This window comes from Elephas maximus, chromosome 3 (genome assembly GCF_024166365.1).
Source record: "Elephas maximus indicus isolate mEleMax1 chromosome 3, mEleMax1 primary haplotype, whole genome shotgun sequence".
In the NCBI taxonomy this organism is placed as follows: Eukaryota; Metazoa; Chordata; class Mammalia; order Proboscidea; family Elephantidae; genus Elephas; species Elephas maximus.
The window spans coordinates 28,994,447-29,278,734 of record NC_064821.1 but is presented as its reverse complement, the minus strand read 5'-3'; the positions used below and the strand labels follow the sequence as shown (position 1 = coordinate 29,278,734).

The 284,288-nt window shown below is 49.8% G+C and overlaps 6 protein-coding genes and 1 long non-coding RNA gene across 22 annotated transcripts; 4 read left to right on the top strand and 3 right to left on the bottom strand.

The window, feature by feature from the left end:
- The first annotated feature begins 21,425 nt into the window (after positions 1-21,425).
- DOCK6 (dedicator of cytokinesis 6) lies at positions 21,426-70,928 on the top strand. 6 transcript variants are annotated; one of them, XM_049876913.1, is made up of 50 exons: positions 21,426-21,518; positions 32,324-32,411; positions 33,144-33,319; positions 33,567-33,635; positions 33,856-33,985; positions 34,932-35,144; positions 36,590-36,675; positions 38,313-38,379; positions 38,473-38,622; positions 39,545-39,625; positions 39,708-39,861; positions 40,256-40,383; positions 40,495-40,588; positions 41,028-41,190; positions 44,447-44,564; positions 44,633-44,703; positions 45,035-45,173; positions 45,278-45,379; positions 46,131-46,217; positions 46,626-46,857; positions 47,124-47,285; positions 48,163-48,326; positions 48,759-48,863; positions 51,713-51,805; positions 52,063-52,158; positions 52,778-52,918; positions 55,241-55,354; positions 55,493-55,663; positions 56,136-56,275; positions 56,363-56,532; positions 58,406-58,566; positions 58,720-58,902; positions 59,820-59,946; positions 60,282-60,366; positions 60,513-60,609; positions 60,787-60,921; positions 61,235-61,387; positions 62,379-62,537; positions 62,626-62,726; positions 63,700-63,892; positions 63,969-64,112; positions 66,659-66,790; positions 66,872-66,886; positions 68,174-68,299; positions 68,416-68,505; positions 69,004-69,240; positions 69,548-69,691; positions 69,773-69,879; positions 70,116-70,277; positions 70,668-70,928. In XM_049876913.1, the coding sequence occupies exons 1-50, from the start codon at positions 21,475-21,477 to the stop codon at positions 70,708-70,710; spliced, it is 6,342 nt and encodes a 2,113-aa protein (XP_049732870.1). In that variant the 5' UTR covers positions 21,426-21,474; the 3' UTR covers positions 70,711-70,928. The 6 variants fall into 6 exon arrangements, 4 of the variants coding, with proteins under 4 accessions (XP_049732870.1, XP_049732872.1, XP_049732871.1 ...); XM_049876915.1 differs by lacking the exon at positions 48,759-48,863; XM_049876914.1 differs by lacking the exon at positions 51,713-51,805 and having other exon boundaries at positions 70,668-70,927.
- On the bottom strand, positions 41,647-43,233 carry ANGPTL8 (angiopoietin like 8). The gene is made up of 3 exons (XM_049879395.1): positions 42,937-43,233; positions 42,579-42,740; positions 41,647-41,760 (listed from the first exon to the last, which is right to left on the bottom strand). Exons 1-3 carry the CDS (start codon positions 43,231-43,233, stop codon positions 41,647-41,649), a joined length of 573 nt encoding a protein of 190 aa, XP_049735352.1.
- Positions 70,929-71,886: 958 nt separating the features above from the next.
- KANK2 (KN motif and ankyrin repeat domains 2) lies at positions 71,887-96,958 on the top strand. 6 transcript variants are annotated; one of them, XM_049876922.1, is made up of 13 exons: positions 71,887-71,986; positions 73,836-74,059; positions 74,978-75,093; positions 75,434-76,618; positions 86,505-86,630; positions 86,711-86,813; positions 87,799-88,047; positions 88,670-88,757; positions 89,297-89,516; positions 90,192-90,334; positions 91,976-92,176; positions 92,256-92,345; positions 94,790-96,958. In XM_049876922.1, exons 3-13 carry the CDS (start codon positions 75,057-75,059, stop codon positions 94,841-94,843), a joined length of 2,496 nt encoding a protein of 831 aa, XP_049732879.1. In that variant the 5' UTR covers positions 71,887-71,986; positions 73,836-74,059; positions 74,978-75,056; the 3' UTR covers positions 94,844-96,958. The 6 variants fall into 6 exon arrangements, with proteins under 6 accessions (XP_049732879.1, XP_049732878.1, XP_049732874.1 ...); XM_049876921.1 differs by having other exon boundaries at positions 86,463-86,603; XM_049876917.1 differs by having other exon boundaries at positions 71,888-71,986; positions 86,463-86,630.
- A 5,334-nt stretch (positions 96,959-102,292) lies between these two features.
- Positions 102,293-107,111, top strand: SPC24 (SPC24 component of NDC80 kinetochore complex). Its single transcript, XM_049875819.1, has 5 exons — positions 102,293-102,494; positions 106,291-106,435; positions 106,602-106,706; positions 106,793-106,869; positions 106,943-107,111. Exons 1-5 carry the CDS (start codon positions 102,335-102,337, stop codon positions 107,047-107,049), a joined length of 594 nt encoding a protein of 197 aa, XP_049731776.1. The 5' UTR covers positions 102,293-102,334; the 3' UTR covers positions 107,050-107,111.
- Positions 107,112-115,291: 8,180 nt separating this feature from the next.
- LDLR (low density lipoprotein receptor) lies at positions 115,292-147,002 on the bottom strand. Of its 2 annotated transcripts, none has more exons than XM_049876911.1 (18): positions 146,806-147,002; positions 137,501-137,623; positions 136,679-136,801; positions 135,199-135,591; positions 132,050-132,172; positions 130,855-130,977; positions 129,723-129,842; positions 129,101-129,226; positions 126,641-126,812; positions 126,333-126,560; positions 124,320-124,438; positions 123,218-123,357; positions 122,556-122,697; positions 122,278-122,430; positions 120,532-120,729; positions 118,654-118,731; positions 117,824-117,981; positions 115,292-117,084 (listed from the first exon to the last, which is right to left on the bottom strand). In XM_049876911.1, exons 1-18 carry the CDS (start codon positions 146,990-146,992, stop codon positions 117,049-117,051), a joined length of 2,742 nt encoding a protein of 913 aa, XP_049732868.1. In that variant the 5' UTR covers positions 146,993-147,002; the 3' UTR covers positions 115,292-117,048. The 2 variants fall into 2 exon arrangements, with proteins under 2 accessions (XP_049732868.1, XP_049732869.1); XM_049876912.1 differs by having other exon boundaries at positions 137,501-137,620.
- LOC126072166 (uncharacterized) lies at positions 146,279-168,885 on the top strand. Its single transcript, XR_007516464.1, has 3 exons — positions 146,279-146,442; positions 149,883-149,920; positions 168,424-168,885. It is a non-coding gene; the product is annotated as an uncharacterized LOC126072166 (long non-coding RNA).
- A 272-nt stretch (positions 168,886-169,157) lies between these two features.
- On the bottom strand, positions 169,158-274,511 carry SMARCA4 (SWI/SNF related, matrix associated, actin dependent regulator of chromatin, subfamily a, member 4). 5 transcript variants are annotated; one of them, XM_049876906.1, is made up of 35 exons: positions 274,359-274,511; positions 257,120-257,372; positions 254,987-255,119; positions 253,256-253,660; positions 252,860-252,958; positions 249,440-249,698; positions 246,414-246,540; positions 245,724-245,897; positions 244,044-244,217; positions 242,712-242,879; positions 242,568-242,618; positions 237,695-237,825; positions 237,458-237,515; positions 225,838-225,959; positions 224,396-224,546; positions 222,620-222,783; positions 216,644-216,710; positions 215,244-215,354; positions 212,270-212,512; positions 210,092-210,205; positions 209,260-209,367; positions 207,983-208,069; positions 207,118-207,164; positions 205,970-206,136; positions 203,487-203,650; positions 200,281-200,508; positions 199,930-200,028; positions 199,600-199,677; positions 198,645-198,863; positions 193,148-193,401; positions 177,332-177,440; positions 176,867-176,968; positions 176,060-176,192; positions 175,781-175,923; positions 169,158-174,034 (listed from the first exon to the last, which is right to left on the bottom strand). In XM_049876906.1, exons 2-35 carry the CDS (start codon positions 257,339-257,341, stop codon positions 174,002-174,004), a joined length of 4,944 nt encoding a protein of 1,647 aa, XP_049732863.1. In that variant the 5' UTR covers positions 257,342-257,372; positions 274,359-274,511; the 3' UTR covers positions 169,158-174,001. The 5 variants fall into 5 exon arrangements, with proteins under 5 accessions (XP_049732863.1, XP_049732865.1, XP_049732864.1 ...); XM_049876908.1 differs by having other exon boundaries at positions 177,332-177,437; XM_049876907.1 differs by having other exon boundaries at positions 257,120-257,369.
- Positions 274,512-284,288: the final 9,777 nt, after the last annotated feature.

Below are 284,288 nucleotides of genomic sequence, written 5' to 3'. Positions count from 1 at the left end.
TTGACAATGAATAAGGAAGATGGAAGAAGAATTGATGCCTTTGAATTACAGTGTTGGCAAAAAAATACTGAATATACTGTGAACTGCCAGAACAAATAAGTCTTGTCTTGGAAGAAGTATAATCAGAGTGCTTTTGGAAGCGAGGATGGTGAGACTTCATCTCACATACTTTGGACATATTATCAGGAGGGACCAGTCCCTGGAGAAGGACATCATGCTTGGTAAGGTACAGGGTCATTGAAAAAGAGGAAGACCTTCCAAGAGATGGCTTGACACAATGGCTGCAACAATGAGCTCAAACATAGTAACGATTGTGAGGATCGTGCAGGACCCAGTGGTGTTGCAGTCTGTTGTATGTAGGGTTGCTATGAGTCAGAACTGACTCGACAGCACTTAACAACAACAAAGAAATTGAAACCTGAGGTTTATTCTGAGCAGTTATTCTCTATGCATATAGGAAGACCATTTTTTTTTAATTCCAAAAAAAGCAAATGGCTCCAAATAGGCTGGTTACAGTGAGGTTTATAAAGAGAAGGAGGAGAAGGACAGAAGATCAACCATTGGATAATCTTAACATGATTGATTGAACCCTGCCCTCCCCTTTTACTGAGATCCACTGATATCTGGTCGCAAGGAAGAGGTTTTTGGCCCTTCATCCACCTGCAGCTATGATACCTTTTGAAATTTAAATTAAGTGAACCTGGCTTCTAACATAAAAGATTGGCAATTTTAGATAGCTTTTTGAGTGAATAACACCACTGGCAGGATTAATTTTTGTTCAGGAATTTCTTTATGGTTACGATTTGGTTTTGTGGGTAACAAAAACCTTAAAATCAAAGCAAGATGTCTGTTACTAATTTTTCTCTTCAACACCACTAATAATCTTTGGTTTCTACATATTTGTCTATTTCATATTAGTGGGATCATAGAGTACTTATCCTTTTATGACTGACTTATTTTGCTTCGCATGATGTTTTCAAGGTTCCCCATGTTGTGGCATGCATCTGGACTTCATTTCTGCTTATAGTGCATGTTATTCCATGTGCGGATGTGTGTATTTTAATAAAACTTTGCCTAGTGAGCTAAAGACTTCAGGAAGTGTCATCCCTAAAGGCCTCAGCAGGAATCGTCTAAGAATGAGGATAACCACATTCCTCTGAACCCACCAGAGAATGTGAACTGATGGCCTTACTCAATGGACCCAATTGCCCCACAAATGTCTCTCCATACAGGCTGCCCCAGGGACTAGGCAGTCCAACTTACATACAATCCATAGTTAGGAACCAATTCTCTTAAAGCATATTATATTACAAATTACATACAATGATTCATAATAACAAGCGGGTACATCATTATTATTACTGTATTATTATGTTAAAGATGTTTTAGTGTATCTGGAAGTGTTTCTTTAATGTTTTTATGCATAGAAATGTACACTATATACTAAGGCAAATATTTGGCTAATTGTTCCTATTTATGTACAAAGGTAACTTAAAGACAGACCTAGGAACAAAACTCATTCGTAAACTGGGGACGTGTTGTTGTTGTTAGGTGCCGTCAAGTCGGCTCTGACTCATAGCAACCCTATGCACAACAGAACGAAACACTCCCTGGTCCTGAGCCATCCTTACAATCGTTGTTATGCTTGAGCTCATTGTTGCAGCCACTGTGTCAATCCATCTCGTTGAGGATCTTCCTGTTTCCTGCTGACCCTGTACTCTGCCAAGCGTGATGTTCTTCTCCAGAAACTTATCCCTCCTGACAACAAGTCCAAAGTATGTAAGACACAGTCTCCCCATCCTTGCTTCTAAGGAGCATTCTGGTTATACTTCTTCCAAGACAGATTTGTTTGTTCTTTTGGCAGTCTATGGTATAGTCAGTGTTCTTTGCCAACACAATTCAGAGGCGCCAGCTCTTCTTCGATCTTCCTTATTCATAGTTCAGCTTTCACATGCATATGATGCAATTGAAAATATCATGGCTTGGGTCAGGTGCACCTTAGTCTTCAAGGTGACATCTTTGCTCTTCGACACTTTAAAGAGGTCTTTTGCAGCAGATTTAACCAATGCAATATGTCTTTTGATTTCTTGACTGCTGCTTCAGTGGCTGTTGATTGTGGATCCAAGTAAAATGAAATCCTTGACAACATCAATCTTTTCTCCTATGTAAAATACATTACAGTTTACTTTGAGGGGCGGTGTACAGCTCTATGAAATTTAACGCGTGCACATATTTGCGAAACCACCACCACAGTCATCTGTACCTTGTATCTTGTACATTTGTAACTTGGAACCAAGTTCCAAGGTTCCAGGGCCCCCAAAACTCTCTCCTACTTCCCCTTCGTAGTCAGCCCCTCTTCCAGTCCCAGGCAACTCTGATCTGCTCTCAGGCACTGTGGTTTGGGCTTTCTGAGAAGGCTATAAGGTAAAAAAAAAAAAAAAGGAACCATGTGGCGCAGTGGTTAAAGCGCTCGACCGCTAACTGAGAGGTGGGCAGTTCAAACCTACCAGCTGCTCCATGGGAGAAAGATGTGGCAGTCTGCTTCCTTAAAGATTTGCCAGTTTGGAAACCCTATGGGGCAGTTCTACTCTGTCCTACAGGGTCGAAATGAGCCAGAATTCACTTGACAGCAGTGGGTTATACAATAAAATCTGTAAAAGCCGGAACCTGTGTAAGGCAGAAAGCTGTCTGAGAGAAAACCTCAAATATTTTCCACTAATAGAGCATGATAGAAAAGTGATGAGGCTGCACCCTGTCAAAGGTGGAAAACTTGTGAGACCCGGAAAGACAAGGCAGTCCCACTGAGTTCCAGCTCCCACAGGTTTCATTGCATGAATGGAATCATACAGCATGTGGCCTTTTGAGTCTGGCCTCTTTCACTCAAAATAATGCAGTTGAGATTTATCCTAGTCGTTGCCTGTATCAATGGTTTGTTCCTTTTTGTTGCTGGAAACTATTTTACTGTATGGAAGTACAATATTGGTTTTGTATTCACCCACTGAGGACAATTGGGTTGTTTTCAACTGCCGGTGATTACGAATAAAGCTGCTACCAACATTCTTGTATGGGTTTTTATTTTAACATAAATTTTCATTTTTCTTAGGTAAGTACCCAGGAATGGGACCGCTCAGTGGTATGGTAGTAGATTGTTTAGTCTTTTAAGAAATCACCAAACTGTTTTCCAGAGTGGTTGCACCATTTTGTATTCCCATCATCAGCATTTGAGAGGCCCAGTTTCTCCGCATCCTCATCAGCACTTGGTATTTTTGTTCTAGCCACTCGAATAAGTGTGAGGAATCCCTGGATAGTGCAAACAGTCAGTGCGCTCAGCTGCTAACCAAAAAGTTAGAGGTTCAAGTCCACCCAGAGGTGCCTTGAGAGAAAGGCCTGGAGATCTACTTCTGAAAGGTCACAGCTTTGGAAACCCTGTGGAGCACAGGTCTACTCTGACACACATGGGTTGCTGTGAGTCGGCGTCGTTTCAGTGGCAACTGGTTTAGGTTTTAACAGGTGTGTAACTAAACTGTTTGAACCCCAGCATCCACACGTCTAATGCCACTGGGCTGTGCTGCGTCTTCTGTGTGGTTATTCTCTAAAGAAGCTAGGCTAAGAAAACTTGCTCCATCTAAAAAGCAAAGTCTTGTTGAAGCCTTTGCCTCCTGCTCCGAAAGCTTGTGCTGAGGAGCAAACACCACAAGCTTGTGCCAAGGAAGGTAGGGTTTTGGTGCAAGGGCTTCAAACCATACCTCCGCCTCTGAGTCTTACTGAGCCTTCATTTTCTCATTGGTGACTGAGCCTTGGTATGCCCCCTCTCAGAGTTATGAATCAGGATGATTAGGCATGAAGGTGCTAGTAAGGGGCCAGCCAGGGAGTGGAGATTTTTAAGAGAGAGAGGGAGGACCACACGGGGTAGATGCAGCACCCTCTCCTGGCTCTCTGGAGCCCTGGCCAGTCAGTGAGAAAGTTCCTGTAAAGTCAGCCTGGCCCCCACAGTCAGCCCACCCTCATGCTTCCATGGTAGAAGTGGTGTGGCACAGTGAACCTCAGGCAGAGAAAGATGCGTTGTGGGAGTCAGCCCTGGGGTGCTACTCAGTCATTTAGAATCAAGAATGAGCTTACTAAAGGGTGTGTCATGGCCTTTGCCACTGTGAAATCGAATTTATATTAACAATACATTTTTTCCTTTTTTAAAATTTTTATTGTGTTTTAAGTGAAAGTCTACAAATCAAGTCAGTCTCATACAAAAATTTATTATTTTTTTTATATACTCCTAGTTGCTCTCCCTGTAATGAGACAGCATGCCCCTTCTCTCCACCCTCTATTTCCTTGTCCATTCAACCAGCTTCTGTCCCCCTCTGCCCTCTCATCTCCCCTCCACGCAGGAGCTGCCCACACAGCTTCATCCAAGAAGCTCAGTCCTCACCAGTATCATTGTCTATCCTGTAGTCCAGTCCAATCCCTGTCTGAAGGCTGACTTTGGGAATGGTTCCTGTCTTGGGCTGATAGAAGGTCTGGGGACCATGACCTCCGGGGTCCTTCTAGTCTCAGTCAGACCATTAAGTCTGGTCTTTTCACGAGAATTTGAGGTCTGCATCGCACTGCTCTCCTGCTCCCTCAGGGGTTCTCTGTTTAATAACAGATACTTAACTTTTTTTCAAAATGGCTTTTCTTATCCATAATGTAAAAATTTCTGGCCCAAAATTAATCCCCCAGTGATTTTTTTTCTCACCCAAAATGGCTGTTACGAAAGTACAGACCACAAAACAACCATTAACCTGTGATTAAATGAGAAACACTCTGGCTTCTTTAATTTGAATTTCTGGAAGTCTCAGGACTGCAAGAAAACTGTGGCGGCATAGTGATTAAGTGCTACAGCTGCTAACCAAAAGGCTGGCAGTTCAAATCCACCAGGCGTTCCTTGGAAACTCTGTGGGATGGTTCTACTCTGTCGTATAGGGTTTCTACGAGTCTGGAATCAACTCGCAGGCAATGGGTTGGGTTTGGTTTAGTTTGGTTTTCAGGACTGCAGGTGCGTGGAGGGTCAATCTTCACTGGTTACTTTTTTAATGTTAACTCAGTAGAAAATCTGTTTCTTTAAGCAAAAGTTATTTAAGTCTCTGACTTCTCTAGAAGGGGCTTCTTCAGCTTCCGCTTGCAAGAGGAACGGTTTCTCCAATTTGCACATTGTTTATGAAAGCATACCGAAAAAACAAACAACAAAACCCTCTGCAGTCCGGTCGATTCTGACTCATAGCCACCTACTCATAGGACAGAGTAGAACTGTCCATCCCATAGGGTTTCCAAGGTGGATTCGAACTACCAACCTTTTGGTTAGCAGCCAAGCTCTTCAAAGAGCAATCAAATATTGTGTTTTTTTTTTTTTTTAATTAATACATGATTATGTTTTTAATACCGCTGTTGCCGGGAACTCCAGGTTCTGCTCGACATGACTCTATCAGGGCCAAAAAGACAGAGAACAAGTTGGGGAGAACGATAGGCAACTTTATTGGTCGGCCAAACAAGGAGACAAACAAGGCTGTGTGCATCCAAGACCGTCTCGCAAGCAGCTTGTTGAAGCTGGTTTATATAGGCAGAATCCTTTTCAGGATACAAAATGGCACGTGCACAGGCACAGAGCGTTTTAGAATGAGTAAGCATTTTCTAACACTCAGGTTCGATTCACCTTGCAGGAAGAACTTAGTTATTTTTGTTCATTAGCATGTCAGCTCTCCCCCCAGGGGCAGAGAATTTACCATCCATGAGCAGTTAATGAGCTAAAGGTCATCTGGAATGCCAGGATGGAGGGCAGGACTTGTTTCAGCTGATTCTTGCTAGTCGGTAACTGTTTCTCTTTAAAGAGGTTCTGAGGAGGAACAGAAAGAATTCCAGGAAATGGGCTGGGTGAGGGGCTGTCTTGAAGTTAAGAGAAAATGGCTCTAAGGCTCCAGCCCTGTCTTATTACCTCCTTTTCTTTTCACACTGACAGTTATTAGTTAGTGGCAAGACAAGGAGCTGCAGGAAAGGGGAGCCAGGGCGATGGCTCTTCAAACTGCTTCCTGCTGAGGAGGGGCAGTGAGTGGGGGTGGGGCAGCTCTAGAAGTTTAGGGTTCTCCTTCTCAGAGCTTTTGGATAGCTTCTAGCCTATGACCATAGGGTGAGGGTGGTGATGTGCTTTGATAGCCTGGCTCTTGTGTCAGGACCATATTGAGCTGGATACAGCAGTAAGAGCTTTATCTAATAGAGGATACCCTGATGGTGTAGTGGTTATGTGTTATGACTGCTAACCAAAAGGTCAGCAGTTGGAATCCACCAGGCACTCCTTGGAAATTCTATGGGGCAATTCTACTCTGTCCTATAAGGTCGTTATGAGTCGGAATTGACTCAATGACAACAGGTTTGGTTTTTTTAAATCTATTAATAAGGAATTTGGCTAGGAGGTTTAGGAGGCAGGGTCCAAACATGCAGACAAGAAAGGGTACAGTTGGTCCTACTGTAAGAAAAGAGGAAAATAAGGCCAAAAGCTTTTTTGGCCATCCAAACACTGAATTGCCCAGGCAGAGAGTTTGGGGTTAGGACTTCTGGATGCCTTGTATCTCCACACAGAAATAAGTAGCCTGAAGCGGCACAAAGCACACCTGCTCCTGATAGGGCTAATTTGACAAAAGCATTTTCCTGTCAAAACCATGTGATGGGCAGAGTTGGGAAAAGAATGAAGGTGAATTACCACAGCTTCATAGTTGCATGAAGCAAGGTCTAACTTAAGATGCCTACTATCTTAAAACGGGTGAAATAAGAACAGGAAGGAAAAAAAAATCACATTTGACAGAATGCAAACATTGAAGAATAAACCCATACTCTGTGGGCTGAAAACTCAGCCTCTTAAACAGGTACTTCAGGTCTTGTAATGACTCACAGTTCCATTTGTACTGAAGAGGGGGCATGTAGGCTCTGGTCTGGGGCAGGTGTCACTACTTAACACCAGCTGGCAGAAGTGGCCTCACACAGGGGAATGACACAAGTGAAACTCACAACAAATATTGTGAGGAGGGCAAGAGCAAAACTTACCCCTAAGACATTGGTGACACTTATATACTAGGGATACTGATGGAACATGAACTTAAGGTCCTCTACAGAGATACAAGTCTAATTTTCCTGGTTTGGGGATGTTTGTCTCTTGACATCCAGTGACAGACTCTTTTTGATTCTGGTATGATGAATCCAGGAGCTCAATTCACTGACCTCGACCACAGTAGAGATGGCAAGGAGAACTTCAAAGGGTCCGGTCCACTTTCCCTGTAGGATGTCAGGCTTCCAGGTTTTGATCGGTACCCAGTTGGATGGATGGATGGAATGCAGAGGGACCTCAGGTGTTGGTCCAGTGTCTCGAAGATGAGCCTATCTGTGGAGAGAGCACAACACACCCGACAGAGACTGCAAGTATTCTTCTAAGAACTGGGTGCCTTTTTCACATAGGGAGTCATCAGCTCCCAAGGGCTCTGTCTCAGAGTTCTTTAGCAAAAGATGGCCGTACGTCAGCTGAAAGGGACTGATTTTTAATTTGGGCCTGGGGCAGCCTGGGACCGAAGCAGAGCCATGGGGATGACCCTAGCGCAACCTAGTTTCCTGCAAAATTTCGCTGTGTGTCTCTTGAGTTGTTGATTAGCTCTTTCGACCTTTCCACCAGATTGAGGTCTCCATGCTGAATGCAGATTCTAATTGATGACCAAGGTGGTTGCCACATCCTGAGTAATTTTTTGCGATAAAATGAGGCCCATTGTTGCTTCTAACGGATCCGGGCAACCCAAATCCTGGAATGATTTCTTCTAGGAGTTTTTTTTGACTACCTCAGTGACCTTCTTGGTTTGGCATGGAAAAGCTTCTATCCAGTTGGTGAAACTACCTACAAATACGAGTAAATACTTGTAATTCCCAGGTGCTCTGGGCATCTCGGTGAAATCTACCCGCTAGTCTTCTCCAGGTTGCGTCCCCTTTTGCTGGGTCCTGGGAGGTGCAGTGACGCTGTTTTGGGGATTATTCTTGGCACAGGTGACACACTGTTGTATCACTGCCTCAATGGCCTTGTAAATTCCCTGTCCAATCAAATGTCTCTTTACCCAGTCGCACAGAGCGTCATGCCGGTAGTGAGGGAACTGGTAGCTTCCTGCATGACCAACCCTTTTCTTTTCTGTGGCATCCATTGTTCTGCCACGTACCTGTCTTTTTCGCTGCAGTGTGGAGATTGATTTCGTGGGGGCGATGTTAGCCGGGGAGCCAAAGGCGCGATAGCATGCCATTTTTAAGACTCAGTCCTCGAAGCTCTTTGATTAGAGCTGAATCAAAAAAGGGTTGGTGAATTTTTGAACCAAGCACAGCCCAACAAAATTGTGTTTTTGCTGGTATTGGGGTCCTCCCACTTAAAGGCAAAAATCTCTTGGCTTTTATGCTCGGGGGAATAATGAAGAGAGCATCTTTCAGGTCTAACACTGTGAACCACTTAAAAACTGGCAACAGCATTGATAGCAGGGTGTAAGGGTTGAGAACGACAGGGTGAACAGTCACAGGTTCCTGGTTGATAGCCCGGAGGTCTTGCACAAACCTGTATCTTCCATCTTTCTTCTTTACAGGTAAAATTGGGTGTTGAAAGCTGACTGGCAAGGCCTCTGCAATGAGTCCTTTATTAAAGAAGGGCAGAGTGCCCTGTGGGGCCGTTGGCCCAGGTATCCACTGACGCAGCAGGAGGTGGGCTCATCAGCACGTTCACATGCATTTCTCCATTCTGAAACAAGATCTCAGCCTGCAGTTTACATAATAGGTCTCTTCCTAACAGCGGGACCAGGCAATCTCGCATACACAGGAAGGAGTGAGCAAGTGTTTTTTCTGGAAGGGAGGAGGCGAGTGGTTGAGAAAAGGCCTGGAGACTTCTTTCCCTGACACTCCCATGATGGCTGGGTTTTCCCTGGAGGAGGGGCTTGTTTTGGGGTTAAGAACAAGTGAATGGCCCAGTGTCCACTAGAAACTTGGTAGGCTTTCTCTCCATGTTCATTGTAACCAGAGGCTCAGGTGGGGGGCTTGCCTCCAGTTGTTTTCAGTCTGATTCATCCTCAGAGTATGCCATGGCTGGGAGCTGGGCTGCTCCCAGAGGCTCCTTTAGGTTCAACGGGCACTTATTTTGAGATCTATTGGAGCACTCATTTCTCCAGTGTCCCATTTCTTTACAATAGGCACACTGGTTTTTATCCAGCTGGGATTAATCACTAGACTTCAGTCTTGTCTGCTCCCAGTGCTGCTTTCTTTGTAGTATGACATCCCCAACTCTGCTCACTTCTCTTTCCTTTTATCTCTTATAAAATAAAAGGTGCTGTAGGCCACACCCGAGGGAAACTCCCTTTACATTGGATCAGGAATGTGACATGAGTAAGAGTGTTTCATCCCACCTTAATCATCTTTAACATAATCTAATCTTGCCTCATTAACCACAGACAGAAATTGGGTGTACAGCACATAGGAAGATTATATCAATCACAAAATGGAGAACAATCACACAATACTGGGACTCACCACCTAACCAAGTTGACATATATTTTTGGGAGACACAATCCAATCTATGATACCATGCCTAAACAAAATATCAGAACAGAGAACAACTACCTTAGGAGTCCTAGGTGGCTATTACAGAGTTTTGGACTACCAGCTGGCCTCTGTGAAGTCACCTCGATGCAACTTTTACAAGTTAGTTACCAGAAAACAGAATAGACCTGAGCACATCATTATAGCAGTCTATGTTGTTGTTGTTGCTAGGTGCTGTTGAGTCGGTTCCGACTCATAGCAACCCTATGCACAACAGAACGAAACACTGCCTGGTCCTGAGCCCTCCTTACAATCATTGTTATGCTTGAGCTCATTGTTGCAGCCACTGTGTCAATCCACCTCGCTGAGGGTCTTCCTCTTTTCCACTGACCCTGTACTCTGCCAAGCATGATGTCCTTCTCCAGGGACTGGTCCCTCCTGACAACATGTCCAAAGTATGTAAGATGCAGTCTCGCCATCCTTGCCTCTAAGAAGCATTCTGGCTGTGCTTCTTCTAAGACAGATTTGTTCGTTCTTTTGGCAGTCCGTGGTATATTCAATATTCTTCGCCAACACCACAATTCGAAGGCGTCAATTCTTTGGTCTTCCTTATTCATTGTCTAGCTTTCACATGCATATGATGTGATTGAAAATCCCATGGCTTGGGTCAGGTGCACTTTAGTCTTCAAGGTGACATCTTTGCTCTTCAACACTTTGAAGAGGTCCTTTGCAGCAGATTCACCCAATGCAATGTGTCTTTTGATTTCTTGACTGCTGCTTCCATGGGTGTTGATTATAGATCCAAGTAAAATGAAATCCTTGACAACTTCAATCTTTTCTCCATTTATCATGATGTTGCTCATTGGTCCAGTTGTGAGGATTTTTGTTTTCTTTATGTTGAGGTGCAATCCATACTGAAGGCTGTGGTCTTTGATCTTCATTAGTAAGTGCTTCAAGGCCTCTTCACTTTCAGCAAGCAAGGTTGTGTCATCTGCAGAATGCAGGTTGTAAATGAGTCTTCCTCCAACCCTGATGCCCCGTTCTTCTTCATATAGTCCAGCTTCTCGTATTATTTCTTCAGCAACACTAGTGATGGAAGACCAGATGAGTTGTGGAATGACATCACGGATATCATACATGAAGAAAGCAAGAGGTCACTGAAAAGACAGGAAAGAAAGAAAAGACCAAGATGGATGCCAGAGGAGACTCTGAAACTTGCTCTTGAGCGTCGAGCAGCTAAAGCAAAAGGAAGAATTGGTGAAGTAAAAGAACTGAACAGAAGATTTCAAAGGGAGTCCAAGAAGACAAAGTAAAGTATTATAATGACAGCGGTCTATAGTTAAGGCAATTTTAAAGTTGTTACTCACTGAAAAGCAAATGTCCTCTTTTCCAGGGAATCACTGATGATGTTTCATCTTCCCTGGAGGAGTCACTGTTGGGTCGAGGAGGTATTGGCCTTGAGGACCCGCCGTTAGTCCCCTGGAGAACCTCCTGGTGCGTGCTGGACTTTCGGTTGAGTCTTCCATCTGATTCACCTCTAACACTGAGCAATGACACCTGGCTGGCTCACCAGAAAATGTTGCCGGGAACTCCGGGTTCTACTCGGCATGACTCTACCAGGGTCAAAAAGACAGAGACGGAGTTAGGGAGAACAAAAGGCAACTTTATTGGTTGGCCAAGCAAGGAGACAGTAGGGGCTGTGTGCCATCCAAGACGGCCTTGTAGGCAGCTTATAGAGGCTGGTTTATATAGGCAGGATCGGTTGCAGAATACAAAATGGCACGCATGCACAGGCACAGAGCCTTTTAGAATGAGTAAGCATTTTCTAAGGCCCAGGTTTGATTCCCCACGCAGGAGGAACTTACCCACTTTCGTTCATTAGCATGTCAGCTTTCCACCCAGGGGCAGAGAATTTATCACGCCTGAGCAGTTAATGAGGTAAAGGTCATCTAGAAAGCCAGGATAGAGGGCAGAACCTGTTTCAGCTGATTCTTGCTAGTCAGTGACCGTTTCTCTTTAAGAAGTTTCTGAGGAGGAAAAGAAAGAACTCTAGGAAATGGGCTGGATGAGGGGCTGTCTTGAGGCTAAGAAAAAATGGCTCTGCAGCTCTAGCCCTGTCTTACCACCACTGTGATATGACATGAGGAAGTCTTGGTTCCTGTTGAGGGCACAGTCGGGCGTTTCTGGCACTGCTGTTTGCTGCCCACATTCCTGGAGCCTTTGAATTCGATTTACGGACCCCTTGGGTATCTGGTGGAGCCTTAATGGTGCAGTGGTTAAGAACTGGGCTGCTAACCGTAAAGATCGGTGGTTCTAATCCACCAGGCACTCCTTGGAAACCGTATGGGGCAGTTCTACTCTGTCCTATAGGGTTGCTATGAGCTGAAATCAACTCAACAGGAACAGGTTTGTTTTTTTGGATGTGTGAAAGGAGCCCTGGTGGTGCAGTGGTTAAACACTCGGCTGTGAACCAAAATGTCTGCGGTTCCAGCTGTTCCATGGGAGAAAGGTGGGAAGTCTGCTTCCGTAAACATTATAGCCTTGGAAAGCCTATGGGGCAGGTCTACTCTGCCCTATAGGGTTGCTATGAGTCGGAATCGACTTGACAGCAACGGGTTTGGTTTTTGTTTTGTTTTGTTTTTTGCGTGTCTGGGGGCCCTAGTGAAAAACCCTGGCCATTGAGATGTGGGGAGAATGCTGGGAGATGAGCAAACCCAACAGAGGTGCCTCTGCAGAGGGATAAGATATGAGTTCCAGGGATGATGGACAAGTAGTCAGACAGACAAGCGGCGGCTGGACCATCTGTTCAAAGAAAAACAGGAAGCCTGTGGCCTGCCCCGCCGGCCTCTTGGCCCAGCCTTTGTCTTCATGACTTAAACTCCCAGATGCCCCAAGCTTCCTTCCCTGGCTTTGGGTGTGGCAGAAAAAAAGCAAAATCCCACAAAGCAACATCTCTTCAGGCTCTGTGCTGTCTTGACAACACCTTGCTGGCCCCCATTGTGGCCCTGTAAGGTCAGCGCTGAGGTTACTGCCCCCGTTTCCCACAATGAGGAAACAGACCAAGAGAGACCTCCAGGTTACCCAGCCTGGTTGTAGCCAAGCTGGGACTCTGGACTCCAAGTCCTATCTCCTGCCCATGACAGTTCCTACTTCAAGTTCACCACAAACTGCAAGGCGCCCATTCATTCTTTCATCAAGTGATTCACCAAGTTGTCAAAATGTATGTGAAGAATGAGGACAGAGGTTTCCCTGAAGACAACGGGTTCACTGGTGGGAGCTCTCCGACTGAAAGGTTGTGTGATTTGAAGCCAGTGGCTGATCCTCTGTGAGCCTTGGTTTCCTGAATCTGTAGAATGGGGTGTTGACACAGCCTGCACATGGTAGGTGCTCAGTAGAGCCTTGGTGAATGGATGCCCCCGGAATCCCATTCCCCAGACCCAGCTTTACCTGCCTTCTCCTTCACTTGCCTCCCCTTGTCCGTAGGAGGGTCCCCTGCCTGTGGACGTGGATGGGAAAGCTGGGGACAGGGCAAGTGTCCTGGGCTGGCTGGTCCCACCATTCCCACCATAGGCAGCAAGGGGTGGTGGGCACCCACATTCCACCTCCTCCTACACAGCAGACCTCAGTTTGGGAGACCAAGGGAGCCTCCTTCTCTAGAAAGGAATTGATCCACCTTCCATTAGTTTGGAGCCCTGGTGGCACAGTGGGTAAGCACTCATCTGCTAACCAGAAGATTGACTGTTTGAACCCACCAACTGCTCCTTGGGAGAAAGATGTGGCAGTCTGTGTTCATAAAGATTGTTATCCTTGTTGTTAGGTGCTGTGGAGTCATTTCCAACTCATAGCGACCCTATGTACAACAGAGCAAAACACTGCCTAGTCCTACGCCATCTTCACTATCGTTGTTATGCTTGAGCCCATTGTTGCAGCCACTGTGTCAATCCATCTTGTTGAGAGTCTTCCTCTTTTTCGCTGTCCCTCTACATTACCAAGCATAATGTCCTTCTCCAGGGACTGATTCCCTCCTGACAACGTGTCCAAAGTACATAAGACGTGGTCCACCATCCTTGCTTCTAAGGAACATTCTGGTTATACTTCTTCCAAGACAGACTTGTTCGTTCTTTTGGCAATCCATGGTATATTCAATATCCGTTGCCAACACCGCAATTCAAAGGCGCCAATTTTTCTTTGATCTTCCTTATTCATCGTCCAGCTTTCACATGCATATAAGGCAATAGAACGCACCATGGCTTTGGTCACGCATACCTTAGTCTTCAAGGTGACATCTTTGCTTTTCAACACTTTTAAGAGGTCTTTTGCAGCAGATTTGCCCAGTGCAGTGTGTCTTTTGATTTCTTGACTGCTGCTTCCATGGGTATTGATTGTGGATCCAAGTAAAATGAAATCGTTTACAACTTCAATCTTCTTCATTTATCGTGTTGTTGTTTATTGGTCCAGTTGGGAGGATTTTTATGTTGAGGTATAATCCATACTGAAGGCTGTGGTCTTTGATCTTCATCAGTAAGTGCTTCAAGTCCTCTTAGCTTTCGGCAAGCAAGGTTGTGTCATCTGCATAACGCAGGTTGTTAATGAGTTTTCCTCCAATCCTGATGCCCTGTTCTTCTTCATATAGTCCAGTTTCTCGGATTATTTGCTCAGCATACAGATTGAGTAGGTATAGTGAAAGATAAAACCCTGACACATACCTTTCCTGACTTTAAGCCATGCAGTAATCCCTTGTTCTGTTCGAATGACTGCCTCTTGATCTATGTACAGGTTCCTCAGGAGCACAATTAACTGTTCTGGAATTCCCACCTTCACAGTGTTATCCATCAAGTGTTATGATCCACATAGTCGAATGCCTTTGCATAATCAATAAAACACAGGTAAACATCTTTCTGGTATCCTCTGCTATCAGCCAGGATCTATCTGATATCAGCAATGATATCCCTGGTTCCACATCCCCTTCTGAATCCAGCTTGAATTTCTGGCACTTCCCAGTCAATATACTGCTGCAGGTGCTATTGAATGATTTTCAGCAAAATTTAATTGTGGGTGCTGTTAATGACATTGTTCAATAATTTATGCATTCAGTTGGATCGCCTTTCTTGAGAATAGGCATAAGTATGGATCTCTTCCAATCAGCTGGTTAGGTAGATGTCTTCCAGATCTCTTAGCATAGGCAAGTGAGCACTTCTAGTGTTGCATGCGTTTGTTGAAACATCTCAGTTGGTATTCCACCAATTCCTGGAGCCTTTTTTCTTGCCAATGCCTTCAGAGCAGCCTGGACTTCTTCCTTCAGTACCATCGGTTCCTGATCATATGCTACCTCCTGAAATGGTTGAACATCGACCAATTATTTTTCATATAGTGACTCTGTGTATTCCTTCCACCTTCTTTTGATGCTTCCTGCATCGTTTAATATTTTCCCCGTAGAATCCTTCAACATTGCAACTCAAAGCTTGAATTTTTTCTTCAGTTCTTTCGGCTTGAGAAATGCTGAGCGTGTTCTACCCTTTTGGTTTTCTATCTCTAGGTCTTTGCACATATCATTATAATACTTTACTTTGTCTTCTCGAGCCGCCCTTTGAAATCTTCTGTTCAGCTCTTTTACTTCATCATTTCCTCCTTTTGCTTTAGCTACGCAACATTCAAGAGCAAGTTTCAGTGTCTCTTCTGACATCCATTTTGGTCTTTTCTTTCTTTCCTGTCTTTTTAATGACCCCTTGCTTTCTTCATGTGTGATGCCCTTGATGTCATTCCACAACTTGTCGGGTCTTCGGTGATTAGTGTTCAATGCGTGAAATCTATTCTTGTGATGGTCTCTAAATTCAGGTGGGATGTGCTCAAGGTCGTACTTTGGCTTTTGTGGACTTATTCTAATTTTCTTCAGTTTCAACTCAAACTTGCATATGAGCAATTGGTGGTCTGTTTCACAGTCTGTCCCTGGCCTTGTTCTGACTGACAATATTGAGTTTTCCATCATCTTCTTCCACAGATGTAGTCAGTCTGAGTCCTGTGTATTCTATCTGGTGAGGTCCACATGTATCATCACCATTTATGTTGGTGAAAAAAGGTATTTGCAATGAAGAAGTTGTTGGCCTTGCAAAATTCTATCATTCTATCTCCAGCATCGTTTCTGTCACCAAGGCCATATTTTCTAACTACCAGTCCTTCTTCTTTGTCTCCAACTTTCATATTCCAATCACCAGTAATTATTAATGTACCCTGATTGCATATTTGATCAATTTCAGACTGCAGAAGTTTGTAAAAATCTTTAATTTCTTCATCTTTGGCCTTAGTGGTTGGTGTGTAAATTTGAATAATAGTCGTATTAAGTGGTCTTCCTTGTAGGCATATGGATATTATCCTATCACTGACAGTGTTGTATTTCAGGATAGATTTTGAAAATGTTCTTTTTGATGTTGAATGCAATGCCATTCCTCTTCAATTTGTCATTCCCGGCATAGTAGACCATGTGACTGTCTGATTCAAAACAGCCAATACCAGTCCATTTCAGCTAATTAATGCCTAAGATGTCTATGTTTATGTGTTCCATTCCATTTTTGATGATTTCCTGTTTTCCTAGATTCACACTTCGTATATTCCACGTTCCAATTATTAATGGATATTTGCAGCTGTTTGTTCTCATTTTGAGTGGTGCCACATCAGCAAATGAAGATCCCAAAAGCTTGCCTCCATCCATGTCATTAAGGTTGACTCTACTTTGAGGGGCAGCTCTTATCCAGGCATCTTTTGAGTTCATTCCAACCTGAGGGGCTCATCTTCCAGCACTGTGTCAGACACTGTTCTGCTACTATTCATGAGGTTTTCACTGTCTAATTCTTTTCAGAAGTAGACAGCCGGGTCTTTCTTCCTAGTTTTTCTTAGTCTGGAAGCTCAGATGAAACCTGTCCAGCATGAGAGACCCTGCTGCTATTTGAATATTGGTGGCGTACTTTCCAGCATCACAGCAATATGCAAGTCCCCACAGTATGACAAACTGACAGACACGTGGGGGTCCATACAGATTACATCTTTGGAAGCCCTCTGGGCAGTTCTACTCTGTCTTACAGGGTCATGTCTTAGTCATCTAGTGCTTCTATAAGAGAAATACCACAAGTAGATAGCTTTAACAAACAGAAATTATTCTCTCACAGTGTAGGAGGCTAGAACCCTGAATCCAGGGCACCAGTTCCAGGAGAGGGCTTTCTCTCTCTGTCAGCTCTGGGGGAAGGTCCTTATCATCAATCTTGCCCTTGTCTAGGAGCTTCTCAGCACAGGAACCCCAGGTCCAAAGGATGTACTCTGCTTCTGGCACTGCTTTCTTGGTGGTGTGAGGTTCCCCACATCTCTGCTTGCTTCTATCTTTCATATCTCAAGAGATTGGTTTAAAACACAATCTAATCTTGTAAATTGAGTCCTGCGTTATTAACATCATAGAGGCAGGATTTACTACATATTGGAAAACCACATCAGATGACAAAATGGTGGACAATCACACAATACTGGGAATCACAGCCTAGCCAAGTTGGTACCTATTTTGGGGAGACATAATTCAATCCATGACAGGTCACTATGAGTCAGAATTGACTAGAAAGCAATGGGTTTGGGTTTCTTTTTGGTTTCCGAGGGGCTGATTTCTCCCACTGCTTTAAGCACTGATGGTGGAAATGGTAGACACCAGGGAACTGGAAACAGCGAGGCATGAAGATCCTCTGACCACTGGGCCCCTGTACCATTCTGCCTCAGTCATTCACTTACTGAGCACCGACTGTATGCACAGCCCTGTGCTGGGTGCTGAGGATGTAACAACGAGGAACAGAAATCCCTCCCCTGATGGAGCTGACATTCTAGTGGGAAGACAGACAGGCAGTTCCAACTGACGGTGATCAGGGCTGTGTAGGGGACCCAGGGGCTGGGGGAGGGTAGCCCAGAGGAGCCTATGACACACCTTGGACAGGGGAGGGAGGTGGTCAAGGAAGACTTCCAAGAGTTGTGAGACCTGAAGAATGAATAGAAGTTACCCATATTACCCACTGCTCTGGAGTCGATTCTGACTCATAGTGACCCTACAGGACAGAGTAGAACTGCCCTATAGGGCTTCCAAGGATGTAATCTTTTTTTTTCCAAATAATTTTATTGAAATGTGCCAAGAGTACACGGGGAGCACAAATTATGCACAAGGGGGAAAAATTACATGTACAATAATTTTTAAAAAGTGAAGGTTAAGCTTGGGAGCTATCAGTTCCCCTCCCCCCTCAAAATTCCAACATCTCCATTACAGTCAAGCCTCTACTAACCTAGCATTGGTGGTGCAGTGGTTAAGAGCTACAGTTGCTAACCAAAAGGTCAGCAGTTCGAGGCCACCAGCCACTCTTTGAAAATCCTATGGGGCAGTCCCACTCTGATGTACAGGGTCGCTATGAGTCGGAATTGACTCAATAGCAATGGGTTTTATTTTGTTTTGTTTTTTGGTTTAACCTAGCATGAGAAAAAGAAATATAAGAACTTCTGCAAAAACAAACAAAAACGGCATAGAGGAAAAATGTTTTTCTGCTCAGATGGGACTCTTCCTGGGCACCTAATTAGGAGGCGTGCTGAACAGTGGAGAAATACAGCTTCAGGGTGTAGGGGTATGGTCCATCTGAGTTTTTCATCTGGTAATGGTTCAGGAAGCCCAGCTAGGCTATAATCTTTACAGAAGCAGACTGCCACATCTTTCTCCCACAAAGCAGATGGTGGGTTTGAATCACTGACCTCAGTTAGCAGCTGAGCACTTAACCACTGCACCACCAGTGCACCTGAGTAGAAGTTAGTTCAGGTAAAGAGTACAGGAAACAATGTTCCAGGCAGAGGGTATGGCCAGCACAAAGGTCTGGAGGCAGGAGGCCCAACAGAAAAATAGAGAAGCACATTATAATGCTACAGTGATTCAAATAGTGAGGTCCTTCGCCAAGCATTGAGCTGTGAATCAAGAAAACCAAAGAGAAAACCCAGAAATAGATATTTACAGAGAGCCAACTGGATGGTGCCAATGGTTAATGTGCTCAGCTGCTAACTGAAAGGTTGGAGGTTCGAGTCCGCCCAGAGGTGCCCCAGAAGAAAGGCCTCATCATCTACTTTTGAAAAGTCACTCCTTTGAAAACCCGATGGTGCACAGTTCTATTCTGACACAAATGGTGTTGCCTCGACACAGAGTCAACTCAACAGCAACTGGTATTTTTAACTATGATCCAGGTACTTCGGACCTCACAGAGACATAATCCCCAATTCAGGCATGGTGTGACTGGGGTGTGATGGGGGGTGTCAAAGGTGAGACCTAAGGGATGAAGAAGGGGTCAGGTGGGCAGGGAGTGGACGGAACAGTGTTTGGTGGAGAGAACAGCACTGGGCAGTGGATGATGTGAGATGTTCTTCAACTCCATCCCGTCTCACGCAGCAAGTCAGCCTGCCCAGAACCCACCCACTGCCCGCTATCTCCTCGCCCCATCAGCCACCATCTCCCACCTGGATCCATGTAGTCCCTTCTCCCTGGTCCCCCCTACCTCTCGCCCTTGCTTCCCCACTCTGTTCTGCCACAACAGCCAGGGGAGGCCAAAGTCCCCACTGAGTTGGGCCTCTGTTTGAGCAGCTGCCAGTATCCCCTCCCCCCCAGCCCCGCCTGACTGAGTCAGGCCTCGCCACGCCCTCGAGAGGAACAGCCTCGCCAATCGGGTCTGGCAGGTGCCGGGGCAGACGCTGGGCTCCAGGCAGCCAGGGCAGGGGCTTTACTCGGGAGCTTTCAAGCTGCATTTTCACTGAGGCAGAACTCGGAGTCATTGGGACCCATCGGCTCCCATGGAGCATTGGCACCTGCAAGGACCCAGAGCTCAGGGCTCCAGGGCCCCACCTGTCTCCCACTGTCTGTGCCTCATGCCGTCACTGACCAAGAACTCTCAGGGAGGAGATGAGAGAACAAGGCTCAGAGAGGTTGAGAGAATTATCCCAGTTCACACAGCCAGGCTCAGATAGGGACCCAGCTGGTCTTTAGAGACAACTGCTTTGTGGTCTGGTTCCCTGGGTTCAAATCTCGGCTCTGACACTGATCCACTCAGTGAGTGGGACAAGTCACTTCGGCTCTCTGGACCTCAGTCTCCTCATCTTTAAAAGGGGGACAATGACAGCACTCACACATGGAAACAAACACCAAACCAAACCTATTGCTCTTAAGTCAATTCCGACTCACAGCGACCCTATAGGACAGGAGAGAACTGCCCCATAGGTTTCCAAGGCTGTAATCTTTATGGAAGCAGACTGCCACATCTTTCTCTGGAGGAGTGGCTGGTGGGTTTGAACCACCAATATTTTGGTTAGCAGCCGAGCACTTAGCCACTGCACCACCAGGGGTCCTTACACACAGGAAAGGGACATGCAAAGGTCCTGAGGTAGAGCTCTGCCTTACTATTTAGATGAACAATCAGGCGGCCAGGCAGCTGGAGTGAACCAAGGAAGGGAGTAGTGGGAAAAGATAAGGGCAGGGAGGTGACAGGACAGGTCATACGGAGTGGACTTGGGCTTTTACCCTGAGTAGGTTGCAGCCATGGAGGGTTCTGAGCAGAGGAGAGACGTGCAAGATGCTCACTAGTTTCCTCTGGCCACTAATGAGGGAGGAGACTGTGCGGAATGAGAGTGGGAGACGGGAACAGCAGGAAGGAGGTGGCTGCTCTGGTCCAGACAGGAGATGCTGGGGGCTGGACTAGATCTAGACAGAAGCGACATGAGAAATCCAAAGATCTTTGCTCATCTCCATGTTTCCTGCCTGGCCTGGCTCCCAAAGACTCTCAGCCTGACAGGTAAGGTAGAGACATTAGCCTGGGAGGCTGCAATCTGGGGTGAGGGTGACACCAGGTCGGGTTCAGCAGGAAGTAATGGGCGGGGTTACACCTGGTGTCTCCCAGGCCAAAGTGGATAGGCCACTTCAGGCATGGGCACATGGGCTACTGACAGGTGTGCACAGGTCACCTGCCAGGCTGGGTGTCACCTGCTGGGCCCTTACTACCCTCAACGCTGTATTGGGCCTACGCGGGGGGTCTCTAGGGTTCCCACAAAATCCAGGCTTCCCTCCTGTGGATTCAGGATGCCAGTCTCTCCTCTAGCCTCAAATTCTCCCTAAGACATTTTCTGGACCTGCCTATGTTGGGAAAGGGATTGGCACAGCAGATGAGAGGAAGCTGGAGGATTCTCTAAAAATGCTGAGAGGGGCCGTTGTAGAAAAATTTGTGAAAAAATTAACCAAGGCTTCCCCACATCCTCCTTCCAGTGGTGGCGGCCCAGCTGATCCAGCCTCCCGAACCGGCTGTCTTGGGTCCCCCAGCCAAATCCTGATCACATATCCTGGCTCCTGATGCCCAGCCAGACCCCTCCGTTCATATCCAGTGGGCCCCCCCGCCCCCATGAGTCCTTCAGGCCTGGGCAGGTACTCGAACTCTCCGGTGCCTCAGGTTAAAAAACCATCTGTAAAATGGAGGAAACAATATTTCTTTCCGCACCTGTGAAACGCTGGGGCTGTGCTCAATAAACTTTAGTGATGGTCATTATGAATTGTGGGAACGTTGTTGTTTTCAAGCCTGGCGTCAGGTGGCAGAAAGAGCGCCCCTACCTGGGCGTCCAGGGCGCCATCCCCACCTCCACCCCGGTACAGCCCTTCTCCGAGCCTCAGTTTCCCCACCCAGCCCCGCAGACTCAGAGGCGGCCCGGGGACCTGGGCCCTCGGCCGGCAGGGGCAGCACGGAGCGGCCAGGCGCACCCGGAAGGGCCCCGCCCCCGGCCCCGCCCAGCCGGGCTGCCCTGAACCGGGCGGCGGCGGCCACGGCGGGGACCGTGAGCGGGCGGAGCGGCGGGGCCGGCGGCGGGACGCGGGGCGCCATGGCGGCCGCCGAGCGCCGCGCCTTCGCGCACAAGATCAACAGGTAGCACGACCGCCGGGCCCCCTCCTCGGCCGACCCCACGTGTCCGAGCCCGGTCCCGGGAGGCCCCCTCTCCCCGCCAGCCAGGGCGCCCCCCATCCACTCCTTCGCCTTGGCCGGGGCTGGGGAGGGAGAAGGCGGCGAGAGCGGCAGGGTCCGGGCTGGGGACTGCGCCGGGGCAGCGAGAGCGATGGCGGCAGAGTACGCGTGGGGGCGTGCCCCGGGGGCTTCCTGGAGGAGGTGGCGCGGGGAAAGCGGGTGCCGGACTCCTCTGTGCCTCTTCTCGGTCCCCGAGCCCGAGGAGGAGGTGCCCTCCGTCCCATCTTCTGCTGGCTTGGGGCGGGGATGCTCCTGGCGTCGGGATTTGGGACAGAGGTGGTGCTCTGGCGGCTTTTAAAATCCCTCGGGAGGTTTTCCGAGCCCTTCCGCCGCCCCCCAGGGCTCCGTAGCCAGCTGTCTGGGGCGGCACGGGAACAGCTGTGGACCCCCCACCCTGCCCTGCCTTGGGCTCTCCCCCAGCACGGGCTGGACAAGCTAGGATGGATGGGTGATTGAATGGAGAAAGTGGGGGCTGGGGACAGAACCAGCTGGTGGGCAGACGGGGGAGGGGGCAGGCGCCAGGCGCGGGGAGATCCATTTCCGCAGCCACTGGGGATTGTGAGAGACTGAGGCTGGGAGGGGGATGTCGGACTCTCGGCTGAGGGGCCTCACCGGAGATTTGGGTCTCTGCATCCATGACGGGTGCAGAATTGGCTGAGTGTCCTCTCCACTGGTGACCTGCCCTAACCACCCCCAGGTGAAAGAGCCACCTTGTGGATGGGGCCCTGGCTTGATGGGGACACAAGAAAAGATCCCACCCTTGGAGGCAGACAGTGGGGGGTGCAGACAAGGAGAAACACAATAAAGTAGATCATGTTAGTGATAAGTACCTTCACATATGTGGAGGTACAGGGCAGGGAAAGAGAATAGAGAGGATGGGGGCTCATTTAGATGGGGGGTGGTGGTCAGGAAGGTCTGGCTGAGAAGGTGTCATTTGAGCAATAACTTGAAGGAGGTGAGGAGTGGAGCCATGTTCATATGTGGAGGAAGAGCTTCCAAGCACAGGGAAGAGCAGGTGCAAAGGCCCTGAGGCAGGAACTGGCCTGGTGGGTTCACAGATATTCAAGGAGGTTGTTGTGGCTGGAGCAGAGTTAATGAAGGGGAGGGTGGGGGCAGATGGTGCAGGGCCTTGTGGGTTTCGGGGAGGACTTTGACTTTTACCCCAGTGAGGTGGGAGCTGTGGAGGGTTCTGAGCAGAGGAGGAAGGACCCAACCTCGTGTCTGGGGCATAGCGAGTGTTCATTACACAGTGGTCATGCTGTTTTTATGTCTTATAATTACCTCTGTGTCTCTGAATTGTCTTTCTAGGGCCTTTGGCCTCAGAACATTATTACCATCTGTCCTTTGCTTCTCAGTCCCTGTGTCCTTGGGTCCACCCAAGTGAGAAAGAGGGGTCCTGATTTCCACCCTGGGGAACAGATGCTGAAGAGCCCAGGGCAAGAGGAGTAGAGAAAGATCCTGGGGCCCCAGTGAACCACTGAGCGAGTGGCTCAAGGCTTATAGCCACCCTCAGACAAGGTTTCCGGAGTAGCCTAGTAGGGACCTAGTGTGTACATGCCAAGACCTGGGCCTGTATTCATTTATTTATTTATCTGATCGTTAATTCCACATGTACCATATTAGCTTGAATATTAGCCAGTCTCCTGGTTTCCTAATAAGCAGATTCTTAATGAACATATTCTTTAGAAAAAGGTTTTGGGTGTATCTTAAAGATACAAACTTATGAACATAGATAACATTTATGAGTGTTGCTCTATGCAGTGAAAACCCTGGTGGTGTAGTGGTTAAGTGCTACGGCTGCTAACCGAAGGGTCGGCAGTTCAAATCCACCAGGCGCTCCTCGGAAACCCTATGGGGCAGTTCTACTCTGTCCTATAGGGTTGCTATAGTCAGAATCGACTCCACAGCACTGGATTTGGTTTTTTGTTTTGGTATATGCAGCATATGATTGTGAGGATGGTACAGGATGAGGCAGTGTTTCGTTCTGTTATACACAGGGTCCCTATGAGTCAGAACCGACTGGATAGCACCTAACAACATATGCAATATAATTTGTTCATCTTGTCACTTGTACTATTTAATATATGATATACAATGATGATCACCCAGCACTTAAGATGTGTTTTTCATGTTTCTGGGATGTTAGTTGTTTAATTGTCCCCATTGCCTCTTGACATGGGTACAACTGTTGAAACCAAGGTTCACAGTGGTTAGGTTCACCCACAAGGTTTGCCAGTAGGGAAGTTGTGGAGCTGGGGCTCGACCCCATGAGCTTGTAGCTCCGGAGCTTGGAACAATTCTGGAAACTGCCTTTCCTGCTTTCACATATCCTGAAGTGCGTTTATGCAACTTCTTCCGGGGGGTCTTCATTCTGCGCCTCAGCTTTCTGATTTTGTACGGCCTGTGTTTTTTGCTAAGGATTTGCTGGAGGAATGTACATCAACAAGTTTTACTATTCTAAAGATACTGCCAGATTTCAGGGAAACATCTCCCTTCCATCCTGTCGCCCTACCCCGTCCCCAAATGTATCTGCAAGCATAAGCACACTCATGTATTATTATTTTTTGCCTTTATTGTGACAGTTGGCATTCATACAGAAAAGTGCAAAGTTTAAAGAGCAATTATAAAGCAAATGCCAGTAAAAAGGCCACCTTGGTCAAGACAGGGGCCGGCTCCACCTTCCCAGCTCCCCTCCCCCTCCTGATTGTCACCTGCGCCTGCTTCCAGAGAGATCCACCATGCTGTTGGTCACGGTCATCTCTTCCTCACTGGCCTTGTGGTTTCTCCCTTCAAGTCAGCTCCTTATTTGCCATGCAGTAGGTTTGCCTGTTTTACAACTTCATAGAAACGGACTCGTGGGGGATGCCGTCCATTGGGCTGACTTCTTTCACTTAGCATAATGTCAGGAAGGCTCGTCAGTGCCATTGCCTGTAGCCAGGTTCCTCCTTTTTCATGGTTGTGTAGTATTCCACCACCCATGTATTTCCCCATTCCTGCTGGTGAACATGTGTGTGGTTTCAGTTTGGGGCTGCCTAGAGCGTTTTTGGCCATGTGTCTTGTTGCTTGTGTCTGTAGGTTCCCCCTGAGCCTCTGTGCCTCCGTCGAATTGCTGGATTGGAGTATCTTTACTTTTGCTAGATGTCACAGATGCTTTTCCGAAGGGGTTTCCCACACCGGTGGATGCCCGATCCAGTTGCTGTCCATCCATTCTCTCTGGCACTTGCATTGTCTTTCAGATTTTTTGCCAATGAGGAGCTGTGTGTGTGTGTTTGTGTGTGTGTGTATAGAGGAATCTCTTTGTAGTTTCATATGGGTTCATTTTCACCCTCCCTTTTTTATACAAGTGGGCGCACACAGCACCCATGGCTTCTGTCATTCTTTTTGTTGTTGTTGAGACTATACACAGCAGAACACACCCCAATTCAATGGTTTTTATATATATACAGTTCAATGATATGATTACAGTCTTCAAGTTGTGCAACCATTTTCATCCTTTTTTGAGTTGTTCCTCCCTCACTGACATAAACTCAGCGTCCCCTTAATTTCCTGTCTAATCTTTCAAGTTGCCGTTGTCAATTTGATCACATATAGCTCTTAAAAGAGCATAATGCCCAAGGCAGACATTCTTTGCTAGTTGAGCTAAACAATTAGATTTCAAGAAGACTTCAGGGGATAGTTTTAGTTTAAGGATTAAAGATTATCTCAGGAAAGCAGTTTCAGGGGTTCAGGCAGCCTCCATGGCTCAAGAATGTCTGGAGTCCACGAAGATTTGAAGTTCTGTTCTACTTTTTCCCCCTTTTGATCAGGGCTTCAGTCATTCTTGTTTCTGGCTTTATCATCATCCTCCCCTCAAAGGCTAGACCTCTGTTAATTTGACTAGCCTTGGGGTGAGCTCCATGGTCTGTCTGAATTCTCAATGGTGCCACCACTTTAGCTGTCCCCTCTGAGCCTCTGGTCTGTTTAGTGTCATGTCAGGTTGCCTGTTTTTCATCTTAGGAGAATTTATCTCAATAATGGCTGTAACCCCAGACCTGGATTTTTACAGTCTCCTCCATTGCAATTGTGAGGTCACCTCCTTGGAAAAGCCACTAAATTCAGTGCAACGTTTTGTCACCTTGTCCTCCCATCCTTTTTTTTAAATTTTGGAAAAATTTATGTAACAAAACATTTGCCATTTCCACGTTTTTATGTGTACAATTTGGCAACGTTAATTATGCTCACCGTTTCCCTCCTTTTTTTAAACCTGCTCCGTTGGGGCCTCCTGAAGCAGATCTGACATGGGAGTGAGAAAAAGAGAGTTGGGGGGGCGGGGAGGACACCAAGATTTGGGTCCCAAGCACCTGGGAGGATGGAGCTGCCCTCAGTGAGATGGGAAGGTGGTGGGAGTGTAGGTTGTGGCCCTGCTATGTGCGAGATGCCTGGAGGAGTCCCACATGGGCACGCCAAGGAGGCAGGTAGCACCCAGGAGGAGCTCGAGGGTTCGTCAGTGGTTTGTTGTTAGTTGCTGCCCAGTCGGCTCTGACTCATAGCGACTTTATGTAAGACAGACCCAAACGCTGCCCATTCCTGTGCCATCTCCATGATCATTGGTATGCTTAAGTCCATTGTTGCGGTCACGGTGTCAAACCATCCCACTGAGGGCCTCCCTGGCCTTTGTCGACCCTCCACTTCACCAACCATGATGTCCTTTTCTAGCAATTGGTCTTTCCTGATGACGTGTCCAAAGTAAGTGAGCTGAAGTGTCACCATCCTTGCTTCTAAGGAGCATTCTGATTGTATTTCTTCTAAGATGGATTTGTTTGTTCTTCCAGCCAACCTGTTACTGTCAAGTCGATTCCAACTCACAGCAACCCTATAGGACAGAGTAGAACTGCCCCATAGGGTTTCCAAGGAGTGGCTGGTGGATTTGAACTGCTGATGGATTTGATCTTACTACTGTGCCACCAGGGCTCAGTTTTTCTGACAGTCCATGGTTGTCTTAGTTATCTAGTGTTGCTATAACAGAAATACAAGTGGATGGCTTTAGCAAACAGAAATTTATTCTTTCACAGTTTAGGAGGCAAGAAGTCCAAGTTTCAGGGTGCCAGCTCCAGGGGAAGGCTTTCTGTCTCTGTTGTCTCTGGGGAAAGGTCCTTGTCATCAATCTTCCCTGGTCAAGGAGGTTCTCAGCACAGGCACCCTGGGTCCAAAGGACACGTTATTCTCCTGGCTCTTGTTTCTTGGTGGTATGAGGTCCTCATGTCTCTCTGCTCACTTCTCTCTTTTATATCTCAAAAGAGATTGACTTAAAACACAACCTAGATTGAGTCCTCCTCATTAACATGACTACCGCTTATCCCACTTCATTAACATCCCAGAGGTAGGATTTACAACGCATAAGAAAATCACATCAGATGACAAAATGATAGACAGTCACACAATACTGGGAATCATGGCTTAGCCAAGTTGGTACACATTTTGGAGGGACACAGTTCAATCCATGACATTCTACCCTTTGGCCCCCAAAAGTTCATGTTCTTGCCACATGTAAAACATATTCACCCCATCATATAGCAAAAGCCTTAACTCAACCGCAAGTCCAAAATCCAAAAATTTCTTCTTCATCTGTGAAATCTAGAAAATACAAGTCATTTGCTTGCTTCCAAAGTACACTGGAGAAACACGTACAAGCTAGACATTTCCATTACAAAAGGGAGAAATTGGAGGGAAAGAAGGGATAACAGGTACCAAGCAAGTCAGCAGAACACATTACATTAGCCCTCAAGGCAGGAAAATAATCCTCTGTTCTCTGAGACCGTTTACACAGTGGCTCTGCCCTCTAGACTCTAGGTATTGGCCATACTCTCCAGATTCTGAGTAGAGACCCCATGGCCCTGAACTTCAGCTCCACCTTCTAGGCCCACTAGAACAGCAGCTCTGCTCCCTCGACTTTGGGCACGCCGTTCTCCAAGTCCACCTGGCTGGTGACTCTACCCTTTCAGGCCACAGAAGTCATGTTCCTACCCTTTGAGACTAAGGCAACTCTGCTTCCTATGTTCCTGTCACTTCAGCTTCTGCTTCCTGGTTCCTTGGCCTCTCTGCCCCTTGGGCCTCGCCGCCTGCACCTGCTGTGCTGGGGCAAGTGTTCCAAAGCTCTTTAACTCCACCGATAAGTGCCTGGAGGCACCCCACTCCTTCAATAAACTTCGGTGGGTAGGCATTCAGCTCTCTTGCTCCATGGGTCAGGATAGAGGCTTCTTCTGATTGACATAGTTGCAGGGGCTGGCGAAACAAAGATCGGCAGGTTCTGCAGTTGGCTCCTGTTTGTCTGATTACCGGTTCTTGGGATTTGAGCTAGTAGCTTACCTACGGTTTTGCCTGCCGATCTTGGGATTCGTTGATGTTCACAGCCTGTGAGCAAGAGCCCTGCTCTCTGACCTACTGATCTTGGATTCACGCAGCCCCTGCGGCTACGTGAATCAGGAGAAGCCTCTATCCTGACCTACAGACTTGGGACATTCCAGCCTCTACAATTGCATGAGCCATTTCCTTGATATAAATCTCTCTCTACATATGTTTATATGCCTTACTGGTTTTGCTTGTCTATAGAATCCAGCCTAAGACAATGGTATATTCAATAGTCTTTAGCAACACCATAATTCAAAGGCATCAATTCTTCTTTGGTCTTCCTTATTCATTGCCCAGCTGTCACATGCATATGAGGTGATTGAAAATACCATGGTTTGTGTCAACTGCTCCTTAGTCCTCAAAGTGATAGCTTTGCTTTTCAACACTTGAAAGAGGTCTTTTGCAGCAGATTTGCTTAGTGCAATACATCATTTGATTTCTTCACTTCTGCTTCCATGGGTGTTGATTGTTGATCATTGACAACTTAAATTTTTCCTCCATTTACCATGATGTTGTTTATCGGTTGTCAGTGTTTAGGTGCTGAGGACCCAAGACAGGACAGAATTGGGGAGCTGGAGTGAGTGTGAACAGGAAAGAGGTGGGCTCTGGAGCCTCCTATTCTTGGCTCTGGTCCCCTGTCATGGGCGATGCAGAAGACCCAGTGCTGAAGAGTATAACCAAGCAGGTTTCGATTCTGGGCCCTGCTTCATCTGGCTATGTGACCCTGGGTGGATAACCACCTCTGTCTGTGCCTCACTCATCTTTTGTATAAAAACAGGGCCAGAAATTTCAGCCTTCTAGTTTTGCCTTTAAGGATGATATGGTGACAGCAAGCCTTAATTGACCACCTACTGTATGCTGAGCAGATAATCCCAGAAGCTAGACTATATGAAGGAGAAAGTGGCATCAGAATTGGAGAAAGACTCATTAACAACCTGAGACATGCAGATAACTCAGCCTTGCTTACTGAAAGTGAAGCACTTACTGATGAAGGTTAAAAACCACAACGTTCAGTATGAATTACACCTCAACATAAACAAAAATCCTCACAACTGGACCAATAAGCAAGATCACAATAAATGGAAAAAAGTTTGAAGTTGTCAAGGATTTCATTTTACTTGGATCCACAATCAATGCTCATGGAAGCAGCAGTCAAGAGATCAAATGATGTATTACATTGGACAGATCGGCTGCAAAAGCCCTCTTTAAAGTGTTCAAAAGCAAAAATGTCACTTTGAGGACTAAGGTATGCCTCACCCAAGCCATGGTATCTTAAATTGTCTCATATGCATGCGAAAGCTGAACAATGAATAAGGAAGACCAAAGAAGAATTGATGCCTTTAAATGATAGCGTTGACAAAGAATATTGAATATACCTACCGTGGACTGCCAGAAGAATGAACAAATCTGTCTTGGAAGAAGTACAGCCAGAATGCTCCTTAGAAGCGAGGATGGCAAGACTTTGTCTAATGTACTTTGGACCTATTATTAGGAGGGACCAGCCCCTGGAGAAGGACATCATGCTTAGTATAGTAGAGAATCAGAGGACAACCCTTGACAAGTTGGATTGATACAGTGGCTACAACAATGGGCTCAAATATAGCCAAAAATCGTGGCAATGGCTCAGGACTAGGCAATGTGTTCTTTATACATAGGGTCGCTATGAGTTGGAATCGACTTGATGGCATCTAACAACAACTATATGCCAGGTCCTGTACTCAGTGAGGTGGGCACTGTCCCAAGCCCAGAGGCCCAGAGAGAGATGGCCTCTCACCTATGCTCCTCTAGCTCCAATTGGAGTGCAGAGCCCATGGCTCGATAATCTGGCTGCTGTGGCCATAGTATTGTGGACCTGGGAGTTCTTCATTCTGGGGGCCTCTTTCGAAGGCCCAGCCCTTCCTCCTCCCTTTCTCTGCTCTGGGGTAGCAGCTGCAGAACAGCTGGGATCAGGGCCAGCCTCGTCCCCTGTCCCAGTGTCTTTCGTAAGCCACTCCTCAGCCCCTGTGTGCCCATGGTTCTGGAGGAGGCGGCCCCAGCTTGGGGAATTTGAGGACAAGGTCCTAATTTTTAACACTCTTTGAGTTTCTCAGAAACACCCTCCTCACCCTCCAGTTGGTAGAAGCAAGACTCTGGGACTGTTGACAGAGAAAATAGTTATGCTCCAGGGCCAGAGGAGGAATGAGGCTGGAGTCTCAAACTGGAGGCCCCCACTTTGGATAAGGACATGGGCAAGTTTTGTTTGGCCCACAGGGATTTGAATTTAGAGGCCTTAGACAGGGCTGAGGGAGCCCTGGTGATGCAGTGGTTAAAAACTCAGCTGCTAACCAAACGATCGACAGTTCTATTCCACCCTGTAGGGTCATTATGAGTTGGAATGACTCAACGACAACGGGCCTGCTTTGGTTTTTTAGACGGCTTAGGATCCCAGTTGGCCCATCCTCTCCTCCCCCACCCCGTCTTCAGAGTCACCCAGGCCCACCACACGTTTACTTCACTGGTGGCCTGTGGGCCATCGGGTTTGCAGTCCTCAGCATTGCCCTTTTGTGGGCACAACTTTTTATTGTGAAAGTTTCCTGTCGTTGTTAGCTGCCTTTGATTTGATTCCGACTTGTGGCGACCCCATGTGTGCAGAGTAAAACTGTGTTCCATAGGGTTTTCAAGGCTGTGACCTTTGAGAAGCAGATTGCCAGGCCTGTCTTCTTGAACCACCAGCCTTTTGGCTACTAGTCAAGTGCTTAATTTCCTCCAAAACCGTTGATTCCAAATCTTAGTGACCCTATAGGACAGATAGAACTGACCCATAGGGTTTCCAAGGATGTAATCTACAGAAGCAGACTGCCACATCTTTCTTCTATTGAGTGGCTGGCCAGTTTGAACTGCCCTTCAATTAGCTGCTGAGCACTTAACCATTGTGCCACTAGGACTCCTTAAACCAAACCTGCTGCCGTCGTGTCAATTCCGAACAAGATGTGGCCATCTGCTTCTGTAAGCATTAGGGTCTTGGAAACCCTGTGGCAAGTTCTGCTCTCTCCTGTAGGCTTGCTGTGAGTGACTTTCTATGAGTAAGTTTCCTAAAAACGCTGAAAATTGGCAAATGGAGGGGTATGAGGCCCAAACACCCAGGCAATCAGCTTCTTGATTTTAAGAGGGACTGAAGCCCAGAGAGGGTGTCCTGGCTGCCCAAGGCTACATAGCTAAAAGGTCTAGGGCTCCCCTCAACTCAGCCTACAGTGGATTTAGGCAAGTTGGGCCAGGAAGCAGATTGGGAGGGATTCACTCATTCCATAAAATTTTTTTTATTTTTATTGAGCCCCTGCTATGTAATGGGGCCCTTGTGGGAACCAAGACAGCCCTAGATCCTGTATTCGCAGAAACCTGGGGAGTAGGGGGCTCCATGTTCCCTTCCTCCTACCTCAGGGCCTTTGTACTTGCTGTTCCCTCTTCCTGGTGCACTCCTCCCCCAGATAACTGCATGGCTTTCTCCCTTGCCTCCTTCGAAGATCAATTGAAGGAGTTGGGGAATCCCTGCTTCTCTGGGTCTACCCCAAATCCCTAATCCAGCACTCAGCACCTTCCCCTGTGGGTCTTGCCCCTTCACCCTCATCCTCCCCACTTCAAAGGCCAGCTCAGATACAGGCAGCCCAGGAAGGTGCCGGCTCCAGTGGCCTCACCCTCTTGGTTCCACAGGTTGCCGTACTTGCCCATGAGGGGCAGCCTCCTGTGGGCCGGCCTCACTCTTACACATGCCCTGAGAACGTGCTCAGTGGGTATGGAGTGCCCACTGAATGCCAGGCCCCATTTTCAGCTCCACACAGCAGCCCCACGAGGTCAGGGTGGTTACAGATCAGTAAACTGAGGCTCAGAGGCTGCATTGACTTGCAGAAGGCCCCATAGCAAGGGCAGGACAGGGTAAACTTTTCCAGATGGGATGCAGGAAGCAGGGCTGAGTGTGTCTGGGGGCTCCAGGGTGGGCAAAGGCCCCCCACATGAGGAAGTGGAGGACAGGAGTCAGCTGGCATCCCTCCAGGCCTAGAAGCCAGTACTGGTGGGCAGGACTCAGACCCCTGACTGGGGGGTCAGGCTCCACCCATCGGCAGTTTCTCCATCTGTGTATGGGTTGGGGGATGATGGAAGGGCCCAGGCCTAGCATGTCGGGGATGGGGGTTGTCCTCTTGCCACAGCCCTACAGCCCACGGCTTGTTTTTCCTCCACAGTCTGGACTCTCCCTAAATAGAATGAATTTGTTGGGCCCCAAAGCCCAGGTTCTCAGGGCCTGCTGCCTGAGTTTCCTGCCCCTGATGGCTCTCTGTCTCTTCCCACAGGATGGTGGCTGCCGAGGTACGGAAACAGGTGTCCCGGGAACGCAGTGGCTCTCCCCACTCCAGCAGGCGCTGCAGCAGCTCCCTGGGGGTAAGTGTTTGCGGTGGCGGGGAGGGGGTGCCCGGACCCCAGGACCCTGCCTTCTAGCAGGGGTGAGGCTTCCCCTCTGCCCAGGCCTTGTCCCATCCCCTCCCACCAGTGCCCTGTCTTGTGGGGAAGCAGGCGACTTCCGTGGGCTGGGACCCAGCAAGTTGCAGGGAGGGGGATCCCTGTCCTGGCCCTAGTGCTGTTGTCATTCCTGATTCCTGTCGGGGCGGGGGGGACCTCCCTCTCACCAGCTGCTTCCTGTAGGGGGCAGCCCTATGGGTGGTCCGGGGGAGGGGCTCCTGGGCTGATGTCATCCCATCTCCTGCTGCCTGGACCTCCTGGGTGATGATGGGGGGATGGGAGATACTTCCAGCTGCAGAGGGGAGAGGAGGCCATCTTGACCAGGGAGCCTCGGGGACTGTCTCTTCCCCAGCCTGGACTCCCATCCTCTGTCCACATGCCTTTCCTTCCACCATCAGTTCCCTACCCTCCAGGCACAAGGGCGTGATTTTCTGCAGGGAGCGCGTGGAAGGAGGGACTGGATCACAGCCTGGGTCGGGGTGGAGAGTCTGACAGGCTCACGGTCCTCCATAGCCCTTCCGCAGCTCCAGCACCCTGTATGGCTCCTACCACCCTCCAATTCCAGTCTGAGGCCAGCATAACCCCAGCCCCACCTGGTGCCCTCCTATTCCCGGCCCTGAGGGCATGGGTAAGGGCCACTTTGCTCTGACCCAGGTGCCACTGACGGAGGTTATTGAGCCCCTGGACTTCGAGGACGTGCTTCTGAGCCGGCCACCAGACGCTGAGCCTGGGCCCCTCCGGGACATGGTTGAGTTTCCAGCTGACGACTTGGAGCTGGTACTGCAGCCCCGGGAGTGCCGGACCACGGAACCCGGGATTCCTGAGGATGGGTGGGTGCAGTCCCCACCCTCCCTGTCCAGGATGTTACCCTGCCTCAGTGCCCCCCATTAACACAGCTGTTCCCATCAGGCCCTGGGCTCCAACAGCCCCAAGTTTACCTCCTGGCTTAGCTCTGTGACCTTGAACAAGTCACCCTGTCTCTCTGAGCCTCCATCTCCCCATCCTAAAATAGGTGGAACTACAGTCCCAGCCTCACTTTGGGCCCTACCTCTGTTACCCTGATTTTATTTTCCACAGGAAGCTGGATGCTCAGGCGAGGGCCGCAGTGGAAATGTACACAGAGGACTGGGTCATTGTCCACAGGAGGTGGGTCTGAGCCCAGAAGAGCTGAGCAATTGTCTTGGCCAGTCCTCCTGTTTATCTGCCCACTGTTCCTGCAAGGGTAGCTGGAATTCCTCTGGTGGAGCTCAGGGAGGGCGGGTGGTCTTGCAGGCTTCATGTAGGCCTCAGCAGGTGTGTGGGTGCACATTGGGGAACCCTGGGGAGCCCTCAGCTCCACTTCCCATCCACACCTGCCTCCTACCAGGTACCAGCATCTGAGTGCAGCATACAGCCCCATCACCATGGAGATGCAGCGTGAGCGGCAGAAAGTCCTCACCCGCCAGGTCTTTGAGCAAGACATTTCTGGGGACGAGAGGACCGGCCCTGAGGACTTGGTGAGGGAGCTTTGGGTGGGCGTCATTGTGGGGATATATGTGTGGGTTCTTATCCCAGCTCTTGGTCTCACATGATAAGAAACAGACTTGAATAGGTTTGAGGCCGAAAGAAAATGTATCGACCCCATGAGTGAAAAGTTAAGGGTATTAGTTGTAGACATTTATTAAATACATAGTGTGTGCTAAATGCTCTGTGCTCATTCCCCTTTCATCCTATAAAACAGGGCAACAACTACACCCATTTTGCCAATAAGGAAACTGAGCCACAGCAAAGTTATTGGAGAACCTTCCCTAGCCTGCTAGGTCTTAAGCCTATATTTTGTCAACCAACATTTACTGAGCATCTACTCTATACCAACAGTAATTAGTCATTGTTTCCATTGTTAGTATTCTTAGATAATTATTAACCCATTTGACAGATGGGAAACTGAGGTCTTTAGAGTTGGGGTCAGAGACCCAGGGTCACAGTGCCATACTGGGGTTTGAACCAGGGCATTCTGGCTCTGGCTGCAGCTGAGTGTGGGGGATCAGTCAGGGTCCTGGGACAGCGGCAGCTCCACTGGGAAGAACTCTTCCCTCCCCTGGTAACAGTGAGCACAGTCCCAGGGAAGGCTCTCGTTGTCTCAGCCCAAACATGTCCTCACCTTAGAGCCAATCCCTGGGGCTGGCAGATGGCATGTTCCGATTGGCCAGTCAAAGGTTGAGTGAAGCCCAGGATGTGGGGGTAGGAGTAGCCTTCTGCAACAATGGTAAAGGAAGAGTGGTCCCCAGATAGAAGTTTCTGGAAAATGAGTTAGCACAATCCCCAGGTACCCTCTGTAGTGGTGACCCTACCCTCCAGCCCTTAGCTTTGCCACCTGCAGAATGGGCATGAGGACAGTCCCGCCCAGGTGGGGTGAGGGTGCATCCAGCTGGTGCTCAGTGCTCGTGCATTCTCCATTGGTAGGAAGATCCCCGTCGCTGCTCAGGTTCTCCAGATGACACTCCGCGAGGCAGTGGCGCCTCTGGCATCTTTGACCTCAGGAACTTGGCCGCCGACTCACTGTTGCCCTCACTGCTAGAGCGCGCAGCCCCCGAAGATGTGGATCGGCGCAATGAGGCCCTGCGACGGCAGCACCGGGCCAGCGCCCTGCTTGCCCTCTACCCGGCGCCTGATGAGGTAGGTGCCTGCGGGTCCACAGGCGCCCTCAGGCAGTATTCATCAGGCCAACATGTATCCCTATACATCATCCAGCCAGCATTTACTGGGTGCCTACCATATACCCTGGGTGGTGCAAACGATTAACATACTTGGCTGCTCACCGAAACTTTCGTGGTTTTAGTCCCCCCAGAGGTACCTCAGAAGAAAGGCCCGGTGACCTACTTCAGAATAATCAGCCATTGAAAACCTATGAAGCATTGTTCTGCCCTGACACACATGGCTTTGCCATGAGTCAGGGTCGACTTGAAGGCAACTGGTTTTACTACATGTTGTTGCTAGGTGCCGTCGAGTCAGCTCCGACTCATAGTGACCCTAGTATGTTAGAGTGGAGCTGGCTCATAGAGTTTTCAAGGCTGTAATCTTTTCAGGAGCAGATTGCCAGGTCTTTTCTCCTACAGAGTTGGCTGGTGGGTTCAAACTGCCAGTCTTTCAGTTAGCAGCTGAGTACTTAACCATTGTGCCACCAGCGGTCCTTGTTTTACTGTATACCCTATATTTATTCAGTAGCTTTTATTGGATACCTACTGTATATCTCTATATTTATTTAACCAGTGTTTTTTTGGGTGCCTATTTTTTTTTTTTTACTGTATATGCATTATGCATGTATTTATTCAGCCAATACTTATTATGTGCCTACTGTATCTTCCTATATGTAATTAAACAGCATTTTTTGGGCACCTAGTGTATATCCGTGTATTTAATCAACATTAATTGAGCACCTCTTATATATGACTATGTATTTTCGAACCAACATTTATTAGGTATACAGCTCTGTTTTTATTCAGCCAACATTTATTGGGTGCTTACTATATACGTCTATATTTATTCAACCAGTACTTATTGGGTGCCTGGTGCATGTGTCTATCTATGTCAAATCAACATATATTGAATGCTTTCTGTGTACATCTGTGTTTATCCAGCCAGCTTTTAGTAGGTGCCTGCAGTATGCCCCTATATTTATTCGACTAACATGTTGGGGCATCTACTGTATGGCTGGCACTAGGGATGCAGTTGTGAATAAGATAGACCAGGTCTCTGCCCTCAGAGAGTTCACAGTCTACTGCAGGAGAGACCCCCCTGTTAGGAAATTCCAACCCAGATGGATAGTGCCATGATGTGGATGCCTAGGGTGTTGTGAGCACCTAGAGAAAGTGTCTGTCTGGGCCTGAGGGGTCAGGGAAGGCTTCCTGGAGGAAGTACCAGATAACCTGTGACCTGGATGATGAGCAGGCATTGAAAGGAGGAGGAAGGGTATTCCAGGCAGGGAGAGTAGCACATGGGATGGCTTAGAGGTGGGAGACTGAAAGAAGCCTAGTCCCGCTGGGGTAGAGCTGGTCTTGGGCCGGGCATTCCAGGCCCTCCCTGGACAGTGTGTCCTAACGGCCCCCACTGGCTCCTGACAGGATGAGGCTGTGGAACGCTGCAGCCGCCCCGAGCCGCCCCACGAGCACTTTGGACAGAGGATCCTGGTCAAGTGTCTGTCGCTCAAGTGAGTGGTGGTGTCCCGCCCATCCTCTCGGACGTGTGTGGAGACCATGTGGGTTCCAGTGCAGGGCACTCGTTTGGTGCTTACTGCTTAAGTGATGGCGTAGTGGTTAAGTGCTATGGCTGCTAACCAAACGGTCGGCAGTTCAAATCCGCCAGGTGCTCCTTGGAAACTCTATGGGGCAGTTCTACTCTGCCCTATAGGATCACTATGAGTCGGAATCGACTTTACGGCACTGGGTGGGCTTAAGTGATGTCATTACTATGTGCAGCACTGAGACTCAAGAGAACACCCGTGGGCTTTTATGAAGGGAACTAATTCTTCCTGTTTCATCCTCAAAGCCACTAATCATTAAGCACTGATGCTGTTCTCAGTCTTTCATGTATATCAACTTGTTGAGTCCTTACCACAACTTTGTGAAATGAGTGTAGGTAGGGAAACTGAGGCACAGAGTGGTGAAGTCTTCATGCCCAAGAACATGTGACTTGTGAGCAGCACAGCTGAGATTTGAGCCCTGACCTGGCTGTGGTGCTGGAGTCCAGTGGCTGCCTGCTCTACTACTGGGACCCAGGGTGGAGGGGGCGCTGGCAACCTTGTGTCTGGCTTCCAGCCGCCCAAGGCCCCTTCCGTGTCGGCCCCCAGGGAGCAGCCAGAGTGCGTGGGAATGGAGCTGAACAGGATGTGGACTTGGACCCGAGCCTGGCCCTGCCCCTCCCCACCCTGAGTTCCTGCCGGAAAGACGGGGGCAGGAAAGGGAGGCTCTGGCCTGGCCTGAGGCCCAGGTGGACCTCCTGCCCCAAGCACAATGGTTGGGAACCGCTCTGTGGGCTCATCCATCCATTTAGCAAATACTTATTGAGTGCCTACTGTGTACGGGACACATAACCATGTGATGGCCACACAGGGCTGTGATTGGAGCTGGGGGCCCAGAGGAGGCTCCTGACACAGCCGGCGGGGAGTCTGGGGACACATTCTCTGGGGAGGAGATGTCTGAGCTAAGACTCGAGGAGAGGGTGGTGAACGCATGCTAGGTAGGGTCATGGCACATGCAGAGGCTGGGAGACGTGCATGCTTGGGCCACTGGACTGCCCAGAGAGGGGAAAATGAGGCAAGAGGCAGCTGGCTGGGCCACGCAGGACTTTGTTCTTGGGGCAGTGGGACCCTCTAGTTTCCAGATGCTTCCTTAGGAGGTATGTGGTGACCGGGGGCCAGCAAGGCAGAGCACAACAGGCAGGCGGGTTACAGCCGCCATTCAGGCAAGCAGGGATGGGACTCAGCCCCTTGGTGACAATGATGGCATGGCCCAAGGGGCCAGAGGACACCCCAGAGAAGGGCAACAGAGGGCCCAAGAGTCGAGAATTTCAAGATGGAAGGGGTCGTTGTGCCAAAAGCCACCTCCATGTCAAATGAACAAGTGCCAAGGTTGAGGGGCTCTGTGTCAGTTACGAAATTGAGGATCTCTCAGTGCCTCAGCGTCCCCTTTTGCAAAACCCATAGATGGTGGTCCAGTGTGGCTCAGCGGGCATGGTATGCCCCCACAATGCACGGAGGCTGGGCTGGGACCTCAGAGGGAGCAGGGTGTGTGGGTGGCAGAGGGGCTAGGGAGAGCCTCTGCTGGACAGCCCTCCATTTGCCCACAGGTTCGAGATTGAAATTGAGCCCATCTTTGGCATCTTGGCCCTGTACGACGTGCGGGAGAAAAAGAAGGTAGGAGACCGCTTTCCTCCCCTGCTTCTTCTCTTCCTCGGGGGGCCGTGGGCTTCCTGGAGGTGGTGGCCCAGCTGCCTCTCTTGCCCCCAGATCTCGGAGAACTTCTACTTCGACCTGAACTCAGACTCCACAAAGGGGCTGCTGCGGGCACATGGCACCCATCCTGCCATCTCCACCCTGGCCCGCTCTGCCATCTTCTCTGTGACCTACCCCTCACCTGACATCTTCCTGGTCATCAAGGTGCCTGCTAGGGCTGGGCAGGGGGGTGATGAACTTGAGTGCCACAGGCACGGGCCCTACTGTCCTGGAACAAAACAGATGTGTTACCAGAAAGGGTGATCAGGGCTGTGATAGGGGGCATAGGCAGCAGGGGGAGCCCAGAGGAGACCCCTGACTCATCCCAGGTAGGGAGAAATCACCGAGGGCTTCCATGGAGAGGTGAAAGCTGAGCTGAGACCATGGGGGGCGGACAGCCTGGGGAGAAAGGGCCTCCTGGGCACATGCAACCATACAGCAGTGCCAGGAGGCAAGGGAAGTGCTGTTGGGAGGTTCTGGAACAGATGTTAAAGTGTTTCTTTTCTAAGTTGAGAATTTTTCAGCTATTGGGGCGGAGAAACCAAGTTGGCACATTTGTTTGGAATTTTCTATTTCCAGGAGTAAGCTCAGCTCCTTTCCCAAAACATTACATTAGGTTACAATAATGAAACAAATTGGGCAGGTACAGTCAGGTGCCTCTCAAGGTCAGGCTTCACAGGGGTTCCCGCTTTTAGTCCTCACAACAGTCCTGGGACCTGGGGTGACCATGGCCCCCATTTTGCAAATGGGAAAGCTGAGGCACAGAGAGGGGTCCAGGGTTCCACATCCCTGAAGGGTCAGAATTACTGCCCAGACCCCATGGCCCAAAGCCACACTTGCAGCAGCCTCTGTTTACACCCAAAACAAAAATGTAAACGTAGGGAAAATCTTGCCAGCGAAAGGTGGGCTTGAGCCTGGGGTTTGGGATGGAATTCAAGGGTGGGGAGGGCTCCATCCAGAGGGCATTGTGGGCCACAGGAGGTGTTGGAGCAGGGTCTTCAGCAGATGGAGTGTCTGGGGGCTCAGGGAGGTCTAGGAGGCTGGGGGGCTGGGGGGGGCATCTCTTCACTCAGCCACCTGCCCGCAGCTGGAGAAGGTGCTACAGCAGGGTGACATCAGCGAGTGCTGTGAGCCCTACATGGTGCTGAAGGAGGCGGACACGGCCAAAGTGAGTGCGGGGAGGCTGGGCCAGGTGGAGGTGGGGCTACCCCACGGGGCTGGGTGCTGAGCTGCTGGGGGTCCCCCCACAGAACAAAGAGAAGCTGGAGAAGCTGCGCCTGGCAGCTGAGCAGTTCTGCACCCGCCTAGGCCGCTACCGCATGCCCTTTGCCTGGACAGCCGTGCACCTGGCCAACATCGTGAACAGCGCCGGGCAGCCGGATCGGGACTCGGACTCCGAGGGTGGTGAGGAAGCGGGTGGGCTAATGGGGGGCCCAAGGCACAAACACCCTAACAAGTTGCAGTGGAGTCAACTGACTCATGGTGACCCCTTGTGTGTCAAGAGTAGGACTGTGCTCCATAAGGTTTTCAGTGGCTGATTTTTCAGAAGTAGATTTCCAGGGCATTCTTTTCAGGTATCTCTGGGTGGACTCGAACCACAAACCTTTCAGTTAGCAGTCGAGCATGTTTGCCATTTGCACCACTCAGGGGCTGTGGACTCCCTAGGGCCTAGCAACTGGGGGAGGAGAAGTGGCGCCCTCTGGTGGCCATGCTCCATACAAAGCCTGAGTCTCTATGGCTCTTTGTCCCTCCCTGTCTCTGTCTCTCATCTGTCCTTCTCTGACACTCTCTCCTCTAGAACGCCGACCCACCTGGACTGACCGCCGCCGTCGGGGGCCCCAGGACCGAGCGAGTAGCGGAGACGATGCCTGCAGCTTCTCTGGCTTCCGCCCAGCCACGCTAACCGTCACCAACTTCTTTAAGCAGGTGTCGTGGCTATGGGACAGGGGCTGGGGGACACCCAGGGACCCCCATAGCCCTTTCTGCTTTGGGGACCCCAGCACCACGCCCTGGCTCATGGGTGTGGGTCACGTGCAGGAGGCTGAACGTCTCAGCGATGAGGACCTCTTCAAGTTCCTGGCTGACATGCGGCGGCCATCTTCCCTGCTGCGGCGCCTGCGGCCCGTGACCGGTGTGTGGTGCACCCCATAAACAAGAGATGTCGCTCTGATGCAGTCGTTCAACAAGCACACACTGAGCACTTACTGTGCCAGGCATGGGGACCCAAGGGGTGACTATGACAGACAAGTCCCCAACCTCAGGGGTTGGGGGTGGGCCTTCTACTGGGGACACAGATGAGAAACCGAATGGCAGAGACAGAGAGTAGGTCAAATGGTGGACATGGTAACAGAGGAGAGACTGGGTATGTCCTGAAGACAGAGCTGATCAAATGTGGGGTGAGGGACAGAGGAATAGGGGTGACGGCCAGCATTCTGAAGGATGGAGCCACCAGAAGGGCATTGTGGGACAGTAGGAGCCCTGACCCCACAGCCCAGCAAAGATGGGGCCCAGCCACGAGGCCCCACCACCCCAGGTTCTCAGGATAGTGCCAACTGGCTCCCCTTCCCCAGCCCAGCTCAAGATCGACATCTCCCCCGCCCCCGAGAGCCCCCACTTCTGCCTTTCCCCGGAGCTGCTGCACGTCAAGCCCTACCCAGACCCCCGGGGCCGGCCCACCAAGGAGATGCTGGAGTTCCCCGCACGTGAGGTCTACGCCCCCCACACCAGCTACAGGTACAGCCCTGGGCCAGCTGGGCCCTTGAATGGAGCACATAGGCACCCAGGCTGAGTGGTTCCTCTCTCCAGACATGCAGACACCCAGGTCAATGCCTCTGCTCTGCTTTAATGGGCTTCAGTGGCCATCAAGGGGCACATGTCCTTCTTCCACCTCTCCCCAACGGGGCCGTGTCCTCTGCTCGTGTCCCCGCCTGCTTCTGTCTCCCTGTGGCTGGAAGCTGGGCCTGGCACCCTGGCTGACCCCAGTGGACAGGCAGCGCCTCCCTCACGGGGGCTGCTCAGGGTCGTGGAAATGTCCGTTGCTGCGTGTCTGGTTCTCAATTCTGGCCAGGCGGGCTCAGGCTGGACGTGCCACTGTGTGGAGTCTGGGGAGGGAGAAGTGGCTTAGCTAAGTGAAGTGGCCCGTCCAGCTGCCCTGCATGCCCAGCCCCCGCCAGGAAGCCCCCGCCAGGCTCACCGCTTCTGGATCTGTCGAAGCCTTTGCTGCAGCGCCACCATCTCCTGCCTCTGTCGCTGCACGTGGCCCGTGAGGATCCATACGATGTAACTCTGCTTGTCAGCATGGGCCTGAGGGATGAGATGGAAACCCCAGCTGAGACCACCTCACCTCCCATGCCCCCACCCTGCCCAAACCCGTTGCTGTCAAGGCAATTACAACTCATAGTGACCTTATAGGACAGAATAGAATTGCCTAGTGGGTTCCAACTGCCATCCTTTCAGTTAGCAGCTGAGCATTTAACCACTGCATCACCAGGGTTTCAGATCCCACCCTGCCCAGGCCCCCCTACTGCAGCTGTGTGACCCAGCAGGTCACTGACCCTCTGTAGCCTCAGCTTCCCCATCTGTAAAATGGGGATAAAATAGTCCTCTCCTCATGGGTTTATGGGGATTCTGTGGGTTCTTAAGGAAACCCTGGTGGCATAGTGGTTAAGTGCTACAGCTGCTAATCAAGAGTCTGGCAGTTCAAATCTGCCAGGCGCTGCTTGGAAATGCTGTGGGGCAGTTTTACTCTGTCATATAGGGTCACTCAGAGTCGGAATTGACTCAACGGCAGTGGGTATGTATGTATGGGTTCTTAAAGGCCTTGGTACTTGTTGGGCACTTGATAAACATTACCAGTTACTCTAATCAGTGTGTGTTGAGTGCCTGCTATGTACCCTGACCCATGCTGAGTCCCTGGCTCTGCTCTGAGACATCAGTTATTGCCCTTATTTGCAAATGGGGAAACTGAGGCACAGGAAGGTAGGTGGATTTTGTCCAGAGCCGCCAAGGCAAGAAGCCATGGAGCTAGGAGGCTGACCTAGGGATCTCTGGGACTCCAGATTCAAAAGCAAGTTCAAGCCAGGAATCAAGGTCTTGGCACCCCAGGGCTGGGAGCCCCTTACCTTTAAGGCCTCAAATTCATGGTGTGCATGGCCCAGCCAGGCACCCCGCAACCGGACTTCTAGCTGCTGCAGTCTGTCCCGCAGCACCTGCTGTCTGTGGGCTTCCTCCCCCAGCGCCTGCGCCATGGCCTCCGCCAGCAGCTGCAGGGCGTTCTCCTCTGTCTGCTCAACAGATGGGGGCACATTAGGTGGATGACCAACCCGTCTGTTTGCTCAGGACTTTCCTGGTTTTATCAACGAAAGCCCTACATCCCGGGAACCTCCTCAGCGCTGAGCAAACTGGGATGGTTGGTCACCCTAGACATTGTTGCACTGCAGGCTCCTACCCACCCCGTGGCGTCCCAGTTACAGTGCCCACCTGTATCTCCAAGAGGCCCGTGTGCAGCTCCTGGGCCGCAGCCCGGCCCCGGCTGACCTCCTGCCCCAGGAGCCCCAGTGCTTGGCCATAGAGGCCCAGGCTGCGTCCAGCCTCCGTCAGCCGGGCCTCCGTGGTCCTGTACACACCGTTGAGGGCCTGGCCCAGCTGCAGAGCACCATGAAAGAGCAGGGTCAGCTCCTCATGTGGCGCTGGCTCAGGGCCACCCACAGGGGCTGCTAGGACAGGCCGTGCCACCGTTGCCAGGGTCCACAGCAGGCACAGAGCGAGCACGGGCATGGCAGAGGATCTGGGATACAGCCACAGTGCCCTGCCTCTGCTTTTTATGCCCTGACACTCCCTTAATCCCCAGTCAATCGTTAACTGGCCAGGCTGGGTACTGTGTGTTGTGCAAGAGTCTGGTGGTGGCGCGACCATTGCATCAGGCGAGTGTCTGACTGGCCCACGCTGGGATCACGCTGCCCAGTGCTGGGGCCAGGTGGGGGTGGGGGCACGGGAGAGGACAGCCCAGCTTCAAACCCACCCTGCGGCTTAGCTCACCGAGCCTCAGTTTCCCTACCCATGGACAGGCACAGCAACAATAATGGTCATAGTAGTGAGGTATATATGAGTACCAGCTGTTTGCCCAGAGTTGTTCTAACCTCTGTCACAGTATCTGCTCTCCTCAAAGTCAGTGATTCGGGGCCTCCATTAACCTAGTCAGCAGCCAGGGAAATGGGTACAGGTGGTGGAGACTCGCTGGTAACCTCAGCCTGACTCCAGGATTCACACGTGCCCCAGATAAATGCCATTTTACTCACTGGGCAATTTGGGGACAGTCTGTCTGTTTCCCCACCTGTAAAATGGAGGTGATGCCGGTTGTGGTTGTGAGCAGTAAGTGAATTGTCTAGTGTTAAATGCTTAGAATGGATCCCAGCACACAGCAGGTGCCACATAAGTGTTTGGTGCGATTCTTTTGTTGTTTATCCTCATTGGTATTGTTGCTCAGCTGGAAGGTTCGACGCCTCCACCGCACAGAGAGGGAAACCAAGGCCCAGAGGGAGATTGAGGCTTGTGCACAGTTGCCCCGGGGCAAGAGGCAGGATTCTGACTCCAGCCCATCCTTCTGACCCCAGTCTCAGCTTCCCCACCTGAAGGACAGGCAAGAGAGCCCTAGTGGCCTCTCTTGGGGGACTGTGGTCAAGCCCTAGGGCCCGGTGAGGATGGGGCTCAGGCCTGACTGCTGGCCACCTGGCCACCGTTTTGGAACTTTAGCCCTAGCAGCTGCTCCTGACGTCACCATCTGTTCCCCATCAGAGCCCCAGGGTCCATCTGTGCTCCCTGGGTGCTCATCTGTCCCCACCCTTTGCCAGTCATGAGTCCTGCCCCTCTGTACCCCAGTTGCCAGGCCTTCTTTCCCTTGACTCTTTGTGTCCCAGGCCAGGCTTTGTCCTGCCGCCTGTGGTGCCTCTGGCTGGGGCCATGTGTACCCTCTGATCCCCACCACCCGCAGGAACCTGCTTTACGTGTACCCGCACAACCTCAACTTCAGCAGCCGCCAGGGCTCCGTGCGCAACCTCACCGTGCGTGTGCAGTACATGGCGGGCGAGGACCCCAGCCAGGCCCTGCCGGTCAGTGGCTGCGCCCAGGAGGGTGGGGGTGGGGGTCCCAGCAGGCCCCTTATGACCCGCTCCCCCAGGTCATCTTCGGCAAGTCCAGCTGCAGTGAGTTTGTCCGGGAGGCCTTCACACCGGTGGTCTACCACAACAAGTGCGTGGGCACCAGGCTGGGAGGCAGGGGTGCCAGGGCACTAATGGGGGCCAGGGTGACAGAGTGGAGCAGCACTGATGGACTGCAGCGGGCGGGAATGGGAGAGGGAGATGCAGTAATGTGGGGACCAGTGGCTGTGGATTAGGTACCCAGCAGTAGTGTAGGAGACTCAGGAGCTACAGGCCTAGGAGGATGAATAGGGGAACCTGAGGCAGACAGCAAGGACAATGGGGCCCCGGCCACACTGAAGGAATAGCTTGGGGGGGGTTTGGGGTGGACACAGGGGATCCCAGCCCCTAGCAGAGCCCGCCCACCCACCCTTTCTGGCCAGGTCCCCCGAGTTCTACGAGGAATTCAAGCTGCGTCTTCCGGCCTGTGTGACCGATAACCACCACCTGCTCTTTACCTTCTACCATGTCAGCTGCCAGCCTCGGCCTGGCACGGCCGTGGAGACGCCCGTAGGCTTCACTGTGAGTGCCCTGCCCCAGCCCACCAGCCCCCACCCAACCCCAGCCTACTTGAGCTGACCCCCACCCAGCCCCGGCCACCTGGGCTGACCCCTACCTCTCCCCAGTGGATCCCGCTGCTGCAGCACGGCCGCCTGAGGACTGGCCCGTTCTGCCTGCCTGTGTCCGTGGACCGGCCTCCGCCCAGCTACTCTGTGCTCACACCTGACGTACGTGCCTGGGTCCTGCCCCCAACACACCAGCCCCCCAGTTGTGCTTCCCAGGCTCCTGTGTTGTGTCCCTCGTGAACGCATCCCCTGCCTTCCCAGTCACGCCCCTGGGGCCTCACCGACCCCCGTTAGTGCTTCTGAGTCCCCTGCCTCACATCCTACCATTAACGCCTGCCTGCCTTCCTGTTAATGCCCCTGGGAGGCTTGTTGCCCCTCTGTTAGTGCTTCCAGGGCCCTAACTATCTCATCACCCCATTAATGCGTCTTTGTGTGTGCTACCGCCCCCATTAGCCATTAGTGTCCCTTCCTGACCCCCAACATCCCTGCCTCATTAACAGCCCTCTGCCTCTGCATGCTCTATCTCCATTAACATGCCCACTGCTTTTCCATCCCACCCCCTTTTCATCATCACTGTCTCCCCATTAGTACTTCCAGGGCCTGAGCCTGCCTTATCACCCACATTAAGGCTCCACCTGCCCCGCTTCCTCCCTATCCTCTCATTTTGCGCGGCACTGGTGCCTAACGCTCCAGTTCATGTCCTCTGTGTCTCCATTCTCCCTTCCCATCAGCACCCTGGGCTTCCCACCTGCCCAGTGAGTCCCATTAGCACTCGCTCCCCATCTGCCCCTCTCTGGGCTGCTCTCCCAGGCTGGGCCATTCTCCGGCCCCCAGTGTCGCAATGGCTGGGGCGGGGGACGTGGATAGCGGGAAAGGGGCAGGCTGGTGCCCACTTGGTGCCCCCCTCCTGTAGGTGGCGCTGCCGGGCATGCGCTGGGTGGATGGCCACAAAGGCGTGTTCACCGTGGAGCTCACAGCTGTGTCCTCTGTGCACCCCCAGGTAAGGGGTGGGGCGGGGACCCAGGAGTCCTGCCCTGCTTCCCTCCTTGCCTACCTTGGGATTGGGCAGCAGTTTCTGCTGGCCAGGGAAGCCTGGCCCCAGGCCGAGTACATGACCGTGTTCAGGCCCGACCTGGGCACTCAGGGAAGCTGCTGACTCAGGCAGGGGCAGCCATGCCAATGGCCACCCCAGCTCGGGCCTTGGGCCTTCCCCTGGTCACTCAGCCAGCCTGTCCTGCTCATGCCCCCTCTTTCCTTCCTTCATTTAACGCTCCTCCCTTTGCTCACTGGTCCCTTGTCACACCCGTTCATTTGTGGGGTCTCTGCCTACTCAGCCCCCAATAAGCCCCCCAGGGCTTGCCTGCACCACGGCCCTGGCCCTGGCCTACTCATTCTAGCCATCCCCCAGGACCCTCACCTGGACAAGTTCTTCACCCTGGTGCACGTCCTGGAGGAGGGGGCCTTCCCATTCCGGCTCAAGGACGCCGTCCTGAGTGAGGGTACCGTGGAGCAGGAGCTGCGTGCCAGCCTTGCGGCACTGCGCTTCACCAGCCCTGAGCCCCTCGTTGCCTTCTCCCACCATGTGCTGGACAAGCTCGTGCATCTGGTGGTGCGGCCCCCCATCATTGGTGGCCAGATCGGTGAGCCGGGGTGGCCTCAGTTTCTCCATCTGGAAAGTGGCTACTCAATCCCCTGGTCCTGGGTGACCTTCTGTAGCCCTTTATTTCTCTGGCTTCAGTTTTCCCGTCTGGAAAATGGCCCCTCAGTTCCCTGGGCCCAGAGTAGATCCCATGTGATCCCTTTATGGCCATATGACCTCTCAGAACCTACGTTTCTTCCTCTGGAAGATGGGTGGGAAGGCAGGCAACCCTTGGCCCTAGAACTCAACCTCTGCTCTGCCTGGCAGTAAACCTGGGTCGTGGCGCCTTTGAAGCGATGGCCCACGTTGTCAGTCTTGTCCACCGGAGCCTGGAGGCAGCCCAGGATGCCCGTGGTCACTGCCCACTGCTGGCTGCCTATGTCCACTATGCCTTTCGCTTGTCTGGCACTGAACCCAGCCTCCTAGGCGGTGAGTGTTGGTGCAACACTGGGTAGGGAGGGTGGCAGGAAACACCTGGAAGAACAGCACCACAGGCAAAGGAAACAGCATGTGTAAAGGCCCTGAGGCTGCACAGGTTTTGGCTTGTTTGGGCTACTTGTGAGAGAAGGTTTTGCCTATTTTTGCCCCACCCACAGGAGCGTAGTCTCTGTACACTTGACTGACAGGTAACTTAGCCAGTCAGCAAGCATCGTAGGTAGCTCGGAGCAGGGACTCAAGCTGGGCTGCCTGGCTTTAAGTCACAGTTCTGCCTCCTACGACCCTGGACAAGTGACATCACCTCTGGGCATTAGTTTCCCCATTTGTAAAGTGGGGATAATAATACCAAACAGTGGCCATCAAGTCAGTGCTAACTCCTGGCGACCCCGTGTGTGTCAGAGTAGAACTGTGCTCCATAGGGTTTTCAGTGGCTGATTTTGCCAAAGATCACCAGGCCTTTCTTCTGAGGCACCTCTGGTTTGACTCAAACCTCCAATCTTTCAGTTAGCAGCTGAGCACTTAACCATTTGTGCCACTCAGGGACTAGTACCCTTTTCATGGGGATGCTGGTAATTGTAAATGACATCATAACCCATGCAAAATGCTTGGCACAAAATGAACACTTAAAAAAGCTGAAATTCTCTTATTTGCTAAATAATAACGTGGCACCGTGCGTCAGCACCATTCCCAGTGTCTCAGTCTCTCTAAAATCCTTACGAGGCAGCAGCCATCATCACTCCCGTTTTATAGGTAAGGAAGCTGGAGGCTCAGAAGAGAAAAGTAACTTTGCCAAGGGCAGCTACCTGGGAAGGGCCTGGGGCTCACCAGGCTGGGTGGGCAGTGGTTGACCGTGTTCCTCCCTCCCCAGGGGCCTCTCCGGTGACTGTGCAGCCTGCCACACAGGCCCGTGGCCCTGGCCGCCCCGCCAGTCTCTACCTGGCCCGCTCTAAGAGCATCAGCAGCAGCAACCCCGACCTGGCGGGCGCCCCCGGCACCGTGGACGATGAGGTCTCCCGCATCCTGGCCAGCAAGGTAGGGTGAGGGGGGGCCCTGGAATCTCAGCCCCAGTGGCCATGGCTGCCAAACAGGCGGGTGGCCGATCTTACTGTTGGTAAGAGAGTGGAGAAGGCCTCTTATCAGAGAGAACAGCATACACCAAGGCTGGACGGTGGGCAGTGGGATGGCTGTAACTGTCACAGGGTTGGGGGCTGTGACTTTGCACTGGGCTCTCCATCTTGTGGCTGCCCCAGGGTGGGTAGCGGGGTGCTTGGTATGTTGTAAATAGGAAAGTGTGTGCTTGGTACAGCAGGTACTTATACGTGTGTACCCCAGGCACCTACCTGCACGCCCATTTTCCAGGATGGCAGATGGGTGCCCATGGGGGCTTATGGATGATCTGTGCTTAGTGTGTTATGCTGGGCCCCCTGTGCCTGCAGATTCTACCACTTACCCATGTATCTCCAGGGCATCGACCGCTCACACTCCTGGGTGAATTCTGCTTACGCTCCAGGGGGCAGCAAGGCCGTGCTGCGGCGGGCGCCCCCTTATTGTGGGGTCGACCCCAGACAGGTGCCCCTCCCTCCCTGCCCCTGCATGTGTGTGAGCATGCGCTCTTCCCACCTCCCCTGCTGCACCAACTAACCTAGGGGGACTGCCTGAAGGAGGCAGCGGGCCTGCCTGCCTGGAGTGTGGAGTCTGTGTTATAGGCACCACAGGGTCATCTGAACCAGCCTCTTACCATCATGCAGGTCACAGACTCAGGCAGCAACAGAACGGATGGGGTGATATGTTAATAGCATGCAAATGATACACAAATTTATTACTCTCCAGGCTCACCACCCCCGCCCCCCCCCCCCCCCAGCATGGCCCTTCTGTTCTCTTAATCCACTGACATACCAGCCCCACCTCTTCTCAGGGACCTCTCAACTGTCTCCTTGGCACAGCCAACCTTAGTGGTGCCAAGAGGGAGGAATGGAGCCTCTGGGCTCCCCCATACCACTTCAGACAGAGTGGACAGTTCCCGCTACCTGCCCTTCCCACGCGCCTGGTGTGGGGAGGAGTTGCCTCAGACAGATCTGGGTTCTAGTCCTAGCTTTCCTACAATTGGCTGCCCCTCACTGAGTCTCTACTATCCATAAGGTTTTCACTGGCCAGTTTTTTCAGCGGTAGATTGCCTGATCTTCTTCCCAGTCTTAGTCTGGAAGCTCCACTGAAACCTGTCCACAATAGGTGACCCTGCTGGTTGGTATTTGAAATACTGGTGGCATAGCTTCCAGCATCACAGCAACACACTAGCCACAACAGTACAACAAACCAATAGACGCGTGGTAGATCACACTTTAACATAAAGAAAATAAAAGACTACACAACTGGACCAATGAGCAACATCATGATAAATGGAGAAAACATAGTGGTCATCAAGGATTTCATTTTACTTGAAACCACAATCAAAACCCATGGAAACAGCAGTCAAGAAATCAAACGATGTATTGCATTGGGCAAATCTGCTTCAAAAAAATCTCTTTAAAGAGTTAAAAAGCAAAGATGTCATCTTGAGGACTAAGGTGCTCATGACCCAAACCGTGGTGTTTTCAGTCACCGCATACGCATGCAAAAACTGAACAATGAATAAGGAAGACCGAAGAAAAACTGACACCTTTGAATTCTGTTGTTGGCGAAGAATATTGAATATACCATTAACTGCCAAAACAAACATCCATCTTGGAGGAAGTATAGCCAGAATGCTCCTTCGAAGCGAGGATGATGAAACTTTGTCTCACATACTTTGGACATGTTATCAGGAGGGACCAGTTCCTGGAGAAGGACATCATGCTTAGTAAAGTAGATCAGTGAAAAAGAAGACCCTCAATGAGATGGACTGACACAGTGGCTGCAACAATGGGCTCAAACATAGCAATGATTGTGAGGATGGCACGGGACCGAACAGTGTTTTGTTCTGTTGTACCTAGGGTCACTGTGACTCAGCGGCACCTAACAACAACACTGAGCTTCAGTTTCCTGATTTGTGGCAAAGACTTGAAGTAAAGTGCTGAGCCTGGGAGAGAGACAGGGCATAGCACAGGCAGGATTTGGGTATGGGGCTTGCTCGCTGACCCAGCATCACCCCTGAGCAGCCAGCAGGTTGGGGAAGTAGTCATGGACCAGGCCGCACACAGGTGACTAATGGCACAGTGTGAATAGTGTGCTGAAGGCAACAGCAGGATGGGGACCAGTCCCCCTCCGGTGGTCAGAGAGGCCTCTCTCAGGATATGACATGTGAACTGAGACCTGGAGGGTGACTGGAGCGGGCCAAGGGAGGCAAGGTGCTGCAGGCGGAGGTGGGGCCGCGCTTGGTGAGCCCTCTCCAAGAAGAGCCCCGCAGAGGCTGATCTGTTCTGCACACTTGGTCCCAGGTCCCCAGCTCTGTGCCCCTCACCAAGGTAACCTGCATCCCCAGCAGGCCCGGGGACCATTAACAGCATGGGCAGAGGGGACCTTTGGACATTCCTCTCTAGGAATTGCTAGAAGCCTGGGTTCCTGGGCCCTGACCAAGCATTTTTAACAAGGCTGCCCCCCATACCCTCAGTTCCCTGAGGGGTCCCTGGGTCTTTGGAGAGCAAGAGGAGACGAGGTAGGGAGGATGTGGCATCCCAGGCAGGCCTCCTCACTTGTCCAGCTGAGGAATAGGAGATGGGGCCCTCGTACCCACTTCACAGATGGGGACACTGAGGCCGGCAAGGCCAAAGCAAGGCTAGAGCAGGGCCAGGCCTAGAACCTGGGGCTCTCGGCTGCTCTTGCTACGTCATCGCTATCTCATCTCCCCTGTCCAAATCTTCCTTCCTTCCTCTCTCCCTTCTGTCTAGACTTGTCATCGCCTCTAAACTCACTGACTCACTCTCCCTCACTACTGGTGTCCACACTCAGTCCTGCCATCTGCACTAAGGCCACCTCCTCCGCCTGCTCCGTGCCCCTTTTGTCCATTGTTTCCATCTCCTCCATGCCTCTCACCTCTGCTGTTCTCGTCAGTGGGCTCCCTGCCACACTGTCCTCCTCCTTTTGCATTCTCACCTCTTCTGTCCCTCCTCACATTGCATTTCTGGTCATTCTCATCTCCTGCATCACACTCTTCTGTTCACACTTATTCATCTTTACTATTACTAACACATCTCTCTCTCCATCGCCTTTTCTTCCTTCCACACCGAGGTCCATGCCCCCACAACACTGAGTCTCCTGTCCTCCATCCACACCTACATGTCTCCTCCCCTCCGTCCACACCTTTGTGTCTCTTCCCCTCCGTCCACACCTAGTCTCCCTTTCTCCGACCACACAGTCACATCTGTCCCCTGTTCACGCCCCACTACCTCCACCCACACTAACCCCTCCTTGCCATCCCATCCTCTTCATCCATCCCATCATAGGCCATCGACCGCAACTCTAACCGAGCTTCCTCTTACCTCGAGGGCTCCTCCTCAGCCCCGCCAGCCTCTCAGCCGAGACCCACTGTGCAGAAGGTAGTGGGGGAGTTGGGTGGGTGATTCCACTTTAGCCGAGGCCCCCAGTCAAGGGGTCCAGACCTACCTGCCCCCAGCCCAGCCCAGGTCTGGAGAGCCCGGGAGGAAGGGGACAGTGCCTCCCTGCCTTTCCCTCCTGCACGGCCCCCCGCTGCTCTAACCCCAGGCCCTGCTGCACCCTCCCCATTGTGCCTTCCGTAGGGGGGTGGGGCTCCTCGGCTCAGTGACCCCTCCCCTCCCCCCCCCCTCCGCCCCAGCTGCTTCATGAGGAGCTGGCTCTGCAGTGGGTGGTCAGCAGCAGCACCGTGCGGGAGGCGGTCCTGCAGCATGCCTGGTTCTTCTTCCAGCTCATGGTGAGACACCTTCCCACCTGGGAGGAGAGGCAGGCCCCCAAGGGGAGACCCCTCGGGGAGAGAGGCCCCTGAGGTTGTACCTGGAACCCCTTCCACAGATAGAGACCTCTCAACACCTTCCCCATGAGATTGTCAGGAGAGAGACACTTTTGCCCAGAGAGGAGACCCCCCTACTCCAAGACATATCCCCAGAGAGAGAGGGAAACCCTTTGATCAGATTTAAGAGCCCCCCCCCCCATACTCTTCAAAAGGTGGCCTTGAAAGACCCTTCCCCAAAGGAAGATGCACTCCAAGCCCTGCTGGCCCTCTGCAGCGCCTGACGGCCACAGCCCCCTTACCGCCCACAGACTTCCCTCCCCGGCCCTCAAGCCATACCCACAGGCCTCACCCTTCTCCACCCCTCACACTTCTCCAGGGCCCTTTCAGGCCCCTCCCAGGGCTTTCTCAAGCCCCGCCTACAGATCGCAAAGCCTGCCCTCAGGCCCCGCCCACAGCCCTCAGCCCCAGGACTGAAGCCCCACCCCAGACTCCTCATGCCCACCATTAGACCCCCTCCCTGGCTGCTAAAGCCACTCTTAGTCCTTCAAGCTCCGCTCCGGCCCTCTCCTCCCCACTCCAGGTGAAGAGCATGGCACTACACCTGCTTCTGGGCCAGCGGCTGGACACGCCCCGCAAGCTGCGCTTCCCCGGGCGCTTCCTGGATGACATCGCTGCCCTCACGGGCTCTGTGGGCCTGGAGGTGATCACCCGCTGCCACAAGGTGCGAGCTCCGGTGCCTACATGGGAGGACTGGCCTGAAGGAGGGTGGAGAACCCACCAGGCCTGGGTGCCAGTCCTGCCCTGTGCCTCCTGACTGCTGGATGGGCCTGTTCATTCAGCATCAGTTTCTTGAGTACCTACTGTGCGCACAGCCCTGTGCTGGGCACTCAGGCCAAGCAGACCATGGGAAACTGACTTTGAGGGGGGCATTTGAAGGAGGAGTCATGCAGACATCTAGGGGAAGAGTGCCCCAGGCAGGGGGGAAACAGCAAGTGCAAAGGCCCTGAGGCAGGACATGCCTGGCAAGTGTGAGGAATGCTGAGGAGGCTGGTGTGGCTTCAAGGCCTGGCTGGCATCTGTTCTGCCCTCATGCTCTCATGAGCCACCCTGTGACCTAACTCACTCTCTGAGTTAGGCTTAGTGGCCCTCAGTTCCCTGCAACCCAAAGATACACAATACAAAACCCACGTGGACTCCAAGGCCAAGGAGGCAGGAACCAGGTCTTCCTGTGTATGGAGCCTGATATAGTCGGTACTCAATAAATGCTGAGTAAAGAATGAAACCACCACAGCCTGTCACTGATGCCCCACTAGTGGCTTTGACATTGATGCTTATTGGGGGTGTTGTACTTCCCTGCAGCCCTTTCTGGAGGGTGGTTTCCTCACAATCAGGGTCAGCCCCTGGGAACACTGGCCCTTGGGAGAGGTTCCAGAGAAACAAGGTTGAGACCTTTGAGGCCAGAGCAGAGGTCATGTGGGATTGTGCAAAGGCCGGCTTTGGCCCACACGGCATTTCAAAAATCTGGGAAGTTCCCATCATAATCCAGAAGTTTCATCTCTCTTTAAAAATCAGACACTCTAGCCATAGCAGACCTGCATTCTTACAGGGTGTTGGTTGGCTGAGTGGTGACCACTCCTGTCATGCAGCCATGTACCCTCTGGTCCACCAGAGCTCCCACCCTCCCAACCCAAGCTGGTGGTGAGGGTGGGGCCTCTGGAACTGGAGGCTGGGATTCTACCCCTTCCCAGTTTTGTGGCACCAGGTTAAGCTATTCAGTCATTCTCTGCCTCAGTTTCCCCTTTTCTACCCTCCATTTACCAGGAAAATGGAGATTACAACAATACTAACTTCATGGCCTGGTTGGGAGAATTCAAGATGGCACCGGGTTTGGTGGTTTTAATCCATTTAAAGTGCTTAGACATACAGTAAGCGCTCAATAGATGATCAATCTTATCATTAGTTTTAATATGATTGCCTACCTAGCCCTGTGGAAGTCTCCCTAGGTGGCAAAAATAGTTAATTGCTGGACTACCATCAGAGAGGTTGGCAGTTCAAACCCACCTGGAGGTGCCTTGGAAGACAGGCCTGGTGATCTGCTTCTAAAAGGCCACAGCCTTGAAAACCCTACGGAGTAGTTCTAGTCTGCACACACAGGGTCGCCAGGAGTCAGAATCAACTTCACAGTACTAACAACCACAGCAATAGCTCCTGTGGGCATTGGAGGAGGTGATCTGGGGCCAATGCCTGTCTCCACTTTGGGCCTCTCTTAAAACATCACCCTGTCCTATTGTCTTCGAAGCACAACGATTGGGAACTCTTTTATTTGTTGTCTGTCTCCACCTTGTCTGTCTTGTTCATAGGGCTTTGCATATAGTAGGTGGTCAGTAAATATTAAATAATTAAGGGGGGTGTATTGGTTAGGGTAGAGGGTAGAGGTTATTTTGCTGTAACACAGTCATAAGTGGTTTAAATGTGACCATAGTTTATTTTTGAATATAAGTGGGCCTGGTCCTTGCAGGTCCACCCACCACATCTACATTACCAGCTGGGGGAAGGGAAGGACCTGTCCCCTCAGTTTAAGTGGCCACCTCACTTCTCAAATCCTGTTGGCCAGCATATGGTCACATGGGTACCCTCAGTTGCAAGGGAGTCTGGGAAATGTAGTCTCTACCCAGCTCTGAACTCTGAACCAGGTATTCTTTTACCCCACAAGAGGGAGAGGGTCTTGGGGTTGGGGGTTGTTAGTAGCTAGTCTCAACCATGGGTATGTTATTTCAATCAGAGAAAAAGAGAACAAAGAAGAGTCCTGAATGGAACCCTGAAGAACTTTGACACAGGAGCGGGCGGTGGTGGGGGTGGGGAAGAAAGGGGTAGTTAGAGGGAGGAGGACAGTCGAGATGGTCAGGATTGGCCAGAGCCCAGAAACGAGGGTGTGTTAAAAAGGCCAAAGGCTTTGGGGTGGTGCTGTGGCTCATAAAGGGATGGAGGCTTTGCTGGGGAGTGTAGGCATGGGTTGACAGGCCCCTGTGCCCCCCCCCCCCAGGATGCGGAGCTGGCTGAGCGCCTCAACACCAGCCTGGCCTTCTTCCTCAGTGACCTCTTGTCCCTGGCCGACCGCGGCTTTGTCTTCAACCTCATCCGGGCCCACTACAAGCAGGTAGGGGTGGGTGTGACTGGCATGGCGGGAACATGTCCCTGCAGGTGTGGCAGGTGATGTGGGTGGCATGGGAAAAGTGGTGGATGTGGTGGGCAGAGCAATGTGAGTACCTGTTGACCCTGCCCTTCCCGCCTACAGGTGGCCACACGTCTACAATCGGCCCCCAACCCTGCGGCCCTGTTGACCCTGCGCATGGATTTCACCCGTGTCCTGTGCAGCCATGAGCACTACGTGACCCTCAACCTCCCCTGCTGCCCCCTGTCGCCCCCGGCCTCACCCTCGCCCTCCGTATCCTCCACCACCTCCCAGGTGGGCCAGCCTCACTTCTGGCTCTTCTCTTTGACCTGTGACCTCTCTCACCTTCAACCTATCTTCTGTGGCTTTTTCATCTTTGACTGTCTCATAGGAGGCTACAGCCCAGGTGGACTGACCCCTCACCTATGACACCTGATTCTGGGCACTTCCCGGGAGACTAGGTTCTCATTTCTAACCCTTAAACCCTAAATCCCAGGCCTGCATTTCATCTGCCACTTCTCAGATCTTTGACATTTGACCGCATGCTCTCTCACACCTCCCAGATGAGTTAACCCCAGCCTGTCATCTCTGGCCTCTAACCCCATATCCACTGTCACCACCAGATGAGTTAACCCCAGCCCCTCACCTGGTCCTTGACTTCATGACTTCTGCCACCTCCCAGATGGCTTTAACAACTGACCCCTCACCTCTGACACTTGGCCACTGGCCCTCTGCCATCCCTGATCTCTACCCCAACCCTCTGCAGAGCTCTGCCTTCTCCAGTCATGCCCCAGACCCCAAGGTGACCAGCATGTTTGAGTTGAGTGGGCCATTCCGCCAGCAGCACTTCTTGGCTGGCCTCTTGCTGACGGAGCTGGCACTGGCCCTTGAGCCTGAGGCCGAGGGGTGAGCACAGGTCCTGTCCAGCCTCAGGAAGGGTGGAGAAGTCCAGGAACCTTTTTGGCCCATCCTGAGCACCCCACTACCCCACAGTGCATCCCTGCTACACAAGAAGGCCATCAGTGCTATCCACAGCCTGCTCTGTGGCCATGATGCTGACCCCCGCTACGCTGAGGCTACTGTGAAGGCCCGTGTGGCTGAGCTGTACCTGCCACTGCTCTCACTTGCACGGGACACACTGCTGCGGCTACACGACTTTGCTGGTCAGTGGGACAGGGCAGGGTGGGGTCATGTGATCCAGGGGCTTGATGACACAAGGCACAGAACAGGAAAGGTGGGAGAATAGAGTTAGAGATAAGACCACAGGCTATAGGGCCAGGAGAGTAGGTTCAAGTCCTGCAGTGTGAGCCCAAACCATTAACATTTCTGAGCCTTAGGTTTCTCACCTGTAAAATGGGGAGGGTAATAGCACCGGCCACTGCATTGGGTTTTTTGAGAATCTTGGAAGCTGTAGTACTGGCACATTATCAACGTACACTAAATGGGAGATGTTATTATAACATTTATCATTATCATCTAAGAACAGAGGATGTGAGGAAGGGAAGGTAGATATCAGCAGGGTGAAAAAATGGTTGGAACCCTGCTTCCATTCATTCATTCAACTGTTGAGGAAGAGTATGGTACAGTGATCAGAAGCATAGACTTGGAGTTTGTGAGTTGATCTCTTCCATCAGTTTGGGGAAATTCTCAGCCATTATTGCTTGGGTTTTTTTTTTTTTTTTTTTCCTTCTTCTTCCTGCCTTGTTTTCTCTCTCTCCTCGCCTTCTGGGACTCCAGTTACACATATGTTAGAGCTTTTAATTGGGTCATGTGTGCTTATTATGCTCTATTCTTTTTTTTTTTTTTTATCCTCTTTATGCTTCAGTTGGAAAATCTTCTGTTACTTGTCTTTAAGTTCACTAGTACTGTCTTACACTCTGTCTGGTTTTATGTTAACTCTATCCATTGAGCTCTTAATTTTAGATGTTATATTTTTCAGTCGTAAAATGTCCATTTGATTTTCTGTGTGTGTGTGGATTCCAGTAGTTGAAATTCCCCATCTTTTTGCCCATATTTGTCCATCTTTTCTACTAATTTTTATTTTAAAGTCCTTGTCTGCTAACATCAGTGTTGGGTCATCAATGGGTCAGCTTTTATTGTCTTTTTCCTGTCATCAATCATATTTTCTTGTCTCTTCACATATTTTGTGATTTTTTTGTTGTTGTTGTGTTTTGAACATCGTACATAGAAGAACCAGAGAGACTGAAGTGATATCATTTTTCCCCAGTGGGGGTTCCCCTTTCTCTCTCTCAGGCAGACAGGATGAGAAGCTAATTACCTCATTCCAGTCAGGAATTGAGTGGGTTTGAGCTGGCCTGGAGCTTTTTTAAACTCAGTTAACTTTTTGTTTCAAAAGTCTCTAGGGTGAGACCTGTTACAGATTTTTTTTAGCTCCTCCCTTTAGTGAGACCTTTTTTTTTTTTTTTGGCGAGGGAGGGAGGAATTTTTTAAGATCATAGGCTTTGGAACTAGAGTATTTAGGTTAAAATTTTAACTCTTAGCATTTACCTGCCGTATGATCCTGGGCAAGTAACTTAACGTCTCTGTGCTTCAGTGTCCTCATCCACAAAGTAGGGATAATAATACTTACCTCATGGATTATTTTGAAGATTGAAAGCTAATACATTTAAAGTGCCTAGAACGGGGCCTGGCACATAGTAAATGACACATAAGTGCTGACTGATGCTATAATAATGACAGTGGTATTTATTATTATGGTCATCATTATCTTTACTATTAACTGCTTGTGTGGGCCAGACCATGTTCTAAATAACCATATAGCAGTAGCCAGAGCAGATACAGTTCAGGCACTTGTGGATCTTACAAACAATTATACAATTAATGTATCAAATTATAATTATAATAAATGAATTCTAAAAAAAAAAAAAATTCTAGGAGCAGATAAATGGAAACCCCAACCTGGTCTAGGGGGTTAGTATCAGGGAAGGCTTCTTTGAAGAGGTGACTTTTGCACTGAAATTTGAGATAGAAGAAACAGTGCTTACCCAGGCCTCATTCTTCTCTTCTTTCCCCCAGAGGGCCCAGGACAGAGGTCAAGGCTGGCTTCAATGCTTGACTCAGACACAGAAGGGGAAGGGGACATTGGAGGTATCATCAACCCCTCAGTGGCCATGGCCATCGCTGGTGGCCCCCTGGCCCCTGGCTCCCGGGCCAGCATCTCTCAGGGTCCACCGACAGTAAGTACAGGGCTTGTCCCCAGAGATACTGTCCAAATGGGTGAGACAAATTATGTAATGAGATACACATCAGCCCTGACTCATCTTTTGTGGAGAAAATGAACAGGTTTGACTCTGCTCTTCCTGAGCATCTTGTCCTCTCTCTGATCTCAGGCTTCTCGCTCAGGCAGCCTACTCTCTGCTGAGTCTAGCCGGACCTTGCTGGTGTGTGTGCTGTGGGTACTGAAAAATGCAGAGCCAGCCCTGCTGCAGCGCTGGGCTGCAGACCTGGCCCTCCCTCAGTTGGGTCGTCTCTTGGACTTGCTGCACCTCTGCCTGGCTGCCTTCGAGTACAAGGTTCAAGAGGATGGGCAGGGGACTAGGGTGTGGGAGGAAGGCTGGGTATGGATCACACAACAGGACCATGGTCTATGGGCTGAGAGTAAAGGGGTAGACTGTTTCTGTGCACAGGCTCCTGGGAGGCTGAGGGTAAAGGGGTAGACTGTTTATGCACACAGGTTCCTTAGGGGCTGAGGGTAAAGGGGTGGACTGTTTCTGTGCACGGGTTCCTGGGAGGCTGAGGGTAAAGGGATGGATTGTTCCTGTGCACAGGTTCCTGGGAGGGTGAGGGTAAAGGAATGGACTGTTTCTGTGCACAGGTTCCTGGGAGGCTGAGGGTAAAGGGGTAGACTGTTTATGCACACAGGTTCCTTAGGGGCTGAGGGTAAAGGGGTGGACTGTTTCTGTGCACGGGTTCCTGGGAGGCTGAGGGTAAAGGGATGGATTGTTCCTGTGCACAGGTTCCTGGGAGGGTGAGGGTAAAGGAATGGACTGTTTCTGTGCACAGGTTCCTGGGAGGCTGAGGGTAAAGGGTGAACTGTTTATGCACACAGGTTCCATAGGGGCTGAGGGTAAAGGGGTGGAGTGTTTATGCACACAGGTTCCATAGGGGCTGAGGGTAAAGGGGTGGACTGTTTATGCACACAGGTTCCATAGGGGCCGAGGGTAAAGGGGTGGACTCTCTCTACACCCAGCTTCTGTAGGGGCTGAGATAAAGGAGTGAACTATTTTTGTACTGAGCCAAGGGGTAGAGGGAGAATATTTTCATAAATACAATTTAGAAGGTACTGAGGGCTTGGGATAAAGGGATGAACTATATCTTCAAGCACAGGGTCCCAGAGGTAGGAAAGAGTCAGAAGAAGAGGGTCTAGGCTGGCCCAGGTCCCACAGAAAGAGGCAGGGTCAACCGTGAACTCTAGTTCTCTGCCCTCCAGGGGAAAAAGGCCTTTGAGCGCATCAACAGCCTCACCTTTAAGAAGTCACTGGACATGAAGGCTCGCCTAGAGGAAGCCATCTTGGGAACCATTGGAGCACGACAGGAGATGGTGCGGCGGAGTCGTGGTGAGAAGAAGACATACCCCACACACAGTCCCCACCAGTTGCTCCCAACCTGTGTCCCAGGGGCCCAGGAGAGCAGCCATCCCTAGCCATCTGTCCAGCTCCAAGAAAGAAATCTGTGTGTCATCCCTATACACATGGGGCTCTGTGTTGCCCATCCATCTCACATGTCGTCATATCCAAGTGTGTGTGTCCACTCACTGAGGAGGCTTCTGCTTGACCCGGTGTCTTCGTGGGTTATCCCATCCCACGTGTGTACCTTTGTGCCTATGCATTTTTCCTTGCGGTCATGTGTGTCCTTATGTTTTTGAACATCTGTGAACATGCACGTGTCTCAGAGAGAAGTCCTTTTGGGAACCAGGAGAATGTACGCTGGCGGAAGAGCATCACACACTGGAGACAAACCTCGGACCGTGTGGACAAGTGGGTGTGGGTGGCAAGTGATTCACTGGGCTGAGACCAGTTTCCAGAGAGCTGGCACCCCCAGGGCAGCCAGGGGAGGTGAAAAGCTTAGTCATGGGGCAGAGTCTGGCCTTGAATGGCTCCCCCAAGTCCTTCTTCCTTTCCAGGACCAAGGATGAAATGGAACATGAAGCCTTAGTGGATGGGAACCTGGCAACTGAGGCGAGTCTGGTGGTTCTAGACACACTGGAGATCATTGTGCAGGTAAGGCTTGATCCAGCATCTGCCCTGATCTCTGACTCCACCACAGTGCCCTGTGATCTCTGACTTTCAACCTCTGACTTTGTAATCCCACTCCTTCCCTGACCCCATAACCACCCCAGTCTCTTAACACCTGGGTTTCTGACTCCTGTGCCCCTGTGACTTCTGTTCTCCTCCAAGACGGTGATGCTGTCAGAGGCCCGGGAGAGCATCTTGGGGGCAGTGCTGAAGGTTGTGTTGTACAGTCTGGGCAGTGCCCAGAGTGCCCTCTTCTTGCAGCATGGTCTGGCCACCCAACGGGCCCTGGTGTCCAAGGTGAGATCCGCAACTTGATTACCCTGGTTGTTAGAGTGACAATAGCAGCCTATTCATTGAGCACCTAGTGTTTGCCAGCAACTCCATGAGGCAGAGAATCCTCAGCTGCTATTTATAGAGGAGGAAACTGAGGCCCAGAGTGGCGAAGTTACTCACCCATGGTCATTAGAGTTCAGATCTGACTCCAAAGCCTGTACTTCGCCACACAAACAGATGCCCTCGTCCCCTAGCCCAAGTCACCACCTGGGACCTTTTCAGCCAGAACAAGGAGGAGCTGAACAGTGTCTGTCTGGGCCGGGGTGGGGGGGGGCAGTTCCCAGAGCTGCTGTTTGAGGAGGACACGGAGCTGTGTGCTGACCTCTGCTTGAGGCTCCTGCGCCACTGCGGAAGCCGTGTCAGCATCATCCGCGTGCACGCCAGTGCCTCACTCTACCTCCTCATGCGCCAGAACTTCGAGATCGGCAATGTGAGTGGCGGGTGTGTTGGTGGCTAGTGTATGCGAGGCTGTGGCAGGGGTGTTGGTGACTAGTGTGCGTGAGGCTGTGGCAGGGCGTTGGTGACTAGTGTGCGTGAGGCTGTGGCAGGGCATTGGCAGTTGGTGTATGCGAGGCTGTGGCAGGGGTGTTGGGGGCCAGTGTATGCGAGGCTGTGGCAGGGTGTTGGTGACTAGTGTGCATGAGGCTGTGGCAGGGTGTTGGTGACTAGTGTGCATGAGGCTGTGGCAGGGCGTTGGCAGTTCGTGTATGCGAGGCTGTGGCAGGGGTGTTGGCGGCCAGTGTATGCGAGGCTGTGGCGGGGTGTCGGTGACTAGTGTACGTGAGGCTGTGGCAGGGTGTTGGCAGTTGGTATATGCAAGGCTGTGGCAGGGGTGTTGGTGGGCGGTATACACGAGGCTGTGGCATGGTGTTGTTGGCAGCCGGTGTACTCAAGGCTGTGGTGGGGTGCTGGTGGGTGGTGTACACAAAGCTGTGGTGGGGATGTTGGTGGCAGGTGTACATGAGGTTGTGGCAGGGGTGTTGGTAGCCGGTATACACAAGGCTGTGGCGGGGGTGTTGGCAGCCGGTATACTCAAGGCGGTGGGGGGGGTGTTGGTGGGTGGTACACACGAGGCTGTGGCGGGGATGTTGGTGGCCGGTATACACAAGGCTGTGGTGGGGGTGTTGGCAGCTGGTGTATGCAAGGCTGTGGCAGGGGTATTGGCGGCCGGTGTACACGAGGCTGTGGTGCGATGTTGGTGGCTGGTGTACTTGAGGCTATGGTGGGGGTGTTGGTGGCTGGTGTACAAGAGGCTGTGGCAGTTGGCTGGGGTCTCAGCATGAAATGAGGAAGGGGACAGGCAGGAGGAGGAGTCAGAGCACAGTAGCAGATTGAGCTGGCCTTGGTTTGAGGGGGCAGGGCTGGATGAGGGTCTGGGGTCCAAGGCTCACAAGTACACCCTCCATCACCCGCCCTTGCAGAACTTTGCCCGCGTGAAGATGCAAGTGACCATGTCGCTTTCATCCCTGGTGGGGACGACGCAGAACTTCAGCGAAGAACACCTGCGACGTTCACTGAAGACCATCCTCACCTATGCTGAGGAGGATGTGGGGCTGCGGGACAGCACCTTCGCTGAGCAGGTGACTCCCACCGGACCCCCAACTCCACCGTCTCGGCCCCTTGACTTCCCAGCGCCCTTCCTGCCACCGGCACTTTCCTTGGCTCCAGGTCCAGGACCTGATGTTCAACCTGCACATGATCCTGACAGACACGGTGAAGATGAAGGAGCACCAGGAGGATCCCGAGATGCTCATTGACCTCATGTACAGGTGAGCAGGGCCAGGTGGGACCTTCAGCTACTCCCACCCACTGACAGGAGGGGGGCAACTGAATGGCTGAATGAGGAGGTGAGGCAGGAGCAGGTGAGTGTACAGGTGGTAAGAGGGACAAGTAAGGGGGGCAGGTGAGGGGGCCGAGAAGAGCAGACAGATGAGGGGGGATTGGTGAGCATTATAGGAGAGGTCACAAGTAAGGTGACGGCAGGTGACTGTAAAAGTGAGGAAAAGGCAGGTGAGGATGACTGATGACTAGGACAAGTGAGGGGGACAGGTGGGAGAGGCAGGTGAGGTGCTAACAGGTAAAGGGGTAAACAGGTCAGGGGAGGAAGTGACTTGGAGGGGAAATGAGGGGTTTCTAGTAAGAAATAGAGTTGGGAAGGTGTGGACAGTTGATAGAGTGTGGGAAAGTGATATGGAAGGGATGGGTCTCGGGTAGACAGGTGAAATGGTGCATAAGTGAGGGGAATGGTGAGTGGGGGAAGGGACTGAGGGTTCTACAGGTAAACTGATGAGCAGAAGAATAAGGGAGAGAATGACAAGCTGGGGGAGGGTGCAAGTTGGCTAAGTGAGGAGACAGGTGAATAGAGGAACAGGTAAGATGATGGACAGGTGAGGAGTTGGACAGGTGGGAATAGGTGAGAGGATAAACAAGTAAGGAGACAGGTGAAGGGGTACAGGTGAGCAGATTGGTCTGTGGGAGCCAGGTAGCAGAAGGATAAGTGAGGAGAAAGATGAATAGAAGAATATCTGAGGTGCACGGGTGAGGAGACAGGTGAGTGGGAGGCCAGGTGAGAGAATGGACAGGTTGGGGAATGGCTGAGGGGATGGACTGGTGAATGGGGTACAGGTAAGGAGATTGGCTGGCCAGCAGGGCAGATGGTAACAAGGGATTGGACAAGTGAGGGATGGGCTGGGAAAGCAAGGGGAGTCCCCATCCTCACATACGCCCTCACCTGGGCCCCAGGATTGCCCGGGGCTACCAGGGCTCCCCGGACCTGCGGCTGACATGGCTGCAGAACATGGCAGGGAAGCACGCGGAGCTCGGCAACCACGCCGAGGCTGCTCAGTGCATGGTGCACGCAGCTGCCCTCGTGGCCGAGTACCTCGCCCTGCTCGAGGACAGCCGCTACCTGCCTGTGGGCTGCGTTTCCTTCCAGGTAAGCAGGCAGGGTGGTGGGCAGGGGGTGGACATGCAGGGCAGGGACCAGGGCCCGATACCCCCTCCTCCTGCAGAACATCTCATCCAACGTGTTGGAGGAGTCGGCCATCTCCGACGATATCCTGTCGCCTGATGAGGAGGGCTTCTGTTCCGGGAAGCACTTCACGGAGCTGGGGCTGGTGGGGCTGCTGGAGCAGGCGGCCGCCTACTTCACCATGGTGAGGGCTGGGGCCAGGCGATGGGGCTTAGGCCGGGGCTGCAGCTGGAGGCACTATTGGCCCCACTTCTGTGGTCACATCCCTGCTTAGGAGACTCAAGATGGAGCTGCCCGGGCCCTTTCCAGGAGGGGGATTGAGGAGAAGGAGAACTGGGAACCGTTGAGTCAATTCTGACTCATAGCAACCCTACAGGACAGAGTAGAGCTGCCCCATAGGGTTTCTAAGGCTGTAATCTTTACAGGAGCAGACTCCCACGTCTTTTTCCCACAGAGCGGCTGGTGGGTTTGAACTGGTGACCTTTTAGTTAATAGCCAAGCACTTAACCACTGTGCTACCAGGGCTCCTTGTGAGAGCCTCAGAGGCCCCATTATCTGTCTTTCTCCCCATAAAACCTTCAGCGCGAGGCCTGAACATAATAAGCGCTCGATACACTCAATTACTGTGTAAACGTTTTACTATAGAACATTTCAAGCATGCTTAAAAGAAGAAAGAAAGTTGTGCCACGTCCCCCACACCTGTCACCCGGATCCAACAACCACCTCGTTTCTGCTACCCTGTTTCATGTCTCCTTGCCCCCCACCTTTTTTTCCTATAGTATTTTAACTTTTTGACATAAAAAGACAGAGAAGCGCACCAATCACAATTTTCACAAATTGAAAAAAACCAAGCCCGACCATCGCTGGAGTTTTTAAACCCTTGCTGCTTAGTGTGGTCAGAGGACCCAGGGTTTATTAGGCATGGAGTATCCTGGGCCCCGCCCCAGGCCCTCCAAATCAGTCCGTGCCTTTTAACAAGATCCCAGACGTAGGAATCTCAGAATCCCAGACACTCCACCTTAAAACAGTTACAGATATCTCTGGTGGCACAGTGGTTAAGAGTTCAGCTGCTAACCCAAAAGGTCGGTGGTTTGAATCCACCAACCACTCCTTGGAAACCCTATAGGGCAGTTCTACTCTGTCCTCCAGGGTGGCTATGAGTCAGAATCAACTTGAAGACAAGTTTGGTTTCTCTGTCACACACAGGGATACCCCCAGGGCATCCCTCACTGTCAAAGACTCGAGAGTATTATCACAGATGAGCAAGTTAACAGTCATTCTTTACTGTCTTTTAATCCTAGTCCATGTTTAGATTTCCTCCATTATCTCGCAGATACTTGTTTACAGCTGCTTGGTTTGAATCGCATCCATATAAGGCCCACACAGGATTCGGGATTGACGCCTCTCTTAAGGCCCTTTTAATCTAAAAAAGAAAAAACAAATTACAAATGAGTTTCCAGTTTCTCTCTTTTTTAAGATAAGAGTTTTATGCATTTCTTGATAGCTTAATTCCTAAGAATTTTATTTTCTCCACTATTGTAAAGGGGTTTTCTCCCGTAGTTTGTCTTCTAACTGCACATTGCTCATTTGCATGAAGTCAGTTGGTTTCTTCAGCACATAACTGTTGGAGTCCCGGCCCTTGTTCCAGGCTTTCTGGCCCTGGAGAGGGGGGAGGGGACGGTTGTGTCTCTGCCCATGGAATGGTTCACACAGGCAGTATAACCAGGACCCTGGAGGTATGTCACCTTATGGGTTCCTCAGTTCCCTGCGTTTCTGGGAACCAGTAGTTAGATCTAGACACCTAGTCAGGTTCCGGGTCAGATTTTCCAGAGAGATTTCCTTGATGGTGCCATGCCCCTCCCAATACACCCTGTCAGGGGCCAACAACACAGAATCAGTTTGTAACCTCTGAACCCAAACCAAACCCATTGCTGTCGATCGATTCCGACTCCTAGTGACCCTATAGGACAAAGTAGAACCACCCCATTGTGTTTCCAACGGAAAGCAGAGTGCCATATTTTTCTCCCATGGAGCAGCTAGTGGGTTCAAATGGCCAACCTTTCTGTTAGCAGCTGAGCGCTTAACCACTGCACCACCAGGGCTCCATTTTGTCATCTCTAGCAATGTTGTTTTCATTATTGTTATTTCTACCAGAGTCTCAGAGACAAACGCCCCCAGGGGAGAAGCCAGAGGATGCACATGACCTCCTGATAGACAGCAAACGGCCCAGGGCCCCTGCTGTGTGCCAGGCCTGCTGCTGGTGCCACCTGGAGACAGGGGACACCCACCAGCAGCCATTCCCACGTTCCAGGAGGCAGTTGGGCATGGGCACCAGGCCAAATGGGCCAGAGCTCAAGCCCTAGCCCTGGGGAGCCCCTCTAGATCACTGAGGTTCAGTTTTCCCTCTGAGCAGTGGAAAACACAATGGCACCTCTGCCCATGAGGAACGTGGGGAAAGTGCAGATGGACACAGCACTTGGTACCTAAATAAAACTTGGTAAATGTGGTGGAGACCACCGAGCAGGCTGTGGGGGCCAAGAGGAAAGGCTGGAGTCCCACCTGGGGCAGGGGTGGTCAGGTTGGACGTCCTGGAGGAGCTGATGTAGAAGCAGAGCCTGGAAGGTGGGTAGGAGCCCAAGAGGGGCAGGTGTTCCAGGTAGGAGGAATCGTTTGGTGTTGAGGACCAGCAAGCGTGCTGGGAGTCTGATGAGCCCCTCATCCCCACTCCAGGGAGGGCTCTATGAGGCAGTGAATGAGGTCTACAAAATGCTCATCCCCATCCTGGAAGCCCACCGTGACTACAAGAAGCTGGCTGCTGTGCATGGCAAACTACAGGAGGCCTTCACCAAGATCATGCACCAGGTGGGCCCAGGACGCCCTCCCAGACCCCGCCCTCAGCCCTAACCCCAGCCTGCGCTGACCTTGATCCTTCTCTCCCCACAGAGCTCCGGCTGGGAGGTGAGTCAGTTCTGGCGGCCAGCTGCCCCCTGGGGCCTGGTGACAGCTGGCCAGCAGTGGTCAGGAACCGCCAGGGGGCGCTGGAGGAGCATGGCAGCCCCAGGTCATGGCAGGGGCTGGGCTGAGTGGGCATGACGCACCCCTGCTTCTCACTACCACCCCGCTAGTCCATCCCCCCGGGTATCATCCGAGCCTGTGACTCACCCAGCTGGGAGATCTCCGCCGACACCCTTCCCTCTGGCAGGGCCCTATCGGTCACCACGGGGAAGGGGGGCTGTGACTCCCTCCCTCCACCTCTGCCTCTGTGTCTCTTTGTTTCTCTGGTTGCTCTCCCTGTCTCCCTCACTCTCTGCCTGCGTCTCTCTTGGTCTCTGTCTCTCCCTGCCTCCCCAGCCCTCCCCATCTTTGTCTGCCACTACCATCCCCTTCCCCGCCTTTCCCTCTCTTGGGTCTATTTTTAGGCATCTCCTAGTTTGGGGAGAATTTTCTGGCCAAAGATGGCAGGAACCCAGTCTGAGCGGGTGCCTGGGTAGGGTGAGGCTGGGTCGGGTGGGCAGGCCCGCCCGTCCCCGAATCCCTGGTCTCTGCCCATGTAATGGTTCTCATGGGGCAGCGTAACCAGGACCCTAGGGTGGGGGTCTGACCTCTGACCTCTCTCATGACTTTGTCTCTCTGTCTCCCCCACCTTTGCCCGCTCCACCTCATCCGGATCTGCCTTGGTGAGTGAGCCGGAGCCACCCCCCTTCCTTCCTGGCATGGTGGGGCCTGGGGGAGTCCCTCCAAACCTAGGACTGTGAAGGGAGAGGATACGTACCTAGAACAAGGGAGCCAGAGCCTCTGTCCCAGAGCAAGAGAAGCCAGGCCTTCCTTCAGCCACTCAAGCATTTATTGAGCACCTGCTGTATACCCAACCCCAAGGGACTGGGGACCCAGCCCTGAGCAATCCAGCCCCAGTCCCAATTACAGATTGGGATCCAGACTGAAGAACTGCATGGGGGCAGGTGGGCAAAACAGAAACTGCAGACGATTGTTAGATGAGAATGCCCACGTGGAGGAAGGAGGAGGCAGATAGGCTGGGGAGAAAGTGCAGGGTATGGGCAATTGGTGGGGAGTCCGGGTCCATGCCCTGATGTTCTCAGAGGCCCCTTGCCCATGCTTGCACTCTGATGTTCTCTGGGTCCCCTCACCTGTGCCCACCTGCCCTGTGGGCCTGAAGACACCTGCTTCCTGGGCAGGGAGACCTCCAGAGGGGCCTCCCAGGCAACAACCCCCTCCTCACAGCCCCAGCGTGTATTCGGGACGTATTTCCGAGTGGGCTTCTATGGTGCTCGCTTCGGAGACCTGGATGAGCAAGAGTTTGTGTACAAGGAACCGTCCATCACGAAGCTGGCTGAGATTTCGCACCGGTTGGAGGCACGTCCCTATGGTGGGGGGTAGGGCAAAGCACTGGGCTGCAGCTGGTCCTGGGGTGCCCTGGGGCTAAGGTGGGGGCTGCACCAGTTAAGCCTGAGTCAACACTGTGTCCCTAGGAGTTCTATACGGAGCGCTTCGGGGAGGACGTGGTGGAGATTGTCAAAGACTCCAATCCTGTGGACAAGTCCAAGCTTGAGCCGCAGAAGGTAAGGGGCTCCCGACCACCCCTCCTGGGGACCCCAAAATCCTGTACTCAAAGAGACTCCAAGTACTATTTTCCTGGTATCCTCATACTCTGTTTCTCTGGGAAAACCCAAATCCTACAGCCCTGAAAAAACCCATTGCTGTCGGGTCAATTCCAACTTAGAACAACCCTGTAGGACAGAGTAGAACTGCCCCATAGGGTTTCCAAGGCTGTGATCTTTACAGAAGCAGACTGCCACATCTTTCTCCCACAGAGTGGCTGGTGGGTTCGAACCACTGACCTTCAGGTTAGCAGCTGAGTGCTTAACCACAGCACCACCAGGGTTCCTTTTATATCCCTGGGGGAACCCCAAATCCTATTCTTCAAGGATTCTCGAACATCCCAGAAATAGGGAGACAAGGGAACCAGACCCAGCAAGGTCCAGATCCCTTTTTGTCAGAGATGGAGCCCCGTGGGGTCAGGGCTGTGGGATCCTTGCTGCATCTACCCCCTGTCCCAGGCCTACATCCAGATCACCTACGTGGAACCGTACTTTGACACCTATGAGCTCAAGGACCGGGTGACCTACTTCGACCGCAATTACGGGCTGCGTACCTTCTTATTCTGCACACCCTTCACGCCCGATGGGCGGGCACACGGGGAGCTGCCCGAGCAGCACAAGCGCAAGACGCTGCTCAGCACAGCCCACGCCTTCCCCTACATCAAGACACGCATCCGTGTGTGCCACCGGGAGGAGGTGCGCAGGGACCCTGGACACAGGGACCTAGAGCCCAATCTCATGACTAACCTCTACCTCTAGGCCCTGGGAGGCCTGGGGATCCCCATGTAAAGCCTCCAGACCCGAGGCTGGGCCCCAGCCATACCAAAACCCCCAGAGCCAGTCAAAGGCAGCCTGAGCCCAGGCCAGGCAGGCCGGAACCTCACCCTTTTGTTGCTCGGACTCTTCGACTCCTTTCCTGCCCCCAGGGGGATCTGAGCTGCCCTGGGCTGGCTTGGGTCTCTTCAGGCCCCAGCGAGTACAGGCCCTCTCCCCCACACCACAGACAGTGCTGACACCGGTGGAGGTGGCCATTGAGGACATGCAGAAGAAGACGCGGGAGCTGGCCTTTGCCACTGAGCAGGACCCGCCCGATGCCAAGATGCTGCAGATGGTGCTACAGGGCTCTGTGGGGCCCACTGTGAACCAGGCATGGCTGGCGGGAGGTGCAGGCAGCCCAGGGTCCCCAGGTGTTGTGCAGGGGCCTACATGACCCCCTGTTACTCCCCAGGGCCCCCTGGAGGTGGCCCAGGTGTTTCTGGCAGAGATCCCAGAAGACCGCAAGCTCTTCAGGCATCACAACAAGCTGCGGCTCTGCTTCAAGGACTTCTGCAAAAAGTAGGCCTGACACCCCCCTTCTCAGCCCCCTTCTGTTGCCTGACCCCCACTATGACCTCCTGATAAGCCTGATCCCCAGTACAGCCTCCCTGGCTGCCTGATCCCCCTGTGGCCCTTATGCCTGATTCCTGTGACATCCCCCAGTTTATCTGACCCCCAAGGATAGACACTTGGTGTGCCTGCCCCTATATTCTGGATCTCCCCACTCCGGTCTCCCTTTCTCTCCTGGCCCACAGGTGTGAGGACGCGCTACGGAAGAACAAGGCTTTGATCGGGCCAGACCAGAAGGAGTACCATCGAGAGCTGGAGCGCAACTACTGCCGGTTGCGAGAGGCGCTGCAGCCCCTGCTCACCCAGCGGCTGCCCCAGCTGCTGGCGCCAGCAGCACCCGGCCTCAGGTGCCCGGCCCTGGCCCCCATCCTAGGGAGGGAAAGAGGAGACAGGAAAGACAGACATAGGGTGGGGGCTATCATACACATACACATAAATACACACACTTGCATCTTTGAACAAGAATGTGAATACATCCGTGCGTACAGATGCAGCCATTTCTAATCCCGACTGGGTCACTTCCTGGACATGGAACCTCAGTTTCCATATCTTTGAAATGGGGATGATTCATACCTCCCAAGGTGTATTCCAAGAGAGAATCTAGATCTGAATGGATATGAAAGGGTCAGGGGACACCCTACCTAGAACGATCCTTGAAGAAGGGGGAGGTGGCATGCTGGGAACATTATGGAGTTGGGGGGCTGGTGCCCATGCTGACCCACCTCTTTTGTCCCCAGGAACTCCCTGAACAGAACTAGTTTCCGGAAGGCAGACCTCTGAGCCCAGAGGGCCTGAAACTACATCCAAAGGAACCAGCATCCTGGCCTCTGCCATCCATTCCTTCCCAGGAGTCCTCACTGCCCACTCCACCTGGGGGTGGCATGGAACAAGCGGGGTTGGGCCCTATGTCTGTCTGTCCCCATCTGTGTGCACTGATGCTTCTCGCCTTTTTTAATTTAAAATGGTTTTTATAAGCAACCTATGCGGTGTGGTCACTGGGGGCTTGGGCCACGTGTGTACATTACACTGCCCCCATACACATAGCCTGTATTGGTAGTTGACCAACAGTGGGAACCTACTGGGTGCTGGGCCCTGTCCTAGGTGCTGGGGACACAGCAGTGACAACACCAGACAAAGATTCCTGTCCCTATAGAGCTGATACTCTTGTGGCGGAGGCACCACATGAACAACAGTGTCACATGCCCACCCACCAGGAATAACTGATTTATTAAGTCCTGCTGTGTCCATCCACGGGGTAGATTCGAACCACCAACCCTTCGGTGAGAATAAACCGTTTGCGCCACCCGGGGCCTGTACTAAATGGTTCCCAGAATTGTAATGAGGTGGGGCCCTGCTTCAAGGATTTCTGCAAAAGAAGATTGGACCCTGTCTGACCGCCCCCATCATGAGTCCTTTGCCTGAGGGACCTCTATTAGGCTCTCTGCTGAATGGTTACTGAATCTTCTCAACAGCCCTATCAGGGAATCCAAAAACCCAAACCCATTCCTGTGGAGTCCATTTTGACCCTATAGGACAGAGTAGAGCTGCCCTATAGGGTTTCCAAGGCTTTAATCATCCAGCTGCCACATCTTTGGATGTGGAGGGGCTGACAGGTTTGGTTAGCAACCCAGCAGTTAACCACTGAGCCACGAGGGCTCCTTATCAGGTAGACAGTGGTTATCATTTTCCCCATTTTACAGATGGGGAAACCGAGGCACAGAGAAGTACACGCTTGGTGGGGCTGGCTTTGGAGCCCAGGCCCTAGCTATTGCCTGTGCAGCAGTGAGCCACCCCCTCCCGCCCAGGCGGCGGTCACGCCACCATGTACCAGGCCTGTGCTGGGCCGCTTCCAGCTTGGCCGGCTGGGGGAGGGGAGGGTGACCTCCCGCCACCGCAGCGGCCGGCCGCCCGCCCCGCCCCCCGCGGAGCGGTTGCCCCCCCCATCCGCGGCGGCCCAGCTGCAGCGGACAGAGGAGGCTGGGGTGGGGCGAGCCTGACCCCGGGACGGGAGGGAGGCGAGGCCAGACCCCCAGGCGCACTCACAAATGCCGGCCAGGTGAGCGCACCCCCTCCAGTGGACTGGGCGCCCCAGCAGCCGGGGGCGGGGCCGGCCGGAGGGCCGGGGCGGGGCTATCGTGAGGGACGGACAGCCGGGCGGCGGCGCGCGGAGGACGCGGGGCGGCGGGACCCAGGGACAGCGGCGGCCGGAGCGCGCGAGGCGAGTAGGACCCGGGTCTGGATCGGGGTTCGAGTCTGGTTCGGGGTTCGAGTGTGGTTCCCCACCCCCAACTCCGGGGCACGACCTTGCCGGGCTCGCCGAGCCGCTGCCTCCAACTCCACCATCTATGCGCAAACTTTCCGGACCTCAGTGTCCAGGTCCCTGCGTCTCTGCCCCCTCCCCATCTTGGACTGTGTCCCTGCCCCGCTCACCCTCCGGCCCCCTCCATCTGTTCCTCCAGCCCTGTCCCTCTCTCCATCGCTGCCACCCCTGTCCTCTTCTCCCCTATCTCTGTCCCTCCCTCTGCCTCTGTCCCCCGCTCCGTGGCCCCTCTCTTCCATCCGCGGCGGGCAGAGCCAGGCCCCTGGAGGCGGGAAGGCGGCTGGGCGTCCGGCCGGGATGGGCCTCGGCCTGGTGGCTGGGCCGCCGTGGGGAGCGGCAGCTGTTTGCCATTAGCCGGGGACCCCGCAGGCCCCGCCCCTCCCCGTACGGGGCGGGGTCCTCCTCTCCCCCGTCTCAGGGTCGGGGGAGGGGCGGGAAGACCCCAGAGGCCTCTCAGCTGGTGGGGTGGGGGCTTTGGAGATACCCTGAGTGACATTCGGGATTGCCTCGGACCCCGCGCCCCTTCCCTGAGGCCCCCTTCAACCCTCTTGAAGTCTCCTGTCTCCCTGTCTCTCCATCTCCGGGTATACTCCCCAAGGGTCCCAGAGGGCAAGGCGTTTCAGCCACAGAGACCCCCCCCTACACGCACACACCCCACATCTTGTTTCTGTTCCTCTGGATGAGTCGCAGACCCGCATGGGAGGGAAGCTCTGACGACTGGAGACCCCTAGACCTCAGTCTCTATGTCTGGGAATTGGGCAGAAGGGAGTGGAGTTTAGGGAATGGCTTGGAGAGCAGTGGGGGGGGGGATCAGATAGGTTTATGTTCAAGTCCAGGTCCAGCCACTTACCCTCTGAGTGATCTTGGGCAAGTTACTTCACCTCTGTGTCCCAGATTCCCAATCTGTAAAAGAGAATGGTAACAGTGCCCACCTTGTGGGGTTGTTGTTGTTGTTGTTAGTTGCCCTTGAGTTGATTCCGATTCATGGCGGCCCATGTGTGTAGAGTAAAACTACTCCATAAGGTTTTCAAGCCTGTGAGCCTTTGAAAGCAGATCTCCCGGCCTGCCTTCCAAGGCTGCTCTAGCTGGGTTCGAACCAACTGCCAACCTTTCAGCTAGTAGTGGGCCCATTAACCCTTTGCGCGAAAAGGGGCCTCCATCCTCCTGAGGTTGGGGAAGATTAAATGAGTTGCCTGGGGCTTATTATAGTTATTAATACTATTCACCCAACCCCTAACTACCTCTAGTAGCCCTCCAGCCTAGTCCATCCTGCCTCTCTCTTAGGTCCCCAGAGAAAATTTTTGATCATCTCCCTATTGCTTGGGGAGCCCTGGTGGTGCAGCGGTTAAGAGCTTGGCTGCTAACCAAAAAGTCGGCAATTCAAATCCACCAGCTGCTCCTTGGAAATCCTCTGGGGCAGCTCTCCTCTATCCTATAGGGTCACTATGGGTCAGAATTGATTTGATGGGAACAGATTTGGTACAGGTATATTGCTTGTTCCTCCGAAAAGGAGTTTGATGCTGGGAGTGAGCCTCTGGACAGATGAGAAACCAAATTTCCTACAATCAGCGACCGTGTGTTCCAGGCGTTGAAAGAGAAGTGAGGACAGAAACGTGGAGAGACAGGGAGAGAGACGTGGAGAGAGAGACAGAGACGTGGAGAGAAACAGAGGGACAGAGACGCGGAAAGACGTGGAAAGACACCCAATCATTAAGCAAGAGATGCAGAAAGTGTGAGGAGGGCCGGCCACCCCTGGAGTCCCAGCCACCTTCATGCCTGACAGGTGCTCCGCCTGGCCTATCCTCCCAGGTACACACTGCCCTGGCTCCCGTAGGCCTGAAAGGATCCCCTCTGGAGGCCAGATGGGCCTGGGACTCTGCAGCAGGGCAGCTGGAGGTCAGACAGCAGAAAGGACTGGCTGAGCTCAGACAGAGGATTCTGAGGACTGGAGATCCCTGGGCCTAGGGTGGGTTGGTGAGAGGCCCTGATTGTCCCTCCCTCTTGCAGCCTCCTGGCACCCCCTCACACTTCCTCCCCCTATTCCCATGACTTCCTGGGCCGCCCAGCCTCTATCCCCGCTGTGCCCCGAGCCCGGACATGTCCTTGGGGGGGCAGGAAGTTCTCGTGTAGCCCGGCAGCGAAACTGTTTATTTTTAGAGAAAATTGTTTCCATAAAGGGGAAAGGCTTCACTCCTCGCTGCCTCCCCCCACTTTCCCTACCAACACCCCGGGGCCTGTCCTGACTCGGCTCTGCTTTGGGGTCTCTTGATGCTCTATCTCTTTTTGTCTGTCTCCTTAGGTTCTTGCAGGAGGGCTGTTCCCCATTAGCGCCCCACTCCCCCTCCGACCTCAGCCCCCATCTGTCCCATGGCCAGCCTGGGGCTGGGCTGAGGGTCTGGGGGAGGGCGTGCAGGAAGGGTGGGGCCTGGCGGGCTTGGGGCTTCCCAGCCTGGGAGCCTCATGGAGGCGGGGCTGTGAGAACAGCTGGAGCCTGTCCAGGGGCTGGACAGATGTGCAGGCAGGCGAGGTTTGGTTTCTTTGTTCCAGACCGCGGCCCCCCTACCCCTTACTGAGGCAAGGCATGCATGCGCCCATGAAAGGGTCCAGGACCTGGGTGGGAGACTCTTTTTTCAGGTGTGAGGGTACAGGGGGGCTGGGTGGTAGTACACCCCTCACCTCCCCTCCCTCTGCAGCCTCCTCCTGATTCCCTGCTGTCATCCCACCCAGGTGAGCCTCAGCCGGTGCTGCAGGCAGTCTGACTCGCAGTCCCCTAAGTGACTCCCAAGGAGCATCTGCAGACAAGAGGATGGCCCAGGTCCTGCACGTGCCAGCCCCCTTCCCAGGTCAGGGGCCTGGAGGGGAGGGGATATGGCCCTGCCCTGGGGGGTAGTCTAAGGCGAGAGACATGGCCCTACCCTGGAGGGTCTGAGGTGGGAGACACGGACCTGCCCTAGAAGGTCTGAGAGGGGCAGGCACAGTCCTACCCTGGAGGGTCTGAGGGGGAGGCATAGCCCAGCCCTGGATGTCTTGTAGTTGGGGAGACAGAGCATTTCCCTGGAAGGGATCTGAGACTGGATAGGTAGTTCAGAGGTTGAGAGCAGGTTGAGTGCCCGGTGGGCTTCGGTCTCCACCACAGAAGGGGGACAGCAGTGTTCAGAGATGCTGGCGTTTCTTTGACCACAGGGACTCCTGGCCCAGTGTCTCCACCCACCTTCCCTGCCAAGGACCCCGACCTGCCCTACTCAGTGGAGACGCCCTATGGCTATCGCCTGGACCTGGACTTCCTCAAGTATGTGGATGACATTGAGAAGGGCCACACTCTGCGGCGAGTGGCTGTGCAGCGCCGCCCCCGCCTGGGCTCTCTGCCCCGTGGCCCCGGATCCTGGTGGACGTCCACCGAGTCGCTCTGTTCCAACGCCAGTGGGGACAGCCGCCACTCGGCCTATTCCTACTGCGGCCGCGGCTTCTACCCACAGTATGGCGCTCTGGACTCCCGCCCCGGCATCAATCCGCGTGTGGAGCGCACCTTGCTGGATGCCCGCCGCCGCCTTGAGGACCAAGCGGCTGCGCCCCCTGGCCTGGGCTCCCTGACACCCAGTGCAGCGGGTTCAACCAGCTCATTGGTAGGCGTGGGTCTGCCACCTCCAACGCCACGGGGATCGGGACTGTCCACGCCGGTGCCACCCAGCGCGGGACACCTGGCACATGTGCGGGAGCAGATGGCGGGTGCCCTGCGGAAGCTGCGACAGCTGGAGGAGCAGGTGAAGCTGATCCCCGTACTCCAGGTGAAGCTGTCAGTGCTGCAGGAGGAGAAGCGGCAGCTCACAGTGCAGCTCAAGAGCCAGAAATTTCTGGGCCACCCTACAGGGGCCCGAGGCCGCAGTGAGCTCTGCTTGGACCTCCCTGAGCCCCCCGAGGACATGGCAGCACTCGAGACCCGAAGTGTGGGCACCTGGGTCCGGGAGCGGGACTTGGGCATGCCCGATGGGGAGGCGGCCCTTGCCGCCAAGGTTGCTGTGCTGGAAACACAGCTCAAAAAAGCGCTACAGGAGCTGCAGGCAGCTCAGGCCCGGCCACAGCCCGACAGCCCGGTCCGCGCAGACACCGTCCGGGTGGTGGAGGGGCCTCGGGAGGTGGAGGTGGCGGCCAGCACAGCTGCTGGAGCCCCTGCACAGCGGGCCCACAGTCTGGAGCCCTACGGGGCAGGGCTGCGTGCCCTGGCTACATCCGGCAGGGCCGAGAGCCCCCCTGTGTTCCGCAGCCACGAGGTGGTGGAGACAGCGTTCCCAGCACCTACTGTGTCCACCGGCAATGTCCACGTGGTGAAGAAGATCAGCATCACCCAGCGTGGCTGTGATGGGGTGGCAGGTGAGCAGTAGCAGGCAGGGAGGCCGGGTGGGGTCCCTCTTTCTACATGGCTCAGCCTGGACCCTCCGAACGCCCAGGTCCAGCACAGTTCTGGCCTTACACCAGACAGATGACTACAGCTCTCGGAGCCTGTCTCTTCATTCACAAAAGGGGGACGATTGTGCCTCCAGCCTCCAGACTTTTGGGAGCCACTGGGTTTCTATTAATTACTTGTCCTCATGTCTGGCATGCTGTAAGGTGCCCGGAAAATAGGAGATATTTTGGGGAGCATCCCCAAGACTCTTGGTTTTCTGGCCTTCTCTATTTCTTAAGTGGCAAGAACCAATCCCAGCCCAGTTTAAATAATTAAAGGGAAACTTATTGGTTCATGTTACTTAGTGACAGCTTTAGGCATAGCTGGATCCAGGTGCTCGTACGTCACCAGCAATCTCACTGTCTTTTTCTTCTTCTGTCCACCCTGGGGGCTTGTCTCTCTGGAAGCTTCCCCTCTGGCTGGCATCCAGTTCAGTGGAAAGGGATCCAGAGAGTGCCAATAAAAATCCCAGGGGTGCCTCTCATTGGCTGGCTTAGATCATGTGCTCATTGTGCAGCCAATCACTGTGTTCCTCAATGCCCAGCCCCAGAGCCTGAGGGTGGAGCAGCCTCACCCAAGCCCCGTGGCCTGTGAAGGAAAAAGGGGGGCTCCCTGGAGGAAGTGCTGAGTCCTCGTGCCAGGAAAGGGAATACTGGGTGTGCAGAATGTCAGCTGCCCTGCCATTACCCCTGGAGAGAAGCTGCCAGAATAATTCGTATTAATGACAGCTGTTCTTTATCCATCGCTAGCTGAGAACATGGGCCATGCAGCCAGGCAACCTGGGTTTGAATCCCATTTTCTGCTGTGTGACCCTGGGTGAGTGGCTTCACCTCTCTGGGCCTCAGCTTCCCCATGTGTGAAGTGGCATAATAATGACCTCCATCTCTAGGACCATTGTGAATTAACACACACAGAAAGTGCTCAATCATTGCTTGTTGCTGCTGCACTGCTGCTGCTGATAATTTTCAGGCCAACACTGTTTTTAGCTGGGAAAACCGAGGCTTAGGGAGGGGATTCACCTGACCCTTGTCATACAGCCAGGAAGTGGTCAAGCCAGGATTTGAACCCAGATCAGCCTGAACCTACAGCAGGGCTCAAAAGCGGGGTCTGGGTCCTTGTCCTAGCCTTGAATGTCTGGTGGCCAGGGCCCCACAGGACTGCAGGGCGTGGGATGGAGGGCTGGGATCCAGCTGTGTTTTTTTATGTGTGTATGTGTGTGTGTTGTTCCTGGCTGCCTCCAACACCACCCTCTGTTCTGCCTCCATCCCAAATACCCAGCCCTGTGGCTCTGGCTCCTAGCCAGGGGCCCCGCCCAGCCCAGCCATGGATTCTCTAAGAGGGAACTTCCATTCGAGACTTGCCTCCCAGGGCAGCCATGGGGCCTCCTGCCTACACGACATGCAGACAAAGCAGTGCCCACCCCCTGTGTAGGCCGCACCCACAAAAGTTCTTCTTTATGTCTCACTTAACTCCCTTTTGCTGCAGCCAGCCCCAGCCTCTGCCTTACTTGGGTGGTACCAAATTGTATTCAGTATCTTCTCAGTCAACAAACATTTATTGAGTGGCGACTATGGGCCGGACCCTTGTAGGGCCTGGGGACACAGCATTGAAGAGACCAAACCTCTTCAATGAAGAAAGAGACGACAATAAATAAGTAAAGAAATATAATTTCAGAGAATAAGCATTTGAAGAAAATACAACAGGGGTGTGGGTTGGGTGGTGATTGAATGGGGTAGTGACCTGGATTCCAATTCTAGTTTCCCTGCTCCCTGGCTCTGTGCCCTTGAGAAAGTTATTTAAGTTCTCTGTGCCTCAGTTCCCTCAATGGCAAAACATAAGCCTTGATAACCTGACTTTAGTGGGTAATACGAGGTTTAAATGCATTCATTTGTGTCAAGTGTTCAGCATGCTGGTAGCAGTCATAGATGCTCAAAGGTTAGCTCTTTGCTCCTAATAGCCTTCCCCAGGGGCACCTTTGAACCAACATGTGAAAGGGGAGAAAAAGCCAGGCACCAGGAGACAAAGGTGGGGGAAGAGGTGTCCCCAGTGCGGGCACGGCAAGGGCAAAGGCTTGAGCTGAGAAGGGACTTGGGCTTTCAAGGTGTTGAATAGCTTGGAATATGTGAAGCCCGGGGAAGAGAGATGAGGGGAAGAGGGGAGTCTGAGCATCAGGAGCTGGGATTCAGCAAGTGCTCAGTCTTCACAGTCTGTGTTTGGTTAAGTCAGTGAGCTCAGCACTTAGTCCAGGAGGGCTCTGTGGCGGAAGAGGCAAGGACAAGGACACAACCTCATTGTCATCTAGTGAAAACCAGTTGTCGTCGAGTTGACTCTGACTCTTGGAGACCCCATGTGGGCAGAGTAGAACTGTGATCCACAGGGTTTTCAGTGGCTGATTTTTCCAACGTAGATCACCAGGTCTTTCTTCCAAGGCACCTCTCAGTGTGTTTGAACCTCTAGCATTTTGGTTAGCAGCCAAGCATGTTAACCATTTGCACCACCTAGGGACTCCTCTTGTTTTCCTTTATTTTTTTGTTGTTGCTATTTTCTTTTTTTTTTTAACCTTCGCCTTTCCCTCTCTACCCTGAGGGTCAGTAAATATTTCAGCTTTGTGAGCGATAGGATTGATCGATTGATCGCTGTAGCAAACTCAACTCTGCCTCCATCTAGGGAGGCCACTGTGTTTCAGCAGAGCAGGGAATTTGCTCACTGCAGCAAAGGGCAGGGAGGGTGGGAGGCAGGCTTTCTGCTCAGGAGCCCCCACAAGGCCCATCCCTGCACCAAGTGCCACAGGAAGGGTCAGAGGGAGAAGGGGCAGCTGGGTGCAGGCTCCCCAGCGTCTTTCCAAGGGCTTTGAAATTTCTTTGCTCTTATTCAAGACATATTCTCAAGAAGGCAATTTGTGTTCTTTGTGGAAAGTTTGGGAAGCACAGAAAAATCTAGGACAAAAAATAAAACCCCTATAAACCCACTTCTCCCAGATGTGACTGTTGTCAACACTTCTGTTTCTTTCCTTTGGAATCGTTAATGCATAAAATAATAGCTATTTTTCAAATCTGGCATCCCCAAGTTGACAGAAGCTGCTGTTTTGCTTTATTCTATTTTAAAAATACTTAAGCAGCCCTTACTTAGTGCCAGGCATTATTTGACTACCTTTTCATATTTTAATTCATTTAAACAAATGTCCAGCAACCCTATGGCTGGAGTGGTGTTTTTATTCCCATTTTACAGTTGAGGAAACTGAGGCACAGGGAAATTAAGGAACTCGTTCAGTGTTCTCCCAGCCAGAATTTAAACTCTGTCTTTGATTCCCATTTAACATTATCCCAGGAGCATTTTCCTACCCTAAACTAAAACCAAACCCACTGCTGTCAAGTCGATTCTGACTCATAACAACCCTATAAGATGGAGTAGAACTGCTCCGTAGAGTTCCCAAGGAGCGCCTGGTGGATTCAAACTGCTGACCTTTTGGTTAGCAGCCATAACTCTTAACCACTACACCAGCAGGGTTTCCTTTCCTACCTTAGTAAAGATAATTTGGAAACGCAATTGGTTTGTTAACAGCCGCATTGTTTTCTGAGAAGCGAGGAGGTAAAGGTTTACCCGACTGGTCTGCCTCTCTGTTGGACCGTCCTGTCGCTTCTGATTTTCCTCCATTGTAAACGGTGTTGCACAGACATCTTTCTGTGAGAACGCTCAAGTTTTCTGATCTGTTTTCTCTGGACAGTTTTCTGTGACCTCACACCCTTCCCACACTGGGTGGGTGAGTGATTAAAATTTTTTTTTTATTATTTGTTTGGGACTTGAGGAACCCCAAATTGAGTTAATCCGCTTCTTCAGGTCATGGTAATCATACTTAATGCTGTGTGCACAGCACTGCTCTTGTTTTACTGTGTTTTTTTAACCTTCGTTTTCCCACTCTGTGTGCTGAGGGTCGGTAAGTATTTTCAGCTTTGTGGGCAATATGGTCTCTGCAGCAACCACCTCTGCTTCAGCTCTGCTTTATTCTATTTTTAAAGGCACTTAAGCAGCTTTTTGTAGTACAAAAGCAGCCATAGATAATATGTAAGTGAATGCATGTGGCTGTGTGCCAATAAAACTTTATTTGTGGAGACTGAATTTCAATTTCATATAATTTTCACATGTTACAAGAGTATTCATCCTTTCATTTTTTCCCCCCAACCATTTACAATTGTAAAATCCACACCCGTGGCCGTAGTTTGCCAACCTCTGCTCTACGCTGTTAATACCCCACCTTCAATTCCTACCTGCTCCCATTTGATTTCATTACTTGCAACCCACCTTCCAGAAACTTCTTTAGATACTTGGGTGTCCTTAAAAATATCCCTGTGTGTGTTTAATTTCCTTAAATGGTATTGTGCTTAAAAGAAAAAAAAAGAATCTCATTCTGTCTCTTATTTTTTTCTTCTCAGCATACTGTTTTTTAACTATCTGTACTGCTGTTTGTAAACCTGGTTTGTCACTTTTAATGGATGCGTGGATTTCCACCTTAGGCATATACTACACTTTTCTTATCCCACCCCCTGTGGTGGGTGCATGGGTTACTTCCGAGTCCTGCCACTATGAACAATGCTGGGGCCATCCTTACGCGTCCCCTCTTGACCTCAGGATTACGTGCCCAGAAGTGGGACTGCTGGGTCACAGACTTACCTTCATTCCAAATTCTCTCCGGAAAGGCTCAACACTCCCACCAACCATGTTCCGGTCTGAGACGCCCGTTTCCCTACATCCCTACTGTTACGGATTGAATTATGTCCCCCCAAAATATGTGTTGTAAATCCTAACTTCTATGCCTATGGTTATAATCCCATTTGGGAATGGGTAGTCTCTGTTATGTTAATGAGACAAGATTAGTGTATGGTGTATCTTGAGTCAATCTCTTTTGAGATATAAAAGAGATTAAACAAGCCAGCGGAGTAGAGATGAGGGAAGAGAGATGCCAAGCCACGTGAAGACTGCACAGAAGCAGAAGCTCAGAAAAGACAAGGACCTTCTCCCCGAGCCGACAGAGAAAGAAAGCCTTCCCCTAGAGCTGGCATCATGATTTCAGACTTCTAGCCCCCTAAACTGTGAGAAAATCAATTCCTGTTTGTTAAAGCCACCCGCTTATGGTAATTTTGTTATAGCAGCTGTTAAAACAGCACTAGATATCTAAGACAGAATTAGGTACTGGAGGAGTGGGGTGCTGTTCTAACAGATACCTAAGATGTGGAAGTGGTTTTGGAATTGGGTAATGAGTGGACGCTGGAAGAGTTTTAAGATGCCTAACAATAAAAGTGCCTAGATGGCCTTGAAGTGACTGTTGGTAGAATTATGGACATTGAAGGCAATTCTGGTGAGGGCTCAGAAGGAAGTGAAGAGAGCTATAGAATACATGTGGTGCCAGCTAGAGATGTGGACATTAAATGTGTTTTTTTTTTTTTTTTTTTTTTTTATGGTGAGGCTTTAAAAGCAAATGATGAACATGTGGCAAAGAACTTGTCTGAATTATGTTTAAATGTTTGGTGGGAGGTAGAACCTGAAAGCGATGAGTTTGGATATCTGGCTGATGAGATTTCTAAGCAAGGTCTTAATGGGGCCACGTGGTTTCTCCTTGCCCCTTACAGTAAAATGCAAGAGGAAAGAGATGGACTTAAAACTGAGCCCTGTAAAATGAAAATAAAACTTAAAGACTTACAAAACTTTGTGTACAAACTAAGGACACATGTCCTAGAATGTTCACCAAGGACATAGCTACACGATCTTTTGTTAAAGAGATAAGCCTGTGACTGATGGATCTAACCAACTGCCATAGCAGAAAACCCATCAGCTTAGACTGAAAGGGTCAGAGAAGGGACAATAGGAGAGACGGCTGTCTGCCTCTTGGAATTCTACAGGCAGGAAACAGACCAAAGGTGCTACATCTCTTGTCCTCCAAGAAAAGAAAAGGGCCATACCTGGAGCTGCACAGAAATCAGCAGAAGCAAGGCCTTCTTGGTTTCAAAGAATGGGACCACCACCTCCTAGGTCTCAAAGAGTTGAATCTTCCCCAACTGAGTTCCAGAGTGTGGGGCGGCCATTAAGTTGTGCCAGCAGGATGAGGTTGCCTCCCAAATTTGAGGGGACAGGGCTGCCATGCCCAAGGGGCAGAAGAATGGGTCTGTTGGGGCAGAGGGAATCATGTCTCCACTCAGATGGACTAGGAAAATGGGACCACCAAAAGCTGAGGGAGCAGAGTTGCCATCCCAGAGGGCCTGGAAAGCAAAGCTGAAGCCCAGGGCCAAGGAACCTTCACCCAGAATCCAGACAGCATGGAGGGCAGGGCCATTGCCTAGATGTTCTCAGAGAACAGAGGATTACTTTCAAGCCTTGAGAGCTAATGTAAATTGTTCTGCTGGGTTTTGGGCTTGCTTGGTGGTTATTATCCCTTCTTTCCCTCCAATTGCTCCCATTTGTAATGGAAATATCTCCCTGTTCCTGTTCCACCATTGTACTTTGGAAACAGATAACTTGTAATCTAGATTTCACAGTTTGACAGTTGAAGAGGAATTTTACCCCAGGGTGGAATTTGCCTCAAGTCTCAACCGTGTTTGACTTGGATGTTTTAGAAGATGAGATTTTAGACTTGGAGTTAATTTAAGACTTTTGGGATGATGTGATGGGCTGAATGAGTTTGCATGTGACAAGGACATGAATTTTGGGGGGGCCAAAGGGTGGAATGTTATGGATTGAATTATGTCCCCCCAAAATATGTGTTTTATCCAACTTCCTAATTTTTTGACCATCTGATGGTGGTACAAAATGGTGTCTCGTTTAAATTTGCATTTCTCTTATTTCTGAGGAGGTTGGGCATCTCCTTACATGCTTAATAAGACTCCTCTGTGAATCACGTATTCATATTTCTTTGGGCAGTTTCTAGAAGTTACTGGCATATTCCAGAATAGGAGTTGGCAAACAATGGCCTGTGGGCCAAATCTGGCCCACTGCCCATTTTTGTACGGCCCACAAGCTAGGAATGGTTTTTACATTTTTAAATGGTTGAAAAATATGAAAGAAAGAATACTATTTTTTGACATGAGCAAAATTCTAAGAAATTCAAATTTTTTGGAACACAGCCATACCCAGTCCTTTACATATTGTCTGTGGCTGCTTTTGAGCTACAGCGGCAAAGTTGAGTAGTTACAACAGAGGCTGTACTGCCACAAAGCCTAAAATATTTACTATCTAGCCCTTTACAGGAAAAGTTTGTTGATCCCTGTTCTAGAAGATAATCTCTTGCCCATTTTTGATATGGTCAATATTTTCCCCTAGTCTGTTATCTCCTATCAACTTTGTGAGTTTTCTTTTTTTCTCAACCAAATGGAAATCCTTATTTTGGATATAGTTAAAGACATCGTGTTGTACTTGGAGGAATTTTTGAAAGGAGTCTTTTCCCTTCCTTAGGCCTCCAATGTTCTGCTATAATTCCTTCCGTTAGCTGTATAGTTGTATCTTTATATTAATCCTTCACAGTTTGTTTTTATAAGGTGTGAGGTAGGGATCCACCTTGATTTTTCTCAGGTAGATTAAGCCACTTTTCCCAGTGTTGCTCACCACAGAACCCATCCTTCGCCACAGAATGCCCTCTCTCTCACCCCCAGTTCCTGCCAGTGGGGCCTGTGTTGAGTTCTCTCCTCTGTTCCCTTGGTCTATTTGTTTTTGTGACAATACTCCACTGTTTGGATAATTTTGGCCTTGGAATATGTTTTACTCTCATGCAGGCTAGGTTTCCATCTTTGCTTCTCTTTTGTAAAATTAGCTTGTCATGGCCATTACTTCTTCCATATAAATTTTGGTATCACTTTGCCATGTTCCCCTATGGAATAACAATAATAACACTTGCTGATTTTATTATTTGTTGTTATTTTGGAGCTTCAATGTCCAACCTTGAATGCCTGGCTGGAAGGAGCATCAGCTGGTGAAGGCTTGGCCTGCTTTGCCCGTGGGCCGGGTGAGCCTGGGTGGCCTCATTTTTTGACCCTCCCAGGACTTTAAATCGGAAGCCCCTGAATTTGGGCAGAGATTGAGATTGTGAGCTATCCCATCTGTCTCCAGACACATTTCCTTTGGCCGCACGATGAGTGTGTTTGTTAAATGTAAATGTGTTGCCAAAGTTAAAAAATCAGGAGCTCCCCCACCCTTCTGTGAGTTCAAGCCCCAGCTCTGGAATCTGCCTGAGCTGTTGAGAGTGTTGATGGCTTGAGTGTCCACTGCTGACCTGCCCTGTACTCCCCCTTTGCTGTGGAGCCATTGACTCCCCTCTTCGTTATTGGATTGTCGTCCACAGACTTGAGGAAGTAGTTCCTGTGTATGTCAAAAAAATATTTTAACGGTTAAAGAGAATTAAAATTAAATGGTCTTCAGAGTCCCTGGCCAGTGGCAGGAAGGGGAAGTCCTGGCAAAGTGGTGCCACAGAAGCCGCATGTGGCCTGGGGGAGCCTGCATGGTTCCTTGGCACTTCAAGCAGAAGCTGGACCTTTATTGTACACTCCAAGCTGGGGTTGAGGAATTAGAACTCCCTGCTCGCAGGCACGCAGTGGGCGCCCAGGAGGCTACCTTTATCCTCAGACGAGATGAGCAGGGTTTTCATTTTAATTTTGTAATGGTCTTTATTGTTTCTTTTTCCTGTCTTAGTCATCTAGCGCTGCTATAACAGTCCAGTAGGCTAGAAGTCCGAATTCAGGGCGCCGGCTCCAAGGGAAGACTTTCTCTCTGTGTCGGCACCGGAGGAAGGTCCTTGTTATCAGTCTTCTCTTGGTCTGGAAGCATCCCAGCACAGGAATCTCAGGTCCAAAGGACACGCTCTGCTCCCAGTGCTGCTTTCTTGGTGGTATGAGGTCCCAGTGTCTCTCTGCTCACTTCTCTCTTTTATATCTCAAAAGAGATTGGCTTAAGATGCTACCTAATCTTGTAGACCTCATCAATATAACTGCCACTAACCCATCTTATTACATCATAGTGATAGGGTTTACAACACATAGGGAAATCACATCAGAAGATAAAATGGTAGTCAATCATATAATCATACAAGGGAATCATGACCTAGCCAAGTCGTCATTTTTGGGGAGCACAATTCAATCCATGACAACACCTGTACCTGCTTCATGTTAAATAAAGAAGGAGAAAATGAGGCTGCTACAAAGTGATATCCACAACACAATCTGCTTTTGTGAGAAAAAAATTATAGCAACAATAATAAATCAAAATTTGGTTTACATTTCTCTAGAATCAACAAATGCTTCTTGAGTGCTTGTGCTTCAGAAGTGTCATTCTAAGTCTTAGGCACTATCATCCGCCTGAGGCACAGAGAGGTTAAGTGACTTGCCCAAGGTTACACAGCTCCTATGTGGGGGAACCAAGATTCAAGTTTGTGCTATGAGCACCGTGCTTGGCCGTGATCAAACCTTGTTTTCAGGGAAACCTGGGTGCAGTGTTGGAGGGGGGTCATGAGCCAGGATCTTGGGGTCAGAGGGTCCTCTTTGTCCCTGACCAGCTGTGGGGCAGGTAACAGATCAGGGATGGAACTGGGTTCTGCTGCTCACTTGCTGGGGGACCTCGGGTATCCTTTGTGCCTCCTCTATGATGATCTGATCCCCTCGAGGGCCAGGAAAGCTTAACGAGATAATGCAGAAAGCACCTCTCCCGTGGTGTGTGTTCACAAGAGGCAGCTATTATTGCTGTTTGTTGAATTACTGCTATTACCCACAGTGGACGCCTCTTTTCCTGTCCCTCCAGGTCTCAAACAGGGTCCTGCAGAGTCGTCTTTATCACCCCCAGGGTCCACAGCAGCCTCCCTTGCACAGCCTGAGAAGAACGTAGGCGGGGTGACCACCAGTGATGCTGGTGACAGGGAGCCTGCCAGGCGAACAGCCCCATGTGAGTCTGAGGAGGCTGGGGGTGCAGGTAAGTGGTGCTGGCCACAAGAGGAACAGGGGCCAGGAGGCCTGGGCACAGGGTCCTCACAATGTCCCTTCTCCCCCAAGGTGGGCCCCAGGTAGCCGCGCGGTCCATCATGAAGCGGAAAGAGGAGCCCACGGACCTGGCGGCCCACCGGAGGAGCCTTCAGTTTGTAGGGGTCAATGGCGGGTGAGAGGACCACCCCCCCGACGTTCCCCACCCTTTCCTCATCTTTGACCCTCCTGTTTGTTCCTCCCTTCACTCACCCATGTACTTGAACTGAGTGCACTGGTCTAAACCCCTTGGTTAATTCATTTCATCAAACCACAGTAGATGGATGAGGAAACTGAGGCATGAAGAGGCTGAGCACCTTGCGTGAGGTCACACAGTGACCCAGGAGTCTGCCCCAGGGGTCTAGCTCCAGAGCCTGCAGTGAAACCACTGTTCGGTCCTACCCCTGGGAGACATGAGTGTTGGCGCCCCTCCCTGGTGGAGCCCCCAGTATGGTGGGGTGGCCAGCACCGACGGACAGTTCCTATGCGGAGTGACAGCAATGATGGGGGACATGGAGGTGTTATGGGACCACAGGAAGCACTGATGGGGCTAGGGAGTCCAGGGCAGCTTGCTGAAGGAGGGACCGAGCATGCTGCAGAACCAGTTGGAGCCAGCAAGGCGAGGAGCAGGGCTGGGAAGACTCTCCTGGGTAAAAGCTCAGAGGTGGGAGGAAGCAGAGGACATGAGGGCCAGGAGGCTGGAGCAGTGGAGGTGTACGGACTGCGAATGTTGGGCCTAGAAACTTAGCCTTTGTCCAGAGGCAGCAAGAAGCCTAGGAAGGTCCTATTTGTGGTGGGACGAGGGTCTGAATCAGTAACACTGGCATAAGGGACAAAGGACAGGGGTACCAAAGCATAGAAGGTAAAAAGTAGTGTCCCTGTCTGTCTCCTCCGAGCGGGGTCACAATCACAGCTTATGTTTATTGGGCACTTACTGAGTGCCAGGTACTGTAAGCCACCTCCCTGCAGCCCTGCGAGGTCCATACTGCTATCGTCTCCATTTAACCAATGGTGGAAACTGAGGCCCAGAGCAGGCAGATAGCCAGTGCCCCATGCCCTTCCTCACCGTGTCCCGTCCCTTCTGCTGCATCTCCCCCAGCCTGTCTGTCTTTCCTCCCCAGGTATGAGTCCTCCTCTGAGGATTCCAGCACAGCAGAGAACTTCTCAGACAATGAGAGCACGAAGAGTGAGACTCCAGAGCCAGAGGAGAGGGTTCCCAGTGTGGCCAAAGCCCCCCAGCTCAGGCCTGTGGGGACAGCAGTGGCCAAGACCAGCCATCAGGAGTCTCAGGAGTGCCAGTTGTCTCAGGAGTCCCAGCACGTGGCCATGGCTGAGGAGGCTTCAGGGTCAAACATGGAAGAGGAGATCCGGTCAGTTTTCTGGATGGAAGTGATTCAGGCAGGGCCAGGGGTGGGTGACCTCTGCCTCAAATTCCACAATTCAAGCTCCCTGAGGCAATTTCCTGTCAGTCATGCACACCTTAATCTGAATTAGCAAACAAGCACTTTCTCCTGGGCATCTTAAAGGTCTAGAAGTTTTGATAAACAGCCTAATGGGGGCAGTTCAGGCTGCTGGGGTTAGGATTTAGGGGAAAAATTTATCCTAAACCACCCACCTGCCCCACCTGCCCATCCTGTTTTTTTTTCCCTGATGAAAACTGCCCATGGGAAATTATTTTCCATCTGCCACTGGCCACTTAGAATAAACTTTGGCCTGTGAATTTACATTCTCTTGGGGTCTGTGTGTTTTCTTCCTCTGCCCCTTGAAGTGAATTGTAAAAGTGTGTTCCTGGTGAAGGGGGTCTGAGGGGATGTGTTGGCTGAGGGCCTTGCCTGAAATCCCACCATTCAGGGAACCACTGGCAGACTGGGTGGTGTGGTGGAGAGAGTTGGGGCCCACCCCAGCACCACAGGTAGATGTGGGGAGTGAGCAGACCCAGGAGGCTGAGGTGGGTGCTCCCAAATTAAATTCTCCTCTAATCTGCCCCGACAGAATGGAGCTAAGCCCGGACCTCATCTCTGCCTGCCTGGCCCTGGAAAAGTACCTGGATAACCCCAACGCCCTCACGGAACGGGAGCTGGTAGGTCAGGCCCTAGGCTGGGTACCCTCCACCGCCCCAGCTTCTCCTCATCCTCAGTGGCTCCCTCTGCCTTGTAGAGGCCCTGAGATCAAAGCTGGGAGCTTGGGGGTAGGTGGCACTTGAGTCACAGGCCTTGGAGAGGGGCCAAGGAGGTGGGGAGGGGGCTGAGGATGACGCCTGTTGTCCAAGCCTGGAGCTCTGTGGTTCCTATTCCTTCCGGGACTTCAGAGGAGGAAGCCGTCTGTATTTCCCTCTGGGGGTGTCTACACTTCCCTTCGAAGACCTTATTCAGATGGAGGTGTCCACATTTGGGGGGCATGTCTGGGACTGGGGTGTCTAGACTTCCTTTTGAGGGTCTTATCTGGGATGACAGTGTCTACACTCCAAGGGGCTTGGATGAGGTGGGGTGCCCACACTTCCCCTTGAAGGGTTTTGTTCAGGACGAGGGTGTGCACACCCCACTTGAGAGGGCTTGTCCAGCAGGAGGTGGAGCACCCTGCCCTCACACCCCTCCCCCCACCCGCCTGAATTGTGTCCAGAAAGTGGCCTACACCACAGTGCTGCAGGAGTGGCTGCGCCTGGCCTGCCGCAGCGACGCACAGCCTGAGCTTGTGCGGCGTCATCTGGTCACATTCCGGGCCATGTCGGCGCGGCTGCTGGACTACGTGGTCAACATCGCGGACAGCAACGGCAACACTGCACTGCACTACTCCATGTCACATGCCAACTTCCCCGTGGTGCGGCAGCTGCTTGACAGTGGTGAGCTGGGCGAGCAGGCGGAGGCGAGGAGACACCGCCCTCCCAGTCCGAGGGGAGACGCCACCCTCCCAGCCTGAGGGGGAGATGTCGCCCTCCCAGTCTGAGGGGAGAGACACGCCCTCTGTCTGAGGGAGGAGATGCCTCTCGCCCAGTCTGGGCGGGTAGACACCGCCATCCAGTCTGAGGGGGGATGTGCAGCCCTCCCAGTCTGAGGGTGGAGATGCCAATCTCCCAGCCTGATGGGAGAGACATGGTCCCTACATTTAGCCCCAGTATAGCGAAAAAGGCCCTTCTAAGGGCCCCCAGATTAATGGGGGAGACATAGCTCTTACTCTCAGCCCCAAATGTGGGGGCCAACCTAAGGGGCCCCCAGTCAAATGGAGGGGGCTCTGCCTTTACCTTTAGGAGCCCCTAGTCTATGCAGATGGAGACCCCTGTGGCAGAATGGAATCTTCAATCTGAGAAAAGGGAGACAAGAGGCCACATATAGATGGAAGGAGGAGACAGACATGGTACTGACCCTCCACCCTCACTGTGGTAGGATGAAACAAAGCTTCCAATCTGATGGAGGAGACATGGCCTGGCCCTTTGGGAGCCTCCCCCAGCCCTGAGACAGGCCTGGTCAGCCTGGGTGGGGTCCGAGGATTCACACCCGCCTTGCTCCACCCCACACAGGTGTCTGCCAGGTGGACAAGCAGAACCGTGCCGGCTACAGCCCCATCATGCTCACCGCCTTGGCCACTCTGAAATCCCAGGATGACATAGAGACTGTCCTACAGCTCTTCAGGCTCGGAGATGTTAATGCCAAAGCCAGCCAGGTATGGGACCCTTATTAGGTTGTGGCTGGGCACCAAGCCCAAATATGATCTTGGCCCACACCTGGGGAAGAGTCCCCATTCCACAGATGAGGAAAGTGAGGCTTAGAGAAGCAGAGTCATTTCCTTAAGGTCAAACCGGAGAAGCCAGGATTTGAACCTTGGTGGTCTAGCTCCAGAGCCCCCTCCTTTACTTTGGACATGTCAGGAGGGATGAATCCCTGGAGAAGGACATCATGCTTGGTAAAGTAGAGGGTCAACGAAAAAGAGGAAGACCCTCAACGAGATGGGTTGACACAGTGGCTGCAACAATGGGCTCAAACATAGCAACAATTGTGAGGACGGTGTAGGACCAGGCAGTGTTTCGTTCTGTTGTACTTAGGGTCACTGAGTTGGAACCAACTCAATGGCACCTAACAACAATAATCGTGATAAAATATATATAACAAAACATTTGCCACTTCACAATTTTTACCTGTACACTTTAGTGACGTTGATTTATGTTCATCATATTGTACAACCATTGCCACTGTCCTATTCCAAATTATTCCATCACCATTAACAGAAACTCAGCGTCCCCTAAGCAATGACTCCCCCTCTCCCTGTCCCTCTTACCCCTGGTAACCACTAATGAGCTTTGGTCTCTAGGCATTTGCCTATTTCATATAAGTCCGAGCACTTCCTGCTGTATCTGATTCAGGCAGGAGCTGCTTGTGGAAATGGGGGTGAGGGAACACATAGGCTCCCACACTTTCTTAATCCAACACCATCCCTTGTCCTTCTTGGTTGTTCATTGAGCAACAACGGGGTTGGCCAGGCTGGACATTGGGGACTCAGATGGTGGGCACACAGACATGGTCCCACCCTCCTACAGCTCACCGACTTGCCAACGAATTCCAGGAGACGTGAGCATTTCAAGGCAGCACAGGGCTTTGGGGCAGGTTTGGATTCCAGGGGCTACAGGAGGCCACCACAGGGATTTTAAACAGAGGAGTGGCATAGCTTGATTCCTGGTTTGAAAGCTCTGTCTGCTGCTGTGGGGAACCATGTGCCAGAGAATGGAAGCTGGAGACCATGGGTGAGACTGGGCCTAGGCGGCTGTCCAGACCAAAGAGAAAGGTAGCCAGGACCAGATGGGGACAGGCAAGAGGGCAGGCTTTGCAACCACCTAAATGCAATCAAGGAAAGAGAAAGGGCTCCAAGATGGGGCTTAATGGCAGCGGCCCTGCTTTGTTTTTATTTATCTATTATTTTTGTTCATTTTTATTGACTTAAGTTTTTATTGAGGTTTAACTGACATGCAGATAAGTGTGCAAATCTTAGCTCATAGATTCTTTTATGAGCTTAAAAATTGTTACATATGTTTATACCTGTGAGTTAGGAACGGCTTTAGATGGGGGGCACAGTCAAAGAGAGCCACCTGGGGGAGGAGACATTTAAGCTGAGACATGAAGGGGGAGGTGCTGCCAGCAGAAGGCAGAGGGACCAGCAAGTGCAAAGGCCCAGAGGTGTGGAGGGTGTTTCCATGCTTGAGATAACAGGAGGCCAGTAAAGGAGGGTGCGTGTTAGCATCAGAGTACTCGGGAGCCACGGAAGGTTCCCTGGGGCCTGTGTGTACCATAAGTCTGGTCCTTCCCTTGCCAGGCGGGGCAGACGGCCCTGATGCTGGCAGTCAGCCATGGGCGGGTGGACGTGGTCAAAGCCCTGCTGGCCTGCAAGGCAGATGTCAACGTGCAGGACGATGATGGCTCCACAGCCCTGATGTGTGCCTGTGAGCATGGCCACAAGGAGATCACCAAGCTGCTGCTGGCTGTGCCCAGCTGTGACATCACGCTCACTGACCGCGTGAGTGCACACCCAGACACACCCCTGGGGAGGGTGGGAGTGCAGTGCGGGTGTCATCACAGCAGCGGATGTTTTGCAGGATGGGAGCACAGCTTTGATGGTGGCCTTGGATGCGGGGCAGAGTGAGATCGCATCCATGTTGTACTCACGCATGAACATCAAGTGCTCGGTGAGTCCTGACCCAGGCAGGGAGTGGGGGAGGCTTGGGTGGGGATGGATGTCCATGGAGAGCTGATGGTGCCCCGAGGGGCATGTGGCAAGGACTTGACAGTCATCTGCTCGTTGAACCTTCATGCTGCCCCAGTGAGGCCTGGAGTGCTGAGGTTGGATTGTCATGGTTGGCATAGCAGTATTCGAACCCAGATCTGTCTGCATCCCAATTCATGCTCTTTATATGAACATTCACTCATTTGACAAATACTTACTGAGCACCAGCTGTGTGCTATGCCCTGTTCTAGGCCCTGACAGTCACAACACTGAACATAAAAGGTTTCTCTCCTCGTGGAGTGAACGTTCTTGTAAGAGAAGCAATAAGCAAAATCCATGTCCAATAAGCAGATGATGGTAAGTGCTGAGAAGAAATAGAAAACACAGCCAGAAAAAAAAAAAAGTAGAAACAGCCACTCGAAAGGTTAGATGGGAAGCTTCGGGGGCAGTGAGTTTATGTTAATGGGGAGGAACGTTTTGGAAAAGGAGGGTGAGAACGGTTGTATGACCTGAAGGCTATAACCAATGTCAGTGGATTGTACATGTGGGAATTGTTGGTGTTTGTTCTGTGGTGTATATTTTCAACAACAACAAAAATAAATACGTTATTAAAAAAAAGAACAGAAATCAAAGCAGCGGCAAGTGATTGGGGAACTAGTTTGGGCCTCAGCGAGGGGGTGATATCTGAGTAGACACTGGAGGCTGTGAGGAAGCGAGTTGTGTGGCTATCCAAGCAAAGGAGCAGTCCGTTCAAAGGCATCGACTGGCCTGTTTGGGGAGCACCCAGGAGGCCAGTGTGCCTGGAGTGGAGAGCAGAGGAGAAGAGGACAGGGATGATGGGGCAGGTCATACAGGACCTTGCGGGCTGCAGGGAGGACTTTAGCTTTGCCTCAAAACATGTCGGTATATTGAAGGCCCTGAGAAGTCTCGCTGAAAAGAAGCCTGACTGAACTGTGGCTAGCCCGGCATTCCTCTTATCTGAGCACATAAATCTGAGAATTTTAAAGCATAGCGATCCTATAGGACAGAGTAGAACTGCCCCACAGGGCTTCCAAGGCGCGGTTAAGCAGCCAGGCTCTTAACCGCTGCACCACCAGGGCTCCTTTTAAATTATACCTGTTAGCAAAACACCTTTCTGGAAATGCAACAGGAAAATAATGATGTTACTCACTGTGTTCTAAGTGCCTGATAGAGGAGGCAAGCCCTCCCAGTCAGGTGGAGTGGACAGGTCCCCAAAGAGATACCCTCATCTGCTGAAGGAGGCTAGCCCTCCACTCTGACAGCCTGCATATTCAGTACCGCCCATGCGTGATAGGTTGAACTCTCTTTTTCAGTTGCATAAAGTACTCTTATTATTCCCATTTTTCAGGTGGGTTCCCGAGGGATTATTACATCTCTGGCCCAGAGGCACATAGCCAGGAAGGGGCAGAGGCACGGGGCTGTCTGGCTCCACAACCTTGAGCAGGCAGCACCGCAGCCCCTTACTCCTCACCCCTCCCTGCTGAGGCACATTTGGGGCCGGGTTCAAGGGTGGCGTGGTGGGTGTCGGCCACAGTGACTCCCCACACTGTCCAGGAGATACAAGGTTGCTGAGACATAAACCAGCTGTCTCCCCCTGGTTTCTAGGTTTGTACTGCAGCTTGGAGTTTTTCAGGCTTCACCCTGCACTCTGAGGTCAGGGTAGCTGGCTTCAGTCTGGTGCTGCTGGGGATCAGCTCTGGGCCCCTGTGGCCTCACCTGTAAAATGGGGTGATGGGGCTAGTGATGCCCTCAGCCCTCCTGTTGTCTGATTTGTGGTCCTGCCCCCAAAGACTCTGAGAAACAAACCCTAATGCCCCTGTCATCACCTACCCCCTGCCCTGGTTCCCCACGCCCTCTCTCATCCCCCACAGTCTGTCCCCACAGTGGCGAGAGGTCCTGAGTCCCCACCTGCTCACAACCTTCCATTGCTCCTACCTCACTCAGTAAAAGCCCAAGCCCTCCCCAAAGCCCACCAGGCCCTGCACTACTACCATGTTCCCTCCCTGCCCTGACTACCTCCCTCTCTCCCTCTTTCCCACTTGTTCACTCCACCGCTTCTTTGTTCCCACTTCAGGGCCTTTGCACTTGCTGTTTCCTCTGCCTGGAAACCCTTCCCTCAGACACTCTGTGGCTGGCCCCTCAGCATGGGGGTTCAGGGGTCAGCTGAGACGTCACTCTCCCTGACTCTCTTCATCCCTTCTCCCTGAGGAAAATCCTTACTGTGTTTATGTGTTTGCTTTCTCATGGCATCTCCCCCAGAATGTCACCTTCTTGAGGCCCAGGGCTGTGACTCTTGTTCAACATTCACTGCCAGTTCCACAGAGTTGGCGCCTCAGAGATACTTGAAAGAATGCCCAACGAAAGGAATTCTGCTTCTCGTTTCAGTTTGCCCCGATGTCCGATGATGAGAGTCCTGCGTCTTCCTCCGCAGAAGAGTAGTAGCCTTGAGGGGCGGCTACATACGTCTCCCCTCAGGGGGCCAGTCAGCCCCAAAGCGAGCCCTCCCTGTCTTCCCCCACCCCCTCTTCTGCTAGGCTACCCCCAACACGCACTCCCCAAGGCCCCAGTCTCCAAATGGATTCTCTTTTGATTCCCCAGGGGAGCCCCTGACAGAAATGGGACTCTAGCTCAAAGCCTGTTTTCCCATTACCCCAGTTCAAAGCAGCCACAGCACAGACTGAAGCTAAATCCTTATAGAAATTGGCGCCAGTGGCTGATGCTGGGGCCTGAGTTTTATGAAGAACATTCAGAACGATAAGCTGGCAATTGTGGATGAAGGAGGGTGAGAGGGGAAAAAAAAGTGTATTTTTAAATCATTGAGGGGGGAATCATTATTTGTTGGCAGATTCAAAAGTCACTGGAATTGCATATCCTGAATGTTACTACACATGAGCGGCTTCCCCGCCCCACCTCCCACGTTTAACTGTTTGGTGTATAACACCGCTCTGTCCACTCCCCACAATTTTTCTTGGGGGCATTTTCTTCTGGTCTCTTTACAAAACAGATGCTGTCCTTGTCACCTGGGTGGAAAGCTCAGTGTCTTGCTTATCACTGCCAGCCTTCCCGCCATTCAGGTGAGGCCAAGACACAGGAGCCTAGAGAGTCCTGGGACCTGTAGGTAATCAGTTCCTGCTGAGAAATTACCAGAAACCCATCCCCTGCCTGCACAGAGGCCTTACTTAGCAAACACTGATTTTCCTAGAAAAATCTTCAGGCCTAGAGACACAGGACATAAATCTGGTTCTCAGAGCAGCTGCCCAGCTCCTGGGCCCAGAACTGCAGGGAGCATGGCCGCCCTCTTTTTCCCCAGGGCTCTAGAATTTATCTCTTCAAAGGAAAGAAAACAGGGCATGCGCCTGCTGGCAAAGCACAGGGCGAGTCTAAGAGTCCCATGTGTGTTTGATTAAAAGTTGGCTGCCCCCACAGGACTCACAACGCAAACTTAAAGAGATGGGGCTTCGCCGAAAACCAAACAAGGGCAGCTGGTTTTTCCCAACCCAGCGGCTTCCAGAGCTGCCTGGAACGTAGCCCGTTGGAAACGGGGCTCATCAGGGAAACTGTTTCCTTCGTGGCCTGTTTTGTCCCCAGAATCTCAAGATATCATTTTCTTTCCTGTTCCTTTCCTTTGTGAACAGGAAAAAGGGAGAATTCTAAAACCATTTGTTGTTGAGTCAACATCTGTTCATGGAGCTCCCATATTTTGACAGAGTAGAACTGTGCTCCACAGGGTTTTCAATGGCTGGTTTTCCTAAGTAGATCAGCCAGGCCTTTCTTCCGAGGCACCTCAGGGTAGACTCCAACTTCCAACCTTTTGGTTAGCAGCCCAGCGACTCGAGAGAGTTCAGAGCCTCCATTGGTGCCTTGTGATCAGAGAATAAGATCCTAACCAAATCCACGTCCTGCCCCTCACCCCCGTACAGCCAGTTCTCAGCTTAGTCAGGACTTCGGAGCCAAACCTCAGCAGGGCAAAGTAAGCCCTAAAAGTTTAAACATTCATTCAATAAAGCTAAGTGCTGGCTTCTCTCCTAGAAAAGTAGATTCCTTGGCTTCATGTAGCCTGGCTTGCTCTGATTTTTCTTTAAGGGGTGTACCTAAGACTAAAGAGCTTGGATGGTCACACAAGAAAGACAAGCTTGTATGTGTGTGTGCGGGTGCACGCATGTCACTTGGAGAGAAAACAAAACCAAGACTGGGGGTGACCAGGGGTATCTGATAGAGGCTGAAGCCTCGGGCAGCTTTAAGAAGCGATACAAGAGTTACATCTCCAACCAGCCCATGTGTACTTTTATTTTAAGCTAGAAGCAGCTTATTGGCCCAGAAACTCTTGACCCCCCAGATAAGACCCTTGTTATCCAGGCCGTTTCCTCTCTCTCCATACCTAACGGGCTCAGGTGCTAGGCCACAGGGGCCCTGTCTTCTCACGTATATTCATGACCTTTACTTTCACTTTTCGACCACGGTACGTTCATAAAGACAGTATTACACTTAAATGAAGTATTCCTTTTTGTAATCTTTTTTTAGAAGGTAAATGAATTTAATAAAGCTACCGATAATGCCAATGATTCTGCCTTGTCATTGTCTCTTTGTGCTTCTTCAGCTTTAAACTAGATCTCTTTTTAAAAACAGACTTATTTTGAAAAATGTTCACACCTACAGAAAAGTTGCAAGAATATGATAATTAATTCCCTCATGCTCTGCCCTAGACCAGCACCTTAGGTCCACTACTGTAGGCATGAGCCACATATGGCTATTAAATTAATTATACTTAATTAATTTCAAATAGCCACACGTGGCTGGGGGCTACTGTGTTGTACTGCAGAGATGTAGAACATTGCCATCACTGCAGAAAGTTCTATTGGGCACCCACTGTTAGCACCTTTACAGATTTTTTTTTTCTCATTCCAAAATAATTTAGAGTGATTGTAAAAATCAAAATCTAAACAATACAGAAGGGTTTGATAGTGGAGAGTGCCACAGTCCCACTTGGTAGAAATGCCATTATCAGCCGTTTGGAGTATGTCCTGCCAAACCTTTTTCTAATATGTTGCGTCTTAAAAAAAAATTTTATTTTAACTAAGGTATAATATGAATAGGAAACCCTGGTGGCGTAGTGGTTAAGAGCTACGGCTGCTAACCAAAACGTAGTCAGTTCAAATCCACCAGGCACTCCTTGGAAACTCTATGTGGCAGTTCTACCCTGTCCTATAGGGTTGCTATGAGTCAGAATTGACTCGACGGCAATGGTTTTTTTTTTTTTTTTTGGTTATAATATGCATATATCTGTGCACAAATCATGCACAAAAGTGTACAGCTACATGACTTCACAAACAACACACCAGAGCCATCAGCACAGGTCAGGAGGCAAAGCTTCCTCAGCCCCCAGCAACCTCTGGGCCCCTCCATTCAATACCCCCCTTGGGTGATCACTTTGCTGACTTCTCTTTTCCTCCCTTTTTCCTCTGGCTGTCCAGCCAGGAGATAACGATGGCTTTCAGAGGTCTGAGGGAAAAAGATGAGGCGGTCTGCTTCCACAGAGATTTACAGCCTTGGAAACCCTACGGGGTTAGCTATGAGTCAGAATCAACTTGATGGCAGTGGGTTTGGTTAGATTTTGGTTCAGAGGTTTTAGAAAGTCCCAGAAATTTTATGGTAAGGAGGGTATTTCTGGGCAGGGGGCCCACTGCTTTTGTCAGTTTCCCAGAGGGCAGCTGAGCCAAGTGAGCCAAGAAGGGGTCTTTGGAAAATAAAAATTGTTTCTCACAAGCACTTGCCCAGGGCCATATTATTGTCCCCTCTGTTATCTTATACAGCTCCTGCTGAAGACCCTAGCCTCCCTTTCCCCCCCAAAATTTTCTTGCTTTGCTTTTTGTAAGGGAGATGGGTGGCCTTTTTTTGACAGGAGCAGTTGCATCTGTCAGGCTCCAGTTGCACAACCTTACATGGCTTATCTTTTGGACATCCACCCCCAGCTGATGAAAGAGGGCTATCTTTAGCCTTTTAGAAAGGTTAAGAACTTGCCAAGGTCATAGGTAATCAACAGAGCTGGAAACAACCCAAGGTCTTATCTCCTCTCTGAGGTCTTTATTTCACTCTGCTTTACGTAATTCATCTCATTTAGGCACAGAGAAGGTAAGCTACCTGCCAAAGGCCACACAGCTGATTGCAGAAGAAGCTATGCTCTCAGGCATCAGTGACAGCAAAATCTCAGCATTGCATGCTCAGCCACAGGGGTGGGGAGGGCGGAGGTGTGTGGAAGAGAGGGGTGGGGGGTGTTGAACAACGCTCTCTGTAAGGACTGACTCCATGCCCAGACACCAATATTTCTGCAGGAAACAGCTAAGGTGTCATCATTTCTACATCTGCTACATGTTCCGTGAGACAATGAGACTGGGCAGGTTCTTAACCTGAAAACCGGAATGGCTTTCTGGGGTCCGGATGGCACAATGGTTAGGAGCTTGGCTGCTAACCCAAAAGTCAGCAGTGCGAATCCACCAGTCGCTCTTTGGAAACCCTATGGGGCAGTTCTATTCTGTCCTATAGGGTCGCTATGAGTCAAGATTGACTCGACAGCAACAGGTAAACCTCTTCAAAGCTGTACAAAATCAAAAGACGTATGAATGTTGGGTGCATTTTTCAAGGAAGAGCTTCTCGTTGTGTTCAAAATAATAAAAACTCAAAGAAATTAAAACATAAGGTTTATTCTGAGCAGTTATTCTCTATGCATGTAAACTCCAAAACCCAAATCCATTGCTGTCAAGTCCATTCCAACTCACAGCGACCCTATAGGACAAAGCAGAACTGCCCCACAGGGTTTCCAAGTCTGTAATGTTTACAGAAAGGAGCCCTGGTGGTGCAGTGGTTAAGCGCTTGGCAGCTAAGATTGGTGGTTTGAATCTACCAGTGGCTCTATGGGAGAAGAGACCTGGTGATCTGCTTCACGGAAGCAGACTGCCACATCTTTCTCGTGTGGTGCGGCTGGTGAGTTTGAACCTCCAACCTTTCAGTTAGCCGTCTAGCGCTTAACTGCCACACCACCAGGGAGCCCTTATATGCATATAGACTATTACGATTCCTAAAAAAAGCAAATAGCTCAAAGTAGTTTATAAATGGAACTTATAAAGAGAAGAAGAGGGAGAAGACTAGAAGATCAACCCCTGGCTAATCTTAACATGATTGATTGAACCCTTCTCCTGCTGCTGAAATCAATGGATATCAGGAGCCCTGGTGGCAAGGTCATTAAGAACTTGGCTGTTAACCAAAAGGTTGGCTGTTTGAATCCACCAGCTGCTCCCTGGAAACACTATGGGGCAGTTCTACTCTGTCTTATGGGGATGCTATGAGTTCAAATCGAGTCAACAGCAATTTTTTTTTTCCAGGTCACAAAGTGGTCTCTGGCCCTCCATCCACCTGTAGCCATGACACCTTTTAAAATTTAAGCGAGCTTAGCTTCTAACAGGAAAGAAAGGATTAGCAAGGTTGGGTGAAAAAAGGCACCGGTAGAATTTGGTCAGGAATTTTTATGGTTAATATTTGGTTTCATGGATAAGAAAACCCGTAAAAATCAAAGTAATATGTCTGTTATGATTTTTTTTTCTTTGACAATTGCTTTTCTCAGAACTCAAAGGGACCTTTGTTGAACTTCTACATGTTAAAGGGCACAGTCCTTGAAACTCCTCCTCTCCACACTCTCCCCCAGGATGGTCTTATCTGGTCTCGGCTGTACCTTGACTTTTATCCCCAGCTTAAATGTCTCTGCAGACTCATAGGCAAGCAACCACCTTTTTGAAAACTTCACAAGCACTGGGAATTTCCCTGAACTTCATTCACACAGTTCCTCACTTCCAAGCCTGCTCCTCCCCATCTTGGCCAGTGGTACCCCTCCTACCAGGTACTAGAACCAAATACCCAGGAGGCATCCTCTAACCTCCTTCTCTCCCTCACTCTGCACACTTCAGACTGCCAGAAAATTCTCCCAACTCTGGAATATCCAGAGCCAGCCACTTTGCAGACCTCCTCTACTTAATGCCCTCCAGTGCTTATTGGTACACTCAGAATCAAGTTCTTCCAACAGCTGCAGGGTACCCGCCAACGGCCCTGCTCACTCTGCTCGAGCCACACTGGCCTCCTCACTGTTCCTCAAACATATGCACATTCTCCCCACCTCAGGGCCTTTGCACGTGCTGTTCCCTCTGCCTGGCGCTTTGTTTCCCAAGATCTTTTCACCATTCAGGTCCCTGTTCAGTTTGGAGCTTCCCAAAACAATACTTACCTTCGCATATGCCATGCTATTTCTTCTGTTCTATTTTGTAGAAAACGCTGGTCATGACCCACTGATTTCTTGACATGAGTTTGAGGAACATGGCATGACAGTGTGTAATTTGTCTTTTCTGCACTGTAACCCCACACATAGCGTGGTATGTGGTCCATGGTCAGCACCTCATTCACTAACGCTCCACATGTTTTGTTAAGTACCTAGCCCTGGTGGCACAGTGGTTAAAGCACCCAGCTGCAAACAAAAAGGTCAGTGGTTCAAACCCACCAGCTGCTCCGAAGGAGAAAGATGTGGCAATCTGCTTCCGTAAAGCTTACAGCCCTGAAAACCCTGTGGGGCAGTTCTACTCTGTCCTGTTGGGTCACTAGGAGTCGGAATCGACTCAATGGCCGTGAGTAATAGTACTTCCACCACCCGTCTGTCAGTCTGTCATACTGTGGTGGTTTGTCTGTTCCCATAAGGCTGGAAGCTATGCCACTGTTATTTCAAATGGCAGCAGGGTCACCCATGGTGGACAGGTTTCAGTGGAGCTTCCAGATTAAGACAGACTAGGAAGAAAGGCCTTGATCTACTTCCAAAAATTAGGCAATGAAAACTTACGAATCACAACAGAAGAATATTGTCCAATATATGCTGGAAGATGAACCCTCTCAGTTGGAAGGTGCTCAAAATACACGGTGGCCACAACAATGGATTCAAACATACCAATGATGATGAAGATGGCATGGGCCTGGGCCTTCAGCTGTACATTGTTACCATGAGTTGGAGCCTACTCCACCGGCAACTAATGACAACAAATATACTACTTACTGAAGACCAGTTGGAGGTCCAGTGGCACCGTGGTTAAGAGCTACAGGCTGCTAACCAAGAAGTCAGCAGTTCAAATCCACCAGCCACTCCTTGGAAACCCTATGAGGCAGTTCGACTCTGTCCTATAAGGTCACTATTAGGTGGAATCAACCCAATTGCAACGCGGTTTGCCTTTTTTTTTTTTTTGAAGACAAGCAACCATCTTCATTTAATCCTCATGCCAACCCTGAGGAAAATGAGGCACAGAGGGTCAAGTTACTTGCTCAGGATAAAACAACTAGATGGGAACCACCAGCTGCTCCGCAGGAGAAAGATGTAGCAGTCAGGTTCCGTAGGAATTTACAGCCTCAGAACCCCTATGGGGTCGCTGCGTGTCGGAATCCACTCGATGGCAGTGGGTAACACAGCTAGTAAGTGGCAGAGCTGGGATTCGAACTCAGTAAATCTGGTTGCAGAGCCCATGTTGCTATGCAGTCTCTTCGAGGATTTATTGTTTATTGTGTGTATTCCAACCACGCACTGTAGAATGTCAGCTCCATCAGAAGCTAACCATTGTTTCATCCCTAGAATCGCGCCCGGCATTCAGCAGGCGCTCAATATATGCAGAAATAAACATACCCTCACAGCCTTCTTCCAGCCTGCGCAGCCGCAACATGCAGAACTCCGTGAAGCTCCCTCTCCCTGCACCGCCTACAACCGAGGACCTGCGCAGGCGCAAGAGGTCTGGCCCAAGGGCGCCTCTCCCCGCTGATGACTGAAGGGGGAGCAAGCCAATGAACAAGGATCAACCCCGGAGGGGGCGGGCCCGGCGGGCAGTTAAGTTTGCGCGGGTTTATCCTTGGCGAGTCATGGCGGCTTTCCGCGATATGGAAGAGTTGAGCCAGGGGCTGCTGAGCTTGCTGGGCGCTAACCGCGCCGATGCGCAGCAACGGCGGCTGCTGGGGCAGCACGAGCAGGTGGTGGAGCGGATGCTTGAGGTGCAGGACAGTGCGGAGCGGCTACTGCGAGGTGAGGGCCTCCCTCCGGGCTCCCCACCCCGGTCCTGCCCCGCGGGTGGGCGCGGCCAGCTCAGCCTCAGTTTCCTTAGCGGTGAAATGGGCTTCTTGACAGCAAGCACTGCCCAGGGTAAATTTAGAGGTGAATATAGGCGCTCACAGGGCCTAGCCCATTCTCAACGCTCTGTGAGCAGGAGCTGGGGGACTCGGGTCAAGGCGCCAGGTTTGAATCCCAGCACCCCCACTTCCCAGCTGTGGGGTTTGAGGTGAGTTATCTAACCTCTCTGTGCTGTAAGAAGATTATAGCAATACTCCGCACCGCTCTCCTAAGGTTGCATAAATGCTTTACGGAGCACCTGCTGTGTGCCAGGGGCAGTGCCAGCTCTGGGGTAGCAAACCCGTTTCCCTCAAGTCGATTCCGACTTATAGTGACCCTATAGGACAGAGTAGAACTGCCCCCACAGGGTTTTCAAGGCTGTGATCTTTATGGGAGCAGATCGCCAGGTGTTTTCTTCCGCAAAGCAGCTGGTGGGTTTGAACCACTGACCTTTCCATTAGCAGCCAAGTGCTTAACCACAGCACCACCAGGGCTTCCTCTGGGGTGGCAGCAGGGGACAAAACTCCTGCCCTTGGGAGGGCCATCACTCCAGTCAGGGAAATGAGAATAAACAAGATAAATCGGTTTGTCAGGAGGTGATGGGCTCAGGAGGGGTGGTGATGTTTTGTTTGGAGGAGGGTGTCAGCAAAGGCGTCTGAGAAGGCAGAAACCTGAAGGAGAGGAGGGAGTGAGTGAGGGGCTGCTAACCGAAGGGTTGGTGGTTCGAACCCACCAGCCGCCCCAGGAGAGAAAGATGTGGCAGTCTGTTTCCGTAAAGATAACAGCCTTGGAAACCCTATGGGGCAGTTCTTTTCTGTCCTGTAGGATTGCTATGAGTCTGACTCAACAGCAACAGGTGGGATTTAATCTTTATAGGAGCAGATCACCAGGCCTTTTCTCCCAGGGAGCTGCTGGGTGGGTTCGAACTGCCAACTTTTCAGTTAGCAGCCAAGAACTTAACCATTGTGCCACCATTGATGTGGGTGGGGCACCTGGCGCTTTACATAGAGAAAGCACTGAATAAATACTATCTTTTTCATCAAATCTAAGATGCCATAGATTGTAAGACTCTTAAAAGTAAGGGGGCAAAATTTCTGGTGATAAATGTCTTCACACGCCACCAATGGGCAGATGGGAGGGACTCATCCAGAGCCCCCACCCAGATTTCAACTGTTGACTCACAAGCCATGTGGTCCCAGTCAATTGACTTCCTTCCATGAGCCTTAGTTTGCTTATCTGTGAGATGGGGCTGGTGATAGCACCCATGGCTGGATTGATGCAAGGGTCTGTGGAGATGATGCTTGCAGGACACGGTGCATGTCATGGGCTGGGCATATGGGGTCCCTGTTGTCGCTGCCGTTCTCTGTGCCAAAAACAAAAAACCTAAACCTGTGCCAGTCGAGTTAATTCTGACTCATGGTGACCCTACGCGTGTCAGAGTAGAACTGCACCCCATAGGGTTTCCTATGGCTATGATCGTGTGGAATTAGATCACCAGGCCTTTCTTCCGAAGCCCCTCTGGGTGGATTCGAACCACCAACTTCTCAGGTCGTAACCAAGTGCTTAACTCTTTGTGCCACCCAGGGACTCCTAAAGACATAGCCAGGGTATTTTTTTTTTTTTTTTAAACCTTTAAAAAATTTTTTTTAAATATAGACTTTATTTTTAGAGCAGTTTTAAGTTTATGGAAATCTTATGCAGAAAGTAAAAGGACTTCCCATATGCACCCTCTTCTCTGCCCAGTTCCTCCTGTTCTTAACATTTTGCATTCACGTGGTACATTTGTTAGAATTGATGAGCCAATACTGATAGATTATTATTAACTAAAGGACATAATTTACGTTAGGGCTAAATGAGGTCAGGAGGTGAGTCCAGGAGAAAGTGGTAGAAGATTAAGTCAGCAGGGGCCAGAGCTGACCTCCCAGTTAGGGGCCGCTTTCCTCCTCCCTCCTCCCCCATCTGTTGATGGTTTGGGGAGATGAACAGCGTGACCCAGCCTGCCTGGGTGTTAGAAGGGGTGGATTTGGGGCAGGGGAGACTGAGAAGCAGTGTTTGAGGGAGGGAGCCTGGACTTTGAGTCTAATGGATCTGGTTCCAATTCCAGCAGCTTCAAGCTGTGTGTCTGTGGGAAAGTCACTCAACTTCTCTGGGCCTCTGTTCTTCACCTCTCCAACGAGGGGGGTTGCTGAGCTGCCTCCCTCAGAGGGTTGTTATGAGCATGAAATGTGTAGTAGTAGCTCCTAGGTTATGTGGCACCCAGCACACACTCAGTTAATGAGATCACTGCCTTGGAAGACCAAAAGAGGGCTTGGTTGTCTGTCTGTCCGGAGGATGGATAGAAAAGGGGTGGGAAGACTGTGTAAGAGAGCCAGACCCTCAGTTATCAAAACAGGAAATCAGCAGGCACTGTCTAAAATGGACACATCAAGAAGGAGCGGCATAAGCAAATTATTTAGAAATATGGAGGTCAGTGCCAGAGAAAACAGCTAAGAGTTGAAACCGGCTGCATTTAAGAGGCTTGGAGTTGGGGTGTATGTGTGTAAAAGTTTAAAATTTTATAACCATATACATGTCATACTTTGATTAAAGAAATTAATATTCACTTAATGTAAATTTTAAAAATGTAAACGCAGGTCCCTTTGGGAGGCATTTTAATCTGTGCCTTCTCTGAGTTGCCAGGGTTCTCTGACTCCTGGAAGGAACACAGTAGCCTTCTTAAGTTGTTTTTGAACTTCCTGGGTGTTTTGTTCAGCACATCTTCATTTCAGGTAGGTGCTGGAGCCACGTGGTGAATATGTGACATGGTCTCTGATTCGAAGGACACCGAGGAATGAATAATTCAGTGTAACGGGGTAGGGGGTACTTGTTGGGCCCCGGGAGAGGGTGGAGAGTGTCTAGCTGCTCAAGCCAGGCGTTACCCAGGAGGTCTTGACAGCTGGGTACAGTTGTGCCTGGTGGGCAGGGGCAGAGGAGTGCCCATGGAGGACAGGTAGACAGAGGCCTAGGACTGAAAACCGTGGCATATATACAAAACGATGAGGCATCTTTGTGGCCTGAGCAGAGAGAAGTACGTGGTGGGGAAAAGCAGGGAAAAAGGAGGCTGGGGACGGTGAAGATGCGGAAGGGGATCTGTGCTAACCTGGATACGTTAGGGAGCTACGGAGGGTCTATGAGCAGGGCAGTGACTTTGCATTTGGTCTCTATCCCGGCCACTCTGGAGAAAGAAAGAATAGATTGGCATAGGGAGAAACCAGAGCAGGGAGCTAGGTTGGGGATGAAGGGGGGACCCCTAAAGTCCAGCATGAGGAAGGCGAGGAGGGTCTGGAGTTAGGCGGAAGGAGGGACAGCTGCCTGACTGGATGGCTAACTGTGTGGAAAGTGAGTCCCAGGTTTCTTGCTTCAGTGACAGCGTAGACCATGATGTTATAAACTTGGATTAGGTGTGCAAAAAAGGACCAGATTTTACCTTTTTTTGGCTAAAGTAACTTTGTTTTGGGGACCTAGAACTACATTTGCAAGGTCTGGGTGGAACTCTCTAGTAGGCGTTTGGAAATGGGGCAAGCAGGTCAGGAGCTGCAGACCAAGAGGTGGGCTATTCGTTGGAGATGGGGGAGGTGATGGAGTGTCCTCGCCGGCTCCATGGCTCAGCTGGTGAAGGACGGACCCTGGAGAGCCTCTTGGAAGGGGCAGAACCTTCTCTCCTGTTCCACAGAGATCCTCAGCACGGAGAAGGAAGTGGCCCAAAGCCTAGTTGACTCCAAGGAGAAGGCGCACCAGGGGGGCGCTGAGTTGCAGCAGCTTGAAGCTGAGCTGCAGAAGGCCAGTGAGGAAGACACGCGCCTGAAGGCCACCCTCTTATATCCTTTTCTGTGTGCGTGGAGCGGGTCAGCCGCAGCCACGTCAGAAGCATGGGTTCATTCATGTTAGAAAATGTGCTTGGAGCCAGAGGCCCCAGGCATGGGGCAGCTGGATTTAGCAGGCGAGCAGCTCCTACAGCGAGCTATCCTTAACCACCCGCCCTACTCAGCTCACTAGCGAACTGGAGGGGCTCAAGGAGATGGAGGCGGATCTCCAAAGACAAGAGAGGGAGGTTGATGAAGACACAACAGTCACCATCCCTTCAGCTGTGTAGGTCCCACTGGTGTATGTGTCGTGTCTGTGTCCTGTCTTCAGCTCTTTGTTAGAGTTAATTTCCTTTTTGTCTTCTGGTACAGGTACGTGGCTCAGCTTTATCACCGGATTAGTAAAATCGAGTGGGATTACGAATGTGAACCGGGAATGATCAAAGGCAGTATCCTTTCCACGCTGGGTTGCGGGGAGGGCTGTGCAAGCTGTGGCAGTTTTCCTTACATTTGCCCCCTCAGTCCATCATGGCCCCAGCGTCGCACAGCCCATCCACCTGGACAGCACTCAGCTCTCCAAGAAATTCATCAGTGACCATCTCTGGAGCTTGGTGGACACCAAGTGGTAGCCATTGTCTTGGACATAGTGGGGGTCAGCCGGGGCAGGTGGTGGGGCCTCATTGGTAGCATTAGTGTGAAATTATATGTTTATACAAACATGGGTCTTACTGAATTTCTCCCCGTCGCCCTCCCCCGCTCCCCATTCCACCTTAGTTCCTAGACTGGCTTTAGCCAGGTGACCATGGGGAACTCACTTACCTGGACTCATTCAGGGAGTGTCTTTGAGAGCCACTGTCTGGCCAGCACTGGGCCAGGCACCAGAGCCCCAGGAGGTGAGCTCCTGGGACCCGCCCAGCTGGTGGAGGCATGAGGCCTGGACACAGACACCGAGGGCCCTGGCCTATGAGGATGTGCGCTTCCCAGAGGAGGGGGCGAGTTTTGTGTGGGGCTGAGGAGTCAGGGAAGCCGAGAACCAGGGTCCAGGAGGGGGCAGTTACCTTCTGGGGTATCCGTTTGAGGAATCTCATGCAGCTAGGAGGGGCATGCCCATAAGTGGCTTTGAAGAAAGCAAGGTACAGGGCAGTCTGTTGAGTGTTACCTAACTCAAGGGAACACAGACCACTCATTGAAACTGCCATGCAAGGGGTAGGGGGAGCATACAGCCAGTCCTGCCAGCAGCCACACTTGGTTTTCCTTTGGGAACCTGCTGCTCCCCTACTCTCAGTGTATGTGGCTTGTGTCAGGGCCCATCCTGGTTCCAGGATACCTGTGTGTCAGAGACCACTGGCTGCCTCCCTAACGTTCATTCTCCCCTCCCTCCTTAGTAGCCAAAACCAAAACCAAACCCATTGCTGTGGAGTCGATTCCAACTCTTAGTGACCCTATAGGACAGAGTAGAACTGCCCCATAGGGTTTCTAAGGAGCAGCTGGTGGATTCAAACTGTAGACCCCTTTGTTAGCAGCTGCGCTCTTAACTACTACACCACCTTGCTAAGGAAACCCTTTTAACTCTCCAGTTAAAACACAGCATTTCCCAGCCTTTCTTACAGCTAAGTTCAGGCCAATGTGTAGAAGTGCTGTATAGGATCCTTAAAAGGCAAGGGAGTATACCCTTTCTGGAATTTGGATATGATGGCTGGCCTAGGCAGCCATACCGCCACATGTAAGGAGTGATGCAGTCCTCTAGGGATGACAGGAGCCTGGTTCCCTGATGATGATGATGAAGCCAGGAATAAACCCTAACTAATTCAGCATGTAACCTAGGACAGGGCCGGCCAATCAACGTTTTTATCCTTCTGCGATCCACAGTGAGTGGGGAGCTACTGAGAAAACAAAGTGTTTTTCCTTCTGCCTGCTTGCCTGAGGGTAGAAATGGGGTAGGAATGACACCATTTGTCCCCTTGATACAGCTTAGCCTGAAGCCAACAGACTTGTTAGTTATATGAGCCTCAGTTTCATGAACTTCTGTACAACTGAATTGTTTATAATAAGCACAATTATTTTTTAATCAGAGGGGGCATTCTAAGCAGATGGAACCATATGTTCAAAGACATAGAGGTGTAACAGGCTGGAGAGATGAAAGGAAAAGAGGGGCTGGGGGTCAGATCTGGAAGTTGTGGAGCAGGGATGAGATCTGGCCTTTGTTAACCCCCTGAGAGAGGGTGGTCCTGGCCAGCCCTGGGGCAGGTGGTGAGGAGGAAAGGGAAGAACCAGGTGGGCATAGCCCTTCCTGCACAGTGGCTAGTCCAGTCCTCCCCATAGGCCGTCAAAGTTAGTGGTGATTCCCATTTCAGAGGCAAGGCAACGAAGGTGCAAAGAACTCGGTGCCACAGAACTAGTAAGGGGCAGAGCTTGACTTGAATCCACATCTGAGGGGGTTTTCCAGTACCTGTTCTGCTTCCCACAAGTGAAGGCAGGATACCTGGGAACAGGTAGACGGAGACGTCAGCATCCAAAGAGGGAACATGGTCCCTTCGGAGTATGACCACTCCAGAAAGAGAATTGGTCGGCATAACATTCATTCCTAAGAAAGTTACAGTGACAATGGAGCAATTTCCAGAAAAGTTGAACTCATTAAGAGAAATTAGTAAAGAACAAGGGAACAGTAAGAAGTAGTTGATGCAGAAAGCCCCACTCCCTGGCGCCATGACGACAAAGCCTCCAGGCAGCATCTGAGCGCAGCACGTGGGTACTGAACGTGGTTTGTTTGGGTGACCTTGGGGTCCTGGGGCAAGGCAGCCTGCCTGCCAGCTTCTGGGAGGTCAACCCAGAAAAGAAGAGTCGCTAGTCTATCCCCGAAATGTAAGAAGCCCCAGTCTGTTTAGCTCATGAAGAAAGATTTTCAAAGAACTTTGGAGGACCTGGTTTTACATATCAAGTGTTCGTATAGGCCCTCCATGCTGTTTTTATTTTCAGGGCTGGTAGACCGTGTCATGAAGTGGATAAACGGGAGCAGAGCCCCTGCTTGTACGATCTGCCTCCAAAGAGCAAAGATCTGACCTAGAGCAGGCTTTTGCAGCCTTGGCCTAAGTGACACGGGGGCGAGGAAGTTGTCCCGTGCATTGTGGGGTGTTTGGCAGCATCGCTGGCCTCCACCCATTCAATGCCAGGAGCCCCTCAGTTGTGACAACCAGACATTGCCAAGTGTCCCTGGGGGGTCACATTGCCCCAGCTGAGAGCCGCTGCTCCAGGACAGCTGTGTGCCCTCCTTGCAGCCTCACCCAGCAACCAGTCTGAATTGGTGGGTGCGCTGACCTTCCGGGCCATTCCTGCTAACAAAGCTGGCATCTGCCATCAAGAGCAGGAAGCCCAGGCCTGCCAGCTCGCCCGTGAGTGAACATGCCTGGCAGTGCCTGGTGGACAAGGAGCAGCAGGAACGCACCAGGGAGCAGAGGTACCCACAGCTGAGTGTACTGAGGTCTTGCTCATCCTTCGGTCAACCTAGCAGGCTGCAGGGTGCCTCAGAGAAAGCAGGTGGGGGTGCCCTGAGATAAAGTCCCAGAGCTCTGCTCTCAGGTGGGCTGAATGGGGTCTGCACTCCCCTGTCCCTCCCCAGGAGCCACCTTGCTTTGTCCTGGGAGAGTGGCCGGCTAGTCAGCCACCACTATCAGCCTGGACCTGTTTCCTCAGATTCCTTAAGGGGAATCGGGGCCCTTTGGGTGAGGCTGCACCCAGGCTCAGAAAGGCCGTGTCTCCCCGCTCCCAGGCAGGCCCAGGCTGGGTGGGCAGCGAGGGATGCACCACAGTGAGCAAGTGGGTAAGGAACGCAGCATGGCGGAGGGTTCAGGGCTGATCTCATGGTGGCCGGGAGAGGCCCCAGCCCTCGGCATGCCTCAGCCCTGACTCACTGGCCGGCGCTGGCGGGACGCCTGGGACACAGCCATGGCTCACAGTCTCCAGCCTGCACTCCACCCGCTCCCCCACCACAGCTTATTCTCCTTCAGAGCCCAGCGCCCTCCACCAGCTCTTCCCTGAATGCTGGAAGCTAGCCAGAGGCATGCGGAGTGCTCGGCCCAGCCTGGATGGCCCCAGTTCTTCTCAGGGGGCACCCGTGGCCGGGCCCTGTGGCAAGGGCTCCACAGCCATCTCCCTATGTCCTCATGCCCAGGCCTGGGGTAGGAGCAAGATTGCTGCCCAGGGCCAGGAGTGAGCAGCCAGCTCACAGTCCCTGCACCTGCAGAGCTGAGTCGAGAACCTGCCAAGGCCTTCCGGGCCTAACCAAAGCCTGGCAGACACCTTGCACCAAGGCTAAGGCCTCGTCATGTCACGCCTGTTCCGAGTTCTTGAGGAGTCTCCGTTTTATAGATGGGGAAATGGGCAGAAGACAGTGCTGGCCCTGGGTTTGAACCCAGGCTGGGGCCCCAGGGTCCATGCTACTCAGTGGCATGTCTGGTGCATTTGGGGATGGCAGATGGCACGTTTAGACTTGTAGCCCTTGGATGATCATCTTGGCTTTTCAGATAAAAACTGAGTCTCAGAGAAGTCTGTCCCTTGTCCAAGGTCTCCCACGTAGGGAGAGGCCAAACCAGGATGGGAACCCACACCTGCACTTGGTTAGGCCTAAAGGGAGAAAAAGCAGGCAGGAGTTGTAGTCATTTCTGATAGGTGATGTGCACGTCAAATACCTGCATGCCCCGCTACCTGGCTTGTGATTGATGTTTCTGGGGCAGCTGGCAATACGGCCAGCACCTTCTGCTGGGCAGCCAGGGTCTGTTCCCTTGCCCTCCCTACAGCCTTACGGTGCAATGTGGGGGAAGTTCCCAATTTACAGAGTAAACAACTGGGTCAAGGAGGTAGGATTTGAACCCAGGATGTCAGATCTAAAGGCATGGTCTCCTCTCTGGGCTGAGGTTGGACAGGCTGTGAAGGGGCCAGGAGGACTAAATGTGGGGCGATATGTGGGTTCTTGGGGACGCCACTTGGGAGTTTGGGACTAGAGCCCACCAGTGACTTGTCTCTGTGTGGCAGCACCCCGAGACCACTCAGTGGCCTCCCCTATTTACTGAGCAAAGTGGATTGAGCGTCTGTGACCTGCCAGGTCCTCTTTCAGAAGGCCCACACTTTAGCAGAGACGATGACAAAAGGGACAGTTAGGACGGCCAGCACCAATGGAGAGAATCAAGCCAGTGTTGTGTGCCTGCCCCTGTATTAGCGCCACATGCTATGGTTGTTACCATTTTACAGGTGAAGAAACCAAGGCTCAGGCCGAGCTATTTGTCCAAGGTTTCACAGCTAGTAGCTGGCGGAGCTGGAATCTGAGCCCATGGGGTCTGGATCCACGGCTTGTGCTCTTAACCACGATGCTACAGAGGAGCACGTTTCAGTTAGTGGTAAACGCTTGGAAGAAAATGAAATGCTTGGGTGGGCTCCAGGGTGACTGGGGAGTGGGGGCTCTTTAGGAGGCCCCAGGGAGGACGTGTCATTTGAGCCCAGACCTGAGGGGGAACAGCAAGTGCAAAGGCCAGGGCTCAAGGGACAGCAAAGGGCTCCAGGGAGGTGTTTGGATTCCAGGTCTGGCCCAGAAGAGAGCCTGGCGTTGACCTCTTGACACAGGTCACAGTGTGGCGCCCCGCTTGTCCAGATGGCTGATAACGCTGTTACCCCCAAAGCTTCCAGGGGTCCCAGGCGTGGTGCAGGGTGTGGAGCTGAGGGACACTGGGGCAGTAGGCAAACCCTTCACCAGAGCGCTGGCCAGCAGGAAGAGCAGAACACAGCTGTTGTGAGTGGAGGCTGGACCAGACCCAGGAGGCTGCCCCTCCTCCCACCCCACTCTGCTGCCCTGTGCAGTGGGGTGACACACACCCCTGCTCAGATCCCTTTATCATACAGGAAGTTACTTCTTGCTGGGCCCCCAGGGCTGACCCTTGCGTGGGGGAAGGGCCAGTCTAGGCCAGCTGCAGGGTGGGGGCAGGTCCCCCCCTTCGCCTGACCTGAGTTCCTCGCAGGCTCCAGGCTGACTCACCGCAGCAGCTGTGGCACAGCTCCCAGGCCCTGCAGGGTTGTGGGTTGTGATGCGAGGGGTTGGAAGGGATGCCGGGCCTTGGAGCAGGAGACTGCAGAGGACACAAGTTGGGGTGTCAGGCTTGGGAGCAGCTTCTTCCCACCACCGACCCTGTCCCAGCCACAGCTACAGGGATGGGGAGGACAGCACTGTCAATGTCACCGTATCCCGTGGGGGTGGCAGCCTGCCAGCTCCAGGCTGTTCAAAAGACTGCTCACCACGCCTGCAAGACCAGTGTCTTGGGGTGGCGCTGAGCACACAGACTGGAGGCTCCTGGCACCTTCCGTGGCTAACGTCCACACCTTCCACCAGGGCCCTTCCTGAGCCCAAAGGACTGGCAGCCACGGTGACCACGCAGGTGCAGGGACCCTCCAGGACCCCCACCCACTCTATACCTTCTGGCTGGAGGTGGAGAAAAGAGGGGTGCATCTGGGGTTCACCAGGAGCTGTGTCAGCTGAGCCTGGTGATCCCCCTCCCTTTGTCCTGTGTAAATCTGTATGGGTGGTCACAGTTCCCACCTCAGGGGCCACCATGAGAGGTAGACGAGTTAATCTCCCCAAAGTGTTGGGCCATTTATCTTGAAGCCCCATGGCCTGCGTGTCTATCCTGTTCCCATGAAAGTTTTTAGTACTGCTTTCAAGTCTTTAGAAGAGCCAGGGCCAAACACCAGAAACGTCCATCACCACTGCCTCTCCCAGGCGCCGTGCCCCACCCTAGTCTTGCTCCCAGCCCCTGCTCCCTGGGGGCCCCCAGTTCTGCTCACCCTCCAAGCCCGCGGCTCCGGGACCCAGCACAGCGGCCGGAGCTGGTCTCCGGGCCCCTCCTGAGGCCCGCGCCACTGGAGCCGCTTATCCTGTTTACCACACAGTTGAGCATCAAATTATTCAATCGGCCAATTATTGAGCGCCCGTGTGCAGCCTTCGGACGGCTTCATGTGTGGTATGTTCGGTTTTCGCCCCCAGAGGCATTTGGAACCGTCCCAAAACAAAAGGGGGAAGGAAGGAAGGAAGGAAGTGCCACCCTGTGGACACAGAAAAGATGACAGTGCCTGGGAATCCCAGTGCGCCCCCACCCGCCTACGAGCCTGGCCGCTAAACCATGACTGGTGCCCAGAGCCCCGCGAGGGGGCGGTGCTCTATCATTGGCCTCTTTTTTGGTTGGAGAAACTGAGGCTCTTATGTAGCCAAGGTCGCCCATGGGGAGGGGCAGGATTCAAAACCAGGTAGCCTGGCTCCGGTCCGTGCGGCAACCTCTCCTCTGCCCCGCCCCTCACCTGAGCCTTAAAGAGGAAGGGTCGCCCCCGGCCCGCAGGCCCTCGGCTCATCCCCGCCCGCCCTTCCTTTGCTCTGTGGGGTCCCTGGAAACCCTGGTGGCGCCGTGGTTAAGAGAAATGGCTGCTAACCCTAAAGGTCGGCAGTTCGTAATCCACCAGGCGCTCTTCGGAAACCCTATGGGGCAGTTTTACCCTGTCTTTTAGGGTCACTATGAGTCGGAATCACTCCACGGCAACGGATTTTTTTTTAATAGGGTAGAGGGGAGTCGGCAACGGGTTTTTTGGGTTTTTTTTTTTATGGGGGGCGGGACTCCATTTCCTAGGCGCCTTCACAACTGGCTTCCTGTTAGGTTCAGCCAATGGGAGGCACTGGTGGGAGATGGGGCGGGAGGACGGGAGGAGCTGGGGCCTTGGGCCCCCTCTCTCTCAGCGGTTACCAGGTCCTGCAGTGTGGTGACCCCACCGCCTCCATCCATCTTTCAGGCACTGGGGATGCTAAAGATTTTCTGCTGTTGCTTATTTCTGGGTTGCCTTACTGTCCGCCATTTGGTTTCTTACAAGTATTTTTTTCTAATGCATGACCTGCTGTGGGCTGTGTTCCTGACTGTATCCCGATTGATACACCGGAATGGTTTGTGGTTTGGCCATGCGGCGAGACAAGGGTCTTCAATGCCTGCGCGGCCCAGGCAGGAAAAGCAGAGGGGCACGTGAGAGAGAATGGGGTGTAGGGTACTGTGGGGGGCTGCAGCGCACGTGCCCCGGATGCCCTGGGCTCTTGCCAGATGTTGTCCAATGGAATTGGGCCCCAGATTTGTGAGAACTTTAGCGAATGGAGTCCCTGGGTGGTGTACATAGTTCACGCGCTTGGCTGCTAACTGTAAGGTTGGAGGTTCGAATCCACCCAGAGGTGCTGGCGTCAGAGAACTGTGCTCCACAGGGTTTTCAATGGCTGATTTTTCAGAAGTTGATCACCCGGCCTTTCTTCCAAGGCAGCTGGGTGGACTCAAAACCTTCAACCTTTCAGGTGAGTAGTGATGCATGTTAACCATTTACACCACCCAGGGATTCCCTTTCTTCTAGAAAAATATAGAAATTTAACCCCCCCCCATTCTTCTAGAAAACTGTATTGTTTGTTCCTATTTCCCATTCCAGAAAGTCAGCTCCTTAAGGACAGATGCTTTCATCCTTTATTCACAGCAGAATAAAAATATTGAATTCGTGAACAACCAAGGGATTTGTCAAAACCCCAACTCAAGGAAGTGCCCGCAGAGCTGAGGGGAGAGGGAAGCCTTACCCCCAGGAGCAGTGCCACCCCCAAGGCTGCAGCCCTTAGACACTGCTGAGCTCTGGGAAGATGTTCCCTTTCTGGACCTTCTTCCCTGGGAGCTCACCCCATGAACAGGTGGAAGGAGCCAGCGAATGGGAGAAGAAGCACATTCTGTGTCTGAAGCCAGGTTTAACCAAATGGTTCATTTAAGAAATTTAATTGATCACAGTAAGACATTCCAGCTATAAAAACTTTCTATACAGTGGTTTAAAAAGTGATACCCATTCCCCAAAAGCTACCTGTACATACAACACTGACATTCTTCTCCTGAAAGGCGGTGCACAGTTAGTTGGTGCAAACAATCTTTGTATCTAAAGACACAGCTCGGAGACAGCGCCCCCCACAGTGCGGTGCCCCCAGAGGAGTAACAGCAAATGCAGCAACCAGGGTTTGCAAAAATAAATAGATCTTTTTTTTTTTTTTTAATATAAATGGTAACTGTTTCAGCAAATGTACAAAGTGCAAACATAACCAAAAGCTCCCCTATCTGTATACCAGTCTGTTTACATGCTTCAGAAAGAAAAAAGCTGTTTCCCGGTTCCCCACAGGGTGGGCTGCAGTGTTTTGTCTGAGTGTAGGGGACAGCCTTCAATCCCCTCAAATGCTCCACACAGGAACCAGAAGGAGGCTGCCATCATCTCGCCGGTCACAAATGCAGTGACGAGGTTCATGGCAAGTTCAGAGGGACTTCTTGTTTAATAAAAGTCCCCTGAAATGACCCAGGCCGAGGACTGCTGACAGGCTGAAAGAGATGATGCACGTTCTAGATGCATCCATACATGACAGTGTCCTCAGGGGCATCTGACAGAGGGAAACCGGGAGAAGTTCTTAACGAGCCTGGCAGACGGAGAACAATAAGACAGTGGCAGTTCCCGATTTTCATGACCATGGCTTTGAATTCCTGGCCGACAAGACCCTTTCCGCCACATGCATCAGCTCACACTCACGCCTGCTCTCACACTCAGAAAGGCCTTCAGACCACACGCTCACTGACACAGGCCTTTCTCCTGCCACAACACACACAACAGAAAACAGTGCAAAATAATAATAACATCCAATTTACATGATGTACAACCCTGAACTGAAAAAGTGCACAGCAACAGAGGAAAAGAAGTTGGGGCAGGGGTGGGGCGGCCGCAGGGCTGGGCGAAAACAACCCAAACTCTCAGCCACTGGGGTCACACAAGGTAACCTGGTGACTGAGGCACTTAATCACTTTTAAGGGCAACCGGTGACTCAGGCTCTCCCTCAGGTTATTGTCACTTTGGCAAATGAATTGGTCTCAGTGGGTGCCACCCCTGTCGCCCTGGATACAACCATGTTGGAACCAACGCCTGGATCCCCTATCCAGCTTGAGGCGGACACAGACTCAGCTTGAAAAACAGTTTATCCTGACCTGGGGGCGGTGGGCAGAAGGCTAGTTCCAGTTGTCTACCACTGCATGCCAGGCAGAGGTAAACACATTTACTCCTGAGTTAAGGGGCTAGGGGAAGAGGGTGGGATGCAGCAGCTGGCTGTAGCACCTGTTTTGTGTCTGAAGCCACTGTTGTCAGTGCTCCACATGCGGAAGGAGTCACAGTGGAGAGAAGGTCAGGATTTCCCCCAAGAGGAATCCAGACATCCGTCCTTACAGCCCGAGTACGATCCCAGCTCGCTCGCAAAGAAAGAAAATAAAAATCCCAACTCAAGCCCACTCTGTGTGCAGTGAGAGGCCTGCACTGCCTACCAGAGGAATAAATATATAAAACAAAGCTCTTGGCAGACAGGCCGCACAGCAGGGGCACGGGGGCTTCGGTCGCCAGCAGTGCTTGTGTCTCTTCTTTCTTCGAACAGGGCGGGAGCGTGTCGACGTCTCAGGAAGGTTTTGGACTAGGCGATGGACAGGTGGTCCAGGATCCGGGGAGAACGTGTTTCCCCTGCCCACGACAGCAGGTTTGGGTGGAACAGGACATGGTAAGGCAGCTGTTCATGCCATGTCGTCTTCCAGGCTGACCATCTGTCTCTGCCAACAAAATAACAAACACAGGAAACCATCAGCCCAACACTCAATAAACATGTCCAGAGTCCACCCACTTCTCACCCATCCTCTGCCTTCACTCTCATCCCACCCCTGCTATCTCCCACCTGGACCAGCCAGTTGCCTCCACCCTGGCCCCCCACAGTCTGTTTCCCCACAGAGGTTGAGGGGCATCTGTGAACAACTGAGGTCAGGTTCCTCCTCTGCTCGGAACCATCATGGTTCCCCCTTGCTCAGAGCAAAAGCCCAAGTCCCTGCACAACACATCATCAGCGTGCTGTAAACGTGTACATCAGCATAATCCTCCCCCTCGCTTGTTCTGTGCCAGCTGTTCAACACACCAGGCACAGTCCAGCCTCAGGGCCTTTGCACAGGCTGTGCCCACCTCAGGAAGCCTGCTGTGACGCCTTATCTACATTCTAGCCCCCATCACCCATCTCTGTCCCCTCTGGTTTCTTTTTCTTCACAGTGCTCATCACCACCTGACTTAGGACTGATTTGCTTATTTATTGCACCTCTCCTGCCCCCACAGAAGGGCTGCTCTCAGGGGGCGGGGCCTGAAGCTCAGAGGCCTGGATGGACACACAGATACACGTGGTTCACTCAGTGCCATCCTTGTGCCCAGGTGCCAAGGTGGGGGAGACGTGGGCTCCCCAGCTGGGGCGCCATGGGCTCGGACCCAGACCCCAGGCCCATCCACACTCGCCCTGGCCGGAGCGCTCACCGAGGGGTAGGTGTAGCCATCCTGGCTGCGGCAGATGTGGACCTCGTCCTCAGTGGTCTTCTGGTAGACAGGGTTGTCGAAGTTGATGCTGTTGATGCTCTTCAGCCGCCAGTTCTTCCAGAGGAGGAAGGCCCCGGAGCAGAGGAGGACGAGCAGCACTGGGGGGAGGGGGGCAGGTGAGGCGTGGCATCCAGGCTGGACGCCTGCCCTTTGTACTTGTTAATGTTTTTGTTCTGAATGTTAAAGCGACGCAGGCACACAGGAACGTGCATTGAAAAAATACAGACATAACAAAAATGTCTACATTGGAGCCCCGGGGTCTGCCTCCCCCAGAAATAGCTGACCCCAGGTTCTTCCTGTGATGAACTTCGCAGGGCTGTTACGCTGAGCCCTGACTGACTGGGTGGGGGAGGGAAAGGGGACGTGCCAAAGGCTCCCATGCTGGCGCCTTCCCACTTCTCAGAGCTCCCCCCGCTCCCCCCACCCCGTAGTGGCACACCCTGACCCCATCTGGGCTCCGCTTTCTCCATCTGACACACTGCCTGCTCTGCTTTTTCCCTGTCAGCTCTGAGGGGATGGCATGTTTATTTCTTTCACGGCTCCGTCCCCAGTGCTAGGAAGTGGGCCTGGTATGCAGCAGGTGTTTAACTATGTTCACTAAATGAATGAGGATAGAAAGGGGCACAGTGATGACCAGGATGTGCTGCAGGGCCACCCAACGCCTAGGGAGCAAAGCTGGACTGGACTAGCTCTGAGCAGAGAAGCTGTTTCACAGGCCCTGGGAGGCGGATGGGTCTGAGGAGTACCACTGACTAGCAGCGAGCACTTACCAATGGGGAGGATGATGGACAGTGCCCCCACGCGCCTGGGCTTCTCCTCGGTTCCTCTGCCAGCAACGTCGCCCAGGGCTGCATGGGAGAAGGGAGGAAGAGAAGCTCAGATCCAGAGCAAGGGCCATAAAAAGCAAAGACTGACTCTCCAAGGAAAATTGCACAGCACTTGTCACTGTCATAAAAAATTCAAAGGATCTGGGAGAGCTCCCAAGTCTGAGCAATGCCATGCTTCACTCTTTGTCAGTCATTGGGCTCTGGGACTCAATGTGGGTTAAGAAGGTTCTTTACCTTCACATTGACATTGACAAGGCATGGGGGGAGGGGCTGTGAGGAAGGTCTCCAAAGAGCAAAGCCTACAGAGGCATTTTCAATGGTTGATGAGTCACGGGTGGAATTTTGCAACCTGGCTTTGCATTTCATTGAAATAAGCATATCCTGGATGGGGCAGCAGTCCACCCTCTGACCTGCTAATACTTAACAGCCTCAGTGGCCAGGTGGGATCCACCGAAGCCAGATAGTCCTGCATCACCTCTCAAGCTAATGAGAAACAATGGGGGAACAGCACGTACGTAATCAGGGGTGTATGCCTGGGTGGGGGGCAACATAGGGGCACCCTGGAAACAAAGGCTTCATGTCTTCCTAATAGGTAAATGGCTGGGAGGCCTGAATAAGCCACCCTGGAGCCACACACACACCGTACCCTGGTGTAAACCACCAAGATGGGTTTGACAGTGGGTCTAATTCTACCGGCTGTTGTGTATCTTTAGCCTCCAGGAGCCTCAGAGGAATGGATGTAGGAAGTCAGACCTGGTTTTACATTTGTGCATATAAAAGAAACCTTGTAATAAAAAATAATTTAGAGCAACAGTGGGGTCCTTGAGAATTTTCTCCCTTTAAAGGTTCCTTTGCCAAATTTGAGAAGCCCTGGACTAGCCTGTCTACGAAGTGGCTTTTCAAGTAGTATCCCCACCAGCAAGGTTTCCTGGCCTCCCTCAACCCCAGCAGTCCCTCTCTTTTCTTGCTGATAGCTAAACAAAGGCTCTAGCTACTCTAGGAAAAAAAAAAAAAAGACTGAAACTTGCTGATGTACTTTTTTTTTTCTGGCTGGAAAAGCCCGTGAGATTCATTGAAACCAGGTTGGGTGCCCTCTAGTGGACAAAAAAATGAACTGCTGGTCTTTAGTCAGTTCACTGAGGCTCTGATCAGGAACAGGCTACCTCAGGCACAAAATTTAAGGGCGTGCCCAAAATCTCAGTAATCAAATAATATTTTAAAAAATTGATGCAAAACCCCCTATGAAAAACAAAATATCAAAATTTTAAAATAAAGATAGCATCTAATTCTATGTATAACCTTGCCTCACTGGTTCCAATAAGACTTTTTAACAAACAAAAAAAAAGTGGCTGACCTGCAGGTTGTAATTTGACATTTCAATTTTTCTAAAACATTGCATTATAATATTACTTGGTTACCGAGATTTTGGTGCCCCTTAAATGCTGCCCCCAGGAGAGTGCCTCGCTCGCCTTGCCCTAGTCCCGGCCCAGTTGAGCAGACACCTGAAAGTGAGGCGGCAAATGGGCCTTGATAAAGTTTCAGGCTTCCAGGAGGGGGACTGGCAGCCATGTGCTGAGGCCCTTCATATGTGTTATCCCTCTTACTCCCCACTATTACTGGGGAGGCACTGCCATTAGCCCTGTTTGATAAGTAGGGAAAGTGAGGCTCCAGAGACACACAGCCCATGTCAGAGACGGTAGTGAGACAGAGCCAGGACCAAACACAGTCTCCAGCTCTTCGCCAAGATGCTCACAGACTCTGAAGCGGCCCATCCACAGGCTCATCCCGATGAGCCAGGGCCAGGGTGGGCCCAGCCTTTACCTTGGTGGGACACGGTAGCCATCTCTGCTGTGGTGAACTCAGTGCTGGCCGTGGGCTGCCTGGAGGTGCTGGGAGCAGGCGGGCTGGCTGTCTGCTTTGGCTCCGTGGCCACAGAGCTGACCATCTGCCTGAATGTGGATCCAGCTGTGGAGGACCCCTTGGTGGTAGACCCCTCGGTGGTGGCTGCGGGTTCAGCCTCTGAAAAAACAAACATTTCCTGAGTGAGTGCTGTGTGCAAAGCGCTGCTCTGACAGCCCTGTGACCCTAATGACAACGGGGAGTAGACGAGGGCCAGGGGCCACAGAGCAAGAACAGAAAACAAATGCAGGGAGAATGCAGACACATCAATGCACGCTTTGTTGTTGTCTTATATTGTTATCTCTTCGTTGTTAAAAAGGGAGTCACGTAAAAAGGCCAGACTTAATGATCTCACTGAGACTACAAGGACCCTGGAGGTCATGGTCCCCAGACCTTCCGTTAGCCCAAGACAGGAACCATTCCCAAAGCCAACTCTTCAGACAGGGATTGGACTGGACTATGGAATAGAAAATGATACTGGTGAGGAGTGAGCTTCTTGGTTCAAGGAGACACATGAGACTATGTGGGCAGCTCCTGTCTGGGGGAGATGAGAAGATAGAGGGAGTCAGAAGCTGGTCGAATGGACACGGGGAACACGGTGGAGAGAAGGAGTGTGCTGTCTCATTGGGGCAGAGCAACTAGGAGTATATAGCAAGGTGTATATAAATTTTTGTATGAGAGACTGATCTGATTTGTAAACTTCCAGTTAAAGCACAATTAGAAAAAAAAAAAAAAAAAAGGGAGTCACAGGTGTTATAGGTGTTACTGACACACGGCCCCAAATAGAGACTTTCTTGGAGGAAGAGAAGAATTGAGAAAGGAGCCATTTCCTTATGTGACATTAGTGTCTAAAATCAAATCCACTCTCAAGGGGTCAGAAAAGGTGAAATGTGTCTATACACTCTGCACAGTGCTGATGCACCCAGCATTTGGGAGCGGTAAACTGGGTGTTTGGAAACCCTGGTTGGCATAGTGGTTAAATGCTACAGCAGCTAACCAAAAGGTCGGCAATTCAAATCCACCAGGCGCCCCTTGGAAACTCTATGGGGCAGTTTGACTCTGTCCTATAGGGTCGCAATGAGTCAGAATCGACTCTTTGGCAGTGGGTTTGGTTTTTTTTTTTTTGTTGTTTAAACTGGGTGTTATGAATTGAATTGTGTCCCCCCAAAATATCTGTTGTAAGCCCCAACCCCTATAGCTATGGTTATAATCCCATTTGGGAATGGGTTTTTTTTGTTTGTTAATGAGACAGTATTAGTGTTGGGTGTGTCTTAAACCAATCTTTTTTGAAATATAAAAGCAGATTAAGCCAGCAAGCAGAGACAGGGGAAGATAGATGCCAGGCCACAGGAAGATTGCCAAGGAGCTAAGAAATAGAAGCTGAAAAGCAACAAGGACCTTCCCCCAGAGGTGATGCCCTGAATTCGGACTTCCATCTAAACTCTAAGAAGATAAGTGTCTGTTTGTTAAAGCACCCACTTGTATTTCTGTTACAGTGGCACTAGGTAACTAAGACATCAGAGCTGCCCCCACTCACAAGAGCTTACATTTGCTGCACTCCATTTGACAGGCGAGTGGAGGGTCATGGCCACTTGGGACGCAGAGGCAAGACTCGCACCCAGCTGGCCAGCACCTGCCCCCCTCTGCCTGCTGGGCTGGCACCCTTACCTGTGATGCAGCTCCTCATGTCTTTGGCCAGCAGCATGCCATCAGGGCAGGCACAGGTGAACTTGGGTGAATGGGGGTTGATCTGCGGGGCTGGGAGGCACAGGTACTGGCAGCCACCATTGTGGAGGGAAGTCTTCTCACACCAGTTCACCCCTGAGGTAGGAGAGACAGGGGTGGGTGAGAAGGAGATGTTCGTCAGGTAGACTAGAAAATTTCAGGAGCTCCTGAGAGAGCCAAGAGCAGTAGTGGGAAGCTGGGAGCAGCCACTCCAGACGTACCTCTCGGCTGCATGAGGTTGTGGAACAGGACCATGTCCTCCGGGGATAGCAGATTCCCAGCCACCAAATTAATGTCTGAGCCTGTGAGGCGGTTGGCACTGAAAATGGCTTCATTGATGATATCTGTCCAAAATACTTTATCCTACACGGGCATTAAAACAAATCTCACTGACCAATGGGAAAGGACACACACCACTGTCCCCTCTAGCCTCTGGGGTTCTAGGTGGTGGTGTCGCATCTTTAGAGCAGGGTCCCCACTGCAGCACTGCCTGGCCCAGAGAATACTTTGCTGGAGGGACCCTCAGGTCATCAGAGGCTGTTTAGCAGTAACCCTGGCCTCTCTACCACCTTGCGACAACCAAAAAAGTCTCCAAGTCTCCAGAAATTGCCAAATGTCCCCTGGGGGTGGGAAGCTTGGCATTGGTTGAGAACTGTTTTAAATCTTTTAATACTCCTTTGGCGAGGAGAAAATGGAAATAACATCAGGTCTAAGACTCTACACAGTCAAGGGAAGCTTTCCCAGCCAGTCTTGGCTTGAACAAACTGGACAATGTGCGTCAGCTTGTGAGCACAGCCTCATACAAGAGCAGCACTCGGTAAACAGTAGCCAGCTGATACTTCATTCAAATACTGAAGGAGGGGCACACTCTCCCCACCCTCACCTCAAAGATCGCCAGGGAGAACGGGTGAGCCAGACGGTTCTTGTCCTCCAAAACAGTCTTCCGGTTGCTCCCATTGACATCAATGCTGGAGATGGAGTGAAGTTTGGAGTCGACCCAGTAGAGGCGGCCACTGGAAAGATCTAGAATAGACAAGTGGGCAAGGAGAGGTTACATGCTGATGCCAGAGGGCCCTTTGGGCTTGGCCACCCTGCTCCCCGCAGTAAGAAGCCCCTGCAGATCCCGGCTTATGCCCACCCTCCACAACAGAAGCCAAAGCCGTCAGCAGAGACGAGCCAAGAGAAGCAGCTCTGACAGCTTCGCCTCACACAAGGCCTGAACCACGTGCCACGGCTTTTTGCACAGTTATCTCCACCTCTCCACCATGACACTTTCCCAGCTGCGGAGCGGGTTTAGTTGTGGGTTAGAAAAACCTCAGGGGACTCTTTAAACATTGAACTGAAACCACTTCTGGAGGACACAGCTAAATAACAGGCTGGCTCATAAAATAAACAATATCACCTGTGAGTACTGTGCTCCTTTTAAAAAAAGAAAAATCATCTATATGAGACCAAAGGGTCAACATTTATCCTAGAGCAAAGATGAGAAGGTCAGGGGGTAGGCAAGGAAGCTAGGTTAATGGAAACAGAACAACCAGAATGGAAATAATAAGAATGTTAACACAATGTGGAAAATGTAACCAATGTCACTAAATAATACGTAAAGAAATTATTAAATGGGAACCTAATCTGCCGTGTAAACTTTCACCAAAAACCAGAATAAAATATTTAAAAACGAGACAAAGAAACCCTTAGGGAATCTGGGAACAGAAGGATGAGAGTTGGACAACATGAGGAACACAATGCCACAGAACTGTGAAGATTGTTGGGACATCAAATATCTTGTTACATATATATTTACCACAAAAAAAGAAAAAAAAGACTTAACGGACATTATCGACCAAATAAAAAACAAAACAGAAAGCACCCCGGGAGCTGCAGGTGCTTATTCCGGAGCTGCCTGGCCTCCATCTCTTCCCCAGAAGCCGACTGGAACCCTTAGCCTGTGCCTGACCCTGGCGGGGACGGCTGTCGCACTATCATACCCAGGGTGATGCCATTGGGCCACTGGATGTCTTCCGTCACCAGCGAGTAGATGTCCACACCATTCAGACCCCCTTTCTTGATCTTTGCAGGGGTCCCCCAATCCGTCCAGTACATGAAGCTAGTGGGAGAACACGGAGAACAGGGCATAAAAATGCACGGCAGGGGAGGCTCAGAGTCAGTCACCAGGTGGGGACAAGGAACATGCTCTTTCTGCTTCCCCAACCTTGCCTGCTCCAGACCTGGAACCTGGTGAGATTTTAAAGCCTGAAAGAATGAGGGGAGATTCTGATCCCAAAGGCCGGGGCTGGGGCCCTGGAAGCTGCACCTAAAACATTGCTGTTCGGGCGGCTCTGAAACCTATGACAAGGTGCTCAGGCTGACACACACACTGACAAATCCAGGTTAAAACTATGCCCATCATATCAGCAAAGGCTGAAGATGTGCGGGGGTATGGGGGAACGGGCCGTCGCATCCACTCCTAGTGGGAGAACAGGTCCTACTATCTGTGTTTTGAAGAGCAATTTGGTGATACGTCAATGTATACACCCTCTGACCAAGAATTCAACCCCTAGAAATCTACCCTGCGGAAGAACTACAAAGACTCAGAACTACAAAGACTCAAGTTCAAAGGTATTCATGGCTGCTTTGTGTGAGGCAGGAAAAGCAAACGACAGAAGCCCCCATGCACTGGGAACTAGTGAAATAAAGGCGGGCCCATCTGGTCAGCAAGCCACGTTGTACACATGAACCAAAGAGTGGGCAAAGGACAGTGTGCCCGTGGCCCTCCCATCCTTGGATCTGAGTGGATATTCTGGGAAGCACCCTCTCCTGGCAGTTGTGTGGAAACTCACTGGGTAGCATGCCCCTCCAACAAGGAAACCTCCTTCAACACCCTCAAGCATTTCTCTTGCTGGACTGGGACCCAGGCCCTGCCTAGCCCCACCTTCATCCCCAGCGGGGTCCTCTACCCTCAGAGTTCTTAGCTCCCTTTCCTTCCCTCCTGGCTACTACATGAAGACAGATGACCACATGCACCTTCTCCAATGTTCATCCCCACCCACTCCCCCAACGTTAGCTCACCCAGGCCAATGCTTCCCTAACTTCCCCTGAACATGTTCACTCCCCCAGGCCAAATACTTCTCCCAATATTAGGTCCCCTAGACCAAACATTCCCCCCACTTCTTCCAACCGTTGCTGCCAGGACCCGCCGCCTGCCGGGGTCTGTCAAGGCTACTCTAAAACTGTAAAATTCCACATCTGATGTGCTGAGGCGGCTTATGTGGCCTGACAGGTACAGGACACACGGGGAGGGGATGGGGACACTGATCCCTGCGTCAGGACTGTGGAATGGCTGAGTCAGTTCCGAGGGCACCGGCCTTCACCTTCCGCTCACCATCACGGCCCAGAGCTTGAGGCAACAGGCTCACAAACCCAACTGTCGAGTCAGCAGTGGGGGCACCACATATTTTTACCTTCTTCCAATCCTATACCGGCCGTTAGTACTTTAATTTCTGGTTGTGAATTTTTGTCCTGAGGGCAGGGCCTTTCCCTGTCCGTTTCAGATGCCAAGAGAGATCTGACCCACTCAACCTCTGAAGTGCACAGGGAAGCCCCACGGTTCAGGTCCCTACTGTTTCCTGAGGGGTCCCTGGGTGGTGTAAATGGTTAATGTGCTCAACTGCTAATCAAAACGTTGGAGGTTCAAGTCTACCCAAAGGCACCTTGGAAGAAAGGCCTGGCAATCTACTTCCAAACAGTCAGCCACAGCAAACCCTATGAAGCACAGTTCTACTCTCACACATATGGGTCACCATGACTTGGAGTTGATTGGATGGCAACTGGTTTACTGGTTTTTATCGTTTTCCGAGAGCACAAGCCCCTGCTGCCACCTCCTCTCTGCGGTTTGGGGTAATTGACACTTGCTCAGTCCACCCCTTGAGTCCCAAGTGGCTCCTTAACCCCTCCCCTGTGCCCTTCCTCCCCCCGCACTCTTCAGCTTTGGAAATACACACCCGTGAGCAGGGTCCACCACAATTGCCCGGGGTTTTGAGTCTTTCTCCTTGAATAGTGTTTTCCTCTTCACACCCCTGGTGTCGGCCACTGAGACGGTGCCGAGGACAGAGTCAGTCCAGTATATGTGGCTATGGACCCAGTCCACGGCCAGCCCATCAGGGGCATGCAGGTCCTTGCTGATGACAGTGTCATAGGAGGAGAAGCTGTGGGCTCTGTCAATCTGGGTGCTGCAGACGGAAGACAGCTGATGTCAGGCTGAGGGCCATCATTTCACCAGGAGCCAGGGTGTGCGTGGGGCAGACCTCACCTGTAAATCTTCCTCTGGGACAGGTCAGACCAGTAGATTCTGTTGCTGGCCACCTCCGTGTCGAGGGCGACCACGTTCTTCAGGTTGGTGATGAGGCTGGTGTACTCGCTCCGGTCCAGTGTCATCTTCCTCACTTCATGGCGGTTGGTGAAGAAGAGGTAAGCGATGGTGCCTGAGAGCCAGGGAGGGTGATCAGTGGAGCGAAGAGCCCCCAACAGAGCCAAGAGTGCTCCCACCATCTGTGCTTATCACCTGCAGGCTCTAGGTGAACCAGAGGAGACACCCAGAAAAATGGGATGGAACACCTCCATGGGCTGCAGAATTTTACATTTTAGAACATAAAGATGAAATAGTAACAGCTAATATTTACAAGGAAACCATGGTGGTGTAGCGGTTAAGTGCTACAGCTGCTAACCAAAGGGTCGGCAGTTTGAATCCGCCAGGTGCACCTTGGAAACTCTATGGGGCAGTTCTACTCTGCCCTATACGGCCACTATGAGTTGGAATCGACTCGACGGCACTGGGTTTGGTTTTTGGGATATTTACGAAGTCCCTGGGTGGTCCAAATGGTTAATGAGCTTGCCTGCTAACCTAGAGGTTGGAAGTTCGAGTCCACCCAGGGGCAACAAAGAAGAAAGGCCTGGCGATCTACTTCCAAAAATCAGCCAGTGAAAATCCTATAGAGTACAATGGTCTAATCTGCAACCAATTATAGGGATGGTGTTTTATTCCTTTGTGCATGGGGTCATCATGAGTCAGTGGTCGTCTCAATAGCAAATAACAAAAATGCTTATGGAGCGATTCCTAAGGGTTGGGAATTCTGCTTAGTGCTTTTCATATGATGTTTCTCTTCATCAAATCCTCACCACCTGGCAAGGCAGGGGCTGCCGTTGAGCCCCTCCACAGATGAGGGGACTGAGGCTCTGAGAGGGAAAGTGACTTACCCAAAGTCACACAGCTAATGAGTGGCACAGCCAGGATTTGAACTATGTTGTCCTAACTCCAGGGACTGTGCTCTAAATATGACAGGAGAGGTCATGGGGTGGGGGGACTACAATCTAAATACTCGCTATCCCGCCTCCCAGTTACACGACAGAAAAATATTCACCTACAAAGTGACCACTTCTACAACTGGGCTTTCCCCAGAAGATCCCGTTCCACAGCTCTACCCCGGCTCCCAGGGACAGCCCCCTTATAAACACTGACACCTACAGTGAAGCCTTGAACCCTGGGGGATTTCATGAACTCAGGGATATTGATGCCAGGGGTCTGCTCCACCCCAGCAGGACCAGGATGCACAGGTGTGACAGGAAGGACCAGGCAGATGCTGAAAGAGACGACCGCAGGGGAAAGACTGAACCACGGAGGGGGCCTCGGGTGAACTGAAGATGCTCTAGCCTATTTCTGCAAAATCCGCCCTCACCATACTCCTACTGTGAGAGTGAAACACAGAGCGGATGCTGCTTCGAAAGCTACACCTCCAGGGATGCAGGGCCACCAAACTGAGGGGGTTCAAAGAGTTAGCACAAACAAAGTGAGCTACTTCTGTTTTGTTTCATTCTTAGCTCTTAGGTTTTGGTCTCTTTTAAATGGATTCTTGGTTTTACGTTTCTTTAGTTAAGGGAGTCCCTGGGTGGTGCACATGGTTCTCACTCAGCGTAATGAAAGCTTAGAGGCTTGAGGCCACTGGCAGAGGCGTATCTAAGGTATGCCAGGTAAGACCAGTGCCCTGGGTGTGGCTTGAGGGGGGCACGCACACCAATGAGCACAGTTTCTATCGGCCCTCAAAGTTTTCCATCATGAGCTGTGAGATTATTCAGCAATTTAAAACTATTTGCCATAGGTGCTATTTTCCATAGATGTACTGCTGGTCCACCCAGAGGCATCTTGGAGGAAAGGCCTGGCAATCTACCTCCAAAAATGTAGCCATTGAATAACCCTGTGGAACACAGTTCTACTGACACACATGGAATTGCCATGAGTTGAAGCTGATTTGATGGCAACTGGTTTACTGGTTAGTTAATAAGACAGCTGTTGGGGGTGCAGGCTGTTTGGGCAATGGCTTCCATGTCTTATCCCCAACCCTCTCCTCTAACTATCTGTCAAAGGAGAATTTGGATGGCCAGGAGAGCTGGGTGCTGCAGATGTGAACAACTTTAACCAGACGTTGACCCTGTGGGGTTAACCAACGGCTGCTGAGGAGCCAGCCGCGTGTGGGCAATCTCACGGGCAAGCCTGACCCAGACAGTCATGTGAACAAGGCTGCTTACACACCTGCTCGATGGTTTCGAGAGCAAAAGCTCTGCTTACCACCAGGTCACTTTACTTGGTCCTCTTTGATTTCCTCAGCAAAGCTCAGATGATGAAATTCCCGAATGTCTTTGTTTTCACTGTGGCCGAGGCCAGTCCCTCCCACCCACCTTCCCAGCTGCTCTCAGCTGCCCGCCTCCCTGCACTCACCGACGGCTTTGCAGGCCTTGGTGTGGGGGTCAATCTGGAAGCCCTTGTGACACTCGCACTTATAGCCCCCCTCGAGGTTCACACAGATCTGGCTGCAGCTGTCGGGGTCCTGACACTCGTCGATATCTGCACGTCAAGACCCAGAGACAGATTTACTTCAGGCATCTCCCATAGGCTGTGGGTGGGGTAACATACTCCACACGACACACACGTGGACCCAGACCAAACTCCATGGCTGACAACTGACTGCAGGAGGGGGACGGCCCGTCTCCTCTGGCACAAGTGTCGGGAGTGGGGTGGGTCTCAGAAATAGCTAAGCATCACTCCCAACAATGACTCCATCCTCACCCTTCAACTCAGGGCCCCAGCCAAGAGGGAGAAGCTGTATCAGCTGAGATTTCTTCATTATTAATCCCTGAAGGCGAGAACCATAAGAGCTACCAAGTGCTCACCATGGCCAGGCCTGTGCTGAACGCTCCACACACTGGGCATCTCATTACATTCTCCTGACAGCCCTGTGAGGGGGGATCCTGTCATCCCCACTTTATATGGGGGAGGAAGCTGAGGCCTCCCACGTTGGAAAGGGCTAAGCAGGCCCAGAACCTAGCCTGCTCGGAATCACCTTCGCATCTTCTCTGGTCCACGAGCCGGAAGCCCTCAGGGCAGAGGCACTCGTAGCCAATCTTGAGGTCGTTGCAGACATGTGAGCAGCCTCCTTTGTTGTCCAGACACTCGTTGGTACCTGAGGTGGATGGGGGACACACAGGTCATGCTTAGGCCTCCGCCTCTCCCTTCCCCTGCCATTCTGCTTTCTTTATCCCAGGTGGGCGGTTCAAGTCCACCTTGGAAGAAGGTCTGGTGATCTGCTTCTGAAAACTCAGCCACTGAAAACTCTATGGACACACAGGGGTCGCCGTGAGACAGAATTGACTTGACAGCAACTGGTTATTGTTTATTTTTAAATAAAGTCACAATGATGACTTAGGGGTCAGTGAGGTAATACGACCCCTAAAAAAAAAAAAAAAAACCATTGCTGCCAAGTTGCTTCTGACTCAGAGTGACTATAGGAGGGAGTAGAACTGCCCCATAGGGTTTCCAAGGCTGTAAATCTTTACAGAAGCAGACTGCCACATCTTTCATGGAGCGGCTGGTGAGTTCAAACCACCAACCTTTCGGTTGACAGCCGAGTGCTTTAACTACTGCACAACCAGGGCTCCACTCTATACAGCTCTTCCTAATGGGATCTTTCAGTACCAAACACACAGAAGGTCAGGTAGCTAACATAAAAGTGCCACACCACCTTAATTTAAAATAACGAAATTCTCAAGAGAGAAGCAGGCTTCCAAGGCAAAGAAGTCACATTTTCTAGAATTCATTTTTTAAGAGAAAGTCTCCTAAAACTACTTGTTAGTGCTCACAGCTATAGTTTGCAGAGCACTTACTACCAGCCAGGTGCTGCGGAATAGTTCACAACCATCTCATCAGTCAATTCCCCCAACAGCCCTAGGACCTGTGAGCAATTACTGTCCCATCTGACGGATGTGAAAACTGAGGCCCAGAAGTGAAGTCACTTGTCCCCAGCCCCTGTCTGTCCAGCCACGGAGCCAAAGCTCCCGCAGGCCATGGGTGTGTGGAGCCCTTTCTCAGCACCACCCAGCTCTCGTGGGGGATGGGGAAGGGGTGTCTGAAGCCTCCACAGCTCTATACCCTCCCCCTTCACGACTTCCGTGGACTACCTGCACCCCAGGGCTCACCGCACTCCTTGAGGGGCTCGTCCGACCAGTCCCGGCAGTCCCTGACTGAGTTGCACACTTTGTCCAGTGTGATGCATTCGCCACTGTGGCACTTGAATTTGTTGGGCCCCTCACACAGCGTCACTAGGACAGCCAGAGACAGGAGGGTTAGGTGCTTCTGAGTGCAGGAGACTGCTTAGAAGTCTTTAATGTGATGGTTAATTCATTCATGTAAATATATTGATTAATAAAACACAATAATTAATAAAACACACTAAACCCCCATGAGCCGCCACCTAGCTTAAGAATTAGAATGTTACCTAAAGCAGGGTTCAGCAGATTTCGGCCTAAGGGCCAAATCAGTTCATTTAAATAAAGTTTTATTAGAACGCATTCAGAGTTGAATAGTTCTGAAAACATTTACTCTCTGGCCTTTACAGAAAAGGCTCGCTGACCCCTGATCTAGACTACTATGGCTGTCTTTCCCTGTCCCATCCTGCTAAGACCTATAAACCAAAAAAACCAAACCCGTTGCCTTCAAGTTGATTCCGACTCACGGCGACCCTATAAGCACAGAGTAGAGCTGCCCTGTGGGGTTTCCAAGGTGCTGCCGGTAGATTCGAACTGCTAATGTTTTGCTTAACAGCGGAGCTCTTAACCACTGTGCAACCAGGGCTCCGACTCCACCACTGTTTAGAATTAATTCTACTGGGGTTGAATCTCTGGGTTGCTACCAGTTTCTGCTGTGACAACAGTGCTGCTGGGATCATTTCAGAGTGTGGGTCCCACTGTACTGCCGGTTTCTCCAGAGAACGTTTCCAGGCATAGAACTGCTGGGTTGTTCGCTCAGGAAACTGCTGCAGACATCATATCACGCCTATAACCGTGAGTGCTGTGCGCACTGGCCTTATTAAATCTCCCCACCTCGAAGTAGGTGCTTTTATTATGCACATTTTCAGATAAGGGGAAGTGAGGCTCAACCAGGGGTCAAGTAACTTGCCCAAGGACCCATAACTGGTGGGGGCTGAGTGGGAGTCCCAAGCCCAGGCCCACGCCTGAATTCACCAGCAGCAGCCTCCCTAATGCCTCCCACCCCGACTTTGCAGAGCACTGCACAAACAGCAAGGCACTGCAAGGTGGGGGCCAGGAGACCAGGTGGCACGCTCTTATGCCTGTCCCCAGCCCAGGTACAAAAGCCCCTCCTCGCAGAGCTTACCATTGATGCAGCCGACCTCGTCGCTCAGGTCCTTGCAGTCGTACTCCTTGTCGCACTGCCGGCTGCCATGGATACAGGTCCCATCTCCGCACTGGAACTGGTCAGGCCGGCACGTAGCCACAGCTGGAAAACACAGGAGGGTTAACCCTCTCAGGAAGAGGCAGTAAGAAAAAATCACCTCCGCTCTAAAGCCACCATCGCCCATGACAGGCCAAAGGGAACCCACTGCGTTGGCCCTCTGAGCAGCCATATGGGTGGGGACTTCAGAGAGGAAAAAGTGAAGCCTCTTTGACTGGCCGAAGAAAATGGCTCATCCTCTACTTCCAAGAAAGAAGAGACCTAGGTCAAAAGACAGCCTTCCTGCCTACCACCCGTCTTCATATTCTAACTGCTAACCAATGTAGATTTCAGAAGTTTCTTTTTTTACAACAGTATTTTGTTCCTCAATGAAAAAGAATCAAGGATCAGCACAACTAGATGGTGCCCGGCTACCACAGCTGGCTGCTCTGACAGGGATCACAATAGAGGGTCCTGGACAGAGCTGGAGAAAAATGTAAAACAAAATTCAAACTCACAAAAAAAGACTAGACTCACTGACCTGATGACAGAGACCAGGTAAACCCCAAGAGTATGGTCTCCAGACACCCTTTTAACTCAGTACTAAAGTCACTTTTGAGGCTCACCCTTCAGCCAAAGATTAGAGAGGCCCATAAAACAAACAATAATATGTGTAGCTCAACCGTGTATATGAGACTAAATGGGCACATCACCCAGGAGAAAGGACAAGAAGGCAGAAAGGGACAGAAAACCTGGATGAATGGAGACGGGAACCATTGGAGAGAATGTTGACGTGTCACAGGGCTGGCAAGCAATGTCACAAATCATTGGTTAACAATATTAATTGTTTAACAAGAAACTAATTTGCTCTGTAAACCTTCATTTAAAGCACAAGAAAAATAAAAAAAGAACCAAGGAAAATTACTGTTAAAGTAACAGCAAAGGTTGGAAAATAGGAAAGGAGAAAAAAAAAACACCCCAAAACCTAACTCCCTAACATAGCCACTAAGATTTTCTTAGATTTCCCTCCAGTCCTTCCTCACTTGCGTTTGTCAGAACATGGAACTCATTAAAAAGCCGACAGACCCAACAGGATGTCCTCAGCAGATCAGGCGAGGCAGATGGGAGCAGCTGCCACCAGAGGCAGGGAGGAGCCCAGTAAATTAGGGCAAAACGAACAGGGACCATGAGTATAATACAGCCGTTGAAATGGCCGACCGTGAGCGTGGAAAGTGCTTACGTGAGGACGCTAAGTGAAAAAGCAGACCTTAACATCAGAATCCTGTGGACGCATGTGGTGGCTGGCCGCATTCTATAACTTGATCTCACACAGGTTTACTTGCCCTGCTAACGCATTAGGCTGGGTATTTGTGCTTTACGCATTTTTCTGTGTGTTACAGTTCACAATAAAAACGTTTCCAGTAAAAAAAATTAGACTCCGGATGTCAGTGAAGAGATCATACAAGCGTGGACGGAATGATCCCTCTTTAATCCAGGTGTTTGTCTTCACATTGACAACAGCAACTGAACGTGACTCTACCAAAAATGAAGCTGTGACAGCTAATGTGGTAGAATGACAGAGATTTTGGTTTTCACAGTGTGTGTCCATAGAAAAGTCCTTTAGCCTTTCTGTGCTTCAGTTTCCTCATCTGTAAAATAGGGAAAACCCCCCTCCTAGGTATGGAAATTAAATGAGTATGTGTTATGTTTTAGAACAGATCACATACAAAGTCACCAATTTTATAAAATGTGACTTTAAAACAAGTTTGTTGTCATTGTTGTGTCCCATCAAGTTGATCCTGACGCACAGCAACTTTAAACGATGGAGTAGAACTGCCCCATAGGGTTTCCAAGGCTGTAGTCTTTATGGAAGCAGACTGCCACGCCTTTCTCCCAAGGAGTGGCTGGGGGTTTGAACTGCTGACCTTTAGATTAGCATCTGAGTGTCTAACCACTGCGCCACCAGGGCTCCTTAAAACAAGTTTAGATCTACACAAGGATTACAGCTATGTGAGAACTGATTACATCTGGGTCAAGACGCAAAAAGAAAACACGTTTTCGATTCGCAGTGTTTCTGACATGATAAAACCAGCTGCCACCAAGTCCGTTTGGGCTCATGGTGACCCCGCATGTGTCTGAGAAGAACTACGCTCCACAGGGTTTTCAATGGCAAATTTTTCTTTTGAGGCACCTCTGGGTGGACTCAAACCTCCAACCTTTTGGTTAGCAGCAAGCATGTTAACTGTTTACACCACCCAGGGCCTCTTTCTAACACAACTGTTGTTAGTGCTATTGATTCCTCTCCACTCCCGGCGATCCCATGTGTGCAGAGTAGAACTGCTCCACAGGGCTTTCAAGGTTGTGACCTTTCAGAAACAGATCACCAGGTCTGTCTCCCAAAGTGCCCCTGAGTGGGTTCAAACCAGCAACCTTTCAGCTAGTAGTGACGCACTTAACCGTTTGCGCCACCCAGGGACTCCGTTCTAACACACTAACAATCCCCATTTAAGGAGCCCTAACACAGGGCCATCTACAGGGCCACATTCTTTATTTGCACTGTCTCCAGCTCAGGAGCCACTAACCATGAGACTATTAAACTTTAAATAAATAAAATTAAAAATTCGCTAGCCATGTTTAAGTGCCTGATAGCCACATGGGGCTAGTGGCTATTGTGCTGACAGTGTTGATAGAGAAGATTTCCACCATCACAGAAGCTTGTCTTGGACAGAGCTGGACTCTAACCACAACCCACACAGGTCACTGCTGTTACCCCATTCTATCGAGGGGTGGAGAAGACCACGACACAGTGAGGCTGAGTTCTCGGCCAAGGGTCACTCAGCTCAATGCCTCCAGCCCAGGCCTGGGACCCAGGATCCTTCCTGGGCCGATAATACTGCAGCCTGTGGCTTGCTCCCTTAATCAAGAGATGAACTAGGGGTAAAAGACAGTCACGTATGGGGGCTACTGTCTCCCTCACATGATCAGAAAAATGAGAAGAAACTGAAGTGGGGCCAGCTTCCTTGCTGCGTGGTTTGAAATCACTGAACCACTTAAAGCCACTGTCCATCCTACAGCAGGATGCCAGGCCTTACCACAGTCCTCCTCGTCTGACTTGTCCTTGCAGTCGGGGGCGGCATCACAGCGCCAGCTGGTGTGGATACACTCGCCGCTGCGGCAGTGAAACTCGAAGGAGGAGCAGGGGCCATTGTCCCTTTGTGGGGCAGATGTGTTGCGGCCCTCACAGTGCTGCAGCCACTCGTCCGAGCCATCCTCGCAGTCAGGGTCACCATCGCAGGCCCACAGCTCAGGGATGCAGGTGGAGGTGTTGCACCGAAAGTTGGCAGGGCCGCAGGTGGTCATGGTCACAGGGCAGGCGTCCTCATCTGAGCCGTCTAAGCAATCCTGGTCTGAGTCACAGACAAACACCTGCGAGATGCACTTGCCATCGTGGCAACGGAACTGGTCCTGCGAGCATGTCTTGGGGGCTGCGGGGTGGATAGGAGAGAAAACTCCGTCACCATGGAGTCTCCAACACCAGCCCCTTCCACAGATGGGAAGCTGTGCCATGGAGAGGTCAGACCCTGGCCAGCATGCCGGTGGAGAAGCGTGCAGGGTAGCGGTCAAGGCCTGAGACTCGGAACGGATTGCCTGGGTCACACCCGCTCTACCCCTGTTCAAATTGGGCAAGTCACTGTTCCTCTCTGTGCCTCAGTTTCCTCATCTGTACATGCCATTTGGGACTGTTGTGACAACTAGTGGGTTAACATGTTTGAAGCTTGTAGGCGGGGGCCCAGCACACAGGAAGTGCTGTTTAAGGCTTTGATGTTAATTGTTCTTCAAAGAGCCAAGAGCACCGCCCAGCTCCACAGTACCTTCCTGTTCAGGAATCTTGGAGTTTTTTCTTTTTTTTTTTAATTGTGGTAAAAATAAACATAACCAAACATTTTTTACATGTACATTTCAATGACATTAATGACACTCACTATGTGGTGCAACCATAACCACTATCCGTTTCCAAATTTCTTCATCACCCTTAAGAGATGCTCAGTGCCCCTTAAGCAATAACTCCCCCTTTCTCCCTTCCTCCGCCCCTAGTAACCACTAGTAAACTTTGGTACGTTTTTGGCCTTACTGCTTAACATAACCCTCCAGCTCTGTGACACTCTTACTTTCGCTGGTTAGTTGGAGGATTGAGTCTCAGCCAACAAGCACCCACTGTCTGCTTGGCCTCCCAGGGAAAAGGCAGGGAGACGTGGCTCATGACGGTCACAGTGGCTAACTGGAACATGTAGTAGGTGCTGTGCTGTGGACAAGGACTGCCTCACTGAGCACGTGACAACCACCCTGAGAGGAAGCACCATCGCGCTCCTGCCTCCTGGTCAAGGTGGGATTTGAGGGGTGGGAGGGGCCTGGTATGAGCCCCCAGGAGACACAGTGTGGGCAGGGAAGCTGGGGAATGAAGTCTGGCCGCACCCCAGGAAATGGTGTATATACCACTCCCCAGAACCCCGGTATGGTTATGGGCAGAGGCTGGGCTGGGCCACACTAAGAGGGCCCTGGGATCACACTCACCGCAGTATTGCTCATCTGAGCCATTCTCGCAGTCCACTTGGCCATCACATCTCCAGAACTGAGGAATGCAGCGGTTGACCCGGCCCCCACAGCTGAAGTCCCCAGATTGGCAGGTAACAGACTCTATGAGAGAAATGGGATTGAAACTTAATGCAAAGGGAAGACTAGACAAACTCACCAGTCCTATCTTTGCAAAGGAAGAACCCAGGGTCTTCAGAGAAAGCATGTAAATTCCACCTTTGTGGGTTGAAAGCAAGGGCATTTAATGGAACTTGCTAGGAATCAGTGGTTAAAGGATCAATTGCCATCAGGTCGACCCTGATTTATGGCAGTCCCATGTGTGTGTCAGAGTACAACCGTGCTCCACAGGATTTTCAATGGCTGATTTTTTGGAAGTAGAGCCACTCTTCTAAGGTGCTTTGGGTGGACTTGAACCTCCAACCTTTTGGTTAGCACCTGAGTGTGTTAACAGTCTGCACTACCCAGGGACTCCTTGTTAAAAGACCACCAAACCAAACCAACCCCATTGCCGTTGAGTCAATTCCAACTCATAGTGACCCTATAGGACAGAGTACAACTATCCCATAGGGTTTCCAAGGAGCAGCTGGTGGATTAGAACTGCTGACTTCTTAGTTAACAGCTGAGCTCTCAACCACTATGCCACCAGGGCTTCTGTTAAAGGACAGTCCCAGTAAAATCTTCTCTCCCTGCCTCCTAATTCCTGGTGAACGACATAAATCCATTGGCTGCTTTTCCACCTCATCTCCCACCCCCCATCATCACAAAGGGTCAGGAGGCGCACCACGCTCAGAGGGGACTCACTGCATGTCTCCTGGGACTCGTCAGAGCCGTCCTGGCACTCGGCGCTCCCGTCACAGACCCACTTGTAAGAGATGCATTTCCCATCTCGGCACTGGAACTCCTTCCTCCCACACTTGTCTCCTGCTGAGAGAGAAGAAAAGGCGAACGGGCCCCCTCAGTGCCAGGTCAGACACTGAACAAGTGACCAATTTCCTGCCAACTAAAGAATGAACCTTAAATACAATGCTATCAACAAGAGTCTGACTCCCAGGAAATTAAATACACAGGACAAATTAAATTTCATGAACCCAAGGTATAGTAGGGGATGCAAAATACAAGTCCAACAAATAAGTAAGTCCAAATTATCAACAATTTTAAAGTTTTGATGGTTGTTGAGTCCAAAGTATGGATCTACTGAGGGATGGGAACAAAGTATTAGAACTTCCCTGCACAGCTGTTTAGCCCTGAGGCTGCTGAAAGACATTTCCCAGCATCTGTTCTCCTCCATGTTAATAAGACCCTCATTTGGAAATGGATAGTGGTGATGGTTGGATAGAGTGGTGAATATAATTAATGTCAAAGAATTGTACATGTAAAAAAATGCTGAAATGGCAAATGCTTTGTTATATATGTATTTAATCACAATAAAAAGAAGAAGACCTCAAAGTTTCAAGTGGGCAAATGACCCAAATAAGGTCTATAATTTCCCAACCTCCCTTGCAGCTAGCTGTGGCCATGTGACTAAGCTTAAGTCAATGGGATGTGAGTGGATATGACGTGTGCAAATTCCAGGTCATGGCCTTAAAGGAAAGGGTAGAAAGATTGACCATTTGCTTATTGTCACTGTGTTATAACATTCTGTCATTTGTCTGAACCTAGTTTAATGGATTTATGGGTTAGCTTTAACCAACTTTCCTAAAAAAAAGATGAGTGATACAACAAGAAAACCAGAGGTTGAATTCTGCCCTAACTTTATAGTGTGGCTTCAGATGTTAACAGATTATAATATGAACGAGACACTTACAAATGTTATGTATTTAATTTTTATCTATTATCATTTTTTTTTTTTTAACATTTTGGCTTTTGTGTTACGGTTAAGCTTTGAATAAACATATCAGTACAGGTACATAAAAAATATATTGGGGAGGGCATGCACGTAATTTTTTTTACTAAGAGGGGTGTGTGATTTTAAAAGTCTGAAAACCAACTAGTTAGGATTATGACCAAAAGACTGTAGGGCCAAGTGCATTGTGCTATATTGGATTTGGATCCTGGAAGAGAAAAAGGATGTTAGAGGAAAAATTGCGGAAATCCAAATAAAGTCTAGAGGGATAGTAAAATGCTGATGTTAATCTCTTAGTTTTGACAAAAGTACCCTAGTTACATAAGATGTTCACATTAGGGGAAATCTGATGAGCGGTTTATGAGAACTCTCCGTACATCTTTGCAACTTGTCTGTAAATCTAATCGTATTCCAGGAAAACACAACGGGTCTCCATGAGTTGGAATCTACTCCATGACGACGGGTTTTAGTGTTATTCCAAAACAAAAAGGTTATCAGGGGAAAAAAAAAAGTCCTCGAGACAAGAGATTACATAAAGTTAAACAATCCCACTCTTAAACATTAACAATAAGGGTGAATAAAGATTTATGGAGCATTTCGGGGACGGGAGACTTGTGAAAGCAAGACGATGAATTCCATGATGAAGGAAGAGCCATGAGCCTCAATTTTACCCCAACCATCTCCACCAAAGTTAATACCAAGAGATAGATAAGGCCCAGAAAGCAGATTATAGGCAGAAGAGAGGAGGAAGAGCACGCCTAGAAATTTCCCTCCCAGGCTCATGCATCTATGGCTGCTGCTCCCTCTTCCCACCCCATTTCCTCATACCTACAAGGTGCAGACATCTGTTTTTCCTGTAAATTACTGCCCTGAAAACGCTACAAGTGAGGAAGAGAGAGATGCCCCTGAGGTCACAGGACTTTACCAGCCTTCCCCCAACCCTGAGCTGTGAGAGTTACAACACTGAGGAAGTAGAAGTCTCCTTTTGCAGAAACCTGGGGGCACTCTTCAGCTTGACACACAACCTGCCTCCATGCCGGATCCTGTTAACCTTTCACAACCCCAAGGGCCTGCAGTTTCCTCTGCCTGCAATGCCCCCACCCCTTTGCTTGGCTAACTCCTACTGGTGTTTGGCTCAACTGCATGCTGACCTTCAAGAAACTGGGTTAGGTACCCCATGAGCTCCTAAAATATCCTTTTCTTACCCCTGTGACACTACATCAAAATTGCCTGTTGGCTTGTGTACCTCCTAGCCTGGACTCATCAGCCCAATGCCTGACATAATCATAATAATTTTAATAGGCAGGCTGAAAATTAAGGCCCAGTCCATCACTGCCATGGATTGATTTGTATCTCCCCAAAATGTCTGTATTAACTTAGTTAGACCATGATTTCCAGTATTCTGTGGTTATCCTCCACTTTGTGATTATAATTTTTTGTTAAAGAGGATTTGGGTGGGATTGTAACACCCCTACTGGGCCTTATCCCTGATCCAATGTAAAGGGAGTTTCCCGGGGGTGTGGCTGCACCACCTTTTATCTCTCAAGAGATACCGAGGGTACCGAGTTGGGAACTTCATACCACCAAGAAAGCAGTGCTGGGAGCACAGTGCATCCTTTGGACCTGAGGTTCCCACACTGAGATGCTCCCAGACCAAGGGAAGATGATGACAAGGACCTTCCTCCAGAGCCGACAGAGAGAAAAAGCCTTCCCCTGGAACGAGTGCCCTGAATTCGGACTTCTAGCCTACTGGACTATGAGAGAATAAACTTCTCTTTGTTGAAGTCCTCCACTCGTGGAACTTTTGTTATAGCAGCACTAGATGACTAAGACAATCACCAAGCCAGGCAAAGGTTTGGGGAAAGGGGTGTTCTTCCACACTCCATCTTTTAGGAGAGTAACAGGGTAGAATCTGTCAAAATTCAAAGTGTATGGTCCAGGACCCAGCAGATACACTAACACAAGTGCACAACAATGGAAATTCAAGGATCCAACAAGACCTTACTTACAATAGAGAAAAGGGGAAATATCTGTGGTAGTTTAAAATACTTTCACAAATTCTGTGGCACTCCCTTTAAAAGGTGGAGCCTAATTCCCCTCCTGTGGAGTAGGCACTGGACTTAGTGACTTGCTTCTGATAGAAAACACTAGAAGCATGTGGCTTCTGAGACCAGGTCATAAAAGGCCCTGCAGCTTCCTTCCTGCTCTCTCTTGAATTGCTTGCTCTAGGGAGGCCAACTGCATGTCAGGGCTGTTTGAGTTTCTTTTAAGAATGTTTTACTCTTGAGGTTAAAGAAAGAAAAAAACTAAGTAAGAGAATTGAAAGACGCAGTCAGTATGTATCTCTGACTTTAGCCCAGGTTACTCTGGCCCTTTGTTGTTGTCCGTTAGGTGCTGTCGAGTTGATTCCTACTCATAGCGACCCTAGGTACAACAGAACGAAACATTGCCCAGTCCTGCACCACCCTCATAATCATTGCTATGCTTGAGCCCATTGTTGCAGCCACTGTGTCAATCCGTCTCATTCGCTCTGACCCTATAACTTCCCAAATGGCTTTTGTTGGCATTGGTTCTTCTAATCGGGTGGACATGGCCAGAGATCCCCAGATACCCTTGAATATCTCACCCAACCTTGAACCTGATCCTGACCCTGGGCAGAGGGCTCTGACAGCTCTGTGGGCCAGGGGTTCTGAGATTCCACTTTCTTGTACTTCACTATGGCCCTCTGTTTATAAACTGCCCGACCACACAGATAAGTGCATTTTCGTTATACAAGATGGAGGAAGCGTTTGCCCCCAGCCAGAGGATGACTGGAACAGGTAAGTGGTTTCTGATTTTCCATGACCTGCTGCCAGCCATCGTGGAGTGTTCTGGCTTTTTTTTGGTGGGGGCGGGGGGGGAGAATAACTACACACACACACACACACGCATGCACGCACGCACGCATGCACACACACACACCATCTTTCGTTGTACTGGAGTTTAGGGATCACAATTAAACTATCATTTGGGTTGCTTTTCCTTGTGTAAAAGAGCCTGGTGGTTAAAGTGCTCAACTGCCAACCAAAAGGCCAGAGGTTCAAACCCACCAGCCACTCTACAGGAGAAAAAACATGGCAGAGTCTGTTTCCATAAAGATTACAGCCTTAGAAATCCTATGGGGCAGTTCTACTCTGTCCTGTAAGGTCGCTATGAGTCAGAATCGGTATTCCCTGTTGTGAGGAGCTCTGCCCAGATCCTGACATAGTTGACATTAACTTAAAAGACAGACAGGTGATATATTCATACAACAGAATACTACTCAGCAGTAAGAAGGGACTAACAACTGATACAGGCAACATGATGAATGGACTCTGAAACATGTTATGTCTGGCTCAAGAGTACGTACTGTACGATTGCATTTATATGAAGTTCTGTTGTTGTTTTTGTTATTAGCTGCCGTCATGTCGGCCCCAAATCACGATGATCCCACGCATAATGGAATGAAATGCTCGGTCCTGCACCATTCCTGTGATCAGCTGCAGACTGGACAATGTTCCATTGTGACCTACAGGGTTTACAATGGCTGATTTTTGGCCTTTCTTCCTAGTCTGTCTTAGCCTGGAAGCTCCACTGAAGCTTGTTCAGCATAATGGCAGCACACAAGCCAGTCAATGAGGTACACTGGCCAGGAATCAAAACTAGGTCTCCAGCCCAGGAGGCGAGAACACTACTATTGAACCACCAATGCCTCATATGAAGTTCTAGTGCGGGCAAAACTAATCTATAGCAACAGAAATTAGGTTAGCGGTTACTTCTGGGGTAGGGGTTGATTAACAGGAAACGGGCACCAAGGAACTTTCCAGGGAGGATGGAAATAGTCTACATCTCGATGGGAGGTGGGTGGTGGATGGTGGTTACACTTGTCAAAACTCACTCAACTCTTCACTTAATATCTGTCCATTTTGTAGTAGGTCAATTATACCTCAATTTAAAAAGAAAACAAACTCAGGGTCTTCCAAGTTCAAGTCCAATGCTCTTTCCAGAGGCTGGGGAACTGATGTGGTGAAATTAGGAGGTATGAGGAGAACCAAAACGAGGATGGAGGTGGTAAAGATGGTGAAACATAAGGAGTATTTAGAAGAATCAACAGAACTTGGTAACTGTGAATCACAGTGGCCACAGTCTAGAACCCAGGTGACAAGGAGAACGGATGGTGGGAGATAAGGAGGAAGAGAAAAGTGAATGAGTTCAGCTTTGGAATTTGCTGTGGTCCCAGATACCATCACCCAATTACTGATCAGTACAGGATGTCTCACTCAGCAGTGCTTCTACAATCTACTCTACACCCCCTGACTCACAGCTGAACTATGATAGTTCTAAAAGGAGGAAATGACTCATATCTCCCCACTTCTTGCACAAAAAAGCATTTGGAATTGCAGGACTCTCAGAAAAAATAAAACAGGAAGTTTCAGTCAATGAACATTTGCAATGAGGAGCTTGGAGGTGGAGCTTCAATCACCCCACCACTAAGCAGCCCGGGGATTGGGGCTTCAGTTACCACTAATCCACTGTCCTGCTTCCCAGCCTTTGCTTAATGACCCCACAGACACACAAAATGTGCCACTTAGGAGACTGGGACCACTAGTTAACACCTTAAACCCATTGCTGTCAAGTCAATTTCAACTCATAGTGACCCTACAAGGCAGAGTAGAACTGCCCTGTAGTTTCCAAGGCTGTCATCTTTAAGGAAGCAGACTGCCACATCTTTCCCCTGCCGAGTGGCTGGCAGATTCGAACTGCTGCCTTTTGGTTAGCAGCTGACTGCTTAACCACTGCATCACCAGGAGTCCTTTTAATAACATTGTAAGGCCCTTTAAAGAGGGACAAAGAACAATAAAACCCCACTGGCCTTCAAGCCCTCCCCCACCCCCCACAGTTCTTTAAACATTTGCTAGCCACAGATGGCTGAAGACCTCACCAACCGGAAGACCCTGTCACTACCTATTTCTGTCAGAACAGGTGATCCAACAGCTGGCCAATCTGTAGTGGATTTCACTGCTACAGGCACCGCCAGACGGCAGTTGGCCGGGAAATAAGCCCCACGGCTTTGCTAGTCAGTGGGGATCAAGAACAGAGTACGGACTGAGTGACAGTATATCACGCCAGTGTCCCCACATGAGCCAAGACCGTTCTGAGCAAGGGGATGGAACTAGCTAGTCCTGTTCCAAACACCACAGCCCAAAGAAAGCGCACATCTTCCTTGCCTTTCCCCGGTGTTGCAAAACCAAGTTTTGGGTTTTTCCAAGTCAGTTCATTTGAATTTCAGCAAAAGCAAGCCAGCATTACCTTCTGCCCTCCTAGCTCCAGCATACTGGGGACGCCTACAATTACATAAGCCCTGCACCCCTTCAAAAAAAAATCTCTCAACTCTGGCCCTCAGATTTCTGGTGTCGAATTTCTGGTGCCAGGGACAAGGTTATCGAAACAGAAAAGGAGCATTCTCATTTCTGCTTTTTCGCCAGCATGCAAATGAGGTGGTGAATGCTTTCGATGTTTGCTGTGAAACAGTTGTTGTACAGGGAAATCAAGACTGTAGATGGAATCATTTCCTTGACTAAAGAAAATCCCCTGGGCTGGCCTAATGACTCAGCTGAAAGCAAATGAGAAGTCAATTTGCCAGCGTTACGATGGGAAACAAACTGGATGATGCCAAGGTATCTTGCCCTCTGGGGTGAGCGTGAAGGCCAGATCTTGTCGCCCACTGCGCGTTTGGGAGAGGACTCTTGATGTTAGCTGCTGGTTGCTTCCACAGCCTCTTAGCGACAGCCACTGACAGCCAGCGAAGTGTGAATGCGAAGAATGGAATTAATGTGGAACAGGAGGAGACTTCTAAGGCTTGAGCATGTGCTCATGGCAAAGCACAGAGCAGCAAAAGCTTTTGGAATTACACCTTCATACAACTGGAGATGAGCAGGAACAGCGCGGAAAGACAGAATGACACATATACCTCACTGCTATTCAGTCAATTCCAATTCACAGCGACACTCTAGGACAGAGTAGAACTGCCCCATAGGGTTTCCAAGGCTGTAAATCTTTATGGGAGGAGACTGCTACATCCTTCTCCTGAGGAACCACACGTAACTCACCTGAAAGGTGTTTGGTCTCAATAAAGCTCTTCCCATATTTTGCCAGTGTTCCCTGGAAGAAAATCCCCCTGAAGCATGTTGCTAAATCAGGACATACTCAATACTTCACACAAGCTAACTGATTTCGATCTAAGTGAAGGGATGCTAACAAACTTGGTTTCTAAAAGGATGGGACAAGCAATTTCCCTGAAATGCCTTGAAGACAGCTGAGGAGCAAGCTGGAGCAGCTACGGATTCCTACACCTGGATAAGCTAAACCATCATCCTGCTAACATCAGAGGAGAAAAGCAGCTGCCAGCTCTCAGAAGCCTGGGGAAAACACTAGGGTGTGTAGTTTCCCTGGGAACAGAAGACACATGCATCAGCTCTTCCGCCACCCAGCGAGACAGGAAACTAAAGTGAGGCCATTGCCTTGCTCGAGACTTCACTGGCAACATTTCCTAGGAAGGAGGTGATCACAAGAGGAATACAGGTTAATCATGGATCTCTTGATCATGCATCATACAAGCGGGCAGTGGGCATGGCCACAATAATGCCCTGCTATGTGGTTGCCCTGGCACTTCGAATCCACCAGATGCTCCTTGGCAACTCTATGGGGGCAGTTCTACTCTGTCCCCATAGACAGAGTCTATGAGGTCGCTATGAGTTGGAATTAACTTGATGGCAATAGGAACAGGTTACATGTGGTTGCATCCAACCTCCCTCTCCTCTTAGCAGAGGCTGATGTATCACAGGTACAACAGATTTCAAGAGCTGAAAGCTTTCCACTCAAAGCCACCCCTCTGCCAATAAATAAAAAGCTTCTTGCAATCCTGTTCATGAGATAGCCACAAGCCTCACACAGGCTGAGCAGGCTGGAAGGAGGGTGAGGACCTTTATCTATCGCCTACGGCTGGGCCAACTGCCTCTCAGCAGCTAATTTAAAATGTCCGGGGACAAAGCAGGAACTTGAGATCATGCACCAACGAACCTCTTACCCAAATCTACATCTGAAGCCCCCAAAACGAAGAAACGTCAAAGTGGGCCTCTCAACTAAACCCTTTAGCGCCTCTGAACAGACAGGCAACCCTGAGGTCTGGTCGCCAGGCTGCTGCCTCCCACCCAGCCCGGGAGTCTCGGCCGAAGGTCTCCGGAAGTGCACATCTCGGCTCCGCCGTTCGCAACGGACCGATGAGTAGCGGGAGAGTTTGGGAAGTAACGTCGTGCCTCGGAAGGAACCGAGGCTGTGGAGGAGGCCTGGGACCCTTCTGTGAACGGCCCCGGGGCAGGCGGAGCGAGGGCGGCCCGAGGACACGATCAGGGCCGAGGCCTGGCAACAGACCGGGCGTTCGGCGGACGCTTCGTCCACGTTCGCAGATACAGCTACAGTCCGGGACTAGCCGCCTCCTTTGTGACAGAGCCCCGAAGGACCCCAGGCTTTCCCAGGAGTCGCTCTCAGTGAGAAGTAGGTGCGACGCGAACGCCACGCCCGCCCCGCCCCGCGCGTGCGCATGCTCCGCCCCGTGCCGCACGCCCCTCCACAGCCACGGCCTCCCATTGGCCGAGGGGAGTGGCTCGAGACTCGCCTGTTCTAACCGCAACCAATGGGAGCATGGGGGCGGGCCGGCGGGGCCGGAGGCGGTGACCCAGCGCAGAGGCGCGCGCGAGGCGCCGGGGGAGGCCGCGCCCGGCCGGGGGTAGTGGCTGAGACCCCGGCCCCACAAAGCCGACTCCGCGGTCGAGGTATCCCCTGACCGCGGGCCAGCGCCGGGGAGGCTTGTGGGGACCTCCAGGTGGGTTAGCCTGGCCTCGGCGAGAGGGTCCCCGGGTCGTCTTCGCCTCAAGAATGGCCGGAAGAGTGGGTCCCTCCCTTTCAGGGCTGGAGGTCCCTGTACTCCGCTCTGAGGAAAACGAGGGGGCACCTCAGCCGGAAGAGACCCCGTTTCCTCTGAGCCCTCCGAGTCCCCCAAAGCTCACGCCCACCTCAGTGCTCCCTCCAGCCTTTTGGGAAGCTCCTCGGGCCATTTTCCCGCAAGTCTCCCAAGTCGGGAGTGATTCTTTGCCACACACACAAATTGGAGGGGTCGGGCAGACCTTACCACCGCCCCCGAAGTCGGGGCTCCCTGACCCGCGTGCGCGCCCTGAGCCAGCCTTACCTGCAGCTCCCGCCGCGGCGAGGAGCAGGGCGATGGCGCAGCGCAGCCCCCATTCTACCGACCCCATGCTCGCAGCCTCGGTCTGGGACGCCCGGCCCGGCCCCGGGTCGGCTGTGTCTGGGCAGGAGACTCGGGCTTCGCGCGGCACCGCGGCGACTACACGCGGGGCTGGAGTCATTGGCAGCATTTCAACGTGAGGTTTCTAGCAGGGGGAGGAGTTTGCGGTGGGGTGATTTTCAAATATCTTCACCTCACTGCGGGAGGAGGAGTTTCGAACGCCCGATGTGACATGGGCTCTTTAACCCTTGAAGCCCTGACTCCGAAGCCGGTCCTTCCCACAGCACGCCAGGGCAGGCTGCTCCCTAAATTGGAAACGCGCCTCTTGAAAGATCCGGTTAAAGTTTCTCTTCACTTTTAACTGCGGCCATTGCTTTTTGGTGCCCAACGGATGTTAAAAAACACTCTTCTAAAATATTCTAACTACAATTTCCCCTCTGCCTCGAACGGAAAAACTTTGAGGTTTTGTTAGAAGCTTATTTTGCCCTCCTTTCTTACTTTTTTCCTTTCCAGGAATTGTATAGATATTTTTAATTTAGTTTGACTGTATAGTGTTTTTAAATGGTTTTTCCAAATGGCCTTATAAACAGTAATCCATGGAAAATATAAAGGAACTCTTCACAAAAGTACAGCCAAAAATTCATTTTGTTTTGTGGATGAATTATGAGGAAAGCCCCATTACTCATTGCCATCAAGTTGATTCTGCCTCATAACGACCCTATAGAACGCAGTAGAAGTGCCCCACAGAGTTTCCAAGGAGCACCTGGTGGGTTCCAACTGCTGTTCTTTTGGTTGGCAGCAGTAGCATTTAACATCTATGCCACCAGGGTCAAACACCTTTCAAATCAATTGACCCAGAACTAGGGCCTGGACTTAAATATTGATATATCCTCTTAGAAGAAGTACTTGGGAAACAGAAAGGCAGTTTCCTCTCCCCCATAGCAAAATCAAAACAAACCAGGCTTTTCACAGTTGAACCTGATTGTTGAAACTATCAAGGGCTGGTAGAAAGCAACTTTGAAGAATCAGGAGTCTTTTTTTGGGATTCATGCTGTTGCCAGAAGCCCTTTGCCAAAGAGGCACGTGTAGGGAACTTGCCTGAACCCCACAAAAGGCCTGGCAGTCGTGGAGGGTTCCCCCAGGAGTGAGCTAGAGTTCTCTTGGGTTTTGCAAACTGAACTTGGCGGGGAGTGCTAACCTCTCAGCAGGGTTGTGACAAAACCCAGGGGAAAAGGCTGAAAGAGGACAATTGAACCCTCAGAAAGAACAACTGTGATGAATCCAGAGGAGGGAATTTATAAGCAGAATGTTTGGCAGTTAAGAGCCCCAGGTTGAGAATCAGATCCTGGGTAGATAATTTAGCTTTTCCCAACCTGTAAGTAGAAAAAAATAATGCCTGCCTCTGTTGGCAGGTTCAGTGTCAGGGTCAAATGGGATCATCAGCAATCACCCGGGGATGTTTACAGGGCTAGGAGGTTCTGGGAGCTGTTGTAACATTTATGAATGGGTCACCATTAAATTCCATTCCTGTTCCCTACGCTACATTTTTTAAAGTCCCTTCAGAAAAATTACAAGACAAAGAGCTCGGTTTCTGTTGTGAGCCCAGCTTTCCCTTTTCTCCACCTTGTGCTAAACCTTTCCCCCAACAGACCTGGAGTTACCAGGAAGCAGGGCTTTGAACTGGTTCTTTGCAGTGTGAACCCCTGCTGAGAATTTGCATTTCTAACCAGTTTCCAGGCGATGCTAACACTGCTGGTTAGGGACCAATTCTGAGAACCTATAGCAGAGCCGTGGTTCTCAAAATTTAGCACACGTTTTTTTTTTTTAAGAATCACCTGGGGTAGACACATGAGCCTTTGTGGGCGGCTCCTGTCTGGAGGCAAGATGAGAAGGCAGAGGGAGACAGGAGCTGATTGAATGGAACTGGGAAATACACGGTGGAGAGAAGTGTGCCGTCACGTTGTAGGGTCACAGAATGTGTGTATAAGTTTTTGTATGAGAAACTGACTTGAATTGTAAACTTTCGCTTAAAGAACAATTAAAAAAGTAATTGAAAAACATAAAAAAGAATCACCTAGGGATCTTGTTAAAACGTAGATTCTGATTCAGTATATCTGGGGTGGAAATGGACATTCTCAGCAGGGTTTTGAACTGGAATGAACTGGTTCAAAGCCCTGGATAAATTTTGAGAACCACTGCTTTACTAGTGGTTCTCAGAACAGGTCTCTAACCAGCACATTAGCGTGGCCTGGGAACTTTTTAGAAATGCAAATTCGCAGCAGGGGTTTGAACCCAAGTTCAAAGTCCTGGCAGGAACGGGCTCTTTTCGCGAAAGAGACTCAGCTTACTCAAACTCCAGAGTTTCTCTGTAGAACGCAGGGCAGACCTGGAAGAGGACTGCCAAAGCTCTGAAAAGCGCATTCCTGGGATGCCAGGGCTTGGGCAGGGTTTCCAGGACAGCTTTACACACACACCTGCCTCCAACCTGTCTGAGAAAACCTCAGGTCCCTACTCTGTCAGCCACACATGACCATATATTGCCCTAAGGGCTGGGCCACGTTGCTTAATTTCCCTATTTCCTACCTGGAGCCTCTGTTTGCTCTTCTGAAAAAGGAATTCTTGCCCCCATGTGGGAGACCAGGGTTTGATTCCCAGCCAGTGCACCTCATCCACAGCTACCAGCCGTCTGTCAGTGGAGGCTTGTGTGTTGCTATCGTGCTGAACGAACGGGTTTCAGCCGAGCTTCCAGAGACTAGGAAGAAAGGCCTGGTGATCTACTTCCAAAAATTGGTCAGTGAAAATCCTGTGGATCACAATGGTGTGCAGGTTTTGTTGCATTGTGGAACTAACAACAACAATCAAGGTTGTTATGAAGATTAGATAAATTAGTATATATAAAGTGATTGGACCCATGCATGGCACATAGTAAACACCATATATCTGCTCTCTATTTTGGGTGTTTTTGTTTTTCTTTTTGCTTGTGTTTCAACTGTTTGTTTGTTTTTTTTTAATTTCTTTAGGGAAGACTGGTCCTTGCTTCCTTCCTAACAGGCAGTTGGTAAGTAACCCTTCCTTGGAATCCACTTCATTTGAAAGTTCCTAGGCTTGGGAAGTCATCTAATTCATCCCAGGGTACGCACTTTTCCTTATTCTAATAGGCAGCCTGACTGCCCCGATTCTCACAGCCCTGATTAACCAGTGGGGAGGCCCTTCACCACCATGGGTGCCCACCCAAGGAGCCAGGCTGCTTGGCAGAGATCTGAGCATCACAGATGGCAGCAGTGGCCTGGCCTTTGGTCTGCAGACAGCAGAGAGGACGAGTAGCTCTAGATGCCCTCGATGCCTTCCAGTAGGTTTGACTAGGGACCTACCCCTCCTGTCACCATCAATGATGGACCCAAAATGCATGTTAAGGCCAATGAGGACAGAGACCATGGCTTGTATCTCCAGGGTTGAATAAATAAGTGAAAAACAAAGAGATTCTTGTTGGGGGCTACAGCATCAGAGATGCCCTGCTTCTGGATCCCACTTTCAATGGGATCTTGATAATTGCTGTATCGCTGTTGAGTCAGCTCCGACTCATGGCAACCCCATGCACAACAGAATGAAACCTTGCCTGGTCCCGCACCATCGTCATCATCGTTGGTATGCTCGAGACCATTGTTGTGGCCACTGTGTATTTTGAGAGCCTTCCAACCTAGGGGGCTCATCTTTCAGCACTCTACTGGACAACATTCTGTTGTGATTCATAGGTTTTCATTGGCTAATTTTTGGGAAGCGACCTCTAGGCCTTTCTTCCTAGTCTGTCTTAGTTTGAAACCTGTCCACCATGGGTGACCCTGATGGTATTTGAAATACGGTGGCAGAGCTTCCAGCATCATAGCAACACACAGACCGCCACGGTACAGCAAACTGACAGGTGGTGGTTTGATAACTCCGAACTAAAACCCATTTCTGTTGAGTCAATTCCTACTCATAGTGACCCTATAGGACAGGGTAGAATCACCCTATAGGGATTCCAAGGCTGGAATCTTTATGGAAGTAGACTGCTACATCTTTCCCCCCCGGAGCAGCAGGTGGGTTCAAACTGCCAACCTTTCAGTTAGCAGCTGAGTGCTTAACCACAGTGCCACTAGGACTGCTCAGTTTGATAATTAGGAACTCACATTTTGCCCTACACTGGGAGTCTTTCCGTTTAAACTGCACACCAGACTCAAAAGCAAACCTGTACTGAGAAGATGGAGAGAGCCCTGAGTTGGTGGCCCAGGAGATTCACAATTGACCCAGAAGGCCTCCTTGCCTCCACCCAGAGGATCTGAGACTGCATGAGAGAGAAGGGGGAGGTTGTCTACAAGCAGGGCCTTTGCCTGTCAGGGACACAGAGGCTATTTCTAGGGGAGAAGCAAAAAAAAAAAAATCCGAACCTGTTGCCATTGAGTCGATTCCAGCTCACAGGGCAGAGTAGAACTGCCTCATAGAGTTTCCAACGGCTTTCAAGGAGTGGACTCGAATGGCCAACGTTTCAGTTAGCAGCCAAGTGCATCAACTGTTGGCACCCCCCAGGGATTCAAACTGCCAGCCTTTTGGTTAGCAGCTGTAGCTCGTAACCACTCCACCATGAGGGCTCACTAGAGGAGCAGTACACTTTATTTTAAATAGGTACAATATTCATGTGGCATGAGTAAAAAGGCCCAAAATGTGGACAGAGGGAAAAGCTTTCCTCCCACCCCAGCCACCCAGTTCCCCTCCCCTCTGACAATAACAATTGCTAGTTCCCCGTGTATCCTTCTAGAAATGCTCTAGGCATATACCAAAAACCAAAAAAAAAAAACCCAAGACCATTGCCGTTGATCCCGACTCATAGCAACCCTATAGGACAGAGTAGAACTGCCCCATAGGGTTTCCTAGGCTATGATCTTTACGAAGCAGGCTGCCACATCTTTCTCCCAAGGAGCAGCAGGTGGATTTGACCTGCTGACCCTTCAGTTAACAGCTGAGCACTTAACCACTGAGCCACCAGGGCTCCTTATACAAGAAAGTATGACATATTCCCCTCTTAACCCTTCCCCCTACATAAAGTGGACCCCCACCTCCTTTCACTTAACAATGTAAGCTGATAATTGTTCTAGATCAGGAAAAGATGGGTTTCAAATCAGCCTGTGGGTGGACAGGATTTCAGTAGGCAGGGGTGACACTGGGGTGGAGGAGGGGAGAGAAATTGCGTGAAGGGCAAGCACGTTCCTGGACTGGTGGGAGGTGAAAATAAAATTGGGACTGGACATCCAAAGACTCAGTATGCCGCTCACACTCAGGGAATTATTTGCAGGGCAGTGAGAAGCCTTTGAGGCCATGGTGGCTGGGAGTGACAGGATCAAAGTTATAATTGGGGCACTTGTCAGGGACAGGTGGGGATCAGAAATAGGAGAGTAACAAGAGGCCTGGGCAAGAGCTGGGGGCAGGGAAAGTGGGGAGAGGGGGCCGCAGATACCTCTTAGGTTCTATTCTATGTTTAAGTCCTGAGCCGGATGTTATTCTACAGTAAAACCTGCGAAAGGAGGAATCTGTGTAAGGCGGAATCCTGTCAGAGAAGGAAAATGCACGTATTTTCCACTAAAGATAAAAAAGTGGTAAGACTGCACCCTGTCAAAGGCAGACAACTTGGGTGAGCTGGAAAAACAAGGCAGTCCCATCGAGTTCCACCTCTCACAGCTTTCCCTGTCTGTGAATCCTGAAATTAGAAGTTTACTCACTCACTAACCATGGTCTCCTCTTTTTTTTTTTCAGTAATTTTTATTGTGCTTTAAGTGAAAGTTTACAAATCAAGTCAGTCTCTCACACAAAAACCCATATACACCTTGCTACACACTCCCAATTACTCTCCTCCTAATGAGACAGCCCGCTCTCTCCCTCCACTCTCTCTTTTCGTGTCCATTTCGCCAGCTTCTAACCCCCTCCACCCTCTCATCTCCCCTCCAGGCAAGAGATGCCAACATAGTCTCAAGTGTCCACCTGATCCAAGAAGCTCACTCCTCAACCAGCATCCCTCTCCAACCCATTGTCCCGTCCAATCCATGTCTGAAGAGTTGGCTTCAGGAATGGTTCCTGTCCTGGGCCAACAGAAGGTCTGGGGGCCATGACCACCGGGGTCGTTCCAGTCTCAGTCAGACCATTAAGTCTGGTCTTATGAGAATTTGGGGTCTGCATCCCACTGCTCTCCCGCTCCCTCAGGGGTTCTCTGTTGTGTTCCCTGTCAGGGCAGTCATCCGTTGTAGCCGGGCACCATCTAGTTCTTCTGGTCTCAGAATGATGTAGTCGCTGGTTCATGTGGCCCTTTCTGTCTCTTGGGCTCCTAATCACCTTGTGTCCTTGGTGTTCTTCATTCTCCTTTGATCCAGGTGGGCTGAGATCAATTGATGCATCTTTTTTTTTAGATGGCTGCTTGCTAGCGTTTAAGACCCCAGATGCCACTCTTCAAAGTGGGATGCAGAATGTTTTCTTAATAGATTTTGTTATGCCAATTGACTTAGATGTCCCCTGAAACCATAACCATGGTCTCCTCTTCACGGTTTATGAATGTATCTGTGTGAAGCACAGTAGACTGCTTCTACTTGGAGGGTTTAATGAATGGCTTTGAAATATCTGGGACTGTATGGAAGACCCTGGACAGCTTTGGAAGGATGGGAAGTCTGGCTGGAAATGGGAGGAGGATGGGGCAGGCCTCTACACAGGCCCTGGGATCAGAGCTCCAAGTCAATGGTGACGCCCCTCTCTCTGTGTGGCCTTGGACAAGTCACTGCTCCTCTCTGGTCTTTGTTTCTTCATATTTATTCATCGTTCCACAAACTTTCTTGACTGCCTACTGTATCCCAGGCCCTATTCTAGGTGCTGGGGACGTAGCAGTGAACACAGCAAAGAACACATCCCTCAGGGAGCTGAGGTTCTACAGGGGGACCAGAGCAAATCAACAAGATACCAAATTTATGTAATGTGAAAAAGAGTGACTAGTGTGAGAGGGACCAATTTACTACTTTTTTGAGGTGTAACTGACAAGTGATGAAGTGCTCAAACCTTAGGTGTCCAGTGGGATAGATTTGTTTCATATTACACACCTATGTAACCTGTTTGTATTTTGGCTGAGATAACCACTGGGGTTGTATCCTTCTAGAAACATTTTAGGCATATACAAGGAAGTTAAATCTGAAAAAAAAAAACCTGTTGCCATTGTAAATTCCAACTCATAGTGACCCCATAAGACAGAGTAGAACTGCCCCATACGGTTTCCAAGACTGTAATCTTTATGGAAGCAGATTGTCACATTTTCTCCTGTGGAGTGGCTAGTGGGTTCAAACCTCTGACCTTTCTGTTAACAGCCAAGTGCTTGACGACAGTGCCATCAGGCCTCCTTTACAAGGAAATAAGCATGTCATACCCAAACCCCCCAAAGTGGAGCACTGTCCTTTCACTGACCAATGTAATATGGACAGTGTTCTGGTTCAGGAGCAGGTGGCTTTCAAATCAGGTCTCCAAAGGCCTGGACTACAGGTGGCTGCAGGCCACTAGGGGCAGCCTCCCAGGCACCAGCCTTAGGTGGTAGAGCTGGGCTTCCGTCTCCCTGTGTGGCTGCGGTTGGTAGGCACAGACTCTGGTAGGGATTTGCGTGGTTGTTGACCAGCCCCGGCTGAGAGAAAGCCATTGGCAGGAATGAACATGGTCCAGAAAGCCCGGGACTGCAGGCCAGTGAAGATCAGCCATCAGCTGGCCAGGTTCCAAGTGGTTACAACCATGGGAGCTGCACGGCCCCGTGTTCCAGTCTCAGAAGGGGAATGGAGAAGGGCACTTCTCCCTGTCCTTGTCCCCTTGCAGTGTTTGACGTCTTTATGGAGGTGGGCTGGCTTCATGTAGTCCTTGTGTGATTAAGAAAAAAACAACCTTGGTTAAAAGCTCCTCCAAGCCACATGGGTGGCCTTGGTTTCACCAGATTTTCTGCGTCAGAGATGGCGGTCAGGGCCCTTGGGTCATGTCGAGGGCATCCCGGCCTCTCAGCTCTCTCTTCCTGGCTAAGCTTACTCTGCTGCCAGGAACCCGCAGGCCTCCAGGGAAGAAGGGCCTCTCAGCAGCCTCTCTGCAAACCCCAGACCTGGTCCGCTCTCCCACTCTGCACTTGAGGACATGGCACCAGTACCTGTAGCCGTGCAGTTGGCATCAGCTCATGGCAACCGCATGTGCTTCAGAGTAGAACTGAGCTCCACAGGAATTTTTTTGAGTTTTACTTTTTTTAAAGTAATTTATCTTATTTTTGTTGTTTGTTAAGAATATACACAGCAGACATGCACCAATTCAACAATTTCTGCATTTACAATACAGTGACATTGGTTACATTCTCTGAGTTGTGCAACCATTGTCACCCTCCTTTTGCCCCTTGGGTTTTCAGTTGCTGGGTTTGCAGAAGTAGATCACCAGCACTTTTTTCTGAGGCACCTGTGGGTGGACTCAAACCACCAACTTTTCTTTCCATTAGCAGCTAAGCGTATTAAACGTTGACACCACTCAGGGACACCTATTTATTTAAATCAGTTGTTCTGTTACGTGCAGCTGAACACAATCCTAGGTAAAGATATGTCTGCACTGCTGGTCCTTCTGAGTGTTTTACGTTTGCTTGATTTTATGGGAAGTGGTTAAGAGGTTGTAAACATTGTGTGGCAGGGGCATCTGACTTCCTCTAACTTTACAAAGTACAAGGAGAATCAAGATCAACAGCTCAAGGCTGATTGCTATGAGGCCAATGTCAGATATACCTCCACCCTCCAACCTCTCACATACCATACTCACCATTATGGGGTTTATTACGGAAGTAACAGGTTACAATTCAGGATCAGGAATGACTCAGGATACAGTTATTTGGTCAGGATAACTTCTCAACTGTGTCCACGTGCAGGCCTCTCCCTGCCTCTTGGCCTCTTGGCCTTCAGGCCTCATGGGTCTCTTGGGCCTGCCCAGCCTCTGCCCTGCTTAGGCAGGTATTACAAAGCTCTTTAGCTCAGGAAGTGAGTGCCCAGAGGCACCTCAGTATGCCAGGAAGTCCCTTGCCGGAAGTCATTCAGCTCTCTCACTCCGTGGGTTGGCAAGCCTACTGTAACTGCCTTGCTCTGTGGGCCCAGAAGCTCACTGCACCGACTTGCGCTGGTCTCCTGGTTCTGTTGCTGCTGTTTCTCTGCTGCTGCTTCTCGACATCTTGCATCATCTCCAGTGTTACAGCTCTCTCTCTGTCTCCTGGGTCTAGGAAATTCTCCGTGCAGGGGCCCTGGGTCTATGGGACACACTCCATTCCTGGATCTTCAGGGTGGTAGTGAGGACCCCCCTTTCTGCGTCTTGGATGGCTCATTTTAAGCCTAGTGGGATGGCAGAACTGATCAATCCCTTGTTAGGGTTCCATACACCTTATTTGCATGGTCCCACCCCCACAACCCCCATGCGTCTGTCAGTTTGTCGTACTGCGCGGCCTCACGTGTTGCTGCAATGCTGGAAGCTATGCCACTGACATTCAGCTACCAGCAGGGTCACCATGGCAGACAGGTTTCAGCTGAGCTTCCAGACTAAGACAGACTAGGAAGAAGGGCCCGGCAGTTTACTTCTGAAAAGAATTAGCAATTGGAATGCAAAAGTTGGAAACAAAAAGGATTGGTAGTTGGAAAATATGGTCTTAGTGATAGAAAAGACCCTGGAGATCACATGATAGAATTTTGCAAGATCATTGACTTCATTGCAGATACCTTCTTTCAACAATCTAAACGATGACTATATACTTGGACCTCCCCAGATGGAATACACAGGAATCAAATCGAATAAATCTATGGAAAGAGACTATGGAAAAGCGCAATATCATCAGTCAGAACAAGGCCAGGGGCTGACTATGGAAAAGACCATCAGTTGCTCATATACAAGTCTAAGCTGAAGATGAAGAAAATTAGAACAAGTCCACAAGAGCCAAAGTACGACCTTGAGTATATCCCACCTGAATTTAGAAACCATCTGAAGAATAGATATGACGTATTGAACACTAAATGACTGAACACCAGACGAGTTGTGGAATGACATCAAGGACATTATACATGAAGAAAGCAAGAGGTCATTAAAAAGACAGAAAAGAAAGTAAAGACTAAAATGGATGTCAGAAGAGAGTCTGAAAGTTGCTCCTGAATGTAGAGTAGCTAAAGCAAAATGGAAGAAATGATGAAGTAAAAGGGCTGAACAGATTTGAAAGTGTGGTTCAAGAAGACAAAGTAGAATATTATAATGAAATGTGCAAAGACCTGCAGATGAAAAACCAAAAGGGAAGAACACACTCAGCATTTCTCAAGCTGAAAGAACTGAAGAAAAAATTCAAGCTTCCAGTTGCGACATTGAAGGATTCTATGGGGAAAATATTAATGCAAAAAGGATCAGAAGAAGATGGAAGGAATACACAGAGTCATCGTATCAAAAATAATTGTTTGACATTCAACCATTTCAGGAGGTAACATATAATCAAGAACCGATGGTACTGAACGAAGAAGTCCGAGGTGCACTGAAAGCACTGGCAAAAAACAAGGCTACAGGAATTGAGGGAAGGCCAATTGAGATGTTTCAACAAACGAATGGAGCCCCGGAGGTGCTCACTCGCCTATGACAAGAACTTTGGAAGAGCTCCATATTTGTACCCATTCCAAAGAAAGGTGATCCAACAGAATGTGGAAATTATCGAACAATATCATTAATACACAAGTAAAATTCTGCCAAAGATCATTCAAAAGCGGTTGCAGCAGTACATCCACAGGGAACTGCCAGAAATTCAGGGTGGATTCCGGAGAGGGCTTGGAACAGTGGATGGACCTTGGCTGAAAGCAAAGAATATCAGAAAGATGTTTACTCTTTTTGTGTTTTACTGACTATGCAAAGGCATTCAACTGTGTGGATCATACTACCTTATGGATAACTTTGCGAAGAATGGGAATTCCAGAACACTTAATTGTGCTCATGAGAAACCTGTGCTTAGACCAAGAGGCAGTCATTTGAACAGAACAAGGGGATACTGAGTGGTTTAAAGTCAGGAAAGGTGTGCATCAGGGTTGTATCCTTTCACCATATTTATACAATGTGTATGCTGAGCAGATAATCCGAGAAGCTGACTATATGAAGAAGAATACAGCATCAGGATTGGAGGAAGGCTCATTAACATTATGCAGATGACACAACCCTGCTTGCTGAAAGAGAAGAGGACTTGAAGCACTTCTGATGAAGATCAAAGACTACAGCCTTCAGGATGGATTAAACCTCAACGTAAAGAAAACAAAAATCCTCACAACTGGCCAAGTAAGCAACATCATGATAAACGGAGAAAAGATGGAAGTTGTCAAGGATTTTATTTTACTTTGATCCACAATCAACACCCATGGAAGTAGAGAAATCAATGCATTGCTTTGGGCAGATCTGCTGCAAAAATCTCTTTAAAGTGTTAAAAAGCAAAGATGTCACTTCAAGGACTAAGGTGTGCCTGACCCAAGCCATGGTGTTTTCAATCGCCTCATATGCATGTAAAAGCTGGACAGTGAATTAGGATGACCATCATGCTTGGTAGACTAGTTGTTATTTTTACCAAAAAAACTGTTGCTGTTCGGTGCCATCAAGCTGGTCCTGACTCATAGTGATCCTGTGTACAACAGAACAAAACACTGCCTGGTCCTGTGCCATCCTCACAATCATTGTTTTGCTTAAGCCCTTTGTTGCAGCCACTGTGTCAATCTGTCCCATTAAGGGTCTTCCTCTTTTTTTTTAGTGGCCCTCCACTTTACCAAGTATGTTGTCCTTCAGGGACAGATGCCTCCTTACCACATGTCCAGAGTATGTGAGACGTAGTCTCGCTATCCTTGCTTCTAAGGAGCATTCTGGTTGTACTTCTTCCAAGACAAATTTGTTCATTCTTTTGGCCGTCCATGGTATATTCAATATTCTTTTCCAACACGCAATTCAAAGGCATCAATTCTTCTTCGGTCTTCCTTATTCACAGTCCAGCTTTCACATGCATAGGAGGTGATTGAAAACACCATGGCTTGGGTCCGGTGCACCTAGTCTTCAAGGTAATATCTTTGCTTTTCAACACTTTAAAGACATCTTTACTAGAGGTAGACTAGAGGGTCAGTGAAAAAAGAGGAAGATCCTCAAAGGGATGGATTGACACAATGGCTGAAACAATGGGCTCAAACATAACAACGATTGTGAGGACAGTGCAGGACAAGGTAGTGTTTCATTCTGTTGTACCTAAGGTTGCTATGATTTGGAGCCGACTCAATGGCACCTAACAACAACAACAACATAGACAGACAGTTGCCATAGAATTCACTCTGACTCATGGGGACCTTTTGTACAACAGAATAAAAAGTTGCCCGGTCCTGCGCCATCATCTAGGTCACCAGCATATTTGAGGCCATCATTGCAGCCATGGTGCCAATCCATCTCACTGAGGGTCGCTATGAGTCGGAACCAACTCGACAGCACCTCAGTGGCCCTCTGCTTCACCCAACATGATGTCCTCCTCCAGCGACTGCTCCCTCCTGATGACGTGTCCAAAGCAGCAAGTAGAAGAACGTTCTGTTGTGATCCATAAGGTTTTCATTGGCTAATTTTTGGAAGTAGGTTGCCAGGCCTTTCTTATCAGTCTGTCTTAGTCTGGAAGCTTCTCCGAAACCTGCCCACCATGGATGACCCTGCTGGCATTTGAAATACTGGTGGCATAGCTTCCAGCATCACAGCAACATGAAAGCCTCCATAATACACCAAACTGACAGACAGGTGGTGGGGACCTAACTATAGTACCTTATTAAAACCAAGAAACTGACATTACCACAATACAATTAGGGAGACTACAAATCTTGCTGGGGTGTCATTGACTTGATAGCCGGTTTCCTCCTATGTGGCATAGTCTCACTCCCACAGGGTGATGTTGAAAGGCTGTTCCGTGACTATGACTCAGGAATGAATCTCAGCAGGTGTGGCAACTCCTTTGTCATTGCTTACTTTCATTCCCACCAAGAACTCCAAAGGGAACATCCTGGCTCTCATTACCTTTGTATCTGATGATTTAAGAGAAATTCTTCAAAAAAGAGTCTGAACACTTGAAGGCATCTTTCCAAATTGCTTTTTAGAAAAAAGCATGTCCATGTACAGTCCTGGGCTGGAGAGGGCCGACTCCCCACAGCCTTGCCGACCCCGTGTATCATCGTTTAACAAATCTTTACTAATTTGCTAAGCCTAATAGAAATGCTAGTAGCGGTAGCAGTAGCAGTAATGAAGTATCTCATGTTGTTTTAATTTGCATTTACATGATTGTTAAATAGGATTAAAAAAAATGTTTTTTTAACCACACACGTGTATTTCTTCTTGGCAATTCCTCCATGGGGCCTCTAAAGATAAATAGCAAACAGGAGGAACTTCTCTGTCAATTTCTCAAAGCATTCTTTTATTCAGCGAATGAGCTAGCACTTCCCTCTCAGCTTCCATCAGTTAATCTTCACCACTTCCCCCTCCTGCTGGTTACTTATCAACAAGCCTTCATGGTTGTCATGGACACCAGCTTTGAAAACAAACCTGTTTTGGACTGTCATACGGAGGGGCCTCCTCCCCCAGATTATCACGAAGGGTGAGCCGGGGCTGGAAAGTGACATTTGAGATGAGGTCGGAGGAAGGTGAGTGGGCCAGGTAAGGCATCCGGGAAGAGGGGCCCCAGTGATCACAGGCCTGGAAGAGTGCGGTGTCCAATTTCAGTGTGGCTGAGGCTTAGAAGGAGTCCCTGGGTCGTGCAGACAGTTAATGTGCTCGATGCTTTGCTGTTAACTGAAAGGCTGATGGTTGAAGTCCACCTAGAGGTGTCTTGGAAGGAAGGCTTGGTGATTTTCTGGAAAATTAGCCACTGAAAATCCCCTGGAGTGCAATTTTATTCTGACACACATGGGGTCGCCATGGGTCAGAGTGGACTGGATAGTGACTGGTTTGGTGGATTTTTTTTTTCTTTTGAGGTTTAGAAGGATATAGCCAAAGAGTTGCCAGGCTCAGATCATCAGCGCATATTCAATGAACAAATTTGTCTTAGAAGAAGTACACCCAGAATGCTCCTTAAAAGCAAAGATGGTGAGACTCATCTCACATACTTTGGACATGTTATCAGGAGGGATCAGTCCCTGGAGAAGGACATCATGCTCAATAGAGTAGATGGTCAGCGGAAAAGAAGATGACCCTCAATGACATGGATTGACTCAGTGGCTGCAACAGTGGGCTCAAGCATAGGGTCGATTGTGAGGCTGGTGCAGGACTGGGCAGTGTCTCGTTACGTTGTACGTAGGGTCGCCATGAGTTGGAAGCGACTCGGCAGCACCTAACAGTAACAACAACACACTGTGGGAATAACAACTGGGCTGCGGGGAGGAGCTGACCACAAGGTAGTGGCTGGACCAGGTTGAGGCTGAGAGGCAGGCAGACTTAAGATACTCAGGAAGGAGAGTGGGCAGAACAGGGAGGCTGATGGGACGGTGGGGGACTTGGATGGCTGGGGGCAGGGGGGCCAGCTGTGAGGTGGGCCCACAGGAGCAGAGGCAGGTGCAGGAGGAACATGAGTTGGGCTTTGGGTACCTCACAAATATGAATGCCCCAGAAGACAAGAATCATTCGTCTTATTGCAATAGAACCTTTTGAGTCCAGGAGGTAAACATTAAACCAACTATTCCGTTGAATCAAACATTGGTGAGGAGTCAAGAAGCAGTTATTAAAATAGACCTTATCAGCCTGGAGAAGCTCCCAAACTCCATCCTTCCCGAAGGAGTAAGAGTTGTTCAGGATGCAGTGTGTTTGGGGTGTGTCCCGACAGACCTTTCTCTAAGCGTTTATGTGGTAGAGACATGGTCCAGAGCAAATAACCGAGATTGCTGTGTGTGCCAAAAATGGCATCTCATCAGACATTTCATTCTGTAGTTTGCTTTGCTATCTTCCAACAACATTCTAAAGAGCTTTCCATCTTTGTCGTTGTTGTTGTTAGGAGCCATCGAGCTGGTTCTGACTCATAGCGACCATACACAACAGCATGAAACGCTGCCTAGTCCTGTGCCATCCTCACAATCTTGTACTTCTTCCAAGACAATTTCCGTCTTAGCTTAAGTCTATCTGTGTCATTCAAAAGCTGTTTTATGATGTTCCAGTTACTGGTATTGCATAACAAATTGCCCTACAACTTAGCGGCTTAAAACATTTTTTTTTTCCCTCATGGTTTCCGTGGTGCAGTGAATAGATTTATAGGGTCTTTTCTCACCATGGTCTTGTAACTCCCACAACATGATTGAGTGGGACTTTGGAAATGACGCACTTGTGCCCACCAAGGGGATTGGACAGCTTGCTAACAATGCAAATAAGGTGCATGGAATGCTGCTGGGTTGGGACCATACAAATAAGGTGTATGGAATCCCAACAAGGGGATTGTTCAGTTTTGCCATGCAGCCGGGCTTAAAATGAGCCAGTCCCAGAGCAGGAGAGGGAACCGTACTACCATCAAGAAGAATAGATGCGAGCAGAGCGTATCCTTTGGATCCATGGTCCATGCACCGTGAACCTCCTAGACTTAGGAGACAGAGCAAGCTCTAACATCGGAGATGGTGAGAAGCAGCGGTAAACACAGCAGAATCCAGCAGCAGAGAAATGACAGCAGCAGAACCAGGGACAGATGCCAGATGACACAGTTGGGTTCCTGGCCCACACAGTGAGGTGGCTACAGTGGGTGTGCTGACCCACAGAGATTGCTGAGCGCCCTTGGGTGGAAGGCTTCTTGGTGGAATGGGGTACCTCCAGGCACTCGTTGGCGGAGCTAAAGAGCTTTGTAACACTTGCCAAAGCAGGCAGAGGCCAAGCTGAGGGCCGAGGGGACAGAAAGAGAGAGAAGCCTGCCTGTCAGCTGTCTTGACCAAAGAACTGTATCCTGAGTTGTTCCTGATCCTGAATTGTCACCTGTTACTTCCCTAATAAACCCCATAACTGTATGATTTGTGAGTTCTGTGTGGCTATTGCAAGGAATTATCAAACCAGCAGAGGAGTAGAGAGGGCCGTGGGAGGGATGGCAGGTGTCAGAACTAGTGAAAAGTTTGGAGAATTGGAGGTATGTCTGACTTCTACCTCATGGGAATCAGCCTTGGGCTGTTGATGTTGATAATGACTCCCCTCCTCCTTGGTGTCACCACTCGTCTGTCAGTTTGTGGTACCGTGGTGGCTTGTGTGTTGCTGTGATGCTGCAAGCTATGCCACGAGTACCTCAAATACCAGAAGGGTCACCCATGGTAGACAGGTTTCAAAAGAGCTTCCAGACTAAGACAGACTAGGAAGAAGGAACTGGCAATCTATTTCTAAAAAAATTGACCAGTAAAAACTTTATGAAGAGCAGCAAAGAAGGATCAGTAGTTGGAAAATATGACCTTGGTGACAGAAACAATGCCAGAGATTGCATGATAGAATTCTTCAAGACCAATGATGTAGTCACTGGAAATACCTTTTCTCAACAACATAAACGACTACTATACTATACAAGTATTATAATGAAATGCACCAAGACCTGGAGACAGAAAACCAAAAGGAAAGAACACGCTCAGCATTTCTCAAGCTGAAAGAACTGAAGAAAAAATTCAAGCCTCGAGTCGCAATATTGAAGGATTTAACAGGGAAAATACTAAATGATGCAGGAAGCATCAAAAGAAGATGACAGGAATATGCAAATTACAAAATAGAATTGGTCGATGTTCAGTCATTTCAGGAGGTAGCATGTGATCAAGAATCGATGGGACTGAAGGAAGAGGTCCAAACTGCACTGAAAGCACTGGGAAAAACAAGGCTCCAGGAATTGGTGGAATACCAATTGAGATGTTTCAACAAACAAATGTAATGCTGGAGGAACTCACTCATCTATGCCAAGAAATTTGGAAGACAGCTACCTGGCCAACTGACTGGAAGGGGTCCATATTTGCACCAATTTCAAAGAAAGGTGATCCAACAGAATGTGGAAATTATCAAACAATATCATTAACATGCAAGTAAAATTTTGCTGAAGATAATTGAGAAGTGGCATGGCAGCACATCGACAGGGAGCTGCAGAGATTCAGGCTGGATTCCTAAGAGGACGTGGAACCAGGGATACCATTGCTGATGTCAAAGGATCTTGGCTGAAAACAGAGAATACCAGAAAGATATTTACCTGTGTTTTATTGACTATGCAAAGACATTTGACTGTGTGAATCGTAACAAACTATGGATAACATTGTGAAGAATGGGAATTCCAGACCACTTAATTGTGCTCATGAGGAACTTGTACATGGACCAAGAGGCAGTCTTTTGAACACAAAGGGATATTGTGTGGTTTAAAATCATGAAAGGTGGGCATCAGGGTTGTATCCTTTCACCATACTTATTCAATCTGTGTGCTGAGCAAATAATCCAAAAAGCTGGACTATATGAAGAGGAACTCAGCATCAGGATGGGAGGAAGACTCACTAACAACCTGCAATATGCAGATGACACAACCTTGCTTGCTGAAAGTGAAGAGGACCTGAAGCACTTATCGATGAAGATCAAAGACTACGGCCTTCAGTGTGAATCACATCTCAACATAGACAAGTCCTCACAACTAGACCAATGAGCAACATAATGATAACCGGTGAAAAGACTGAAGTTGTCAAGGATTTCATTTTACTTGGATCCACAGTCAACAGCCATGGAAGCAGCAGTCGAAAAATCAAACAATGCATTGCATTGGGCAAATCTGCAAAAGATCTCTTTAAAGTGTTAAAAAGCAAAGATGTCACTTTAGGGACTAATGTGGCCCTGACCCAAGCCATGGTGTTTTCAGTCGCCTCGTATGCGTGCAAAAGCTGGACAATGAATAAGGAAGACAGAAGAATTGATGCCTTTGAATTATGGTGTTGGTGAAGAACACTGCATAAACCACGGACTGCCAGAAGAACAAACAAATCCATCTTGGAAGAAGTATAGCCAGACTGCTCATTAGCACAGATGGTGAGATTTTGTCTCACATACTTTGGACATGTTATCAGGAGGGACCAGTCTCTGGAGAAGGATATTCTGCTTGGTAAAGTAGAGAGTCAGGGAAAAAGAGGAAGACCCTTGATGAGATGGATTGACAGTGGCTGCAACAATAGTGATGATGGACCAGGTAGTGTTTCATTCTGTTGTACGTGGTCGATACGAGCCAGAACCAACTTGATGGCACCTAACAGCAGGGCTCCCATCATGCCCTGAGCTGTTCCCATCACAGACATGGCCACCTGACGTCCCGGACTTAAGGTTCTGCCTCTCTGGAGACATGGAGACCTGTCCTCCCTTGCTCTACTCATATCCTTTCCAGGGTCATTTCACCCTTTCACACCCAGAGCAGGTTCTGGCCCGAGGACCCAGTGTTCCCTAAATCTGGGTTCAAATGTGTAATCTTGTGCCCGTGCCTCTACCTTTCCCAGCCCGGCTGGATTAGGGCATGTGAGAGCCCCAAACAATGATAATCTGTGATGCTCCCTCCTCTGCTTGCTCAAACATTCGAACGGGATATGTGAGATGTATATGTGTATGTGTGTGGCTTAGCTATCCATGATATAACTTCTTTTTAAAAGTGACTATAATATTAGTGATTGAATGCAAAAGTGTCGTATGTCATTTCAGCAGAATGAGATGAACTGGGACGAACAACATCTACTTCCATACATAATAAGGATAATGAATCGAGTCTTTCTTGAATCATTGTCGTATGCTGAAGGCTTCTGAGTCTCTTTAGGGACGAAAATGAACAGTTTGTTGTGCAGCTGGTGATCATTAAAGTTAGGAATACACGTAAGGCAATTTCAACATTGGGAAATAACACGTTGTATTTTATTTCCTATTATGGAATCATACCTACCAAATTATGGAATCATACATACCAACATGAGTAAAATTTGTCTTTCCTGAATCTGTAAACTTAGTTCTCACATAAGAACGAAATTGTCTGTCTTCTCTGTAAAGGTTTATATTTAAGTCATCAGGATAAGCCTGTACTAATTTCTTGGATGCTTTCAGGCATTCTTCATCAGGTATATCCACATTATTTAAGACGGAAAATCTATTTGAAAGAAGTTATACATTCTCGCACTTCTTTTCATGCAAGATTCAAGTGGGTCAGTGATGGTGTATGTCGTTACACAAAATTGATCTCCGGCACTCATGTCTTCTGGAGCATTTCCGTCATTTACTTCTTTATTTCTAACACTTCTTTGATGATGAACTGCTTGATAACCAGTGTTTGGCAGTATTTGTTTTGCTGTGTCTTCAAAATTTTCAAAATGTTCTCTTCAAGTATATAAATACCCTGTTAATGACTGGTGGAGATCTGTGCGTGTCTTTAAATTTACTACTGAATCTTGGAGACTTGACTCGCCCAATGAAAATGCTGCAATACATTATTCCACATAACCAATAAAAATACATTCTCAAGTGTTTCCATCTTGCTGGAAATGTTTTCAGCTTCTCTTTTGGTACGTTCTTTTTTGTATCTGGTCTTCAGCAATATTTTCTAAGGCATCTAGAATCTGAGTGTAGGATTCTAGGATTGCTTTTGTCCCAGTGTGTATCAGGAAGGCATTTTAATACTTAATCATTACCTAAGTATGTTTTAAGAGCTACCTATCAGTGAAGAGAGGCAGTAAAAAATGTGTAGAGTAACTCAACAGTAGAAAAAAAATCAACTTCTTTCGGACAACAATCTACTGCACTATGTCCTACAAGATTAAGTGAACGCAAAGCACATGGTATGAAATGGCTTACTATGTTCCAAAATCTTCTGTTGCCTGCCGTCACGATGTCCTGACGTAACGGCCACATTGTCATAGGACTGGCCTCTGCACTTAACAAAATCAATCTTGTGAGCTTCACATAAATAGTGATGTACTTGATTTGTGATTTCTTCACTGGTATGATTTCGTAAGTTGGTAAATGTGATAAATGGCTTGACAGGGTTTCCATCTGTTGGAGATACATATCTTAAAACAATACTTAGCGGGTCTGTATAAGAAAGATCAGGAGTGGAATCTTCAAACTAAAATATAGAGCTATACTTATTTCACTGAAAATAAATAATTGAACTTTATCACTTATTATTAAGTTTAATTCTTCGGACGTTGTTTTAGACATATATGGTGGGTTGCCCTTTCCTGTGTTACCAAATTTTGAGATATGGCCTGCTAAAAATGGATCGAACTGAGGAACAAGTTCAAGTAAACCCCCCAAATTTCCATTTTGTGGGGACCCTAACACTTCATTTCTTCCTGAAAAAGATAGTCCACCTTCAGTGATTGGTACAATGATAGCAACGTGTTGCAAGACGGCTTTCCAATACTGACGTTCTTCACTGTTTCCAGTTTGAGTTAAGCCAAAACCATGCCATTGGTTTAAATATGACAACATACAATCTCTGTGAATTGAACTGTTTTCATGTTTATCAGTCATACTTGAGTTGCACCAGTTGCTAAATCCATCTGTAGCAAATCGAGAATTAAATGATTTAGGACTGGTTTGCAAACAAAACAATATAGAGAGCTGACCGATGGAGAATATAGCAGCCACTCCCTCTTATAATTTTCACCACTAACTTTGCACCCTAGACATATAGTCTGCCTACAGAACCCTGCTAACCATCCAGTAATTTAACACAAATTTTTAAATGATCCACTGTGATGTTGAGTCACTTGACTCTTTCAATCCAATAATTTACATCGTTAGAAGAAAAATTATTCCATAAAGCACGATCTGTATTTCTGTTATTTATGGGGTCTGCAGATGCGACAACTTCAGATCCTAAAATTGTGTAGCTTTTTACACCATTATTAATTTTTTTTTACAACAGCAAGGAACGGATGCAGACTTTGGAACAAATTCTGTTGTATTTTTATCGCTATTAGTAATTTCAGCACTATCGGTACCAGTACAATGATTTGCATCCATTAAACTCCAGCGTTCAACAGAAGAAGTCTCTTCTGATTCATTACATTTTAGAAAGGAAGTTAATTTTGGAATTGTCTTTAGGGATTCACAAATCCTTTTCTTTTTATCTTCTATGAGTTTCATTTTTGAGCTCCACTTCGTTTTTGCCATTTCATTTTACCTGGATATAAAACTGTCACTTTTTAAATTTGGTTCTACCATAGCAAATCAATTTGAATAATTTAAAATAAAATGTATCCAAGTAAAATTTATAAAATTTACATTTGAATGTGAACGGGAACATAAAAATTTGTATTTGAAAATTAGTAAGTAAAAAAAAAAGATTAGGAGCATGTAATTTTGTTCTTCAGGTCTGAGACAGTCAAAAGAAATAGAACTTACAGGGCATTCAGAAATAATTTCATCTGTTGGTCATATGATGTTTGTTGGTGGGCCCTTCGCTGATCGAGCGTTTCTCTTGAAATAATACTTAAAAACTTGAGCACTCACTTTCTATCCTTTGGTGCCGTGTCTTCACAGTTCATTGGACTAGTGCTGGGACCCGACAGGCGTGAGAGCGATTGCAGAGAGCACGATGCAAATACAAGGGCACGCTCAAGCTGAAGATGCGTTTTATTTTGCACAGGACAGGCCCAGATAGGTCACGAATTACGTGATTATGGTGCCACTGGCGCGTTCTTTTGTGGTCGACGAGAGAGAACTGAATGTGAGGTTATACCCAATTGGTTCAAAATGAAAAATATAATTGTATCATATGCAAAATTTATAAAATGTATGCTTTATTTCTTTGTGGAATTGTTCAGTTCCTATATTTGGAGATATGTACATAATTATGTAACAATAGCAATGCTTTTCGATGAGCAAGTTAGTTTTGGGAGTTATAACAATATCGATTTCTTAAAAGAAAGGGAAATAGAAAATAAAATACATTCATATAATTTTTAATACCTAAATATTTATGTCCTTGAGGAATTGTTCAATTTCCTTACATGGAGATATATATTCTAATAATATATATGTAATGTCTTGATAAATGCCCTCTGTTGCTTTCTTGGAAGACGAATTTAGAAACACACTGTTGCAAAACAGAAACATATTTTGCACAATAAATACTAAATTTTGCATCCTCTTAATGTCTAATACCTCATTTATTGGCATATATGCAGTAATATCAAGTACTGTGTCTCGCACAATGGACAATAAACAAAATTCACTTGATACATAAAACTTTTCGTTTTAGATAAATATTTCCAGTATTTTTTGGATGTTTGGTGTTAGCATTTTATTATTTTCCATGTATTATATTAAATGTATGCTAGATTGCATCCACGTGTATGCCAAGCATATTTGTTATAAATACTACGGTTTAAAAAACTTAGCACATAATTCTGTACGTAAATGCTATACAGTTAAAAAGTAACTTGATTGAATTCATTCCAATAGTTGACTTTTTCAAGTTCCATCACTTTTGCCCATCATTTGGGACTGGAGTTCCCATTGGTTGTGTACCAGGTGGTGTGCAAGAGCATACCCTTGTGTTGTTACCAAGGCAAAGAGCATTGCTGGCCTCCTGGCTGGAGTTGCCGGATCAGCAGACGCAGACGTACAAGATGGTGCTCTCAAAATGGATTAGGAACCTGTTATCTATTAATATAACCCATCCTCACCCAGTAGCCGCTCATGCAGATTCCAGCTGCATATTGGGTGAATATAGCAAGTTAGACTCGACAGTCCACCCCACTTCTTGTTTATTAGAAAGAAATAGTATATTCCTAAGAAAGCCGCCGAGATAGAGTTTCAATTACATGGGAGGGGACTGTAGGACACAGATGTCAGTGAAGGTGTTGAAGTGGTAGGGGCCTCACAGCTTAAACAACCTTGCTTGTGGGTGCCCTTGCGACCCTGCGTGAGCTTTATTTCCAGCTGGCACATTCTCACGCACTGGAGCTGGTATCAGTTTCATTTAGTGCGCTGCCAGTTCCCTTCCACTATGGCGCTTGCTCTTCCTTGTGGCCTGTCTGCTTGGCATTTATAGGTTTTTGCTTTGGGCAACTGGTGCCCTTGTTTTGTTGATGCCTAAGCATGGGCTTACCTTGCTTACCGGTCCATCTCCAAATCCTACTTGTGCCAGCCATCTGTGAATGGGAATGAGCCCACAGCCCCTGCCACCCCTCAGGGTTGTTCAAGAAAGCGAAGAGAAAGGGACTGGCCAACAGGGCAGAGTTGGAGGGAAAAGGGCAGTTGAGAGGGCTGGTGCTGAAAGCAAGGCCTGGAGGGCCCAGCAAGCAGCCCTCACTGGAGCTGTAGCTCAGGCTGGCAGAACCACCTGGTTCAAGGCCAGTGTCTACACAACGACCTAGCCAGTTCCAGGACCTCAGGGCAGGGCCAACAGGGGATAGCTGGGCTGGAGGGCCTGCAGCCCTGACCTCTCACGCCCCCACCACAGCCAGTGTGTCTCTGTGTTCCCATGACACCTGGCATCACACATGCGGACGCTCAGCCAGACAAGCTTCTCCTGTTGAATCTCTTTATTTTTTCCTTAAAAACTGTCTTTTTTTTAATTGTCATGGTAGAAATACAGAAATACCAGAAGAAGGAAGTGGAAACCTCCATGAGCACATTTGGCTTCTCATTTCCTGGTGTGCCAGGGAGGGAGGTGCAGAGACCTGTCTAAGGTTACATACCCTGGAAGTGCCAAGGCCAGGATTTGAACCCATGACCACCTGATGCGAGAGGACGGCAGGTAGGGCTTGAGAAGCCACCAGTTCCAGGACTGGCTGTGTGGCCTCAGACAAATGCTCGATTTCCCTGTGCCTCAGTTCTCTCATCTGGAAAGTGGGGATAACCACTGAGAGGAGGTAATGAGCTCAAACCCCATCTCCCATGTCTTCAGGCCTCATGAGACCCCTTTTCAATGTGACCCACTATGCCTGTCCCCAGTCCTTTCACAGCAACAGAATCTATGACTTTAGCTGGGTATGCAGGCACCCAGAATAAAGGCTGGATTTCCCAGCCTCCTGTACAGCTAGATGTGGCCATATGTCCAAGCTCAGGCCAACGGGGATATAAACAAAACAAAAAAAAAACCCAAATCCACTGCTGTCGAGTCGATTCCGACTCATAGCAACCCTATAGGACAGAGTAGAACTGCACCATAGTTTCCAAGGAGCACCTGGCGGATTCGAACTGCTGACCTCTTGGTTAGCACTTAACCACTACGCCACCAGGGTTTCCAACAGGGGCATAAGACAAAGTAAAGTGTCAACTTCCACGGAGAATCTCTAAAGGGTTAATAGTGGTGGTGGTGGGGGGGGGCGGGGGTGTGAGCTTCTCTTCCCTTTTGCCTCCTTGTTGGAATATGGATTGGATACATGGAGCCCCAGCAGCCATCTTGGGCTATGAGGTGACTTGGAAATAGTGGCTGAAGAGAGCGCCATTGATCCTGCGTCCCTGCTCACCATAAGGGACCAACTCCAGACTTTGACACGAGAGAGATATGAACTCATGTCTAGTTTAAGCCACCACTATTTTGGATTTTGCTGCTATTTACAAACACTGTCCTTAAGCATACATTTTTGCCATATTCAAGTTCCACATATACTTTTTTTTTTTTTCTTAATGGATTCAGTTTTAAATTGGCCTCATCCTGAATACCATGGAATCATGGGTTTGGTGAGCTGGCTTATACTTTTTTTTTTTTTCTTAATGGATTCAGTTTTAAATTGGCCTCATCCTGAATACCATGGAATCATGGGTTTGGTGAGCTGGCTCTCTGTAAACACTAAAATAAAAAATGTATATATAAAAAAAAATTGACGGAGTGAGGATCCCAACAAATACTCTCCCTAAAAGCAATAATGAAACTAAACAGAATTGTCAACAACAATTTCAGGACTCTGGAGATCCATCAAAGGCATTCAACAAATTGAGAAGTGTTTATTCAAGAAAAACTACTGAACAGCAGGTAAGAACGTTAAATTGTGGTATTTTTGCCTGAGGCTGCTCCCATCATGGTCCCCAGGGCTAGGCCAGTAAAGGTGGCAGCATCGTGGCCGGAGGGGCTGACTTGGTTTGGGGCTTACTGTTGGAAACAGCCGAGATCTCAGTGTGGACTGAATGGGGAAGGCCAACGTCTCACAGCCGGCCTGAGGTTGCTGATTAGGTAACAGACTGGTTAGGTAACAGACTGGCAAACTAGCCAGAAATTTAACGGGAGATCCAGAGGATGAGACAGCCATTGTTGGCTCCACATAGCCCTGGTGGCCTGGCCAGCTATGCACATGCCCAAGGCTGCATGTACGTTTGGGAGACCCTGAAGAGAGCGCCATTGATCCTGCGTCCCTGCTCAGCGGGAGGCTGTGCGCAGACACTGAGGGAACATGAGTGGGACTGGCATGGGGCCTGAACAAGATCCACTGGCAAATGCGGGGAAGCCTCACCGATTCAAAGTGTTTGACTACAAGCTCTGACCAATCACTAGCTTACCACTAAGCTAGGCTGACCCAGGGGCTATTCCTTGAGGAAGCCAGGCTTAAAAATAAAAAGAATTTCAAAAACAAACAAAAAACTGAGAGACATCAGCAGCTGCACACTGGGCGATACAGACACACCCTACAGTTAGTTCAGGCAATTACTACATAAACAGACAAATAAAACAAAAACACCCCCAGTGGGAGAATCAGAATTCAGAGTTGCTACAAAAATGTGTCCATTTTTCAATAACATAAAATTGCAAGAGAGGAAACAAACAGGAAAGTGTGGCCCATGTTCAGGAAAAAACCCAGCATCTCTCTGTGAGGGGGTCCAGGCATTGGATTTAAATAAAGACTTCAAAGCAGCAATTGTAAACAGCTATTATAAATAAAGGGGCATGGAAACCAGACCACTGGCAAGGGAACAAACAGAACACAATTAAAGAGAATGTTGATACACAGTGAAAAAGGGAACTAATGTCAATGAACAACTTGTACAGAAATTGTCAAATGGGAACCTAATTTGCTGTGTACACTTTCACTGAAAACATGATAAAATGCTCTTAAAAATAAATAAATAAACATGTTCAAAGAACTAAAGGAAACTGTTTAAAGAATTAAAGCCTTGGGTTGCTATGCATGGGAACTGACTAGACAGCAATGGGTCTGGTGTTTTTGGTATGACAATGACTAATCGAATCTCAATGAAGAGACAAAATTTACTAAAAAAAAAAAAAAAAAAAAAAAGGGTTCCGGACCAGGAAGCCCCCCCTGACCACCTGGGCTCCCCATGACACCTTGTGTTTCCTGATTCATGGCACTGACCCCTCTATGTGATGCCTGCCTGGTTTTGACTGTCACCCCTAACCCTGCCCCAACTGACTGCAGGCGCCCAGGGGGAAGTGACAGAGCTGCTTATTCCCTGAGGGTGAACAAACAATGAAGAACTACAATGGCACACAGTAGGGCCAAGCGCCTGGCAAAGTCCTTTTCTTTTGCCTGGGCCTCAGCGTCCTCCTCTGTGAAAGAGGCCACAAGGGTTCTGGCAACGGAAGCAGGAAGACAGGGATCTGGATGCAGTGCAGCCCCACACAGGCCTCCAGTCGGCAGCAGTCGCCACCGTGCCGGGAGCCCAGGAAGCCAGGAAGGAGTCCACCAGAGGCAAAGCTGTGAGTTTGTCGTCGGTTTAATTTATTACTGTTTGACATCCAGTGACACTGACACACCCCGCCGGGCCTGCACGCCCTGGGCCCCGGCGAGTCTGACCTGTCCCATAAAATACAGTACGAGGAGTGGACGGCAACACGCATGCATCCACGGCTTACACTACAGTGATTCCAAACTGCGGCTGCAACAGTACTGCCAGGAAAGGCAAGGAAAAAACAGGTATCGTGTGTTCCCCAATTCATAATTCTTTTTTTCTTTTAAAACAGTTAATGCTGTTACAAACGCTACTGATGCCAGGACAGGGTCAGACACAAACGGTCCTACATCTTCTCTGCTGTATAAATATGGAAGATTTGTGTTTATACAGTTTTACCCCAGGTCGGAAACTACATCTGCTGCTACCTGTTACTGCTATCTGGAACGAGGGGCTCGTGGTCGAGACTGTGGAATGTCGGCACTCAGTCTTCCTCACTGCCACTTCCTGAGCGGTCCTGGATGGGGGCAGGAGGAGAGAGCAGTGAGGGGGCCGCCCATCATGACCACCCGCACCCCAGGGCACTCTCAGCTGGGACCTGGCTAGGCTTTAAATATGTGTGTTCAATGAAACACCTGATGCAGGCAAAAAAACCTCTTTTTCCAGGTGTGAACGAGCAGCAGGGAAGGGGGTGTCTTTGGCTTTAGGCCCTGCTGTCACAGCCATGACCCAATTTCCTTCTTCTCCAGAGCCACTCACTGGCCCCTATGCCCACCTGGTTCTTTCTCGGGATCTGGGAGGTGGCTCGGCCCTCCCTGCTCCTTCCCACTGCTGTCTGTCTTTCCTGGTGCTCTGACCCATGGCCAGAAACCTGACCTTGCTTCAAAACCATGTTGGTTACTCCTGACCACAGAAGATCTTTGCTTTTCCAAAGAAGCTGTAAGGAGCTCGTCAAGGGCCACAGAACACCCGGCTGGATTCAGACTGGGCAGGAGGACACCATCACAGTCCTGACCCTCCTCTCCAGATAGCTCGGTCACCTGCCCCACATCTAGGACTTCTTTCAAGTCCTCGTGAAGGTCATGGGCATCTTCTGTTAGACTTATTCTGAGGCAGTTGATTTTTTTTTTTGACATTACCTGCCTCACCTTCAGACGCTGGAGTTCATGACCCCTGTCTGGATGCGTAACAGGTAAAAAACTAAACGAAAGAGTCACGACCAGAATTTTAGGCACTGCAAATACAGTAAAACCTGGGAAAGCTGGAACCCGTGTAAGGCAGAAACCTGTCAGAGAAGGAAAACGAAAATATTTTCCACCAATAGGGAGTGATAGAAAAGTGGTAAGACTGCACCCTGTTAAAGGTGGAAAATGGGAGTCCTGGAAAAATAAGGCAGTCCTGTCGAGTTCCGGCTCTCACAGTTTTCACTGTAATAAACTACGTGAAGATGGTGATACAGCTGGAGCAGGCAGGAGAACAGCACTGAAGACAACCTGTGGTATTTTCTCCAGAGGCACTTGAGTTTTTGTTGCTATTGCAAATGGCGACAAGACAAAACTAGCACTAGGACGAAATGGCAAACGGCACGCTGTGCCAGGAGGCTCACAGGAACCGCGGCTGCATCAGGGGTGGCCAGCACATCTCAGCTCACTGCAGCTGCTCCACGTTTTCCTTACTGAGGATCATGGGACTTTTTTTAACCTACTAGTGTCGTCCTGAAATCCTCCTACACCAGCCAGAGCAGCGGAACAGGCACCGGTGCACGGTGTGTGCTCTGCAGGGCGAGGAGCAGGAGTGGGGATTGTCTAATCTCTAGTCCCAGTGCCCTCCCAACCCACTCCCACCGCCCTCAATGAACACCTGGCTCCTGCCTCTGCATCGAAGTCCCTGGGGTGCTGGGTAGTCTGCCTCAGGTGCACCCACTGACCACCCAGTCACCTGCAGGCATTAGGAGTGAGTGCTGGCTTAGTTGCAGGGGCCTGGGCTTAAGTGGTGGCTCTGCAGGTACCGGATGTGTGACTGGGGCAGGCCACGTGACTCTGTGCTAAGTCTCCCATCTGCAGAGTGGGGCCCTAGAGTGTCTCCCTTCACGGGGTGCTGCATCAAGGCCTGGGACACAGTGATGGCCCTGTCCAAGGGGATTGATCACCAGTGACCCCAGTGCAGTTGGCAAATCTGAGACGTGCAGCTGGGGTGCAGCCCACCCTCACCTGCCCTGAGGAGCTCCTGCCATCTGCTCCTGCCTGCGGGTCCCAGCTCTCACCTCCTCCTGCTCCTCCTCACTGTCATCATCGCTCACAACTGGCTTGGCCCGGGACCCCCGGCTTGGCCGCCGCCGGCCCCCCTTTAACCGATCCTGCGCCTTCTCCTTCCGGCCGAGTTTGATCTTCACTTTGACTGAGCGGGCTGGGGTGGGCATGAGAGAGAAGAAAAAAGATGTGAACTTTAAAGAGCACAGCACCATCTGAGCCAGGACCCTGGTATCCTAACCACAGCAGGTGGGCTGTGCCCCCACCTCCCTCCCACTCACCCTAAGACTCACACTCAGACTCTGAGCCTTCCTCCTCGCCCTCCTCCTCCTCCTCGCTCTCCTCGCCTTCGCTGTCATCCTCTTTCTCAATTTTCTGCCTCACACTGGTGAAGACCGACTGTAGGACAATGGAATCTTCATAGATCTGGGTGGGAGACACGTGGGCTTGAGTCGCCAGGGCCTGATGGGAGGGCTGTCTGCTCACCCAGCCCCACGGGGCAGAGGAACACAGGCAATCAGTGCCCCAAGAGTATCAGGCTTACGAAATGCTCCGGGAAAAGGTTTCAAGGCCGAGTACACAAGTTTAGGGATGGCTGCAGGTTCCTCCCCGCTTGAAGAATCACAGGGAACCTCAGTATTCACAGGCCCTTCAAAGGTCAGTGGTCCCTGCAGTCCCTGTTCAATGTAGCCTCTTCCCCAAACTTAAGTGACTGTAAAAGCCCCTTGTCAGGAAGACTATCCCAACTGTACTCTGCTGAGTTGAAGGTGTGAGGGGTTTAATTTCATCACAGGAAAGACCCACAGGCTTTTCTTTTCGAGAGTGCCTCTAGTGAATTTATAATTCCAACATCCACACGGCATCACTCGCGAGCCACAGGATGAATGGACACTGAGTTTATTTTCTCTATTTTCCTTGTCTTTTCGTTATGAAGACACATTACTTTTGTAATCAGTAAAATATTTCAAGTTGTTAGGAATTTGTTTTAATCCATTCAATCCAAAAGGGTCCAGGGACACATTGGGTTGGAGCTCCGGCTGTGAGGGGGGCAGAGGCCAAGAGTGGGGGCCACCCCCACCCGGCACGGGCGGCACCCTCACCAGCGAGCCCTCCAGGTTGAAGGTCTGCGCGTTCTGGCACAGCAGCATGACGTCCTTCTCCAGGTCATTGAGGCTGCGGTACTTGTGGTTGCGGATGCGCTCCTGTGGGGAAGGGAGAACGGGCCTGACTCAGGGGGCCCCCACCTCGCCTGCCTGCCTTCTCCCCACCGTGTGCAAGAGGAGGACATGCTGAGCTGCACGGGTGAGGTCGGGGGCCGTGGGAAACCATGGAAGAGCCCTGAGCACAGCTGCCCCCACACACTCTGGGCGCCCCTCCCCCAACGTGGGCCACTGGGACCCTCAAGGCCAGAGAAGCCAGTAGTGACCAGGCTCCCTCCCTGATGTGTTCCCACATATCCCAGCCACTCTCGGATGGATGGGGTTGCCGGGAAGCACCCGGGGACAGATTTCCCCCAAGACGCTGATGTGGGGGAGCTGTGGTGTTGAAAGCCGCTGGGGCATTACCTTTATCTTCTTAAAGTCCACGGGCTTGCGGATGAGCTCATAGTACTCGGGCAGCTCCTTTCGAGAGGGCAGCTGGATAAACACCTCGCTGAGCTGACGTCCACTGCTACTGCAGGGGGGACACAGCCAGTGTCACTCAGGGTCCACTGCCCTGGGGGCCCCAACCCTGCCAGCAGCTCTCCAAGAGCCCCAGTGTTTGTGGGTAGAGAGGGGGAGACTTTTAGAGTGGACACAGGAGAGAGTCCCTGGGTACGTGCTGTCCCATGACTTTGGGTGAGAGCCCACCACACACAGTGGGCATGACCAGCGCTGCTGGGCCCAGGAAGCAGGTTTGAATTGTGGCCCTGTGGCTGACCCCTGGCCACCATCCGGCCTCCCTGCCCCTGGAGGAAGCACATTCTCGTGCTGCCTCATGCTGCAAAGCCTTCATCACCTGCCACTGAGAGACACTCAGCAAGAGGTGGAGGAGCAGTGATTTACGTGTCTGCGTCTGCAGTTTGCAGCTGCAGTCTGCGCGGCTCACAGACACACTGCAGGCGGCACTGGGAGCCAGAGAACTTCAGAGGATTTGGCAAAAAACCCTGAAGGAAGACAAAAGCTGTTTTTCAGCTCTTTCCACTGAGAAAGCTCTTCTTTTCCACCCAGGAGTAAAGAAGCCACACTGGCAGCCAGGATTGCAATGGTGCCTTGTGCACCTCGTCCTGGGCTTGTGGGGAAGTGTGTCCATGGAGTCACCAGGTGGTGGCTCTGCTGGGGACAGGCAGGCAGGGACAGCTGGAGGAAAGGTATGAGGAGGGAGTGAGCAGGGCAGTTCAAGAACTGAAAGACGCTAACGTGAATGAGCTGAGAAAACGCATCTGATTATTCCGCTCTGTCACTTCAAGACAGGGATTCTGTCTCGAGGACGCCAGCGTCCCAAGCAGGCCTTCCACAGGCGGGTCCTGCTCAGTCTGGTGAGGGCAGATCCTCTCCACCCTGCCCTGCCCCACCTCCCACGCTTTGGGCTTTCATCTGGGTCCTGCTGCCAAAATGTCTGGCACACTGCCCACTCCTTCTGGCTACTGTACCCTGGCTTCAGACCCTGGAGGCGGACAGAGGCACAAAGTAGCTGAACGCAGTATACTGCCGGCTCCTTAGGAGATGCTCACGCCTCTTTTTGTATCACGAGCAGAAATGGTGCCTCGCATCTAGGTCAGCCGATTCCGTCTTCGTGCAGCGAGAAGGTGCTGCCAGACCCTTGGGGAGGCTTGTGCTGTCACTGAGCTGAGCCCCTGAGTCCTGGCAGCTCTGGCCTCCTCACCAGCACCACTTTTTCACCTCATTTTCTTTTCAAGCAAATTCTCAAAGAACCGAGCATCCCGTCCGGATGCAGCCAGCTTTTTGTTTACTCTTCTGGAAGGCAGCAGGGACAATAAGATTGCTTTTGGATTTTGTCACAGACGGCTCTGACTTCACAATGGCATTAAGGAATTGATCTGCCTCAAGCGCCACCCTGAAGCCTGAGCACAGCTGGGACCCAGGGCCTTTTCTCATCTGGCATTTCGGGCATCATGAGATCCATGTACCCTCTCTCCCCACAGGAGCCACCGAGCTGCAGACCTGTCTAAGGGGACACACACACACACACACACACACACACACACTGGGTTGCGATCCTGCCCCGCACCTCACTTGCCCTTGACAAGGGCCACCATTCAATCCTTGCTCTGGGCTGGCATGGAGCCAAACACTCAGCACATAATTCCTCGCTAAACTCAGAAGCAGGCACTAACGTAAGTCCAATTGTTCTGACGAGGAAACTGAGGTGAGAAGCTCAGCACGCCCCGGCCAACACTGCCTGCCTTGGATCTCCACCTTCGGAGCCTTCCCTTCAGGCTGTAAATCATGGAGGGTGTCTGAGGTTGCTGGTGCCCGGCAGGCACCCAGGAAATACGTTTCCAGCCACATCTTCCAGCCCCTGCGTGGGGCCAGTTGGCCACAGAAAGGTGAGGACACGCTGTCTCTAAGCCATTGTACCCCGCCCACCGTGCTGGCTGGATCCCCAAGCCCCTGCAGGTCCTGTGTTCCCACAGGCAACTGGGATTTATTTGCATCAGCTTGGAACATAAGAAAACCCAGCTGCAGTCCACTTGACGTGACTCCCGGCGACCCCGTGTGCCGCAGGACAACTGTGCTCCACAGCAGGGTTTGCAGTGGCTGATTTTCCAAAAGCAGATCACCAGGACTTTCTTCCAAGGTGCTTCTAGGTGGACTGGAACCAGTAACCTTTTGGTTAGTGGTTGAGAGTATTAACCCTTTCTACCACGCAGGGACTCCTGGAAAGTTAAGAACATGCAGCAAAACATGCTTGCTGTTCCCCTTTGGATAAGCAGACTAGGAGGTTGGCAAAGGGGCCACCTGCCAACTACGGCCCTAAAGCCCAGGCAGACCCTGATCCACAGCAGACCCCTCCTCAACCCTGCTGTCCTCTCTATGGAATCGACTAAGCAAAGACGGGTAAAGAGCCCCTTCCTTCTCATCTTGATAGCAGTGCTCTACGCCCTTGACTGCGCTACACAGCAAGAACTACGTTTGAGGAGGACCCACACGCACAGGAGAGATACCAGAAGGAGAGGCTTCCTGAGGCAACAGTCTCCCTTACCAAGTGCAGCCTACTCTGATACTTCCTATTCTATTTCAGTGTTTGGAAACGCCAGTTGTGACCTGCTAAATCCATTCCACAACGCACCAGTGAGTCCGGACACTTGTGTGAAAAGCCCTGCCCAGGAGATGTGGTGGGTATGCTGCCAACAGGCGCTCCGGGATCACGTGGGCATGGCGGCAGGTGGCTGGGAAGAGAAGCAACAGTGGGTGTGTGTGGCCCTCTCCCAAGGGCGGCTCTCTGTAACACAGGCTGAAAGTTTATAGTAAGACTCTCTCCTCCACTGGGCTAGGAAGAAATTACTTCTGAGAGCAAAGAACAGGGACCAACGGAGTGGCCCCTCATATACCTTTGGGAAAGTTATGTCCTTGAGCCTGACATCCTTCTCTGGGTAACAAGCTCAGAAAGAGGATGGCCTGGGACTGGAGGTGCATATGAGGGGTCACAGGCAGACTTTTAAAATCCCCTCCCTCAGATGGCAAGGACCTCTAGGAAAGCGCCTGGCATATTTTAACTGCCAAAACACCAAGATGTCATTTTTAATCCTCTGGACTAAAGAATCCTTGTAGAGTGCTCCCTGCTGGGCTGTTGCAGCCCTCCAATCCTCTTCCCTCCCTCTGATCACAACTCCATCCTGTACGGGGACCCCGCCCCCACAGCCTCCTGCCTCACAGACTAAACCCAAAGTCCTTTGATGGCAGCATGGCCCTCCCGTGCTGCCGCCCCACCAGCCTCCTCATGCCCCCCTTGGGTTTGTGTGGCTGCTGCTCCCCAGGTGGCCCTGGCTCTTGCCTTCACCTCAGCACAAATGCCACCTCCTCAGTGGGTTCTCTGAGCCCCCATGACCACTATCCCCACCCACCCCCAACCCAACTCTCCCTGATTTCTCTTGATAAAAAGGAATTATGTAGATGTTAACACAAAAGGCGCAAGTCTGGGTCCGTGAGGGGCACACAAGGCTCCTTGAATCCCGTCATCCCACCCTGGCACGTACCCTTCAGGGGGCTGCCACACTGACCTCTGGCCCCTGGCTGAGCTCTGCCTCTGCTTGGACTGATATAAACAGACTCCCGTAGGTGTACCCCGTGTCCTTGTGCCTTTAATTCGCATTTCCTCGATGCCAAGAGCCTTTCTGTGGCCTTGTTGGGCATCTGATAGCCTCTTCCATGCAGCCCTGCTCTCCCCCAGGGAGGCCTTTGTTGGGTTGAGTTTCCTGCAAATACTCCCACCTGGTGTCTTCTGATGAATGGACCTTAGTTTTAAGTAAATCCAAATTACTAATATTTTCTTTTATATGCAGTGCTTTTCCTGTCAGAGAAATCTCCATCTATCCCAAGGTTATACAAATATTCTCTTCCCTTGTAGAAGCTTCGCTAGTGTCTCTTTCTACATTCTTAGATGTGAGGTTAGTTGTCCTGATTGGTTTTTCTCCACTGCAGCACCCATCTTCCTGTTGTATCACAGGTGCCTGCCTGTCCCCCAACCAGAACATGAGCCATGAGGGCAGAGACCCTGCTGTTCTACTGGCCACTTGGTCTTTGGCCCCTGGTACACACTAGGTGCTCAATAAACATCTGCTGAATGAAGAAAGGAGTAAAGGTGGCACCGGGTGGAAGTCTCACACTCATGGACCGAGATTCGAGCCCAGGCCTGGTTCCAAGGTATCATGGATTGAATTGTATCCCCCGAAAATGTCTGTTGACTTGGCTAGCCCACGATTCTCAGTATTGTGTGATTGTCCACCATTTTGTTATCTGATGTGATTTTCCTGATGTTGATGAGGTGGGATTAGTTGCAGTTATGTTAATGAGCAGGACTCAATCTACAAGATTAGGTTGTGTCTTAACCCAATCTCTTTTGAGATATAAAAGAGAAGCAAGCAGAGAGACATGGGGACCACATACTACCAAGAAACAAGAGCCAGGAGAATAGCATGTCCTTTGGACCAGGGGTCCCTGCGCTAAGAAGCTCCTAGACCAGGGGAAGATTGGTGACAAGGATCTTCCTCCAGAACCAACACGGAGAGAGAAAGCCTTCCCCTGGAGCTGACACCCTGAATTCGGACTTCTAGCCTCCTAAACTGTGAGAGAAATTTCTGTTTCTTAAAGCCGTCCACTTGTGGTATTTCTGTTATGGCCACACTAGATAACTAGGACATGAGGTCATGCTGTAATGGGGTGGGATCTTATTGCCCCCCACCCCTACCCCAAGTGATTGTTTACATACCACCCTGTTCTAGAAAATACTTGTGACAGCAACTACCCAGAGCGAGTCCTCCAGGTCAGCAAAAACTCCTCTGTGGCCTCCAAGCAACGCATCTCCCATTTGGCCTGAGGGGGTCTGAACTGGTTCCTGCTATGTGCAGCCAGAAAGTCCCCATGGATACATCCCTTCAAGTCTAAAACCAAATGACAACACGAGGAGGAACAAAGGAATCAGAATAGATCAACAGACCCCAAACAGGAGGAAAAAAGCACAGACCATCAGTACCCAAGAGATGGTCCATGTCCCTTCCCTAACAGATGGTGAGACCGAGCAGCTATGCGAGTTTGCTAGAGACACGCAGACGACGGATGGCAGTCAGGGCACCAGCGCTTCACCCCTTGGTGAAGTCACAACCTCTCCCACCCATTCTTATCTGCGGCCATCAACAGCCAGAGTCAAGACTTCAGGCTTGTGGGTCATCCGGTCTGTGTTGAGACTCCGCTGGAGGGCTGGTAGCTTGCTGACCCTTGGTCTCTATCAGGGATGGAAGCATACTGCCTGTTACCCTTGCTTCCTCATCCTCTGACCGTGGTAGACACTGGTAATCCATCACAGCACCATTCTGAGCTCAGCCCCAGGCAGCACAGCCATCAGTGCAGATGGTACTTGAGAGAGAGCCTACCTGCCAAGCAAACCTGCCCGTGCCCTCCTCAGTGTTCCACAGGCCTCACAGAGCACAGATGTGGTCCTGATCTGCCTGGTCAGTTAAGCAGAGAAGAGACCTTGCACACACACATCGTTCTCCCTCTCAGGGCCCTGGTCGGACCATCTTCCTATGGCCCCTTCTTTCTTTTGACTCTAAGTCAGTGAACTGAGCCAGCCAGGGTCTCAGAGGTGAACTGACTCAGCAGCAGAACTTTCGTCTGGAACAGGATCTCTAGATGTCCCATAAATAAAACAGATTAGAGAGGTACCTGAGTAGTATGAAATTATTTTCAAGGTTTAATTTTTTGAGACATTATAAAGTCAAGGATATTGAGACTAAAGTGTAAAAAATCTGAGGCAGGTCCATTTACTTACCAATGTTTACCATGAGCCCAGACCTACGGGGCGCCCATTCCTTCTAAGTTCTCTCTCTCAGTACTGGACTCACAGCTGTGTGGCAGAGAAAAAACTGACTCCCACCCAAGTAGCTGCCAATGAAAATCACCTGGAAGCCGCTTCCCCTGTGATCACAGCACACTCTTCCAGCAAAGACAGAGGCGGTGAGCAGGTTTATTCCGGGGTCTGCAGGTCACAGGCTTACAGTGCTGACAGTTTCTGATGAGCCAGCATTTGGGCCATGCGACATCCGGAAGCAGGGTGCTTATTGTAGGTTTGGTATCGTAGACAGTGAGATCCAAATTTAAGTTTTAAGAAACCTTGGTGCTCCTGTGTAACTTAGTTTGAAAACCACTTAGTTTAACAGTCTTGTCTTGGAGGTGAGACCCTGAGCTTTTGGCCAGCCCAGAGTCACAGGGCAGGTGGCAGAGGCCAGATTATAATCCAGTGAGCTGTTCCACTGTATGGCATCAACCTCCATAAGCAGACGGAAACCTTTGGGACTGGGACTGCGCCACACACATCACCACCACCCGGTGGATCTGTGCCAGGCACTGAAGTTTGCTGTGGGTGCTGAGGATGAAGCCAGAGCCCTGTGACCAAAAGTTCACGAAGGTAAAAAGAGTATTTCTCAGGACTAGGGAGAGTGAAAAGCAAGCCCAGGCTTGGAGGCCGATGGAGTCACGCCTGTGGGTGCAGGGGCTGGAGGGCAGGCCCACTTTCTGGGGGGTGAACAGAGCCTTGAAGTGTGCTTCCTTTCCCGAGTCAATCACTGTCGGCGTTCTTTGTGGCAGCTCTGGGGCCGAGGATGCCTCAAGCTTCTTCTGATGTGGCAGGGACCACAGGACCTGGACATGGGGGACTGAGGGACCCTGGGGGTCCTCTGGTCTACCTGGAAGGATGTACATAGGGTCTGGGGGGAGTGGCGGCTAATTTTATTCTTATTGTGGTGAAAGTACACACAGTAAAACATACACCGATTCAACAATCTCTACACATACAATTCAGCGACATTGATTCCATTCTTCGAGGTGTGCACCCATTCTCGCTATCTTTTTCCAAATCATTCCACCACCATTAACATAAACTCACTGCCCCCCAAAACTCCCCCTTTCTCCCTCCCTCCCATCCCTGGTAACTACTATTAATTTTTTAGTTTCTGTATATTTGCTTATTTCATGGACGTGGGATCACACAGCATTTGTCCTTCTGTAACTGACTTATTTCACTCTGCATGTTTTCTGGGTTCACCCATGTCGTGGCAAGCATTAGGACTTCATTTCTCTCTCTGGCTGCGTGACCCACGGCATGGACCTGCCACATTTTGTTCATCCACCACCTGCCCACGGATATTTCTATTGTTTCTACCTTTTGGTTACTGTGAAAAGTCCTGGACAACTTTCTGTTTGCATTCCTGCTTTCGCTTCTTCCTAATTTTTAACCAGTTTCATCTGAGGTTTAGCATCAATTCATCTTTCTATCCTTTTATCTTGCTGCCTTTTGGCTTTAATGTACCTACTTTTTGTGGTTTCATATTTACTCAACCTTTCCTGATCTTGTAAATTCCTGTTCCCTCCCTTTTATTCTAGCCTTTCTGAACTTCCCATTATACACATCCTCTCTCACCTTTTATTATCTCAGTAGCACAGGCTTGCTGAGGTGTAGCCAGCATTGGAGGAAGGCCTCACACAGAACACCGGCTGCTCCTGACGCCGAGCGGCCAAGAGGCAGGAGGGTGAGGGTGCAACTTGGTCACTGAATTGGGATATCTACATCTGTGCCTGTACTGTCTCGAGATTTAATGTTTTCATTCATTCCAGTTTTAAGACCATTCGACACCTCTAAGCCAGCTGCCCTGTTTTCTTCACGTGTATCTGTCTGCACTGTTGCACTCACCTGGGGCAGCAGAGGATGAGGCCCGGGGATAGAGTCGGCTTCACAAATGGGGCAGGTGGAGGGTTCTGCAGTACGTTTCCCACAGGTGCAACCTCGACACGGCGCCTGGCCACAGGCCATCTGGACTAACCCTGCCTGCAGACATGTGGGAGCAGAGTCCCCCACCTGCCTGCATCCCCACAGGCTGGCCAGGGGTTCATGGGCAGAAAGAGCACCACTTTTCCCAAGGTGTCCCGTTGGCCCAGTGCCCAGTTCAGCGTACTTCATCTGGCCAGAGTCCTTGGAGCACCAGGTTCCAGGCACCAAGCAGACAGTGCTGACAGACCTGGGCCTGCGAGTGCAGGGCCGCCATGTCCCTCCTGGAGCACGTGCCTGATCCTAGCTCAGCCTTCCTAAGACTAAAGGCTGTAGAACCCTGAGGCTTCCCTGCTCCCTCAAAAACTGCCTCCCAGACCCACCTGCACCTTCTCCTTTCCCTCAGAACACATCTTCCCAGGCCCCAGCACTGAGGAGCTTGGAGTAAGAGGGGAGACAGTCACCACCTGGGGTGGCTGCTCCTGTAGAATGCTTCGGCCGACAACCTGCCTCGTACTACACAATGCTGTGGCTGTGTATCAAGGTCCTGGATTCTCTCACACACTGAGGTACAACCTTTCTATTCTGAAGAACCACCCCGCTTTTGGATTCCACACAAGGAGGCACCAGGCCTGTGGGCGGGTAGAGGAAGCAAAGACAGGCCTTGACCATAGTGGCCAGGCCCAGGCTAAAGCCACCACCATGGGCCTGGCTGAGGCACCTGCTCACCCCCTGAGCTTGGGCCCCTTTGTCCCCTCCTGCAGAATTCACTCTCAGTGAATTCGGGGTGCGCTCTGAGCTAAGTGCCCAGCCCATGTGAGCTTATCTGGGCTTCTCCATAACTCCATGTAGGGACTTGGAAACTGAGGAACAGAGAGGGTAAGCAACTTGCCCAAGGCTGCATAGTGGGAGGAGACGGGAGTTGAGCCTAGATCTACAGGACACTGAAGCCCTGAAATGCACTCACATGGCGGCTGCCTCCTGGGCAGGGGAGTGGCCAGAGAGGGTCTCCCAGGAAGATTAGCCTTCAAGGCTTGTGCATGTTATCATTTTTCTGAAGGTCCGAGCATAAAGTGTAGATATTATGCCCCTTCAGTCTTAAAAATATCAGTGAGTGTCTCCTAAGAACGAGGCTGTTCTCTCACATGGCTTCAGTAACACTGTCAAGCTCAGGACACAGCACCATCATCTCGCAAACCGTCTGTACTGTGGCGCCAATCTGGCTGTATCACTGGCAGCGGCTCAGCAGGGCAGGCTGGCAGCTGATGGGAAACCTGGGGGGCTGGGGCCTGGTAGGACCACCTACCATGTGGTACCCTTGGCCGTGCCTGCTAAGGCAGCACCTTCCTCTGGACGCACCCTGGGACACGCACTTGTACTTGGGATTTGGAGCCGGTGTGCTGAATGCCTCAGCCACTAGCTGCCGATAGCTCTTAAGTATCAAGGGACGAAAACATCAACCGGGGGAACACACAGCCCAGTGACAAGGCCCAAAACCAACCCAAACCTAACTCTTCTGCATGTTTAGACTTTAAAGTAAAAATTCCCTTTTAAATTCATAATTCAGGTTTCAACTTTGGCTGCTGACCAGTGGGGTTCCTCGAAGCAGTCTGAGATTTCAAACCATCCATGTGAAGGTGCTCTCTGCTGCTGCAAAGCCACCTCAGGCCAGCCACGCCCCAGGCGCCTGCAGTGCGCTCCGTGGACACAGCTCCTCTTCGTCCTTTGCTGCCTGTCCTCCATTCCTTGCCGCCCCAGGCCCACTGCCTCCAGGCCCCAGCACACCCTGTTCCCTTTTTGCTTTTCTCTTGGCGGTCCCTGCTCACCCCTCAGGCCCTGCTAACATGGCACTTGCTCCCGAGGCCGTCGCTGACACCCTGGGCTGCATCACAGAGCTTGCCAAGCCTTGTTACCATGGCCCCCCAGGAGCTGTGCCCCAGTACACACAACGTTCACAGCAGCCTCCGGGCACCACGCAACACAGGGGACCGCCACTCACAAGGCACACCAGGGGGCAATGAAAGGGTCGATGCGGCAGCCTGGAAAAGGCATGAAAGGAGCAAAAGTTTCCAAAGTCAGACACTACCTGTGTGCATCTGATAAAGCTGATACAATGTTAATGCTACCTACAATTCCACTGATATTTAAACACAAAATATGGGGAAAAAAGGCAAAATTAACCATCAAGAGCAAAATTCGGAAGGACTCCAATTGACAGGAAAGGCAGCCTTCTCTCCCTGAGGCCATCAGTTGCAGCCACAGTTGCCTGGCTGAGCTGGACTCCCTCCTCATACCTCATGGGGTGGAGGCAGAAACCCAGCTCCCACGTCCAGGTTGCTGTGAACAGTAACGGCAGCAATAGGCTCTTCCGAGCAGCAGTCATGATTCCATCCAAAGCGATAACAACGTCCCCTTGTCACTCTGGTGTCAATGAAGAGCTGGGCTGTGAAAGTTCATTTTCTCTTCAGAATCCAGTTTCAACTCCGTTATGGAGTTCAGCTGATTACAGGGTTCTGGAAAGCTAGCTGACTTTTTTATTTTTTTTTTTAATCCAAATGTCTTCCTTTAACGTTTCATTTTCTCTTCTGGAAAGTTGAGACAAAAACGTGAGCTGTTCTGGTCTCTGACTTTCTCCCTCAAGTTCTCTTCAGCGTGGTGCAGCAGGGCAGCGAGGAGGAACCGAGCAAAGACTCTTGGGCACCACCTGCCACAGCAGCCAGCTGCTCGGAACCCTCCCCTGTGGTTGACAGGTATGTAGTAAAGAACTTAACCTTACCCAAAGAGGGGTCTAGCCTCTGTCTTCAGCTCCTGGAGGTGGTCCCTACACCCTTGGAACAACCTGTCTGACAAAAGTATCTTTGTTTACCTGGGGCCTGAGGCCAACAATATATGATCCAGGGTGGGGGCTTTGGGTCACGTGGTATCAGGAACAACCTCTGGAGAGAGCAGACACAGGTCAGCCACATGGGTGGCAACCATGTTGACATGATTGATAAAAAACTCTGGTCACCAGGGCTCGGGCAAGCTTCCCTTGTGGGCAGTACCCTGCGTTACGGTCACATGTCACTGTTGGTAAAGCGAGCGAGGTCCGTGACTCCACGGGGACAGGACAATGGAAGGACAACGTGCGGAACTTTCCTGGACTCTGCCCTATGCGGCAATTCCCTTGGCTGACTTTAATCTGTATCCTTTCACTGTAATAAACTGTAGCCAGGAGTATACCACTTCCAGAGAGTTCTGTGAACCCTTCTAACGAATCAGAGAACATACGAGTGGTCTTGAGGACCCCTGAACTCTACAGCTGGTATTAGAGGGGAGGGAGGGCTTGTGAGCTGTTCCCTAACCTTATAACAGGTTAAATCGTATTGTTTTCGTCCATAGTTTCAAATTTCACTTGTTACAAATATAAAAACTATCAGGTAAGTATGTCAGTTTTGTACCCAAACATTATCTCTGAAAATACTGGTCAAATGAGGTAGCTTCTCACCTAGAAAAACGTGGCTGTCTTCTTGAGTGTCTGTGCCCTGCTCAGTCTTTCTCCTGACCCACCAGTGAGCCAGATCCAGTGATCAGCAGGATCCAGAGAACGACCTGACCCGACTGCTCCAATGACATAACATTTCTCAAAGTCACACTCCGGCACCTTCCTTTAATAATCATCCCCGATGCTCCGCCACTTGTGATTCCCCTACAGCTCTTCCCAGTCTAATGGGTAACTTCCCGGAGGGCTCCAAATGCTGATTGACGGGGGTAACTTCCCGGAGGGGGTAACTTCCCGGAGGGGGTAACTTCCCGGAGCGGGTAAGAGGGCTCCGAATGCTGATTGAGGGTTTGCATTTCTAACAAGCTCCCTGCTGAGAATGTGCATTTTCACCCCAGATATGCTGAATTGGAATCTACATTTTAACAAGATTCCCAGGTGATTCTTGGAACTTGTTTTATAATGCAAATTCTCAGCAGGTCCAAGAGTATGGCCCCTGGACACCCTTTAAACTCGGTACAGAAATCACTCCTGAGGCTCACCCTTCATCCAAAGATTAGACAGGTGGATAGGGCCACCAACAGCACACGTGAGGAATGTGCTTTGTAGTTCAGTCGTGTATACGAGACTAAATGGGCACACCAGCCCAAACGCAAAGATGGAAGGCAGGAAGGGACAGGAAAACTGGGCGAATGGAGACAGGGAACCCGGGGTGGAGAAGAGGAGAGTGTTGACACATTGCAGGGTTGGCAAGCAATGTCACAAAACAATTTGTGTATTAATTGTTTAACGAGGAACTAATTTGCTCTGTAAAGTTTCACCTAAAGCACAATAAAATAAATACAAAAACAAAACACTAAAAAAAAAAAAAAAAAGAACACATTCTCAGCAGGGGTTTTAACATAAACAAACCGGTCCAAAGCCCTGGTTTAAACCAGGCATGAAATCGTCCACTGAGGCGTCTGCCGCGTGCATCTGCCGCGCATCTGACACAAGCCGCGAGTGCAGCTGTAGGACTCTGAGATCGCTGTCCTCACCCAAGTGGACCTCCAAGTCCCTATGAGAACCTAACTCTTCTGCGAGGGGAACAGTCGCAACAAGGCAGCCACTGGACCCTGAGAGCTGGTTTTAATTTACTGGCTGTTGTAGCACCTACTCTCACACAGGCTGGAAGAAGGATTTTTTCAGCAGTGGGGGCGTTATTTTCTCTTTTGCCACATGATATAACGTGGCTAAATATGATGGTCACAAGGCTTTTTCAGTAAGCCACAGCATGACTAAGATGCCCTGACATCCTTTTTTCCTGAGAATATTCAAGGCCTCATCAGCCAGGTCAGCTTGCTATTTCTAAGCGTCTTTTTTTTTTAAACCAAAGTACAACATAATATGTACATAATATAGGAGTGTACATATGTTAAATGTACACCTTCATAAATGTTTTATGTACACGCCTGAGAACCCGCCCCCCAGATCTACAGAGAGAACATTCCAGCATCCCGGAAGGCTCCCTCGTGCCCCTTCCCTGTCAATCCCTCCACCTGAGGGTAACCCCTCTTCCAATGTCCGTCTCCATGGAGCAGGTTTTGAACTTCACATAACTGGAAGTACACAGTAGGTACTCTTCAGCGTCTGGATTCTTTGACTCCACAAAATGTCTGCGAGATTATTCCATGTGGCAGTGATGGTTTGTCTTTATGGCTGCTGGAGCTCTACTGGATGATTATGGCACCAGTGATCCATTCCCCTGCGGGTGGACATTTTTCAGTTTGGGCTTATTATGAACAAAGCTGCCATGGACACTCTTGGACATGTCTTTTGCTGGACATACGCACTCAGCTCTCTTGGGTACATAACTAGGATTGGAGCTGCCGGCCCAGGTGGTATGTGTATGTTTAGTTTTAGAAGATATTGCCAAAGAGGTGTACACTCTCACGAACTGTGTGAGGGCTGACTGCTCCACATTCTTGCGGACACTTGAAGGACGTAGCCGCTCTGGTGAGTGGGTGGCAGGCTCTTACTCTGGTTTTAATGTGCATTTCCCTGAGGTTACCACAGTGACAAAATGACCCTGAGCACCTCTTCACATGTTGATTGGTCATCTGGACATCCTCTTTTGTGAGGTGCTTGTTCACACCTTTTGCCCATTTTTACATTGGGTTATCTTTTCAGTCTGTGGCAGGAGTTTTCACTGTCTTCATGATGGTGTCCTTTGATGAACTAATGTTCTTATTCTCAGTGAAGTCTAATTTAACAGTCTTTTATGATCAAGTCCCTGGGTGGTGCAAATGGTTAAAGTGTTTGGTTGCTACCTGAAAGGTTGGAGATTTGAATCAACCAAGAGGTGCACTGGAAGAAAGGCCTGGCAACTTCTGAAAAACCAGCCATTGAAAATCCTATGGAGCATAGTTCCGCTCTGACACATCTGGGTTTGCCATGAGCTGGGGTCAAATCAATGGCAACTGTTCTTTTTTGTTTTTTAATGGTTAGTGGTTTTGTGTACTGTTGAAGAAATCTACACCTACTCCAAGGTCATGAACATTCTCTCCTATGTGTCCTTCTAGAACTTTACCTTTCACATTTACATCTGCAATCCATGGTGTGAAACAGGGGCCAAGGTTCATTTCCTCCATATGGACATTCAACTGATCAGCATGGTTCACTGAAATTCAATTTGCCACTGAATTTTAAGACCTGCTGCCTTCAGGTTGATTTCAACTCATAGTGACCCTCCAGGACAGAGCAGAACTGCCCCATAGGGTTTCCAAGGCTGTAATCTTTACAGAGGCAGACTGCCACATCTTTCTCTCATGGAGTGGCTGGTGGGTTGAAACTGACCACCTTTTGGTTAGCAGCTGAACACTTTAACCACCGTGCCACCAGGGCTCCTGAATTTCAAGTGTCTTTTTCTTCATTAGATAATTTTAAGTTTTGCTCACAAGAACAGAAATAAATTGGGGTCTGTCATTTTCATTGGATTCTGCGTATTTCATAAAACCATATTTTAAATAATTGCCAGTCTTCCACTTCTTTCTTTGAGGAATTTGCCTCAAAGTTTGCAAATAAGAATCAATAATTTTTCTCAGTACTGACACTACCTACTTTTTCAGATCCAGCAATTGAACATACCTTTTTTCGATCATCATTGGTTTCTTTACTAATAATAAAAAATTCAGTTTTAAGGGCAGCTTGTATCCTTGAACTTAGGTACTACAATTGCCATGAACCCCCCAAGTTTCATGCTTGTTAAGATTCTTTCCAAACAACGTACTAAGGGTCATACCTCAACACTTTTTCCTCCAACAGATAAAATTCTCCTCATACTTTGCTTCATGACGAGCTGCAAACTGTTACTATAAAATCAAGCTGTACTGCGACAGTCATATTGGCCATTACGTTCTGGAAAATGAAATAAGCCACCAGTGGAAGAATGATCTGAGTCCTGGAGGGGTGCAGGCATTGCACCCATGCCCCGACAGCCTTCGCGGCCCCACATGACCACCCTGCAGTGGGGGACTGCACACAAGCCCTCTTGGAAAACCGGGGAGAGACGCTGTTTTTTCTCATTTAAACAGTACTCATGATCCGCTACATGGATGTCAGGACCCACTACTGGGCTGTGGCCACAGCTGAAGCCCGTGCTGCCTTGTATTTGCCGGGCGTCTGTGAGGGCAGGGATCCCACTATCTGGAGCAGAGCCCAGCAGAGAGCAGGAGTCTGGTCTCCATGTCCTCACACATGGCTGACCCGTGATGAACAGACTGAGAAGGGCCAGGTTGAAAAGTGGGCTTGCTAATCGTGCTGAGCGTGGGGAAGATGGCAGGGAGGGTAGGAGAGGTCTAGAGAAGAAAAGTTGTTTGCGCTCTCAGCTCTGGCCACACTGATCACATTGCCACAGTCCACCTGCCCACCTGACGTGGCCCCATTATTGCGTGAGCTTCATCTCCTACCACCTCACCTCTGCACTATTGCTTGAACCCACCAAGCCACTGGTCTTCTTGGGGCCTTTCTACCTGCTGCCCCCTCTACTGACTACTCTCTCCTAAGACCTGCCCTTCCTGAGGTCTCCTCACGGATGTATCCCCTGAGACAGGCTGTCCTTGAAAACAGCGACCCTGCCTGTCTCCCTGCCATGCTTCATCTTCTCCCTTTGCACAGCTGATGTCGTGTGAGTGTAAGACCCATGAGGGCAGGGCACTGCCTGTCCTGTCCTTGGCCTGGGACACAGAATTCAGGCAATACTGCTTGGATGACTGAATGCATGCTGGCTCCCAGGCTCTGGGCACAGGAGGCCACTGGTTCCCACAGTAAGTCCTCACTGAGCCACGCGCGTAGCACACTGGCTGCGCATCCTGACAGGCGCAGCACCTCCTCAGATGCAGAGCCCCAGGCTCCCACCCACCCCGTCTCCTCTGCTTACCTGTCCTTGTACTTGATCACAGCGTCCACGATCTTCTTCATCTTCTTGGTGAGGTTGGGCGGGTTGGGGGAGAGCTTCTCGGCAGGAGGCCGCCCGCGCTTCTTCTGCTTCTTGCTCTCGTCGTCCTTGTCGCGGCTGCGGGTACTGGTGGTCGGCGTGGAGGAGCCGGCATCGCTGTCCCGCTTGCGTTTCCGCGACGATTTCTTCTGCCGGACCTCCTCTTCGATCTCCTCCAGCGTGCCCTCCTCGATAGCCTTCAGGGTCAATAGTAATAAAATAGGACAGCCAGCACCGAGGTGTACAAGAGGAGGCCACGACGCAAACCCCTGGGGGCCCCGGCGGGGGCAGGCTGGGTGGGGAGGGGCTCACCCTGTATCTACTACCCTTCCAGCGGGGTCTGCTGGGAGCTGATGGGCACTGCTGCCCTCTGCTGCTGTCGGGCAGGCAGGCAAAGCAAGGGCACTGGCGCGCAGATGCCTCAGCTATGCCTCCCCAGTGGGCACCCCACCCAAGCCTGTCCTTCGAAGAGAAAGTTGTACCAGTTGTCACCATACAGCGATAGAGAACTGTGATCCTGCAGCCTTACCACCCAGACATGAAATGCCAACACTTCTGCTCTAGGCCTGCCCCATCTTTTTAATGCACATGTGTACAATTTTAGCCCAAACTGGAGCTGACGCCCACGTACTGCACTGTAACGCAGTTTTCTGGCTTACTATATCACAGATCTTTTCCCTGTCGCTTGTTCACAACAGAATTTTAATGAGTGTTTACTATGTCATTGCCTGATGTGCCCTAATTTAACTTCCCCTGTTCTCAGGCATTTAGGTTGTCTCCATTTTTGCCCCTGCTACTCTAAGCAACGTCATGAGTAACATCTGACTTGCTTTAAGATAGATTCCTAGAAGTGAAACTTCTGAGTCCAAGGACATGACCATTAACAACAAGAAGTAAAAAAAAAAAAACCCCGATTTATTAATTTTCAACGATAATAACTAAGTTGCACGTTTTAATCCTCTCCAGCGCCATGTGCACCAGGTCCTTTTGATTGTTCCTGGCTGCTGCCCTTCTGGGCTACCAGGATGTCCAGGTACCCCGTACTGGTTTCCCGGGCTGCTGTAACTAATTACCACAGACGGGGTGGCTTCAAAAGACAGAAATTGATTGTCTCACAGTTCTAGAAGCCAGGACTCTGAAATCAGGGTATCACCAGATCCATGGTCCCTCTGGAGGGTCTAGGAGGGAATCCTTTCTCAGGGAGCCTGGCCTTAGAAGAGGGGGTGGGGCCTGGGCCCAGAGGGATACACGGCTGCTAGCCTCCAATTCTGGGCTGAGTGTGAGACTGGCACTGAGTTAAGCCAAGGAGAAAGCAAGGAAGAGCCAGACTAAGCCTCCTCCCCTCTCAGGGGCCATGGGAACCATAATCAGAGGAGCACTGCACAAACATGGTGATGATGTGTCACGTGCCAGAAAGGGACACAGGTGGTGCTCTAAGCATGTGGAAGGAGATGTGTCCTGGTCGGGAAGAGTGTCCAGGGAGGGTGACGCTTGAGCTGAGATCACGGAGGGAGTAAGGCAGGCAGGAGGGACGGAGAGAAGGCCAGCGTGGGGGAATGGCAAACCCCGCGGACACGAGGGGTGCAGTGGGTTGAATAGTGACCCCCCAAATTCACATCCACCTGAACCTCAGAACGTGTTCTTATCTGAAAAGAGAGCCTTTGCAAAAGTAATTAGTTAAGGACGGAGACGAGAGCATGCTGCATTAGGGTGGGGCCTAAATCCAACGAGAATGTCCCGGTAAGACACAGAGAAGGACCCATGGAGACACAGAGGAGATGGCCATGAGAAGACAGAGGCACAGACTGAAGTTATGGGGCCACCAGGAGCTGGGAGGTGCTAGAAAGGCTTCTCCCCTAGAGCCTCTGGAGGGAGCACGGACCTGCCAACACCTTGATTTTGGAGTCCTGGCTTCCAGAACTGTGAGAGAATCCATTTCTGTTGTTTGAAGCCACTGAGTCTGTAGTAAATTGTTACAGCAGCTCCAGGCAACCAGTATAGGGGACCTGGAAGTTCTGGTAGCCCAAAAGGGCAATGGCCTGGAACAAGTGGAAGGATTTGGTGCACATGGCACAAAAGAGACTGTCAAACCTAGTACGGGTGACACGACCACCAGGAGTGTAGGTGAGTGTCTGTTTTAGGCAACTGTGTATGTGTTTTTTTTTTTTAATGTAAATGTCACCAAGCATAACATACAAAAAGACATGTGCTCAATGGGGAAAGCACTGTCTTTTCAACAAACAAATGGCGCTGAGACAACTGGATTTTCACATGTGGAAGAATGAAGTGGGACTCATACCTCATACCGTATTAAAAATTAACTTAAAATAGATCACAGAATTAAATATAAGAGCTAAAATTATAAAATTCTTAGAAGAAAACACGGGGTGAATCTTTGTGACCTTGGATTTGGCAATGAATTCTTAGATATGACACAGAAAGCTCAAGCAACGAAGGAAAACTAGAAAACCGAACTTCATTAAATCGAAAAACATTTGTGCTTCAAAGGACGCCATCCACAGAAAAGGAGAAAATATTTATAAATATGTGCAAATCATGCACTTGATAAGGGACTTACAAGGAGCTCTTACAACTCAATAATAAAAAGACAAGCCATTAAAAAACAGACAAAGGATCTGAATAGAGGTTTCTCTAAAAAAGACATACAAATGGCCAATAAGCACATGGAAAGAGGTTCAACATCACTAGTTATTTAAAAAAAAACCCAATGCCATCGAGCTGACTCCGACTCATAACAACCCTGTAGGACAGAGTAGAACTGCCCCCCCTGGGTTTCCCAAGGCGCGGCTGGTAGATTCCAACTGCCGATCTTTTGTTTAGCAGGTGAGCTCTCTTAACCACTATGCTACCAAGGCTCTCAGTACTTATTAGGGAAATGCAAATCAAAAGCACAACGAGATACCACTCTACACTCACTAAATCCATTGCTGTCAAGTTGATTCCGACTCATAGCACCCTACAGGACAGAGTGGAACTGCCCCTTAGGGTTTCCAAGGCTGTAAGGTTTACAGAAGCAGACTGCCACATCTTTCTCCCACGGAGCGGCTGGTGGGTATGAACCGCTGACCTTCTGGTTATTAGCAGCCAAGGGCTTAACCACTGTGCCACGAGGGCTCCTATTCACACCCACTAGGATGGCTATAATAAAAAAGACAGACGATAAGAAGTGTCGACAAGAATGTGGAGAAATTGGAAATTGTTGGTGGGAATGTAAAATGGTGCAGCCACTCTGGAAAACAGTCTGGTAGTTCCTCAAAAGGAGAGTTAACATCTGACCAAGCAATTCCACAACTAGGTATCTACCCAAGAGAAATGAAAACATTAGTCCACAGAGAAACTTGTACACAAATGTTGAGAGCAGTATTACTCACATTAGCCAAAAAGTAGAAATGACTCAAACATCCATCAACTGATAAACGGAAAAATGAAATGTGGTCTCTCCATAAAAGGGACTACCATTTGGCAATAAAAAGGAACAAAGTACTGACACACACCACAACACGGACAAACATTGAAAACATTGTTGAGTGAGGAAGCCAGTCATAAAGGACCACGTGTTGTATTCCATCTATATGGATGTCCAGAATAGGCAAAACTGTACAGAGACAGAAGCGCTTGGGTGTTAAAAGAAAGGTTGGCAGCTTGGTCCTACCCAGGAGCTCCGAGCGAGAAAAGACCTGGTGATCTGCTTCTGTAAAGATTTCAGCCTAGGAAAGGATCCCTAGGGGCAGTTCTGCTCTGTCGCATGGGGTTGCTAAGAGTTGGAACCAACTTGACTCTACACAACAACAGCAACAACAACAGATGTCTAGGGCTGCGGGGAGGGAGGACTAAGGAAATGTGGGCTCCTTTTAGGGTTGGTGAAAATGTTCTAAAATTGATTGTGGCGATGGCTGCACAATTCCATGAATATGCTAAAAATCACTGAGTTGTACAGTTTAAAAAGGTGAATAGTATGCTATGTAAATTACATCTCAATAGGGCTGTTAAAAAAAGGAAACGTGCGCACAGCGTCTGCATACAGGCTGCTCCGTGTTAACAGGCACCAGGGGCTGTGCCCTGGCACACATGGGCTGTGATAGGGCTACGTTCCCTCTCCTCCCAGAGCTCCTCTTCTTGTCCCCAGAGTGTGTGGCTCGAAAGGGGCTAGGGGTTGGGGAATAGGGTGGCCCACCCTGAGTTCTGTCTGGTTCCGTCCCTGTCGTGCTTTCTGTATACAGCTCGGTGGGGTGAGTTTACAAGTCGAGTGTTCTGAGTTTCCCGGAGGGAACCTGGGCCTCCCGGTCACGCAGGCCTAGGAGCCTGCAGCTAACTGAGGGGAACCCCTGGGTGTGCGCCCAGTGGGTCTGGGCTGGCTCATTCCTGGATGTGGCTGAAAGCTACCACCCATCTCCTGGGATGTGTTGCTTCAGGACGTATGAAACAACATCAGGGTTGAATTTTCTTACTTTTACTAAAATAGTAAAATTTATTTTATTTTTCATTGTTGTAAAAATATATGTAACACAGTTGCCAATTCAACGTTTTTCAGGTGTGTGATTCAGTGACATCAACGGCATTCATCATGCTGTGCAACCACCTCCCACAATCGCAAATTTCCCATCACCACACACAAGCCCATTGCTTCCTCCAGGGTGGGATTCTCAATCCTCCCCTCTGCACGCATAGCCCCGAGGCGGGGAAGGGTCTGGCGTGTCCCTGTCATCCAGTGCTAATGGCAGCACTGGACACCTGCACAGGCCCATGAGAAGCATCTGCTGGCCAAACACGCTTCCCCGGAACGAAGACCGAGACAGGGCACTCTCGGCAGGGTTGGGAGGAAGAAAGGAGGCCGAGTCAGACGGGTCACTTGAGGAGTCCACAGCTCTGCCTCAGCTGTCTGAGGCGGCGGCTGCTACTGCTGTGCCTGCTAAAAACAGGTGTCCATGGCATCTCAACAACTGGCAGCCCCGCGTGCCCTCCTGCAAGGGCTCCTCCTTCTTCTCTCCCCCAGGTGGGGCAGAAGCCCTCTCTCCCAGCAGGCTGCCTGACCATAACTAAGTCAGTACTCCCAACCCCCTAACAAGCAGACTCAACTAAAAATCAGTTATCACAGTCCTTTTCCTACCGACAGCAACGTGTTGAGACCTGCAACATTTTTTTTTAACCTCATAAAAGGCTAACCCTCATACTCGAAAGACCAACTGCACCCACCAGCAGGCTCTGAGCTGCCTGAGGGATGGGATGAGCAACTCCTGAGTACAGACCTAGCGTCAGAAGGAGTGGAATAACCCTGACCCCCGTCAGAAGGCTCGCTGCCACTAATGAGAACCGATCACGCTTTGGAATAAGGCCCTGAGTGAGTCACAGCTGTGGCACCCTCCCTGGTCCGAGCCAGCCACCGCCGGGTGGGGAGGCTCCAGCCCTCTCCAGCATGTACCTTGAGCCACTGCTTCTCAGTCAGCGAGTCGCTGTAGTCCACCTCCTTGCGGTGGCGGGAGCCACGGCCGAACATCTTCTCCTCCTCCTCCTCGCAGGTCAGCCGCTCCACCTCAGCGTCGTCCTTGATGATCCACGAGGGGAGCTCGTCCTCCTCCATCAGGCGTGGCTTCCGCTTTGGGTTGCGGGCCTCCTCACGCCTGCGGTCGAGGTCCATGCGCTGGGTGTACGCGGGGCAGACGAGGACAGAGGGAGAGAGGCGTTAGCACAGGGGAGAGCCAGGGTGTGCATGGGAGCATGGGTGTGCCCTGTGCCCTGGTGGAGGGACATCAAAGGCCCATGAGGGGCTATTTCTCCACCCACAGGGCCCATGCTGCAACACCAGTTAGACAGCAGCTGCGTTCAGACCTGGGCTAGGGCAGAGCTCTGCTTCAGAGGCCAAGTGGGAAAGATGTGAAGGGCACAGAAAAGGGGCCACCGACCCAGCGGAGAAGAGTGCCAAGGCGTGGCAGCCCTCCACCTCAATTTCATGCTGTCATATGCATCCAGCTCAGGGGCAGGGGGTGTGTGTGACTGAGGCTCTCTGCAGCCCCTTGGCCTTGGACAGGGTTAATTCCCTCTGAAAGGGAGCCCTTGAGGTTCTGCCAAAAAACAGATGTGGGAGGATGGGCAGTCGGCAGGACCAGCCGGCGAGAGGGTCACACAAATGAAACAGGGGTGTGTGGGTCCCACCCCCCCTACAACATGCTTTAGAAAGTCCAGGAAGAAGGGTGTTTCAGTTAGGAGGCACAATGGGGCCACGCCGAGAGCTGCTCAGGTCCTCTCCCTGCCCGCAGACTGTTTTTGACATGAGCAGGGTGGGCACACGATGCCTCAAAGCCCCGTCCACAGTGGGACACTGAGCACAGGTCAAGGTGTGCAGCGAGATGCGGCCTGCAGCCCCCAGCGACACTTACCATGAACAGGTCAAACTCCTCTTCGTGCCGGGCAATCATTTGGTTGACGGTTTCGTCATCGGGGACTTCGTCTTCTTCCTACAAGACATCAAATGTTTAATTTGACTGTGGAGAGCCGGGGCGGGTGGCGGCCGTGCTCGGAGGCGAGCGGCGGCGTCCGTGGGAAATGAGTCTGCGGTCCCAGTCCGGCTGCGGTGGAGGGGACCACTCGCAGCGAGAGGCACACACGCACACGCACACGCACGCTCCGTGGGACCAGGCCCCTTGCTGGCCGTCTCAGCCGAGAAGCCGAGGATTGAATGGGCATGGAGACTGAACTACCCCTCTCACCTTTAGAGGTGGCTCCTCCAAGTCGGGGTTGACGCCCGCTGGCGGAGGGGCAGTGTGGGCGAAGCTGGCACTGCCGCTGCCCGTGCTGCAGTGTCTGCTCTGTGGATAAATAGAGGACTTCAGTCTCCAGGGCTGTCAATCCGGCATCTTTCACCAGCAGTTTAGAAAAAAAAAACCACTTCAAAGAAAAAGCAAGTACTCATCCTCTTTCCTTTCAGCCCACACTCCCTTTACTCCAAAGGGATGCAAAAAAAATAAGAGTGCAAAAAGGTAAAAAAACAAAAATGAAAGCCGCTCATGCGTCCACCACTCACGCTGGGGAGGGGGCGGTGGGGCCGGGGCTGCCCTCACCTCATCCTGCTCCTCGTGCTCAAGGATGGCCTGCAGGAAGGCGCGCCGCTCGTGGCTGGAGGACTTCTGGTCGAACATGCCAGCCTGGATCACCTTCTGATCGACATTGAGCTTGTACTTGGCAGCGGCCAGAATCTTCTCCTCCACACTGTTGACTGTGCAGAGGCGGAGCACGCGTACCTCGTTCTGCTGCCCGATGCGGTGGGCTCGGTCCTGCGCCTGCAGGTCCTGGGGGACGACATGGCTGTCAGTTCCAAGTTAGTGCCTTTAGAGTTTTAAGGAGGAAGTCGACCTCAACGCTGCTGAGAGACGCAGGGGCCTTCTCGTTCTCGTGTGCCCGCCCCACCCAGAAGCTGAGTGACATTCAAGGACTAGGCTGTAATTTTAGGACAGGACCTGGAGCCCCCACCTCTGTTTGTCCATGGGGTGCCTCTCTCTATCTTACTGAGACTTGACAGATACTTGGGAAGAAAGTGCAGCATTTCAGGGCGACCCGGGGGGCCATTTTCACAGTAGTGCTTGTCACCACTGCACAGGGCCTTGTCACAGACGAGGGTACTGTTTACAGGTCTTGGCTAAAGTGAGGTGGCATCGAGGGGATGCCAAGTTTGGTAATGGGCCCTGCCACTCGCTTGCTGTGCAGCCTCTGAGCCTTGGGACTCACTCTGGTGACATGGGCAACTCTCTTGACCACTGTGCTAATTAAATGAGGGCCTGGGCTTTAGCTCTTCAGTCCAGTGCCTCGTGCAGAGTGAGCTCTCAACACGGGGGCCATGGCTACGAGGCCTACTTTTACCACCCCCCGCAGCACAGGACCAAGAGGTAACCACGACATCCCATCTAGGGGCCCAAAAGCTGCATGGACAGGCTAGGCACCAGCAAAGATCTTAAACTCGAGATCCACATCCAGAAGGGGGACAAAGGCAACCCCTGGTGGGTACAGGAGTGCCTGCGCCCACCCCTAGGCTCAAACTCTGCCAGTGCACGCTTCCTGGCAGGACAGGTATGTGATGACGTGCCCCCTACTGGCAGTGAGCCAAGGGTGGGGGACAGCCCCCTGGCTCATCACCCACCCGAGTCCAGGAGCAGAGCAAGGAGATGGCTCCACAGGGGCCTCTGCCCTGTCCACTGCTAGTGAGGGGACCTAATGGGAATGAGCCCCCCGACTGATTGCCAGACACTAAGCAGTCCCCCAGTCATTCCCCCAGCAGACACTGGTGCCAGCTGGGTGGTGGGGAAGGGCAGGCTGACACCGCAGGGAGTGTGGAACCTGGGGCAGCCTCCAGGAGGCCCCCCGCAAGAGTTAAAGGCTTCACAAAGTGTAACACAGAACTACCACACAACCCAGCAATCCCAATCCCAGGCATATACTCAGAAGAAGTGAAGGCAGGGACGCAGAGGCTGTCCAGCAGCGTGCACTACAGCACTATTCACTACAGCCGAAAAGTGGAAGCAACCGAAACATCCACCAGCAGAGGAGTGCGTGAACACAATGCGGTATATACACAGGAATACTACTCAGCCATAAATAGAAAGGAAGTCCTGACACGTGCCACAACATGGATGAACCTTGAAAACATGCTGAGCGAAATCAGTCTCCAAAGGACAAATACTGTACGCTCTCACATGAAATATGGAAACCAAAGATTATAAACAGTTACCAGGGGTGGGAGGGGGGAAAACAGGGAATGTTTGGGAGGTGTTAAGGAGCCCCAGTGATGCAGAGGTTAAACGTTCAGCTGCTAACCAGAAGGGTCATGGGTTCAAACCCACCAGCGGCTCTGCAGGAGACAGATGTGGCAGTCTGCTTCCCTAAAGATCACTGCCTTGGAAATTCTATGGGGCAGTTCTACTCTGTCCCATACGGTCATTATAAGTCGGAATAGACAGCAATGGATTTGACTGTTTTTGTTTTTAATTGTACTTTAGATGAAGGTTTCTCATTGGACAATACACATATTGTTTTACAACGTTGGTTAACAACCCCACAACACGTCAACACTCTCAGGATTCGGGTTTTTTGGCTTGAGTTAACGTTAATGGTGATGAAATGATTTGGGAAAGGAACGTGAGAATGGTGGCACGAAATGAAAAATGCAATCAACATCACTGAATTGTCAATGTCAAAGTCGTCGTGCTGGCAAAGGTTTTGGTGTGTATATTTTCACCACAATAAATAAATTTTAAAAAAGATTTAAAAGGACACTTGTCAGGAGACTGGTTGGGGGTCCTTATTCAAGTGTGCCAAGGAGGTGCACGAAGGCTCCCTGAGGCACAGTGGGAAATGCTGCCAAGCTGAAGACCCAGATGTATGTTGACTGGGGTCTGATTAAGTAAGTCTGGGACATCTGTGTTAGGGGACAGCTTGCAGCTGACTCCATGACTGGGGTAGATTTACGCACACTGGCACGGAGAGCTGATCAGCACAGACGGCCCATAGAGAAAGCAAGCAGTGGGCCATGCTGTGCTGGCGGGGAAACAGCACTGCTGTGTGGATGTGCAGGCAGACGTTCTGAAAACAGCAGGTTTGGGGGGCCCCTGCTTTAGCTATGCTGTTACCTGAATCAAAAAAGCAAGACCATGTTCTTTCTATAGCAAAACATAATGAAATGTTACGTGCTCAGTTAAAAACTGTTACAGCTATTAATGAGGAGCCCTGGTGGCACAAAGGTTAAGCACTCTGCTGTTAACACCAAAAGTCTGGTGGTTCAAACCCTCCAGTGGCTCCACGGGAGAAAAGACCTGGCCGTCCGCTTCTGTAAAGATTACAGGCTTAGAAGCCCTATGGGGGAAGTTCTACTCTGCCCTATAGGGTGCCTATGAGTCGGAATTGACTCCATGGTACGTAACAACAACAAACCTATTAATGGCACACAAATGAGTTTAAGAATACTGTACCCCTATACTGACCAACGTGGAGGCCTGAGTGTTATTTCTAAGCAGCACAAACAGGCAGGAAACAAGACACATACTGTCCACCCTCGTGTGTGCACACAGACCAGGTCTGGAAGGACTTGCCCCACACACATGGTGGCTGTCAGCACCTGCTGGGTTAGGGGCATTTTCCACTTTCTTCGCACAGTGGTATAAATGTGCACCAGGATTCTCCCGCAAGATTGACTGGAGACTCCAGCTGCTCTCACTGGCTCCAGGGTAGAGCAGAACGTCAAGGAGGCCCCTCCCCAAGGCCGCTAGCCTGCTTTTACCTGGTGGGGATTCCAGTCACTGTCGAAAATGATCACAGTGTCTGCCGACTGGAGGTTCAGCCCGAGCCCCCCGGCACGGGTGCTGAGCAAGAAGATGAAGTACTCGGAGCCGGGCTCATTGAAGGTTTTCAGCAGCATGCCCCGGTCCTCCGCTTTTGTGGTTCCTGACCGGCACAAGGAGAAAGGTATCAGCAGGGTGACCTCAGGGGTGGCAGCCAGGAGACACAGAAAAGAACCTGCTCTGGAGAGCGGGGACAGTGCATCAGCTGCCGTGGGAATCAGCGCCTACGCCTTCACACTTGCTGGCACGTGGTCCTGTGCTGTGGCTAGCACGTGACTCAGGCTTATGGTACACTGGGCCCTGGCAGGCCACACCACTGTCACACTATGAGGCTATGAGGCAGGGCGCTGGGGCCGGAGGGCATCTGGCATACAACACACGCCCAGGAAACTGCAGCCGCCACTACTGCTGTTGTTGCCACCAGACTCCTGGAAACGCCTCCCTTATTCTGCCCAGCTCTGTTCCACAGGGCCAGCCGGAGACACAGCGGCTAAGGCTGCTGAACACAGCGCTTCCCCAAACAGGTGGCCAAATAGCTGTGGGAACAAGCTGTGGGGCGGTGGGGGGGGGGCATTCCTCGGCTCACAGAGAGCTGTCCACAGGCAAGTGCACAGGTGCTTTATAGACGGGGACACATCTCTCCCCTAGAAACCCTGAGCAGGCAGCAAGCGGGTGGGGAGGCTCTCAGGGATTCTTGTCAAAGGGGTATCTGAGCATCTGGGCTGCTGTCAGCTCAGACCAAGGGTACCCTTGGCAAATTCAGGGGTTATTTTTAGTGATCAAATGAAAATTAAACACTTCCTGCCACTCGCCTATACTCGCCCTGAGAGCTGATCAGTCATCGCCTACCCCTCCCCACCTGTCCACCTCCCCAGCCAGCTCTGCCGCGAGCCCAGGAGCCGGCCTTCACCCTCATCCACCCACGCTCACAACGTCTCACTGAGCTCCCACCCTCCGTCCATCCTCTCAGCAGACTTCCTATCTGTGTGGCAGATGAGGATAGGCCGTGCAGGCAGACGACAGCTGAGGTAGGCGGGAACACATCTCCTCAGGTGCTAACTCTCCTCCAGGGCAGGGAACAGTGAGAGACAGAGAGAACAGCACACACGGAGGCCCGGCCCCTCGAGGACGAGAGAGGCAGCTGGAGTGGCTGGAGCCCGAGGCAGGGGTGCGGGATGAGAGCCAGGCCAGGTGGCCTTGGTGGGCTCTGGGCTTTCAGTCCCAAAATTGTGGGGATGCCCTGTGGGGAGGGACACACGACCAGGTTCATGTGTTGTCAAGGTGGCACTGGACAGAGTTGTGAGAACAGACCAAAGGAAGGCCATGTCTGGGGTGGGGGGTGGAGCTGGCAAAGACAGACGGATCAGGCCAGCAACCATAGGTACGTGGTCTGTGAAGTCACAGTTCCACAAGAGGCAGAAAAAACAGGGACCAGTGGGCCCTGGGCTGGGCGTCCTCGTGAAGGTGCACCTTGCACGAGAGTCTACACAAAGGCTCTGAGATCGGGTAGGAAAACACAGCCGTGCTTACCCTTGTTTACCCAGCAGTTCCCAAGCTCACTTTTCTAGAAGCACTGTCCATTCCCTCCCAAAGACAGAGGATGGGGGACCTCCCCCAGCCCTTCTGGGTGAGTTATGATGCCCCTGTGATGCTCAGTTTTAAAACGCAGTCGGCATCTCACACACAGCCCCTTCCTTCCTGGGGCCCCCGCCTGCTGGGGGAGAAGGGGACACACAATGACTCGTCCCCCGAGGGAGCACAGAGCATGGGGGCTGGACCTGAGGGCCTCTCTGGGGCTGCGCTGCTCTTGCCCTGCAGCGTCTGCTTCCAGTCCTGCTCATAGGGCTCTCAATGCCCACAGTGCAGGCACAGCCAAACCTAACCCCAGCTCCAGGCCTGACCAGCCACCTGGCTGCTGTGACTGGCCCAGCAACGGACATGTGACTCACAGTCACCTACTGACAGCCAGTTCCGGGACCTCAGCTGGAAAGACTGGTGGCCTCTTTGCTGGGGACACTGAGCAGATGGACGGGATACCTGAGAAGAGGGCCAAGATAAAGTGGAGCCAACAGCACCTCCAACATCACCTGTGCTCTTGGATCCAGCTGCGCTTGAAGCAGGCACCATCTCAGGATTTCAATTATATGAAATGGCTTCCTTATGCCCACATGATCTGGGTTTCAGTTCTAGCCTGGCCACTCTCTCAGGTCATGAGCTGCTGTTCCAGCCATGATACCTCCAGGACCCTCCCTTCCTCCCAGCCCCGGGAGCCTGCGACACTCAGCATGCTGCCATGTCCACTTCTCCTGTGGCACCAGGGTCCATGGGCCTCGCCCTGCCTCGAGAGGGAGGCTCACCAGCAGGACACTCCGGCGCCAGTGGACAAGGCCCCTCTACCAAGCTCCCGCTCAGTCACACTCACCATCGAGCCTGAGGTATTTGAAGCCGCGATACGCAAAATAATCTTCCATGATGGTCATGAGGGAGGTCATTTGACAGAACAGCAGCACTTTATGGTTGGTTGCTCGGAGTTTGGGAAGAATTCTATCGAGAAGCTCAAATTTACCCGAGGCTCGGTACAGGTCCAACCTGGCGAGTGAGGGGAGAGCACACAGAGCGTTAAAGTTAAAGCAGTGCCTTCCGGGCAGGCAGAGGAGGAGCCTCGTCTCCAGATGGACTGAGCGGGCCTTCTGAGCAGATTCCCACCCAAAGCTTCGCAAAGCCGTTCTGACGCAACTAAAAGAAACTCAGGCCACCTTCAGTCAATAGCACACCACTACGGTGGCCACGTAATGACTGTTCAACCCAGGGTACTTGTGAAAATGAAGGAGGTGCTGTTAGTAATTATGCCGGGACAGCGGGTGTGAACAGGGCTACTTGGGAAGGCCGAGCCTGTCCCCTTTCTCATTACAGACCCTCCAGGGGCAAAGGCTCACACTCCAACAACCTCTGTTCAAGATGTGGAAACTGAGGCAGGGCCACTGAGCAGCCCAGCTGGTGACTTGAGCCCAGGTCTCTGGGACTCCATTATGCAATCAGTGTTAAAAAGCACACCTCTAAAGAACCTTTGCTTTTTCTGTACCTCTGAACTTGGAAATGATCTAATACCCTAGGGAGATATGATGGCTTTAGTGAGAAGAATGCTTTCAGCAAAGCTGTTTGCAAGGGTGAAAATCTACAGACAGCATCCCCTCAACACCAGGGGCTTAAAGAAGTCTGGGCTCTTTATAAAATAACGCCATAGGAAACACCTCATGGCAAGGCAGTTAGTACACCGTCCACAGAGCATCTCTAGGTCAACATTTAGGCTCAGTGTGGCTGAGAAAGCTATCAGGGCCACAGGGCCCACAGGCAGCAGAGAGGCCTGGAATCCTGCCTCTTGAGGTTAGTGGTGGTGACTTTCATCGGGCAATTTTTATTCTCTTCTTTGGGTTCTTCTGCATTTTCTACATTTCTGCAGCGTCCACAAAATCAGACAAACGTAATAATAGCAACAAAGCCAGCCAAGCAGGTGAGAAGCACCACCACGTGGACCCTCCCCCGCCAACATCCAGGTGGGAAACGTCTCACCCTTGGACGATGCCGCCGGTAAACCCCAAGTGCTCAGAAAAGGACTCCTGCAATGGAACAAGAGATGGGTCAGTGCTGGGGCAGAATCGGGCCACCCGGTACCACACTGCTCCATGCCTGTTGCTGAAAGGACACAGCCCTCGTGCCAGACACGGACACTGATCGCAGCATTTCCACGCCAACACAGCTCTGTTCTCGTGCCCCCCAGTGAGGGGAGTCACGACGTAGCAGTCCCAACCACCCAAGTATGTGAATGGCAGTCCTCGGAGCTGGGTGGGACCACAGGGGCTCCTGGGGATGGGCACCAGGGGCTGTGCAACACCCTGCCAGCTTATGCCAAGAAGCAAGGACGATTGTGTCCTTTTCAGGAGCAAGAAGCCCCTTTTGTGGCCCTGAGACTTCCCGGAAAAGCAGGTTATTCTCGGTGCACCAGCTCAGGACACCCCACGTCACTGAGTGGAAAAAGCAAGCACGCCAAGGAGTAAATGCAGCACAACCCCAGCACGTGGGGAAACTGAGTCTCTGTAGGCTGATGTGGTTGTCTCTGAGGCTGGGGTCCCTGCCAGGGGCTTTCGTTCTACTGCCTCTTTCTCTTCCTATACTGTTGGGCTTCTTTACAATATGCCTTTGCAAGGAGAACATCACCAAAAAGACAGATGTATAGGTATTACCTATCCAAAATATTAAGAGATCATTTTAAAAAAGGTAACCAGGGAGAAGCAACCTAGCTCAGCCTGGGAGCTCAGGCAAGAGGCCTCTCTGAGCTGCCCAGAGCACGGAGAGGAGGCGCTTGGCCGGAACGGCTGTCAAGGAGTTCCCGGCGGCTGTTGCTGCTGCTGCCCTGCGACGCGCCTCAGAGCCTCACCTCGATGTGCTGGAACATGTAGGGGTGGTTGCAGATCTTCCTCAGCTGCATGATGGTGTTCATCAGGGTCTTAGTGCCCCCTTTGCCCTGGGGAGGCAGAAGAGAGGGTCCCCAATCAGGGCTTGCCCGTGGTGTGCAGTAGGGGTGGCACAGGGACAGGTGTGGAGAAAGGTCCCAGGGGAGCCCCAGGGAGGGGCAGCTGCTGTGGCCGAGCCATCGGGTGAGAGGAGATGGCTGGTGTGAGGCTCTGAGGCCTGGAGCACGCCCTGGGGCCCTGGGGATGTAGGGTCCGCCTGGAGTCCGAAGGGCGGCTGGGGGCGGGGGCAGCAGGACAGAAACAAGGCTGGAGAGGAGCTGAGGCCAGGTCACAATCGCAGCGACACCAGCTGTGTACCAGGCAGCGTGGGGAGTTGCTGGAGGATTTCTGCCAAAGAAGTCGTGAGGACTGAGGAAGGTCCTCTGACTACAGGGTGAAGGAAAGCCTGGGGTGGGTGGGTGCTGTGGTCTGGAAGTAAACCAGGAAACATGCTGCTGTAATCCTTCAGGTAACAGAGGGCCCAGCCTAAACTTCTAGAGGAGGGAGTGCGGGCAGAATCCAGGGACCCGGATTCCCAGGAGGAGAACACTTTCGGTTCTGGTGAAGGGGACTGGAACCCTCACAGTGGTCCCAAAAGACAGCAGCCCAACTGTCCCTGACTCCTCTCTACTGAAAACACCCCTCCAAACTAAATAACAGGGTGAAGGGGCTCAGAGGCCACAGCTGTTGAGGCAGCTTGTTCCCAGCTGGGAAGGTGGGCTCATTAGAACATTTTAACCCTGGCGCAGCTGCCACTAGGCCCCACGTACACTGCCACCCGAAGAACCGGCATTTTATAAGCAAGAGGCTACGAGACAGCAGCTCAGTGGAAGGGTCTTGGGAGACCAAGTATGTTCCCAATGGGTCATCAGCCACACCGACCGGCCCTGCCGACCCAGATACGCTGTCAATCACGGCTATCACAATGTCCTTGGGGTCACAACGAGGAGCCCTGGTGGCGCAGTGGTTAAGCACTTGACTGCTAACCAAAGGGTTGGATGTTCAAACCACCAGCTGCTCTGTAGCAGTATTTTTGTAAAGATTACAGCCTTGAAAACCCTAAGGGGTAGTTTCACTCTGTCCTACAGGGTCGCTATGAGTTGGAATCAACTCAATGGCAATGAGTGCATAGGGTCACAACCAGATCATGCCTCGACCAGAATAACTGCCAAGAAGGCAAGAGAACCTGCTGGACGCCCACCTTCTTGTCCTTCTCGGAGCCGTCCGTCAGGAGCACGCCCTTGGCCTGCATGTGCCGGTATAGCACGCGCTGCAGCGCAGACATGTCGCACTTGATGACGTACTCCACCTGCAGAGGGGACGGACACTGCTCACAGGGCCAAGGCCGCCTGCAGCCCAGCCCCAAGGGGCTGCCATGGGCACCAGCCTTATGTGAGGCATCCTGGCCCTGGGGTGTGTGCCCTGATGGGGGTGCACGGGGATGGCAAGGAGCCCCCACAACCGAGGGACAAGAGGAGATGGGCTGTGACAGGCTCCTCAGGGCAGAGACATGGAGGGAGCTCCTGGGTCAGACAGGGCAGCTGGGCCACCTTCTGAAGGCCTCTCTGTGACTGGTCAGGAAATAGAGGGAAAGGATGACTAGAGGGGCAGCTGTGGCCAGAAACCCAGACCCCGCCCAGATAAGTGGAGAGGGGGCCTGCCAGCCACTGTGGGGACTGGGCCCCTGAGCTGGGCTGCAGTAGGCTGCGAGAACCCAAAGCTGTCGTGTTGGAAGTGGGACTAACACTGAGCCCAGGGTCTCCAAGTCCCTCCTGACAGAGTCGGGCAGAACCCACTCAGACTTGGGGCCACCTGACAGGAAGTGGTCCTTTGCCCTCTAACCCAATAAACCTGCCCTCACTTTATAAACCAGCTGGGTGTGAATCACCACTTATTAGCTGGATCAACTCCAGAGTGCCGAGGTGAGACCAAGGGCCTGGACCACCGGAGAGTCACCTGGCTGCACCCACCCAGGGAAGGCACTTGGCACAACACTGCACTGAGTCCTCTTCTGCTCAAAATGCCCACATTACCTTTTCAGGCAACTGGGCCTCAACTTCCTTCTTGAGCCGTCGGAGCAGGAAGGGCCGCAGCACTTTGTGGAGACGACGGATGATCAGAATGGTCTCCTCCTCATTCAGGTCCACCTGCCATTCCCCACCAGATACGCAAACGTTACTTTCAATGGAGGGGAGGCGGGGGCTCACTGGGAGGTGGGGGCCAGCCCCGCCAGGCCTGGGGAGGGTGCACAAGATAGCTGGGTGCCACTGTGTGCTCTGTGCTGCATTCTTAGACTGCTTTATGGGGCATGGGAGAGCACCCTCTTCCTTTGAAAAACTACAAGGCCGTGGGACCCTCAAATGGAACTGCTGGGACATGGGACTGAAGGTCACAGAGTGTCACGTCCATATGCCTTACCAAAAAGACACACACATGCTGGTCTGCGTTCCCACAGTAAAGGAAACGGCAGGTCTATGAACTGGCCACCGCATCCACTAAACTAAGACAGCACTCTAGGGACCTTTTCACAAGCGTTTAGTTTAAACCAGATGAGTCTCACTGAGGGCTCTGTCCCCAGGGATGCCTAGACTGTTTCTCACTTCAGCCTGGGGGCAATGAGTAAAAGAAATACTATTTCCCAGGGTGCCTGCTAGTCTGCGTAGAAAGTTTAAAGAAATGAGAGAAGAAGATCGTGCCTGAGCTTTTCTCCTCTGGCTTCTGGTAACCTCTTGGTAGAGCCCTGGCTCAGCAATAAAAGAAACACAACTGTAGCATCTGCTCCCAGCTCTTGGGATTGGGGTCCTGAAGTCTAAAAACAGGGCGAGACTCTGGCAAAAGTTGGCTTAGAAGGTGGGGACCTGGCGGATGATGTGGCAGAGGCCTCTCTGTACCCAGGACATTGTCTTGGACCTGAGGAGGCCTGCGATGTGGGCACTAGTGGACAGGGAGCTGGTTCCCAGCAGCCCATGCAGCCCGGCTGCTGTGTAGCAGTGGGTGCTGCTTGGTAACCTGCTACACCCTGTCACCAGGCCCTATCTAGCTGATTACCCTCCTACACAAAACACCCCTGAACCCTCATGGTATGAGGCTCAGCACCTGGAGCCCACGTGTGGCATTTCATCAAGGTGTTGAGCCTGGCCCCTGACAGCCGTTGGGCCATTTGGTTTTCAGACTGATGGTGGCATCCACAGCTATACAGGCATCAAGACACACAGGCCAAAGTGCTCTTTAAAAGCAAAACAATACTGTTCTGACCAGGAACATAAGAGGTGGATTCTGATAGAATGGGAGCAAAATGTGGACCAGAACTCAAATTCTTAAAAAGTCCACACTTACTGGACTGGTTGAGATTGGAGGATTCCCTGAGACTATGGCCCTGAAATACTCTTTAAACCTTGAACCAAAATTTCCATGAGATCCTCTTCTAGCTAAACAACAGACTGTTTCATAAAATAAACAATATCATTCGTAAATACTACGCTCCTTCAAAAAAAAATCATCTATATGAGAGTAAATGATCAACATTTACTCAAAAGCAAAGATGAGAAGGCAAGGGGGCAGGGAAATTGGATTACTGGAAACAGAATAACCAGAACGGAAATAATGAGAAAGTTGACACACCATAAAATATGTGACCAATGCCACTGAACAAACTGTTACACGGAATCTAATTTGCAGTGTAAACTCTCACTGAAAACACAATAAAGTATTTTAATTAAAAAAAGAAAAGAAAATCTGGCCATGCTGCTTCCTTCCAGTAAACTTCCCAAGCTTCCCGCTGCCCTTAGGGTGAGCCCTGGACTCTCTTGGGGGGCTAACAGGCTGCTCGACCCCCAGCTGCTCCCTACACTCTTGCGCCTCAGTGTCCCTGGAGCACCTGGTCAGGGAAGCTCCCGTGTCCCCAGGCGTCCGCCATCATGACTCCTGCCCTTTCCCTCTGGAGCCCTTCCAGCCTCTGGGTCCGGGGGTCCCTTTCTCCAGGGGCTGTGGATCTGTCTACTCTTGCCACCGTATCCTTGGCATCTAGTGTATCCTTGCCTGAGTATGGTGGGCACTCAACACCTACTGACCAAGGGAAGCCAGCTGAGCCCAGAGCTGTCAACGTGGGCACAGCTTCCTCTACTGATGGTCCACAGGGATTCCCAGGGCAAATGACCATGGCTGCCACTTCCCGCCCCCCACCACCATGTGGCCGGCCATCACACAGGCACCTTCTCTCCGGTCATGGCAAAGGGCGCGTTGAACCACTGCTCGAAGGTGCTACAGCTCTTGAAGATGGTGGGCAGCAGGAAGTTGAGCAGCGCCCAGAGCTCAGGAAGCTTGTTCTGCAGGGGTGTGCCCGTTAGCAGCAGGCGGCGGGGGGCCACGTAGTGCGTGTTGAGGACCTGGGTCAGCTTGCAGTGGTGATTCTTCATGCGGTGGCCTTCGTCGACGATCATGTACTTCCAACGGATCTGCAGGCCCACAGCAGACACGTCAAGGGAGGAGGAGCAGCGGGGCTCCCGCCAACTCTGAGGGAGACTCCCTTAGAGACGCCAGTTCTACACTTGAGATAGAGAGGCACCGCCAACGATTAGCCAAAAAAGCTCCAAGGGAAAACTATGTCGAGGTGGAGAACATGGGCATGTCCACCAACCCACAGCTGGCTCAGCACGTAAAGAATGGAGTAAATACAGATATAATGCCTTGGAAACCTGGCTGTGACATCCTGTTAAGTGAATAAAGCAGTTGCAGAAAAGTATTTCGGTTTGACACTGTGGCTAAGAGCTATAGCCGCAAACCAAAAGGTCGGAAGTTTGAATCCATCAGCTGCTCCTTGGAAACCCTATGAGGCAGTTCTACTCTGTCCTCTAGGCTTGCTGAGTCAGAATTGACTCGATGGCAACAGGTTTAGTTTGGGTTTTTCCTTTTTAGTATATACCAGTACCAAACCAACTGCTGTCAAGCTGATTCCTACTCATGGTGATCTCATGTGTGTCAGAGAACTGTGCACTACAGGGCTTTTAACGGCTGTGATTTTTGGGAAGTAGATTGCCAGACCTTTCTTCCGAGGTGCCTCTGGATGGATGTGAACTGCCAACCAAAAGGCAGCTAAGCCTTCACCATCTGCACCACCCAGTGACTCCACGCTAATATACGGCAGAGGAAATCCCAAACAACGCACCATACTGACTAGACTCCCTTTGAGGGTGGGTTTCAGGGGCTTGGTTTGGTAGTAGGCACTTGTAAAGGCAGATAACCGGCACACAGAGGTCAGAGCGGGAGCTTGTAGGGCAGGCCATACCCTCTCACTCCCCAGTCCCTCCCTAGAGCCTGTCAGTGGCCATGTGTCCGGTGGGCAGGGGCTCCACGCTAACTCTGTGAGCATGAGCTCTGCGCACAGGAGCCCTGGGCTTAAATCTGGTTTAAGTTTCCCTGTGGCCACAACAAGCCTCACAATGGCTCAGAGCTTCAGCTGCCATCTCCCTGCTATGGCGACAACACATCCTCCTGGGACACTGAGGTTGGTGGCTGTCTATGCACAGCGTCTGGGAGAGCAGGGCTGACTGGAGAGGGGCATGGCAGCCATCTGCCATAAGGAAGGCCCTGTCACACAGCACTACAGTAACCGAAGCAGCTGCCAGATGAGCAGGAGCCAAGCAGAGCCTCTGTGCGTGGGCTGGGGACACGCCTGCTTGTGCACCGAGACAGAAGGGCTGACACACGAAGAGGGGCCCACAGTACAGGTCTCAGGGTGAGCCTGCCTGTTTCCTCATCTACTACATATTGCCCGTGAGTCGGTTCTGACTAGTAGCAATCCTGTAGGACAGAGCAGAACTGCCCTACAGGGTTTTCAAGGCTGTAATCTTTATGGGAGCAGGCTGCCACATCTTTCTCCCTCAGAGCAGCTGGCCTTTCAGTTAGCAGCCAACCACTTAACCATTGCACCCCCAGGGCTCCTTCCCTCATCTATACAAAAAAAAAAAAAAAACCCATTGCCATCAAGTCAATTTTGACTCACAGTGACCCTATAGGACAGAGGAGAGCTGCCCCATAGAGTTTCCAAGCAGCATCTGGTGGATTCAAACTACCGACCTCCTGGTTAGCAGTCATAGTTCTTAACCACTGTGCCACCAGGACTCCTTCCCTCCTCATCTATAGGACGAGACTAACAGTCCCTCCCCAGACGCTCCAGGACACAGAGAAAACGTCCAACGGAGCACACCCAACATCACGAACACGCACTGAAAGGTGCTGCAACATCTCCTCCATCCCTGGGTCAGAAACGACCGTTCAGCATCCCTTCTGCTGGGTGGCTAGAGGCTGCAAGGGCATCATCCTCCACCTCCACCCCTCCCAAGCCAAGCTATAGGCTTTTTGTAAGCACAGACCGTGTCTGTCTTATCGCGGGGCTCTGGGTCATGCCGTATTCTCAGCAGCTCTTTGGTGGCCCAACTAAAGTCTGGAGCCGCCTTCACAATGACATCACCTAGAAGTTTTCCAGGACCATATGGCCCCAGAGGATGCTCCAACCCAGCGGCCCAAAGCCAGCGGACCATGCAGAACCCAGGGTGCTCAGACCCTGAGTGCTCAAGCTCCCCCAAATGCTGAATGGCAAACCTCATGGGCTTGCTTTCCGTGATCTGTGGTAGTAGAAGCACAGCCTCAGGGAGGGAAGGCCAAGGCCACTAGAGACAGGTGGAGACAGGCCTGGCCCCCCGGCCCCCCAGCCCTGCCAACCAAGGGCCAGCCTGGAGACAAATGGAGAGGCAGAGCCAAGGTCAGCCTGGACACACAGGTGCCCTTGACAGGGGTGGGAGGCCACGCACAGGCAAACCACAGCTGTGCTTTCACACACGTGCAGATGCATCATTGAGAGGTCCACTTGAAAGGGGCCTTGGAGAAGACAGGCAGTGTGACACATGCATCACAGTCATGGGCCAGTAAGGTCCCTGGGTAGTGCAAAAGGCTTACACTTGGCTGGTAACCAAAAGGCTGGTGGTTCGAACCCACCCACTGGCACCATAGAAGAAACAGGCCTGGCGATCTGCTTCCACAAAGATTACAGCCAAGAAAGCCCTATGGAGCACAGTTCTACTCTGTCACACACAGGTTCTCCTAAGTCACAAATCAACAACAAAAACAAAGTCAACAACAATCGCGTGCCAGCTGGCAACACGGCCCTGACAGCACAGGACACGCTACCTTGGCGAGGATGTGCTTATCTTTGATGATGTATTCGTATGTCGTCAGCAAGACATTGAACTTGCCACTTCGGAGCTGAGGGACAAAAGCACGTCTTGCTGCTGGTGAGCCCTGTGAGGGAGAGAAGACACACCCAGCCTCAGTCTCCCAGCGCAGGGGCAGCCAGGAGCAACCAGGGAAGGCCCGGGCACAGCACCCCTCCAACTGCCTGGAGACGGGGGTGTGGAGGAGGCTTGTCCTCCCAAAGCTGGCGTGGAAAGCACAGACCCCGAAGGGGAGAGTGCCTGCTGCAGGGAGGGGAAGCCTGCAGGCACCTTAGACACAGGGATGGGAGAAGGGGAGTGTGGGCCTTGGGAAGCTATGCTACCTGCACCAGCCCACTCCTGTGTCCGACCAGCTGGCTACCCAGTCAGTTCTCCTCTTTCCAGGTCTCATCTCAGGCTCCATGCTAGAAACTGGGGCCTTTTCCTGATGTCCCCACTGTGCTCCCATCTGAGTGCAGGCCTCACACCCACCAGCTGAGAGCAGCTCCAGCCTCCTCCCGGCTCCTCTGTCACCTCTCCCCAAGTCCAAATGCCTAACCCAGGACTGGATGCCGGGGTCTGTCTGCTCCGGGCTCACAGTCCAGACAGACTGAGTTTTGTTTGGTCACTTACATTCTTGCAGCCTGACTACTTTTGGCTCCTCAAACTCGCCAAGTTCTCCCTCCTCTCCGGGCCCTGCACATGCTGTTCCCTCTGCCTGGACACTCTTTGCCCTGTCACCAGGCTGAAGCGTGTCACAGTGCAGCATGAGCAGCCTGGACCTGGGGGCCCAGTGGCCGGGTTCCAAACCCGGGCTCTGCCATGCAGTAGCTGCATGAGCTTGGATGTCACTCAGCCTCTGTGCCTCAGCCCCTTTGCGGGCAAGACAGAAACAGTGACAGTCCCCACTTCACAGGGTGGCTCTGATCTGGGTGTGGCACTTGGAGCAGGCCTGGCACGGGGCCCGCATCACCCCAGTTTTCCCGAGGCCCTGAAGCCAGCCCGTCACACAGCAGCTCATGGTACACGCTCATTAAGCCACCGCACATGAACACGTCTGAAGTAAAGCTCACACCTCAATAATGAAGGCTTCCAGGGAAACATTAATGTCAGCATATTGGGAAAGCATTAGTGTTAGCATATTCCATGAAACTGAGTCCACGACTTAATTTTAAAAATAAACATTCACTCCCAAATAAATCAAGTAAGTGATTACAAACTTGCATTAGTCATACGGTCCTGTGCTTTTAAAAGAAGACACCCACACAGGCTCCTGTTATGAATGCAGGATAACTTCCCTGTCTTCTTCACTGTTCGCTCCTCCACTCTTCCACCTGCAGTCAATGAATAGAAGCATGCCCTCAGGCTGTGACCTACCTTGTAGGACACCTTCACCACGGAGGGGGCCCACTTGTCGAATTCGTATGCCCAGTTTGACAGCGTTCTGGTGGAAACAAAGATGGGACAGTCAAGTTCCATTCACTTCCCAACAGCGTGTCATTAAAACCAGCACCGGCGATGGCGCTGCAGTCGCAGCTCTCAGAGCTGGCAGAGGAAGCAGCCGTCTCCATGGCGACAAAGTGCAGGAAGGGGGTCAGTGAGGACACTGACCTTGGGAGCCCTGTGTCAGAGGGCCTGTGGGATTTGGGTGAGCAGAGAAGAAAGGGAAGCAGCAGGTGGGAGTCAGAACACAAAGATGTGGCAGAAGGTCGGGAGACAGTGCTTCTAGGATGAGAAGGAACATGGATTGAGCAGGCAGGAGCTGGCCAGTTGGAGAGTGTCAGACCCCGTGAAGGTACTTTTGAGACCAGTCCCCATCGCCATCTTGGAGTCACAGGCTCCTTTGAGAATACTCGATAAGCTGTGGACCTGCTGCTCAGAGAATACAGACACCCAGGGCCTCATTTCAGTGAACAACGCTGCTGTAGAGACCTAGACACAGGAGACACCAAAGGTTCTGTTTCCTCAAAATGAAAACGGCAGCCACTGAAGGTTCCTGACCATAAGACAACAGTGAGCAGGGGAGACCAGCTGAACTTGGGTGAAGAACTGGAAGAGTGGAGCAAGGCCTTGGGGCTGCACCTCCACGGGGTGAGCACAGTGGGATGAGGGTGGAGACAGACAGACAGAGGACTGGAGGAACGTGCGAGCGAGGCCTCAAGGCTGCTCCTCCAGGTGAACACGGAAGACGAGGGTGGGGGGAGACGAGAACCAACAGAATGTGGGTGCAGGCGGAATGCAGGTGAGGAGGAGGGGACGAGTCACATGAGACTATGGGACTGGAGCCTCAGGAGAGGGTGACGGCAACAATAAAGACAAGTTCACAACGGGGGATGGGTTTTGGGAGAAACAGGTTCAGACTGGGATACATCAAGTTTCAGTGGGGCTGGGAACCCACTCAAAAAGTCTAGGCTGGGAGAAAAGCTATGACCCAAAGTCTGAGAGGCAGAAACTGCTCATGGCTCACCCAGCTCCTCCCTCCAAGAAGCGCCATGAAGGGCGGTGCTGTGCCCTCCTTAAACCCACACTTCCAGGCTTTCTTGGAGCCAAGGCCAACCAGGGGGATGCGGTCCTAGCCAATGAGACATAACCTCATCTTGCTGTGGTGAAAGCTCTTTAAGGGGGACCGGAGAGAGGGTTGCAGGCTCAGGTGCCATATGTGCCTGCAGCCCTTTGCCCGTCCATGGTCCTGGGACCCTAGATGAGATGAGAGGGAGCACAGCCATCTTGCGACCACAAGGCAAGAAACACGAGGACAGGAGTCACTAAGGATGACTGAGCAGAAAACAGCCTGGGTTCCTGATGGCACCTTGGAGCCGAAGGACCTGCCAAGGGCCTGGCTGTGGGCGGCTCCTTACATAAAGCAGCAGCCCTCCCTGGTTCAGTCACTGAGGTCAGGTCTCTCTTACACATACCCAAAGGCTCCACGAGAGGTAATGACTCAGAAATACCCAGTAGGGAGCGATGGGGGAAAGTCAAGGCACAGAGAGGAGGTGTGGGAGGAGCCATCAGAGCCGGAGAGAAGAGCCAGCAGAGAGTCATGAGGGAGGCGGAGGAGACAGGTCCAGAGGAAGCAAGACACAAAAGCTCATGGCAGAAAGCAGCAAGTCCCAGGAGGGCAGGACGGGGGCACAGATGCCTGTGCTCTGCAGATGCCCGCTAGGGCACAGGCAGCTCTTCTGGCCTGCAGGAGACGCCATGAGACAGACTGGAGACTTGTGGGGGGCGGGGGGGGGGGCGGGGTTGGATATCAAAAGGCTGAAGATGACCCTACAGCAGACCCTCCCTGAAGAGGGGAGGGGGGACAGGAGTGGACCTAACTAACCTTGGAAATGGTGTTTTGACTGGAAACCCTAAGGCTACAGAAAAAAGCAACAATGTATCAGCCCTGAACTCTAGTTGTTAAAGTTTCTCATGAGGTACAGGTTAGCAATTTGGAAACTGCTGTCCATGGTTTCTGGAACTGAATAAGTAAATGGATGGAGGGTGGTAGGAGCCAGGATTCTCACTGTTGAAGATGGAGGTTACAGATAAGCAAGGCAGGAAGTCTTAGAATGAACCACGCGGTACTGGATTAGAGTCAGAGATATCAGTATTAACTTGTGTTTAGCTTAATACAGCTTAACTCGTGTTTAGTTTAATACAGAAGGTGCAACGGTTAAGCACTCAACTGCCAACCAAAAGTTTGGCGGCTCAAACCCATCCAGCTGCTCCAAGGGAGAAGGACCTCTTGATCTGCTCCCATAAGGATTACAGCCTAGAAAACTCTATGAGGCAGTTCTACTCAGTCACATGGGGTCGTTTAAATCGACTCGATGGCAACTAACAAGAACAGCTTAACATAGATGCAGATGACAGACATTACACTAATTTTAGATATGTGTGCATACATGGGTTAGAATACATACATATGTTCTCATCTGTGTCTCCTGAAGAGGCCCAGAAGCCATGATACTAGAGTAGCAACTACCACACCTAGTGCCCAGATCTTGGTTTCCAATACCATTAGCCAATAAAAGAAACCAAGGCTCCTTTGAGACATGGTTGATTCCAGGGCTGGGGCAGGAAACATCCAAGATGAGCCTGGAACACCTTTTAGTGTAGAAAGTAAGGACGTGTTCAAAAACCCCGCCATGATGGGGACATATCAAGGGGCCAGGGGAGCTAACTAAAAGAGCTCCCAGTGGCCAACACTGGAAGGACCTGAACAACCAATTAAATAAAGCAACATGAGTGCAACCCAAAGTATAAAGAAATGATTGAGTAAATTAATAAGCGGTGGAGAAGAGACAAATTTTCAGTACAGAAGAATTCCAAATAATTGATGTAGCTGATCCCCCTTCAAGGAGGTGGAGCTTGACTCCTCATCCCTGTGTATGGGCTGAGTTTAGTGACTTTTTCCCAAAAGTACAGGATGGGGGGAGGGGGGAGAGTAACTTCATACTGTTTCAGCCAGGTGAGCAAGGTCAACATCAAGAGTGATGAGCCGTGTTCAGAGCATGTACCCTTGACGGGATGTGATTAGACTGCGCCTCACCTCTGTGCCCTTCCTCCCCGATCACAGCCTAAGTGAGAAAAACATCAGATAAACCCAGATTGAGGGACATCCTACAAAATACCTGACCAGCACTCCTCAACACCATCCAGGTCATCAAAATACGGAGAGTCTGAGGAACTGTCACAGAGCAGGGAAGGCTACAGAGACACAATGACTAAATGCAATGAAACACCGCAAAAACCAGACCCATTGTCGAGTCGATTCCGGCTCATAGTGACCTATAGGACAGAGAACTGCCCCATAGGGTTTCTAAGGTGCAGCTGGAGGATTTGAACTGTCGACCCTTTGATTAGCAGCCAAGCTCTTTACCACTGCCCCACCAGGGCTCCAATGCAATGAGGGGTCCTGGATGAGATCTTGGAGCAGAAAAAGAACGTCATGGACAAACTGGGGAATCGGATAAAGTCTGGCTTGAATGAACAGTAACAGACCAAGGATAATTTCTTAGACACATTAGGTGACATACGTACCACGGTAAGATGTTCACCTTCCAAGAATTTAGGTGAACGGTGTATGTGAACTCGTTGTCCTGTTTTTGCAGCTTTTCTGTAACTCTAAGACTATTCTAAAATAACAGACAACCACAGCACAACAACACGGACATGCTGAAAGGAAACAGAAGCCCACCTGAAGAGCCTCCCCAGGCCAGACGTGGGACAATTCAAGCAACAACAACAAAAATGACAGTATCTACAACTCCATACTGACATGAATGAATGAATATGAGAAAAGGGACAGCTCTTCCTTAGAGCAGAATTCCAATTAACAAACGTAGAAGGGAAGATTATTTGGCAACCACCACAAAAATAATCGTTTCAGGCAAAACTCCCTTACAATGGGAAATGGAATATTTACATCGTTTTCTAAGTACCTCCTCACAAGATACTTTCTAGTTACAAAGGAAAGCTCTTCAGTTTACAGTGGGACACCTGGCAAACACCACATCACCAGTCAGCCTCCCTGGCAACGGGTCTGTTGGCATCCCGTGCCTCCTGATATGAGGTGCCAAGAAGGACAGAGCGTCGCTCCTGGGGGATCTTGCCAAAAACGCATACCCAGAGTTTCAAGGACACATCAGACAAACCCGAACTAAGGGACAGTCAACCCAATACCTGACCAGGACTCAAAAGCATCAGATCACGAAGGACACAGGCAGACTGGAGGAGAAGAGAGAGACATGACATCAAATGCAAAAGGCCAAAGGAAAATTGACAATGTTTGAGTAAGGTCTCCAGGTCGGTTCACAGTATGGCCTCAATGTTAATTTCCCGGTTTTGATCATTGTCCTGGGGTTATCCAAGATTTAAAAAGTTGGCTGAATTGTATATAAGAATTCCTTCTATTATATGTACAATTTTTTTTAAGTCTGAAATCATTTTGACCTGAAAACAAAAATAAAGTCAGAAGGCCCTGTCCTTGGAGAGAGCGGTTTCAGTGGAGATGAAAGTCAGAGCTCAGGGGCCAGAGGAGATGAAGGCAGGGTGAGACATTCATAGTGAAAGGAAAGAAAACGGAGGACTGGAGAGGGCTGTGGTCACAAACATCTAAATGCGTGTTAAGAAGAGCTGGGAAGAAACTGGGGCAAGGGACACACATAGGAGTGGGAGGGAAGCTCCAGCCTCCTGACAGAAGGAAGAGTATTTCAGCTAGTGGAGGGCAGGGAGAAAGAGCACAGGCAGGCGCAACATCAGCTCAGGTCTGACCATGAGGGAGGAGGTAAGGCCATCGGCTGGGCCTGGACTGTCTGCCACACCAGGAAATGGTTCTCTCAGTGAAGACCTATTCCTGAAGGCACCTGTTTTACATCACCATGAGGAAGGGAAGGCAGAAGGGAGAAACAAACCTCTCCATGTTAAATTCTGGGAGAGTTCTGGAATCCCCCCAGCCCTTCGTCCAATCCTACTTGGAAGGTCAGGGTGTCAGCCCCCGGCTTTTCGGTGCACAGGCTCCAGGTGCCTGACTATTCTAAAGGCAGGAGGGCATTTTCCCGTGGGGTCAGGGCACAAGCACTCAGCTTCCCAGCCTCTCTCACCACGTACCCCCAACTACTGATTTGAGGCTGAAGTGGTCCGAATTGAGCATCCAGCAAGGTTAGGGGGCTGCTGTGCTGTAGGGCCAGGCCAAGTCTCCACGCAGAGGCTTAGCAAATAGTGCCTCCATCCCCCAGGCCAGCGACTGATTTGGGGCTGGCTATGTGACCTGTGGTGGGCCAATTACTCAGCCCTAAAACTTCTGGAAAAACCCTGAGGCAGGAAAACTTTTCTGTGTGCCACTACTGAGTTGGGAAGAGGGATGCCCAGGGCAATGGTGGAATCTCAGCCACCTCGGGGCTGCCTCCTGGGGCAAAGAGGCCAGTAGAGCTGAGAGATGGTCAGTGAGAGGCCCCGGAGGACCCTGTTTGGATGTCCAGGTCCAGCCAGGCCTGAACCATATCTCAGTTGTGAGGGCCAGGAGCGGATGGGACAGAAAATGATCCAACACCCCTAGCAGCACAGCCACACAACCAGGAAGTGGAAACAGGCTGTGTGAGAAGTCAGGAAGGGCCTTATCCCACTCTTTCAGTGAAGGGTCTCTGGCTCCTGCGACTTCCATGCGTGTAATCTGCTGGTTGTGGGGCTTGGAGAGGACACTAAGAACTTTCCATGAGGAGTCATCCCAGTAGAAATGATGGACTGGGCCCCCACTACCCACCCTTCTCCTAGTCTGCCCCTTGAAGCGAAGGCAGTGGCTGGGCTACTGCTTGGGGGTACTGCTGAAGTGGAGCAGCAGGAACCCGGTGTGGTCGGCACACTTACGAGAGAGGCACAATGATGAGGAAGGGCCCGTTGATCCGCTTGTGTTCCATGAGGTATGTGATGAGTGCGATGGTCTGGATAGTCTTGCCCAGACCCATCTCATCGGCCAGGATGCCATTCAGATTGTTGTTGTACAGAGACACCAGCCACTCCAGGCCTTTGATCTGCAAGGAGAGAGGCGGCCGAGCCAGGACTGAAGGACTGAAGGCCAGGCCTGACGTAGAGTATGCCCCACAACCAGTCATAGCTTCTGCCTGAGCTACATACTACCTGCCATCACCTTGACTTATTAGCAGTGTTCTCTAAATCAACCCATTCTTTATGTACGTATGTACATAAAGTTTCTTTCCCTGGTACACATTAAACAGTTAATTTTCTAATGGCTACCACCCCATATAACACACCTGGAGAAACCTGCTGTACCATGTGACACTGCAATTCAGGAGATCTGGAGGGGTTAAAAGGTCCCTGGGTGGCGCAAGAAGTTTGCCCTCAGCTGCTAGCCTAAAGGCTGGTAGTTCCAACCCACTCAGCAGCACTGCAGAAGAAAGGCCTGGCAATCTGTTTCTGTAAAGATTACAGTCAAGAAAACCCTATGAAACAACTCTACTCTGCACACCTGGCTTCACCATGAGCTGGAATTGACTCCAGGGCAATGGGCTTGATTTTTTTTGTTTGTTTGAGGGGTTAATGACTGCCTAAATGTCATTTCAAAGATTAATCAAGAGCTTTCCAAAGCTTGTAAGCTTTCTGAAATGCAGGCGTTAAAGAGAAGGTGGTTTTCAAATTGATTATAACTTTATGAAGGGAAATTCTGAAAATTTTCATACTAGAATAAGGAAGCAAGCTCTGGCCAAGTTCTAGTGTTTTCGATTACACTGGCCTCTGCAAAGTTTCACTGGTTACTATTATATTCTCCTCTTTGGAACCTGCTATCAGCATGCAGGGCTTGACAGTCCAGCTAAGGAAAAATGGGGAACAGAAAGCAGTAGTCAGGGGTCACAACCAAACGGAAAACCGGGGAGGCCTGTTCACTGGTTGGAGTAGCACAGCTCCCTGTTGAGAGCTTCGAGATGAACTCAGGACTGTGGGGCTCCCGAAAAAGAAATTTCTACTCAGAGTAGCTCCACTTCTTGACTGTTCCAGGCCAGGCCCTGACCAAGTGCTTCAGACTCAGTGTCATTTCTCCCTCACAGAGGATCTGTGGGAGGGGCTGCTATCACATTTCACAGAAGAAAAGACTCAGTCCAGGACTTCTGGCTCCTGATGTCCACCCAAGCGCCCAGGCCTTCTCTGTCTCACGCTACGCAAAACTCCAGGTAACAGGTACCAAGCATACATGTGCCCAGACCTGAGTTCTAGTCCGGGCCGAGCCACTCAAGGGTTGTGTTATTCTGAGGACTCACTGTACCTCTCTGTTCCTCAGTTGTCCCCTACCCTTGCCCTGTAAAATGCAAAGGATAATAGCATGTACTTTGCAGGGTTGTTGGAAAATTCAAAAGATAAGCGCATATAAAGCACTCCTAGTCTGGCACATAGCAAGCACCTATCAGGTACTGATTACTGCAGTTTCATTCCATCCTTGTGGCTACCCTAACAGACCACGTCTCTGCTTTGCAGATGGGGAAACTGAGGCTCAGAGGGGAAACATCGGTGAACCTGGGTCTGCCTGACTTCAGCACTCACTTGGTAAGCAAACATGGCCACCCACAGCCTGAGAATCCCTCTACCACGACTGCCGTATGGGCGTGGCCTCCCTGCCTCCTCCTCCCTCACCTGGTACTGCTTGAGGACACCGTTGACCATCAGAGCCGATTGCTTGTCCACTCTCTCAGTAACAGCATGGGCCACGGCATAGTAGGACTGCAGGCCACGAGCCAGGGCCTGCGACACGCCGTATTCATCATCAACATCTTGCTTGGCATTCCTGGGAGATGGAAAATGTTTTGTGAGGATAGGCAACCCTGCTTGTGACAAAGTGCTCTCCACACAGGCCCACGGAGCAGCCTTCTGCCCATTTACCTGTGGCCTGAGCTGTAAGATACACAGAGTACAGCTGAACGGTCTGAGGACAGGGAAAGGCAGCAAATGGTAACTCAGCGGGGCCTGAGGGTGGATGCCTGCATGCCCTGGGTCCCTACTCTGCCTCAGCAGAACAGCAGTGATGTCTCCTGTCACCTCACATCAAGAGACGTTACCTCTGGCCAGAGGCTTCCACAGGACATGCCTAACCCATGCTCAAAAGCCTCACGCAAAACAATCATTTCTGCTTGGCTGCTTTGGGATCCAATCTGAAATTCTGTTCCTTTAAAAAAGTGACATTTACTTATTTGAGAGGTCCGCATGATCTAATCCCTGTCATGTGGCTTTAAGCCATGCCTTCTGTTTTCACAGCTTTCTACAAATCTTTCAGGGTGTGCTCTGTGCTTTCTTAGCTTTGTGGGGAGTTTTTTTTTTTTTCTCTACGCTTCTTCTAATGATCTCCAAGGACTCTTTTTGTGCTGGTGATTACGGTCACGTCTATAACATATAATACCCTCAACCTTCTGTTTCTTTTAACAGTGTCCATGAACATACTACCGTAAGCAAGGAAGAAATTACTATGTTAATTGTAATTGTGCTTGCAAAAGCAAAAGATGAGAGATGGTCTAAAGGTCCCCCACCAGAGGACTAGGACATAAATGAGAGTATGACCATGCAGTGTGATGCTAACTTCCACGAGAGACAGGCAGGATGTTTTATGTGTATGGACATAGAATCAGCCCCCAAGATGGACAGGTCAGTGGGGAAAGCCAGGTGCTCAGCACAGTGTATCCCATATACATGGACACAAAGGAAAAGAAATATGTATACACGTCCTGCTTCTTAATGCACAGAGTATCTCGGGAAGAAGGTAAGAGACACCACCCTCCGGGGAAGGAGAGGAGGGCTGGGGAACTACGGCGAGAAGGCAGCTTTCTGTTGTACACACTCCTATACCTCTTAAGCACATGATGAACCACGTGAATGTATTTTCTGTGTTAAATTCCAATAAAAATGAATGAAATTTTAAGTAAATAAACTGTGTCTGTTTGTGTTCCCACATTGGCTGCTGGCTGGTGAGTGGGTAGTGCTGACCAGGTAGAGGCCCAGAGCCAGCAGGCTGGGATTCTAACTGCTCCTGCCAGTGCCAGCTGACAGGAAGCTGCTGAGCAGGAAGGGGTGGAGAGATCACTTACTCAATGATGTGCCGTGCGTCCACCTCAGAGACGTCGTCGCTGTCTGGATCTGGAATCTTCTTCTTCTCCTCCACGGGTAGGGTAGGAGGCTGCGCTGGCTGCGGCTGCTCCTCCTCCTCCTCCTACCGAGAGACAGGGCTGCGTTACCTCAGTCTCTCCCACACAGATCGGACGCAGGGAACCCACAGGGAGAACGGAATTTTGGAAGCGATGTTTAAAAACCCTCGCTCCCTCTTTCTATCCCAGAATGTGACATGCCTCTTATCTGTAACGTAAACTAGTTTTTAGTTTTCCTAGCAGAGACCCCAAAGACTTCTTTCTAAGGTGACCTTATGCTGCTTTGAGAAGTAGATTCCTTATCATCCTCATCTCGTTATATAATGGATATTATGCATTTACGCTTTGCTCAACCTACTCAAGCTGTTTTTCAGTTCACTCTTTTGGGTTTCCTAGGAATTAAACATTTTATAGCCAACTTTTCAATATCTGTTGCTTTGAATTTACTCCAGCTTTACTGACATGGCTAGAATGTCCAAAATATGTCAAACAATGCTGGTGATAACAGGCATCTCAGTTTACTACAAAGTTTTTTTTTTTTTTTTTTTAATAAACTTGCAATTTAAGTGAGAGCTGTGATTCAGTAAAGGGATTTTCTTCATGCGCTGAGCAGATGATACTGGGATTTTATGTGACACATTGGTAAAATACACATGAATATATTTCCCCATGTTAAACCATCCTTGCATTCCTGTATTAATCACACAAAATCATGGTGGATGATTTTCTTTATAAATAATGGAATTGCTACAAAGCTAAAAAACCATTATCTTTAATTAATGTGTTAAACAATTCCAATCAAAATCCACTGGGACTTTCCTTGTTGTTGTTATTGTTAGATGCCATCGAGTCGGCTCTGACTCACAGTGGCCACACGCACAACAGAACGAAACACGCCCACCCTCACAATCATTCTTATGCTTAAGCCCACTGTTGCCAGTTGTCTTTCGAGTGCCTTCCAACCTGGGGGGCTCATCTTCCTGCACTATATCAGACAATGCTCCGCTGCTATTCATAAGGTTTTCACTGGCTAAATCTTTTCAGAAGTAGACTGCCGGGTCCTTCTTCCTAGTCTTTCTTAGTCTGGAAGCTCAGCTGAAACCTGTTCCCCATGGGTGACCCTGATGGTATTTGAATACTGGTGGTACAGCTTCCAGCATCATGCAGGCCCCCACAGTACGACAAACTGACAGACACATAGGGGTTTTCCTTAGAACATGGAAAATGATTTTAAAGATCATTTGGAACAAAGAACAGGTGATAATAAACACTCTGGGTAAAAATTGTGACAGGTGTGGATTTACCCTAATAATAACACGTCTGGAGTGAAACTATGGGGCAAACCCACTGCTGCCGAGTCGATTCCGACTCATAGCGACCCTATAGGACAGAGTAGAACTGCCCCATAGAGTTTCCAAGGAGCGCCTGGTGGATTTGAACTGCGGACCTTTTGGTTAGCAGCCGTAGCACTTAACTACTACGCCACCACTAGGGGGCAGGAGGTCGGCATTCTCTCCCCCAAAAGCAACCACTTCAGGGCTCTGCAAAGAAGCCAGAAGCATGCTACAATTTGAAGGCATTACTGCCTGAAAAACTGCTGAACTTCAAATGAAAAGAGCGGGAGTCTGCAATTCTTACTTGGAACCATGCCCATCTCTCCCAGCCCTGAGCGCCATGAACTAGAAGGTTCTGCCAGGGTAGGCAGGCAGGGAGAACCTGCAGCGGCTGTTGGGGCTCATTCATTTTATAGCAGTGAGAAAGCCCCATGCCCAGAGGCACTGTTGCGGGAGAGGAGATTTGTCTTGCTTGGGGAAAGCAGAGGAGACAAGAATGGGCCCAGCAGAAAGTAAAGGACAGGGAAGCCATGCAAATGGCCGGAACTAGAACATGCTCCCCGGCCCACCCTGACCCACCAGAGGACAACAGAAGCCCACTGACTCAAGGTGTTTGTGCACAATCTCTGTCCAATCACTGGATGACTGCTAATTTACGAAGAAAAATGGGCCACTCCTAGAAAGCCAGGATTAAACATAAAAACAACAACAACCCCCGACTGGGGGGTTGGCAGGGGAGGACCAGAATCCAGAGAAGCTAAAATAGGCTACAACAAACTATTACAAGACAAGCAAAGAAATAAGAAAGGGTGTTACATACTCAGGAGAAAAGGCAGTCAGTCAAACCTGTCCTGTTTCCAGGGGTAATGACTGATGGAAGCAGCTACTATTATACACATATTCAAAGCTACAGTAAACACGTTCAAAGAACTAAAAGGAAGCCAGGTTTAAGTACAATACAGCACTAGTGCATCGAAAAATACAGAATCAATAAAAAGACAGAAATTATAAACTTCTCAAATTTGATGAAAAAACACAAAACTACCAGTTATGGATTGAATTCTGTCCCCCCAAAATGCATGTGGTAAATCTTAACCCCTATACCTGTGGATATAATCACGTTTGGGAACAGGGTTTGCTTTCTCATGTTGTTGTTAAGTGCTGCTCAGTCAGTTCTGACTCATAGTGATCCTGTGTACAACAGAATGAAACACTGCCCGGTTCTGTGCCATCCTCACAATTGTTGCTATGATTGAGCCCATCCTTGCAGCCACTGTGTCAATCCATCTCGTTGAGGGTCTTCTTCTTCTCTGACCCTCTGCTTTACATAATGTCCTTCTTCAGGGACTGGTTCCTCCTAAAAATAACATGTCCAAAGTATGTAAGACGTAGTCTCGCCACCCTTGCTTTAAGGAACAGTTTGGCTGTACATCTTTCAAGACAGGTTTGTTCATTCCTTTGGCAGTGTGTGGTATACTCAACATTCTTTGCCAGCACCATAATTCAAAGGCATCAATTCTTCAGTCTTCCTTATTCATCATTCAGCTTTCACATGCATATGAGCTGGCTGAAAACACCATGGCTTGGGTCAGGTGCAACTAGGTCTTCAAGGTGACATCTTTGCTTTTTAACACTTTAAAGAAGTCTTTTGCAGCAGATTTGCCCAATGCAATACCTTGTTTGATTTCTTGACTGATGCTTCCATGGGTGCTGATTGTGGATCCAAGTAAAATGAAGTGCTTGACAGCTTCAATCTTTTCTTCGTTTATGATATTGCTTATAGGTCCGGTTGTGAGGATTTTTGTTTTCTTTATGTTGAAGTCTAATCTACATTGAAGGCTGTAGTCTTTGATCTCCATCAGTAAGTGCTTCAAGTCCTCTTCACTTTCAGCAAGCAAGGTTGTGTCATCTGCATATCGCAGGTTGTTAATGAGTCTTCGCCCGTCCTGATGCCCTGTTCTTCTTCATATACCCCAGCTTCCTGGATTATTTGTTCAGTATACAGATCGAATAAGTATAGAGAAAGAATACAACCCTGACGACACCTTTCCTGATTTTAAAACACACAATATCCATTTGTTTTGTTCGAATGACTGCCTCCTAATCTATGTACAGATTTCTCACGAGCACAATTAAGTGTTCTGGAATTCCTATTCTTCACAATGTTATCCACAATTTATTATGATCCACACAGTCGAATGCCTTTGCATAGTCAATAAAACACAGGTAAACATCTTTCTGGTGTTCTCTGCTTCCAGCCAGGATCCATCTGACATCAGCAATGATATCTGTTGTGCTGCATCTTCTTCTGAATCCAGCATGAATTCCTGTTGCTGAACTGCTGCGACTGCTTTTGAATTGTCTTCAGCAAAATCTTACTTCTGTATGATATTAATGATATTGTTTGATAGTTTCCACATTTGATTAGATCCCCTTTCTTTGGAACAGGCATAAATATAGATCTCTTCCAGTTGGTTGGCCAGATAGCTGTCTTCCAAAATTTTTGGCAAAGATAAGTGCGCACTTCCAGTGCTGCATCCGTTTGTTGAAAAATCTCAGTTGGTATTCTGTCAATTCCTGGAAACTTATTTTTCACCAATGACTTCAGTGCAACTTGAATCTCTTCCTTCAGTAGCATTGGTTGTACTGGAAGTCCTGGCCAGAGCAATTAGGCATGAAAATAAAAGGTATGCAAATAAGAAAGGAAGAAACAAAACTATCTCTAATTGCAGATGACAGAATCCTACATACAGAAAATGCCAAAGAATCCAGAAAGGTAGTAGAGCTAATAAATGAATTCAGCAAAGTTGCAAGATCAACACACAAAAATTTGTTAGGCTTCTATATACCAGCAACGAGCAATTTGAAAAGGAAATTAAGAAAACAATTCCATTTACAATAGCACCTAAAAGAATAAAATATCTAGGAATAAATTTAACCAGGGACGTAAAAGACTTGTATGCTAAACCTATAAAACACTGCTGAAATTAAACATAAATAAATGGAAGAGCAAGATCCTATGTTCATGGGTTGGAAGACTTAATATTGTTAGGAGAGCAATACTATGCAAAGCAATCTATAGATTAAATGTAATCCCTGTCAAAATTCCAACAGCCTTCTTGGCAGAAATGGAAAAACCAATTCTCAAATACATACAGGATTCCAAGTGCCCTGAATATCCAAAGCAGAATTTAAAAACAAGAATAGGAGGTCTTACACTTCCTGATTTCAAAACATACTATAAAGTTACAGTAATCAAAATAGTCTGGTACTGGTAAATAGGGCAATGGAATAGAATTGAGAGTGCAGAATTAAACCCACACATCTGTGTTCAACTGATTTTCCACAAGGGTGCCAAGTCCATTCAATGGGGAATGGACAGTCTCTTCAACAAATGGTGGGACAACTGAAACTCCACATGCAGAAGAATGAAGTTGGACCCCTACATCACACCATATATGAAAATTAACTCAAAATGGATCAATGACCTAATGTAAGAATTAAAGCCATAAAACTCTTAGAAGAAAACACAGGATAATGATTTGGGGCCTAGTTTTCAACAATGGGCTCTTGGATATAACACCGAAGGCATGAGCAACAAAAGAAAAGGCTGGACTTCACTGAAATTAAAAATTCTATGCATCAAAGGACTTTATCAATAAAGTGAAGAGACAACTTACAAAATGGGAGAAAATATTTGAGAACCATCAGATAAGGCTTTAATATCCAAAAAACATAAAGAACTCCTACAACTACAACTCAACAACAAAATACAAACAACCCAAACAAAAAACAGGTAAAGGACTTGAATAAATATTTCTCCAAAGATATACAAATGGCCAATAAGCACATGAACAGATGATTAATGTTACAGGTCATTAGGAAAATGCAAGTCAAAACCACAATGAGATACTACTTCACCACCCAAAAAAAAAAAAAAAAAAAAAAACCCCGTTGCCTTCAAGTTGATTCCGACTCATAGCAACCCTATGAAGGCTATTACCAGAAAAATGAGAGGTGTTGGCTAGGATGTGGAGAAATTGGGACCCTCATCCATTGCTGGTGGACTGTAAAACATTGCAGCTGCTGTAGAAAACTGTTGGGTGGTTTCTCAAAGAGTTAAACACAGAATTACCATATGATCCAGCCATTCCACTCCTAGGTATATACCCAAAAGACTTAAAAGCAGGGGCTCAAACAGATACTTGTACACCAATGTTCATTGCAGGATTATTCACAATAGCCAAAAGGTGGAAACGACCAAAGTGTCCAACAACAAATGAATAGATAAACAAAATGGGTACGGCCCTAGAATAAAATATTACTCAACCATAAAGAGAAATGAAGCTCTGATACATGCTCCAATACGGATGCACCTGCAAACATCATGCTGAGTGAAGTAAGTCAGGTACAAAAGTACAAATAATGTATGATCCCACTTATATAAAATATCCAGAAGAGGCAAATGTATTCAGATCAAAGTTTATTAGAGGTTACCAATGTGGGTAAGAGGGTGGAAACTGGGAGTTACTGATTAAGCGGTACTGAGTTTCTGTTAAGAAAGTTCAAAAAAACTGGAAATGGATAGTGGTGATGGTTGCGCAATATGGCAACTGTAATTAATATCACTGAACTGTATATGTAAAAATGGTTGAAATGGCAAATGTTTTAAAAAGAAGCAGTAAAGGAGGAACAGAGGAACAAAAACAACAATCAGAGGACATACAAAAAAGAAATAGCAAAATGGCTAATATAAACTCAACCATATCACTAGCTACATTAACTGTGAACAGTCTACGAAACTCAATCAAAAGGCAGGCTCTGTCATTCTAGATAAAAATTCAAGACCCAGCTGTCTTAGATTCAAAGAAACAATTTGGCTGAAAGTGAAACAATGAAAAAAGATATACCATACAAACAGTAACTATAAGACAGCTGGAGTGGCTAGACTAATATCACACAAAACTGATGTTAGGAAATACCAGGAGAGACAAAGAGAGACATTTAACACTTATAAAAAGTTAAACACAACAGGAAGATACAATTTTAAGTATGCACACATCTATTAACAGAGCACCAAATTATATGAAGCAAAAATTGACCAAATTTAAAGGAAAAATAGACAATTCAACAAGAATAGTTAAAAATTTTACTACCTCACTCTCAGTGGTTGATGGTACAACTAGACAGAAATCAAAGATATAGGTGACTTGAAAAACATTATCAACTAACTCAACTAACATATATAGAACACTCCACCCAAAGACTGCAAAATACATTCTTTTCAAGTGCACATGGAGCACTCTCAAGAATGGCAAGCCACAAAAACAAACCAAAAACCAAACCCAATGCCATCGAGTCAATTCCAACTCACAGTGACCCTATAGGCATAAAAGGAATCTCAATAAATTTAAAAGGATTAAAATCATACAAAGTATTTTCTTAAACCACAAGAGATTTAAATAAGAAATTAACACTCACACACACGCAAAAAAAAAATTTGAAAAATTCTCAAATGTTTAAAATTAAACACACTTATAAATAACTCACAGGCCAAAAACAAAATCACAAGGCAAATTAGAAAATATTTTGAATAGAATGAAAACAAAAACATATCCAAAATTAACAGGATGCAGCTTGAGCAGTGCTTAGTGGGAAATTTATAGCTTTAAACATCTACAACAGAAGAAAGGTCTCAAATAAATAAGCTAAACATAGACTGAACAAGAAAAAAAAATGACAGACAAATTACTAAATTATCAAAATCAGTAATTAAAGAGGCATCACTACCAACCCTATAGAAATCAAAAGGCTATCAAGAGACTACTAATAAACAACTTTATGCCTACATTTAGGTAACTGAAATGGAAAAATTTCTCAAAAGGCACCAATTAACAAAACTGACTCAAGAAGAAATAGAAAACCTGAAGAGATCTATAACAAGTAATTGGATTAGTAATCAAAACTCTTTCCAGAAAGAAAAGATCAAGCCCAGACAGTCGCACTGGTGAATTCTACCAAATATTTAAAAAATAATACCAATCCTTCACGAACTATTCCAAAAAATAGAGGAGAGAACATTTCCAAATCTATTCTCTGAGGCCAATATTAGCCTAATGCCATAGCCAGATAAAGACATCATAAAAAAAGAAAACTACAGATCAATACCCCTCATAAATAGAGACCCAAAAAATGCTCAATAAAATATTAACACAGCAGTATTTTTTTTTTTAATTACACAATATGACAAAGTAGGATTTATCTCAGGAACACAAGGTTGTTTTAACAACCAAAAATTAATAAAACATACTAATAAAGAGCAAAAATTATATGATCATTTTAATAGACAAAAAAGTATGAGATAAAATCTAGCCCCATTCATGATAAAAATTCTCAACAATTTAAGAATAGAAGAGAATTTACTCAGCATGATAAAGAACATCTATAAAAAACCAATAGCTAACATCAAACAACAGCAATAGACTAAATGCATTACCCCTAAGATCATAAACAAGGCAAGGATGTCTGCCCTCACAATTTCTATTCAACACTGTACTGAAGGATCTAGCTAGCAAATAAGGCAAGAATAAGAAATTAAAGGCACAGAGGTAGAAAAAGAAGTAAAACTGTCTGTAATCACAGATGACACAATCTCATATGTGGAAAATTTCAAAAGTCTACAAACTAAAATCTGTCAGAACTAATAAATAAGTTTAGCAAGTTTATAGGTGTCTTGGTCATCTAGTGCTGCTAGAATAGAAATACCACAAGTGGATGGCTTTAACAAAGAGAAATTTATTTCTTCACAGTAAAGAAGTCCAAATTCAGGGTGTCAGCTCCAGGGGAAGCCTTTCTCTCTCTGTCAGCCTTCTCATCAATCTTCCCCCAGACTAAGAGTTTCTCCATGCAGGGACCCCAGGTCCAAAGGATGTGCTCTGCTCCTGGCACTACTCTCTCGGTGGTATGAGGTCCCCCCTCTCTGCTCACTTCCCTTTCCTCTTTATCTCTTAAGAGATAAAAGGTGGTGCAGGCCACACCCCAGGGAAACTCTCTTTATATTGGATCAAGGATGTGACCTGGGTAAGGGGGGTTACAATCCCACCTTAATCCTCTTTAACATAAAATTACAATCACAAAATGGAGGACAACCACACAATACTTGAAATCATGGCCTAACCAAATTGACACATATTTTGGGGGGACACAATTCAATCTATGACAATAGGATATAAGATCAACACACAAAATCAGCTGTATGTCTATGTAATTGCAACAATCAAAAAATGAAATTAACAATTCTATTCATAATAGCATCAAAAAGAATAAAATAGTTTAAAATAAATTTAATAGAAGTACAAAAGCTATCCACTGAAAACCACAAAACATTGTTAGAAAAATTAAAGATGATCTTAAAAAAAAAGAAGACATTCCATGTTCATGGATTGGAAGATTCAATATCATTAAGGCAGCAACTCTCCTCAGTCTGATCTATAGATTCAATGCATTCCCAATGAGAGTTCCAGCAAGTCTTTTTTGTAGTAAATGATAAGCTGACACTAAAAGTTAGGTAGAAATGAAAGGATCTACAATAGTCAAACTGATTCTGAAAAAGAACAAAGTTGGAGGACTAATACTAACCAACTTCAAACTTATTATAAATGTACAATAATCAAGACAGTGTGGTACTGGTACAAGGATAGACAATGCCACAAAGATCAATGGAACAGAACCGAGAATCAGAAACACTTTATTTATGGCCAACTGATTCTCCACCAAAACTATTCAACAGAAAAGGAATATATCCATCAAACAGTGCTGGGTAAATTGGATACCCATGTGCAAAACACTCAACTTAGACCTTTACCTTAGACCATACACAAAAATCAACTCAACATGGATTATAGTCCTAAAAACAAGGGATTAAACTATAAACCTTCTAGAAAAAAACAGGAAAATATCTTTGCCATCTTGGGTTAGGTAAAGAGTTCTTAGGTAACTGGAACACTTATGCACTGCTGATGGGAATGTAAAATGGTACATCCACTTTGGAAACCCACTTAAAAAACGGGCAAAAGTCATGAACAGATTTTCACCAAATAAGATATACAAATGGTATATAAGCATATGAGAAGATGCTCTACATCATTGGCCACTAGGAGAACGCAAATTAAAACCACAATGAGATACCACTACACATCCACTGGAATGGCTATAATCAAAAGAACAGATGATACCAAGTGCTGATGAAGATGCTGAAAAACTGGAACCCGTGATTTGGGACAGCCACTTTGGAAAACAGTTTGGCAGTTTTTTAGAAAGTTAAACACAAACTTACCATACAACCCAGCAATTCCACACCTAGATATCTACCCAAGAGAAATGAAGCCATATGTCCACACAAAGACAGGTATGTGAATGTTCATAACAACATTATTCATAATTGCCAAAAAACAAATGGAAACAACACAAATGTCCATCAACTGGTGAACGGATAAACAAAATCTGGTATAACCACACAATGGAATTAAGACTCGGCAATAAAAAAAAGAATGAATTCTTGATACACACAACATCCTGGATGAACCTCAAAAACATTATGCTAAGTGAAGGAAGCCAGACACAAAAGACTACACGTTGTATGACTCCACTTACATGAAATGTCTAGAAAAGGCAACTCTAAAGAGCCCTGGTGGCACAGTGGTTAAGAGCCACAGCTGCTAGCCAAAAGATCAACAGTTCGAATCCACCAGCCACTCCTTGGAAACCCAATGGGGCAGTTCTATTTTGTCCTATAGGGTCACTATTAGTCAAAACCAACTCAACAGCAATGGGTTATAGAGACAGAAAGCAAATCAGTGGTTTCCTGGGGCTGGAGAAGGGAGTGGGAATTAACTATGATTAAGCAGGTGGGAGCTTTTGGGGATAATGGAACTGTTCTAGAGCTAGTATGTGGTGATAATTGTACAAATCTATAAATACACTAAATAATCATCAAATCCTGCACTTACAATGGGCACATTTTATGGTATGTAAATTATACCTCAATAATGCTGTTAGAGAGTTACGACAAAATGGTACTGACCTAAGAATCATAAGGTTGTCAAAAGAAACTAAGCAGGTGGCCCTCAAGATTTGAGTAGATATAAAAACAGAATATATCGTATTTTTAAAATATCAGAAGTCAATGGGAAAGAGATGGATTAAATGGTGTGCAAACTGGCTTAATATTCAGAGGGGGAAAAAAACTTAAAGCTCCACCTCATAGTCTATGCCAAATAAATCCCAGAAGACCTGAGGAGGGCCATGCAAAAACCAAGGAAGGGGTGAAAGCAGGACAAACTGAGAGGAAGATACCATCAAACGCTACACTGACTTCAGGCTGAGGGTAAGTATATAAAGAGTGCTGAGAAATTCACAGTTAAAAATCACTCACAACGTATTAGAAATGAGCAAATAAAGCTGACCGTTCACAGAAGAAATCTAAATGGTCAGTGACAGACAAAAAAATGCTCAACCTTACAAGCATTCAAAGAAATGCACGTTAAAGTTCCCTTTTTAAAAAGCTTATAGAGGTGGCAAAGCCTTTGAAGAACAATACTCAGTGACACCCAGCTGTGGTGAGGGAGGACTCACCCAGTTGAAGGGTAGGTGAGGGAGAGAACTCTTCTGGAGGTGAACTGGGCAAAATGCACCATGCCTTCAGAACTCCACCTCCAGGGTAGCCCTCTAAGTTACCCTTCCCAAGGGAGCAACCAGGATGGAGACGGGAACAAGGGTCTGCATTAGAGCTTCATCAACTAATGAAAAGCTAGAAGGAATCTTAATGTGGACACAATTAAATGATTTAGAGAGCACACACAATAAATGCAGCCATTTATCCATTTCCAAAGAAATGGCAACCATGTACATGATCTAATGTGAGTTAAAAAGAATTCAATTATTTGGGGTGGGGGAGCCTCACTGAGCATTTGAAATAGGGCTAGTACGACTGAAGGAAGAAAATTTTAATTTTACTAAATTTGACTAATTTAAAATTTGAATAGTCATGTGTGGCTAGAGGCTACTGCATTTGGCAGCACAGCTCTCAGAGTAGCAACTTTCAGCCAAGACGGGATCTCGGCTGCCTTCCGCACTACACAAAACCCACCGATCAGGTGACAGTCACAGTGCTCAGGGGTGATAGATACACAGAGGTGGAAGTCACCACTACAGAGCATCGAGGGCCTTACCTCTTCCTCTTCTTCTGAGCCACTTTCTTCACTATCAGATCTTGGAGCTACTTCATACCTAGAACAATATTAGTGCTTTAATAGAAATCTCCCCAGACCTAGCATGATTCACTTTCCCTAGTAAACAGCCTGGTAACCAAGAGTAAGCAAAGCACTCCTGACGGCCACCTCCCCTGGAATGAGACCAAACTTCAACGCAAAACCCCAGCTGCATCTGGAATGTGAAGCCCCACTCACCCTGGGTTCATCTCGAGCCAGGCCTCCAGCTGCCCTGCTTTGGGGGCATCTGTGCCCGTGAGGATCTTCCCACTCTCCACATGGATCACTTTCACTGGGAGGTCACTCATCTGGCTGGTCTCGTCCAGAGGCTGAAAAAGATTCACACATGTGAGTTGAGATTCCACGTTCTCCATACCTCATGTATCCAGAAAAGAACAAGGTGAACCAGGGCCAACTTGTGAAGAGCCTTCCCAATTCCATGCCCAGAAAACAGCACACAAACAACCCTAGCGGTTGTGAAGAGGGTTTAATTGTATACTTATAATTCAGTAAAGGAGCCCTGGTGGCACAGTGGTTAAACACTCAGCTGCTAACCGAAAGGTCGGTGGTTGAAGTCCACCAGCCACTCAGCGGGAGAAGGATGTGGCAGTCTGCTTCTGTAAAGATTTACAGCCTTGGAAACACTATGGGGCAGTTCCACCTTGTCCTATAGGGTCACTATGAGTCGGAATTGACTCGACAGCAACGAGTAATAATTCTGTAGACATCTACAGCCCACTGATGTTAGATGTGTGACAGCTATTTCTTCAAGTTAACTTAATTGACACATACGTTTTAATTTTTAATTCAAAATTCCAGCGTATACAGCATGCACTCTCCCAGACTCTTGTCCTCCAGCCTGACCATTTCTTCCATCACAGGTGTCTGCTGTTTCCAGGCTCCCGGCATAAGAAAGAAGGATTTAGGTGGTTCTCCCCTTTTATACAAATGACCATACTGTTCACATTCTTCCGGCCCTCGATTCTGCCCTCTAATCCTGTATTTATAAACTTCATCAAGGGTCCTAATTCCCTTCTGTTGAACAACTACCGAGAATATTTGAAAAGATAAAACAAATGAAAGTCCTCCTGGCAAAAAAAACTAAAAAAGTTTTTTTTTTTTTGGCAACAAACATGGAATTCTTCGTTTTGAGATTCCAACTTTGGGAGAACATTCTCCCCCTTGCTGATGTCTTCAAATTTTCCTAGAGAAAACCTTCAGGATGAGGATAAAGCCCGCTGTGGAAATGTCTGTTTACATCTTCCGGGAATTTATACCTCCCTCCAAAATGCTGCACTTGCTGTCCACACAGTATGCCCAAATGGAAGGATAGCAGCCTCCTCGCACGTTAAAATCGCACCCTCACGAGCAGCCCTCTGTGGAAGGCAACAGTGACGTCCTGCCCTTTGGATGGGTTCTGCAGATGACCTTTAACCCCACATGCTCCCTGGGATTCCCCAGGAGAGTGGTTAAAGATGCTGCAGCTGCAACTCCCGCCCCCACAAATTCTGATTTACGTGCTTGAGGGTGAGGCTTGGGCGTCCCTACTTTTCTAAAAACTCCCCAGGAGATTCAAATGTACAGCGAAGGTTGGGAACCACTGGCTGAGACCAAGTAAAATCTAAAACCAACACCAAGCCATGCTTACCGTTACTAAATAGGAAAAGCAGCCACAGCAATTACCCATGGAATTCCCTGAACTGCACTTTCCTGAGCCCTTCAAATGGCCTTAAGGCTTTGTACGATAGTAAAATTCCAACATACATTCTTCCAAAAAACTTCCAGTATAACGTTTTTGATAAAATCGCTGGAAATAAATATGTATTTGAGTTCGCTGCTATAGTCATCCACTTCCAGGAATCACGCCTATAAGACCAAGTGCACATGGACACAAAATGTACAAGGGTGCTCACTACAACACTACGTGCAATGGGGAAGAGCAACGATGGGACCGCCCACAGCTGTGGCACACCAGAGCTGCTCAGGCTGTGTTCTCTGTGATAGCTAAAGTCAGAAGCCACCTAAACAGCTATCGGTTTGAATGATAAAATGCCATCTAATAAGTCAACACAGTAAAATGAAAATAGAACTATATGACTTGATATGGGAAGCTGTCCAAAATGGTCGAAGTGAAAAAGTCTTAGCTATGTCTCGGTTGACTCAAATGATCCCAAAACAAAACAAAGGATGTGTGTGTAAAGATTTCTGAATGGAAAAAGGACAAATATTTTATAACCTCACTTATATAAAAAGACAAGAATAGGCAGAAGTACAGGGACCAAAGTTTGTAAGTGCTTAGGGGTGGAAGGGAGGAGGAAGGCAGAAGTTAATTGTGAAGGAAAAATCACATTCATTAAGGGTAGGGTTGCACAGCTGATTACTGTAATTGCTTTTAATAAGTTATGCACTTCTAGAAAGTTGAACTGGCACTAAAAACAAACAACAACAATAAAATCTATACAGGATCAAAATGACAACGGCAACTCGAAAGATGAGATACAAAACTTGGGGGGCAATGAGTTTATGTTCACAGGGAAGGAACAGCTCAGAAAAGGAGGGTGAGAATGGTTGCACAACTCAAAGAACGTAATCAGTGAAATGAACTGTACATGCAGAAATTGTTGAATTGGTGTATGTTCTGTGAATATTCTCAACGACAACAAAAATAAATTATAAAATTAAAAAAAAAAAAAGATTCCTAAAAGGGTACAGAGAAAACCTAAACCAAGGTCAACAAGTGCCCATGGGAGAGCAGGTGTGATGGGGGTTTTTACTTTTATTATCATTACAATTTTTTCCCACAGAGAGTATTACATATACAATTTAAATAAGCATCTCTGTCACACAGTGACATGAGAAAGAATAAGGTAATTGTACATGAGGTAACTTGGAAAGGCATCTGTAACACAATGCTAGGTGGGACACACACAGAAAAGGTCCCAGAGCAAACACCCCAACAGTTAATCCTGGCTTCCCTGTGGGAAGTGGGACTGAGAAGCCAGGGAAGTATGTAAAGGAAAATGCTTATTTTAAACGTCTAACTTGGTAACCATTTCTTTCAAGCGAATGTATTAAGTGAGAATGGCTGCCTTCAGGAGGGACGTAGGAACGGCACACAGGAACAGTGACCCCTCTCTGTGTCACTTGGTACATGAGTCGGAATCAACTGCTCTGTTTTTTTTTAATGAGTTAGCAATTCTAAATCTACTTTCCCTGTATCTAAGATTAAGCAAATAAGTAAATATATCGTGGCTAATGAAAGCCAGGTTTCCCAATGTCACAAATAAGGGAAAGGGGGAAGGACAGAAATAACCCTGTGGTGTTGGATTAGAATTGGAGGTATCAGTGTGAACTCAAGGTTTTTAATATATATAAACAAAAAAGGAGACATGTACGTATACACACATCTATTTCCTAGATCTTTCCACTGAGAGGCCCCAGATGCAATGACGCCTCAGCAGCAAAAACCACACCTAAAGTCACATCTCATATGCATGTGAAAACTGGACAATGAATACGGAAGAATCAATGTCTTTAAATTATGGTACTGGTGAAGAAACATGGACTAGCTAAAGAACAAACAGATCTGCCTTGGAAGAAGTACAGCCAGAATGCTCCTTAGAAGCAAGGATGGCAAGACTTCATCTCACATGCTTTGGACATGTTACCAGGAGGGATCAGTCCCTGGAGAAGGACATCATGCTTAGATATATGGTCAGCAAAAAAGAGGAAGACCCTCAATGAGGTGGATTGACACAGTGGCTGCAACAACCGACTCAAGCATAACAATGATTGTGAGGTTGGCGCAGAACTGGGCAGTGTTTTGTTCTGTTGTACATAGGGTCACTATGGGTCAGAACTGACTCCACAGCACCCAACAACAACATGCAACAGAGACTGTATGTAGCCCACATAGCCTAAAATATTTACTACTTTTTTTATAGAAAAGGTTTGCAAATCCCTGTCCTATACTTGTACTAATAAATAGGAAGGAAGGGAAAGCTTTTCCTTACTTTCAGAAAGCCAACTAATGCAGGAGCAAGGGACTCAAAAACCACCACTTTGTAACCATCACAGCGAAAATTGATACAGGCAATACAATCCATGGATACTAAAACTAGTGGGTGGAAGTTTGAGAAGCTGCAGTCTATTTACATAGTCTCAAGTACCTCCCCACAAGGTACCTGGTAATTACAAAGGAGAAAACTGCTACTTCACAGTGGATAAGCTGGCAGACACCACTCTAACCAGGTGATCAAAGTCAACATCAGCCTAGTGACGGACAAGTATACATGATGCACCTCCTGTGGGATGCAATGAGGACACAGCATGACATTGGGGTATTCCTGCCAAAATCGCAAGGGAACCTCAAACACACCCAAACCAAGGGACACTGAACAAAATGCCTGGCCTGTTCTCTTCAGAGCTGTCAGGGTCCTAAAAGGCAAAGAAAACATGAGGAACTGATCGAGATGAAAGGATGCCAATGTAACATGTGATCTGGAACTTTCTTTCTCTGTGAAGGACATCAGAGGGCCAAGTGGCAAAATCTTAATAAGGCCAGTAGATTAGATAATACTACTGCGTCGATGTTTGTTTCCTGATTTAGATACTTGGGCATAAGCTATGCGAGAAAATGACCTCATTTTTAGGAAATACGCACCAAAATACATGGAGGTAAAGGGGCATCCTATCTGCAACTTACTGTCGAATGGTTTAGGAAAAAAAAAATCACACGTGCAAATGCTAACCTTTGGGGAATCTGAGTACAGTATATAGTTCTCTGCACTATTCTTACAACTTTTCTGTAGATCTGAAATTACCTGACACGTAAACAACGTAGCACATTCACAGAAGAAGCCATGGAAGGAGGTACAGCCAACAGCTAACAGTGTTCCCTCTGAGGAGTGGGATGAGGAGGGCGTGGAGTGACGGGAAGGGGACATACTTGGATTCTTACCATGCCCATATACAGCTTTTCTAACTTTCTTTAAAAAAAAAAGTAAAGGACAAAACAGACCCGGGTTCCGAGGCTGGGCTTGCATTTCCGAGAGAAGCCCTGCTTTCTCACCTCACCATCCGGCCCAATTGCAGGAGTCTGTCCTTCTGCGTTCTCTGCCTTCTGGAAGTAAGTAAAAAGAGAACCACAGTCATGGCTGATCTAGGAGGTCTAGGCAGAGGCGACACATGCGAGAAATAGCCAGACAAATCCTACCTTCTTTTTCTTTTTCTTTTTTTTCTCCTTGGCAACCTGGGCGGCCTTGTGCTGCCGCACCAGCTCCGTGAGGTTAGCCACGTACTCATCTGTCTGCTGCAAGAGGTAGGCCAAGCGCTTGTCCTTCTTCTGGTCGATGAGTTTGCGGTACCCCTCTTCGTCTTCAGCCTGCGCAAGTGTGCAGGTTTATGGCGCTGGTGTGCGAGACACACGCATCCACCAGCACCCAAGGCAGGAAAATTCATAGTCAGGAACCCCACTGGGGAACTCGGGGGTGCTGTTAACCAGTGACCAGATGCACACTGAAGGGGCTCTCAGCTGGCACCTGGCACTGGGCTATGGGCCCTTCGCGTATCTATTGGCTTCCCCTTCAGATAAGTATTTCCTGAACACCTACTGAGGACTGGCCCCTGCCAGGAGCCATTTAAAAAGGCAGTTAGCAAGTCTTGTCCTCTATGTCCACAAAACACACCCCAGAGCCAAACCCTTCTCTCCACCTGATCCTGACACATCCTTCTCACAAACCCCTGCAGCAATCCTCCCCATCTTTCTAAGAATAAATCAGATCATGTCCCCTCACAGCTTAAACCTTCTCAAGGCTCCCCATCAAGGTGAGAAGGAAATCCAAAGCCCTCCCTGTGGTCTGCAAGGCCCCAGGAGACCCACCCTCCTGAACTCTCTGGCCTCCCCTCCTGCCACTCCACCACACTGTGCCAGGGACACAGGCCCACTTTCTGGTCATCATACTTGGCTTTTCCCCCCTCGGGCTTTTGGCCTTGTGTCCTCGCTCTCCCATATCTCTGTATTCGTGGGTCATGTGGCACGTCCGCTCTGGGGCCATCCCTCTCACCCCTCTTCTCTACCCTCCTTCTGCTTCCTTTCTTCACTATCCAAAACTGCCTTGTTTTGTTTCACTCGAGTGTCTGTCTCTAGAGCAAGCACAAGCCACATCAGGGCAGGGGCTATGTCCTGCTCACTGCCATGTCCACTCATGAATAAGCAGTCAGAAAAGAAGGGCAGGGTGGGCAGGCAGGGCCTCCCATCTGTGGGTCACACTAGGGAGGCGGTGTCATCCCCACTTTACATAGGAGAACACAGACCAGCCACTAACCAGCCCAAGAGCATGCATTCAGAGTGACCTGGAAACCTAGCAACCAGGTCAGAGAGAGTAAGGAGCCCAGCTCTCTCTTACTCCCAAACCTGGGCCCTTCCCTTCCCTCTCACCTGCCTCTAACTCTGAGCACAAAATGCCTCAGTGTAGCACCAGGAAAGCCCTGGTCCCCGAACCTCAGAGATCAGAAGGGACCAAAGCCACGAAGGTGGGAAGGTTACCATGAGCCGCCGCATTCTTTCCTTCTCGATCCTTTCATTTTCTTTCTTCTGTTCCCGCTCTGTGTTGGCATGGTACGTAGCCACTGCCTTTGTGAGTTTCTGGATTTTGCCTGTGACTGATCTGTGATATTCTTTGAAATCCTTGGCATGCTGAAGAATGCTATTGAGGTATTCCTGCAGGGACACACACAAAGAAGATGACTGTTTGGGAGAAATCACTGTAATGGTCTCCTCCCAAGTGAGGCAGGGAAAACTTCACAGGTAGCTGGTTTTAAAAATCAGGGGTCTTAAGACAATAAAGTGATATGGTTTGCTTATTGGGTTCAGTTTCTTCTGTTTAATGATAAAACGTGGTGCTGGCGACTGCAGTGAGAAGGGCCCTCGTACACAACAGGCAAGCACACCACTTTGGTGGGACAACCTGGCGTTGCACACCGAGGGCTCCAAAAATGCCCCTGCCCTCCAGTCAAGTTATTCCACATCTAGGAAGTTACTCTAAGGAAATATCATAAGCTGGCAAAAAATAACACTAGGTGTTATTTTTAATACTGGGAAGTGGAAAATGAGCTGCATATTCCCAGGGAAATGATGACATGCATGACTGGATGCTAGACCGACTGAGACAGAATACAATACAGACATTAAAAGCCATGTTTCAACAATATTTAATAGGTAAATAGGTGTTAAATTAAAAAAAAAAAAAAAGATTTAACTGTGTATACTATAAATCTCAGTTTTGATTAATATACTCAAAAAAAAGACTAGAAAAATATATACCAAAATGTTAACAGTGGTTAACTTTGAGTGTTACCTTTATGCCTGCATTACTTTAAACCACACCAGTAATAGGCACTGACTAGAGAAAAACTTTAGTAAACACAAATGATCAAAAATAAACAGAGTCAACCCTAAATCCTACTTGATTTGCAATTTTAGTCTCCTTGAGGGATCTCGTAAAACCTAAATCAGATCAGTCCCTCTACTACCCTCAACCCTCCATGGCTGCTGCCTCACTGAGAGCAAATGCCAAGTCCTCCCTGCCATACACAAGGTCCCATATGACCTGCTCCTGTCACCTCCCACTCTCCTCACTCACTCCACTCTAGCTATACTGGGATTCTTGCTTTCTATGACACACATGGGCCAATCCAGCCTCAAGGCCTTTGCACCTCTGGAAAACTCTTTTCACCACGTGGCTTCCTCCCATGGTCTCGGTTCAAATCTCTCCACTGAGAGAGCTTCCCTGAGCATTCTAACAGCTGCTCGCTCCTTCATTCTCCATTCCTCCTTTATTGTTTGCCTCCCAGCATGTTATGTGCAAACTTGATTATTGCCTGTCTTCCCCTTACCAGGAGAGCACAGATTTGGTTTTGTCCAGCAATGTATTCTTAGAACCTAGCATGCTGTTGGAAACCCTAGTGGCCCAGTGGTTAAGAGCTACAGCTGCTAACCAAAAGGTCAGCAGTTTGAATCCACCTGGCACTCCTTGGAAACCATATGGTGCAGTTCCACTCTGTCCTATAGGGTCGCTATGAGTCTAAATCGACTTGACAGCAACGGGTTTGGTTTTTGGTTTAGCATGCTGCTATGGTGAACAAGAAACATGTGGCATGTTTAGAAACAAAAGGGACGCAGGCACACACAGGGCAGGGCGAGCCACGCGGCAGTCCAAGGGCCTACCTGGTGCTTCTGCCGGCGCTTGCGCTCCTGCTCTATCTTCTGCTGCTTCTCCAGCTTCTCCGTGATGCGGGCCTCACGCAGGGACTGCCGCTTGCTGCGCTTGTAGGCCTTGGCGTTGAGGGCTGTCTCAAGGGCCGTGTCCCTCCTCATGCACACCACCACCTCTTGGCGCAGCTTTAGGAAGGAAGAGGAAAAACTGGCTATGGGTGTGACTTCGTGACTGCCACAAGGAAACGCAGTAGTCAGAATACTGTGCTTTTATAACGAATCCTTTTTAAATGCCTTAAGCACCAAATCCATGTGTTTACAGGATGCCTAGAAGGTGACAACAGGCAGAGCCAGCAAAGATCAGGACACTCAGCAAGACAGTCCTCCTGTGTCTCCAGCTTTGTCTTCCCTCAACCACACATGACATCTCTATGCGTCATTCAAAAATACAATAACCTCGGAAGTAGACCCATTCACGTCTCCTGCTTCATGGTGGCAACTGCTGCCTTAGAGAAGGGACACACTTATCCATCATGCAAATGACCAGTGTCCCAAGTGTCCCACCACCATGCAGAAGGAGAAGAGGGTGCGACAGTGAGCTAACAAGGGCGGGTGGTTGTGTTTGCGTCCACCAGTTGATAAGCATCAGCTGACAGAAAGGCCCCTTGTCCTAAAGCATGGGGCTGCACGCCTGAGCCCCACCTGCCTCTGGAAGTTCAGCAGCCTGAGGGCCTTGAGCTCAATGGTCGCTTTGGTTCGCAAATCCCCGGCCAGGGACCCGGGAAGGTTTTCAAGTTCCTGAATTCGGTGTGCGATGCGAGCCTGCAGCCTGCATGCAAAGACAGAAAAAGGACAGGAGGTGAGAAGCCTCATCTGTTTACAATGAGCCCATCTGGTCCCTTCTTTAAAGCTGCTGCTTCCCGAAAGATCGATCCCAAGAGGCTGGCGGGTCCCGAGGCAGAAAATGCCTCAGAGCAGGCTGCTGACCATGACACAGACCGCAGAGGAAGGCAACCACAAGGGGGTCCTTATCCTTATGACCATGCCTCAGGGGCCACAGCAAACAGGAAACCAGATATTTCAGCAGCGTGAGTGCAGTCTCTGGAGTCAGGCAGACACAGGTAAGACATGGGGCCAGTAGTGCCTCAGTGTCCTGATCTAGAAACTGAGGGACCCTTAGAGCGACGCTGAAGGCTTGTTCCCAGTCTTTTGCACATATTAACTGAGCTGTCAGATGTAGAGCTTCGGCGCTGAACAAGGTCAACAAAGCTGTTTATTGAGCTCATAGCCTCGTCTGGAAGGCCATAAAGGAGTGGAAAAAGTAAATAACCATGGTAATTCCAGAGATGGAAGTGCTTCGAGGAGGGGGCCGGAAGTGAGGGAGATGGGCAGGACCTCTACCAGGGAGTAACCTCAGTAGTGAAGTGGGAATGACCAGGAGGAGCCCATGCACAGCTTGTGCAAAGGCCCTGGGGCAGGATGAAGTCTCTCTTGTTAAAGAAAGAGAGAAATGGAAAGAGCAGAGAAGGCAAGGATAGAGCAGTGGGCAGGGGAGGAACAGAGAGGAGTTTACTGGACAGATGATCAGAAGCTAGAAGAAAGTTTAACCTGAGGAATAGATCTGATGTAAATTTTTGAAAGGTACTTCAAACCGCTATTTAAAAAACAGACTGTATGGGCAAGAGTAGGAGCAGGGAGGCCAGGGGGTAGGTGCCGACCAGGTGGTAGTGGTGGGGGTGGGGGTGCCAGGTACTGTTTCCCCGAGTTTGGAGAGGGAAGCTGAGAGGATTCACCAAGGAGACATGGGGCAAGGGAGGGCAAGCCGGGGTCAAGGGGGCTACAGGACTGGTGGCCCAGAGCTGGTGGATGGCAGGTGCACGGGAATGGGAACAGGAGGAAAAAGAGGCAATGTGAGGGCTGTCTGGATAGGTCAGGTTCAACGTAGCTGCAAGTCGTCCACACAGAGCTGGTGAGAGGCGCCCAGCACAGGGCCTGGAGTTCAAGGGCACGTCCCAGCTGGAGACGCACTTTGAAGACAATCACTCCGCACAGATTTACCGATGAATCTGGGGATACAACCACGAACAAGGTACAGTCCCTACCCTCATGAAGCATCTATACAGCAAGGGAGGCTACCCCAAGAAGTGAATGATAAATACAATGGGAACTAAAAAAAGGATGAGCGAGGTGCTTAGGGCACCCAGCAGTAGGCGATAGTGTTACAGGACCTACTCTGTGCTGGGCATCTCACACAGCACCCAGGGCCAGGGAAGCCTTTGGTAAGTAGTCACCCCCACCCCAAAAAAAACCCACCAAACTCAAGTCACCCCACCAAAAAAAACACCAAACCCGCTGCCATCAAGTCGATTCTGACTCATAGTGACCCTATAGGGCACAGCAGAACTGCCCCATAGGGTTTCTAAGGAGTGCCTGGTGGATTCAAACTGCTGACCTTTTGGTTAGCAGCCATAGCTCTTAACCACTACGCCACCAGGGTTTCCAACAGTAGTCACAGCTACTAATAATTGAGATAGGTCCATGTAAAAGCTTGCTAGGAGGTTGTTTTGAGTGTTGATATACCAAAAGTTGGGTAAATGCACCGTACTGGCAAGGAAAACCAGGCACTTTCCCTCCAATGTTCTTCCATGCAATCTGTACAGAAGCAGTTCTGCAGAATCTATAAGAGTTCCAGGTGCACTTCTTCTACACCCCAGCAACGCCCCTTTTAGGGGTTTATTCTGACACGTGCATAGATGCGGAATTAGAGATACACGTGCATTTGCTACAGCGTTGTTTGTCCAAACGTTAAAAACAACTTTATGTCCATTTGGAGCCCTGGTTGCATAGTGGTTAAGAGCTCGGCTGCTAACCAAAAGGCCAACAGTTCAAATCCACCAGCTGCTCCTTTGAAAACCTATGGGGCAGTTCTACTCTGTCCTATAGGGTCGCTATGAGTCAGAACCGACTTCATGGCACCTAACAACAACAATGTCCATTTAGTCAGGGGACTGGCCACAAGACAGAACACTAGGAATCCAGAAAAAAAGGACAGAAAAACTATGTCAAAAAGAAAGACCAGATTTGCTGGCCTGACAGAGACTGGAGAAACTCTGAGACTATGGCCCTCGGATACCCTTTCAGCTCAGTAATGAGATCACTCCTGAAGTTCACCCTTCAGCCAAAGATTGAACAGGCCCATGGAACAAAACAAGACTAAAGGGGCCCATCAGCCCTGGGGCAGGGACTGGAAGGTAGGAGGGAACAGGAAAACTGGTAATAGGGAACCCAGGGTTGAGAAGAGGCAATGTTGACATGTCGTGGGGTTGCTAACCAATGTCATAGAACAATGTGTATACTAACTGTTTGGTAAGAAACTAGTTTGTTCTGTAAACCTTCATCTAAAGTACAATTAAAATAAAAAAGAAAAATTCTTTATGGACAGGTGGGAAATGCTCTCTAAGGCACATTGCTGTGTGTATAACAGCATGCATGGCCACGTACCCTGTGGCGGAAATACAAATAGAATTGCTCCAGAAGGATACACAACAAACCCAGAACAGCAGCTGCCTCAGGGCATGGGAGCTGGATGTTTGGGGACAGGGGCGGGAGGGTGATTTCTCACTGCATGCCCCTTAACCTTTAGACGGATGGCCCACACAGGTGTGTTTCAAGGCTGACGGGCTGGGGACCGGCATCCGGGGGACAGATCCAGGTGGCAGCGCCCTCACCTGTACTCCCGCTCCTGCAGGATCTCCACAGGGTCGAGGCCCCGCGGCTTCTGGATGGGGGTGATGCGGCTCTGCTTCTGGTGCAGCGGCACCATGGGGGCAGGCTGGGCCGGCTGCCCCGGGGACTGCGTCTGGGGCGGCATCACCGGCGAGGCAGCAGGCGGGACAGCGGGGGGTGCAGGTGAAGGGCGGCCCGTCGGCTGCGGGGGGATCAGCTTCTGAGGTGTGCTGGTGGGGGCAGCAGCATTTGCCATGGGTCCTGGGTAAGAGTCAAGCAGTGTTGAGTTCCCAGTGTGTTCTGAGTGGAACTGAAAAGCCTGCTGGCTGCTCACTGCCCTGAGGACAAAGTCCTTCCTGAGGCTACAGAGTTCCTTCAAGGCCACACCCACCACCTCTACACTCCACCACAGTCCTTCTCACGCAAGGGTCTTCTTCCTGCCTCGGGTGCTAGCCTCCTCTAGATCTCAGCCTAGACGCCCCTTCCTCTGAAACCTCCACTGACCAGAGCTGTTCCACGTGCACATCTGCTCGGCCGAGAGCCAATCTGAGGTCGGTCTTTCTGTGCTGGGGCCTCTCAGGACCAGCATTTTCCTGTCTCTCACCTCCTGAGGTCCTACCTGAATCCAACTGAAGAAATTATCTCTTCAATGCCCATCATAAAACCTCAGGCTCCAAGAAGTCAGAGAACGAGTCCAAGACCATTTTGTCCACTTTTCTGTGCCCAGCAGATGAAGGAGCCTCAAGCAGTTACCGACCGACCGACTACACGGAGCACTACAAAGTCAACAAGTGGGCTTAACTGCTCAAGGCCAAAGGCCCAGAACTTCTAAGAAGAGAAACCCTGTGCCATCTCCCGGTCTCCTGCTGACAACCAATGTGCACTGGGAGTGCATGCCATGCAGGCCCCCTGACACAGAACAAGCATGCCGACACCCACCCTGCCCCCGGGAGACTACCCTAGTGGGGGAAAGAAAACCAGAGCATCAAGCACTACAACATGTGATAAGGGCTCTGATGGGGACAGCCTAGTCTGGGAGGTCAGCTCAGGCAGGCTCCCCTCAGAGGGGTGACCCACCACAGACATGCTTGAGACGGTCTGGTAGTTGAATCAGGTAAAGGAGCCAGGGCTGGGAGAGAGCACCTGCAACAGAGCCAAGAGCACATGCCAGGGCCCCGGGGGGAAGGAAGCCGCACTGGCGGGAGTAGAGCTTCGTGGAGCCCAGTCTGGCCGAATGGGGTGTGTCAGTGGGAGCGCGGAAACACAGAAAATCATACGCCGGCAGGGCCAGGTCATTCTGGGCTTGGTGGGCCACATGAAGGAGTTTGGTCTGAGGGCCAAGCCAGGAGGGAGTGACCACACATCTGTTTCAGAAAGACGATCTGACCCGGGAAGCAGCACCACCAGGGAGCAAGTGTGGAAGCAGACAGGCTGGTTCGGAACACCTCAAAATCAAAGCCAGAGGACCAAACAGTCCACAACTACTTTAAAGCAAAGATGAGAAGGTAAAGGGGCAGGGAAACTAGGTTACCGGAAACGGAACAGCCAGAGCAGAAATGATGAGAATGTTCACGCACTGTGAAGAATGTCACCAGTGTCACTGAACAATTTGTGTAGAAGCTGTTGAATGGACTAAACTGCTATGTAAACCTTCACCAAAAACACAATGAAGTATTATTTAAAAAAAAAAAAAAAAGGGAACAGATCAATTCAAACCTTGAAAAAAAATCAAAACCAGAGACTGTTAACACATGCATGGGCATAGCGATGATGAATGGAACATGGATAAACAAACGGCTGTTTTCCAAGGTTTAAAAAAACACGCTAAAGCCAGGGCTTAGAACCCTTGGTGGCTCCCACCTCACTCAGGGAACCAAGTCCTCCTCGCAGCCCTGGCTCTCTCCTTCCAGCCACATAGGCCTCCTCAATGAATGTGGGCAGAGCGGGCTGCTCCTGCCTCAGGGCCCTGGCATCTGCTGCACCTGCTGCTCCGACTGCTTCTTTCCCAAATCACTCACGTGCGCTCCTCCCTGGCCTCCTTCAGCTCTCTGCTCTAATGTCACCTCCTGGTGTCGTCTTCCTGTTGCTCTTCCCCTGATACGCCTCAGCCCCTAGCCTGCTCTTTTCTCCAAGCACTTGCCACTCCTGCACATGCTGCTTTACTGGTCTGCTGCGAGGACGGGGACGCGGGTCCCTCCTGTTCACTGCCATGTCCCCAGCGCCCAGTGCCTGGCACACAGTAGGTGCTCAATAAATGTTTGTTGAATGGCTGAATAAATTCCTCTGATGACATTCCTGGCACGCAACTACTTACTGCTAAGCTCCAGGTGAGTGTACTACATGGGGCCTGGTGGCCCACCTGAAGGGACAAGACACCTGAAGAAAACATGAGCCCCTCCACGACACGCGGTAAAGACGAAAATGCCTTTTTATACAAAGGAAGACAGAATGCCATCCATGTCTGCCAAGACCCTCGCCCTTCAGTTATTCAGCTTCAAAAGCCAGAGCTGCGCTAGCACACCCTACAATCACTGAACCTGCCAACATCCTGGCCCGTCCTAAAAGCCGCGTTCCTGAGCCCCAACCTGAGGGGCAAACCCACACTCCTCTCAGGACATGGCAGAGGCCCTGGTCAGTCCCCAAAACAACGATGGTGATGACCACAATATGACGCTACGCACACATCCCTCACAGAATCCCCGTAACCAGCCAGGAAGGCCCTTTATGACCCTTGCTTGGCCAAGCCTTACACGTTTTCTCACATTGTAACTTCTCTGAATTGGGGCGTTTAACAATCAGTGGCACCATAACTATGACCGCCAGTCCTGCCCCTCTTTTTGGTGGTAGGTAATATAATGGCGGTGGAACATGATACCATCCCCGAGTCACAGATGATGACACAGAGTCTCAGGGAAGGTCTGGCTAAAGGCTGCACCTGGTCAGGGAGGAAACCAACCCTGAACCACCCTGCCCTCTACCTGCCTCTCGTGGTAGGGAGAGCTTCGGGGAGGGTGGGGGGACGGCAGTCAGGTCGTGGCCTCCGGGCTCGGAGGCACCACGTCCTGAAGTAATGTGTCTGCAGTCACCAGAGAGCCACTGCAGCTATGCCTCTCCATGAAATCTCACTTGAGTCACCTGGTAGGCAAGTTCATGGTTGTCATTCTCTTCCTGTTACTGTTTTAGAGAGTCCCCAAGATAGTCGCACCCCACAGGACAAGGGTGGGTAGGAGTCATGGTATGGAAGCCAGGCCCAAGCCTCTAGGATCAAAACAAGAGACTGGGAAGAAAGATGCACGGCTTTGGCGTGGAGCGACTGTCTCAGCCCTTTCTCTCTGACCAGGCTCATCTCCTCATCTGCGCAGTGCAAGTTTGTAACAGGAAGTCAGGGCACAGCTATCCCACTGAGAGAGAACAGAAGTTACCTTCAGGCCAGGGCTTGGGAGGCCCTCCAGGGGGCTGTCCTGGCATCCCAGGGGGCACACCTGAGGGTCCTGGGGGAGGCATGTTGGGCCCTCCCATACCTACAGCAGGAGAGAAACAAATGAGAGAAACTAAAACGTGTTCTGTACTCATACCTGCCCCCATCCTTTGGGCAGGCCTGGCTCCAAGGAACACGGGGCACACCAAACAACAAGGCCCATAGTATGGACCTTGGGGACGGAGGGGGAGCTGGAGAAAGAGCGTTACCCTGCAGCAACCCTGCCTGCCCAAGCAGCTCTAAGAGCAGGGCACTGAGCAATCTGCGAGAAAAGCCAGCAGCAGCAGAGCCCCTGCTCTGGACACTTCACTGAGACTCCTCCCTACCCCAAGGGCCTTACCATGAGGCCGGCTGTAATTTGGAGGTGCTGGTCCTGGACCTGGGCCGGGGCCAGGGCCAGGGCCGGGCCCAGGTCCTGTTGCAGACACGGAGGGCGGAGGTAGTGTTGGCATTTGCTGCTGCATCCCAGGCATTGGCCGCTTGCCCTGCACCGCCATCTGCAGGTGGTCAGGGAGGGGCTGCCCCCGGGCCAGCATCTTATATGCCATGATCTGAGCTCTGAGCTGGTGCAGCTGGTTCTGGTTAAACGGGGTCGGGCCCCGGTTCTGCTGCCCCAAGGCCTGGGGATCGGTGCCATCCAGTGGGGCCCCACCTGGCCCAGATGACATCTGTGGGCCCGAAGACGGGCCACTGGCAGGAACTGGACTGGAGGCATGCTCAGAGCCACCCAGGGGTGAGGGGTAACCTGCGGGGAGATAAGGTCCAGAAGGTCACTTGGGAGCACATATCCCATAACATTTAAGGCAGAGCCAGTCACCTTTCTGCCATGAGACAGACAGTGACCAAATAGGTTCCCATCACGGGAACCACAAGAGGCACCCAGAGGCCACACCCACAGCCTCAGCCCATAGCCACAGCTGATGGGTTGGACCCACATTCCCTACATTGCCAACAGTTAACTGTTGAGAGATGTTACACAGTTAGGGCATCTAGGCTCTTCCAGGACCACGCTCCTCCAGCCCTCAGGGGTGGGTGCCTTCACCATCTGGTTGGCCAAGCCCACTCCCCCAACCTGAGGAGCCCCTGGAGGCTCTTTCCCACCCAACGATATGTGGAGGGCCTTGGTGGTGTAGTGGTTAAGAGCTTGGCTGCTAACCAAAAGGCCAGCAGTTCAAATCCACCAGCTGATCCCTGGAAACCCTAGGGGGCAGTTCCACTCTGTCCTATAGTGTCACTATGAGTCAGAATTGACTTGACAGCATACAACAACAACAACATGACAGGAACAACAAGTCCCTGGAGAAGGACATTATGCTGGTAAAGAAGAAAAAACCAATCAAACCAAACCCATTACCGCTGAGTCAATTCCAACTCATAGCGACCCTACAGAACAGAGTAGAACCACCCCATAGGGTTTCCAAGGAGTGCCTGGTGGATTCAAACTGCTGACCTTTTGGTTAGCGGCCTAAAAGAGGAAGACCCTCAGTGAGATGGATTGACACAGGGGCTGCAACAATAGGCTCAAACACAGCAACAGTTGTGAGAACGAAGCAGGACTCGGCAGTGTTCCGTTGTCATACATGGGGTCACTGAGTTGAAGCTGACCTGATGACACCTAGCAGCAGCAACGACAACAACACGACAGGAAGGGCTTGGCAGGTCATCTAAGGCATCACGTCTCAAACTTTCTGTCCAACTGCGGGAGTCCTGCTCCCAGAGAGGCAGCTTCAAGCAGGTCTGAAGGGGGGCCCAAGGCCTGCATTTCTAATGAGCTCCTGGGTGGCATGGATACTACAGGTCGGTGGACCCTACTTTGACTTGCCCTTGTCTAACACCCAGCACTGAACACAGTTCCACTCCCTCAGGGTTTGTTTCCACAGGGCTACCCCGAGACAAGACAGCCAGAGCAGGTACCAGCCCAGCCCCAACAGCACATCGTCTCGGGCAGCTCTCCCCAGACTGCCCTGTCCTGGGTCCTCCTGGGTCCCTCTACAGGCAGTCCGATTAGGAACACGGTTTCAGAGTACCCAGTGTCAACAAAAACCAGAAAAGAAGGGAGACGCAACAGTACCTTGAGAATGCTGGTCCATCGGGCTTGGTGGGGGCCCCATCCCTGCATGGCCCCCCGACCGCATCCCCATCCCTTTCATCTGGTTGTAGCGTGGGTCGTCCGACATGCCCTTCTCGTGCATGGAATCCATTGGCTATGAAAATGGGCAGTGACAAAGCAGAGTCGGCAAGGAGGGACACGAAAAGGCAACACAGCAACAGCACCACCCAAGAGAAGACCCACGTCACTGAAAACACCCATAATTGTCACCATGGCGTTTACTGAATCGCTAACATGACCCAGTGGGTTAGGTTCGTGACATGGTGCCTGGTACTTACTTGGGTGTCAAGACAGAGACATAAGGGAAACATCATCATATGACAGGGTCTTAATGACGGACTGGAGGTGAGGTGATGAGCTGGACAAGGGAGCTGAGGGGACACGGATTCAGTTGACAGCCAAAATCCCACAGGAAAGAACAAAAGGGACAGGTCCTGGTCAAGGGGCAGCGCTAGCCGGGACACCAGGCTCCCAGCTCACCATCACAAGGACACTGACACGAATCTTCTAATGCCTACGAACATCTAACAATCTATCAGACGTTAGACATCCTCGCTGCTCCGAGCCTCGGCTTCTCGTCTGTTAATTGGAAAGGAGGCCATTGGCTGCATCCTCCTCTTCCTCCTAAGAGGCAACATCGGACCTTTTCGGAACGAAGACACATATGTTCCTTCCTAGTGCTCTATGGGAGTGGCTGGGAAAGGGGAGGGGGCATTTGTTGAGAGCCTCCCATGAGCAGTCTACTGGGCACTGGTTACCACAGAAGTTCTGCTCTCCGGGAACTTACAGTCTAATGGGTGACCGGAGTGCGCCATGTGAGAGAAGAGAGGGTGCTTGGCTAGGAGCATAAGGCAGCTTCACACACAGGAGAAAGGCAGGGCCCTCCGGAAGTGGATGGGATCGCTAAGCACCTATCTCCCCTTCCTCCTCTCCACAGGGCAGGAGCTCTGTGCAGGCAGGGAGCATACCCTGTCACCACGGGACCCCAACTCCTAGCATGGCGCCAGACACTTGGCAGGTACCTGATAACATTTGGAAAGTTAGGCTGTGCTGGAGGAGAACCGGGCCTTAAATCAGGAGGCCTGGGAGGGGGCTATCACCAATAGCTTCCCAGGACAGACTCAATAAGACCGATACTGTGCCTATGTCGACAGAAATGTACAAGAGAAGGGGAGAGTGGGGTGAGAGTGAGGAGCCACACCGTGCTGGAGGTCACAGAGGAGGCACATGCCTGGGGTGCAGAGAGGACAGGAGGAGAGAGGAGACGGGCTCACACTCAGCTCTGCCACCACCAACTCGCTGAGTGACCACCTCTCTGAGTCTCTGCTTCCAGGACTGTGAAATGGGCACAAGGCACAAATGCCTGGAAAGCCCCAGCAGGGAGGCCAAGAAGCCAGCAGTAGTGCTCAGGAAGGTGGGCCAAAGCAAGACCCCTCAGCTTCTTCTCCCACCCAGGCACACATGGTCCCTGCACTTGGGAAATGTCACCTTTTTTAAAGATGTTAGTACATATTACGGGATATTTCCTCCAACCCACACCCAGAACACAGAGAGAGGAAGACTATTTCTCTGTGTTTAAAGAGGTTTTTTCCCCTGACTGGCAAAAGCAACCCTGGTCAGCTCGAACGAAGACAGTGGCGCAGTGGACACAGGATAACGGTGCCTATGGCCCAGCTTTGTGAGCTCCACAGCCAACAGGGCCTGGACTCAGCCAAACAGCCAGATGGAGGAAGCCATGTGCCGTAAGCCTTTGTTTAGGGACTGGGACATTTGTCTTCATTTATGAGAAAACTCTACATTTATAGGAAGAGTAATGCTATGTTTGATATGCAATACGAGCGTGGGACACACACGATGGGATGGCTGCCAGCTCGCAGGAGGTCCTGTGTGCTGCCCACCTCTGCCAGCTCTGATTGTGTGAACCTGGCACGGGCTGCGGTGCTGAAGCCAAGTGTTAGCTTCTTCTCTGGCCTCGGGGAGGCTCTAGTCCAGAGGCTGCTGCAGGGCCAGGGTACAGGGAAAAGGCCGAGTGAGAGAGGCATAGCTTCCACCCTAAGGTGGAGACGGGACACAAGAGGGCTCAGGGATGCCTACCTTGTGCATCTGGTGCATGTTGTCCTGAGGGTACCCTCCGGGCCCCTGGGTTGGGATGGGGTGTCCTGCTGAGGGGGGCCCCGGGCTGGGCCCCATCATGCTGTGGGCAGAGCCCGGTGAGGGACCTGGGCTGGGGCCCAACATGGCTCCAGGGGAGGGCCCCGGGCCCGGAGAAGGGCCCGGCCGAGGAGTTCCGCCCAAGGGTGGGTCTGGAGTGGACATCTTCTCGAGAGCTGCACACAGTGGTCTCCTGCTGGAAAGAAGCCTCAGTCAGCCTGGGGATCGTGCTATCAGCTGGGCAGCACAGGGAAGAACAGGGAGGACGGCACAGTGTCATGCCGGAATCACCCATGTAACACCCTGGATACTCAACACTCTGCCATCCAAGCCTTTTGCCCTCCATTCCTCTCGGAAGAAGTACAAATCTCAGGGCTACGAAGTCAGATCAGAAAGTTCACCTAAAAAGGCGCGGAAGTCAGGAAGAAGGAGGGAAAGACAAAGCCTTGGGTAATAGCACATGTATTCCCTTCTCTGTCTTTCTGATTCCATCAGAGAAAATTCCATCAGAGAAAGTCGCCCCCCACCAAAAAAAAAAAAAAAACCCACTGCCGTCAAGTCGATTTCGACTCATAGCGACCCTACAGGACAGAGTAGAACCGCCCCCCCAGAGTTTCCAGGGAGCACCTGGCAGATTCGAACTACCGACCTTTTGGTTACCAGCCGCAGCATTTAACCACTACGCCACCAAGGTTTCTAAGAAAGTCCCAGGGCGGTGCTAATATACCCCTTACACCACTCAAATCCTTGCTAATCCTCCTAATTAACAGAGGGAGCAGGACTAAGGCTCAGCAACTGGAACTTCATAAATTCAACAAAAACAAATACTTATGCTAAGTGACCTCAGCCCATGCTGAATTCATTTAAGGCAGTGAGATCAAGTTTCCTTTAAGATAAATGAACTTAAGTTTAAAAAGTGGGTTCATTTAAAGAAAAGTATTGCATAAATAATGGTAGTGATATCTCAAATGTGACAAGAAAAATAATCAAATCTCTAAAGTCTGATGAATATCGCTCTAAGTTAAAATTTTATTTCCAGAGCCTACACAAAATCCAAAAATCAGCTAAAAAAAATACAATGATGTTAGTAAACTATGCTTGCTGAGATAGGGCAATGGGCTGATCAATTTTATAAATGCTTCCAATAAGGCTTCCGCTTTTAGAGAACCCTGAGTCTGCTGTGTAGTTATATGGTCTTAAATAAAAGTCTCTTTAACAATCTCTTCCCTTAAGATAGAGCAATACATTCTCATCACCACAATCTGCAAAACAAAAATACTGAAACTTAACGCCATCCAGCGTCCCACCACACAGAGCTGTGTGCCCTGCAGTGGTGCCCCTGCAGCGGGTTAAGAAGAAACCCACTTTCCCTTCCCTTTCCAGCAGAGCCAGCCAGGTAAGCTTGGCTTGATGGGGAGGGGATGTCTGTTGGAGGAGAGGGCTGGGAGGCTCCTCAGAGATCCACAGAACCGTGAGGATGACGATTACAGCCCCATACCATCCAGGGTGGGCCATCCAAGAGTGACAATGGCTTTGGTGTTGCTGCTAGGACCCTGCCACACTTCAGCGCCTGCAGTATAGGCTGTTCCACACACAGACAGACGCACACTCAATGGAATAACTCAGCAAATTCTAGGTAAGCTTTTCTTCATATAACATGACCAATGACCATTCTAAGGAGCCCTGGTGGTGCAGTGGTTAAGCAGTTCAAACCCACCAGCTGCTCCTCGGGAGAAATGATGTTGGCAGTCTGCTTTCATAAAGATTATAGCCTAGGAAACCGTATGGGGCAGTTCTACCCTGTCCTATAGGGTACAAGTCCACTCAACAGCAACAGGCTTGTTTTTTTTTTTTTTTTGGTTTATGAGCGTTCTAGGAGCCCCTGGGCGGCACAAATGATTAGGCCCTCAACTAATAACTGAAAGGTTGGCAAATTCAAACCAACCCAGAGGTGCCTTGGAAGAAAGGCCTGGAGATCTGCTTCTGAAAGGTCAGTCTTGAAAACCCTATAAAGCAGCTCTTCTCGGCACACAAGTTGGCCACGAGTCAGAGTCAACTGGACACCCACTGATCTGACCATTCTTATCATTTACCTGTCTTCAACATATGAATTCTAACAGCTCCATCACATTTCCTTGTCCTGACATACCAGGAGTTATTTAATGGTTCCTCTCTTGTTGAGCATGTCACCAATCTCGTTTTAGTTTCTGTTACCTTTTGTTTTTTGGAATGAATCTCTTTGTTGCTAAACCTTACTGGGCATTTCTGGTACTTTCTAAGGATAAATTCTAAGAAAACTGCACAAACATTTTAAATTCTCAATTGAAAAATTTTTTTTAATTTTAAAGATAGGAGTATTTTTAGGGAGAATTGAGCAATAGCCCAAATGACTTTGTTCCAGTTTCAGGGCTAAATAATTAGAGCAAAGAGGATCAGAGAAACCTTGGCAGGTGTGATGATTAAGACTGTGTCCACTTGCCTGGGCCATGATACTCAGTGTTTATATGTGATCACCCCCATGATGGGATCTGCTATAAGTAGCCAATCAGTTGAAAGGGAGTATCCTTGAGCATGTGGCCTGCATCCGAATATATGTGGACATTCTGGCTTTTCTCTGTTCTGGGTCCTGCAGCTGCTTTCTCTTCTTCTGACCTCCAGTTCCTGGGACCTGAGCTAGCAGCTTAGGTGCCAAACTTGGGATTTGTGGATCTTCACAGTCTGTGAGCAAAAGCTCTGCTCTCCTACCTGCCTATCTTGGGTTCACCAGCCCCTGCAGCTACCTGAATCAGGAGAAACCTTGTGGTCTTGCCTGCCACCTTGAGATTTCTGGATCTTCACAGCCTGTGAATAAGAGTCCTGCTCTCTGACCTGCTGTCCTGCAGCTTCCTGCGGCTACGTGAATCAGAAGCCTCTATCTTGATCCACGGACTTGGGACGTTCCAGCCTCTAAATACTGTGAGACGTTTCCTTAATATAAAGCTCTCTATATATGTATTTTACACGCTTTACTGGTTTTGCTTCTCTCAAACCAGCCTAAGACAGCGCGGCAGGAACTGGTTGGCCAGCCCTCCAGCCCATTCCGAGAAGAACACCAACCTGGACTTAAACAAACCCAAACGTGCTACGGGGAGTCCTGGAAAAGCAAATCCAGGCATGTGGCTTTTCTTTACTTTTCTCCTGGTCGGCCTCCTCTCCGGATTTTCTGCGCGGCGACAGGCCAGGTGCAGGTGGTGTCCCGGCTAACCCCACCCAAGCACAGCGATGATAGCGGCCGAGTGGCGGCGGGGAACGATGTCAGAGGCACAGCGGGCACTCCGCAGCCTCAGCCCGGCCCTGGGAGCGCGGGATGACGCCGAGGTGGCGAAAGTGCAGAGGGCACACCGGGAGGCGGCACGCCCCGTGCAACCGGCACTCAGTGTTCTCTGCGGTTGCACAAACCCTCCCGGCCGGACGGGGCTACTCCGCTGAGGGCAGCCCCACAGCCATCCGCTGCTCCTCAAGGCCGAGGCACATCCAGGTCCTGCGCTCTGCTCGCAATCGCTGTGCGCTTCCGCTCCAGACCTTTCGTCCAAGCCCCTTCCTCGGTCCTCTTTCTTTTCGTCCCTTCTTGTGCCTCTCCACAAAGGGTGCTCCAGCCCGCTGCAAAGTTCTCTCACGACCCCAAGGACGACATCCACGAGATGAGGGGTGGGGAGGACAGCAGGACTGAGCTCCGCCGCGTGACCTCCCTCGTTGGCGGGGAAACGCCGCGGATGAGTCTGGAGTAGTCGCGGCTGCGGCAGTCAGCGCGGTTTGGTAGCTGAGGACCAGCAGGGGTCTGGACTGGAGGCACGGGTTCCGTCTGGCCATGCAGGAGACAGGGGTGGCGAAGTAGGCCACCTCGGAGGTGCGGGGTATCCGACGCTGCTGCTCCTTTATCCTCTGGCGCTCTCCGATTTCCCCCCATACCCACAGGGCCTCAGTCGGTGCTCCACCTTAAATAACCCTTTTAAGAGTACTTGAGACCTTATCCACAAATCCAAAATTTAATAAACTCTGGGAAAACCAAACTTTTTTTTTTAAACATTTGCCCTCTCTAGTCTTATTGTGTAAGTGAGGGCATACACTATTTGTCCTTTTGTGACTGACTTATTTCATTCAGCATAATGTCTTCAAGCCCCATCCACACTGTAGCGTGTATCATGACTTCATTTCTCCTACTGGCCGAGTAGCATTCCATTGTTCCACATTTTGTTTATCCATCCATCCATCCCTCCATGTGCGTGCATTTAGGCTGTTCCCACTTTTGGCCATTATGAATAGTGCCGCAATGAACATTGGTGGCTACGTCTCCGAGTCTCTGCTTTCGAGTCTTTTGGGTATATACCTACGAGTGGGATTGCTGTGGGTAACTTTTTTTTTTTTTTAATAAATTTACGACAAATTCATTTGGAAATAAAATCTGACCAGATTCTGGTTTGTGAGAATATTCACACACTTTGCTACAGAAACAGTAGCCTGTTTGATTACAGGATACAGCCCAGCCTCTGCCATATAAAAACTGAAATGCTAATTCAGGGGTCCCTCTACAGGGAATAGCATCTGCAGTCACGCTTTACAGGTGAAAGTGGAGCAACATGGCCTGGCTCCCCGGCGTCCCCTTTCAGGCCCACGGAGCGCTGCAGTGAGACGGGGTAAGGGACGACAGTACTGGTACTGTCAAATACTTAACGAATCTTGCAGCATTCGGCAGCTATGGTAACGTCAAGCCAACTGAAGCTGAGAGCAAAATCAAATCCACCCCCTCTAGTGAAAATGACCCTATCCCTACAGAAAGGTGGATATGTCAAGGAGCGTCCATCGGGAACTGACTCGGAAAGCATAGCTCTTCTAAAGGTAGTTTGTATGTACTATTAGGCCTTCTTCCCTTTTTTTCCTATTAGATGAAGTGGGGCTCCACCTCACACCCCCTAGGATAGCTATTATCAGAAAAACAGAAAATAACAAGTGTTGATGGGGATAAGGAGAAAATGGAACCTTGTTCCACTGCTGGTGGAGATGGAAATTGTTCAGCAGCTGTGGAAAAAAGTTTGGCGCTTCCTCAAAAAGTTAAACAGAATTACCATACCAAACAAACCCACTGCCATCCAGTCGATTCCAACTCACAACAACCCTGTAAGGTAGGGTAGAGCTGCCCCGTTGGGTTTCCAAGGCTGTAATTCTTATGAAAGCAGATTGCCACATCTTTCTCCTGGGAGCAGCTAGTGGGTTTGAACCACCAACCTTTCCATTAGCAGCCCAGCACTTAACCACTGCACCACCAGGGCTCCGGAGTAACAGCAAAGGAGGCCCAAAAAGTGAAGACACAATCCAGAGCCATCCCGAGCAGTGTTTCAGGCAGGGTTCCGTCAAATACCCAAGCGCCCAGTTAGGTGTGGTACCATGGAGAGGAAAGAAAACCAAACAGGGAGCCACTCCCTGATCTTCAGTCTAGTATTGAGAAGGGTATTTTAGTTACTTGTTATTAAGCTGTGGTGGGGGGAACAAACCAGTTGCTGTCAAGCCAATTCCAACTCATGCCGACCCCAGGTGTGTCAGAATAGAACTGTGCTCCATAGGGTTTTTAATGGCTGATTTTGCAGAAAGAGATCACCAGACCTTTCTTCCGAGGCAACTGTGGGTAGACGTGAACCTCCAACCTTTCAGTTAGCATCTGAGCGTGTTTGCACCACTCAGGGACTGCTACTGATTTGTTGTGCACATAAAGTGCCCTAATCATAGTATAGAGTTCAATGAATCCTAGCTCAGACACGATACTTCCAACATTCCAGAAGGTACCCTCATGCCCCTTCTGAAGTAATATCCCCCAAGGGGAACTACTATTTAGTTTTGCCTGTTACTGAACTTTATATAAAAATACGAACCATACAGTATACCTTTGCTCATCATTATGTCTGGAAGAGTTACCCATGTTGTTGTATACAGCAGCAATTCATCCTTTTTTGTTTGTCCATTCTCCTACTGATGGACATTGTACTACCAGTTTTTGACTACTGTGAATAAAGCTGCCATGAACAATGTCATTTGGTGGACATAAGCACTCATTTTCCCTTCAAATCCAGGAGTGGAACTGTTGGTCATAAAAACCCATACCCATCAAGTCAATTCTAACTCATAGTGACCCTATAGGACAGAATAGAACTGCCCCATAGGGTTTCCAAGGAGTGGCTGATGAATTCGAACTGCCGACCTTCTAGTTAGCAGCCAAGCTCTAACCACCAGGGCTCTGTTGATCATAAAAAAAAATTTTTTTTTTTTTTTTTTGTAAGGGAGGCATAAATTTAGCTTTGGGTGACGTTGCCAGTTTTCCAAAGTAGGTGTACAATCTACACTCCACCCTCCCATCAGTGGGTAAGCATTCCAGTTGCTTCACATCATCATCAACACTTGATGCTGTCAGTTTTTTTTTTTTTAGCCATTTTGGTGGGTATATAATACTATCTTATTACCGTTTTAATCTGCATTTCTCTCATGGTGCTAAGCACCTTTCCATATGCTTACTGGTCAGCTATTTGCTTTTGTAAAAAGTTCAATTTCTCACTAAATTTTTTACTGGGGACATGTGGTTATAATTACCTTCTCCAGACTGTGACTTGCCTTTGCACTCCCTTAATGGTGTCATGTGATGAAAAGTGCTTAATTTTAATAAAATCAAAATTATCCATTTTTTTCTTTTATGGTTAATTTTTTGGGGTCCTATTTAAGAAATCTTTGTCTACCCCAAGGTCATGAAGGTATAGGAAAGGAAAGGATATTTTAAAATCCAGGGGAATTGTGCCTCGTCTCTGCCTCCTATTGATTTACAACTTCTTAGGATGTATTAGGCACAAAGAAATGATAGGGGAGGAAGACCTACCTAGAGAGAAGTGGGGGCATGGGCCCATTTTGGTGGTAACAACACAGACTCACTCACTGACTCCTCCCCACCACACTAGGTAGCAGTAGAGACTGCCATTGGCCCCAGCTGACAGAGGGGTCCTCCAAGGCTCAGAGGCCACACAGCGGGTCAGTGGAGGAGCTAGAGTTACAAAGCCAAGGCCACAGTGGAATTTGCCACAAGGTAGCCCCAGACTCTGGAGCTAGTGCCACCACCTGCTAACTGCATGACCCTGGACACGTGACTTCACCTCCCTAAACCTCTGTTACCTCCTCTGTAGACTGGAGCTGAGAGTAGTATCCTGTCCCTAAGGGGTTACCCATAACCCAAAACCTGCTGCCATCAAGTCGATTCCAACTCACAGCGGCCCTATACGACACAGCAGAACTGCCCCATAGGGTTTCGAAAGCTGTGATCTTTAAAGAAGCAGACTGCCACATCGTTTTCCTGTGGAGCAGCTGGTGGGTTCAAACTGCCAAACTTTTGATAAGCAGCTGAGTGCTTAACCAATGCACTACCAGGGCTCCTCTTTGGGGTAACAGCCAGCATCAAATGAGCTAACATGTGCAGAGCACTTACCGGCGGGAAGTACCTGCTACGTGGGTAAAATCAAGGGCTCCCGCATTTACTGAGCAGTTGCTTAATGCCCGTCGGGTACTGTGCTAGTGACAACGTCACAAAGATTAAGTCCTCTAATCCCCCTGTGAAACCCATGAAGTAGGGGGATGCTCTCCCCAGAAATCAGTAATAAGTCAACCACTTTGGAGAGCTTGCTTCCTAAACTTGATCTCCTCTCCACCCCAATACAAAGCTTGATTGATACACCGGTCGCGCAGCACTCAGGAACAGGCTCGCTTTTCCCTCTGGGAAGCAGGGGCTGCGCAACGCGGCTCTGCACACAGAGACCAGCCCAGAGAAGACAGGCACCCAGCCACCGTCAGCAGAGGGGTCCCTGGAAGCCATCTGACGGGAAACTTACACTTTCCACATCACAGATTGTTGGTGCCTTTTGATTTTGTTTGTTTGTTTTTTACCGTAGGCTAACCTATTCCTTTTCTAGCCAGATTAAAAAAAAAAAACTTAAGAAAAAAACCTAGGTCCAACTGAATCGTACACGTAAAAATTGTTGACTTCATGAATGTTCTGCTGAGTATATTTTCAACAACAAAAAATAAAATAAATTTTAAAAAACCCTACACCTGAAAAATACCCATGAAATAAATGCCCAGGAAGTGCCTTTGTGGAAATCAAAGAGAAGGATTAAAGGATTTGAGGATGCCATGATTTCCAATATACTTTCAACTTCACCAAAATTATTTAAATAGGAACGTCTAATGGCCTTCAAGTGCAAAGCCAGGCCTACTCGAGGATCCTAAATCTGCTTCTTTCATCTGACCCTCAGCTTTTTTCTTATAAATAAAAAAGGTCGGTGGTGGATGGCCGCTGCAGCAATCAGAGCCCCCTCTGGAAACGGTTTGCTAGGATTATGACGTTCTTTAATCTTGCCTGTTTTTTTTTATGTTTTAGCCCCTGGATATCTGTTATTTTGGTTTTGGGACTTAGAGAAATTCTTTCACGGCACATTTCATCAACAGAAATATGACACTGGAGTCAAGTAGTGTAGGGTCGTAGACCAAGCGCTGTTAGGATGGCTTCAACAAAACCACCTCCATTTGTTACATGTGACTCACAAAACGAGTTGCCCCAGTACTCTACACAGAAAATCCTCTACACTTGACCTGATGGTGGTGTGCACTCCAGACCGTGAACCATGAAGTGACACATGAGAGCCGTGAAATGACGCATCTGTGGTCTTAGGGACTGTGTAGAAATAAATGGCTTATTCCTGAGAGCAACCAAGCTTCCCCAAAGCTGACTTTTGTGGCATTTTTCTTGCAATATAATTAAGTAGCAAAACTTTGCTCTACATTTAATAAGGAATACATTACAGAAACTAAAAAAAATCAGGTTATGATGATAAATTACAATGTCTTTTCCATTCTACATGAGGTGTAAAAAAAAATTTTTTTTTTTTTTTTTTGAGGTAGACATGCCAAATTTTTACCAAATATTATTTTTCACAGTGGGAATTATATGGTCATTTTATTTATTGGGATCCCCTCCTCCCCACCTGTTTTAAAATTTTCATTCACTTGAAACTCACTGATGAGCTCCTACCCACCCACAAGGCACCAGAGGACAAAGACCGCGCCTAGGGGGGTCTCTGCCCTCACGGAGTTCGCACTCTAATTCCACAGGAACAAACACTATCATATCTACCCACTACAGTAGTAACTGTCAAATTCTTCTGCCCATAGTCACAATGAGACTCAGCACAAACACATACACCAGGTAGCTTCAATAAGCTTCCCAAGTCTGTCCTTAGTCAAGAGGCTATCCTTTTCTAAGGCTTCTCAAGACCCACTAAATGGATGTCATGAGCCACCACTGGGTCTGCTGTGTTCCCTGCTGTATACTCAACACTGGGCACAATGCGTTGACAATGTGGAAAGGGTAAAAGAGAAGTCCCCCACGACAGGGGGAAGCATACGACAGCGGCCACAAGTGGGAGGTAAGGCAAGAAATTCACACCTGCAGAGGCCTCACCTGCGACAGGCCATCCCAACCACCCCAGGCCGAGGACTTCCTGATGACACCAGTGCTTATTTAGCTAATCATCCCACAAATATGAACTGACCGCTGCAAGCAGAGTTCCAGGCAGCAAGTCCTTGCCTGGTGGAGCTGACAACTGAGTGGCAGAAGCAAACACACAAATAAACGTTCCACGATGTCATGTAGGGTATATAATTGCTATGAGAAAACAATCCAACAGGACAAGGGGGAGTTGACAGGAGGCATTCTTTCAGTCTCAGTGGCCAGGGATGGTCTCGGCGACGACGATGAGGGCCATATGAGCAGAGGCCTGAGGTGAAATGCTTGAGGTGAAATGTGAGCCCCATAGCTATCTTTGGGCAGTGTGTCCTGGCAGAGGAAACAGCAACTGCAAAGGCGCTGAGGTAGGAGGGTGCTTGGCGTGTTCCATGGCACAAGGCGGTCCGTGTGGTTGGAGTGGAGAGAGCAACAGGAGCAGGGCAGCAGGGGACGTCACATGTGGGGAGGGCAGGTCTCGGGCCTCCAGAGCCTGGGGAGGTGGTAGGATTCTACTCTAGATGCAATGGGAAGCAACTGGAATGTTCTGGGAAGGGGAGGGACAAGGTCTGAGATGTTTTTGGAAAATTTCTCTGGATACGCTGATGGAATGGATGTGAGGGTAACAGAGAGAGGAGGTAAGAAAGAACAAGATAACCAGCATGGCCTCAGCTAGCACATGCTTTTGAAATTGAAAAAGGCACCCCTTCCTCAGGCTGGCCAGCCCTTGAGCAAGGCTTGGATTTCAGCCCCGACTCACAACCCTGAGTTGGGCTGGCAATTGAAGTTGCTGTTTACTGAGACAAGGCAAATGACTACGGGAGGAATTAAGGGGCTTTGATCAGAGAGGTTAAGTCATTTGTCCAAAGTCACACAGGGAACAGACTTCTCTCTGACTCCAAGGTCTGAGAAACTGATTCAGGCTAAGGATCAAAAGCTGTAGGAGGCGAGCCTAGGAGGGCAAGGAAGGACAGGCACTGGAAGCAAAGAGAATCACTCCAACAAGGATGTTCCAGAGAAGCAAGCAAGGTGGCTCACGCACCCTAGGCAGCAGGCTGTGATCAGAACTGCACCCGGCAGTCCTCAGGGCACATCAGCTCCCAGGGGCAGTCCTCAGGGCACATCAGCTCCCAGGGGCACGTCAAGCAGCCCTCTGTGCTGCAGCATCACCATTAGGACAATGAGACCATCTACCATGCCACTTTGCTGGGACTTTAGGGGCAAGTCAGGGTGGCACACATCGGACCCCCAAGATTCCCACTGTAACAGGTGAGGCAGTAACTGCCCTGTGGCCACCTGCTTCCTGAGCCAGCAGGGTGTGACTTGTCAGTGAAAGGAGAACTTAAAAACACCCTCAAGAGCCACTTCAAGTCCAAACCAAAAACCAAACCAAACCAAACTCACTGCTGTAAAATCGATTCCAACTCACAGCGACTCTATTAAGACAGGGTAGAACTGCCCCATAGGATTTCCAAGGAGTGGCTGGTGGGTTTGAACTGCTGACCTTTTGGTTAGCCAAGCTCTTAACCATAAGCCCATCACTATTAAAAACAGGACCCAGCCTTCTTCCTCATACTCACAGCTGGTAAATTTCATACTGAGCAAAACACAGGCTGCTGCCTGTGACAAGTGCCCACAAACAAAAGTGAAGACGTGCCCCATTAGCAAGATAACTGAGTCCCAAAGCTCTGGGAGCCAGTCTGGGGCTCACAGGACCAAGGGGGGGAGAGGGATAGTTTATGCTCTGCTAATATCTGCCTATGGAGCTCTGCTGGCACAGTGGTTAAACCAGTCAGGCTGCTAACCGAAAGGGTGATGGTTCGAACCCACCAGCCGCCCCACAGGAGAAAGATGTGACAGTCTGCTTCCATAAAGATTACAGCCTTGGGAACCCTATGAGGCAGTTCCATTCTGTCCTATAGGATCGCTCTGAGTCAAAATTGACTTGACAGCAATGGGTTTTTGTTTTGTTTTGTTTTTAATTGCCTGTTGCCTTATAAGGGAAATATCAATGTCTCCCTTCCCCCTGCCCTGTGAAATTCAAGCTCCCTGCAAACCCGCTACACCTGGCGCTTTCTTCAAGGCCCTTTCCCACATATAAAGATAAATTAACAATGTATTTCACATGTCCATTAAATTTATATCCTCAAAAAAGCAGTATCATCAGTAAGCAGTTAACAAAAAACTTCAACCCAGAAATCACCAACTGCGTGGAGAAACTGCAACACTCGTACACACTCGTCCGTGGCTGGCATGTACGACCGCACAGCTGCTGTGGAAAACAGCTTGGCTGTTTCCCAAAAGGTTAAACATAGAATTACCGTATGACCCAGCCATTCCACTCCTGGGTATATACCCAAAAGCCTGTAAAGCAATGACTGAACCAGATGCATATACACCAACGTTCACTACAGCATATTCACAATAAGCCAAAAGGTAGAAACCAACTGTTACCTATTCAGTTGTGTCCCCCCAAAATATGTGTTGTAAATCTTACTACGCCTGTGGTTATCATCCCATTTGGAAATTGGTCTTCTCTGTTATAAGGAGCCATGGTGGCGCAGTGGTTAAGCACTCGACTGCTAACCAAAAGGTTGGCAGTTCGAACCCACTGGCTGCTCTGAGGGAGAAAGATGTGGCAGTCTGCTTCCATAAAGATTACAGCCTAGGAAACCCTACAGAGCAGTTCTACCCTGTCCTATAGGGTTGCTATGGGTGGAGGTGGCAACCTGTTGGGGTTTCTCTGTTATGTTAATGAGGCAGTATTAGTGTCAGGTGTGTTTTAAGTCAGCCTCTTCTGAGATTTAAAACAGCACATTAAGCAAGCAGCAAGCAAGCAGAGAGGGGAAGGTAGGTGCCATGCCACATGCAGATCACCGATCGCCAAGGAATAGAAGCTGAAAAGCCACGAGGACCTTCCCCCACAGCAGAGAGCCGCCTTCTGAGCCAGCGCCTGAATTCAGATTTCTAGCCTCCTAAACAGAAAATAAATTTCTGTTTGTTAAAGCCACCCACTTGAGGTATTTCTGTTATAGCAGCACTAAATAACTAAGAAGAAACGCTGGTGGTGCAGTGGTTAAGAGCTACATTTGCTTACCAAAAAAGGACGGAGTTCGAATCCACCAGACACTCCTTGGAAACTGTATGGGGCAGTTCTACTCTGTCCCTATGAGTCAGAATCGACTCCACAGCAATGGGTTTGGTGTTTTGGTTTAGATAACTAAGACACAACCCAAGTCCATCAGCAGATGGTAGGATAAACAAAATGTGGTATATCCAGACAATGGAGTATTATTCAGCCATAAAATGAGATGAATTTCTCGTACATGCTACCACATGGGTGATCCTTGAAAACATTATGCTCCGTGAAACATGTCAGACACAAGAGAACGGATACTGTATGATCCCGCGTATATGAAATACCTAGATAGGCAACTCTATCAAGACTAAAATAGATCAGTGGTTACCAAGGACTGGGGGAAAGGGAAAAGGCGGGGGGGGGGGTAAAAAAATAATCTCTTTCAGGTAAAGTTTTGTTAAAACCAAAAAATTAGTCGATTTCGATTAATGGCAACCCCATGTGTGTCAGAACAGAACACACAGGGTTTTCATAGGGATATGGGTTGGGGCAAGGACTAAATGACAAATGAAAATTGCTTAGAACAGTGCCTGCACATAGTAAGGCAGTTTTCAATGGCGGATTTTTTCAGAAGTAATTTGCCATGCCTTTCTTCCAAGGCACCCCTGGATGGACTTGAGCCTCCAACCTTTCAGGTAGCAGCCCAGCATATTAACCATTTGCACTATCCAGGGACTCCAAATTTTGTTAAAGGATATACACACATCTGTAGCAGAAAAAAATCACTGCACCTAATGTCCCTTTTTATGGATGACGGACAACTTCTATAAGGAGGATAGCAACTGCAGCTCGATTTAAACTCAGGTTCACGCTTGATGTGTTCCTCTTCATGTTATTTCCCCCCAATATTCCAGCAGCTGTTACTTTCCTTTTATAGTAGAAGCTTTTGCACATTCCTTGAACTCTGATTACTTTAAAAGTTCAACTCTCTTAAGTGTTCCAATGTCACAAGTTATAAGGAAATACATGTAATGGAAAATGAACATTTGTTATTTTTAAAAACCTATGCCATCAAATGCACGCCCTTCTTCCCAGTGCCTTCAGGTAAAGTTACAAAGCATATATATTTTCAATATTAAAGACAAAATGAAGGAGTTGCTTCCTTTGCTATCATTTTGAAAATTTACAGGCTTATCACAGTAGGACTAGAATACAGTATCTATCTCAACCCATCAGAATGTTGTAGGGATTGTAAGAAATGAGGATAGCTATCAACTGTTTAGCACTTAATATGTGCAGGCACCATTCTAAGCACTGTACGTTTGTCATTTAGTTCTTGCCACAACCCTGTGAGGTGGGTGCTATCACCGCCCCCTTTTACAGATAATGAGACGGATGTGAGCAAGGAGAACAGGGCCCTTGTCTGTCTGCTCCGGCTGAGTCCCCAGCTCCTGGAGCAGTGCCCGGCTAGTGGGGGACGCTCAGTGCACACTTGTTCACTCTATGAATGGGGCATGAGTGGTAGGGTCACTTCTTGCACAACTCCAGGGGGCACCATTCACAATGTGTTCCATCTAAAGTCAGCGTAAATGGGTCCCTCTGTGCCATGGCAGCCCTGATGACAGAGGCCAAAACCAGCTGCAATGACTGAGGGCTTACTATGTGCCAGGCACTGTTATCCCCATTTCACTGTGGCACAGGGGAAAAGTGGCAAAGCCAGGACTCCAACCTGGGCAGTTGGCTTCAGAGCCCTTGGTGAAGAGATATCCCTGGACCTCAGCATCTTCAGTGGCAGAATTTTGTTCACCAGACATCCACTCAGCACACTTAGGCCCTTGCAGACTCCCCATATCAGATAAACTGCTAAGTACTGGGTAACACGGGAACCGCGGAAGTAATCTAGGCTTACCTCCTAACATTCTGAGGGTCCACAAGGAGTGGCAGAGGTATGCCTCTAATTTAGATGTTCACCTAAAGAAATCGTTACTGACAGGAAAAGTGTGGAGACCATTGCACTGCCCTATACCTGATGATGTATACCTGATGATGTCACTACCCTGATCAAAAATCTCCAAGAACCATCTCTCCTGAAGGGCTTGCAAACAAAATGATTTCAGGTGGCACGTGGAGGAACACTTAGGATTTTCATAATTATTGATTTAAAGGAAATGAGAGGGAAAATATATTACCAGCGGAGCCCTGGTGGCGCAGTGGTTAAGTGACATAGCTGCTAATGAAACGGTCGGCAATTCAAATCCACCAGCAGCTCCCTGGAAACTCAATGGGGCAGTTCTACTCTGTCCTACAGGGTAGCTATGGGTTGGAATTGACTTGGCAGCAAAGGGTTTGGTTTTTGTATATATAACCAGCACTTCAAACCTGGGGTTTCTGGGATATAGGATGGTTCTAGGTTCTATTTTTAGTGTTTTAAACACTTAATTTACCAAAAAAAAAAGTGAACAACATTAAGGCCAACAAATTCGAGTGCTACTGTATGTCAGGTGCTGCAGTGTTAAGGTGCTTCCCATGTTATCTCAGGCAATCCTCAAAGCACCCATTTGAGCTGGCCTCATCATCATACTTGTTTCACAAGTGGGGGGACCTATTGTTCAGTGCCTTACTCAAAACCAGCTAGGATTTCGAGGACTGGATGCAAATTCAGCAGGTCTGATTCCAGAACAAGCACTTCTCATCACCACCCCATACTGTCCACACATGGCATCCTACACCCCTATTCCAGGGGGTGCTGAGATTTGGGAAACACTGGCCTGGAAAGTCAAAAGACCAACAACAGCAGCTAACCCTTACCGCTTACAACCCACCCCCAGTCCTAAGCCAAGCACTTCACACACATATTCATTCAATTCCCCCAAAGACCCACTAGTTCACTTCAAAAATGTTCACGGGGGGGGCCTACTGTGTGCCAGGTCCAGGGTATACTGCACAGAACCAGGCAGACATGGCCCCTGTTCTGATGGGACTCGAGTAGGATGGACGTGTAACTACAAATTGGGATAACTGCTACAATGGAAAGGATCAACGTGATGTATCAGTGTGTAGCAGAAGGGAACAATGACCAGTCCGGGTGGTCAGGGAAGGTGTCCCTGAAGTGGCATCCCTGCCAGTCAAAACACAAGCCTGGACATCTTCCCTGATCTTGCATGAATGCCACCTCTTCCAATGCAAGCCTCCCTAATCTCTGGTTCCCCCAACTCCCCTGCACTTCCACTGTGTCCCCCTCACAGGGCACATGTGAATGACAGGCCACGGAGGGTTGATCCCTGCACACCCCATCCCACCCACTTTTGCTACATCTACTTATACCTGTTTCTCCTACAAAACTGGAGAGACTTCTTGAGGGCAGCCAAACCCAAAACATGGGGCACCCAGTAGAGATTCAACAAATATTTGTTGAGCAATGAAGAAGGAGATCAGACCATACAATAAGAATAGTGCTTCATACCTGCCAGGAACCATTTTACAGGCTTTCACCAGCCCCATCTGTGAAATTATCCCCATTTCACAAACAAGGAGCCTAAAAGGCCCAGAGAGGTTAAGCCCCTTGCCTAAGGTCACACAGCTAAATGACCAACAGCGCCAGGAATCAAACTTGAATCCAGTCTGTCAATTCAAACTGAAAGCTTGTTTCAAATTCCTGGGAAGCGCCTCTTAACACTTATATCCTTTCTACTCTCCCGAAAGATCACTCATAAAAAATTACAATTGGTATGTCTGAGATCAGCACGAAACACTTGCCTGAAAAGTCTACGTTTTAAATAACTGCCTTAATCTGGAAAATAAATTGGGAGAGTGGGCAAAGGATACAAAGCAAAAACAATGTTTCAACAGCAAATCTTTCCCTCCATCCTCTCCACCCCCCCCCCCCGCCCGCTTGCCGCCGACCTCTCCCCTCACTTCAGGGCAGTGTTTTGAAGTCACTACCTGCAAGAAATTGGGGGAGTTATTTACGTTTCCTTGAAAGTCTGGAATGACGTGCTATTTATAAAATTTTAGGTCGGTTTTCTGATTACCAAAAGGGCTGCTAACGCTCATGTCCAGGCGACAATGGGCACATGTGTGTTTTTTCATACTCAGCCCCAACCACAGCCTCGCCAAAAAGGCAACATTCAGGTCGGACCCGCTACAACGTAGCCAGAAAAGCCCCGACGCCTAGCTATTGTTGCAGCCTCCCCAGAGAACGCGACACCGGACGGACCCCCGGCCCGTCGAAGGGGAGGCGAGCTTTGTCCGACGACCCCGGCGAGAGCGCGCGCGGGGGGCGCGCGGCCTCCACGAGGCCCGGGCCCCCCTTCCCTGGGCCCGCCCGCCCGCGGATACTGTAGTCACCGCGGCCTCCCTACACTGTGGCCTTCCCCGCGCGCGCGGCGGCGGGCCCGGGCTTCTTGACCCTCGGGCGCCGCCGTACCCCGGCCCCGCTCCGGGCGCCGGCGGCCCCCTCCCCCCTCGGCGCCCCGGCTCCATTCAAACCGTCTTCCCAAGGCCCGCGCCGCATTCCCCTCGCAGCCCGCGTTCCTTACCCGAACTGCCGGCGGCGTTGCCTTCCCGGCGCCGCCCCCGCCCCTCCGCGCGGGGCCGGGGGCACAGTGGGCGTCTCGCCTCTCTTCACGAAACAAAGAAACAGCCGCCGCCGAGCGAAGGGAAGCCTTGAGCGCGCGCCCGCCTCGGCCGCCCCCCCACCGCCCGCGCCCCCGCTGCGCGCGCGTGCGCGCCGACTTCCCTCCCCCCACGGACGGCCTCTTGAGTTCCGCTGGCGCCCGGCCTCGTGCGCGCGCTCGCCGGCCCTTCCACCCCTCGCGCGCGTGCGCGCCCGCGCGAGAGCAAGGGGAGGTGGGCGGGACCCAGAAGGAGCACGCGCGCGCGACGCACCTCCCAGCTCGGTCCGGAATGGCCCTGCGCCTGCGCATAGGCATCTTCCTCCTCCGCACGACGCGCGTCCACACGCCGCTGAGCATGCGCGGAGTGGGTGTCACTGCGGCGGCAGGTTGGGGGATGGGGCAGGGTGGTCGCGGGGTGTGCGGGCAGGGGCTGGCCGAGGGACCCTGAGGTTCGGATACGAACACTCGGAGCCGTGCATGAGGGCGAGAGACAGCCCAACAGGGGCCGGGGCTGCGCAGAGTCGTCCGCGGGCCAGTGACAGGCCTGGGAACCGCTTTCGTCCCTGGCCCGGGGCGGCGGGGCCTGTTCTGCGAGGCCAGACGGGCTCGGCTGTGATCGCCTTCTCTGCAACACCCACCGAGTACCATTAATTAATTAGTTCAGCAGATATTTATAGAGCTGCTACTGCGTCCCAGGCGCTGGTGCTGTAGTACCGAACAGACCTTTGAAATCCCAGCCGGTGTGGAGCTGAGGGTCTAGTGTGGGGGGCGAGGCAGACAAGAAAAAGATAAGTAAAATATGTTGTAGGACGGAGACATGCAGTGTCGTGGAAACTTTAAATAGGGCAAGCTGGGAAGGTCTCGCTGCGAAGACGACTTCTCACTAAACGTGACAGCAGTGAGGGACAGAGCTTGTTCCTACCAAAGGGACTGGCAAGTGGGAAGGCCTTAGGACTCCAGGGCTCTTATCTGTATTTTTAAAATACTTTCAGCGCCACCTCATTCGGCCCCTAACCGGACAAGAGCTCACCAAGGTCAAGTCCCACAACCTGTAGTACTCGGCCTGGGCTGCTCCTCCCACTGCTTCGCCCAGGCCTGCTCTTCCTCATTTTTTAGGTTTCAGCTGACTTTCAGCACTTCAGACCTGCCTTCTTTTTGATCACTGCCTACTTTTCCCTTCCTTCATATTTCATGGATAGTCTCTTTTATCATCTGTCTTCTGCATCTCAATTTAAATGGCAAAGATGTAACCAGTTGTAGTCACTAGCGAATACCCAACATCTAGCTTGGTGCTCTCCTCCCCAACATAATAGAAGAAAAAAAAAAAAAAACCCTGTTGCCGTGGGGTAGATTCCGAGTCATAGCAACCCTATAAGACAGAGCAGAACTGACCCATAGGGCTTCCGATAGTGGATTCAAACCGTGGATCTTTTGGTTAGCAGCTGACCTATTAACACTGCGCCACCAGGGCCCCATACCTCGACATAATAGACACTTTAAAAATTGTATTGAAAGAATAATAGAGACTGTCTCGAGTGTATTTGTGCCAGGTGTCGTACCTACATCAGCCCAAGGTGAGTGACTTGCAGTTTCTAGCAGAAGGTGAGATCTCATGCTGGAGTCCAAAAGACCTGGATTTAAAACCTGACTCCAGTATTATTAGCTGGGTGATACCAGGCAAGTTCCCTTGTCCCATCTACATAACAATTTCTTCACCTGGAAAATGGGAACAATAATGGCATCCACCTCACAGGCTGCTTATAGCAAGTAATGTTGAGTAATGCACAGAAAATGGACAAGTAGGTCTGAACCTCAGCCTCTCTCATTCAAGTAGTATTTGTTAAGTTCCCTCAACATGTCAAGCACTGAGCTGGTCACAGGCCTACAGTGACTTACCAAGGGTTCCTACCCACGGAGCACACAGTCCACATGTTAGTCAACTGTCTCCCATGCTGGTTACTAATATGTGATAGAAAAGAAAAGTCCCCAGGATGCAACGAGATCATAACGGGGTCTTCCTGGATTGAGGAGTCACAGAAACCTCTCTGAGGAAATGGTATTGATGCCAAGAAGGATGAGCAAGAGCAGGGAGAAGGAGGGCACTAGGTAGAGGAACAGGACCCTGAAAAGAATAAGAGCATGGGAACAGAAAAAGACCTCTGTGGCTGGAAGAAATGGTGATGGGGGGCAAGGGGGCGTGGTCAGCAGCAGTCATACCAGGCAGAGCATTGAGGGCTGAGGTGAGGATTCTTAACTTTTTCGGTAGCACAGAGGGAACCAGTTGAATGGCTTTAATCAGGAGAATCCCGTGACTGACTGCTGGGCAGAGATTAGGCTGGAGGAAAAGGAGAGGCAGTGAGAGTCCATTAAGGCTATTGGAGTGGCCCAGGTTGAGAGGATGGCAGCTTAAACTAGAGTGAAGATGGTTGAGATGGAGAGGGGTGGAGGAAATTGGAGGCAGAATGGATAAACCTTGAACGACTGGACCTGATGGGTGAAGGAGAAGGGGGGCTAAGAGTGAGACTTGGGCTTTCTGTGTAGCTGGGACAATGGAGACCTAGAAACCCTGGAAGGGAAGGCTCTAGAATCCTGTTTTGGTTTAGGGACAAGATGCCTATAGAAAACAATTCTATAGACCAGTGATTCTGGGCTATACCTTGGAGTCCCTGGGGGAACTTTAAACAAAGCTGATGCCTTTAGCTCTTATATTTAGGTCTGTAATCCCTTGCAAGTTAATGTTTATGTATGGTATGAGGTAAGGCCAGAAGTTCAATGTTTTCCATAGAGGTAGCCAACCATTCTAACGCCTAGTGTTCCCTACTGTCCTTTTCCCCCATTAAATTACCTTGTTACTTTTGTCAAAAAAAAAAATCACTTGACCATTTAAGTATGGGTCTGTTTCTGGACTATTTATTGATCTATATGTCGACCCTTAAGCCCACACCACGCTGTCTTCAATAATAAGTCTTGAAATGAGGTAGGGTAAGTTTTCCAGCTTTGTTCTTTTTTAAAAAAAAAATATTTTGACAAAGTCCTTTGCATTTCTACCATTTAGAATTTTAGAATCGGCTTGTCAATATCTACCCAAAAACCTGATGAGATTTGTATTAAGATTGCATTGAATCTGCAGGCCAATTTAGAGAGAATTACAGTTTTAACAATATTACGTCTTCCGATCAATGAACATGGTCTATCTCTCCATTTACTTAGGGCTTCTGTAATTTCCCTTAAACTTGCTCTAGTCAAGTCTTTCCTGCTCCACTGAAGTAACTCTTGTCAATGTCACAGGGACCTTCCCATTGCTGAATCCAGTGGTTAATTCTCATCTTCGCCTTCCTTTACCTCTCAGCAACACTTGACCCGTTCCTTCTTCCTTGGAACAACTTCCCCACTTAGTTTCCAGAACACCACACTCTCCTGGTTTTCTTCCCACCTCATTGTCGGCTCCTTCTCAGTCTCCTGTGCAGCTTCCTCCTTGTCACACTAAACTCTTAATAGTAAACTGCCCAAGAATGCAGATCTTGGTCCTCTATCTACATTCACCCCCTTGGCTTCCAGGCATGTGACTTTACAAAACCACCTACATGCCGATGTCTTCCAAGTGTGTACCTCCTGCCTTGACCTTTCCCTTACACTTCATAAAGCTATCTCCCAGACACCACTGCTTGGATGTTTAATAGGTGTTAAAATTTAGGTTCCATCATGTCTCTCTTTTGCTCAGAACCCTCCAGTGGCTTTCTTCTTCCCTAGAGTGAAAGACGAAGTTAGTCCTCACAGTGACATACAGACCCTTTGCTCCCTCCCTGATAAACGATTCCATTTATATAACATTCTTGAAATGACAACATTTAAAAATTGAGGACAGGTTAGTGGTTGCCAAGAGGGAAGTGGGTGTGGTTATAAAGAGCATGTCGTGGATTGAATTGTGTCCCCCAAAATTATCTGTCAACCTGGCTAGGTCCTGATTCCCAGTATTGTACGATAATCTACCATCGTCATCTGATGTGATTTCCCTATGTTTCGTAAATCCTATCACTATGACGTAAAGAGATGGATTAGTGGCAGTTATACTGAAGAGATCTACAAGAGTAGATAGTGTCTTAGGCTAATCTGTTTTCAGATATAAAAGAGAGAAGCAAGTAGAGAGACACGGGGACCTCATACTACCAAGAAAGCAGCCAGGAGCAGAGCGTGTCCTTTGGACCTGAGATTCCTGTGCTGAAATGCTCCCAGACCAAGGGAACACTGATGCATCACAAGGACCTTCCTCCAGAGCTGACAGGGAAAGAAAGCCTTCCCCTGGAGCCAGCGCCCTGAATTTGGACTTACAGCCTACCGGAGTGTGAGAGAATAAATTTCTGTTTGTTAAAGCCACCCACTTCTGGTATTTCTGTTATAGCAGCACTTACTGATGAAGATCAAAGACCACAGATTTCAGTATGGATTACACCTCAACATAAAAGAAAACAGAAATCATCACAACTGGACCAATAAGCAACATCATGATAAACGGAGAAAAGATTGAGGTTGTCAAGGATTTCGTTTTACTTGGATCCACAGTCAACGCCCATGGAAGCAGCAGTCAAGAAATCAAAAGACACATTGCATTGGGCATATCAGCTTCAAGAGATCTCTTTAAAGTGTTAAAAACCAAAGATGTCACTTTGAGGACTAAGGTGCACCTGACCCAAGCCATGGTGTTTTCGATCACCCCCTATGCTTGGGAAAGCTGGACAATGAATAAGGAAAACCAAAGAATTGATGCCTTTCAATTGTTGTGTTGGTGAAGAATAATGAATATACCATGGACTGCTGAAAGAACGAAAAAATCTGTCTTGGAAGAAGTACAACCAGAATGCTCCTTGGAAGCAAGGATGGTGAGACTACATCTCATATAATTTGGACATGTTGTCAGGAAGGATCAGTTCCTGGTTAAGGACATCATGCTTGGTAAAGCAGAGGTTCAGTGAAAAAGAGGAAGACACTCAACGCGATGAATTGACACAGTGGTTGCGACAATGGGCCCAAGCATAGCAACAATTGTGAGGATGGCACAGGACCAGGCAGTGTTTCGTTCTCTTGTGCATGGGGTCTCTATGAGTCTGAACTGACTCAACAGCACTTAACAACAACAACAACAGCACTAGATGACCAAAACATGGCAACAAGAATGATCCTTATACTGTCAGAACTGTTCAGTATCTTGCCTGTGGTGGTGGATATCTGAACTTACACAGATGACAAAATTGTTTAGAACTTAATACACACACGGACACAAATGAGTACAAGTAAAACAGGACTATGAATATGATCAGTGGATTGAATCACTGTCAGTATCGTGGCTGTGATATACTGTAGCTTTGCAAGAGGTTACTGTTATGGATTGAATTGTATCCCACAAAAATGTGTGCCAACTTGGCTAGGCCATGATTCCCCGTATTGTGTGATTGTCCACCATTTTGTCATCGGATATCATTTTCCTATGTGTTTTAAATCCTGCCTCTATGATGTTAATGAGGCAGGACTCAATCTACAAGATTAGGTTATATCTTGAGTCAATCTTTTGAGATAAAAGAGAAAGAAGTGAGCAGAGAGACAGGGGACCTCATACCACCAAGAAACAATGCCAGGAGCAGAGCATATCCTTTGGACCTGAGGTTTCTGCACTGAGAACCTCCTAGACCAGGAGAAGGTTGATGGCAAGGACCTTCCCCCGGAGCTAACAGAGAGAGAAAGCCTTTCCCTGGAGCTGGTGCCCTGAATTTGGACTTCTACCCTCCTAGACTGTGAGAGAATAAATTTCTCTTTGTTAAAGCCATCCACTTGTGGTATTTCTGTTGCAGCAACACTAGATAACTAAGACAGAAATTTGGTAACGGGAATAGGATGCTACTCTAACAAATATCTAAAATGTGGAAGCAGTTTTGAAACTGTGAATGGACAGAGGTTGGAAGAGTTTTAAAGTGCCTAATTGTAAAGGCCTGCATTGCCTTAAGAGACTGTTGGTGGAATTATGGAAGCCAAAGAAAATTCTGGTGAGGACTCAGAAGGAAGCGGGGAAAGCTGTTACCCTGGGAATGGCACAGACAGCAAGAAGCAGCAGCAGAGAAACAGCAGCAGCAGAACCAGGGGACAGGCACAAGACAGCACTGGAGCCGACCCACAGAGTGACAGAGCTGAGTGCCTTTGGCAAGAGGCTTCCTGGCAGAGTGGGGTGCCTCCAAGCACTATCAGTGGAGGTAAAAAGCTTTAGAACACTTGCCCAAGCATGGGCAGACACAGGCAGTGAGGCCCAAGGGGCCGAAAAGCCAAGGAGCCAGGAAGCAGAAGCTGAAGAGACAAGGAACGCAGGAAGCAGAGCTGCCTTAGTCTCAAAGGGTATGGCCGTCAACTCTGGGGTCTCAAAGGGTAGAGTCGCCACTCTGATGGACTAGGAGAGTGGGGCTGCCCATATTTGAGGGAGCAGAGTTGACCTTACAGTGGGCCTGGAAGGCAGAGCTCAAGCCCAGGGCCAAGGGGCCATCACTCAGAATCCAGAGAGTGTGGCCAATATTTAGGGTCTGGGGGTCAGGGCCATTGTGTAAATGGTCTCAGAGATCAGAGGATTATTTTTACTCCTTGAGAGCTAATGTCATGTGTTCTGCTGACTTGCTTGGTGCCTGTTTTACCTTCTTTCCCTCCAATTTTTCTCATTTGTAATAGAAATATCTAGTTTGTGCCTGTTCCAGCATTGTACCTTGGGAGCAGTTAACTTGTATTCTATATTTCACAGATGAAGAGGAAATTTTTGGATTTTGGACTTCGAGTTGAATTAAGACTTTTGATATGCTGGAGTGAATGTGTTTTACATGGGGCAAGGACATGAATTTTGGGGGGGTGCCCAAAGGGTGGAATGTTATGGATTGCACTGTGTCCCCCAAAAATGTGCATCAACTCTGCTAGGCCATGATTCCCAGTATTGTGTGATTGTCTACCATTTTGTCATCTGATGTGATTTTCCTATGTGCTGTAAATCCTACCTCTATGCTGTTAATGATGCAGGATTAGAGGCAGTTATGTTAATGAGGCAGGACTCAATCTACAAAATTATGTTGTATCTTGAGTCAATCTCTTTTGAGATATAAAAGAGAGAAATGAGCAGAGAGATATGGGGACCTCATATAACCAAGAAAGCAAAGCCAGGAGCACTTGTCCTTTGAACCCAGGGTCCCTGTACTGAGAAGCTCCTTGACTGGGGAAGATTGATGACAAGGACCTTCCCCCAGAGCCAACAGACAGAGAAAGTCTTCCCCTGGAGCTGGCACACTGAATTCAGATTTGTAGTCTCATAGACTGTGAGAGAATAAATTTCTCTTTGTTAATCCCATCCCCTTGTGGATTTCTGTTGTAGCAGCACTAGATAACTAAGACAGTAATGATTGGGGGAGTTGGAAAAGGGCACAAGGGATCTGTCTGTATTATTTCTTAGAAATGCATGTGAATCTACAATTATCTCAATAAAATTTCAATTAAAAATATTGAATCAATATGCAGGTAATTACTGATCCCAGCAGTATTATATATGTCAGATACTATGTGAGCCTTTTGTTTCTATAGCTGTATGAAAGATTTAAAGATTTTATTTTTAACATATATATGAAGATCATAATGCTAGCCTTGGGGTAAGAATTATAACAAACATATTAACATGAGATTAAACTAAGTAAAGCTACTGGTCACTTGCATTTTTTGGATGTTTTTAAGCTGCCATCTAGAGAAGCTGGAGAGATACTTAATGCAATGTTTATGAGGAAAACTTGGGCTCTGAGACTTGGAGACTGGGAAGTAGCCTGAATTAACTGAGTGTGTTGGTCTCTCTTACTTTTGTATGAATGTGAGTGTGTATATGTGTTTAATCTTAGAAAACAAAATTCTTCTACAGCATTCCTGGGTATCTGACCCCTGAAGGATCAGGGGAGCAGCAGCAGGATCTAGTCAGTATATGCATCTCCCCCTCTATGAGGTGTGAAACCCCCTTGAGGTAAACAATTTGGCCTTTGGTCCTGGTTCCTGAAAGTTAGACCACAATTGGGAGCTGGCCAGACCAAGAGCCACCAACTGGGGACCCATTTCTGAATAAGCCTCAGAAACCCACTATCCCACAAGGATTCCTTAAGCCTCAGGCAGCATGATGTAATCTATCATGACCCTGTGGTGAGGCCAATAAAGGCCTCAGAAGCCGGAGGCTCAGTAGGGCTTCCTGGGTGGTGAAAGCAAACATCTGCTCTCAGGAGGGTAAGCGTGTACCCTGGGGGCATGGCAGCTCTGCACTGAGACGCCTCTCAGACTTTGCCCTTTGTGTTTGTATCCTTTTTTTCTGCTAGATTATAGATAGCCCTTTCCCTGGAGTTTGTGAGTCCTTTCAATATGTTGGAAACCCTCGTGGTGTAGTGGTTAAGCGCTACGGCTGCTAACCAAGAGGTCGGTAGTTCAAATCCACCATGCGCTCCTTGGAAACTCTATGGGGCAGTTCTACTCTGTTCTATAGGGTCGCTATGAGTTGGAATGGACTCAACGGCAGTGGGTCTGGTTTTTGGTTTTCAATATATTATCAGACCTAAGAAATAGAGAAGAGGCTGATACCTGCTGACCTAGCCCCAGGTTAATGAAAATGAGAGAGAAAGGGCTGTGAGAAACAGCTGGAGTCTGAACTGACCATTGAAGGTATTATGGATTGAATTGAGTCCCTCTCCCCCCCCCAAAAAATGGGTTATAAATCCTAACCCTTATACCTGTGTTTGGAAGGAGGCTTGGTAGCACAGTGGTTAAGAGTTTGGCTGCTAACTGAAAGTTCAGCAGTTTGAACCCACCAGCAGCTTCAGGGTAGGAAGATGTGGTAGTCTGATTCTGTAAAGATTACAGCCTAGGGAAAACTTGTGGGGCAGTTCATCCCATTTGGAATTGACTAGAAGGCTGTGGGTTTTGGTTTTATACATGTGGTTATAATCCCATTTGGGAATGGCTTTTTTGTTGTTGTTGTTATGTTGATGAGACAGTATTAGTGTAGGGCGTGTTTTAAGTCAATCTCTTTTGATATAAAGAGATTAAACAAGCAAGCGAGCAAGCAGTTATGGGGGAAGAGAGCTGCCAAGCTACATGAAGATTGCTGAGGAACAGAAGAGACAAGGACTTTGCTCCAGAGCCGACAGAGAGCGAAAGCCTTCCCCTAGAGCTGGCACCCTGAATTCAGAATTCTAGCTTCCAAAACTGTGAGAAAATAAATTTCTGTTTGTTAAAGCCACCCACCTGTGGTATTTCTGTTACAGCAACACTAGATAAACTAAATAGAATTGACGTTGAGATTTCTACAGGACTCAGTTGGTGTGTGGGGTGGGATTTATTATCTACCACACATTTGGCATCAGAGGTAGATGATCTCAGCCTCCCTGGGCTGGTGTGATGAAGTCAGCAGAGTCAGCAGGGTCCCCTAGGACAGCCCCTTACTGCTCACCCTCCAACCTCCTTTCCAGCTTGCTTGGGATGTTAAAACGCTTTCACCAAGGTTTGTCACTCTCCCTCTGATATCTGTAAGAACAGTGCCCAATACTCTTAAGTCTGTAAAACTCCCCACCCCAGCTTTTGTGCCATGAGCTGTATATAATGTCTGGTTATTTAATCTCATGTGGCTTTGAGACTTCTATGAATTTGGTCAAAGGAATAGCTGGGCAGTACGAGGGAGATATATCCATTTATCAGTAAGCTTATAAAATATGCTGCAGGCCCCTTCTGTTAGACCTTTAACTTAGCTGCTAGAAGAAAATGAAAAGGAAAAATATCCTATCTTGTGGGAGCTACAGTCACATTGAGTAACAA

Coding starts and splice junctions, on each gene's coding strand:
- KANK2 (XM_049876917.1), top strand. CDS start 75,057: ATGGCCCAGGTCCTGCACGTGCCAGCCCCCTTCCCAG. Junction 76,619..86,462: donor TGGCTGTGATGGGGTGGCAG/GTGAGCAGTAGC, acceptor CTGTCCCTCCAG/GTCTCAAACAGGGTCCTGCA. Junction 90,335..91,975: donor TTAATGCCAAAGCCAGCCAG/GTATGGGACCCT, acceptor TTCCCTTGCCAG/GCGGGGCAGACGGCCCTGAT.
- ANGPTL8 (XM_049879395.1), bottom strand. CDS start 43,233: ATGCCCGTGCTCGCTCTGTGCCTGCTGTGGACCCTGGCAACGGTGGCA. Junction 42,741..42,936: donor CGGGCCTCTTGGAGATACAG/GTGGGCACTGTA, acceptor TCTGTTGAGCAG/ACAGAGGAGAACGCCCTGCA. Junction 41,761..42,578: donor ATGAATTTGAGGCCTTAAAG/GTAAGGGGCTCC, acceptor CTCATCCCTCAG/GCCCATGCTGACAAGCAGAG.
- LDLR (XM_049876911.1), bottom strand. CDS start 146,992: ATGCTGCCAATGACTCCAGCCCCGCGTGTAGTCGCCGCGGTGCCGCGC. Junction 132,173..135,198: donor GTCAGACGAGGAGGACTGTG/GTAAGGCCTGGC, acceptor TGTGTTTTCCAG/CTGTGGCTACGTGCCGGCCT. Junction 118,732..120,531: donor GGCTACCGTGTCCCACCAAG/GTAAAGGCTGGG, acceptor TCTCCCATGCAG/CCCTGGGCGACGTTGCTGGC.
- DOCK6 (XM_049876913.1), top strand. CDS start 21,475: ATGGCGGCCGCCGAGCGCCGCGCCTTCGCGCACAAGATCAACAG. Junction 38,623..39,544: donor ACATCTTCCTGGTCATCAAG/GTGCCTGCTAGG, acceptor ACCTGCCCGCAG/CTGGAGAAGGTGCTACAGCA. Junction 52,919..55,240: donor TGATCACCCGCTGCCACAAG/GTGCGAGCTCCG, acceptor CCCCCCCCCCAG/GATGCGGAGCTGGCTGAGCG.
- SMARCA4 (XM_049876906.1), bottom strand. CDS start 257,341: ATGTCCACTCCAGACCCACCCTTGGGCGGAACTCCTCGGCCGGGCCCT. Junction 253,661..254,986: donor GATGGACCAGCATTCTCAAG/GTACTGTTGCGT, acceptor ATCTCCCCGCAG/GTTACCCCTCACCCCTGGGT. Junction 215,355..216,643: donor TGGTGAAGGTGTCCTACAAG/GTAGGTCACAGC, acceptor TCTCCCTCACAG/GGCTCACCAGCAGCAAGACG.
- SPC24 (XM_049875819.1), top strand. CDS start 102,335: ATGGCGGCTTTCCGCGATATGGAAGAGTTGAGCCAGGGGCTGCTGAGC. Junction 106,707..106,792: donor GTCACCATCCCTTCAGCTGT/GTAGGTCCCACT, acceptor CTTCTGGTACAG/GTACGTGGCTCAGCTTTATC. Junction 106,870..106,942: donor ACCGGGAATGATCAAAGGCA/GTATCCTTTCCA, acceptor TTGCCCCCTCAG/TCCATCATGGCCCCAGCGTC.